At 39.7% G+C, this 262776-nt stretch overlaps 9 protein-coding genes and 1 long non-coding RNA gene across 38 annotated transcripts in view; 5 read left to right on the top strand and 5 right to left on the bottom strand.

The window, feature by feature from the left end:
* Nucleotides 1–7911, top strand: part of LOC131196433 (hornerin-like) — a 114380-nt gene extending 106469 nt beyond the window's left edge. For 3 of the 18 annotated variants that reach the window (XM_058179261.1, XM_058179263.1, XM_058179258.1), the window contains 5 exons: nucleotides 634–678; nucleotides 775–1113; nucleotides 2974–3036; nucleotides 4055–4084; nucleotides 6445–7908. In XM_058179261.1, coding sequence (XP_058035244.1) covers nucleotides 634–678; nucleotides 775–1113; nucleotides 2974–3036; nucleotides 4055–4084; nucleotides 6445–6543 — 576 coding nt within the window. In that variant the 3' untranslated portion in view covers nucleotides 6544–7908. Of the gene's footprint in view, nucleotides 1–633; nucleotides 679–774; nucleotides 1114–2973; nucleotides 3037–4054; nucleotides 4085–6444 lie in introns of all 18 variants that reach the window. The other 15 variants (XM_058179256.1, XM_058179254.1, XM_058179250.1 and 12 more) reach the window with 9 other exon arrangements.
* An 11353-nt stretch (nucleotides 7912–19264) lies between these two features.
* SLC35A3 (solute carrier family 35 member A3) lies at nucleotides 19265–45780 on the top strand. Of its 5 annotated transcripts, none has more exons than XM_058177244.1 (8): nucleotides 19265–19351; nucleotides 33160–33364; nucleotides 34390–34544; nucleotides 34632–34754; nucleotides 36439–36610; nucleotides 39780–39898; nucleotides 41941–42074; nucleotides 43943–45775. In XM_058177244.1, the coding sequence occupies exons 2-8, from the start codon at nucleotides 33178–33180 to the stop codon at nucleotides 44031–44033; spliced, it is 981 nt and encodes a 326-aa protein (XP_058033227.1). In that variant the 5' UTR covers nucleotides 19265–19351; nucleotides 33160–33177; the 3' UTR covers nucleotides 44034–45775. The 5 variants fall into 5 exon arrangements, 4 of the variants coding, with proteins under 4 accessions (XP_058033227.1, XP_058033226.1, XP_058033225.1 ...); XM_058177243.1 differs by lacking the exon at nucleotides 19265–19351 and adding an exon at nucleotides 19370–20171 and having other exon boundaries at nucleotides 43943–45774; XM_058177242.1 differs by lacking the exon at nucleotides 19265–19351 and adding an exon at nucleotides 25662–25889.
* A 188-nt stretch (nucleotides 45781–45968) lies between these two features.
* On the bottom strand, nucleotides 45969–56019 carry LOC131195393 (uncharacterized). Of its 2 annotated transcripts, none has more exons than XR_009154428.1 (4): nucleotides 55739–56019; nucleotides 52262–52431; nucleotides 52096–52173; nucleotides 45969–50509 (listed from the first exon to the last, which is right to left on the bottom strand). It is a non-coding gene; the product is annotated as an uncharacterized LOC131195393 (long non-coding RNA). The 2 variants fall into 2 exon arrangements; XR_009154429.1 differs by having other exon boundaries at nucleotides 52262–52428.
* Nucleotides 56020–56232: 213 nt separating this feature from the next.
* Nucleotides 56233–82239, top strand: MFSD14A (major facilitator superfamily domain containing 14A). The gene is made up of 12 exons (XM_058176228.1): nucleotides 56233–56513; nucleotides 66550–66645; nucleotides 68538–68600; nucleotides 69861–69988; nucleotides 71969–72083; nucleotides 72987–73205; nucleotides 74999–75112; nucleotides 75477–75548; nucleotides 75888–76000; nucleotides 76657–76754; nucleotides 77063–77220; nucleotides 80902–82239. The coding sequence occupies exons 1-12, from the start codon at nucleotides 56427–56429 to the stop codon at nucleotides 81106–81108; spliced, it is 1470 nt and encodes a 489-aa protein (XP_058032211.1). The 5' UTR covers nucleotides 56233–56426; the 3' UTR covers nucleotides 81109–82239.
* A 2467-nt stretch (nucleotides 82240–84706) lies between these two features.
* Nucleotides 84707–108300, bottom strand: SASS6 (SAS-6 centriolar assembly protein). Of its 2 annotated transcripts, none has more exons than XM_058175528.1 (17): nucleotides 108188–108300; nucleotides 102327–102387; nucleotides 98534–98613; nucleotides 97711–97815; nucleotides 96160–96331; nucleotides 95466–95543; nucleotides 94875–94994; nucleotides 94603–94794; nucleotides 94179–94373; nucleotides 93328–93417; nucleotides 93063–93242; nucleotides 92488–92569; nucleotides 91808–91926; nucleotides 91226–91351; nucleotides 90327–90424; nucleotides 87179–87273; nucleotides 84707–87069 (listed from the first exon to the last, which is right to left on the bottom strand). In XM_058175528.1, exons 1-17 carry the CDS (start codon nucleotides 108253–108255, stop codon nucleotides 86981–86983), a joined length of 1950 nt encoding a protein of 649 aa, XP_058031511.1. In that variant the 5' UTR covers nucleotides 108256–108300; the 3' UTR covers nucleotides 84707–86980. The 2 variants fall into 2 exon arrangements, with proteins under 2 accessions (XP_058031511.1, XP_058031512.1); XM_058175529.1 differs by having other exon boundaries at nucleotides 90327–90421.
* Nucleotides 108301–108428: 128 nt separating this feature from the next.
* Nucleotides 108429–121459, top strand: TRMT13 (tRNA methyltransferase 13 homolog). Of its 3 annotated transcripts, XM_058175530.1 has the most exons (11): nucleotides 108429–108584; nucleotides 109857–109903; nucleotides 109988–110054; nucleotides 110934–110996; nucleotides 112687–112756; nucleotides 113038–113144; nucleotides 114644–114811; nucleotides 115004–115070; nucleotides 116305–116379; nucleotides 116748–117147; nucleotides 117727–121459. In XM_058175530.1, exons 1-11 carry the CDS (start codon nucleotides 108447–108449, stop codon nucleotides 117920–117922), a joined length of 1398 nt encoding a protein of 465 aa, XP_058031513.1. In that variant the 5' UTR covers nucleotides 108429–108446; the 3' UTR covers nucleotides 117923–121459. The 3 variants fall into 3 exon arrangements, with proteins under 3 accessions (XP_058031513.1, XP_058031515.1, XP_058031514.1); XM_058175532.1 differs by having other exon boundaries at nucleotides 108442–108602; nucleotides 109857–110054; XM_058175531.1 differs by having other exon boundaries at nucleotides 108442–108735; nucleotides 109857–110054.
* Nucleotides 118042–128589, bottom strand: LRRC39 (leucine rich repeat containing 39). 2 transcript variants are annotated; one of them, XM_058175535.1, is made up of 9 exons: nucleotides 127362–128589; nucleotides 126841–127108; nucleotides 126293–126398; nucleotides 124444–124600; nucleotides 122176–122312; nucleotides 121473–121618; nucleotides 120454–120606; nucleotides 119006–119145; nucleotides 118042–118199 (listed from the first exon to the last, which is right to left on the bottom strand). In XM_058175535.1, the coding sequence occupies exons 2-9, from the start codon at nucleotides 126963–126965 to the stop codon at nucleotides 118153–118155; spliced, it is 1011 nt and encodes a 336-aa protein (XP_058031518.1). In that variant the 5' UTR covers nucleotides 126966–127108; nucleotides 127362–128589; the 3' UTR covers nucleotides 118042–118152. The 2 variants fall into 2 exon arrangements, with proteins under 2 accessions (XP_058031518.1, XP_058031516.1); XM_058175533.1 differs by having other exon boundaries at nucleotides 126841–128589.
* Nucleotides 128590–129952: 1363 nt separating this feature from the next.
* On the bottom strand, nucleotides 129953–156385 carry DBT (dihydrolipoamide branched chain transacylase E2). 2 transcript variants are annotated; one of them, XM_058177376.1, is made up of 11 exons: nucleotides 156323–156385; nucleotides 148949–149072; nucleotides 146332–146407; nucleotides 144631–144812; nucleotides 142606–142733; nucleotides 139882–140122; nucleotides 137494–137660; nucleotides 134499–134576; nucleotides 132810–133001; nucleotides 132135–132206; nucleotides 129953–131465 (listed from the first exon to the last, which is right to left on the bottom strand). In XM_058177376.1, exons 1-11 carry the CDS (start codon nucleotides 156371–156373, stop codon nucleotides 131298–131300), a joined length of 1479 nt encoding a protein of 492 aa, XP_058033359.1. In that variant the 5' UTR covers nucleotides 156374–156385; the 3' UTR covers nucleotides 129953–131297. The 2 variants fall into 2 exon arrangements, with proteins under 2 accessions (XP_058033359.1, XP_058033360.1); XM_058177377.1 differs by lacking the exon at nucleotides 132810–133001.
* Nucleotides 156386–157320: 935 nt separating this feature from the next.
* On the top strand, nucleotides 157321–173098 carry RTCA (RNA 3'-terminal phosphate cyclase). The gene is made up of 11 exons (XM_058178177.1): nucleotides 157321–157802; nucleotides 158356–158456; nucleotides 159902–160045; nucleotides 161145–161268; nucleotides 162848–162906; nucleotides 163556–163697; nucleotides 165587–165711; nucleotides 166299–166357; nucleotides 168616–168710; nucleotides 171748–171852; nucleotides 172853–173098. Exons 1-11 carry the CDS (start codon nucleotides 157755–157757, stop codon nucleotides 172949–172951), a joined length of 1101 nt encoding a protein of 366 aa, XP_058034160.1. The 5' UTR covers nucleotides 157321–157754; the 3' UTR covers nucleotides 172952–173098.
* Nucleotides 173099–194194: 21096 nt separating this feature from the next.
* On the bottom strand, nucleotides 194195–211413 carry VCAM1 (vascular cell adhesion molecule 1). Of its 2 annotated transcripts, XM_058178307.1 has the most exons (7): nucleotides 211279–211413; nucleotides 206326–206475; nucleotides 203917–204201; nucleotides 201105–201416; nucleotides 200055–200330; nucleotides 197565–197894; nucleotides 194195–196788 (listed from the first exon to the last, which is right to left on the bottom strand). In XM_058178307.1, exons 2-7 carry the CDS (start codon nucleotides 206375–206377, stop codon nucleotides 196628–196630), a joined length of 1416 nt encoding a protein of 471 aa, XP_058034290.1. In that variant the 5' UTR covers nucleotides 206378–206475; nucleotides 211279–211413; the 3' UTR covers nucleotides 194195–196627. The 2 variants fall into 2 exon arrangements, with proteins under 2 accessions (XP_058034290.1, XP_058034289.1); XM_058178306.1 differs by lacking the exon at nucleotides 211279–211413 and having other exon boundaries at nucleotides 206326–207088.
* Between the last annotated feature and the right edge of the window lie 51363 nt (nucleotides 211414–262776).

Below are 262776 nucleotides of genomic sequence, written 5' to 3'. Positions count from 1 at the left end.
AGTTGTCCAAAGTGATCAATATCAGGAGTCGATTAGACAATCCAAGAGACCAATAAATGTCTGGAGGTCCATATATCGTTGATAAATGATGGAAGGTCAGTTAGGATCAATTAATATTTTGGGAGCTCTGTGGAGCTCCATGCAAATCTCTAATTCTGGAGATGAAGTAGCTCAGAGTTGGATAGCGCCATCAGCAAGAGAAGTCTAGAATTGTTTCTATTATTATGACTTGTTGCATCATCAACCAGATGTTTAGACTGGATTTGGCATTTTAATCCACTTATCAAGTTCTTCCCTAGGATCTGGGAGAGGCACACATTGTTGTTTGACAGTGTGACAGTAACATTGCAGGATGCAAGCTGTTTCAAGTAAAGATGCTTTTTGCAATTGACTGATGATTTTGTCAATGCTGGTAGTGTTCAAGTGGTGCTCCAGATGTTTTGGGATTGTACACAATATGCCTATTACTATTGGAACTATCTTTGCTTTCTTTTGGCACAGTAATTTATAAACTAGAAATGTTTCTAGTCTAATATATCAGGTGTTCATCTAGATATATTAATAAATGAAACTTTCTTAGGGATTTTTCTTTTTGATCAGGTTTAAAAATGCAGATGAATTTTTCTTTAATAGGATTCCTCTTATCGTGGACAAAGCAGCCAATATGGTGATGAACAAGTAAGGAATATTTTTCTATAGAAATGATGATTTGACATGAATTGACTTGGCAATGAGAATGAGCATGAAATAAAAACCCTGACTTCTATTGTACAGGGTTCCCAATCAGCTAGTGACCAATATGGTCACGGAAAAGGAAGCTTGAATGGGGGCACCAGCCAATATGTTGAACATGGTGGCAGTAGCCAATATAATGGACAAGGAAGCCAGCAGGGTGGCCATAGCCAATATAGTGGTGGACAAGGAAGCTCATATAGCAGCAACAGTCAATATGGTGGCGGACAAGGAAGCCAATATGGTGGTGGACAAGGAAACTCATATGGTGGCAGTAGCCAGGATGGTGAACAAGGAAGCCAGTATGGAGCTGGACAAGATGTCTCATATAGCAGCATCAGCCAATATGATGGACAAGGAAGCCAGTATGATGGTGGACAAGTAAGTCTAGATGGTGGTGGAGAAGGAAGTCAATATGTTAATGGACAAGAAAGCTCATATGGTGCCAGTAAACAACAAGGAAGCCAATATGGTGGTGGACAAGGAATCTCATATAGCAGCATCAGCCAATATCATGGACAAGGAAGCCAGTATGATGGTGGACAAGGAAGTCAGTATGGTGCGAGCATCCAATATGGTAGTGGAGGAGGAAGCAAATATAGTGGACAAGTAAGGAGAATATTTTTAGGAGGATTTTATATTTTATGGCAATGTCAGCCTTTGATCACAGAATAAAATTAAGAAAGATAATACACATAAGTAAGTCCTGCAAAGAGAGACTGAATTGAGAATGCTTAGGTTTGAGAAAAGAAGGCTGAGGAAGGATATGAGAGGACATGTCAAATATTTGACAAAGCTGTGTACCTTGTTTCATTGTTCTGAGTGCAGAATAATGGATTTCAGTTACAGAACCAAGATGTGATTAAATAAAGTTCCTAACAGTAAGAGGAATACAGTAACAGAACACATTAATTCTGAGCGTTGCAGAAAGGTGTGGTGGGTTGTTCTTCACTGCGTGTGTTTAGGCAACACAACATAAGAGACTCAGTGAGGTCAACATCAGTGAAAGTCAGTATGATACAATCACTAAGAACTAGAGACAGGAACACCCAAATTCAAGTCTACCCTTAGCTTTGGAAATATATTGGGTGACTTTCTGCCAATTATACACTTTTAGGCAAACCCCTGAAATTTGTTAATGTGGGAAATAATGGAAGTGTGATATTGACAGGTTTAAGGCGATTTAAAGGTGCGATATGAGCCTGATAAATAAATAATGGCAATGATTCTTTTTTTGTGGATTGGCCGTTGTTTTAATAATGCATTTCCTACTTAGAGGGTATCACTGCCAAAACAGTGAAGTCTTACTTTAAATGACTATTTGAGAAGAAGCAGTATACATTATATACAAATGTGCATTAAATAAGAAAGACTACTTTCTGGGAATTGCCTGGCATGATGTTTTATGATGATCAGAAGTGCTTTATAGGTATAAACCACCCTTTCTGAGCCATCATAATTTTAAATGACAGGTCATAAATTGAGGACTATCTATAGCAGGGGTATCAAATTCGATTTCATTGAGGGCTGCATCAGGCATGTGTTTGACCTTGGGCAGGGTGAGTGTGGCCAGAGTGCGCATGGCCAGCTCAATGTCACTTGTGTTGGTGCCTCTGGTGGCCTGAGCGCTCGGCCAGAGAAAATGGGCTCCCGAGCTCCGTTTTCGGCTGCGACGGCCTCCTGCAACCCTCTGCCAGGGAAAATGGAGCTCCCGAGCTCTGTTTTCACTGGCAGAGGCATTGTGGGCTGGTCCTTTGCTGTTTCCAGGGCAGCTCCGCGGGCCAGATCTAAGCACCCCACGGGCTGAGGGCGGCCCCCGGGCCTTGAGTTTGACATCCCTGATCTATAGCTATGATGACATTTTTTTCCTTGGTATGGATCAGGAAATACTATATTATGGCTGCAAGGAGAGAGAAAACCTACAGTGAAGAATAGATGTGGGTTCATAAGATTAACTCCCTTCTCCAGTGTTCTAGTCTCAGTTCAAAACAAGAGGGACAAATTAATCATTTTTTAGAAAAAAGTAAACAACAGGAAGAGCTTCTGTTCAATGACATGTCTAGCTGGGCCTCAATTTCCCTTTACATAGAATTAGATCACAATCTTTTCCAATCAGGTTATAAGTCATATGGAAGTACTCAACATAAAGGTAGTCAGGTAATTTTTCTCTCAAGCATTAGCACATATTTATAGAACGTTGAAATTATTTTCATTTTCTAATTGCCTTTTTTGCCTTCACAGGGTTCCCAGCATGGAAGTACTCAGTTTGCTGGTAATGGAAGAGGCAAGCAACAGAGTGGACAAGTAAGGACTACTCAAATAAATGTATTTGGGCTACATTAGTTAATTGATTATTTCCTCTATTATCAGTATAGCCTGTAATGTCCTTACAGTTAAGAAAGAAAATAGGTTGTTCTGATACTGTTGTATTTGTTATACCTTAGGGAGAATGTGGACACTGATTTTGAGCCTATTCAAATTTACAATCCTGGTTTTGGTATTAAGTTCAATTGAATTTTGAGGAATCCAATATAGTTTTGTGCTGTAATAATGTATGTTTGATCACATACATTCAGAATGACTATTCAGTATCTTTCCCACAAGCATTTTGGAATATAAAGATTGGGTTGCTTATTTCTATAGGGTTTCTTTTATTCAGAAGGCAAATGATAACTCAGCTTTCTCAATGATTAATTTTAGTATTGGTTTAGACATTAATAGTAAAAAAAAAAAGTATATGAAAATATATATGAGCCACCAGATCCAATTCAAACTGAAAGTATCAAACTTCTAAATATTGGTATGTATTATTACCAACCAGAGCTCTTGCATTGAATTATTTGTTCTAAAGCCAATGTATAATCTTAGGCTAAGGTGCATTGCCAATTACAAGTTCTACTGAATTCAGTAGGATTTCTGTCCCAGTTAAATATATTTAGGATTACTGATTACAGGAGCTGGTCTTATTGGACTGGGTGGGTCTACTGCCCAATATACTGTAATAGATTTCAGTACAAATCTCTATTCCTTATCTCTTACTTCAACGACATTAAATAAATGAGCTTGTTGCAGTTTGGTATTACCTAACTAGATGTCCTGTCATTAATATAGAAATGTTGGCACATTCTTTCTCCAAAGAAACTAAGTCACATTTCAGAATTCTGAGAAAAAATATAAAAATACTGAAGACCAGGAATTCTGGTCTTTGTTTGCTAATGCAAGGTCTCCCTACAGCAAGGTCTTCAAAGCTACATAAGGCCTTGCATGAGTGCTCCAACATTGAGCTGCTGATGTAATCAATTAGTATCTGTTTTATCCTCAGGGTTTTCAGAGCCATCAGTCTCATAACTCTGTAAGTATTGTACCCGGAAAATCTTTCCTACTTCCATTTATTAAGGGCCTGTCCATGTAGCCCTGTTGATAATATTTCTTCATGTCTTCAGTGAAGGAATGATCTGCCACAGCTCCTGCTGCATTGAAGAACACCAGCAGTGCTCTTCAAAAGGAGGGAGGAAGGAACTGGGGGGGAGGCACAGAGACCAGACATGGGAGTCCTTAAGAGTTCATACTCTTAAAACCCGAATCACTACTACTGCTGCTGCTACTGCTCCGCCAAAGCACGTGTGACCTTTCTAATTGAACACTAATTAGATATTGCTTCCAATTACAGCGGTGAATGAGTCGCTAAATCAACTCTCTTTCATTGGCCTCTTGTAGACTCTGCTTCCATCTGCTCTCAGCAGCTCTCTAGCGAGGATATTGATCTCATGTAAAGTCATATAAAGTCTTCAGGGAGATCACTAATTCCTGACTGCATCAATCAATCCCCATCAATAATAGCCGGATAAGTTTTTGTTTTGATCTCATGTAAAGTCTTCTGGGAGGTCAATAATCCCGGATTGCATCAATCAATGCCCATCAATAATTGCCAGATAAGTTTTTGTCCAGGAGGACAAAAGAAGGAATAGCCATGGAGGCGTAGAGCCCTGTGACTGGAATAAAAGGGGAATTCTGCAGTGGGCAAAGTGGAACCCAGCAGGTTGCTTACCTTCTCAAGCTTCCTCTTCATTTGACACAGAATGCTTGCCTAAGAGGCTTTCTTCCGTTTTTCCAAAAAAAGCACCACTTTCCAGTGTGGATCAGCTTGATCCAACTATAGGATCAGGAATGGCACTGAGATGGAATGGCAACTCTGGAATGGTGCTGAGATGGAAGCTGTATTGTGGATACATGTCTTCATCATTTGTGAGCCATCTCAGAGCCAGAGCATGGCGTTTATATGAATGATGGCTAAATGACTATTTCTCTATGTCACACTTTAAATTTAGCCATTCAAAGTTACAATGGCCCTGGAAAAAAAATGGTCTTTGCGCTTAGGATTGTGGCAGAATCCCCATAGTCACAGGATCAAACTTCAGGTGTTGGGCAAATGGTATTTATTTACAACAGCCACAGCATCCCAGGGCTACATAATCACCATTTGCAACCTTCCTAAGGCATTTCCAACATGCAAAATCAATGGCAGAAAGCAGATTTGATTAATGACTATGGCAACAACAAAAAATATTGGGTGTGACTCACTTCTAACAATGGAAATTCCTGTCTCAAAAGTGGTTGTAAATCGATGACTATCTGTAGCATGATCATGTAGATTAGAATGTACATGTATTTGGTGTAAAAGCATTCTCCCATATCTAACTGCACTTTGAATTAATGTGCTTGAAGACTAAGGCAGTGAATGAGTATTTTTTATATATATAAATCCAAGGAGCCTTCATGTATAATATCAGAATGGAGGAAGTGTAATTAAAGACAAGGGTACAGGAAAGAAAAATCCAGCCTCCTCAATTCCTCACCATTGTTCGTCCATTGCTACATTCCCATATTGCAGTCAACTCATTATAGTAGCCACATTTTTTAGACAGTTTCTCAAGCAGCCACATCAGTTTTTCGAGTTCACACAGAAGCCTGAAATAAGATGTATGTATGTAAAGGGGTGTTCTACTTGACTTCCACATTTTACAAGATATCTCTATATCATTTTTGAAAAAGGTATAGCTGTCATATTCTCAGTATGCCAATATCTACGAATTATTCCAAATTCTGTATTTATGGATAGAGCAAATCCTTTTGTGGGTGTTCCAATCAATGAAGACTGGGTTTAGGCTGTGGACAAAGGTGTAAAAAGAAAAAAGAAAAAAAATAGAAAAAAAAGAAGCTTCTAATTTCCTTTGCAGCAAATTCAAGTATAATTACGCAACTATGTCTTACTCTACAGTTACAAAAAAACCTCCCTTTTTCTATTGTCTAATATTTTCTAATCCTCAAAATCACAATTCAAAAGTTCATTTTTTAATGCGAAAAATCTATAAGCAATAAATGTAGATGTTGTCTTTTCGCTAATCAAAGATGTCAATTTAGCCAGCTGTGCAAGTTCTATCATCTTCACCAAGTTTTCCTCCGTGTGGGTAATGCCAAATCATTCCAGTTTGCTGCAATTGTCATATACAAAAACAAAGTTCCATGACTTTTTTCCCAGAGATTTATCTGTTAGTCCCAAAAGGAAAGTCTCTAGGCCAGAGATTTTTCTTGGAGAGCTGGGTTCAGGCTATGGAGAGGAATATAAAAAATAACAAGTTTCATAAAAAGTAGTAAAGGTTTGTACTTTGTTTTAGTCCTAGAATGTGATTTTATCTTTTTCCCTCTCTATAGAGTGCTGCTGGGAAGCAGTCCGTCTTAGGTCTGGTGCTGTTCAGCATTCTGAGTGCCTTTGCTGTCTTTTCTTCAACTGCATCTAAATGGATTATATGAACTTTTGAAATTTTATCAAGGAGGTGACACATTGGGGTCAGGTTTTTTTAGATTCATATATTCCTGTAGTCCCTGACCTCTACATACACAAGTACCATTAACAATATGCCTTGTTGCAAATTACTGCTTTATCTCCTTTTTATATATAGGCACTCCTCATTTGCTGACTATAATTAGGACTGGCAACTTAGTCATTAAGCAAAGCAGTTCCTAAGTGAAACCACAATTCTGCTATGATCTTACTTCAGCTTTCCTTTGCTTTACAAAACTACTATAACTGTGAATGGTTGCTAAATGAGGCAGTTGCTAAATGAGGATTACATGTATATTATGCTATTATCTTTGTTTTTTTAATGTACTATATTGTATTTCATTGCAAAAATGACATTTTGGTTATGAAATTAATTAATGGATCAACTGACTTTGATCAAAGGCTGCAGTTTACTTAAAACTGTTTGACATATTTGGAAATAACTACACTGAAAATTATGTAGATTGAGATAGTTCATTAGTCCCTACCATTGTACAATATAGTACTCACCCAAATTTTGGCAATACTGTACATTTTAATTATACAATACTGATTAAGATATCATAAATAATTTTTCTGAGTACATTCATGAGTAACTAGATTACAGATGAATTCTAAGATTTCGAAAGGTATACTCTTTCAGCATTATCTAGAAGTTTCTTCATCATAGAAAGAAAGAGAATTATAGGAATAATTTTGGAGGAATACTCTAAAAATCAGCTATTTTCTACTCTTAATAAATACATGAACCTAAATAGCAGGAATCTTCTGCAACTGTTTTCTTTGCTTCAGTCATGTTAATCAATATAAATTCAAGGCAACAATAACATCTATATACTATTAAAACTCTCATATTTGTAATCTTTAACGGAACAAAATGCTGCGCCATTTTAGGGCAAAACATTTTGAACCTCAAATAGTACCCCAAATAGACTAACTTGTCAAATGCATCCAAAATCTGGAACTCATGACGCCTGTGGAAATGAAATTTGGCAAAAGTTATAAACATTTCATGACATAAAATTATCATACATTTTATGATACAATACAAATTGTCATAAAAGATTTCCCATGGTGAGCTCCTGATGGTTGACTGTGCTATGCAACTCTGAATAGTTCCCTGAATTTTTTAAAAAAGTTCTCTAGTGAAGGCAATATAGTAGAAGTAATGCCATTATTAAAGGCATCGGGGAATTCAAAGTAATATCGCTGAAACGATAACCCAATGGGTCACAGACTGATTAGTTATAATATGGTCCATAGAGAGGTGTGTTGAAAAAAATCAAGATGGCTGGTGCAACCATACACTTGTGATGGTTGTTAAAATGGATTGTGGTTTCAATTTTGTGAGTCATAGCCATCAATACTTCTGCGCGTGCGCGTTATGGCGGCGTTTTGAATACTCACGGAGAGTGCGGCTGGTGAATCCTTGGGCCGTGATGCCTTCCCATCGCCTGCCTAGCTGCTGGTACTCCGGCCCGGCTTTGTCATCTTCTCGGCAGCCGGGAATGAGGTCTTTGGGCCTCATTGGACTCTCGGTTGCCGAGTACGGGGCCGGAGTATGCTAATAAACAGCGAACGGCAGCGAATGGCGGCCGCCATGTTGGGGGGGGCGCGAGAAGACACCCGGCGCGACTCAGCTGTTCTCCAGCCGTTCTGGCTGGGGAAGGACACCAACGAGGCTGAGCAGCGTCCCACCATGTAGGGGGGGGGCGCGAGAAGACGCCCGACGTGACTCAGCTGTTCTCCAGCCGTTCTGGCCGGGGAAGGACACCAACGAGGCTGAGCAGCGTCCCGCCATGTTGGGGGCGCGAGAAGACGCCCGACGTGACTCAGCTGTTCTCCAGCCGTTCTGGCCGGGGAAGGACACCAACGAGGCTGAGCAGCGTCCCGAACATTGTTTGGGGCGTCGTTAGCCACGACTGCCGGGTTTGGGGCGTCGCTAGCCACGACTGCCGGGATGGGACTTGTACGGCTTGGACATCCCCCCTCTCTTTTTTTCCCCTCCTTTTCCCTCCTTGGGGACCGGAACATCGTTTGCTCCCCATTGCTCCCCATTGCTGGTTTCTTGCCACAGCCTGCCATAATCACCGCAATTGCCATCTGCGGTCGATTTCTTTTTTCCTCAGTCGCTTCTCCATCTGGAACTGAGAGATGGCTTCCATAACTTCATCATTGGCTCTGTGGCTTGTTAGGGCCATAAATGGGCCCAGGACTAAGTGGGCCCAGGACTAAGACCATAAATGGGCCCAGGACTAAGACCATAATCGGCTGGCCTTAAGGAGGAGACATGGATGGCATGAGGGCATGGACGTCGTTATCTCAATTTGCGTACTGCACGGGGCTTTGTCCCGTAACGGTGCGCAGCCGGGAGAGTGTGGGAGACCTTTTCATTCTTGTGGTCCCACGGACTCCTACGGACTTGGACCCATATGGTTGGCCATCTTTTATGGGCCTTTGGTGATCTTTGTTTACGACGGATACATTTCTGAACGGCCTAGGATGGACACTTTTACCGCGACTATCTTGACTATCGCTCCATGAGATATACAAGAACTACTACGATTGCGAGGTTCCCCCGCCTCGCAAGAATGGCCCTCCAAGCTATCGAGGGCCTACCTCAACGAAGGGTCTTGGGACCCAGAGAGGTGGCACGCGAGCAAGAAGAACTTATGGGGTTTTTTAAATAGATTTTTTAATAAGGGGTTTTTAAGGGGAGGGAGGGATCTGACGGGTGGGGGTGAAAACCCGTCGGGGAGGGATCCAGCCCCTGTGCTAGTTCGCGGCACTTTGCTATCTTGTCCGAAGGCGGCGGGGGAGGGCGATGTTCCAGGTTCAGAGGGCTTTTCGATCTGTACGGTAAGTGGGAGGGGCAGATATGGCGGGGGGGGAGGCCGTATCGAGAGTTGGGAGCACGTGTTCGATGTCTAAATGCGATCGCGTGCTCCGGCCCCCCAGCCCCCACCCGTTCCTCAGGTGGCCATGATCCTCAGAGCTTGGACCTTCGGCTGATGTTGTGTAATGCCCGGTCCGTGGTTAACAAGGCCCCCCTGATCTGCGATCTTATTCAGGCGGGGTCCGCGGACCTTATGGGCATTACGGAGACCTGGTTGGGCCCAGAGGGGGGGGTTCCCCTCGTTGAGATGTGTCCTCCAGGTTTCCGAGCATTTCATCAGCCGAGGGCCCAAGGTAGGGGTGGGGGGGTGGCGGTTGTCATTAAGGAAGATCTAGAGCCGAGGGAGGCCACTGTTCCTCAGATTGCCGGCTGTGAATCCTCTATGTGCGGTGGGGCCATAGGAGCCAGTTGGGCTTGTTGGTGGCGTACCTGGCTCCTTGCTGCGTGACCACAGCCTGCCAGAGCTGTTGGAGGTGCTTGCCGCTGTGGCGGTTGAGACCCCAGACTTATAGTTATGGGGACTTCAACCTGCCGTCAGTTGGCTTGTCATCAACGGCAGCTCGGGAGTTTGAGGCTTCCATGACGGCCTTAGACCTGACTCGAGTAAATGATGGCCCCTCGCACATGGGGAGGCACGCTGGACTTGATTTATATCTCTGGTCAGTGGTTAAATGATCTGGTACTAGATGATTTAGTAACAGAACCAATGTCATGGTCCGATCATTTTCCTTCGCTTGACTTCCGAACCGCCATTCTCCATCGCAGGGAGACGGAACCTATACGTTGGTTCCGCCCCAGGCGCCTGATGGACCCTGAGAGGTTCCTGACGGAGCTTGGGCCTTTCCTGAGGATCTGGCCCACGGCACGACTGAGGAACTCGTCGCGCCTGGGAACAGGCCGCGGGGCCTTGGACCGTGTCGTGCCTTTGCGCCTCTGACCCGGCGAGGTCTCTGCCTGGCCCCTTGGTTCTCCGAGGGGCTGAGGGAGATGAAACGCCGCGAAGACGCCTAGAGAGCACTTGGAGGTCCAGTCGCCCGGTTGATCGGACACTAGTTAGGTCCTATACTAGGACCTACCTAGTGGCAATGGGGAGGCGTATCTCGCCTCCACCCTCATTGCGCCGGCAGATAACCGCCCGCCGCCCTGTTGGTGACCCGCCCTCCTTCATCAGGAGGTGCGGATGACCCTTGCAGGGACGTGCCGAGGAGTTTAGTGGTTATCTATACGATAAAATCGCTCAGCTCCGGGACGATCTGGACCGAATTTGGGATGATCCAAGCGGGGGAGAGGAGGCACGTCTTGTTGAGTCTGTTTGGGATCAGTTTGATCCTGTGGCTCCCGAGGACGTGGACAGGTTATTGGGGAGGCTCCATGCCACGACATGTTTACTGGACCCGTGCCCTTCCTGGCTGGTACTGGCTACTCAGGAAGTGACACGAGGCTGGCTCCAGAGGATTATCAATGCTTCTTTGTTGGAGGGAGTTTTCCCCGCCGCCTTGAAAGAGGCGGTGGTGAGACCCCTCCTCAAGAAGCCTTCTCTGGACCCAGCTATTTTAAGTAACTATCGTCCGATCTCCAATCTTCGCTTTGTTGCGAAGGTTGTAGAGAGTGCTGTGGCTCGACAGCTACCCCAGTACCTGGATGAAGATGTCTATCTGGACCCGTTCCAGTCCGGTTTCCGACCCGGATACAGCACAGAGACGGCTTTGGTCGCATTGGTGGATGATCTCTGGAGGGCCAGGGACAGGGGTTATTCCTCTGCTCTGGTCCTGTTAGACCTCTCAGCGGCTTTTGATACCATCGACCATGGTATCCTGCTGCGCCGGTTGGAGGATTGGGAGTGGGAGGCAGATATGGCGGGGAGGCCGACGAGAGTTGGGAGCACGTGTTCGATGTCTAAATGCGATCGCGTGCTCCGGCCCCCCAGCCCCCACCCGTTCCTCAGGTGGCCATGATCCTCAGAACTTGGACCTTCGGCTGATGTTGTGTAATGCCTGGTCCGTGGTTAACAAGGCTCCCCTGATCTGCGATCTTATTCAGGCGGGGTCCGCGGACCTTATGGGCATTACGGAGACCTGGTTGGGCCCAGAGGGGGGGGGTTCCCCTCGTTGGGATGTGTCCTCCAGGTTTCCGAGCATTTCATCAGCCGAGGGCCCAAGGTAGGGGTGGGGGGTGGCGGTTGTCATTAAGGAAGATCTAGAGCCGAGGGAGGCCACTGTTCCTCAGATTGCCGGCTGTGAATCCCTCTATGTGCGGTGGGGCCATAGGAGCCAGTTGGGCTTGTTGGTCGCGTACCTGGCTCCTTGCTGCGTGACCACAGCCCTGCCAGAGCTGTTGGAGGTGCTTGCCGCTGTGGCGGTTGAGACCCCCAGACTTATAGTTATGGGGGACTTCAACCTGCCGTCAGTTGGCTTGTCATCAACGGCAGCTCGGGAGTTTGAGGCTTCCATGACGGCCTTAGACCTGACTCGAGTAAATGATGGCCCTACGCACATGGGGGGAGGCACGCTGGACTTGATTTATATCTCTGGTCAGTGGTTAAATGATCTGGTACTAGATGATTTAGTAACAGAACCAATGTCATGGTCCGATCATTTTCTCCTTCGCCTTGACTTCCGAACCGCCATTCTCCATCGCAGGGAGACGGAACCTATACGTTGGTTCCGTCCCAGGCGCCTGATGGACCCTGAGAGGTTCCTGACGGAGCTTGGGCCTTTCCCTGAGGATCTGGCCCACGGCACGACTGAGGAACTCGTCGCGGCCTGGGAACAGGCGCGCGGGGCCTTGGACCGTGTCGTGCCTTTGCGGCCTCTGACCCGCGAGGTCTCGCCTGGCCCCTTGGTTCTCCGAGGGGCTGAGGAGATGAAACGCCGCGAAGACGCCTAGAGAGCACTTGGAGGTCCAGTCGCCCGGTTGATCGGACACTAGTTAGGTCCTATACTAGGACCTACCTAGTGGCAATGGGGAGGCGAGGCGATCACGCCCACCCTCATTGCGCCGGCAGATAACCGCCCGGCCGCCCTGTTTGGGTGACCCGCCTCCTTCATCAGGAGGTGCGGATGACCCTTGCAGGACGTGCCGAGGAGTTTAGTGGTTATCTATACGATAAAATCGCCAGCCCGGGACGATCTGGACCGAATTTGGGATGATCCAAGCGGGGAGAGGAGGCACGCCTTGTTGAGTCTGTTTGGGATCAGTTTGATCCTGTGGCCCCCGAGGACGTGGACAGGTTATTGGGGAGGCTCCATGCCACGACATGTTTACTGGACCCGTGCCCTTCCTGGCTGGTACTGGCTACTCAGGAAGTGACACGAGGCTGGCTCCAGAGGATTATCAATGCTTCTTTGTTGGAGGAGTTTTCCCGCCGCCTTGAAAGAGGCGGTGGTGAGACCCTCCTCAAGAAGCCTTCTCTGACCCAGCTATTTTAAGTAACTATCGTCCGATCTCCAATCTTCGCTTTGTTGCGAAGGTTGTAGAGAGTGCTGTGGCTCGACAGCTACCCCAGTACCTGGATGAAGATGTCTATCTGGACCTGCTCCAGTCCGGTTTCCGACCCGGATACAGCACAGAGACGGCTTTGGTCGCATTGGTGGATGATCCCTGGAGGGCCAGGGACAGGGGTTATTCCTCTGCTCTGGTCCTGTTAGACCTCTCAGCGGCTTTTGATACCATCGACCATGGTATCCTGCTGCGCCGGTTGGAGGATTGGGAGTGGGAGGCACCGATATCGGTGGTTCTCCTCCTATCTCTCCGACCGTCGCAGACGGTGTTGACGGGGGCAGAGGTCGACCGCGAGGGGCCTCACTTGTGGGGTCCCGCAGGGTCGATCCTCTCGCCTGCTGTTCAACATCTATATGAAGCCGCTGGGTGAGATCATCAGTGGCTTTGGGGTGAGATACCAGCAGTACGCTGACGACACCCAGCTGTATTTTTCCACCCCGGCCACCCCAATGAAGCTGTTGAAGTGCTGTCCCGGTGTTTGGAGGCCGACGGGTCTGGATGGGGAGAAACAGGCTCAAGCTTAATCCTCCAAGACGGAGTGGCTGTGGATGCCGGCATCCCGATTCAGCCAGCTGCAACCGCTGCTGGCTGTTGGGGCGAGTTATTGGCCCCAAAGGATAGGGTGCGCAACTTGGGTGTCCTCCTGGATGACCGGCTGTCGCTTGAAGATCATTTGACGGCCGTCTCCAGGAGGGCCTTCCACCAGGTTCGCCTGGTTCGCAGTTGCGCCTTCCTTGATCGGGATGCCTTATGCACGGTCACTCATGCGCCTGCTACCTCTCGCTTGGATTATTGTAATGCTCTCTACATGGGGCTCCCTTGAAGTGCGTCCGAGGCTTCAGTTAGTCCAGAACGCAGCTGCTGGTGATAGAGGAGCTGCACGCAGCTCCCATGTAACACCTCTCCTGCGCAGGCTGCACTGGCTACCTGTGGCCTCGGTGCACTTTAAGGTGTTAGTCACGACCTTTAAGGCGCCCATGGCTTAGGACCTGGGTACTTACGGGACCGCCTACTGCTACCACATGCCTCCCACCGACCCGCACGCTCTCACAGAGAGGACTCTCAGGGTGCCATCCGCCAAACAATGTCGGCTGGTGGCCCCCAGGGGACGGGCCTTCTCTGTGGGGGCCCCCACACTCTGGAACGAACTCCCCCCGGGCTTACGCCAGATATCTGACCTTCGGACATTCCGTCGCGAACTGAAAACATATCTCTTTATTCGCGCGGGGCTGGCTTGAATGAAATTTTAAACTTAAATTTTTAGCAATTTTAATGGGGTTATTGGTTTTATGGTAAATTTCTTAAATGTTTCAGGCTCATTTAATAAGTTTTTAACTGATTTTAATTTTGTATATTGTATATTGTTCTTTGTTGGTTTTATTCTGCCTGTACACCGCCCTGAGTCCTTCGGGAGAAGGGCGGTATAAAAATCAAATAAATAAAATAAATAAAAAATAAATAAAATCATCTTGATTCTCCCCCCCCATACTATTTATTTGGATCTTTCTTGCCCAATCAACCCTTTGAAAGCAAACAAAAATAATAAAGTCACATCTGTTTTGTTGCAACATCATGGAAGAAATTCTTTGAGTAATGTAAAAGTGAGTTCTTCATGTAATATTCACCCTATTTCAAGAGGCTGTTTGGGATCTCGTATTCTAAAGATCTTGGGTTCAGATAATTTGAAAAAAAAAATTTTTAATCCATTATTCCCTCGCTCACATGCTCCTTGGGATCATCGGAGAACATTTGCTAAATTTGCCATGGGCTCATCTTCTGATGGCTCAGAGCTAAACTTCTCTGTAGATAACTCCAGTCCCATGGGATCCCTTCCCTGCTAAACTGGCAGATCTAAGGTTTTTGCTGGCGTTTTCAAAGGCCTTACAAGCATGGTTTTAAGGTAAAATTAATTATTTTTAATCATTTCAAATATCCCAGTCTTTGATGTTTGTATTCTTTTGTAAGCTGCCAAGAGATCTTGGTAGTCAACAATATAAAGAGCTTAATAGAATTTACCTTGATGAACGTATCTTTTCTTTTATGTACACTGAGAGCATATGCACCAAGACAAATTCCTTGTGTGTCCAATCACACTTGGCCAATAAAATTCTATTCTATTCTATTCTATTCTATTCTATTCTATTCTATTCTATTCTATTCTATTCTATTCTATTCTAAAGAGTTTAATAAATAAGTAAATGAACCCAAGATACATTCTTTAAGAGGCTTTCAAGTAAGGAAACGGGAAGTCCAATTCTAAAAAAAAACCAATTTTTTTTAAAAAAATATTTTTTATAAAAGTAATACCATTCTTTCCACTATCCTGTACCTTTGTTATCAGAATTTTTAAGCTGGAAGATGTAAGAATAACAATACATATTGACAGCAGTTTAAGAACAATATATAGCCTACTTGCATAGGCTCTGTAAGAGTATATTTCCAAAGAGAAATAATATACAGATGCCAAATGCAATTATGATAATCGAAATTAAATAACTTGTGTTGCCTTTTACATAAACCCAATAATATAGTTTTCTCAATAGCTCTGTATGCTTGTATTTGAATAAGGCTATTTTATAGGGATAAACCATGAAACAGATTTTATAGGGATGATAATTTGTGAATGATCTAAGTGTGGTTAGATGAGAAGGGATAGGATGGGATGGGATGGGATGGGCTGCAATCCCTCTTGTTTTCAAGCAAGTTTGTCATGCTATTTCTGTCCAGATGGCCATAATTAAGCTTCAGCTAACCATCTTAAAACTTCCCCCCTCCCTACTTTAAGCATTGACTGTTAGACTGTAGAACCATAACAGAGTATTTTATAATGTCAGTGTTATTCACACCACACAGACCCTGAGTCAAAAGAGTAAATTGCTAAACAACTCCTAAATTTTTAATGTATAAACAGGAATTGTCAGGGCATTTTAAAAGTATAATTTCGAAGATTCAGTCTACAAAATGACATAAAAGCTCAGTGGATGTTTAGCATTCAAATCCTAACTGTATTTAGAAACAACTGACATGCAGGAATGTCGTCCTCCTCCTCCTCCTTTTCTTCATCCCACCTTTATAACATGCTAATGCTTCTGCCTCCTATTTATATATGTGCATCAAAGGGTCAAAGGTGCTAAGCAAGTTTACATATATAAAAACTGTCATTGCATGTTTGTGAATATATTTTGGGCATTTGAAATAATAAAGCATAACGTCAATAGTACTTGTGTGGATTATTGTCTAATGTTTTACTCAAAAAACAAGAAGTCTGAAAACAGGTTTGTTCAACATAGTTTCATATTGTCAAACTAGTTTTTCTTGTTCCCCACTTTAAACAATTGCTTGAGACATAGGGTGGGTCATTTTTCTCTTTTTCCTGGATTGCAGTGTTTTTAAATGAAATCTATTTTCTCTTCCTGCAACGAAGGTGGCATTGTAGACTATTTTCTTGTAGAAAACATCAAACTAATATGCTACCAAAGGAGACCCATGATAAAACCACAGAATTTACACATCATACAAAAATTCGTATCAGTAGCAATTCTGAAATTTCCCTTAGCTAATTAGATGTAAAAGTTTCAAAATGTGTTTTCGGGTTAATAATTTAATGTGCAGTAAAGCCCCATACCTTCACAAATATCTGAGTAACATGACACGAGTAATGTGATGCTCATGTAAAATATAATGCCAAGGAAATCAGATAAATCTTAGGAGTTGGAAAGGACCATTCAGACTACTGAATCCAGCTTCTCAACCAGTGCAAATGAAAGCATCCCAGAGAAATGGCTGCTAAGCCCAATCCATCAGACAATTTATTTTGTGTCTGGGTTTCCCTGGCAAACACTTCTCAGAAGGGCTTTTCCCCTAACTTTGAAACACCATTTGTCTTCCTGTAACTTGCATTAATATTTCTTCAGAATGAGAACAGGAGTTGATCTTCTTTACATAATATTCTTTTTGGTATTTGAAGAGGGCTGTCATATTCCTCTCATCCATCTACTCTCAAAGCTAAATATACGCAGCGCCTTCAATATTTTTTTATAGGTCTTAAAATTAAATCTATGAAACTAAGAACTTGAGTTTCTTAGAGAAAGAAGAAACTATGAAACGTTATCATTGCCCTTCCAATCTGCTTCAATTTCTTGAAATCCTTTTAAAGGTATGGTACTCAGAAACTGATTCATTCCTTGGGGTTGGGCGCATGAGAAGTGATTGTTGTTTGATAGAAAGATCAATTCCCATGATTTGGAAATTATACTTTTGTTGATGCAGTTTAAACTGCATTCCCTTTTCTACAAGTCAGAGCACATGATGTCTCATATTCACCTCTTATTCCAATATATTTTTCACATTTCATGGGCACTCCAAGTATCCCACATTCCAAAAACTTTGGATCTGATGTATGCTTCCAAAGTGAAGAACTTTGTATTTCTCTGTTAAATAAATCTCATTCCATGTTCTACAACCCATCAAGACTGTTTTGAAATGCATTTGTTTTCTAGGACATTAGCTATTTTCTCAATTTTGTGTCATCCATAAACCAGATGACTATTCCCTCCCCTCTCTGGGAAGTGAAATGAGGAAATTAAGTCATCAACCACTCTGTGATAAGAAATGGATCTCTGATGCCATAAGAACTGGCAAGAAAAAAAACACCTTTTCTCTTCCTACTTCTCCTGCCATCCAGGGGTTGACAAGAGAAATGGCATTCGGCACAATGGCAGAGACTTGACACTTCTACTTCAACCCTAACCCTAACCTTAGCTAAAGGAAGGGCATGCTTACAGCATCCTCAGCAACAGAAAAAAACCCTGCACCTCAATGTACCTCACAGCAGTTATACTATTTAATGGAACTTTTCCTTACAGAAACTGAAAAACTGACAATCTGAAGCGGAGTAAGAAAAGACAGGCAGAGCTTCCTTTCTAGGTCAAGGAAAGGTTGAATGACCTGTAAGATGACACCAATGACTAATTCAGGTTACCAACAATTACAGCTTTAGAAAATTATTTCCTGATTAATCCCGATAGGATTGTGCCACTAGCTGTAATTCAACTGAACATGTTCAATAAGAAAAAGCAACGTTAAGTTGACAACCTACTAATATTTCTAAGCGAGAACAGATAGTTTTAGATAAAAGAGATTTGCCATTCAAAAATTCTCACTCTAAATCTCCCAATCTTTCCTAATTGCTTATTTGTACCCTATGACTATTATTAAGTGTTGTACCTTAGAATTCTTTTTTTTTAATTGAAAAAGTTTTACAACAATTAAATTTTTCCCTTCCCCTCCCCCTTCTTCCCCCCTCCCTCCAAAACCCCCCCCTCAACTTCCCGGAGCAAACACAAGGTATAGTTCAATAAACGAAGTCATACATTAAATTTTTAAAATCTAACACAATTATAATCCTTCTCTCTCACATAACCTGACTTCTTCCATTAAAATCAAAAACAACGTCCTTCATTCAAAGGCAATCTGAAATTTCTTAATCTGATATCTATTTTGAATATAATCAATCCAATTCTTCCATTCATTTAGATATTTTTCTTGAGTACTGTCTTTCAAGAAGGCTGAGATTTTAGCCATCTCAGCCAAATTGGAAACTTTCAATATCCATTCTTCTATTGTGGGTAATTCTTTTTTCTTCCATTGTACCTTAGAATTCTTGATGAATGTATCGTTTCTTTTATGTACACTGAGAGCATATGCACCAAGACAAATTCCTTGTGTGTCCAATCACACTTGGCCAATAAAGAATTCTATTCTATTCTATTCTATTCTATTCTATTCTCCCAAGTTTCCCCTAAGGTAACAAAAACAAAAGCAGGACTTAAGGAAGACTTCTTTCTTTATATAAATTCATTTGCCATTTTGTGAAAATGTGCATAATGCACGTGTAAGTTGACAATGGCCCTGCAGGAACAGGTTAAGAAACAGTTAGTGAGCATCTTAAGAGGGGTGTGTGTGTGTGTGTGTGTGTGTGTGTGCGTGTGAAATACAGTACAGGCTCCCACAGACAGGAATGTATTTTAACAATTGGCAAATAGAGACAGAAAGAGAGAGAGAAAGAAAGAGAAGGGTGGGGGGGAGAGCGAGAGAGTGTATCAATCGTAGAGCCAATCTTTTCGGATGTTGCCGTTCCCTTTTCTGCCAGCCCCATCGGCCTCTACTCTTCCAGGACGCCCCCACTGCTGCCTTCTCCCGCTACGGAGCGTCTTTCCCTGCGCCTCCTAGGAGACTGGCAACGCGGGGGGGGGGGGGGAAAGCCGCGGGCCTGGGAACCGAGCGGGCGGAGCCGCGGCTGCAGCCGGAGTAGTGACGGGGCGGCACCGGGGAAAAAGAAGCACCCGGAAGGGAAGCGTGCCAGGCTCCCAGCGCGGCAGGTGAGAGTCGGGAGAAGAGACCCGGGAGGGCTAAAGCGGAAACAGGGGGATTGCTGAGCAGGGAGGGCAGGTTCGCAAGCTGGGAACTACTAGGCGCGAGCGGACTGGGAGGATCTGGAGGCGGCTGGGAGGATCTGGTCGGATAGATGCCGCTTAGGTTGAAGCAAGGCAGAACCTGAAGGCGGGTAGCGAGGGATGGGATGCAGGGTAACCCTCCCCATGGCGGGGCAAAGTGGAGAGCTGGCAGGGTAGGATTGCTCTAGCGCTCGCCCTCGCCTCGTCAGCGCCTTAAAGCTGCTGCTTCATTCATATCGAGGCTGATAACATCTGCAGCTGAAACCTTCTTTGGAGAACGCGTCCCTGAGGATACGCGGAGTGCCATTCCTTCAAAGTTAAGGCAGCTGGATCGCCTTTCCCTTTGGGACTGGGATGGGGTTCGCTGATTCGAGGTGGAGCTCTGCTCCCTCTCGAACTCGCTTTGGGTAGCCAAGGGTTGCTGTCGAGGGAGTCTGTGGTCGAGTAAATGAATGAATGAAAGCGGCTGTTCCCGGAGCATGCACAGAGTGCTTATTACCTCTGTTTGCTAAGGGAAGCGGGTAGTGCGTAATCCTTGAGGCGTCAAGCTTCACAAAGCTTGGAGATGAGTTTTTTTAAAAAAAAATAATAATCCTAATTTCTAACTATAGAAATTAAACGCGAAAACGTGCAGAACTAGGGGAGCAACATATATTAATGGCAGGAAGTGGCTCAGGCAGGAGCGAAGGGATTAAGGAACAATAGCTTTGGGGACAAGAAGCAGGATGCGCGACTATTCCGAAAGGTGAGTTACAGTGCAGTGGCCATGGTAAAAATCAATGTAGATAAATATATGAGGCAGTATAGATCAATGGTACCTGAAACAAGGACTATCTGACCAAATGGATGCATGTGTCCACTCCCGCCATACAGATTCAGTCATTTGCTTGCTTACATACAAGCAAATGTTGCTTGTATGTAAGCAAGTTTTTATAGTATGGGCTACTACTTTGGAATAAAATGGAAATACAATGATAAGATTTTCAATGTATTGGCAAAAGATCAGAACAATGAAAAGGTAGGTTAACCTTGTTATTAAATAAAAAATCCTGTGACTTTCCTGTATAAATGAATGTTGATCATTCATTATGGTACATTCAAAGCACAAAGTAAGAGGTTATTAATAATCAGTTTGAAGCAAGAGACATAGAATAATGCAAAGAAAGATTGTTCTACTAGTATAGAAAATTGCATCAAGCATATACACAAAGGGCAAATATTCTTTAAATGTTACACTATTTTTATTCAAATATATTCTATAGAGACATATTTATATTTTAAAATATATGGCTGCTGACAGCTCCTGTATGTACTTTGAATTAATTTCTATTTTGAACCAAGTTTATAGGTTTATTTTTATTTGATTATTTGTTTTTTAAATTCATATGCCACCTATCTCAGTAACCTGCTAGGAAACTTTCTGCTGACAGGGAGAGTAGCATACATGCAATATTGATGTATTAATAAGTACTACATACCCAGCTATGTTTGTTTAAACATCACTTAAAAGTTTTTATATTGTTGTAATAGAGAACAAGAAAGGTCTAAATCAAATGTTACATCCAGTATATACTTGATAACTATTAATCATCTAAGAATTAGTAATACAAAACTGAGTGTATCCCAGAATTTCCATAATTCCTGGATTCTCATCCCTTTATCCTTCCATTATATATCATCTTGTTACGGTAGTCATCTTATGATGGACGCTAATAGACATGTCATTCATTGTAAAATTGTTCTTCTAAAAGCTTTGGAGTTTATACAACATAGCATTGCATTTGTACTTCTGTCACTTTTCTCCACATCGTCTGCATTTTTCTCTTATTAGAAAAACAGCCATTTCAGTGAAAAAGATGGAATAGTTCCTTTGATTGATAGTGCTAGTAAATAGACAACTATTTTAAAAAGTATTCTGGTATTATTTTTACTATAATTTTGACATACTAGCCTTAAAACATCATTTTTTTTTCATTTAAAAGATTTTTTTGGTCCATTCACTGCTAAAAAATTATTCAGGAAAAACTACATTTTTAAATTGGAATTTTTCCTACCTCTCACTAAAAAAATATGAGAGAAGAGTGTGAACTTGTCCGATAAGAAATTTGTCATGGCCTAATTACACAAATAAAACAGGAATTCACTTTTATAAGAAACCAATAGAAAACTGAATATTTTATATACTGTATTAAAAGCATCTGGAGTCAGTAGTACAAAATATTAATATTGTCCTTTTCGCTAATCAGAAAAGATTATGGAAATAATTTAATCACAATTTACATGCCTCAGCTGGGAAATCTTTGAACAATATCAGTACTCTTTATGGTGAACCTGGTTAACTGGCAAAGTTGCCCTCATTGGAATGCTTCAGTCTTTTGTACAAATATTTTAAAAGATAAAACACTACTCAGATATCACTGTTCTTTGTTGAACCATTGAAAGAAAGTCTTTCAGTAGTAGAGATTGTTCTTAGCTTATTTTTTTTTAAATGCACAGAAGATTTTTTTAAAAAAAGTAAAAGAATAAGAAAGGGCAATGTTAGCAGATGCAGAATAAACAGAAAGTGATTCAGTAGGTTAATATCCTGGAATTTAGATGCTTTATCAAAAGTTGAACTAGGAACTGCGTAGAAGTGACAATATGTCTGCTGTTTCCTGTATTTGAAAACCGTATGTACTTTTCCTGTATCTTTAAAGTAACAACTATGAATCAGGTTGCACCACATCTGATTTAGATAAGTAAGTTCCAGGTGCTGTCATCTTCCATTTGCAAATATCTAATATTTTGCCATTTTTCTATCTTTTCTTTGCCACAAAGGGTAGTTGAAAGATATAAGGACAAAAGAACTGCACAAGAGCTTCTAATTAGAAAAGCTAGAATCTCTTTCTCTGGAATTACGTTCTGTCTCTGCATTGTAGATTTCTATGTGTTCTTATTTAAATAGTTTCTTTAGACATTACTAATCTCATATTATTAAGTGTGGCATCGTAGAAAAATCAAGTGGAAAAGGCAAGTTTAGATAATATAAATGTAATGGAATAAGCTAAAGAGAATTAGAAACAAGCAGTGCAGGAAAGGTGAGCTTATTTCTTCATTCATCTGGGTTTATAATTGCCCAAGGCAGCTGACAATACAGGTAGTCCTCAACTTATGACCGCAACCGAGCCCAACATGTTGCTAAGGAAGACGGTTAAATGAGTTGTGTCCCCAGTTGGTGCTTCTGAGGCAGCTGCATGCTGTATGAGGCATTCTCCCCCAGGTTGCAAATGGAGGTTTCTCTGGGAAACCTAGGGAAGATGGCCTCATGCCAGGCTGAACATGCTTCATCAAACTGAGGTAGCCGGCATTTCCCTGGGCAACTGTGGGTTTCATCTGGGCCCAGCTGGCCTGGGCCTTGCACTATGCAGCAACCTGGGTTCTTGTAGCCCCAGAGCCCCAATGCCAAGAAGTCCCAGTGGTCCACCCTGATAGACTGGGTTGTGGCAGCTATGGCTTCATATTGTGGTGAGGCATGAAGGTTTCTTGAAGCCCCAGAGCTGTGATGCTGTACCATGAAGCCTGAGACACAGTACAGGTAGTTCTCGACTTACAACAGTTCATTTAGTGACCATTCGAAGTTACAACGGCACTGAAAAAAGTAACTTGTGGCAATTTTCACACTTACGACCGTTGCAGCATCCCCATGGCCATGTGATCAAAACTCATATTTATAATGATTGCAGTGTCCCGGGATCATGTGATCCCCTTTTGTGATCTTCTGTTGTGGCCTGTTGGCTGCCAGCCCCTCCAACAGCTGAATCAGATAAGGAGGAGGTGTGGGAGTCAGGGTCAGCATCGTACTGACCAGGAAGTATCAAAGAAATATACCGAAGGAGAATTCCCAAGGGCAAGAATTTTTTTAACACAGTTGTTGTTATTATAGAGGCTTTTTTGTTCTTGTCAAATAGAAAGAAGCAAACCTCCATTGGCCTCAAAGGATTATTCCTGTTTACCAAATACTGCTTTAATGAAACCTACCAGTAAGTTGTGGCAAGCAGGTAGAATTGAACCTCTTATCGAATTATGGGAGTATTTTAAGAAGAACCTCAAATTTAATTTGTCAGTTGTAATCTGTCAATCTGCGAAAGAGCTAGAAGAATCCAGTAATTATATTTATATTTCATAGCCTGCTTTCCTACACTTTTAGTAATGTTTGCAATATATTTCTCTAGGTAGGAAGTCCTTGAAGTAGAAAATATCATTCAAAGTATTGCAACAGAAGAATAAATAGAACTAAAGGAACATTGAAACACAATCCCAGTGTGACACTGTATACCATTTTGGGATGTGACTATCTCTATGAAATAAATTATGATTCTGGGCATTACAGGTAGTCCTTGATTTATGACCATAATTTAAGCCCAATATTTTTGTTGTTAAGTGAGACATTTGCTAAGTGAGTTTTGCCCCATTTTACATTCTTTCTTGCTACAGTTGTTAAGTGAATCACTGCAGTTGATAAGTTAATAACAGTTGTTAAGTGAATCTGGCTTCCCCATTGACTTTGCTTGTCAAAAGGTCATGAAAGGGGATCACATGATCTTGGGACATAGGAACAGTCATAAGTATGAACCAGTTGCCAAGCATCTGAATTATGGCCACATGTTCATGGGGATGCGGGAAAGGTTGCAACTGTGAAAAATGATTATAAGTCACTTTTTTGAGTCCCATTATAACTTTGAACGGTCACTAAATGAGCTATTATAAGTCAAGGATTACCTGTATGTGCTACAACAATTTATCTTCTCATGCTCATAGAGGTACTATTCTAATCCTGGACAGAAACTGTTTCAACTCCTACCCTCAAAACAATGCTGTAGAGCACTGCACACCAGAACAACTAGACACAAGAACATTTTTTCCCGAACGCCATCACTCTGCTAAATAAATAATTCCCTCAACACTGTCAAACTAGTTACTAAATCTGCACTACTATTAATCTTCTCATTGTTCCTATCACCCATCTCCTTCCACTTATGACTCTATGACTGCAACCTTGTTGCTGGTATCATTAAGATTTATATTGATTGTTTTCCTATGTCTATCATTAAGTGTTGTACCTTATGATTCTTGACGAATGTATCTTTTCTTTTATGTACTCCGAGAGCATATGCACTAAGACAAATACCTTGTGTGTCCAATCACATTTGGCCAATATTCTATTCTATTCTATTCTATTCTATTCTATTCTATTCTATTCTATTCTATTCTATTCTATTCTATAACTCATGCGGCATTTTTGGGACAAACACAATAATCAAGGAAGCAGCAGCATATAATCATCCCAATAAAGTGAAATTCACTCTGCTGGTGAATCCTTCAAAATATTTATAACACAATTGCATACATTTATAATTAGGTTAACCTTCATTTTTTCACAACAGGATTATTTCTATTCCTATACTGCTCTTTCTCCTAAAATGTGGTGGAATATAATTGAGATTCCCAGGACAGAGGGGCTGCATTCTAAAGGAGCAAGAGAGAGCACAGTTTAGATAGTTTGGTTGGGAAAAAATGATCAAGAAAGCTCCTCCTTAGAAGTTCTCAATATATATCTTTAATGATGTAAGTAATCGGCTTTAGTCTGGCAAGATTCTGTCTGTAGGTGAGGAATAATAAAGAAAGCTGCTTAGAGGTTTCTCTGCATGTATTTTGGAGCCTGACACATAGGGAATTTGGAGCAAAATATGTTTAATATGTTTCTGAAACAATGTCCAATATTATATTTGTTGCAAAGTATTTATATTTGAAAGTCCTTAGAGATATTAAAGCACAGGGAAGGAGAGGAGAGCTAGAGCAACAGTCATTTATGCTAGAACATCAAGACTCCAATAACTATTGGAGGCTACTGAAATGACACTGGTTCTGTATTTAATATTTAATATTAAGTGCTTTGTGAAATGAGATCTTATGCTGAAGATCATCAACCTTAGGTTGTTAAGTTGGAGGAAACAGTCAAACCCCTGTTATTGTTGTATGAGGTAGGATAATGGGTGATTTATTGCTCCTGTAGAAAAGGTAGATTATTGTTGCGTAAGCGCTGACACGTCATTTGGCTTTAGTACAGTACTAGAGACTACACTGCACTGAAAGAATTTTTTCTTTGTACATTACTTTCTGTCCATACGAGCTGTGGACATCTGCATTTGGAGTTATTTAACTATGGAACTACTACTTCTACTGAAAAATGAACATTTCCCCTAAACTTCAAGTTTGATGTTTACTGAAGAATCTGAGCATGAAAAAAATGGATTTGGCAAGTTGTGAAGACCCAGATTTTGAGGTTTTCATTGTTTTGAACTTGTACAGCAGCAGTTATACCGGTTGATATACTTTATGTACCTTAACCACAAGACTGAATGAATATTGCTCTCGTTTCTGCTTGGGAATCATGGAAATTCATAAAGAGAAGTTTGTTCTTGAAGTTGGTATATCTATATGCGTTTTAATAACATTTTCTAGTAGTCTGTATTATTTATTAAGAAAACAATATTAAGAAAAATTTGATAGTTACACTGAATATTGATAAAATGTAAAATGGTTAGGATCCAGAGATGTGCTGTTTAGTATGCCAAAAGAGTTTGAAATTTGTCAGGCACATTCTTGCCTTTTTCATTGATTAGTAGATTTCAGTGCTATGTTATATGTTACTTTTAGAAATAGTTTTAAAAACTGCCTTTGAAGAGGAAGTAGGTATGTTAGAAATCTTAGCACTGGGATATTCACTAAATTTTATAGATTGTATCTTGTGTTCATTAGGATAGAGTTGATAGCCCACATGTGGTAAAGTCAGACAGGAAAAACAGCATGAAACCATGAATATTTTGATCGTTGTAAATTGCCATTATATTGAATTTGTTCATTGTATGTCTACTTTCTGTAGGATCAGTTGTGTTGCTTTGAATATACAGTAATTACCGGTAGATAGATTCAAGTTCAGAACCTAAAACTATGTAAAATTGTTTGGTTTAGAAATTGCGGATAGACTTCTTAAAGTTTATTTTAATGAACAGAAAATAATTATTTGGTATCTCCAGACTAAAGTGGTAAAACCTGTATCCAGGGTAAACAACCATTCATCTTGTTAAAATAGATGGATTGACTATGTCAGAGTCAATACTACATAACACTTGAATAATTAACTTAAATATTTAATTCTTACTGGCTTATATTTTAATGTTTTTACTAATCTCCAAATTAAACTAAAATGTTCTGGACATATGAACATTATACGGAAGGATTCTAACAATATAGATATATAGTAGCATGTATGTATTAATACATTACCTGAATACACATTTGGGGGGAGGGTCTTCAATGGAGATAATGGCAAAGTTGCCAAAATATGTTCTGCTTGCCTTATGCCCCAAATTTACAATGTCTTAGACGATATTTTTTTTATAATTCCTGTATTTTACCATGTTCTTAATCCTAAGAATAAGCTTGGTATTCTTTTTAGTACTTTGTTAATTTAAAATATACACATCCAAACAAATTTCTAGTAGAATGGTGCCTATTCCTTTTTTGTTTAGTTTTATTCAGATGAACAGTTTACTTCATAATTCTACCAACCTCATACTTTTTCAGATGACAGTTAATTTAGGCTCAGTCTATGCAAGTTTTCACACAGTCTGAAATTGTACTTCTCTAAAAAAGAATAAAGAAAATAAAGAAATGGAAATCCTCTCATCTATTCTTCCCTCAAAGTATAAGATGATAGTAGATTCTAATTATTCCTGGGCATAAAAACTGTATGACTTTAGTCCCAGATACAATGGAAAGAATACAATATAGTTGTATTCTTCCCTCAACTGATAACAATTTATAATATAGCTCTCCATCTGCCCAATCCAAATACTGATTTTCAGAATGTTACAACTACAATGAGACCTATTTTTTGAAATGACATTGAGAATATCTATCTATTCAATATTTCCTTTGCCAAACACATTTAAAATTGAATTGTTTGACTCTTGATTCAAGACAAGTAAGAGTCTTTTATGGAGTCAAATTATCCTTTGTGAATTGTTTTAAAAGAACTTGGCATTTGTTTAGGCTTATTTATTACCTTTCTGCCCCAGTAAAATTGTTTAAAGCTACAATAAAAATAGAACAAACAATTAACATCTGATAAAAACAGAGTCACTCTTAATGTCTTTAGTCCCTCTGAGACTGAAACACCTTGGCTAGAGAAGGAAGTCTTGTTTTCTTTTTCTGAAAACAGAAAAAGAAAAAACCTTATTAAAATTCCTAAGGAAATTATTGCATAGCTTGGGGCGAGCAAAAGAAAGGGCCCTTTCTCATATGTCTAATAAATGGTGTTTGGAAAGTGCTTATATCTTTAAGAGAATGTCTGCTGCTGTCCTTTTTGGATGTTTTTTGTTTTTTGGCCCCAGCGATTTTGGATTTTAAGAATTAGAACAACACCTTAAATTGTGCTTCAGAAAAAACTTGGCTGCCTTCAGGTCTATATCAATATGGGCACAGTTTGCTCCTAATAGCATGCATCCATTAGCAGCCTGAATACAGAATTTTAAAATTTGCCTTTCATGGAGCTCATTGTAGCTCTTGCCCTGTAATCATGCAACTCTCGCTGGTTCGAGAAGAGTTGCAATGGACGCATTAACATGATGGAACAAGTGCCCTCCTTGCCTCTGTCACTAACCTGGAAATCCATAAAGAGATAGAGATCAAGAAGCACTGTGAACTTTCTCTTTCAGGGGAAATGTAGTCCCCATCCATAATGCCCAGACCTTCCAACTGATCAACAACACTTTTGGCTTAGGTATTATTGAATATAGACAGCAACCCTGCTGAATCTGCTTACTTGGAGTTAAGATTTCTTCCAGTGTCATTCAGCAATTTGGGACAAGATGAAAGGGTGTGGGATGTCACTTGCTTAGACTTGAAAAGTAGTCTACCAGCATCGGAGGTATGCAGCATATAGAGCTAACATGGGCATCATGTTTTAAGATCTGCATTGGCATCTCTCTTTTGACAGATATTCAAAGAATCCACAACTTTTACAGGGCTCACACAGTGGCTCAGGGAAATATCTGTTGGGATAAGGGAGGCATACAGGAAAGGATGTGACTTGATTTTACCGTGTTTTTGCTCCTATTTATTCAAATGTATATTTTTCTGAGCCTGGGCGACTAACTGCCTTTGGCTTTATATATATGGAGTTTCCATTTGGATTTTAGTTCTTGGATCCTGATCTGAACTGGAAACCGAAATACTTATTCTGGTGGCTACAAGGGATGGGCAAAACAAACATCTGTATCTTCTTGATAAATGGGTGGTTATACAAATTTGTGTAATACATGCATAAATAAATAAAATCTTAACATTCAATAGTTTCCTTCAACACCAGAGCCACCTTCAAAAATTTGTTCCTCCTTTCCTGAAGTGAAACTGGTTAGTTTAGATTTTGTGCTATTTAGCAAGAGTAAGCAAATGTCCAGAGAATGCAGATGATTTTGCTGATAATTTGTTCAAAGGGTGAAGTTTTTCCTTTTTCCTGTTTTTTTTTTAAACCTACGCATTGTTACCAGACTTTTTTTCTTGCTTGCTTTTCCACCTTAACAGGTCAGAGGGAGCGATATCTTATGTAAGCATTATAGGTTTTAATTTCTTTTCCTGAGCAAATAGTACTGGGAGGATTAGTAGTACCCTAACTCCTTCAGAGCAAGCTGTTTTCATTTTCCTTTAGGAGTGGAAGGACTTTGCTCTGGCAAAAATCAAATACAGTAGTATATTTGAGGCCTATGGGTAGAGTTGTCATTCTGTTCAAACAATTGCTGCTATTTCTACCCCTGTGAATAAGCAACAGCTCTTTAATTATATTAGTAATGAAGCACATGTTGGAAAAAACCACAGTAACTTTAAAGCTATGATTCTTAAAACTATACGCAAAAGCTGCCTTCTATACTGTATAGAAGAATCTTTATGAATATAGGAGATTAGTTTACGGATAATCTCCCCAAAGGTGTGAATTATCCCCCTCACTTTTTTTTAAAGATCATAAATCAGCAATATGCATTTGTTCAGGCATTGCATAGATCTATCCAGAAAGATAACCAATAATTAACACCCAGAAAGCAAATGTTCAGCATATTTAGTGATAGGATACTTATTTGGTTTAGATAAGGGTTCTATACACAATAGTTAAACCATTTAACATGGCACTTGAATCCAAATATTGTGAGGTCAAAAGGTTTCTGAGGAGGAAGTTTTGACAGAATGATGGAAAAACAGTTAAGAACTTAGGACTTTGTTATTATCTGAGTAAATTTTCAAGTGTCTGTCAATTGTTCCAAATGAAATATATTAACTTTTAAAAAATCATTTTACTGCGTGGCTCTCTAATTTGTGAGGTAGTCTTAGGAGCAGAATAGTATTTTGATCATTTCATTACAACTACTACAATTAAAGTTTGTAATACTGTAAAGTTGTCTGTATTATCAATTTTTTAAGGGCTAAATTACAGAAAGAGTAATTCCTCAAGGAAATTAGTAACAGAGGCCTTTTCCCACTGCAACAATTGATCATGTTTTAGTAAGTTATCCTCACCAATAAACAAATAAATAAACAATATATATTTAATATAATTCAGTCCTAACTTCAACATCGAAGATAATAACAACAACAACAACAACAGAGTTGGAACGGACCTTGGAGGTCTTCTAGTCCAACCCCCTGCCCAGGCAGGAAACCCACCACCATTTCAAACAAATGGTTATCCAACATTTTCTTAAAAATTTCCAGTGTTGGAGCATTCACAACTTCTGCAGGCAAGTTGTTCCACTTATTAATTGTTCTAACTGTCAGGAAATTTCTCCTTAGTTCTAAGTTGCTTCTCTCCTTGATTAGTTTCCACCCATTGCTTCTTGTTCTACCCTCAGGTGCTTTGGAGAATAGTTTGACTCCCTCTTCTTTGTTTCAGTACTCTTCTGTGACTTAATCCTAAATCATAAAAAAAGCTACAGAGGCAATTTTTATTTATTTATTTATTTTTATTTGTCAAATATATATAAGATAACAGGTAAAAGTATAAACATAATTTGGATACATGAAAAGAGTAACTAAAAAAGGAATATTAGGACAGGGACAGTAGGAACATGGGTGCACTTATGCACGCTCCTTACAGACTTCTTAGGAATGGGGTGAGGTCAACAGTAGACAGTTTAAACTTAAAGTTTTGGGGGTTTGGGGAAGAAATTATAGTCAGGTAGTGCATTCCAGGCATTGACCATTATGTTGCTGAAGTCATATTTTCTGCAATCAAGTTTGGAGCAGTTTACCTTGAGTTTGTATCTATTATTTGCTCGTGTATTGTTGTGGTTGAAGCTGAAGTAGTCATTGACAGGTAGGACATTGTGGTAGATAATTTCATGTACTATGCTTAGGTCAGATTGAAGTCTGCGTAGTTCTAAGTTGTCTAAGTTGGAGTCTGGTGGCATAAGGTATTTTATTGCGAGCAGAGAAGTGAAGGACTCTTCTTGTGAAATATCTCTGGACTCTCTCGATTGTATTTATGTCCGATATGCAGTGCGGGTTCCAGATAGATGAGCTGTATTCAAGGATTGGTCTAGCAAATGTTTTGTATGCTTTAGTTAGAAGTACAATATTACCAGATGTAATGTTATTACAGTGGGCTCTGGCACTTAGATCTTTAGAAATGAGTACTCCAAGGTCCTTGACAGAGTGAGGGTCATCTATAAGATCATGTCCATCTAATTTGTATTTTATGTTTTGATTTTTTTTTGCCAGTGTGCAAGACAGAGCATTTGTTGGTTGATATTTATTTATTTATTTATTTATTTATTTATTTATTTATTTATTTATTTATTTATTTATTTTTTGCATTTTTATACCGCCCTATCTCCCTAGGGACTCAGGGCGGTTTACAGCCAGAATAAAACATACATATAAATACAGGATAAAACAACAATTAAAAAACTTATTAAATAAGGCTGAATATTTAAAATAGAAATACAAATAATAAAACCCCATTAAAACCAAATTCAAAATTTAAAAATTCTAGTCCAGTCCTGCGCAAATAAATAGATGTGTCTTAAGCTCGTGGCGGAAGGTTCGAAGGTCAGGAAGTTGGCGAAGTCCTGGGGGAAGTTCGTTCCAGAGGGTGGGAGCCCCCACAGAAAAGACCCTTCCCCTGGGTGTCGCCAGTCGATATAATTTGAAGTTGCCACTTGCTAGACCAATCTACACATAGTCAAGGCCTTTTTGAAGGGTTGTTGCATTGTCTGTGGTATTGAATAGTTTAACATCAGCAGCAAAGAGAACACAGTTTGCTTTTAATATGATTGCAAAGGTCATTTATGTAAAGTATGAAGAATGTTGGACCTAAAACACTGCCTTGGGGAACAACACTAGATACAGGATTTGATAGAGCGCTTCCTATTTTGACCACTTGTTGCCTGTTTGATAGGAAGGCAGCTAACCATTTATGTAAGAGTCCAGAAATGCCATAGGATTTTAGTTTTAGAAGTAATTTGTCGTGTACCACCGAATCAAAAGCTTTACAGAAGTCTATGTAAACTGCGTCTATTGCTTTGCCCTGATCAAGATGTGTAGTCCATATGTTTTTGCAATGTAGTAATTGTAGATTACAGGATAATTTTTTTCTGAAACCAAATTGTTTGATAGAAAATAGGTTGCTTATCTCTAGGTGGAGGGTAATAGATTGGTTAATGATTGATTTCATGACTTTGTAGGTGACGCAACATAAAGAGATTGGTCTGTAATTTTCAACTAGGCTAGGGTCTCCCTTTTTGAAGATAATTATGACCTTGGCGTTTGACCATTGGTAGGGCAAGATGCTGGTACTGAAAGATTTTTCAAAAATTATACTTAGAGGTTCTGCAATTGCAGTGGAAAGCTTTTTAAAGAAGTATGCACATAGTCCATCAGGTCCAATAGATAGAAATGGTTTTAGATTGCGTAATTAAATTCTTTTATTACGGCCAACAGAAACATCACAAAAACGTGAAGACTTTGAATATTCTGGAACTTTTTAACAAGATAGTGAATGCGTACTGAAAAACTAGGACTGCTAATGAGGAAAAGTAGTCTGATATTTGATGTAGCCATGGGGTCTCAACTTGTGACAGATTTTGTTCTCAAGGTTTTTCTTTGTTTTACAAAATGTCGGTCTACCCTATTGACATAGTATTTTTCTTATGAACAACAGGAGAGAGCAATATTCATAGTTTGACTAAATTTTCAAAAAAGGCAAAGCTTCTTTTTACCTTTGAGAGATGATACAAATAATGGGAACAGCTAAAACTTATATTGAGAATTATATGCATTATATCCAAGAGCAGAGCATTAGTCTAGATTGGCTATCAGTCTTGTTAGGTTTCTTAAAGCACTTGATTCTACAGATCTACCAAGAAATCTCCAACTGGTTGATAGTAAAGGAAAGTTACTAAGCATTCAAGACATTCAAGACCTGATTCTTATTAAATATAAAGAATAATGTAATTCAAATAAATTAATGTAAATCAAATCAATTAATTAATAAAATAGTAAGAATGCCACATTGCCTTATTGTCCTTCCAAATGTGGCCCTTCCCATCTTATATACTGGCCCTGTTCTCAACAGGGAATATATCACGTGACAAAATAATCTCTACAATTAATTCTCTCCCTCTTCTGTCTTTCTTTTTCAGGAAGGTGATTGTCAAGCTATGTCTACCAACTTAAAATACCTTTCTTTGGGCATATTAGTCTTTCAGACAACTAGTTTGGTGTTGACTATGCGATATTCTCGGACACTGAAAGAAGAAGGACCTCGCTATTTGTCTTCAACTGCAGTGGTCATTGCTGAACTTTTGAAAATTACAGCTTGCGTTTTGTTGGTTTACAAAGATAGCAGTAAGTATCTCAGTATTATCTTTAGATATTATAAGGAGTTAATAAGACACCTTCCCAGGAATAAATCAAATGCATTGGCCAAATAAGTATATTTATTACAGAAGCATACAAAGAGGACTTGGAAATAAGGTTTAGATACCTAACATAAACTTAAGTTACTTAAACATGAAAATATGTACAGAAGGGGTTCGTGGGGTTATGGAGAGTAATTGCCAGGAAGGGAAATTCAAATTTGATTCATCAATGTCTTGAATGATATATAGTAATGAGCTGTTTTCTGGGAATTCATACTACAGATAGTCCCTGATTTACAACCGTTTGCTTAATGACAGTTTGAATTAATAACTGCTTTGAAAAGTGTGCATTAGCAATAGCTCTAGAAAGAGTGCTTTATGGCCTGTGAAGCACTTCTGACTGCTGCAAAACATCACATGTGGAAACACATCATACAATGGTTGCAGCTCAAGGACCTGGTAACCAGCTTGTATTTATAACCTGTTGCAGTACCCCACAGTCACATGATCACAATTTCTGATGGTTTCTGATAAAAAAAACTCCATTGTGGAAAGTGGATTTGCACTTAAAATGCATCACTCAACTCACAATTACAGTGACTCAACATATGACTACAGTAAAAATGGTTGTAAAATCAGATCCAGTGACGTGTTGACTTGACTTAGGACTTCTAATGAGTTATGACAAAAATTCCAGTTCCAGTTGTAGTCATAAGTTGAGGACTACCTGTACACTCTGTAGGTTATACTGTGAAGGTACAACTTAGCATAGGAACACAAGTCCACTTACTAGTTTTTGGTCTAGCTGTGTCTGCTCATGTTCATTATTTAAGGAAATAAAAATAGTGACAAGAAGGAGGGGACTCTAGGTCCTTCACAAGTTTAAAATATGCCAGTCCCTTAGAAATCGCATGTTCCACACAAAAGCATTAAAATGTTTAGCTAAAAGTGATTAAAACGGATTGGCTTCCTTCTAACCAACAATATGTATTGCATTTTCTGTTTGCATAGAGTGCAGCTTGCGAACTCTGAACAGAGTGTTACATGATGAAATTCTTAACAAACCAATGGAGACACTTAAACTTGCTATTCCTTCTGGGATTTACACTCTACAGAATAACCTGCTCTATGTTGCTTTATCAAATCTAGATGCAGCCACTTACCAGGTACTTTATTTTGATAGTGTCTTATTGTTAAAACTCAGAAATCAAATCATGGGCTATTTTATTATTTCTTTTCTTTTATCTTTTTAGGTCACATATCAGCTGAAAATTCTCACAACTGCATTATTTTCCGTGTCAATGCTCAGTAAGAAATTAGGTGTATATCAATGGCTTTCATTAGTGATTCTAATGGCTGGTGTTGCATTTGTACAGGTAAATACTGTTATGAATATATGCCTTAATGCTGGCAGGGAAAATCTTAATTTGTTTTGGTAATAAAAATTTGGTTGATATCTTATAACTCTTATACTGCATGTAAACAGGATTTGGCTCCCCCCTAGCATACCAGCTATAATGAAAAAGAGGTATTTTCATGAAGTTAGTTTATCTGAAGACTGCTAACCCATCTTCCTTCAGCTGTATTTCTTGTGCAGGCTTAACTTACAGATAGTAGGTTTCTGATCTCTGCATTACAGGTAGTCCTCAATTTACAACAGTTTGCTTAGTGACCGTTCGCAGTTATAATGGCACTGAAAAAAGTGACTCATGACCATTTTTCATACTTACAACCATTGTAGCATCCACATGGTCACATGATCAAAATTCTGACACTTGACAACTGACTCCTATATGCAGTGTCCCAAAGTCAGATTCACTTAACAGCTGCAGTGATTCACTTAAGAAATGTGGCAGGAAAGGTCAAATTCACTTAATGAAAGTCTCACTTAGCTACATAAATTTTGGGCTCAATTGTGGTCATAAATCGGCTACCTGTATATGGTAGCCTTCTTTTGAATTCACTCTAGCTTGTCATTGTTCTTTTTCGGCTGCTATGTGCAGAACTGGACATAGTATTCTAAAAGTAGAATGAGATAGTTATTTTCCATGATCTAGACTCAATCTTACGTTAGTAAACCCCTAAATAGCATTTGCTTTTTAGCAGTTGCATCATTCTATTGGCTCATATTCAACTTGAAAACCCAAATCTTATTCACCTATACTACTGCCAAGCCAGTTTTCCCAATCCTGTTCTTGTGCATTTAATTTTTTTCTCCCAAGCTGTAAGACTTTACATGTTAAATTTGTTTGTTAATATTTTACCACCTGTACTTGAAGTGTGAAGAGAATTACTTCCTCTATACCTAGTATTATCTTAGATCTAGTAATAAAATGTTTTATTGTAACCACTAGCTAAGATTAGAAAGCAGATTGGTAGTTCTTAAAATTCTATTGCATATTATTTAGAATTCACCTAAGAAGAGTAATATAAAGCCAAGCTGAAGCAAACTCAATGGATTTGTTTTATCAGTACAGTTTCTTTCAGTATGTGGTGACCAGTCGGTTGCATAGATTAATCACATGCTTGAATGAATAGCCATCAACTGATGGATCTGACTTGACTGAATCTGTGAAATTTGTATGTGCATTTTAACTGCCACATATTTTAGCTGGGGACGTTGGGGGGGGTTGTTGTTGCAGCAGTAGAAAGTCATAACAACATTCCATATTCAAGGACATCCTGCGTCTGATGGAGACTGCCTGAAGATTGTATCCAATTGAGTGTGAAGAGTTGATTGGACAATTTGATGAACTTGTGGGTGTGGAGCAGGGCTGTGAACTGTCAACTTGGTGTGGAAAACCTGGGAGCTTTCAGTTTCGGGTTTTCCCACCTGTGCCAACATGACATCTCTAATAAATTGGAACTTTGAGGAACCTCAAGCCTCAGAGCCTTATTTCGTTGGGGGTTTTCCTTGGAACCCTGACAAACTGGTTGTAAAGGAGACCGTTATATGAAATGTTACTGATGTGTTATGGAATTTTCCCCCCACTTCTTTCTTGTTAATTTAAATATTTGTTAATTTAAATATATTTTAATATATTACTTTATTTCTTTTAGTGGCCATCAGATTTGCAGACAACAACAGCTAAAGAACTTTCAGCAGGATCACAGCTTGTGGGCTTGGTAGCCGTACTTATAGCCTGTTTTTCTAGTGGATTTGCTGGAGTATATTTTGAAAAAATTTTGAAAGAAACAAAACAATCAGTATGGATTAGAAATATTCAGCTTGGTAAGTCTTAAAAAAAATCTAAGATTCAGATATGCATCCGACTATAATTAAGAGTACTTCATTCTGTTAAGTTTAGAGAAATGGTTATAAAGACTACGCTCTGTTTGATATTAAGTTTTCTAAAAGGACCTCTATTACTTATATCCTGTTACGAATATATATTACAGGAGTCAGTTTCTGTTTGCTTTCTGCTAATATTTAATGGATGATAAAGGCAATGACTAGCATCCAAATTATAGTGCAATTATTACCATGACACAAAAGAATGTAATTTGTTTTTTAAAATGTTGTTTCATTCTTGCTATATGACAACTCTGTTTTAAAACTTCAATTATATTTTTATGACTTTGGTATGGTGCGGGTTTTGCTATCAGAGAAAAAGTATTGTATGTCTTACTTCAAACAGTTGTAGCTTATGTGTTATATGAGAACCAATTAAATAAAACTAAATGTTGCCATCTTTCTATAGCTATTATCACAGGCATCTGAACAAACCAAGATTACATCAAAATTAAATGCATGTGGTGATGTCATGATGCATAATCCACCCTTACGTACTTGTGTCCTGTCATCTGATGCAAGTATGTAAGTCAGTTTTTGTGTCATGGTGCATGTTTTGTCACCTGCCCACCCCAGTGGCACCCTTCTTTTTGAGAACCAAAAAAATGGAAATATGTGTATCTACAAATGTTTATTTAAGAATGCTTTAATTTAAAGACATTTTTCTGCTTGAATAGAAGTCTAGGATGAAAAAAAATCATAGCAGTATTTTTAACTAAAGATGAAAACAAATTAATATTTTCTCCCAGTAGGTGGATTTGGAATATAGTCTGCAAAGGCATAAATAAGTACTATTTGTTGCACCCGCATTATACATACTGTATGCCTATATAAAAAGTTGTATGATCCAAAGAGTGCCTATTAAAAAAAGTACCTCTCATAGCTCCTCATAAATTGTAAAGTGAATTTAAAATTGCAGTTGAATGTCTTTAAATTATGGTTGAAAGTCTTAAATTAACTCTATCCATTTTTATCAAATTTGCTAATTGCCTGTCTTTTAAAATATACAATGTAGTGCTATTTTAATACATAATTCAAAGTTCTAATATGAATCACGCTGCAAACAGCAACAATAAAATGTAATAACAGATACAATTTTACAAATACAGAAAAGTAGTACTGGTAGTCCTTGACTGATGAACACAATTGGGACCAGAATTTTGGTTGCTAAATGATGTCATTGAGTCATCACTTGACCAAACCTAATTATACTACCAATTTTACTGTGATAGTTAGATGAATCATGTGATCATTACGTGAACCACACACACACATTTATTAAGAAAATCCAGGTTCCCCAATTAACTTTGCTTGTCAGAAGCCTGCTCGGAAATGACTGCAAGGTACTGCTGCCATTATAAATGTGAGCCAGTTGCCAATTTCCCAAATGTATCCTCAATCGTATGTCACTTTTTCTGAAGCCATTGTAGCTTTAAACTATCATTAAACAGTCATAAGTTGAGGGCTACCTCTATTTTTTTGTAATATATATGCAGTCCTCATGTTTTGATACATTACATGGGTAGTCCACAAATTACTACAGCAGTTGGGATCAGAATTCACATTGCTAAGTGATGCGGTCCTAAAATGTGACCACATTGCTTAGTGATGCAATCCTTTCGATCTTTATTGTCATCAAGTAAGCCCCTTCTCACAACTTCCTGCTGGCTTCCAGCAACCAAAGTCAATGAGGAAGCCGGCAGGAAGTTGGAAGTTTCAGGGGGCTCACAAACAGGCTGCTGCTGGATAGAAAAGGGAACGAGGGTGCACTAAGAGGCATGGCATGAATTCAGGGAGGCTCAGGGATTCTCCATGGGTGGTGGTGGAGATGTAGTGTCAGCACAGCAAGGCTGAGGAAGAGTGCATGATGGTGAGAAAGTCATGGCTCAAGTGCAGCTCAGCTTGAAGCGGCTGCTGCCAGTTGACGGAGAGTGTGCAAGGTGCACTAGTGGCAGGGAAGTGTAATGCAAGCTCAGCAAGTTTTTTGGGAGAGTGCATAAAGGTGTGTGAGTGGCGGGAAAGGTAAAGCAGAATTGTTAAAGGGGCTGGAAGAAGGTGCAAGGGTGGGAGAGATTACCTGAATGATTTGTGATCTTCCTCGCTGGGTTCCTCATTGATTTTGCTTGAGGAGGTGTGGCAGGGAAGGTTGCAAATCACAAAGTGACTGCAGGACAGTGCAACCAGTGGAAGTGCAAGTCAAGTGACTATATCGCGGTCACATGACTGCTGCGGTCCAGGAACAGCTGGTCTTCAAGACTGGTTGTAGCTTCAGTGGTCGCAGGACAAATGGTCATTAACTGAAGACTACCTTTACCAATAAAATGGGCTGATAGAACTTCCAGAAAGAAAGCCTAATGCAGTTGGGATGGGTTTCTATAAAATTTCATTTCATGTAGATGCGAAATCAAAGAGTTCTCCAGTAGACCTTAAAAATGACGAGGTTAATATTACTACGCTACAGTACTTATTTAAAAATTATAAGCAGCCCTTTTTTGCCCCACAGTGGCTAACAGATGCAACTGCACTTAATAGTGATTAGTTATCACTATATCACTATAATAGTTATCACATTTTGCTGTGATAAGCTGTAGGTAAAACTGCTTCCAAAGTAATTAAGATAACCATTTAAAAATGTAAACTATTCCAGTAATATAGAAAACCTAGTTTTAAAACTGTAACACTTTTTAAAGAAACAGGTTCTAAATCCAGCAGATAATCATTGGCATGTCTGAATAAGTAAGTATTCAAAAACTAAGCATATCTTTTTCTCACATATGCTTGATAGAAGCTGCTTAGGTCTTTTATATGTGTAACAGAGACCTTCAATGGACTCATTGTAGAAAGCAAATAGCATTTATGAGGTACTGCATTGAAATCAGCTTTTAGGATCAAAAAATAGGGTATCATCACCATTATCATCACCATTCTTTGATATTTTCTTATATACAGCACAAAATATGGTAATAACTAATATTTAGAGATACTAGGAGAGGTTTCTACTGAATTATTAAAGTACATAATCCAAATTGTTACTGGGTAGCATAAAAGAGCAATTGGAATTTCTTTTCTGTCCAACTTACCATGGCTCAATATTTGTCTTGACTTTCAGGATTTTTTGGTAGTGTATTTGGATTGATGGGCGTATACATTTATGATGGAGAACTTGTATCAAAGAATGGATTTTTTCAAGGTTATAACAAGCTTACTTGGATAGTTGTAGTTCTGCAGGTAATACATCCAATATTACATTTTATCAATTGGGCTTGTGTTATGCCAATACTGAAATTACCATTGTGAGTTACACATTGATTTGTTCAACTAATACTTTCTTAAAAAATCATTCTATTTAACAAGGCAAGGGAGAGCATGCGGACATGGCTTCGGGATTTTTTTCAGTCCCTTAACCACAATTCCTAGGTCACAGGATGAGGTACAGAGAGTCTTAAATAAGGGCTCATGCAGAGTCTGGCTTCTGGAATGCCCTACAGCCCCTTTACCAGCACTGGCCATAGGATCTGTCTGTCTACTTAGTATAATAAAGTAATCTGTTGTGTGACTCGGTATTGTCTTACCCATGTGATTGTCTCCATATGTTAATATGTATGTATATATGCATTGGGAAGCATAAAGCAGGCTGCACGTGTTCCATTCTAAATCATGTGACCAGAGGCAGGGCTTAGAATAGAGCTGTCAACAGCATTCTGAGTAATTGTCAACTGTGTCTCCTAAAATACTTGAGATATTTTTTTTCTGAAATATTTTCCTCCATTTTCAAACCCAGTCTTCTTCTTCTTCTTTTTGCTAGTTTCTCCCACCATACCAAAATTGAACTTGTTCTGTTCAGTTTTTGGAAACGTATCTTAAAGGACAGAGTTCCAATATTCCACTGGTGTGGAAAGAATTTTAAAAAATGTCCCAGTTAATCAGACACATTAAATTTTATTGAATTGTTTTATTACAAATGCTTCCAAAGTAAGTCTCCTGTCCCTCACCACTAATTATGAATACCAGTTATTTGCAAAATGAACTTCTGTTTCTTGGTAAACAGAAATAGAATTGATAGGAAATAGTTAACTTTGCCTCATTTAATTAGAGAGTAGGATTTAAAAATAAGAACAGTTTAATACTTTTGATGTTAATTAAGAAATAATAAAATACACAGTATGGAAACAACTTTGAACCAAAAGCAGAAGACAGTATAAGAACTAGGTCTGATGGAGACTTTAAAACTTGCAAAATTGAATTTTATTTTATGATACAATACTATACATTTTAATATATATTACTTTAGTAAAATGTTCTTTGCATAAATCATCCAGAACCAATTATATATTTAAATTAATTTAACATACTGAAATTGGAAAATTCTTTTTCAGAATAAACATTTTAGGTAGCTCGCACTTACTATTTGTTCAGCAACCATTTGAAGTTACATCGGGCGCTAAAATAATAAGCTTGTGGCCCATTTGCGATTGTATTTAAGACTCATTTAAGACTGCATTTTCAGACTGTGAGCACAATTGCATTGCTTCTGATGTGTAAAAGAGCAAACAGCTTACTCTTTTGAAATCTCTCTGCTCTGGGGGTGTGGGGGAAAAAAGCAGGAGATTTCTATAGGCAACCTTTGCATTCCCTCACCCCTCAAAGCAGAAAGATTGGAGAAGGGTTTCCAGCAAATTAGCTATTTGTCCTTCTACACATTAAGAACAGTGCGATTGTGCTGGTAATTGGAAAGGGTCAAGCAAAGGAAATGGCTTGCTTCTTCCCTCCTCTGCAGAGCAGAAAGATTGGAGATAAAAGGATTTCAAGAGAGTAAGTTGTTTGCATAGCATGCCCATGGCTCCTAGCCCCAAGATATGGAATGATTATATTACTGTCAGTGTGTACAAGACAGTAATCAGGCACCCTAGCATTGCAAAGGATGAGGCAGTGTTACCAGTCAAACAAAAGGTAATCTTGTCCTAGCTGGAGAACACAGTTGCAGTGACATGATTTCCCTAATTAGTAACTGCTTTACTGAGTGATGGAGATCCCAATCTCAATTAGCGTCATTAAGTGAGAACGAGCTGCAATAAAGTACTTATAAAAACCCATGGTTTTTATACAAGACAAACAGATGAATAATGTATAGCATTATTCGTAGAATAATGTAACATAAAAATAAAGTAATAACTTCTCTTTCAGGATTTCTTTGCTAAATATGTATAGCAAGCTTTATCTGATTAACCATTAAGATTAATAAAGTGACTACTTTTTCAATGTTTTGTCAGGCACTTGGCGGCCTTGTTATAGCAGCTGTCATAAAATATGCAGACAATATTTTAAAAGGATTTGCAACATCATTATCTATTATATTGTCAACATTAATTTCATATTTCTGGCTTCAAGATTTTGTCCCTACAAGGTAAGTTGTATTTTTAACTTTATCTTTAAAAACACAAATGCCTTTTACAAGTATAAATAAAGTATAATTTAAACTGAATTTAAATATTTTGGTGAGTTTATAAACTAAATATTTTGCATTATAATAGAAGAATTATCTTTTCTGGAGCAATATTGCACATGTCAACTCAAACATAAATCAGTTCAGCTACATGGGGTGGATTTACTCAAATAACGGTAGATAAGGAAGGAGATTTAATATGCATATTTTTCTTTCTACTTTCATCCACAAATTTTAGTAGCTGCATTTTGCAGCCAGATGTTTATGGTATAACATGGGAGCAAGATGGTTATCTACAAAATGTCTTGAAAGAAAAATGCAGTATATGGGTTGCCCATTTTTGTCTAAAATTATTGGCCTACATCAGTTGTTTCAGAATAAGGCAGCTTTTTTAAGTAAGCATGGCTGAATATACATTAATTTGGATATTTTGATTCTATTAATATTATGATTAATATATTTCTTTCACTGCCTGAAAACAGAATATATAAATAAATAAAAGATCTAGGTGCACTTCCATTCAAATAAAATAAAATGTTTTCCTCCAATTATAGCTATAAGACCATAGATAGTTTTCAACATGACCAATCACTTAATGACTGTTCAAAGTTACAGCACACCCCGCCATTGCCACTCTGGTGTGATGCCTAGCAGGCAATTCTATTTCCCCTTCACCACGTGGCACTTGCATTTGTATGCTGCACCCCCTACACCATCACCACCCAACACCAGAAGCTGCGTGCCATCTCGGTTTGCCTGCCACACACCTCCACAGCCCCACAATGCCAGAAGCTGTGTCGGCTCTCCCCCCTTTTGGTGAAGCTGACTGAGTTGCAAGGCAAGCCCCAGAGACACCCCTCCCACCCTTCCTGGTCCCCCCAACACACTCTTGCCTTTTTTTTTTAAATCTTGCATTGCACGCTGCCCCCCCCCAACCTCTGCCCATCGCCAACTGTATGCTGCCCCACAGCACCATACACCATATAATAATTTTATATTATTAAATTGATTTATGGGTTTTTTAAATTTTTTAGTAAATTTTAGTGGGAATATTTTTATCTATAAGTAGCCAAATTAAATAGGTTTTTTAAGGGTTGTTTTTAGTTTTGTACTGTGGTTTTCTTTCTGTATTTTACTTGTGGCTGTACACCGCCCTGAGTCCTTTGGGAGAAGGGCGGTCTATAAATAAAAATACTCTTCTTCTTCTTCTTCTTCTTCTTTCTTCTTCTTCTTCTTCTTCTCCTCCTCCTCCTCCTCCTCCTCCTCCTCCCCTCCTCCTCCTCCCCCTCCTCCTCCTCCTCCTCCTCCTCCTCTTCTTCTTCTTCTTCTTCTTCTTCTTCTTCTTCTTCTTCTTCTTCTTCTTCTTCTTCTTCTTCTATCTGCCACCAGATTGGCTGGGAACTATTTGTCCTGTGCAGCCAGAGGCCTGGGTCAAGCTCTTTCTGGGCAAATGGGCAGGGACAAAGGGTCAGGGCGGAGGGCCAGGAATCCATTGGCTGTGGAGAATGGCTGGGGGAGTGTCAATGGAGGAGGAAAGCTGGCTGTTAATGGGCTGAGGCAGGTGGCTGGGGGTGAAGGAGGTGCGGCCAAGGTTCCATGCCTAAACGTCCCATTCCGAGCCAAGTGTGCTAGATGGGTACATGATGGTTGAGTATTGTCATCTTTTTAATTCATTCCAGTTGTCTTTTTGATTTTACTGTATCTGTCTATACATTTTTACTGTGTATGTCATCCAGAGTCATTATGTAAGAATCATTATATAAAATACCCATTTTATGAATGTACAAAACATGTATTCTAAATGTTTATTCTTTTTCTTTTATCTTTAGTGTATTTTTTCTGGGAGCTGTTCTGGTAATAGTTGCTACTTTCTTATATAGTTACGATCCAAAGCCAACAGGAAATCCTATTAAAGCATAACAGACTTTTCCATGTCACAATATTTTGCCAATATTGTGGAAAAAGGACTTCTAAATACTGTTGGAGGATTATCAGGCACTGAAAGAGTTTATACTGTGTCAGAAGAATGACATTTAAATAGTTAAATTTGCAAAACAACTTCTTTAAAAGAAGGGAAGCCCAGAGCAAAACTTGAATGGTTGCTTCTAGAACCTGGAACTAGAAGTGCTTCCAACTTGAACTCTACAGTTAAATCAGAATGATTTACTATTTTCGACAGCTGCAGAAATGTCCTATGCATTCTTCTTGCAACAGCACATGACAGCATCTGTTAAATCATACCTGCTTTTGAAAGTTATTTCATCTTTTCTAATTTTATATGAATGCAGATCTGTATACACACACACATGCTTCAAGTCAGAGATATAAAATTTTGTCCTTGTCTTTTCCATACTGATGTCCTCCGGGTGTGTTGGAGTTTGGATTTTATAACCTACCAAACAATAAATTCACCAGACTGGCTGGAAGTTATGGAATCAAAGTATAATATCTGGTGGGAAGATATGTTTTGTTTTGGGAAAGTTTGATGATGATGTTTCTGATTAGTATTCTTGTTCAAAACCAATGAAGTATGAATCATTGTTTGTAGATTTATAATATTTTATATAGAAAATAATTAATTCACTGAAATTGATGTTGTAAAATGTACTGATGTAAATGTCTTATAATTCATGGTGAATTCTCCAAGAGGAAGAATTTAATATTTTCATTTGGAAGCTTTGTGTGTATGAATGCCACAAACTATATTGCTGCACCATTCTGAGTTTTTAAAATGAGAGCCTCACCAATTAGAAGCAGCTTACTGTAACTACAGTATCTGGTACTTGTGCTACATTAGATGAATATCATTGTACTTTGCCATAACCGATAATGAATATGTGTCTATTTGTTCAGAGAACAATTTCTTTACTTGGTAAGAACATTCTTACAATCTATGGACAGTACATTTCATTGCTTACAATTATTTTAATTTGAAAATATTTTTAAAATGTATTTTTAAAAGTAGCCATATAACTCTATAAAAGTATTATAGTTCCTTTTGGAGCCACAGTAGTATATTCATGTGTATATAATGTACTATAATATAGAGCTTTAAAAAAAATCTGGAAAACTTATTTAACTAAAGTGGCTCTGTCCAGTCTTGAAATTCCAGTTAGAATACATGCTAATTGTATTAACCAAGAAATGAAGAATGTTACTGTGCAATAAATATTAGGCATGAATTGTTCAGGTGTACAAGCGGAAATGGCCATATAGCCCAATGGAACCCTCTCTGCTCTTCAATGAATATAAAACTTGAAATTACTTCTAAGCTTGGGTCCATGTAATTCCTTTTGATGTAGAAGAGCTTCATTGGCAGTGTGGCAAATCTTTATGAACTCAAAGGGCTGTAGTCACACCAGTAGAGATCATACCCAGACTATTTTGGAACGTTGAAATATTTACATATGTTCAGAGAACATAAGACAGTGATAGGCTCCGTGAAAGCAGTTTGTGTACATTTGCTTGATTAAAGGTAGTATACATCATTGAAATCCTCATGGAAATTGCTGCTGAGAAATTATGACTGTAATCGTGGAAGTCGTACTGGCACTTTGTGATCCTCCATGCAGATGTCTGGAACAGCTGAGCTGCATTGTAGGTGGAACTGTTTATTTTTTAACACATTCTAGGCCAGTCTAAATGTTTATAAAATATATCACAATAAAATAATGTTTACCCTGCATCTCCCTCTGACCCATATGAATCTTTCAATAACTATGGTTCTTCTGAAACTTATAATTCCTCTGAAATTTATAATTGTGTGATATAAGACTAGGAATTTTAGATTTTTCCTGGAATTTACACTAGAGGGGTAGTTTAAGAGTGACAATGAATTAAAGTTGAGGTTCATAATCCTTTTACATTAGTTACATTGGGATTATACATTCATAATATGTCATGATTGTTTTATGTGACAATAATGGAAGAAAGACTACCATGGCTTACTCCTTCACAAAATGATTTCAGTATTTTAAATTAAAAAAAAAAAAAAAAATGAGGCAAGGAGCCTGGTATGTAGTAAGATAAATATTTGTATATGTATAGATACTCAAAAGAACTACATGTGGTCCCTGACAGTTTAACTGATAATTGTGTGTATGTGAGAGAGTATGGGTAGACAAGACTACACTATACGTCTGTCAATAGAAGCAATTTCTGCTAATGGAATGGAAGCAGGTGGATTCACTTTCCTTATCCATAGGCCCAGCTGCATTTTGAAAAGCCTTTGGAACTTAAAAAAATTCTATGTTCCAAAGTGGATTTTGAGGTCAGACAAAGGTCAGAGGTCAACTAAAAGAAAGTGAGTAAAAAGTACCATTCTGCTAGCATAGTTAAGGTTTTTTTATCCAATGTAGAGAAGGTAAAGTGCAGCACAATTGCTATCTAAAGCAAATGATGAACAAATTTACAAATGAGATATTGTTACAATAGCTCCACTAGTAATGGTTAGTGGTAGAAATAATTTATTATTCAAACAGTGCTGTTAAAAAAGAAATAAAATATTTACAATGGCAAAGAATTGTAAAATGTATTCCAATGGCAGATAAAACTCCAATTAAATATAATAGACTAGAAAAATGCTATGCAATTTTGAGGGATGTTTAAGTCAGTTTTTCTTATGGATTAATCAAATCTATGATTAGTAAGGGTTTTTTAATGTTATTTGAAAACTGAAAAAATAAATTCTCAAACTGCAAGGAATATATCTTAAGTACAAATTCCAAATATTAATGCCTAATGAGCTGTGGGAGGACAATGGCCTTAAAGAATAATGCAGACTTTGTATAAGTAATATGTTTAAATTGTTTGTGTTCTGTTTCCACAATAATTATAACTGGTTAAGACACTAGACTAGAAATCTGGAGACTCTCCCACCACAGGCATGAAAGCCTGGGTCACTTTGGACCACTCACTTTCAGTCCAACTCTTCTCAGGGGGTGGTTGTTGTGGAGAAAACGGGAGGAAAACTTCAGCTTCAATTGCAACAATACACAAGCACACAATAGATTTAAGCTTAATGTTAACCGCTCCAATCTTGACTGCAGAAAATATGACTTCAGTAACAGAGTTGTTAATGCCTGGAATACACTACCTGACACTCTGGTCTGTTCCCAAAATCCCCAAATCTTCAACCAAAAACTGTCTACTATTGACCTCACCCCATTCCCAAGAAGTCTATAAAGGGTGTGCATAAGAGCACAAGAGTGCCTATCGTTCCTGTCCTATTGTTTCCTTTCGTTATATCCAATTAATTTAGTTATTATATACTCATACTTATATATATATTTATATATTGTATAGTTATTTCATGCTTACACATATATACTGTGTGACAAAATAAATAAATAAATTAAATAAATAAATAAATAGGGAGGAGTATTAGGTATGATCACCTTGTTTGTGTATAGGTGATACCTGTACCAAGAAATATCAGACTCACCATATTAGTATGGAGTATAACCGAAAATTAAGTACATGCCCTTCATATGTAAGTCTGATGCTGTCCCATAGCAGCCAATTTCAGATGTCCTCAGTATACAATCACAGCCTTATATCAATCTCGATCCATCCTATAAATTCTACAATAAATCTACAACACAGTTAAGCCATTATTTAAAAACTGATCAAAATAAGTTGCCAGTACCAAATGACATTGCCTTCCTTGAGTTCACATAATTACGCGCTAATTCATATATTTATAAAACTGTCTGAAATCAGTCTTGGAAATGAATGTGCAAATTATAGAGTACAACTGATCAATAAAAAGCGTGTTCAGTTTTATAACAATATGAATGGTATGGTTTCTAATTAACATGAGGCCATTATGTCAATATGAATGAACAAGACTAATTTATAGCTAATTATTTCATTATTCTGTCATTTATATTGATATCAAATCTTGAGATGTATAGTTTTAGGCTAATTATTAAATAAATTTAAATAATTAAATAATTTAATTATTGTTACTCAAGAAGTTGTCATTTTTGAAGGTATCAGTCATTATAATGCCTTGTCATTTGTTATAATGGAGGCATTGCCTACTATAAATTCAAAATTCCACAAGTTATAAACAAGGCTAGCATCCACTACGCTAACAGCCGTCATAAATTGGTTACCCACATGACCAACCTGATCTTATCTTTTTTGCAGCTGTCATTAAGAAAATGTTGCAGTTGCTAAGTCAACCAATGGTTTTCTATGGGCTGGTTTTGATGAAAACAAAGTAAATGTCAGTTTTCAGCAAAACTGTTGTAAAACACAATCATGTGACCACAAGATTCTGCAAAGTGCCATAAACATAGTTTGGTTTCCATAAAGAAACCAAAATATGCTTATGGATTTTACTCAACTAATTAGGAGCAGGTTCTCCAACTACACTTGCAAAGAAAATAGTTCATGGGGAACTTTTCAAATTTTTTCCTCAGCGTACTTTTACAGTCAGTTTTATGAAAATACTGTAACAGTCTTCCTTACTCATTTGTAGAAGGGCAGGGATTGGAATATCAATCAATAGATGAGACAGCCATTTGTCCCAATTTCTCTCAAGATTGAATCAAACACTGCCCGTTCAAGTTTCAACATCCTTGGCCAAAAACATTAAAGCTGCACCCATGCAAGTCAATTTGTGAAAAATGCCTTACTTTGATTTTCTACCTGCAATAGTGGCCACTACCAAAATCTTCTGACTAAAGATAGTAAGCTATTTGCTCCATGGTGCATCCTTCGGCAATTATCTCAGTGTGGATTCAGTCAACTTTCGATGGCCTATATTTTGTGTGCCCAGAGTTTTATGAAGAGTTGAATTAAGCCAAACCTTATTAGGGTGCAATTATAACTATGCTGTCTGCAATAATGGTTCAAATTCATTTTCACTGAATGTCTTGCTGCTGCTATGACCCAGCAAAGTAACTTGGTTTCCTCTTGCCTAAGTTTAATTTAAAGCTTCAGACTTTTCATGAAATATCTGGTTTCAGTTAGCTATGAAAAAAATCCAGATTAAAAAAAATTGTTTTGATCCACTTACAAAAGGTTATAAAGTTTTATTACAAAAAATCCTGTAACTCAGACATACTAGGAAGACTGTTTTCTGTGATTAAATGCCTTATTGTTTTAAAACCGGCACACACAAAAATCTTTACAGTGAGATTCAGGGTCTTACTTTCAACTCTTTGATGAGGGAGATTCAATAGCACATCACCTAACTCCATATCCTTTGCAGGAAAGTAACACACAACTTTCTTAATTGCTCCTTTTATTCAAATTTGCATAAAAACTTAATAACCAATCATAGCAGAGCAGCTGCCCATCTTATCTTCCACTACCCGTCTTTAAGAAATTTCAGTAATGTCTTTGAGGAAGTGGTTAAATTCTGTTCAATCACCATTTCTATTTATCAAGTGTAGTTTTGTTTTATCTACAGAATTTCGGAAAGAATTTGAAAACAGCTGTCATCTTACAAGATTAAATTACAATAATTGATATTTGTATTATATTTATTCATTTATGTAATATATTTATTACACTTCGATGACTTGAAATGTTAAGTCTTCATTGAAGTCTGTGGCTCAGACTGCTAAAACAGTCTGTTATTAACACAGCTGCTTGCAATTACTGCAGGTTCTAGTCCCACCAAGCCCAAGGTTGACTCAGCCTTCCATCCTTTATAAGGTAGGTAAAATGAGGACCCAGATTGTTGGGGGCAATAGGTTGACTTTGTATATAAATATACAAATAGGATGAAGACTATTGCTAACATAGTGTAAGCCGCCCTGAGTCTTCGGAGAAGGGCGGGATATAAATGCAAATTTAAAAAAAATTAAAAATTAAATATTCCAGTATTTGATAATTTAATAGTTCCAGTAAATTGGAATAGCTGTATATTTTAGAGATATTTTAACTTTGTTGAAAAAATAATCCCTTTATTTTTATTTGATAATGGGTCATGCGGTACTTCATTATCGAAATTATTAATTTATCTTGAATTAATTTTGATCATCTTTTCTTTATCAAACAAAAAGGGAAAGGGATCAGTGGTGCATGTACATCTGGAATCATAGTTCAATTTACATTTTTGTAATGCATTGGTATTTCATTAATCAGAGAAATGACTGGTTGGAGGAAATGGAAACTGAACTCTAAGCACCTGGAGGGCAGGCATCAGGTTGCCTACTGCTGTATTAGATTTTATCTTAAGAGGAGCACTGTAAAAATCTTAAAAGCCTGATATCATGCTATGGATGTGATAACAAGAAAAGAATGAACAACATACACATGATCCTTGTGTGAGCCATTATTAAATTATATACTTTCTCTGATCTGTGACTTGCACGCTTCCATCCAACAAATTCTTAGGATAGCAAACTTCACGGTTCTTTTTTCTCCCATGTACCACTCTGTAAACATAGCAGAATTATATAATTTTTTTAAAAAAATGACATTTCATACATGATCTAATATTATGCATAAAATACAGGGCATAAAATATATATTAGTCTGTATTTTCTTATACCGTGATGGCGAAACTATGGCACAGGTACCACGCAGAGCCATTTCTGCGGGCATGCGAGCCATCGCCCTAGGTTAGCTCCATCGTGCATGCGTGCACGCCTCCCACTGGCCAGCTGGTTTTTTGGTGCATGCATGCCCGTGCTGCCCCTCCCCTCCAGGACTCTCCATGCAGCCCATTTCAGATGCAAGGTAAGTACAGGGCTTGCACGGAGGCTCTGGGAGGGCAAAAAACGGGCCTACCGGAAGTCTGGAAACGACCTGTTTCCAGCCTCCGGAGGGCCTAGGAGGCCATTTTCACCCTCCTGGAGGCTCTAGGAAAATGAGCCTGTGGAGGGTGAAAAATGGGCCCACTGGAAGTCCGGAAACAGGCCATTTCCAGCCTCCAGAGGCTTCAGGGAGGCCTGCTAGGCCCAAAATGGGGCACAGGGGTGACGCGCGCGTGCGTGGGGGGGGGGGGAGCGCAGGGGTCACATGCTGCTACCGAATACCTCTCACCGACCCGTGCGCTCTCACAGAGAGGGACTCCTCAGGGTGCCGTCTGCTAGACAGTGTCATTTGGCGACACCCAGGGGAAGGGCCTTCTCTGTGGGGGCTCCCACCCTCTGGAACGAACTCCCCCCAGGACTTCGCCAACTTCCGGATCTCCGAACCTTCCGCCGCGAGCTTAAAACATATTTATTCATCTGCGCAGGACTGGACTAGATTTTAAATTTATATTGGTTTTAATGGGTTTTATTATTTATATTGCTCTTTTTTAATTATTCGGCTGTGTAGAATAAGTTTTTTAATTGTTATTTTATTCTGTATTTATTAGTACTTTTTTATCTGCCTGTGAACCGCCCTGAGTCCCTAGGGAGATAGGGCGGTATATAAGTACGATAAATAAATAAAATAAATAAATAAATAAATAAATAAATCTGTGCAGGGAGTGGGGGCATGTTTTGGTCCGTCAGCAGCCTAAGGAGCTGGCAACTGAGTCAGACAGCAATGAGGCTGAGGTGAGGCCAGGGCCATCGGGAAGTGAGGTGCGGACTCCAGAGCTTCCAGAGACTGATAACAGTGAGGCAGAGAAACAGGAGGAGCCTATTCCTAATGCACGCATAAAAAGAGCTGCCAGAAGGCAAGAGCAGCTCAAGCAGAGAGGACAGCTCAGGAGTAGGGCCAAGAGATGATTGGCCCCTCCCATAAGGCTTAAAACAGACCAGCACCGGCATTTGAGCTTTGCCGGAAAACAACATTGTAGCTGCATCTTCTACTTCGTCTACGTCTTTGTTTTTGTGGCTTCTGGACGTTTGCCAGGAAGGAACTGCCAAAGTTTGCTTAATTGAACCAAGGTTTGTGAGATAACTGAGGAATTTGTGGTGGGAGGCATTTGTTTTACTTTGAGTTGAATGACACTGGGAATGAAGTAATTCCCAGCTGTTTTGAATAAAGCTTGTTTTTTTCACGGACTGACTTTATTACTACTTACTTGAGCCTGGGTCACAACAGGGCAGCTCAGGGATTGCACACGCACACACAGGGGGGCAGGCCATGCTGTTCTAGAGTACTGAAAATAGTGAAAATTTTCTTAATTGCAATTCTTTTAAATTGTAATAAATCACTAAAATTTCATGTAGAGAGCAGCAATTGTTCACCTTATCTTCAAGAGTTTTCTTGCAGTGTTCGCGGTGAAATGAAGTGCCTAGGGCTTGTCTTGATCACCAAAAGGCATGCAAAGTATGTTTTTTAAACATCTTAATCGATCCTTTCCGAGTACTTTTTGCTCATCTTGATAATTGTCGACACACAGAGCAAAATACACCTGCTGGATGCAAGCAACTTCTTGATGCCATCTCAATCAAATATTGCTATTCATATTCTCTTACTCAGCAATTAGACAAACTAAAATGTTGGCTTAAGGCAGTGGCCTCCAATCTTTTGGGCTGCAGGGACCTGTTCCATGGAGAGGTTTTTCTGTGGACCAGAGGGGGTGTGGCTTCATCTGCCACCTGCATCCCGCAGATGGGGCTTCGCTTGTTTGCGTGGCCGTTTCTGGCATTCTGCGGTTGGGGCTAGTCCATGGACTGGCAGTTGCAAACCCCTGGTTTAAGGCACCTGTACTTTTATATTCCTATGGATATTATTGGAGAGTCCCAGAAAGTGCTAGAAAATTCTAAAAGATTCCAGAAAGTTCTGGAAAATTCTGACCAATTCTAGAAACTTCTGGAGTTCTAAGAATTCCAGAATATTCTGGAAGACTGCTCAGCATTGAATGTTAATATCATTGAAAACAGATAAATTTCAAAATATCATCATCCTGACCACAGAATTGAAGTTTTGTGGAACAATAGCTATTTTCTATTTATTTTAGCCATAAGGGATTAGGAAAACACACTTTATAACCAGGAATAAAAACTAATTTGAAATTTGTTACGTGTCGTTATAGGTCATCTTAAGTGTCTCTATTTAAAAAACATGGGTGCCTATGAGTCGCTCATGCCTTGACATTATAAGTAAATCTCTATTCTGTTTTATAACATAGTCCACAGGCAGTAACTTCACAAGTTTAGCTTAATTACCGCACATAATTACTGACCAGCTCCTTGGTATAACGAGGAGTTGAGAGAGATGAAGCGCCGGAAGACGCCTAGAGAGTGTTTGGAGGTCCAGCCGCACCGAATCCGACCGAACACTAGTTAGGTCACATATTCAGACCTATCTAGTGGCGATAAGAACGGCGAAACATAACTATTTCTCTGCTCTTATCGCATCGGCAGATAATCGCCCAGCTACCCTGTTCAGGGTGACTCGCTCCCTGCTTTTGCAGGAGGCTAGGGAGGACCACTTGCAGGGTCATGCTGAGGATTTTGTACAGTATCTGTCCGATAAAATCGCTCGGATCCGGGACGGACTGGATGCTGATTGGATAGATTCGGGCAGGATGACGGGGACGAGTCTTGTGGATATTACCTGGGCTGAGTTTGATCCTGTGACTCCTGATGACATGGACAAGCTGTTGGGTAGGCTGAATCCCAACGTTTATTGGACCCGTGTCCCTCCTGGTTGGTACTGGCCACACGGGAGGTGACACGAGGCTGGCTCCTGGGAATTACCAACGCTTCTTTGTTGGGGGGCATTTTCCCCACCCCCTTGAAAGAGGCGGTGGTGAGGCCCCTCCTCAAGAAGCCTTCCCTGGACCCAGCTGTATTGACAAACTAGCGTCCAGTCTCCAACCTTCGCTTTTTGGCGAAAGTTGTAGAGTGTGTGGTGGCATTTCATCTTCCCCAATACCTGGAGGAATCTGTCTTTCTAGATCTGTTCCAGTCCGGCTTCAGACCTGGATACAGCACGGAGACGGCTTTGGTCGCGTTAGTAGATGACCTCTGGAGGGCTCAGGACAGGGGATTTTCCTCTGTCCTGGTCCTTTTAGATCTCTCGGCAGCTTTTGATACCATCGACCATGGTATCCTGCTGCGGCAATTGGAGGGATTGGGGGTGGGAGGCACCGTTTATCGGTGGTTCTCGTCCTATCTCTCTGACCGTTCGCAGACTGTGTTGGCAGGGGGGCAGAGATCGACCTCTAGGTCCCTCACTTGTGGGATGCCTCAGGGGTCGGTTCTCTAACCTCTCCTGTTCAACATCTATATGAAGCCGCTGGATGAGGTTATCCGTGGTTTCGGGGTGGATTATCATCTGTACGCTGATGATACTCAGCTGTACATTTCCACCCCGAACCACCCCAACGAAGCTGTCGAGGTGATGGTCCGGTGTCTTGAGGCTGTGCGGGTCTGGATGGGGAGGAAGAGGCTCCAGCTCAACCTCACCAAGACAGAGTGGCTGTGGGTTCCGGCGTCCCGGTACAGTCAGCTTACACCTTCGGTGACTGTTGGGGATGAAGTATTGGCCCCCAGGGGAAGGATGCGCAACTTGGGCGTTCTCCTGGACGATCGGCTGTCCCTAGAAGAACAACTGACGGCCGTCGCCAGGGGAGCATTTTATCAGGTTCGCCTGATTTGCCAGTTGCGCTCCTTCCTTGACCGGGACTCCTTACACACGGTCACTCACACCCTCATTACTTCTCGCCTGGACTATTGCAATGCTCTCTACATGGGGCTCCCCTTGAAGAGCACCAGGAGGCTCCAGCTAGTCCAAAATGCGGCCGCGCAGGTAATAGAGGGAGCACCATGTTGCTCCCATATAACACCTATCCTGCGTGGCCTGCACTGGCTGCTGGTAGCCTTCCGGGTGCAATTCAAGGTGTTAAGTGACCACCTTCAAAGCGCTCCATGGCTTAGGACCGGGTTATTTATGAGACTGCTTTCTGCCACTGATAGCCTCCCAATGACCTGTGCGCTCCCACAGAGTGGGCCTGCTCAGGGTGCCGTCGACCAATGTCGGTTGGCGGCCCCCAGGGGGAGAGCCTTCTCTGTGGCAGCACCGGCCCTTTGAAACGAGTTACCTCCGGGGTTACGCCAACTCCCCAACCTCCAAGCAGGAATTGAAGACTTTACTATTTAATCGTGTGGGACTAGCCTAAGTGCATTTTAATTATAATTTTAAATTTTAAAGGCTTTTACGTCGGTCTATGACCGTTTTAGTTAATTAGGCCTATTAAATATTCGTTTTAAAATTTGTTATTTATATTATGTATACTCTGTGTTTTTAATATGGCTGTAAACCGCCCTGAGTCCTTCGGGAGAAGGGCGGTATAGAAATTAAATTATAAATAAATAAATAAATAATTTATACAAGCAGTCCTCAACTTGCAACAATTGAGTCCAAAATTTCTGTTGCTAAGCGCTAGTTGTTAAATGAGTTTTGCCCCACTTTACGACCTTACTTGCCAGTTGTTAAGTGAATCACCGCGGTTGTTAAGTTACCAACACGCTTGTTAAGTCAATATGGCTTCCAAGCCATTGTTTGTCCGAAGGTCACAAAAGGGTCTCACACGATCTGGGGACACAGCAACCGTCATAAATATGAGTCAGTTGCTAAGCCTCTGAATTTGAACACATGACCATGGGCAAGGATGCAAAAGTCGTTAAGCGTGAAAAACGGTCCTTAAGACACTTATTCTCAGTGCTGTTAACTTCGAACGGTCACTAAGGGAACTGTTGTAAAACGAAAACTACCTGTAAAAACCACCCTCGACGGTTTTATAAACGAAGCGAGTGACTGTCAGACGACCTCCACATAAACAATCGGGAAAACCTACACTTGATCGCCTTATCCTCTCTTCTAAAAGAAACCTATCACAGTACGGGTTTTGCCGCGCAGTCCGTTCGTTCTCTCTTTAAAGAACCACACAGGGATAACAAAATACCCACGCCTCACACGCGCTCTCCCGCCTTCCAGTCGAGGCCTACTACTCAAGAGTCGGCCGCCAGAGCGGTTCCAACGTCCGCTTCCCTCACGCGCCCCTCCCAAATGCCCTATGGAGGCAAAACCGTCGAGGAAAGCGATTGGTTCTTACTGAGAGCCACACGTGGGCGGGGCCTCTCGTGTCACGTGCAACGCTTCTGAACCAATCGGGTGATCGCGTGATACGAACCCCGGCCGCCGCCGCTGGAGCAAGCGGGGTTGTTGTTCTTTCCCCCCCCCCGCACTCTCCCTCCCTTCCTTCCTTCCTCCCTCCCTCTTCTCCCCAAGATGGCGGCACCGGCGGGCGACTGAGGGGAGCTGTTGGCCGAAAGCTGGAAAAGACAATCCCGGCTGCCGCCGGGAAAGGAAAAGACGACATTGCCGCTTCGGGGGTTTTCCCCCCCCCTCTTTCTTGCCGCTTCGCCCTCTTCCCCTTCGGCCCTCTAGGAGGATGGTAAAATGACCCAAGTGGGGAAGAAAAAGAAAAGGGCCGCCAACCGCAGCATCTTGCTGGCTAAAAAGATCATCATTAAGGACGGCGGCACGGTGAGGAAGCGGCTCGTGTGGCAGAGGTTGGCGAGTTCGAAGCCCGTGAGGGGAAAGGGAGGCTGCTGGCGGGGCGAGCGGACGGGGCCGCCGGGCTTGCTTTGTGAGGCCTGCGTTACGGGGTGGGTGGGTGGCAGCGGACCTGTCAGCTTGGAGCATCCCGATGCCGCCCCGGTTTCTCCCGCGTCGACCATTCGTATCGTATATCCTAATGGTAACGGGTTCACGCCAGAGGGAGGGGGGAAGAGAGAGAGCCCCCACCCCCACCCCAATACACTTGGGACCGCTTTAAACTCGGGTTTGAGGAACCTGTGGCCTTTAAAAAAGGCGAATCGTCCCAACTTTTTTTTTTTTTTTGGACTCTGATTTCTATCCCCGTTTTATCGATATTCTGATTTCGCTTTATTTGGCTTCATTGAGAGGCGATTCAGAGATTTCGAAACTACGAAAATACGGCATGCTTTCTCTCTGCCTTCTCTTTCTCTCTCTCTCAGCTTTTACTTTGTAAAATTGCGATAGATAGATAGATAGATAGATAGATAGATAGATAGATAGATTATATATACACACACACACACACACACATACTGGGTCCTAACTTTTGAGCAGTATGTTAATCTACGGAATCCTTCAGTCACTTGGTCTCCTGTTTTTAAAAACTGATTGGAATAGCACCATCAAACTGTTTAACCACCAACTGTTTTTCTTAAGCACTTTGTTGAGTAATTTTGTTGAAGTAAACTATTCAGCTGGGATCATTTGTTACAAAATAATGTGAAATACAGGTAGGTAGTCCTCGACTTATGATGGCAGTTGAGCCCAAAATTTATGTTGTTGAGTGAGAATTTGTTAAGTGAGTTTCATCCCATTCATCTCTTGCCACAATTTGATAAGTTAGTAACCTGGTTGTTAAATGAATCTGGCTTCCTCTATTGACTTTGCTTGTCAGAAGGTTGCAAAAGGGGATCACACGACCCTGCAACGCTATAACGGTGATAAGTATGAACCAGTTGCCAAGCATCTAAATTTTGATCATATGATTATGGGATGCTGCAAAGGATGTAACTGTGAAAAATGTCATAAGTCAGTTTTTTCAGTGCCATTGTAACTTTGAACGGTTACTAAATGAACTGTTGTAAGTTGAGGACTACCTATATATAAGTTTCAGTTATGAATACTTTACCTGAGCATATCTTATGGAAAAGGTCTGTAATGGGGGAACTTGCCCAGTATTTCTTTGTTTTATCTGTTTTGTAATAATCATGTTGTGGTCACATGTAGACATAATTGAACTGAAGAATAAAACATTTGATGTGATTTTTAGTGATATGTAGGAATACTAATTCTCAGATCTTATAGGGTGTGTTTCGCCAGTGTAGTGCTAGGAACTTCATACTTTTATGTTTCAAACCAGACTATATACTTTCCTCTTTTGAAATAGGAAGAAGAAGTGGTGTTTTTCCTGGTGAGGACTTTTCGGTCATGGTAGTAGCACAGGTAGTCAACCTATGGCCTACCTTACAGATCATTCTAAAGATACCTTTAATAGAGTATGCATAGGAAAGTTGCTGTAGTGGCAAGCTAATCTAGAGAGCCACATGCCTAAGGGACATTGACTTGATTGCGCTGGGCAACTATCAGAAGAGCTTGAGTTTGGCTTAGTTGACATATAGCACTCCTTTATTCTGTTGAATGGTAGAAGTAGTTCTGCTTTTGTAGTGATTTGAAACCAGTTGTACCTGATTGTTATGCGTTTAAATATTTGAATAAAGTTGATGTCTGTGACATATGATCTATTGGGTTTAATTTGAGACATGGTTGTATAAAAAGTGCTTTACGTTTTTAACATATGCTGTGATGGTATCAGTCCATGCCAGACATGAACAATGTATATCATCTGTATGCTTAGGGGTACTGTAAAAAGGCAACTGCCGTCAATTAAAGTGATCTAATATGTGTGTCCCTGAATCTTTAGGGACAGATAGATCACCTATTTACACTTTGCTATCTGAACTCTGAGCAGCTATTATGTTTGCAGTCTGATCCTCTGCTGATTCTGCTCTTGCATTTTGCAGGTGTATTTCCATTTCAGCAAAAAAAAAAAAAGATTATGCCCTTGAAAATCCTGTGTGTAAATTAGTAACATATCAAAGTTCTGAATTTTTAAGTTTAATAGTCAAAGCCAGGTGATACCAAGTTATGGCATGCAGTATAATCCTTGTTATTTAACGATGTGAATGTTTCTCTATGCAGTAACAAATTATGTAACATTAATAAGGCCTCTACTATATTATTATTCTTTAAAAGGGAAATAATAGTTACACAAAACATAGGCTTGCTAGAAAACGTGACAAATCTGTATAATGCCATGTCTTTGAATGAGCTGTAAAGTTTGCTGTGTTATAATGGTAATTTTAATACTGTTAATTGGGGAAAGCTTTGTTGATAATAGTTCTTTAAAATATGTAGAACCCTTGTCTATGGAGATTCTCAGTCATCCAGGTCATGGTTCTCCCAAAAGTGCTTTTTCAAGTTGCCTCTTGAAAAAGCACCTTTGGGACATGTAGGACCGTTGTTGTGATCCCATTAATTTGTAAACTCTTGAATATATTTCTGTTAAAAGAATCTTCTCCAAAGTATACTGTTTTGGTATTAAAGAAACAACCTTGTGGTATTTGAAACAAGATGTTTGGTTACTTCTCTTAAGTTGGGTTGTGTGGAGATATCTAGGGATATGTGAAATGTTACATAAAAAGTTTGATGCATGGAACAATTGGTCTCTTGAGCGAAACTTCTGGAAGGAAGGCTCTGGGAAGATTGGCATGTGAACTGGAACACAGTCAATGTTGGATTGCCCTGTAACACCCCTCTGAATTTTATTTTGGTCATTACCTAAAACAACTAGGAGGCTCTATGTGTTAGTTTAAGGCAAATCACAAGCTTCCCAGAACAGTTTGACTAGATTCCTGAGCAACAGTATGTTTCATACATGAACAATACGTTTTCCATTTTCTGAGCACTCCTATTATTACCCAATACTAATAATATTTTGAAAGCTTATTTTTGCTATGTTTTATAGTATGCTTCTATCTTTTAAAGTGCCTCTTTTTTAGTTTATGTGAAACAGTACTTAATGATACCTCTAATGCACAGATTCTTCAGAACTGTATGCTGTTCTTTAAAGAATAAGTAGTACAAAGTGCTCTTTTCTTATGAATATAATATCGAGAAAAGAGCTATAGATAAGCATTTTATACTTAAGATTCATACTATACTGACGTATGCTGTTCTCCTGCCACTTATTATTAGTTTGCTAAATAGTTATAAATTGCAGTCAGTATAAACCTATGAGCGGAGCTGACTTGATAGATTCAAATACATGAATTCAGAACAGTAAAACTGGCACTTTCAAGGGTCCTGCATTTTCCAAAACATTTCACATCTTGTTATTATATAAAATAGTGTAGAGAATGAATATACTGTAGATTTAAGAATCAATTTTAAGGTTTTCTTTTATATTTCCATACTTCCCATTTGTTCTTTTTTGAATTTGTGAAAGTGATCTTATTTTTTTTAAAGAAACTGTTATTCCATTTTCAGTGTTATTCATTCATATTGTAGCTTCTGAAAAGACATTTTAGATTTTAGAGACACCACATTCAACTTTTGGGATCCAAAGTCTTATTTGTAGGAATTAAGCCAGACGTCAAATGTAGAACATCAAAACTACTAGAATTCCTTGATTTTTTTCAGTAATTAATTATTGAATTATTGAAATTTTAATGGTCACGTATCCTGATTCTTGATGACTTGTAGGAGCTGCTTTAAAAATATCTTTGTACTTTTATTCTATTACTGCCAGTGTCAATTGTGGCCTAGTACTGTTGTGTAGCTGGATATATGGAGAATGAATACATTGTTGGTAATAAAGCTACCTCTCCCATTCTTGAAGAAAATAGAGAGTTGCAGTACTCCCTCTTATATTTCATAATTTCTTATGCTTCTTAAAGTGTATGGTACTGTACAAGACAAGGCTATTATAGCTGCTCATTCAATGATTCACTGATACAATTGGGCCTTGACTTAACCATTCATTCAGCAACTGTTCAAAGTTATACCCATGCTGAACAAAGGGACTTAGCACTGGTCTCTAAGTTATGGCTTTGTAGCAACCCATAGTCACGTGATCAAAATTTCAGAGTTTGACAGCTTGCCTTTATGATTACAGGAGTGCTTCAGCTTTCCCGCCTGCCATTCTCCCTTCATCTATGCCCGTTGGGCCCCTGGGCTCTGCTACCAAAGCCATTCTAGCTTATTCTTATTTTCTTGCTCCCACTGCTGGCCAAACGTATCTGGCCAGGCCATATGCAAAGCAACTACTGGTTGTACAACACTTTCTTCCCAAGGTCACCCATGGTGATTTCCTTGTGAGACCTGGGAAAGATGGTCTCATGTGGCCAAGCAGCTCTTTTGCTCTAACATAAAGAATATGCTACAGACCAGTGGTGGGTTACTACCAGTTTGCTCTGGATTCGGTGAACCGGTAGTGGCGGTGGTGGGTGGCTCCTCCCATCTGGACATCTCTGCATATGCGCAGAAGTGTCACACATGAACGAACTGGTAGTGATGGGATTTGAAACCCATTACTGTTACAGACCCAGTCAAGGAATTTCAGGTGGTGGGGTCTAGGAGAAGAACCTTTTCTGCTATGGCCCCACTCTTTGAAACATCTTGCTGCTGGAGGTGAGATCCTCCCCCACTTTCTTGGGGCAGCCCCAAAACCTGGCTCCGCTGATTGATTAGGGTCCTGATGGGGGCACTTGATACTAGAGGTAGTTGGTGGAATAAGAGAGGAGATCTTATTTTCATTCAGCTAGTGTACAGATAGTCCTCAACTTACAACCTCAATTAAGCCCAGAATTTGTTGCTAAGTGAGAAATTCATTAAGTGACTTTTGCTCCATTTCATGACTTTTCTTTCCACATTTGTTAAGTGAATCACTGCCATTGTTAAATTAGTAACATGGTTGTTAAGCAAATCTGACTTTCCTGTTGACTTTGCTTGTGAGAAGGTCACAAAAGCTGATCACATGACCCTGGGACGCTGCAACCATCATAAATATGAACCAGTTGTCAAGAACTTGTATGTAAATCACGTGACCATGGGGATGTTGCAAAGGTTGTAAGTGTGAAAAATGGTCATGTCACCTTTTTCAGTGCCGTTGTAACTTTGAACGGTTGCTAAATGAACTATTATAAATCAAGGACTACCTGTACTTGAGTCCTAGTTTTGTCTAATTCTTGTTAATTTTAATCTTTTATATGTGTGCTTTTATTGTATTGTACGTTTATTAAATAGTATGGAGCCTCAGCATTTATATTTTCTTTTCTAAGAATGTCTTTGGAGCCAATATGAAATCCATGGGCATTTGGAAATAAGGCTGAGGTTGGCATTTTGTGTTGCAGTATGCTATCTTTATTTTGGTTTCATTTCTTTGAAACCATGAAACATTGGTTTCATTTCTTTATCTAAAGGCTATATGTTAACATACTGAAAGAATCCTGCTAAAGAAAGAGGAAACGGCCATTTATTATTTATAGCAATGTTGGTGAACCTTTTCAGCACCAAGTGCTGAAATGAGAATGCACGTGCGTGCCGGAAACCGGAAAAGCAGCTGCCCAGAGCGCATTTGTGCCCTGGGTGGCTGCTCTTCTGGTTTCCGGCATGTGCCTGCACTCCCATTTCAGCACTTGGTGCTGAAAAGGTGCATGCACACTGGGCAGCTGCTCTTCCGGTTTCCGGTGCATGCATGCGCACCAGCCGGCTGGTCTTTCCGTGTGCATGCATGCCAGAAACCGGAAGAGCAACTGCCTGGTGTGCATGCACCTTTTCGGCACCGAGTGCTAAAATGGGAGCGCATGCACGTGCAGGAGCACCAGAAACCAAAGAGCAGCCACCCAGTGCATAGGCACCAGGCAGCTGCTTTTCCAGTTTCTGGCACGCATGCATGCACGAAGACCAGCTGGAAGAGCAACAGATGATGGCTCGCATGTCTGGAGAGATGGCTCTGTGTGCCATTTTTGGCACGCGTGCCATAGGTTCACCATCATGATTTATAGTGTTCAACATATTGCATGAATCCCTAAGTTCTTTGTTCACAATGTTATTTAAGGAGCTATGCTATTTGGTGTGATAGGATGCAGTGTGGCTGTAGATTATATTCTAGTGTTCTAGAAGTCAGAGTATTGGAAGAAAATCGATAGACAAAATTGTTTGTTTTGAATCCCTAAAGGGTCGCGGTGGCTCAGGGGCTAGGACGTTGAGCTTGTCGATCGAAAGGTCGGCAGCTCAGCGGTTTGAATCCCTAGTGTTGCCGTGTAACGGGGTGAGCTCCCGTTACTTGTCCCAGCTTCTGCCAACCTAGCAGTTTCGAAAGCACGTAAAAATGCAAGTAGAAAAAATAGGGACCACCTTTGGTGGGAAGGTATCAGCGTTCCGTGCGCCTTTGGTGTTGAGTCATGCCGTCCACATGACCACGGAGACATCTTCGGACAGCGCTGGCTCTTCGGCTTTGAAACGGAGATGAGCACCGCCCCCTAGAGTCGGCAACGACTAGCATGTATGTGCGAGGGGAACCTTTACCTTTACCTTATAGAATCCCTTACAACTGCCTTGGATTAGCTACTAATTTTCTTTCCCCCTCCCCCACTCTTTTTTCACCATATTAGTATTGTAAGAGAAGGGAGGAAGTACTGAGGGAAGCAGCAACTGTAGTGATCCACTGTATTTGCTAAGCAAAAGAAGGCTATTGGTACACAAGGCTACAGTACTAACCATATACTGGTGCTGTGTACAGGAGTTGCTTTATTTAATGAGAAAAGAGGAAGTGGGATGTAACAGTCATTGTTGCATACTTATTTATTAATCTATTAAATCGCACATAAAATATTTTGATTAGATGTTATGTATACTCAAACAATTATGGGGAGTTTTGTATAGTCACCCATCTCACCAAAAGCAACTCTGGGTAACACACAGCAATCGGATAAAAACCTCGGATATATATATAAAAAATAAACTCTATATTAAGAAATAAATAATACAACAAATAAGTGAAGAAAAATTAGAAATAACCACCTCAACAATGGAGCCATCTAAACATATCTCTATTTCCCTGGGAGTCCCAGGCCTAATAGCATAACCAGGTCTTGAGGGCCTTTAGGGAAGTCAAAAAGGATGGAGCTAATTTAATTCTGGTGAGGAAAATGTTCCGTCAGGTGGATACCACAGCAAAGGAGGCATGTCTCCTGAGAGCCACCAAATGTAGATCCCTAGTTGATGGTTACCTGCAGCGTGCTTTATTTGCCAGATCTAATATGTGTACAGTACATAAGTTTCAACAAATTCTTAGTGGCCATAGTAACAAGCCCATAAATACATTCTTTCTAAGGCCTCCCTTGAGGCGGGTTGTTGTCTCTAATCTCATACTGCAGCTTTAAAATAAATCAGGATCTCAGGAATAAATGCAGGTCTCTCACTATCCAATTCTGCCTAGCAAAAGGCAGCAAAAGAATCTGAGCTATTGGACCATCTATTGGATGGTTGAAGCTCCAGTTGTTTGTTACAAACCAAAACAAGCAAGGGATCGGGCAAGATTATTTCCTTTCCTCTGCTGTTCCAATGTTATAGGGAAGGCAAAGACTCCATTCTTTTTAAAAACCAGGTCTCCCACCACCCCACTATTGTTAAACACTGGTGGTATTTATTGTCAGACAAAAAACTTTTTGCAATTGCGCTAAGATTCCTTCAGCAAAACTTTTCAATGCTGACAGCTGGATTTTTATATTTCTCACTATGGGAAAAAAGAGTTTATGGAACAGTGAAGAAGCTGTTCTTTTACTGTTTTTCGGAACCCTGATGCAGAATACAGTTCAAACTGATGATGATGATATCCATTCAATTGTTTCTGACTTGGTGATTCTATGGGCAGGTCTCTCTACATCTTCTGACCTTGCACAACTTCTTTGAGTTGTTCTATGTTCTGGCTGATGTCAGCTTTGATAGCATCCAGCCACCGCGTTCTTTGGTGGCCTGGTTTCCTTTTACCACTAACTCTTCCAAACATAATTGCTTTCTACATTGAATTCTCCCGCATGACATGGCCAAAATAAGTGAGACATACTTTTGTGATTTTGCCTTCCAGTGACATGCCTGTTATGTGCTCCAGTACTTGCTTGTGAGTACTTCCCTGTTTTCCCCAAAATAAGACATGCCCTGATAATAAGCCTAATCGGGCTTTTGAACACATGGCAATAAGGCCAAGCACTAATTTCAGGGTTCAAAAAAATATAGGACAGGGTCTTATTTTCGGGGAAACACGGTTGTTAGTTACTTGTTAGTACAGTTCAAACTATGGCCTTCATTATTTAATCTGATTTCCCATGGGGAGGGAGGGGTGTGCCACTAAAATATTTTTTTTGCTAGGGCACACACAATATAAAAGATTGCATGAAATATGTAGTCAAGTTATATGTTCCTAATTCTTTTTCTACTTTATAAGAATGGAGGCCCATTGCAGTTAATGTTTATAGTAGAACTACATATAGACCTCAACTTACAAACATTCACTTAATGACTGTTCAAACTTTCAACGGCACTGAAAAATGTGACTTACAACCAGTCCTAGCATTTACAACCAACACAGCATCCCCACAATCACATGATCAAACTTTGGTTGCTTGGCATTTAACATGTATTTACAAGCAGCATTCTGAGGTCATATAATCACTATTTGTGACCTTTCCAGCTGGCTTCTGGCAAGTGGGGAAAGCTGGACTCACTTAAAGACCACATGACTCATTAAAGGTAAAGGTCATAAAATTGTGACTCAGTTGTCTTGGTTAACAATGGAAATACTGATCTCATGATTTAAATCACTAGTAAAAAGGCTTGATTTAAATCATGCTTTTTTAAAGAGCAGCTGTCATCTGTCCTGTAGCAGCTCCTCCTCTGACCTGCTGTTGACTCACTGACAGTCCCATTCACTTTAATGGGATGGCTGGTGATGCAGCAGTGAAACAAGAAGGTGAGGGATGTGGCAGGCAGCAGGTGAGTGGATGCCCGCTAACAGGCGCTCCCATGATGAATCTGAAATGAGAGGTGCTCTTTAAACTACCGTATATTATAAGCTGCATAGAAGGTTTCACTTTCATTTTTACTGCTTGTCCTTCCTCTTCACACTTAGAGCCTGGTGGTACAGATGCATTTCTCTTCAAACAATCATACAGTTTGTAGTGTACATAGATTTGCAAAACAATGGGATAAAGGAACATTCCTGAACTTTGTTTTATGGTTTATCTCTTGGTTACTGTGAAATTGTGTGAATCCATCAATGCAGTGCATGTTATCTCAGCTTGCAGAGCTTGGATTCATTGTTTACCAAAAATGTTAATATTGAAGAATATACAGCCTCATGCTAGTAACTAAGCTCCATTTCATGCTGAATAAACTAAATAATTGATGTATCTTAACTAGAAAACTATCTTTAGATAGATTTTTACTCCAAAAGCATTTTATTAAAATAAATTTGATAAAAATTAAAAAAAATGATCTAAATTTAAAAAATCTGATTTAAAAAAAACTTTTTAAAAAAATCATTGATTTTTATCCACTCTGATGGAGAGAGAACCACCCCCTTTTGGCTTTTGTCCTCCACACCTTATTTAATTTATAGCTTTTTCAGTGGCTGAAAAATTATTTATTTGTTTGCCAAACATGTTCAAGATAACAAGTATAGGTACCCAAGACATAATTCGTCACATTTATCTGCAGAGAAAAACAATGCATTGTTGGAATGTCTCTCAAGGGGAAGAAAGAACAAATGGAATCCATTTTTTTGCTCATAGACATAAACATTAAATTATAGTTTTACATGTACCTTTGGCTGTGTCATTCGTTTTCTGACTTTTAATATTTTTTCCTTAGCTACTGTTTTTATTATCATAAGTCAAGTAACAATCCTATTTTTTCCTCTTAGCCTCAAGGGATAGGTTCTCCTAGTGTCTACCATGCTGTCATTGTTATCTTTTTGGAATTTTTTGCTTGGGGACTTCTAACAGCACCTACGTTGGTGGTAAGTGATAACATTTTTTTAAATCCAGTATTCAACTTCAGATACAGTTTTCTGATTTAATTAAAAGTTGAATTAGAGTAGTTCAGGTCTACCGTTTCTATCTTTTGAAAACAATTTTTCTTCTCAGTTTTAATTTTAAGATTCAGGTTGATAAATGTCAAGTATAATTTGCTATTTTGGCAGCAAAATACAGTTAAATCAGAATGTAAATTCTGTTCAAGAAAGATGAAATTGGATTTCCATATTCCTAGTTACTATGCTACAGTGACATGTCCAAATTAGAATTTTTGCAGATTTGCTGTTAAATAATTTGAAAGGATGCTTCGTTTACCAATTCCTTTTTGTTTTAAAACAATGTTTCTTAAACTTTGTTCCTTCAGGACCGTTTTCCACTTTTAAAAATTATGGAGACCCCAAAATGCTTTTCTTTGTATAGGTTATATTTATTGATATTTACTGTATTAAAAATTGAAATGGATGCTTTTGCTGCCATTACCACTTCTCACATTTATTTTATGGTATTGTAATATTGTATTATTTTTCAACATGTGCTACACATAATTTTTATTTTGTGGGCCTCTGAGGTGGCTTTCGGGGGGATTCCAGAGTTCCTAGGACCACACTTTAAGAAACACTGTTTTGGGCAACAAATTTTGTTGAAATTATTTATTCAGTTAAATCTAGACTTGATTTAGGGGAGGAGTACAACTGAATGAGTTGTGATTTTTTTTTACATAAAATTGTACAGAATAAAAAGGAGAACAATACATGAACATCTATTCATTTGTTTTTTGAATTCTTGTGGTGTAGTGCACTCCCTGTAAATAGCCAAACATTTTATTAAAGCCAGTGTGTAATAGATTAAAGTGGGCTGAAGTATTTGCAAAGCGTTATAAATTATTTGTTCTCAAATAAACATTCTGTTCCAAATTAAAAATTCATATAGAAAGCTGGTTTGACTGGTATTGATAATGAGTGAGGGAACAATATTTTCCTGATTATAGTTGAATTGTTTATAGAGGATGGGAAACATGTCAAAAACCCATTAGAAACTAGTTTTTATGAATTGGGTGAATTGCTGCTCATGGAGTTACAGAATGTATAATAAATACAATTACAATTGAATACAGTTATTGTAGATAAAATAACAGCTCTGCCTGCGGTTTTTCCTGCATGCTTGTCTCACAACTGAATAATGTTTATCACTTTTGAGTAGAGCCCAAGTGGATGGCAGCATCTTGGAAAATATTAAGCAAGGTTGATCCTGGTAATGCTAGGATGGGAGACCACCAGAAAATAGCAGAACTAATGATTAGCCTGGGAAATCAGAAGAAAATAAATACATTACTGAAGAAGGCATGGGGAACCACTTCTGTATTGTTACTTTAAAAAGTATATGGATGTACCCATTAGATCTTTAGCAGTTAACCTTAGGTCAAAGAGAGCTAACTTGATTTTTTTAAAATAGCTTTCAAATCAATATAAAAGAATTGTGTAAATCTCAAGCATTTATGAATTGAGATATAAATCTCAGGCAATAAAATGTATAGAAACATGCTTTGGTATTTCAGTATCCTAAATACACAAAAGAGTCTAAAGTGATTTCTAATCCCTCAGAACGCAAGATAAAAAAGACATTTATGCTTACATTTTCTTTTCTTATTCAACTCTCCCCTGAGGAGGAGGAGGAAGGAGTCAATCTTTTGCACTTATTTCTTGAAATCATAACGACCACACAATCACAACTTTTATAATAAATAATCTGAAGTTTCACATAATTAAACAAAGTTTATGCATAAGGGAGATTTATTTCCTTTGATCTTTACTTGGACATTTTAACAATGTCCTTGCATAGTCTCTTCATTCTTGTCATGTGCATAATTGTTTTACAGGTTTTGCATGAAACCTTTCCAAAACATACGTTTTTAATGAATGGCTTGATCCAAGGAGTAAAGGTAAGATCTGATTGATTACTGAATACCTCATGTTGGTATGGTTAGAATTATACATTTTAAAGATGCTTTAACACAATCAAGGCTCTAAACTAATTAGCTCATAAAAAAAGTAAAAGCATGTTCAAGAAGATCATGTGGTAGGACTAGTGATTGGTGCCTAAAAATACCTGTCATTTTCCATTCCTAATGTGCTACTCTTCCATACATATTCAGGAACAAGCTTTCTTCAACCACACCTAAGCTTTTCCACGCTAGTAAGAATGCTTTTCATCTATCATTGTTTATGCTACTAATGTCTGGTACAAGCCAAGAAAGCTTTCTTGTCAGATTTGTCTGCTTGGTAATTCTTCTTTCATAATCCTTTTTTGTGGAAAAGTCTCCCCCCCCCCAATTTTTTTCTAGATTCCCCCCCCTCCCCCCGAATAGTCACATTCTACTTTCTGCTCCAAAAACATTATGTCTTTGATGCTGTATGGTATATTTAAATAATATGAGAGTCGAAGGTGTGCGCATACATTAAATTGAATTAATGTTTATGTTCTTACTGCAATAATCTTGTAAAGTAATCACTGTGTGGTTCAATTACAAGTACCATTCAGGATTTCAAAGGAATCTCACATATACACTGTAGATTACATATGGCAGCCCTAGAGTGTTTGGCAATATACCACCTTCCACTTCTGTCTCCCAATAAATTGATTGATTGCATTCTTTTGGCCAGCTCAAGGCATATTACATTCCTAATGCACCTGCTTCCTCTTTTCTCCACAACAGCAACCTTATGAGGTGGGTTGGTTTGAAAGAGAGCGACTGGCCCAAATCCAGCCAGCCAGCTGTTGTGCTTAAGGAAAGACCAGAGCTCACAGTCTCCTGGTTTCAAGCCATCGCCACTACATTAAATTTTCCCCTTGTTCTGCCTAAATATATTGAAATGTACTATGCAGTAGATAAAGGAAAGTACACTATAGAGCTCCATAAAGCCATTAGCCCATGTGTTATATACAATTTGTACTCGAGACTAAAATAAAATTTCTTTCCTGGTCATTTGGTGGTTATTCATGCTTATGATACTGCAAATATATCTTAGTGAAAGAACTGCTTATTAGCCTGCTATAAAGTTCTGAGGAAGGCTGTCACAACACTGGCCTGAAAAGCTGGAAACAGTTTGGTAGAATATGTTTTTTAATGGGAAACTCAGTGTCCATTACACTCCTCTTGTACCATTTCTTTGTGTGTGACAAATTTGTTTTTAATTCACAGGGTTTATTGTCTTTTCTGAGTGCTCCTCTGATTGGAGCTCTGTCTGATGTTTGGGGCCGAAAATCATTCCTGCTGCTAACAGTATTTTTTACCTGTGCTCCGATTCCACTGATGAAGATCAGTCCATGGTTAGTGTCTAAAGTTTGCTTTTATACGTTGGTCAAGTAAATCCCATAGAATGAGCTTCATCATTTGTCTATTTTAATATACAGTAAATCCTTGATATAACATATACCATCAATCTAACTCTTTGAATTTAGTAGACAAAAACCTTGTCAATATTTTGTCTGTTTTTTGCACAAGCAAAATCCCATTCTTCATTTTGTGCATACGTAAAATACGTACACAAAATTTCATTTGGATTTAACAAATACTCTACTTTAGTGGACACCATTTCTCCCATTAATATATTAAATGGAGAGATTACTACAGACACTCTGCATTTAATAATCCTAGTTGAGACAGAAATTTCCATCACTAAGCAAAGCGGTCGTTAAGCAAAACATCACATGACCGCATCATTTAGCAATGGCAACTCCAGTAATTGCAGTTTCTAAGACCTTTTTGTCATTAGAATAGGTCCTCATGCTTCTCCTACCCTCACTTCCACTTCATCTCCTTCCCTCCCCACGTTCCTCTCCTCTCCCTTCTGCTTGCTCTTGATCAAGCCTTCCTCCCTGCAAAGTGTGGCCTGGAGAACTAGTCTGTTGAATTTGTAGGAGGAAAGCTAGGCTGAGAGCAAGCAGAGGGCATGCGGGTAGGCTCTTTCAGCACTGGGCTTGCTTCTAGGCCTTGCTGAAGCCTCCAGGCCCAGTCTCCTGGAGTGCTTCCAGTATGAATTACAGAGCACATGCTGCACCTCCGGGAAGCCCTTGTCCTTCAACCTCTGCTGCCACTTTAAACAGTGCCCTCCAGTACAGCCTCCACTTTCCCCTGGCCAACCACCACTGCCTCTCCTACCTCCTTAGCAACAGAGAGAACCACCCCTCGTCACCTGCTTTCTCCTCCCTAGCTAGGCCTGGCAAGCACCCTTTAGCAGATGAGCCTCTGCAGCCCTGCCACACTCTCCATGTGCATGCCAGGGCTGCACTCTCATCCAGTGCCTGGATCCCAGGCCAACAGCAGGAAGAAGGAGACAGTGAATGTCAGCTGGAAGTGGGGATGGAGAAGGGCGTGCAGGTAGCCAAAATGGAAGAAATGGGAGGAGATAGGTGAGTAGGGGATAGCTGAAGTGCCCCTAAGGTCTTGAGTGTGGGTGGGCTGCTCAGCACCCAAATTTTGATCATTTGATCATGGGGGCACCGCAAGGGCTGGAACTTTGAGAACTGGTCCTAACCTTCCATTCATTTAGCGCCGCCACAACTTTGAACAGTCACTGAACTAGTGGTTATTAAGGAGGATTACCCATACTTAACTTCATTCAAAGTAATTTGAGATTTCTTTGTGCAACTATTGATTGAATCTTTTGGCAGAGTGCCAGATCACTTATCAATGAATGTATTGCCTATGGTGCAAAAATTTGGTTTCCTGTTTGTTTTGCTCTGGGACAATAGTAAATGGTAGCAGAATGACATGGCTATTTTTGGTATTCTTCAGACATTCTTATAATAGTTAGTCTTGAATATAATTTCTGCCTTTCTTTTTTTGGGGGGACAAGATTGATCTCAATATAAGTTTATCAAAGGGGCAGCTTTGGATAGGAAGTACCTACGCCTTCTGTCAGTTTCCCTTTCAGATAGCTAGCTTGATGTTATTTATTTGTTTCTTTGCTAAAATAAATTTTCTTTTAAAGATTCCAAGAAATATAGCACGCTGAAACTATGTGAACATTATCAAAGATAAATATATTAACAGTAGTTAGATTTGTGGTAGCTGCTCAGAATCTTAGATTTGAATAACAATTATAAAGTTCTTATTTAAAGGAAAGTATTTCCTATTCAAATTCTGTGGATGCTATCTATCATATTTAGAAATCCATGTTAAGTGTATTATAATAATAGTGACAATATTGTGCATGCCTGTTGGACAAGCAGATTTACAGAGTTATTACTTAGGATGTTTTTAACAGTTTCTTCTTATTTCTAATCTTATGGTATCTTTTATTTTAGGTGGTACTTTGCAGTTATTTCTGTCTCTGGAGTCTTTGCAGTGACTTTTTCAGTGGTATTTGCTTACGTAGCTGATATAACCCAAGAACACGAAAGAAGCATGGCCTATGGCTTGGTATATGCAGTATTTCTATATATTCAGATATTGTGCATGTTGATCATCAGATCTCTTTTCCATATTTATGCAGTTGGAAGACCATCCCCACCTCACCAAGAAGGAATAAGAGAAAAGAGAGTTATAAAAGCAGATCAAGCCACCTGTGCTTTGCTTTGCTTCCCTATACACAACCTAGATTTGCTACTGATCTCAGAATTTCATCTATACTATACTGTCTATAATTGCTTTTCTTGGATGGGAAAGGGAATGGGAGAACAACTGGATAAACTGGAAGGGTGACCAATCAACAGCCAAGAGGAAAGAAGGTCTACTTAGTAAAAGTTAAATTGTGCAAACATGCATACATACAGCTAGGAACAAGCTAATCTTCAAGCAGTCATCACGAAATTCTGCTGTAATTTGTACTTTCTGTTCATTTGTTTTCATCAGCATCTAATTTTATCCACAAATGCCATTTATAACCCCTTCAATTCACAGATATGGGGGAAGGGGAAAAGAGAGAAAAGTCTCATCTTGCTATAAATAATAGTAATATGATTAAAGTAATCGTCAGAGGATATGCAGCTTATTTTAGTTCTCTTCCACTAGCATTTTGAAAAGAAAAAAAAAAGCATTTTGAAATACAACTTTTCCATTTGTTAGAACAAATCAATTTTTACCGTTGCTGAATTGCCACATATATTTTTAGGAACTTTGTAGCCAGCTATTATTACCACTATTATGGTCATCTTACATGTCTTATCCCCTGAGATGTGTTGAAAGCTGAAAGATAGTGAAAATATATTTTTGATGCATGCCTCCTCTTCTTGTCAAGAAACTAAGAATTAAAATGTTTAGGATTCTCTGTAAGTGATGTGGTTACCTACTAAACTTCATCTCACTAATTGTTATCATTCACAGGTTTCAGCAACATTTGCTGCCAGTTTAGTTACCAGTCCTGCCATTGGTGCCTATCTCGGTCGAGTGTACGGGGATAGTCTGGTGGTTGTCTTAGCTACAGCAATTGCGTTGTTGGACATTTGTTTTATTCTTGTTGCTGTCCCTGAATCACTGCCCGAAAAAATGAGACCTGCGTCATGGGGAGCACCTATATCTTGGGAACAAGCTGACCCTTTTGCGGTAATATATTTAAGCCTTTTAATTTGCATTATTCAGATTTTTTTTAATTGAACTTATATCCATCCTGTGGGTATGTATGGGAGATCTCTTACATACATCTGATGGGGTTTCAAATCTGCAGAGAGAGTTGATGGAATCCAAGGCAAAAGCAGATAGACATCTAGATTTTGCCTACGTGGACTGGGAAGGCCTGTGGAATAAGCATAGAATGTCTAGTTCTGGATTTCTTTATTCTTAAATTCCAAAATGGAGATTAAATCACTTACATTCTAGTCTGTCATTCAAGTGCTCACAAGACAATAAATTCCAACCGAGAGCAAGATAACCCTTGTGATAGTTAGCATTTTATAGGGTGATGAACAGGCTGTTGGAGAGATGACTAGTCAAGCGGAGTTTAATTAAGCAAAGAAAAGAATCAGTCTGCCATTATCATTCCTATCTTGCTCATTTCAGTTTCTGTTGATATTCATTTTTGGAGAGTTAGTAGCATTGGATTGTTAGTCTGTTTTTTGTATTTAATTTTAATTGTCATAGATAAAATGATCTGAAAGGAAAAGATCTTAGCAGTTGATTTTTAGTTCATTTTTAAATAGGCATCAAAGGACATAGTCTTAGTTTTCCTCCTTCAAGAAAAAAAGTAGGAAATGTTATATTAAACAAAGCTAAATTTGAGCTATATAAGGTTTGAAATGTTTCTTTTTTTTAACATTGAATTAAGTAAAATAGAATAAAATAGCAAGCTTCTATAAACATATTAAGGTAGTTTTGCCTACCTTATTATGGTCACAGCCATAATTCATTCCATAACTTTGGTCACAATCCAATTTGTTTGTGACCTGAACTTAATTTTGGAATTTTGGCGCTTACAAAAATATATATATATATATGCCACGGAAGGGGAAATCGGCCACGTAAAAAAAAAATCTGTGAATTTTTTGGTCAGAACCCTATTTGGTCGTGGTCAGAAGCATTCGTGATCAGACATTCTACTGTACTTTGGTTTTCTACAATATTAAATGTGAAAAAATATTTCCGTTATCCGTATGTTTCCCCTCTTCCAAAGTAAACATGTGACTGCTGAGCTGAGCTCTAGGATTAGATGGGTGGTTTCCATAGCTGGCTAGAATAGTCCAGCATTGTATGTAAAAGTAGAAGAGAATACCTATGGTTCAAGGTTGAACTATGGGGTCTTTGGTGCTGTCTGAACTTGGTTGTTTTCTTGCTATCACTGATGATGATAGCTAGTTGGGTAATGAAATGTCTACAAGAAAACAACCAAGGTCAGAGAGCACTAAGGACCCCACAGTATTGTATGTAAAAGTCTTACAGTGCTGATTGCCCTAGGTTTTGGAGAAAATTGGTCACCAGGACCTTACACTGTGCTGGGAAGATGCTATCATTATCTCACCCCATCATCCTTAAAAGAGTAGTCTGGCTGATTTCCAAAAGCTTACACTGTCCCAGTTGAGAAAAAGTAATTGCATCTCATAGGCTGTAAAGAGTTCCAGCAGGCCAATTCCATGTCTATTTCTAAACCATATTCAATGAAATTTATATGTATTCCACAGATTCTGGAAAGCAGGTAATAGTTATATGGTCACGTAGACCTTTGGACTAATTTTGTTTTTACAATGTATTGATTATTTTCTATCTGGGGAGAATTCACCAATTGGCAGCTTTCTCTGTTTCTTTCTCCAGCTGTTCCCTGGTCGATAAAAAAAAATTTAGGAAATCCAGATTCTTGATAGTCTTACTAATAAAGTTAATTGGTTTATGTTTTTCTTCATTTCTAGTCATTGAAGAAAGTTGGTCAGGATTCTATAGTGCTGCTAATCTGCATCACGGTCTTTCTCTCCTACCTCCCTGAGGCAGGCCAATATTCCAGCTTCTTCTTGTACCTCAGACAGGTAAGCATTTGCCTAATTCTTTTAATTGCACAATTTGATTTGCAAAAATGAAAGTGAATATAGCCATGGCTTTCTAATAGATTTAGGTCTTAATTTTTGGTATGTGTTTCAATAGAATAAAATGTTTCCATTTTAATGCAATTTGGAATTGCTATCCTTAAGAGCACATTTCTTTCATTAAAAAGGAACTACTGTTCAGCCTCTTATTTTCATAGAATAAGCTCTGCATACTGGAACGTTCTTAAATAGGGGAACGGGTTATCTTGATTTCTTAAACATTTTTTTATCTATGCATTTGCATGTGAGTTATTCATAATTCATCATAATCCTCTTACCATGGAATTTCTCTTTTTTAAAAATTTAGATAATGAGATTTTCATCAGAAAGCGTCGCAGCATTTATCGCTGTCCTTGGGATTCTCTCCATTGTGGCACAGGTAATTGTAACTAAGAAAATACACTCGCTGAGTTTCTGCCAGTACTGTTTGTTCAAGTCACTCGATAGCCCAGGCTTGTGGAATGGATTCCTTTTGATAACCTGGAATAATATGGTACCTAGAAGGTTGCCGGGTCTTGGGAATGTGGAAGAGGGAAATAAAGAAATATTGTCACCAAATGCCTCTGCCCCAACCTCACATACATGGACCATGCAAGACCAGCGTGTTCCACTTGAAGGAGGGAGGTGAAAGTCAAGCTTTGCATTGATGTAGTTATCACAGTGATCAAATCTCTGAAAAGTCTTGAATTTTTTCTTTGTGGCCTTTTTCTTTCCTCAGACGATAGTTCTGAGTTTACTTATGAGATCAATTGGAAACAAAAACACCATCTTACTTGGTCTTGGATTTCAAATATTGCAGCTTGCATGGTACGGTTTTGGCTCCGAACCTTGGTAAGCAATTTTTCATTATGTTGCTGTTTTATTGTTGTTACACCTATGGTACAGTCTTTTGTTAATTTAGCAGAGGTTTTTAAAAATATCCATCGATAATATGGCTCTCATTGATGTTTTAATGCAAGCTACAGGTAGTCCTTGACTTACAACAGTTCATTTAGTGACCACTGAAAGTTACAATGGCACTGAAAAAAGTGCCTTATGACCATTTTTCACACTTATGACCATTGCAACACCCCCATGGTCACGTGATTTTACATTTGGATGCTTGACAGCTGATTCACATTTATGACGGTTGCAGTGTCCTGGGTTCACATGATCCCCTTTTGAAACCTTCTGACAAGCAACGTCAATGGGGAAGCCAGATTCAGTTAACAGCTGGGTTACTAATTTAACAACTGCAGTGATTCACTTTACAAATGTGGCAAGAAAGGTCATAAAATGGGGCAAAATTCACTTTACAACTTTTCTCTTTTAGCAACAGAAATGTTGGGCTCAATTGTGGTCATAAGTCAAGGACTATCGGCATTAACTTTGTTTTGGAGCTGTATGTTTTTCTTAGTATCTGACTTACTTGATTGATTTTAAAATCTGTGGAAATCATTGTGAATACACGACTGATTCATTTATCAGTCTCTATACCCTCTTTCTAGGATGATGTGGGCAGCAGGGGCTGTTGCAGCCATGTCAAGCATCACATTTCCAGCAGTGAGTGCCCTTGTTTCACGAACTGCTGATGCTGATCAACAGGGTAAGTGTATTTTAAGATTAACACACAAGATAGAAACGCCTTAATAATGGAAATATTGCCTTACTGTAAATGGACAAATTCCTCTTTTCAAACAATGCCACCATATTATTTTGATTAATAGTCACAAATGGTATTGTGCAAGTATCCTAACTACTTGTAAAAAAAAATCAGAACATATGCTGATACTGCAAATTGTATTTCTGTGCAAAGCATGCAAATATTTTTTATCTAATAATAACTAAAAGTAATTAATATATTTCTATCATTTGCTTATAGATGTTTATTGCATTATATGCATTATTTTACAGGAGTTGTCCAAGGAATGATAACAGGAATTAGAGGACTCTGTAATGGTTTGGGACCAGCGCTTTATGGTTTTATATTCTACATCTTCCATGTAGAATTGAATGAAAATCCAATGACTGAAAATGAAGTCAATGTGCCCCCCCAACACCATTCACAGCAAGTATGTTTAAGACATAGCAAGTATTTTTTTCTTAAAATGTATAAATGGTGTTAAGAAAAAAAGGAACCATAGTTTTAAATGTATCACTGTAACTCCAATATCTTCATCAGCCACCAGCCCCAAAGAAAGGAGGAGAATCACTGTAAAACAGGGCTTCCTATCCCCCAATTCCTGAAACCAGTTCCACTAGATACTGTGGATGATCAAGAGAGATCAAGGGGCACAATTCAGTGCCATCCCTCTACTAAACCCTGGCCTGAGACCTGACTGAAATGCATCTGCTTCCTCCAGGGTCCTATGGACCTGAACCCTCGCCATACCTTTCTCCATTACTATCTTCCGGGACAGTAATTATCTAAAACTGTTGGATCCAGTGATGTCTTCTTGAGGAGAAGGTACACCACAGCCTTTTCACTCAAAGACCTGGCACCGCAGCCTGGGCCCAACTACAGATCACTTACCTGTCACTCTCTAAGAGCAACCTGGATTTAACAGACAGCTAACCAAACTAGCACACTGGAGAATGCTCAGAAGTCACAGACTCAAACCTGTTCCAGATAACCACACAAGGCCATGCCCGAGGTACTTCAGCTGGAACTGACTGGTTGAGATCCAACTCTAAAAAGATCCAAACAACTTTTATCTGCTAAATAGCACCAATCTATTCCTTACAGCTGCTTTGGAAATTATCCTGGGCTGATCCCTCACAATCGGTAACATCTCCACATAGTTTAACTTGCTTTAATCACTGTTCAGTGATTTTTTTTATTATTTTTTTATTTACATTTATATCCCGCCCTTCTCCGAAGACTCAGGGCGGCTTGCAGTGTATAAGGCAATAGTCTCATTCTATTTGTATATTTACAAAGTCAACTTATTGCCCCCCCAACAATCTGGGTCCTCATTTTACCTACCTTATAAAGGATGGAAGGCTGAGTCAACCTTGGGCCTGGTGGGACTAGAACCTGCAGTAATTGCAGGCAGCTGTGTTTTAATAACAGGCTTCTTACAGCCTGAGCCACACCGCGGCCCAGATGTTTAATAATTATTCATAGTTAAAAATAGGAGCAGTTGTGAAGTGAAGCTCCACAGAATACAGCAGCTCTGCTCTTTTCTTTTTCACTCCCATTGGGGAGTTTGACAGGGTTTTTTGGTATTTTACTTTTTACTTCCCTTCACTTGTAGTCTTCAATTTATGATTGTGATTGAACCTGGAATTATGGTCATAAGTTGTTGAGGTTTTAACTCAAGTGATCACTGGACCCATTTTTTTTTTGTTTTTTTTTTTACTTTTTTGTGACAGGCATCAACCAAATTCCACTCTGATTATGCAAATGGCCTGTTAAGTAAATCAAAGCACCCCAATGGGTATATTTTGCCAGAAACTGTAAATAAATGTCAGAAATCAGTCAAAAAAAGTAGTAAATTGTGGTCTTGTAACTGAAATGCTATAAACACCAGTAGAGGTGAGCTAGTTGCCAAGCGCCCAAAATGTAATTGTATGACTGGATGTGTGCGGCGATTGCAACTTTGGAAATGGGTTGTAAGGAGCTTTTGGAGAGTTTGTTGTAACTTCAAGTGGTTGTTAAGCAACCAGTTGTAAGTCAAGAGCTAATAGTACTTTACATTATTGGAACGAAAAAGGGACTAGGAGAATGATTCATCTTCCCTCATTCCCAGAGTCGTGATTTGTTCCTGATCAAACCACAGAGACTTGTTGCTTGCAAAAGAAAAAAAAAGTGACTAGCATATAATTATTCTTTGGATATATATTTTTTTTTAAGCAACAGGTTGCTTCTGAACATCATTCTTTTGGACTAGGAAACATTCCTTGTTGACACAGGAACATTTTATTTTGCTTAGCCATAAGTTAATCTCATTCATGCACTAGGATGGTTGATACATGTATTGGCCTGGTTCTCAAAAGGTAGTATCTGGAAGTTGTATCTATTTCTCTATATAGATACAATTGTGGGTACAGATTCTGTAAGCTAATAGTTATTGAGCAAACCTATAAAAGCAACTGAAATGAATGAATTCCTGTAGGAATCTTTTACAGCTTGCCTGCCATGTAAAGTTGGGAGTATAGCTGCCCTTTTGTTGTAATTTATGTGTAGGAGATGACCAGACTGAGCCCCGGGGTGGGGTCAAATACTAAGTCCATCCCCCTTGAAGTCTGTTGACTCTTATCTGGGGCCTAAATCTTGATTGTTGGTAGTTCAGGTTCTTGTGCATAGATAATGTGAAAGAAACTTGTACTTTTGAATTTTATCTTGGTTCCTGACTTCCTGCACTTGACAGAATAACAGAAAAACAGAGTTGGAAGGGACTTTGGAGGTCTTCTAGTCCAACCTCCTGCTCAGGCAGGAAGTCCTATACCATTTCAGACAAATGGTTATCCAATCTCTTCTTAAAAACTTCCAGTGTTGGAGCATTCACAGCTTCTGGAGGCAAGTCATTCCACTGATTAATTGTTCTGTCAAGAAATTTCTCCTTAATTCTAGGTTGCTTCTCTCCTTGATTAGTTTCCATCCATTGCTTCTTGTTCTGCCTTCTGGTGCTTTGGAGAATATGTTGTCCCCCTCTTCTTTGTTGCAATCCCTTAGATATTGGAACACTGATATCACGTCACCCCAGTCCTATTTTCATTAAATTAGGCATACCCAATTCCAGCAACCATTCTTTATGTTTTAGCCTCCAGTCCCCTAATTATCTTTGTTGCTCTTCTCTGCAGTCTTTCTAGTGTCTCAACATCTTCGTTACATTGTGGCAACCAAAACTGGATGCAGTATTCCAAGTATGGTCTTACCAAGGCATTATAAAGTGGTATCCAAACCACGATGGGGAATTGTGTAGTCAGAGGATTAAATGTGATTCTCAGTTCTCCCCCTAGTACAATGTGATCCCAATACTACGCCTTATTATCTGGACCCTTTTCAACCTAAATTCAGGCCAGGATAGAGCAATTGGTTTTCAATTCAACATGCTGTTTATCGCCTAAAGCCCAATGTGCATAGGACTAGGGTATTCAAATGTGAGGCCTCGGACTCTTCAAAAATTCTAGGTGGCTTACAAATTCTTATAATTGTTTAATTATTGGTATTTTAATATGTATTAAAAATACAGGTTATTTTGAGCTTGCCTTTCCCTAAATGGTATTCCTATATCCCACACATTGGGTGAAAACACTTCCTTGAAATAGTTCCATCTAATGGGACCTAGGGGGCATGCCAAATTAACCATGCAACCTGAAGACAGGCGGCTTACCTATAGAAAAGAAATAATAGAGGAACATTATATAATCATACAAACGCTTTGCATGAAATGAACATTGATACAATTCATGTTTGCAAAATATATGCAGCTTCGGATTTAGAAGGTGCTCTCTAAATATAAAGTGTTTAGGAGATGAAAAAAACATAAGCCATAGAGCCAAAGGAGAGTTGAGCAGGATTATTATCTAATTTTACCAGATCACAGTTCAATGCTTTGAAATCTCTGAAGTAATGAGGGGAGCAATGGGAGAGGAACAGCTAGCTCATGATACTGAGGCGCAAAATCAGATTGTTCACAGTCCACTTCATCCTTGCATACAATAATCTAACCATAATTTATCTAAATAAACTAAAGTGCTGACTTTTTCTCTTATGCTAACTCTTGCTCTGTTTTTTTTTTTTCCAGAATTCCATCATTCCTGGGCCCCCATTCTTATTTGGCGCATGTTCAGTGCTGCTGGCTCTACTCGTTGCCTTGTTTATTCCTGAACATACCAATTTAAATGTTCGCTCTAGCAGCTGGAAAAAACACTGTGGTGGACATGGACATCCACACAGTCCACAGGCCCCTGGAGAGGCCAAAGAACCTTTATTACAGGACACAAATGTATGATGACAAAACCCAAGAACTCATAGAGCAAGTTTTATTTTTTCACCTGCAGTTCCGGATACACATTCCATTTCCATTGAAATTGTCATTTCTTAAGGTGTTCTTAAGAAATGGATCTCTTGCATGAAAACTGTTAAGAACCACAAGCAGGAAGTGGAAAATCATCCAAAGAAGTTACAACTTAAATTACTTTGGTTTTCAAAAAGAAGCTAGGGTTTTTGTTAAAGTGCTAAATATATTAAATCTCCTTAATTTTGAACAAAATTATATATATATATATATATATATATAAATATATATACAAGGTATCAGCATGTGTTCCTGCATCAGTTTCTTGAAGGTGTTAAGCTTCGTTCTCTTCATGCTGGTCTCAGTGAGACTTGCAAGCAGGATTTGGGTATCTTTTCTCTGTAAAATCGTTGGTCAGATGGATTCAAAGCCTTAACATAGATGCACTTGGCCAGGAAGGTGAATTTGGTTGATATTAGACTTTCAAATCACTGTCTGACAGGTTTTTTTTTTTTTTTTACTAACACAAATCATGTGTTGAATACACATCCTGAACAGTACACTTTAAGTGCATTATTCTGCTAATTCTGTGTAGTGTGAGCCTAGATTTTACTATTGGCTCCAACACTCTACCTTCATAAATACAATTTGATACCACTATGCTTTGGATGTTTTGCATAAGGACCTCAACACTTGAACGTACAAACTCAACTCTTAAGCTGATAGCCTTGATGATGTCAATGTGCTCTATACATGATTGTCACTTCTATTACTTGACAGGATAAATAGCTGTTCAGTTTTGAACCAAGGACAAATGAGTTAATCAGCTTTTCCTACTATTTTATTTGTAAATTACATATGTAGGGGGTATGACAGGCCAGTGAATACTCTTGTCTAGTAATTCAAGTGGCAATTCTTGCTCTATAGTGGCCTTTTAGGATTGTCACAAATAACACTTCAGAGCCAAGGGGTTAGTCCTGCATTTTCAGGACCACAGTACAAGGAGAGAGCTTTATACAATTACTGATGTGAATTTCTCTAAAAGTGTATATTTTTGTGTCCAGTTGTATTATTTAAGTGTTCCTTTGTATAAAATGTGTATAAAGTATTGTATAGTTCAAAATGTTTTCATCTTGTGCTGTGGTTATTGCATAAGTTTTTTAAAAACTTTCACCACGGTTGAATAGAAGCTGAAAAATTGTAAATACTCTGTTAATAAAAGTTGAATATTTTAGTGATTTTTTAAAAATTGATATACTTGGTATAATATACTGTCAATATAGTTGATTGTACATCTTTCATATCACATCTTTTATATCTGTTCTAGATATACATATATTTTATATCATAAGAATTTATGTACCTAGAAAAATGTTTCTGAAATTTAACACTTGTAAAGGAGCAAAAAGTGTCAGATGAAAGATGGAAAGCAGTAATTGTGTGATTACTGAAGGCATTTTTGGGGACAGTAGATATATTTATTGCAATTGCATAGTCCTAGCATAGTTTCTCTGGGTAATGTTGCAGCAAAGATATCTCACTTGAATAATAAGAAAACAAAGTACTGTAGTTTACTCTGTAGGGAGGCATCTTTCTCCAGTGTTAAATAACTGATTCTTTATAACATTCTCATTAATCCCATTTCACTGTGGTTTTATTGCATTAACAAAAATACTATGGCTTCTAATATTAGATCCAAATTTATTAAACTTCATTTTTATATTGATGTAGAAACATAAGGGGATGGTGGATTGTCTCAATTTCTACTCTCTCCTGAGATCTTTAAAAAAGGCTGGATTGATATATACAACAAATGAACTCTTAGCATATGTATAAACTAAGTTACTTTTAATAGAAATATGGGGCATGGGTGGAGAAAGATTTGCATGAGCTAGTATTAGCATATTAAGATCTGGATGGTAATTCTTTGTAGTCACTATAATTCAGGTAGTACTGGGTAAGGTAGTACTTACTATATGGTCTGCTCTGGACTTCTATTTTAATCTTCACTTACACTTGAGAACATCTGGTTAAAATATCTTGCCAGTTACTCTGCAGCTTTGTAGAAAAGCACTATAATATTTCTTTACCAACAAAAATGTTAACGTGTAACCTACTTGGATTATTACATTTTAGAGTGTTCTTTGATAGAAAATTAACCATTAAATTGGATCATTCATTCATTTACTGAGTACCCAGTCTTCTAGAAGTGTTTGGACAAGGCTTTTAAATTAGGATTTTATATGGGTAAAGTTAACCTCTCCATTTATTGAGGATGGAGTTTTCTCTGGGTGTGTGCGTGCACGCAACAGTGGATTTTTCTGGTCAATCAGAAACGAATAGAAAAACTTGGTACATGTTGAACACAACTCATTTGATGCTAGACTATTCTCTTGGTCATGCTTTAAATGCTTGATAGCCTCTGGAAACATAAGACTACATTTTAAGGTCAGATCTATAATTTGAGCAGCTGGTTACTTAGGTTTATTAAATCATGACGTCTACCACAAATTACAGGTCTATTCTCTGCTTAAGTTGGATCCGGTAACAATTATATATTGCTTACTCACACTCCACTTAACTGGTGGTGTGTGCTTTTTATGAAACTGACATTCTTAAATTGAAAATTATTGTATATAGAAAATTACTGATACGAATCAGGTGCAGTACTTGTTTAAACCAATCCACCGACTAATTTTTGCCTATGCCAATAAAGTGCTGGTTATAAATTAGCCCTATGTGGCTAATGGCACTAGATGTTTGAAACACTGTTCTAACAGACACCTGAACTAAAATCTTGAATTATTTTGTGCTTGCCATCATTACTGGCAATTTGATGAAAACATGTTAAATAGCTCTCAAAACTGCCAAAGGTAGCTTCCTGGGTCATTTACATTGTAAGTGGTACTAAAGCTTATTCACCAGCCAGATACCTATTTTTATTATTTATAAGTATACTTTGTTGTTACTAGCTTTTTGGAACATCACTATATGATAGGGGAAAGAAAATAATTCTGATTGATGAACATAAAAATTCTAATATGACTGTCACTGGAGGCATTTTTTGGAAAAACAGGTCCTTCAATTGAAGATAATTGGCACCCTAACTACATGAATATTTATATATCCCGTCTTATGTGCTATGTCACACCCAAAAACAAGTGCTTTAAGTGGTGCCTCCTACACAAATGGGAACAAAAAAAGGAACATCAGTTCCTAATAGGAAAATTGTAAGCATGCAAAACCTGTCCATTTTTCTGTAATTAACAACACAAAAACCGCTTTAATCTAGAAATTTAGACAAAGTTCTAATAGCTAGCATGGTGATTCCCCTCAAACTTCTATATGAAGCAAAATAAATTTGTAAGGGAGTTAAATAAAGACGGTCCTCTAGTCCAGGGGTCTCCAACCTTGGCAACTTTAAGACTTGTGGACTTCAACTCTGGGAGTTGAAGTCCACAAGTCTTAAAGTTGCCAAGGTTGGAGACCCCTGCTCTAGTCTTCACTTTCTAAAACCTTAACTGTACCGTAACAGAAGTGGGGTTTTTTCCATATTAAGAAATATGTTGATACTCTGGTCAGAAACTAAACCTTTGTGTAAAAGTTTTATTAAAATAAACAGATATATATATGAATGCTACACTGATTATAGACAAATGTACACATTTTACACTGCAGAGAATGATTGTGCAATAACACATTTAAATGATTTGTCATTTTTCACTCAATATACAGAATTACAAATATATGTATACGCCAAAAAGCCACTAACTAAATTCAAATCACAATCCTTAAAATATCTTGAATCTTTTAAACCCAAGCAATTGAAGGGATTTCAGTTCACACTTTAAATTACCAAGTTTACATGTTAGATTTATCTAAATGTATATTTGACAAAAATTACAAGATAAGCAGAGTTGTTTGAAAAAAATATATGAATGTAATAAAATCCCATTAAAGGAGATTATATGGGACTATCTTTAGATATTTTCCAGCTACAATTTATGAGGTTCTTAAAGCATGCTAAAACATTTTCCCTGCATTTCATAAAACTTAAAATTGGCTGGACTATGCCAATTTTTGCTGATTTGATTCAGTTAGAGGCCCGTTGTCCCATTGCAAAATGAAATGGCTCCCCTGGCTAGAAAGATTTCTGATTTTTATCTTTCCATGCAGCATTAGTATATTCTTTTTCCACAGGGACCCCTATGGTCAAAAACAGCAAGAACATGTGAACCTCATCACTCTTTACAGTAAATAAAATTGGGCAGCAGAGGTCTATATATAAGACACTGTACAGACATTGTTCCCCACATTCAATAGACCGATATTATGTAACATTGAAACATAATTTCCAGACAAATGGAAAACCAAATATTTTACAACTTTGAGCAGACCATCTAGAGTTGAAAACATCTGAGTAGAATAAGTGCAAAACATCTTACATTCAAAACAGTTCTCAAGTAACTTTTAAAGCAAAATGGTTTGCACGTTTCTACTGAATAGCAGCAAAAATAACATCCTGTTAATCTTTCTGATATTAGATCACAGCTTAATGCATTAGGTGCCATTATGTAAATATGATGCAACAGACCAGTTCCAGACATAACATTTCAATTTAAATATATGTTGCAAAATCAAATGCTTAAAATAAGTCATTCATTATGTTCAGACAGCAAACTACACTCAATGACAAAAGTATATTACAGTGGAGGGGGAAACTGCCAAAAATATACCAACATTCAGCAATGGTTTTACATAGTTTTCTAAATCCTGGATAAAATGTGCCAATATTGTTAACTAACTAACAGCATAGAAATTCTAAAATCCTTTAAACCCAAAACCAAATGTTTATTATAGATTTGTGGGCACTAGTACTGCATTCCTAAATCACGTTAATACTGGTAGTTCCTTTAAAATTACTAAAATCGATTTGCAAAGCTGGGTTCAAATGCGTTCCAAAGGTAACAAAAAGAACTTGACTGAGCCAGTTTATATTTTTCTTCCAGCATGATTAAAAACCAGAAAATATTGTGTTTAAAAATGGTTTCATTACTTCAGGCATGGTCATACAATAATTTTTATTTATGGCCAAGACACCCCAATGGTTAAACAGCAGGATTTGCTATTCAAGCTGGAAATGTGTAGTTTGGCCATGTAGAAGTATCATTACATAATCTTTAAATTATGGAAAAAAATCTACTTAGGCACAATTTTAACAAATCTACATTTTTTTGATATAATAATCAAAAACTGCTAAATGAAAGATAGCACAAAAGTTTATGCTTATTCAGGTTGACATACGTAGTAAATTCAGGAGTGTCACACTTTATCCCATCTGCCATAACCCTCCCTGAGATTGCAGAATTATATAGTTAGAATAAGGCAGATCTATTTGCATTGCATTGATTTTAAGCAGAACTCCCTGCAGAATCATAGATGAAATATTAAGCTCCAAAATTCTGCAGACAATTCTATTTGTGTCAGGTAAATTCTTCTTTAAGCCTTCCACAATTTCTTCATTTTGGAGCCCCACATTCCATAAACTTCTGGCATAGAAACAACAGTAAGTCATTATCAGGTAGTGTATTTTTGATACCTGAAACTGAAAGCGAATACCTCGTATATGCAAAATACAAATGAACTATTAGAGAACAACCAAATAGAATCTAGACATCTATCCATTAGATAAAGAAATACCCATTTTATTTTGTAGAAAAACATTAAACATCCTAGAACTAGTTCACTTTAGTACCCAGAAATCTATTCAGTAAAAATGTAATGATACTTCAAAAGGGAAACAAATGCATGTAACTGATAATCCTTTAAAAAATCAAAATTGTTGTAAACCATTCATTACAACATGCTATCCAGGAAAGTAGGCAGAACTTTTAGAAGGTGCTGCAGGCTTGCATGGAATCTGTACTTTTTTTGCTGCAGAAGACTTCATATATCCTGCAATGATAAAAATCGATCTTGAAATACCTTACATTTTCAGAGATTATGAACAAATGTTTATTTTAATTAAATATATGTATATATTTATATATGTATACATGTTTACCTGTGTTTTGAGTTGTGTTTTGATTGAGTCCTCTTAAAGGTATGCTATCTTCCCTTTTCTTTAAATACTTTGTTTCCAATCCCAAATTTTCACCACTAAATCGAAAGAAAATAGAACTATTGTAAGCACTCATCTATTTAGGAGTTTCCCAAGGAAAATCTGTAAGACTTTCAAATACAATTCCAGATCTCTTATGAATTACTGTGTTTAAAGCAAGCCCATGAATGCTGATCTCAAAATCAAATTCTGAGGACAGAAATTCCTACATTTAAGGCTTAATTCCTTAAGCTTAAAATGGTTATATTAATTCCTCAAAAGAGTTTGTCTCTGGAAACCTGCTTTTTCTGCTAACAGACTATCTCACCTTCGTAGAGCCTATATTATACCTAAGCAATATCTTTTTGGAGCATCACACGAAGTAGGTAGTGATGCTCCAAAAAGTGACTTATCAGATTGATCACAGCACTGTTATACAGCACACTGACAAAATTTAAGAGTCAGGTAGATGAAAGATCTTAAGTATACCTTATAATTGTTCGTATGGCATTTTTGTTATTAGGAGCTATGTTCCTTGAAGTGACGACATTCTGCTTAGACTCTGGGGAAATGAAAACGGATCTAGTCCCTGGAAAAATTCAGTTCTTTGCTCTTAGATGTTTCTCCATTGATCTATTTTCCCCTAAAATTTATTACTGTGGGTACTACCGTGTTTCCCCGAAATTAGGACATGTCCCGAAAATAAGGCCAAGTCTGATTTTTGAGGTGGGTGTAAATATACGCCCTCCTCCGAAAATAAGCCCTAATGACAGAGTGGGTGTGGCCACCACAGGAGACAACCCTTCCCCGGTCACCTCAGGGCTTCTCGGCCCCTTAATCTGATCAGCAGATCTGATTCGCGGATGCTGCTCCAGCCACTGTCTCCAGCAAGCGCGGCTGTTTTTGCCATCAATTGCAGCCACTTCTGCAACAGGAGGCCAAATGATGTGCCCCATGTGCCTAGGGCGACCCTTCCAAAGGGTACTGTAGCAGCAGCTATCCAGAATTTTTTTACTCTTATTTCGTCCCCACCATACTGGGCCACGTGGGTCAGGATGAAATAAGTGTTAAAAAATTGTGGATAGCTGCTGCTACCCTTTGGAAGGCCGGTGCGAGTCTTCTACTGCAAAAGTGGCTGCACTCGAGGAGCGCTTTTGGGAGAGAAGGCAAAGGGGTAGTGATTGCTTGCAAACTCCTGCCCCACTTCCCTCTTCGCCGAGTGACTCCTGGCAGCCACAGACACCCAAAGCCCGCGCCCAGCTGTCTCCCTTTTCCATAGTGCCCAGCTCTTTATCAAGGGAGGTGGCAGGTGGGGTGGAGAAGCAAGACGCATGGAACAAGACAGGGCTCACTCCTCTTGCCGTCTCTTCTCCCCCACTCGCCGGGCATGGCAGGGCTTCCTGCCCCTGCCCAAATTGGATGCAATTTGGGGGTGGCAGGTGGGGAGGAGTGGGGTGGGGTAGATGTGAGATGTGTCTTATCTGCCTTGTATCTCCATAGTGTGTCTCACCGTTGTCTGCAGGCAAACACGTTGTAGGGTTAAAAAAAAACCTCGCTAGTTCAAACTTCTGAACCTCGTGAGAAGCTTGGTTTTATCCTATAATGTGTTTGCCTGCAAACAATGGCGAGACACACGACAGAGATACAAGGCAGGTAAGACACATCTCGCGTCTACCTGGCCCCACTTCTCCGCACCTGCGACCCCCAAATTGCATCCAATTTGGGCAGGGGCAGGAAGTCCTGCCATATCTGGCAAGAGGGGAGAAGAGACGGCAAGAGGACCCCCGTCATGCTCCATGCATCTCACTTCTCCGCTGCCCTACCTGCCACCCCCCCCCTCAACAAAAAGATGGCGGGGAAGGGCAGCAGCCAGGCTGCTGTTACAGTACCATTGGGGTGCGTGGAACTGTGTTACCTGCCTTGCAGCTCTGTCGCGTCTCACTGTTGTCTGCAGGCAAACACATAGGGTAGAAAAACCTTGCAAGTTCAATCAAACTTCTTGAACTCACGAGGTTTGGTTTTACCCTACAACGTGTTTGCCTGCAGACAAAGGTGAGACATGCGATAGAGCTGCAAGGCAGAGCTGCAAGGCGCGTCTCGCATCTCCCCGGCCCCTGACGAGGGGGGGGGAAAGAGACAGCAAAAGGAGCGAGCCCTGTCTTGCTCCACGCATCTTGCTTCTCCCCCTGTCCACATGCCACCCCCCTCGATAAGGAGCGGGTGCTGTGGAAAAGGAAGCTGGGTGGGCACAGGCTTTGGGCTTCTGGGGCTGTTGGGGATCACCCAGAGGAGAGGCAGGAGCAAGACGGGAGTTTGCAGGCGTGGGGGATGGATGGGAGGTGGGCGAATACCAAGAACGACGGGGATTCCCATCTTTGGTTGCCCCAGCGAACAGCTGACAAGTGGCTGTGTTGCACTGCCACAGCAATGCAACACAGCAGCAGCCATGAAATGGCCATGCTTGCAGCCTCCTGCACCCCCAAAATAAGACGCTCCCGATGATAAGGCCAAGCCCCTACTTTGGGGTTCCAAAAATATAAGACAGGGTCTTATTTTCGGGGGGAAATGGTATATAATCAGAATCACTGTTAAAATCCACCAAGATATATTCTGTTTGCCTGAAGGTATCCTAATATCCCCCACCCCCCACTATTCTTAAAAAAGAAAAAAAAAGACTAGGGTTTTTTTCTGTACTATGGGAGTGGGGAATATCTTCTCAATTTAAAGTTAATTTCCTTTCAGATATACAGGATACAACTTCATAGTTCATTCCTTATTAGAGGAGTAATTTAAATACTTAAAATTATATCTGGAGGGGGATGGTAGCAAGAACATACTGTATGTTAAAGCAATGTTCCATCCAAAAGGTAATGAGAAAACCTATTTTTGCACAAGTCAAGTTATAGGAGGAAGTAACTGTTTTCTTGCATTTAGAATACTGATTATCTCTAGAAGTGACACTGGTTGCTTTCACTTTACACATTTGTTCAACCCTTTGGCCTGTACCCCAGATAGTTCTGCTTCCTCCCAATTCCCAAGTTTGTCTTTCTATTCAAGTCCAATGCTCCCAGTTTTCTCCTCAAATCCACTCTTCTCCTGCTCAACTGCTTACTTTTCTTTATTTGCTGAATGACCTAACAGCCCCGGAGTCCCTGGCTGGGCATCTAAACATCTGTTCGTTTCTGAAAGCTGCACATTGAAGTGAACCTGCTGGAAAAAGATTTTTTTCAGTATTATATTTTTGCTATTTTATGTATCAAAGCCTTAGTCATACAATATTGCGTGTAAGTAAAATTATATTATTACAGAAATGTTTTGATAATTGAACAGTATAAATTGTCAATATATATATTTATTAGCTTTCTCAGAGTAGTAATAAATTGTTTTACATCATCACTGACATCTGATTTACAATAAATCACAGTCAAAATATTATCCGTATGGTTCACTCATAGAACCTGCCTGTCTTTTGCATGACAATATTAGCTGTTACAAAAATGGATGGCTTTGTCTTAGCATCTATGTACTTCCACAATCATGTTGCCAATAATGTTTTAAGCAGTTGGAATGTTTTAAGCAGTTCTACATTAAATATGGATGGCCCCACTCTGCCTACTTTTTCTAAAGTTTTAAAACTCTTGGCTTTTTCTTCAGGCACTTGCATTCTTTGGTAGAATTTGTTTTATCTATTTTATTATATTTTATTGTTGACCTTTGTAGGTTTCTTTTTCTGTATGCTGGCCTGAATTATTTTGAGAGGTTGGCTATATGCATATTGACTGGGGAATTATTCTGGCCATTCAGATCTATACATAAGGAACTGGATGGCGAACATATGGAGTCTTTAGGATTTTTTTTCATCACTCATCCCTTATGCTTTTCCCTATAGATGATAGTCACCCAGAGTATCAGAAGAGAAGGATTTTGTTTTGGGCATAAATCAATAAAACGGAAATGACTTGATACAACGTAATAGAACTTTATTAAAAATAAACATCTTAAATTCCTTGCCTTTGTTCCTGATATTTGTTGGTTGGTATTTTTAACAGCAGCTGCTTCTGGGAAGCTTTGGAAAGCTAGCAAGGGGGAGATGGGATAGTTCAATCCTGAGTTTAAAGACGTAATCCTATTATCAGCCTATTAAAAAATAAAAACAAATTGATACATACTTCTTGTCTTTGTTTAAAGCAAGCATAGTCAAAGTTCATACATACTACTATTTATATCCCACTTGGTATTTTACCTAGGTCTAAATTTAATTAGCCTGAAGCTAAGATCCTTTGCTAAGATCCTCAAGACTTGGTTTGAATCCCAGGCTGAAACATTTGCTCTCCTCTCTGACCCTACGTAGAAGTTTACCATCTACTGATAGGATAGCAAAAGAAGCAAATGGAGGGAAATATGCTAATCTCAAGTCTCATATTTTTATCAGGAGCAAGGGAAATTGCTCAATTTCAACTAGGCCCCACGAGCCATCCATTTCTGAATTTATGCGAAGTGTGCACTCCCACTAAATTTTGTCTTCTTAGAAATTAAACTATGAAGGACAGCAATGTGGTATCAAAGATGAATACACAAGATTTTTACTATTACCATACTATGAGGAGAGCTGCCAGTTCTTGAAACAGTATTGCTAGAAGTAGACGTTCCTAGCATTTCTTGCTTCCTTGTCAGCTGAATTTCATTTAATTGTTTATTCAGCCATGTGATGACTGCAAAGAAACAACTCATTTCACTTTTCATTCCAATTATTTTTAATAACAAAAAACAAAATCATAATTAAATTCTGAATGTGTCTGGATAAGCTATGCTTTCAAAGTTAAATTTATATTCAGAACAGAATTAAAGGGTTCTTTCCCAAGCAAAGATTTACAGAATTGCAGTCTTAGTTTTAATACGATTAGGAACTGATAAACCCTGTGTGACAAGATGGAACTTCTATGCGTAAGTTATTCATTGCAAGGGAAACAAAATAAATGCACGAGTTACATTAATACAGAAAAAGGAAATGAATATTAATAAATGCCGGAACGGAAAATAAAATGGCATTCCTCAGAATCATGCTTCAATACCCCTACCATCAAAAATCCTCCAAATGTTTAAAAAACTACTCATCTTTATCTTAAATCCAACATTCACAATTATTGCCTAAACAAATAGATAACAGAGAAAATGTTAGCCCAAACCTAAGATAGTATCTCCTAATAAATTCTATATATTAAAATATACACTGTTGAAAGAATTAGATAGAAGTTAATGCAAGAAAATCTTACCATTTTCATTTGTTTTGAGAAGATGTTTGCTTTCTTCCAGCTTTTGTACTGTAGCTTCTAGTTGTTCCTGCAATTTGCATATCTGAAATGTTTTCATATTATTAGTTATCTGCAATATTTTTATCCATATCAACGAAACAATATTTCAAAATTAATGACAAAAGACACTTATCCTAAATAATAAACATAGGTAAATATGTAGGCATGCTTGTTTTAAAGGCCATAAAACAAAAATACTTCAAAGTATTTCCAAGCAGCTGGAAGCATCTAATTAATATTATCTGATCCTAAAAAAAGGAAAACAAAGTTCAAGTCTTGTTCATTCTTGGATGGGATACCACTAGAAAAATCCAGGATAGTAAATAAGGTTGGGAAATAGGAAAAAAGAATTCCTTAATAATAGTAAACCATTTTGCTAAGAAACCATAATGTGACCAAGAAATGAGTTAAAACTGAGGAAATCTATACTTCATTCCAGAGAAGAGTGGATTTATAGGAAAAAAGAAAATATTATTTCTGATGAAAGGAAATCTTGTTTAAGTGTTTATTATATAGAAGCAAGAATCTTAAGTTACCTCTTGTTCTTTCTCTCGAAGAGAACTTTCCACTTCGTGTAATTCCTTTTGTTCTTTCTGTAATTTTTCTTCCTTTTCAGCCAACAGCTTTTCTTGCTGAACTGTTACTGTGTTTTTCAATTTCAATTTATTCATTAACGTTTTTACATCTCCTTGTAGTTTCTTTATTATCTCATTGGCCTGGAAACAATATTACAACATACTAAACCATGATCAGATGAAATAAAACCATAAACATAAACAAGAATACTATGTTTAAACACACCTTAAGGAACTCAGTTGACAGAGCTTTCAGTGAGGTTTCCAGTTTTCCTATTTGAAGTTGTTTCTTTTCTGCATTTTCTTCCAGGTTTGCCTTTATAGAGTAAATAACGTTAGGAATAAAAAAGTGAAAATCTGCATGGATTGGTTTCCAAATATACAAGGAGCTGGTAGTTCTGCAAATCCTATAATGTGGTCTGTAAAACCAGCAGCACTTTTAAAGTTTAATGTGTTATTAAACAGCAATATGTTCTACAATCTATAATTTGGGGGTGAGAGAGGAAGATGGTGTATGCACAATGTGTTTGAACTTCTAAACGCAGCCAAGTTCTAGTGAACCATATTACGTGGTTAGCAAAGCAGTTTCAGATTGTCAAATATTATGTTCTATGTTAATACTAAAATAAGCTACTTTCAATTTTTTTTAAAAAAAATGTAAAAAACAAGGCTACGATGCCAGAAAGGTTCTATTTTTTCATATAATGTAAACTTATAGATAATACACAGAGATACTCTATACGCCAAAGCTGAAATCAAAAAGATGCCTCCTTAAATAAGCTATACTTTTCCCTTGGCTTGCAAGATAGTCATACAACCCCAGGAAAATAAGCTTGAGTTGAGGCAGAATATGATAAACTGCTTTAAAATGGCTAGGACTACTAAGTTTCCTCCTCCTGGAATCATGAAGCTATCTAGCTTTTTAAAACAGGTACTGACAGGTATAATTTGCATGTTCATGTCTCCACCAATGGAGCTTTTTATTGTCAGATCAGACAGCACATGCCTAGTCACATGCATTTAACCAAATATATAACGTAACATTTTAGATCATAATGAACTTTAATGACTAGGAACCTTTTGCTCTTGTGTGGCTTCTAATACTTCTTTTGTCCTGGCAACAAGCTGGTCCTTATCTTTGATCTCTTGCTCCAAAACAGCAACTCGCATTTGCAGTTGATTAACTTGCTTCTCCTTTTCATGGCATTCAGCATCTAAGGTAGTATTTTCCCGACGTAAGGATAGAACTTCTTGCTTCATTCTCTGGCATTCCTTATCAAATGGAAAAATAAAGCACTCTAAAGTATTTTAAAGATCTGAACTTGATTTAAAAAGTAGGTATACACAGCAAAATTGTTTAGATCACATAACTTATTATAGTCACCTATTATAATGTGGAATATTTGCTGTATTTTCAATTGCTTCTAAACTATACAGTTAGAAATTGCTGGTCATGAAAATCAGATCTTTAAATAAACACAAATTGGCAAGTGTTACATACATCTTCTGCACTTGATAATTTTGCTTTAAGTTCCCTGACTGTTGAATCGCCTTTGTATCTCCTTTCCATCAAGTCTTTGTTAGCAAGTTCCAGCTCCTTCAGCCTGTTCTGTAGTTGCTGAACAGTTTTCTGATGCAAGTTTTCTAAGTCTCTTTTCTGTTGATCATTCTGTTGCTGATAATGTGCTTGTGCCTATGAAAAATAGAAAATGTTTTAATAATTCTTAATTTTAAAATGAATCATTTGTTTCATATGCTGTATTATTTACATACCTGCAGAGTTTTTTCCTTCTCGTTTGACAATTCCTGAGTATGTTTACTATTCAACGATGCTATCTTGGAGGCCCATTCACTTCTTAAATTATCTAGTTCTCTGCTCTTTTCTGACAAGGTCTAAGACAAAAAAGCATAATCACTAGGCTTTCATATAATGCTAGAATTTAACTCTAACAGTGTTTTATTAAAGGACAACACTCATAAAATCTTATTTGTCTATTTAAAAAATATAGCAATATAAACATTGTTTTGTATGCCTTCACAATCCTATATTAATCGAAATTGTTTTCTTTTTAAAAAAGAATTATAGCATATTAAGACATAAGTTTCCTCTAATGAATTAGGCTTTCACATACTTAGGCTTATGATACAGCGAATTTGTTATTCTTCAAGGTATAATAACATTTCGCTAACTTTGCTACAAATGTGCTTATTCTGATAAAATTTTCTTTATTTCTATATAGAAGTTCAGTAATACATGTTCCATAAATTTTATAGCTAGATACTCTTGATAAAACATAGTTAAAATAGCTAAATATATTTATTTTGGTTTTCTGTAAATTGGGGCATACTGAAGCTTTCTCTTACCTGCTGTGTATAATTCAGCTGTCTTGTAAGGTCCTCCTCTGTTCTGCTAAGTTTTTGTTCCAGAAATAACTTTTCTTCCTATAAACAATTGAAAGTTTCTCAGTCAATATATTTTCAGTCTACAAAATGGTTAGTTGCAATTAGTGGTAGATATATTCTCTTGGACATTGGAAGACTTTTTCGTCAGTCAATGTGCGTAGGCTTATACTATAAGACTGCCTTATTTAGCACATCATTTGCAAGCATATTTATACTACAGGAGTTACACAGGCTGTTTGGTTCTTTTGCTAAATATTTTTAGAATATTCATTCTAAACTAGATAAGAGTGACATCTCAATTTAGACTTCAGTAACAAAAGACCTTGGATTCAATGGATACATTTTTTATATCACTGCGGATGGTGTTTTATTTATTTATTTAATGGACAGTCAAAAATAAGACATCCCTTGCTTCTCAAATGGTGTATTAAACTAAGATTTCATTGTATTGCTATCAATCAATTCTAAAAATATAAAGAATGCTAAAGCTAGGATATTAGTGGAGCCTTAAATTCAATACCATGTACCATTTAACTTCATCTTTTACTTCTCTTAATGACCAAAAATAATTATTGCCAAAAAAGGCAACACTTAACTGTATGTATGTATGTAAATACGTACGTACATATGTACATAGCTAAAACTATCATTTTACCTTAGTAGATTTGAGGCAGGATGCCAAAAATTTCTTGATTTCAGCATCATTTCCTGGTAAGAATTTTAGTGATAAATGGGTAAGATGTTTAAATGGATTTGTCTCAACCACATTTAGAAATGAAGGTGTGTGATCTAAATTAGATCCTGAAGAAATCAGCTGTAGCAAAAACCTATAAAGAAGAAAATATCACATATAACAAAATACAAGTTACCCTCTCAAAACCCTGCCTTCTCAAAAAAGGCAAAGCTACTTATAATCCCTAAGGAACAATGGGAAATCTTTGCTGATGAACATTTTTAGTAGCCTAAAATCAGTGCACTGTTAAAACTAAACACTGTTATTGGTTTTTTTTGTGTGATTTTTAGAATACAACAGTTGTCCCCAGGCCTCTACTTCAACCAGCTGCACCAGTATCAATGAATGTCACCTCAATGCCATGACCAGCTGCCCCAGCATCATACCACAAACCCCCAGCTGCTGCTGTCCCAACATCACAGGGTGAAGCTGCCCTTTGGCACAAACTGTCCTTTTTGGCTGCCCTGCATAGTGGCATTCCTCGGAGTCAGTAGCAGTGACACCTGGGCTGAGGTAGAGCCCTGGGACCTTCAGCAGACTTGCTCTGCCTCTGCTACCCTAAGCCTCTACTTCAGTCCTAGAGCAATTGGCAAAGCTCCTGCCACCAAGGAAAACTGCCTCAATCTCCATACTATGGCCAGCCAACTCAACACTGCGGCGCAAAGCCTCAGCCACTTAGCTACAGCCGCCCCAGCTCTGCAGTGTGAAGCCCCAGTGGTAACCACTTCCTCTGCCCTGTGCTCTGCTGTTCCCAGCTGACCTTCACTGCCTTTTTCCTACCAACAAGCTGTGCCAGCCTGGCCCTTTATAAGGCAGCTGCAGCCTTGAGAAAGCCTTGTAAAAACCTCAGAAAGGAGGCATGCAGCTTCAGGAAGAAGGCCATATGTAGCCAGCAGCTGCCTTGTGAAGAATCAGGCGGGGTACAACTTATCTGCAGTGGGAGGAAGATGTTGAAAGTCTTCTGTGGATGGCGGCACAGTGGAGTGCCGGGCAGAAAAGTACAGGACAGTCAAAGGGCAGAGTGGGGTAAGTTGAAACACACCCTATAATAGTAAACGCCAAGTGCCTGAATTTGGACCATGTGATTATAGGAGGCTACAAATAGTTGTAACTTTGAGGACCTGGCGTAAGTATGTTATGATATGCCATCATAACTTTGGACAGTTGCTAAACAAATTGTTAAGTCAGGACTACCTGTAAAATAGAGATATTACTTCTGGTTGTGTTTTCTGCCTGAATTACCCCATAGCGTTAGTACCCAGCCCCTAAAGAAGTAATGAATAAGGGCAGCTCTGAGCCATCAAAAGGTTTTAGAAGCAAACAAATGAAAGTAATCCTATTATCTCTCCTTTTTTAATTTTAGTTTTATTTTCTTGAACTTGATATTCTAAATAAATGATAGATTGATTTACAAATGCTATTTATATTCTTTGATTTGAAAATGATATAAAGTATAGTTTATGTATTACTAACCTTGGGATTTCTTTATCTTGTTCTTGGATACAGTGCTGAAGAAGATCTATAAATCTCTGAGGAAAAGCAGAAAAATCTACCAGAAGACTTTGTTGAAGTTTTAAACTACATAGAAAAAATAAAAAATAAAAAAAATAAATTACACTTATAAATGCAATGTGTGCTACGGGCAGATAATTTTCAAGACTCTTCTTTCAAAAGCTAAAAATTATAAAGTGTGTGCCCCGAAAATTACAGAACAATTTTCTTACGGCCTTTTGGAATGCTATCACAATTTACCTGTCACTTCAATTAATCACTTGTTACTGCAGTAATCCTCATTTCTCTTTCTAAAAAATTATTTATTTTTTAGCCCAGTAGTTTTCATGTAACTCCTTGAACATGATCCTGAAATAAGAATGTCTCTCTCCTCAAAATGTTGAAAGTCTAAATTGGTGTTTGTCAGTGAAACTTGGCAATATTTCAGATGCATAGACTTCAATTCCCAGAACTCCCTAGTCACTATGGTGGGAAAATTCTGGGAATTGAAAGCTACATATTTTAAAGTTACCAAGTTTGAAAAATATTGGCCCAAATAGATCCATGGTCTAAGATTAGTATTCATAATTCATGCAAAAAAAGAAACAAAACTAAACATATCAAACATCAGTGATAATGTTTCCATATAAGTACTGAATTATATACTTTACATAATCCTAACAATATAGAGATTAATTTGGTTATTTTTGTAGCAAGACTATTACACCAATATATTTTATTACTAATGCTGGATAGTGTACTTACAAGTAAATCTATAAAAATCAGAACATTCATGAAAACCTACCTCTGAAAATCTTCCTCAGAAATAACAAGATTATACAGGAAAAAGGGATCTGAATCCTCAGTTAGCCGAACAACTAAATCCTGAAGGAAGAGAGTGTGAATTTCAAAAATTAAATGTATTTCTCTAGCATAATTATTTCAATACCAAATTGTACTAAATCATACGATTCATAAAATGCTGAAAGCTTCTATGCAACATACAAATCCTCTGAGCATCACAAAACAATAGCAGAAGTATGAAGTCTAAGACTAAATCCTCATTCCTAAATATTTCAAAAGAGAAGTCTGACTGCAGCATTTATCCAAATCTGTCTTTAAAGTGAAGGTAAAGTGATGGAAGCCTCCTATCTGATCCATCAACCTTTTTTCCAAGGCCCAGCCCATTTTTCTTGGTCTTTTCCATTTCTACAGCTGAAAACAGGCTTATCAATACTGTAACTTTGATTCTTACTCAGCAAATAACATGCTCTATTTACAAGCTCCAATTTTATGGATTTTTTAATTGAATTGCTTTAATAAAATTTATGGTAGGATACTGGTGTAGAATGAGGTTTGGGAGTTTTTGATCCAGATTCCATTCTTTTACCAACTATGGTAATAAAAAAGCCCTTTTTGAGATATAATGCTTTGGGAATGGAAGTTACACTAGTGTGTCATTGTGAAAGGAGAGTGAAAAGAGATACTGCCTAAGACTGGAAGGGCAACCAAAAACATTGATGATCTTCAGGGTGCTATCTGAAAGAGAAGAAGGGCTCCACAAGATCCTGGCAAAGAGCAGTACAGGAACAATAAACGGCAAGAATCAGTTTGACATCAGCATCCTTGAAGAGGACTAGCATTAGAGGGAGATGGTTAAATGCAGGGGTGAAATGTAAAATTTGTTACTATCGGTTCTGTGGGCGTGGCTTGGTGGGGGGGGTAGTGTGACTGGGTGGGCATGGCCAACTTTTTTTTTTTTTACTTTTAAAAGCATTTTTTCTACAACCTCTTCAGCCGGAGGTTGTAAAAAAATGCTTTTAAAAGCTTCTGATGATCCCAGCTGAGCCACGCGATCATCTGAGGCTTTTTTTTTTTACTTTTAAAAGCATTTTTTCAGCAAAAGGAAAATGATTTTAAAAGTAAAAAAAAAACTTCTCTGATGATTGCGCAGCTCAGCTGGGCATGGGGGGGGGGGGGGGCAGGGATTTTTGCTACCGGTTCTCCAAACCACCCACCACCATCTTTACTGGATCAAGTGATCCGGTCCAAACCGGGAACATTTTATCCCTGGTTAAATGGTGTTAATAGCCTTGAGAGCCACACCAGTGGTGGGGGCCTGGAGAAGCCTAGCTGCAAGATCAGTCCAACAACCATATTCAACTTATTGAGACTGAAAATTCCCGCAGCATAGCTAGCTAGTTTCAATAAAGGATATTTGTAGCTCAGGGTTGAAATGAGGGATCCTTGGTGTTCTCTGAGCTTGATTGTTTTGTTGCATCTGATGAGATTATCTAGTTTGGGTAATGAAATTTCTGCAAGAAAACAACCAAGTTCAATGTAGCTAGTTTTCCAGTGAAAGATCCAGCAAGGGTCAAAAACAGTAGTGCTCTAAGGACATCACAGAGTCTAGGTTAAAACATTTGCTGTTTGAAAAGGAGGAGGGAGAGTTGGCACAGAAAGAGAATTTTTTGTGTGTGCCTTTCACTCCTGGCAACTGCCTGGACAACTTCCTGCAATGTTTTTGGCAAGATTTCAGAAGTAGTTTGCAGGAAACAAGATATAGATATAGCAGAACAAATAAGATATTCAAACAGAAATAAAGCACAGATGTAATTATAAGAAATAAGGCATAGATATAGAAAGCTAGGAATAAGGTATCTTAGATTTCTAGAAATCTAAGAGATCTAAGCATAACAATAAAAATAAGTGCAACACACATCTCCAGTAGCAAATATTTTTGTGTACTAAATCCTCCTCTGTAATAAAGAGAAATAAAATTCACCTCTACTTTGAGATCTGCACAATTCCTCAAAACAACCTATGGTTGTGGGACTGCTATCAATAAATACTTATTCCAATCAGCTAAAGAATCCATAGAGGAAACTTATGTGGTAGTTAACATAAATTCTTTGAAGAATCCACACTTACTATGCTGCTTATCACTTTTTCTATTGTACATTTACCCTATTTATGCCTTGCCTATTTTCTAAGAGTTCATGGATGAATAAATGGGGATTTAATTTTATAATCAAAACTAGCATTTTAATGACTGGCCTATATTAACCAGTGAATCCTTGGTGGAGTGGAAACTTAAACCCATATCTCTCATGAAAGTCCAAGCCTACTACATTCCGCTAGTTTATGTATCCACAATAAATCACAATGAAGTGCAAAAACTGTCACTGGAAACGGAACATTCTGGAAAAGTCTAGAACATTGCTTCCCTCAGGACCAAGGGAGCCTCTTACCAGACAGTTATTCTCATATAGGCTTAGCAATTTCTGAAAGTAAATCCTACAAATTAGAATGTCAGGGTTTTGGCAATTGCCTCGAAGTATTTATTTCAAGCAAGTTTCCATTTTAACAAGAGTTATTAAAATGAGTTTAAAGAATTTCAGTCTTTGAACTATTTTCTTTTTAGAACCATTTTACTCTGTCATTACTTTATGGTGGAAACTTTCTCTGTTTCTTTCTGTGAGCCAGCAAGATTTTTTTTTTAAACTAATAATAGAGGAAACTGCCGCTTACTTTATCAGTCTGTGAAACAAATTACATGAAAGCAGTCTGAGGTGTTCCAAAGGGGAGGGTGTAACCCCAAAAACAGGCTTTGTTCATCCAGGATACCATAACTTGAACATCTTGAACTGTTTCTTAGGATAGCATGATCCAGGAGATTTCAGCAATAATAGGGGACTGGAGGCTAAAATATATGAAGAGTGGTTGCAGGAAATGGGTATGTCTAGTTTAATGAAAATAAGGATTAGGGATGACAATAGCATTTAATATCTCTGTGGGCTGCCACAAAGAAGAGGGGTCAACCTATTGTCCAAAGCACCTGAAGACAGGACAAGAAGCAATGAGAACTAACCTAGAACTGAGGAGAAATTTCTTGACAGAACAATTAATCAGCGGAATGACTTTCCTTCAGAAGTTGTAGGTGTAGGTGGAGGTTTTTAAGAGATTGGACAACCATTTGTTTGAAATGGTATACGGTTTCCTGTTTGATCAGGGAATTAGATTAAACAACCTTCAAGTTCCCTTCTAGCTCCATTATTCTGTTACAATATTCCAGAGTTTTCTGGAGTGTTCTGTTCACAGTTCAACATATTTTATATATTTTTATTAGAAAAGAAATATAGCTTTCTCAACAGAGAATTACAAAGTACAAAACTACTAAATAAATGGGAAGCGAATATGAAAAATTAGTCATAATTATGTAGGGGAGGCCAAGTAAAAGGATGGTAGGACAAATTAACATGGAAATCTGTGCAAGACTATTGAATGAAGGCTAGACAAGAGACTGAATTAATACAATGTTATTTGAAAATATATTATTTGATTAGGTTGGCCGCACTTTGTTCTCAACTTTGCCAATGTACAGTTATCATGGAATATTACTTCTAGGTTTATAAGTTCCTTGCCCTGTTCTGTAATGATGAAATATTATTATTCTTCACAATATTTATTCTAATAAATAATCAATAGTCTATTGTTCATGAAGGCGTATGTTTGGCTAGAGTTAGCAAATAAAATTTTAAGCAGGATCATTTATGGTAACAACTGAAAATAAAAAGCACAATGAAGGAAATACAAACCTTTCTATGAATGGGATTTGTTGTTGATTGCATTTCAACACTCACTCGGACCTTTATTCGTCTGCAAAATACATGAAAGTGCATTCAATATATTAATGTAAGTAACAGCAATTTATTCTTCAATTGATAAATGAAATGTTGTATTTTAATTCAAGTAAAGGTGATCCATTAAGAGAGTCTGCACAGGATTAGATCTACCATAAAAGTCAATGTACCATGATTGTCATAAAGTCAATCTTTCCTGCTAGCTTTCCGGAAAGCCCTTAAAATGTGGCTCTACAAGATGCCTGCATTGTTTAGATGATTGTAATCACCTGCAGTTTTGTTTTTTATGTTTATTTCTAATTTTTTAATTATTATTCTATCATAGTTTTATTGATTGTTATATTATTTCAATTGCTGTTCATTCAACATATTTTGTATATTTTTACTAGATAAGAAAAAAGATTCACCTAGAATCACGTTCAATAAGACGGATAAAACCAAGTAGTTGATGGCCCTACTCACATTGGGGGTGGCACTCTGGACCTGATTTTTGTCTCTGGTCAGTGGTTGAGAGATCTGGACTTAAAGGAAATAGTCATTGAACCTTTGTCATGGTCAGATCACTCTCTTCTTCGCCTGGACTTTCTGACCGCCATTCACCACCGCAGGGAGACGGAGCCGATACGTTGGTTCCGTCCCAGGCGCCTGATGGACCCGGATGGGTTCCGGACGGAGCTTGGGCCATTTCCTGAGGGTCTGGCTCACGGCTCGGTTGAGGAACTTGTTGCGGCCTGGGAACGGGCCGCGGCGGGGGCCTTAGACCGTGTCGTGCCTTTGCGGCCTCTGACCCGGCGCAGGTCCCAACTGGCTCCTTGGTTCTCCGAGGAGCTGAGAGGATGAAGCGCCGGAGAAGACGCCTAGAGAGTTCCTGGAGGTCTAGCCGCTCAGAAGCTGATCGACACTAGTGAAGTCCTATACTAGGACTTACCTAGTGGCATTGAGGAAGCGAGGCGAGCTACGCCTCCTCATTGCATCGGCAGATAACCGCCCAGCCGCCCTGTTTGGGTGACCCGCTCCTCCTACACCAGGGGAGCGGGATGACCCGTGCAGGGATGTGCTGAGGAGTTTAACGGTTATCTATACGATAAAATCGTTCAACCGGGATGGTTTGGACCAAGATTGCGGTGATCTGGTGAGACGGCTGAGGGTGGTCTTGGTGACATTTTATGGGATGAGTTTGACCCTGTTGCTCCCGAGGACATGGACAGGTTGTTGGGGAGGCTGAATGCCACCACATGTTTACTGGACCCGTGCCCCTCCTGGTTGGTGCTGGCCACGCAGGAGGTGACCCGAGGCTGGCTCCAGGCGATTACGAGCGCTTCTTTGGTGGAGGGTGTCTTTCCGGCCGCCTTGAAAGAGGCGGTGGTGAGGCCCCTCCTCAAGAAGCCTTCCCTGGGCCCCGCTGTTTTAGGTAAATATCGTCGGTCTCCAACCCGCTCGCGAAGGTTGTTGAGAGTATGGTGGCATATCAGTTTCCCTTACACCTGGATGAAACTGTCTATCTAGACCCGTTCCAGTCCGGTTTCCGGCCCGGTTGCAGCACGGAGACGGCTTTGGTCGCGTTGGTGGATGATCTCTGGAGGGCCAGGGATAGGGGTTGTTCCTCTGCCCTGGTCCTATTAGACCTCTCAGCGGCTTTCGATACTATCGACCATGGTATCCTGCTGCGCGGTTGGAGGATTGGGAGTGGAGGCACCGTTTATCGGTGGTTCTCCTCCTATCTCTCCGACCGTCGCAGTCGGTGTTGACAGGGGGCAGAGGTCGGCCCGAGGCCCCTCACTTGTGGGGTGCCGCGGGGATCGATCCTCTCGCCTTCTGTTTAACATCTACATGAAGCCGCTGGGTGAGATCATCAGTGGGTTCGTGTGAGGTACCAGCTGTACGCGGATGACACCCAGCTGTATTTTTTCCACACCGGACCACCCCAACGGTTATCAAGTGCTGTCCCGGTGCCTGGAGGCCGACGGGTCTGGATGGGGAGAAACAGGCTCAAGCTCAATCCTCCAAGACAGAGTGGCTGTGGATGCCGCATCCCGCACAGCCAGCTAAATCCGCGGCTGACCAGCGGTGGCGAGTCATTGGCCCCGATGGAGAGGGTGCGCAACTTAGGCGCCCTCCTGGATGAACGGCTGTCTCTAGAAGATCATTTGACGGCCGTCTCCAGGAGAGCGTTCTACCAGGTTCGCCTGGTGCGCCAGTTGCGCCCCTTTCTGGACCGGGAGGCCCTTTGCACGGTCACTCACGCCCTTGTGACGCTTCGCCTGGATTACTGCAACGCTCTCTACATGGGGCTTCCCTTGAAGGGCATCCGGAGGCTGCAGTTAGTTCAGAATGCGGCTGCGCGGGTGATAGAGGGAGCCCCTCGTGGCTCCCGTGATAACACCCATCCTGCGCAGGCTGCACTGGCTACCTGTGGCCTTCCGGTGCGCTTCAAGGTTTTGGTGACCACCTTTAAAGCGCCCATGGCATAGGGCGGGTTATCTGGGACCGCCTACTGCGACCAGATACCTCTCACCGACCCGTGCGCTCTCACAGAGAGGGACTCCTCAGGGTGCCGTCAGCTAGGCAGTGTCGTTTGGCGACGCCCAGGAAGGGCCTTCTGTGGGGCTCCCACCCTCTGGAACGAACTCCCCCCAGGACTCCGTCAACTTCCTGACCTTCGAACCTTCCGTCGTGAGCTCAAGACACATTTATTCATCTGTGCAGGACTGGCTTAGATTTTTAAATTTAGAGGGGTTTTAAATTGATTTTAATATTTATATTTAATATTTATATTTCTATTTTTAATAATTCGGGCGCTAGAATAAGTTTTTTAAGGATTATTTTAATTTGTATATTGATATTGATGTTTTATATGCCTGTGAACCGCCCTGAGTCCTTTGGGAGATAGGGCGGTATATAAATTCGAATAATAAATAAATAAATAAATAAAATAAATAATTACATAATTCACTAATCAGTTATGATTCTATTTTAATCACCACTCATACCAGTCATTTTTATTAATGCAGCTTAATAACTAGACATTACTTTGCATGAATAACAATATTCAGACAAATATTATGACATGAAAATAGTACCATTCATGTACAAGGAAGACAAACTTTAAAGAACCAACAGGTTTGCAAGAAGTGGGGAAATAAATTTTTCCTCAGAGGAAAAAACCAAAAGCCTAAAGAGAGTTGAGAATGGAGAGTTGGGGTCAATCTTGCACCTTTTACCATGGTTTCCACGGATTTGTAGTTAGTTCTGAATAGAATATATAAGAAGACTGCACAGTCCTATACAATCTGAGATTATAATTTATAATAATAAATTCCCTGCAAATTCAAGGTGGGGATGCCTGGATTTACCATTTTTAATTGACATTAATTTTATGAAAAGGTAGGAAAAATGTATTCATGATACCATGTTTCCCCGAAAATAAGACTCTGTGTTATATTTTTTTGAACCCTGAAATAAGCGCTTGGCCTTATTGCTATAAGCTCAAAAGCCCGATTGGGCTTATTATCAGGGTGTCTTATTTTGGGGAAAACAGGGTAAATAATCAGAGTCCTTCAAAGATGAGTATATAGCACACAGCATCAGGTGAGAACTACACTTTCCAAACCATTTTTGAACACTTTATGATGATTCTCTTCCTTTCTCCAGGGTTGCAGGATTCTGCTCTCTTGTCTTTTCTTTTTAACCACTGAGTGATGTCACCTGCCACTTTGGAATACATATCCTCAGTATGCTGGTAATATTAAATTATAGTATTTTTGACTCCAGGGCAACCTAGTAAGACTGTCAAGGTTCTGTCCCAATGCCCGGAGGCTATATAGGTCTAGATGGAGAGGAACTGCTTCTAACTTAATTCTATGAATTTTGAATAGCTGTGGATATTTGTTTGTCCAGATCTAGGGATATTCCACCCTTGACCTTGAAAGGTCCCTTCCAGCTTCAAGGGTGAGAAACAATCTGGGGTTTTTGCTGGACTTGCTTCAAGAGCAGGTGTCTGCTCCAGTTAAACTCTTTCCTATCTTGGCAGCTATGCTTCCAACAGTCACTTATACATACCCTAATTACCTCGCAGCTTGACTACTAAAATACTCTACATGGGGCTGCCCTCGAAGACCACCCAGAATCTTTAACTGGTCCAGAATAGTATGCCTATGTAAAACCTCTGCTTGGCAAGCTGCACTAGTTGTCAGTTTGCTTCTAAGTGTGATTCAAGGGGCTACTCTTGTTACCTATAAAGCCCTACATAGTATATAATGCCTAATTACTTCAGGGACCACCTGTCTCCCATAAACTTTGCCCAGCTAACTCAAAACCTTCAGGGTTGGCACACCCTGTGTTCCTTTGATTGAACAATGTCATATCTCAGCATCACTTACAGGGTTCTGAGAGATGAGATTGTTCAAAGGAACCCAGAGTGTGCTAACCCTGCAGGATTTTGTTCTCCCAGTCAGTCAGATGGTTCTGGTTCGTCATCCAAGTTTTCAGAAAGAGACATTGAGACCCTTCTTTTCATTGTGCCTATCTTTTTAAAATTTTGTATGATTTACTACAATTTCTTTCTTTGATTTTTGAGAGCTGCACAGGTGTTGAGACTTAGACAGCATATAAGTTCAATAAATTATTATTAATTGGTAATATCTCTGATTCCAAAAGTTATTCCCATAACCCAAAATTGTAGGAAAGTACCACTTATTATTCTTTAATTCTTTAATTATTCTTTAAACATTTTAAGGAAAACTTGCTAAAGTAAAGCTACCAGATCTGGGCTGCAAAAATCCAGGCAACCACAGATGGCAGCAATAAAAACTACTGGTTATCCGGATTTTTACAATTCAGATCCAGTGGCAAACAATCCACACTAAGAAATCACCAGCAGATGTTAAAGAGTGTTTCCTCTCCCCCTTTTTTTCTTCCTGACATCATTCCCAAAAGCTTAACAACCAACCAAGGGACAGATACTGACAGATGACAATTGACGCTAAGAGTCCCTCTGCTCAATATCTGGCTGTCACATTCAACTGTTAAAAGCTTGAAAGCTCCGCCATGGGGGGCGGAGGGGGGAAGGAGGCCAAGATAGGTTTTAAATACCTGAACATATCTAGCAGCTGCTGCTGCATAGAGACAGATACATATGTAGCCATTTATAATACCGTACATTATAAAACATTAGCATTAATCATCGGCAAGTGGAGCCTGTGTTTAGAAAAGCAGCCGCCACGGTATCCATCAACTTAATACAGTTGAAGAGAACAATTGTGTACATTTCAAGAATCGCCTCCTCAGCCTATTGAATCCGGCAAAAACCACGCTATACACACCCTTCAATAACAGTTGCTTAAAAAGCCCGACTGGGTCATCGGTCACTCCCAGCGGCCGCAGCCCGAGAGAAAACCTGCCAGGCTTTTCATTCATGAACGTTGTGGTTGGGGGTTTTTTTTTCCCCCTTTTCAAAATTGTGAGGGGGTTTATAGAAGCGCTTCTGTTCCAAAATCCTATAGCTTTCTGTCGCTTATTGTTTTGAAATGATTGGGGCAAAAATAAAAAAAAAGTGGGGCGGCGGGTGTGTATGTGGGTGAAATGAAAGAAGCGGAGGCCACTCCTGAGGTGAAGTTCCGCCCCGCTTTCGCCGGGCTGGTCGGCGAAAAGCCAACGGTCCGAGTCCCGTCCTGAAGTAAGGGGGGGGGGTGCACGCCAAGGCAGGAAAAAAAGAGAAAGGACTCTTCTCCCCCGCCACCCCCCTCAGTCTTTAGCCAACTGAGAAGACCCCAGACCTCCGTTCACCCGAGGGAAGAAAAGCCGCGCCGGCGCCTCACCTCTCCTCGCAGCCCTGGCATTTCACCTGCACGGGCACCAACTGGCTGAAGAGGCTCTCCGACGCCATCTTGCGCTTTGAGTTTGGCGCCCTGCTCCCGCGGGGGGGAGAGCCAGGAAAGAGCGAGGCACGATGGGCGGGGAACGAGCCACGCGCAGCCCGGGGTAGGCGGGGCGGAGCAAGGGTGGGAGGGAAGGAGGGAGGAGGAGGAGGAGGAACCGGAGGAGAAAGGGGGAGGAGTCACGACACCTGTAGGCAAGATGGCGGGGACTCCTGTCGAGGTGGCGTCTCTTCCTCAGCCGGGACGATGCGCCTATTTCGTGGAGCGGAAGAAGCGCTTTTGCAAGATGGTCCCGGCCCAGGGCAGGCGCTTCTGTGGCGAGCACAGCGCTGAAGAGGTAGTAGGGGAGAGCTAGGCAAGCCCGCTGGACCGAACGAGCCGTTTCGTTTGTAAAATAAGGCTCCGCTGGGTTTTGTTTCTAGGAGCTTCCAGTTTATCTTTTCTGACATAGTCAGAGGGAGGAAGGCTAGGAGACGCACCTTGATAAGGTCATAAGCGCACAAACGTGCCTACCGTTCCTGTCCTGTTGTTTTTTTCTTTTTTCTTTCTTTTCTTTTCTTCTTCCTATATATAGATGCTTATACCTCCTAATATTTACTCATATACATGCTTATATACTATATAATCCTTTTTATATGATGTTGTGACAAAATAAAATAAAAAAATAAATTTCATATATGTAGAGGGTATTCACACAGAGACAAACGCGCATGCGCGCACACACACTTTGGGAGAAGATGTCATTAGATTTTCTGGCTCATACCGTTTCATCTCATACTTCCCATCTTGGTGTAACAGTTCCCTCTGGATCCAGTGTTGGAAATTGTCATGATGGTTGTGAATGTCATTACAGGTTGTCCTCGACTTACCACCACAATTTGGCCCCAAATTTAGGTGCTGAGTGAGAAAATTCCTTGTCCCATTTTACGACTCTTCTTGCTGCATCTGTTAAGTGAATCACTGCAGTCGTTAAATTAGTAACACAGGTTTTTAAGTGAGTCGGGCTTCCCCATTGGCTTTGCTGGTCAGAAGGTCACATAAGGTGATGAGGTGACCCTTGGACCCCTGCGACTGTCATGAAAATATGAACCAGTTGTCGAGCATCCAAATGTAAATCACGTGACCATGGGGATGCTGCAATGTACATAAGTGTGAAAAATGGTCATAAGTCCATTTTTCAGTGCCCTTGTAACTTCAGTCACTTAACAATCACTAAATGAACTGTTACAAGTCAAGGAATATATATTAGGGCAAATTATGCTGGGTTTGGGGGAGTCTGGCTTAATTTCCCTAGAGCATATCATGCATAGGGAAAATGTTGCCATCAGCCTAGAAAAGAAATACAAGTGGAAATGGGCAGTGGCAGAATACAAACAGTTTTTTAAAACTACCGAGCACCTCATAATTTTTTCAAGGAAGATTTCTCTTTCACACCACCCTTGGATATAAGGCACCTTTATATCTTTATATCACCTTTATATATATCCTAGTCCATTATGTTACATCTATGTTATTTGGGAGTCACTTTTATTTTGGGGTGGGGGGGTGGAGCTGAAAAGGAGTATGATTTTAAGTTTTAATAAATTGTTCCTTTTTTTTTTTAAACTAGGAAGAACATAAAAGGAAAAGAATTCCTTGTCCTTTGGATCCAAAACAGTAAGCAAAGCAAGAATAGTTTGTGTGGTATTTTTTTAAAAGAACAATGGACAGCATTTCTAGTTTGTTCATTTTTAATTTTAGCACTGTGTATGAAGACCAGCTACAAAAACATTTGAAAAAGTGTAATTCAAGAGAGAAGCCAAAGCCTGTAAGTGTCATTGAAACTGCTTGAAGTAAAATTAAGGGGGACTTTCTAGGGGTATACTAGCAGAACTGCCTCGTGCAATGATGCTTCTTTTCATTAATATCCTAATGACAGTAAGGATATTTCCAGATGGAAGCATCACAGAACCACCAATAAATATATTGTAGTGTTTGTGCTTTATTATATCGGTATTCTACTTTCTCATACTTAACTGATTTTCAGAGATAAGAAAGATTGGAAAGTTTGTGAAGAAACATGAGAAGGTTGCAAATAGAAGGCAGGTTATCTGAATCCTTCCTTTATAGAGTTCAGTGGATTTAGCCAGACAATTGCATAATGGAAACATGGAAGCACCATGTTTCCATTATGCACAATTGCATAATGGAAACATGCAATCTCTGTGCAACATAAATGGGTCTTGGATATTATAGCAGAACAAAAATTGTTTACAGAGGGCTGCCTTAAAGCCAAGAATCTCAAAGTATAAGGGCAAATCCTTTCAGTAGGTAGCAGTAAAACTAATTTATTAAGACTTTACAATGATGTGGTTGAAGAAGAGTGAAACAAGAAATAAAGTAGAAAATATTTTTGACTAAACATTTTGTTTTATTTAGTCAAAACTTATATAAAATGAAAATATTCATAAGTTTATTATGTCTTATTGTGCTAATAGAAAATAATAGTTCTTGGTTCACCTATCTATCACTTATCACACTTTTCTAAATATTACTAAATAATAACTTTATGATTGTTTTGTGCTGTAGATACAATCAAACCCCAGAGTAATTTTGTTTTTTTCTTAAATTGTTTAACGATTAATGTGTGTAAATATTGAAAAAGGGAGCTATAATTAGTGTAACATTTTTCCATATTTCATTTAAGGTCTACTTTGCTAAAGATATTAATGCAGGACTGAAAAATGAAACAGAACTGCCTGAAGAACAGGTGAATAAATGTCTTGAATATATTTTGAACTTCTACAAGAGGGAAACTCAGCTTTTTAAAAAATTAAAATATTTATTATGTTTTTTAGTTTGTTTATTTATTAAATTTATATGCTGCCTCTATAGCCTGTTTGATATTGTGATTAAGGTGTTGGCCTAGAAACCGGGAGGCTATGAGTTCTAGTCCTCCCTTAGGCATGAAAACTGGCTGGGCCACTCTCTCTTAGCCACAACCCGCCTCACAGAATTGTGTGAAAATTTGAAGCAGGAATGTTAGGTATGTTTGCTTCATTGGCCCAAAGGTGCTTTTTCAAGAGGCAACTGAACTTTTGAGGTTGGAAGGGGGTGCTTTGACACTGGCGAGGGCTGCAGATACCTTCATCCTTAATTGTCCTGCTTCTGGTTCTGCTAGTTTATTGTTCCTGAGGGCTGACTCTTTGGCTATGAGGAGATCTACAATTGGTAGCTGTTCTGGTGTTAACTGCAAAATTCAGTCCTTTGGCTGAAACATTATTTTCTGCTTATATAAGCTCTCTGTCAGACAGATTTCTCACCGACCCTTCGGTCGGTTTTCTGAGACATGTCATTGTCCATCAGTGTTGGTTTTTCTGTTTTGTATGTTTTTTCCTGTCTACACTGCAGGGTAGAAAAATTGCCTTTTTTGTCATTCTTTGCTCTTGTTGTGTTGTGTTAGTTGTACCTTCTTTATAAATTCTGTGACCTGTTCCAATACTTCTGTTGGTCCAGTTGCCTCTTGAAAAAGCATCTTTGGGAGAACTATGTCCTGGATGACTGAGAATCTCCGTAGACATTTGCTGCATTGGATTGACCAGAAAGATGTGTAGACAGACAGAGAGACAAATGGGATTAAAATAATAATAATAATAACAACAACAACAACAACAACAATAATAATAATAATAATAAATTAGTGAGAATGTTATAGGAAAAATGCTGCTTTATAGAAGTTGCAGAGATAACAAATACTACAATCCCATTGGCCATTGTTTGTTGCAGAATTATAGCAGCACAATATGGTCTTAGCAATTAAATGTATCTAATGCTACTTGAGCAGCAGGAACAAAAATCCTGGTGTTGGAATGGACAGAGACATTTATTTTGCTGACATCCATGGTGGCTCATAAAGCCCTGGCAGAAAAGTATGCTAGCTTAAAAAAATGCTGATTGCACTGTACCACTGCAGATGGATGTAGATGGATATAGTATTTGAATACAAATGTTGTATAGCATGCTAAATACCAGAATTCAAAAATGATATCAAGAGATCTTAAAAAAGAGAGCAGTATATAGCAAGGGTCTCCAATCTTGGCAACTTTAAGACTTGTGGACTTCAACTCCCAGAATTGGTGGCTGTGGAATTGGTGGCTGAGGAATTCTGGGAGTTGAAGTCCACAAGTCTTAAAGTTGCCAAGATTGGAGACCACAGGTGTATAGGATATGAACATCTATCCCCCGATAACCTGAAGGCTTGATATGGTTACCCTTATTGGCACTGAGTGATTGAAAACAAAACAGAAAAGCTTTTCCAATCCTGTAAATTGTACTGTATTTATTACTATTCTGGCCCTTCATCTAAATCAGATGTATTAATTTTTTTCGGTTTTATTTTTGCTTTGTAATGACGGGTTTCTATAAACAAAGTAAGAAATATTCTGTGTCCATTCCATCAGGCACCAATTTCTGCACTTTCTAAACAAGAACTAGAGAACTTAATTAGCAAGCTTAAAAAAGCAAGTAACGGTAAGTATTTTATGTGGGTAATCACACAGTATAAATGATGAAATAATTTGAAATAACTGTTTTGTAATTTTATGGTTTTTGATGTGTATGAGAATTACATTGTAAAGTTATTTGCAATGTAAATATTGTAAATATTACATCGTAAAGTTGTTTATATTTAAAATATTTGCAGAGTTGGATATTAGTTTTCTCATCCAATAGGAACTACAGACATTTGAGAGAAAATTTACACTGTCAATTCAATTCAAACTCAAACATGAAATTCTACATTCTATTCTCAGCTATAAATTATGACCTTAAGGACCAAATTCTTTCCCATCAAGCCTTACAAGAAGCCCTAAATGATCCTCAAAATGGAGAGGCAGCTTTTAAACATTTGAAGCAACAGGTACCTGTCTTGCAAAAAGCATAATATATTTATTATGCTTTTAAAATATATTAAATATATTTTAATATATTTATATATTAAATATATATTTAATATATTTACATAATATATATCTTATTCTAAATAAATTGCTTCCTAGTGGGTGAACAACTTATAGCTTCTTTAAAACGCTGATAATTTTATATATGATCTTTAATCTCAGTTTAATCTACAACCCTTTAGATTTCCCTAAAATTTCATAAGAATATTGATGAATCTGATTTTTTTTATGTATATTGTAAAGTCATTCAGGTTTTTTGTTGTTGTTATTCTAGGCTTTGCATAAAGAAATTAATTTTTGCAAGAAATCATTGTATTTTCTAGTGCAAATAATATAATTTGGATTTAGAGTAAGAATAGAATAGAATAGAACAGAATAGAATAGAATAGAATAGAATAGAATTCTTTATTGACAAAGTGTGATTCGACACACAAGGAATTTGTCTTGGTGCATACGCTTTTGGTGTACATAAAAGAAGATACATTTGTCAAGAATTATAAGGTACAACACTTAATGATAGTCATAGGGAAACAGTTAATATAAATCTTAAGGATATCAACAACAAGGTTACAGTCATAAGTGGGAGGAGATGGGTGATAAGAACGATGAGAAGATTAATAGTAATGCAGATTTAGTAACTAGTTTGACAGTGTTGAGGGAATTATTTGTTTAGCGGAGTGATGGCGTTCAGGAAAAAAACATTCTTGTGTCTAATTCTGGTGTGCAGTGCTCTATAGCGTCATTTTGAGGGTAGGAGTTGAAACAGTTGATGTCCAGGATACGAGGGGTCTGTAAATATTTTCACAGCCCTCAATGGAAGGAAGGTTGGTAGTAATTGTTTTTTCTGCAGTTCTAATTATCCTCTGAAGTCTTTGTCTGTCTTATTGGGTTACAGACCAAACCAGACAGTTATAGAGGTCCAGATAACAGACTCAATAATTCCTCTGTAGAACTGTATCAGCAGCTCCTTGGGCAGTTTGAGCTTTCTGAGTTGGTGCAGAAAGAACATTCTTTGTTGTTCCTTTTTGATGATGTTTTTGATGTTGGGTGTCCATTTTAGGTCGTGAGATATGGTAGAACCTAGAAATTTGAAGTCTCTACTGTTGATACTGTGTTTAGTATTGTAAGTGGTGGTAGTGTGGGAGGGTTTCTCCTAAAGTCCAAACCACTACGGTTTTGAGTATGTTCAGTTCCAGATTGTTCTGGTCGCACCACGAGGCTAGTTGTTCAGATGGATGTAGCAGATGTTTAAGTATAAGGATGTAACAGATAAGTCATTCAAACCTTAAGGAAGATAGTATAGGACTAAATCACAAAGCCCATGTATATTGAAAGAATTACAATTAATAATACAATAGCGTTACAAATATCTGTTGCTGATTTTAGAATTCATTAATGCTTAATTCAAATAATACAATGAATATCTTTGCTGGTTCATAAATAAACTTGATGTCTATAGGCTTCTATATTAGGTAACATGAAAAGATTGCATTTGCTTGGACCAGGGAACTGTTTTGTGGAATTTGGAGCCGGACGGGGAAAACTGTCCCACTGGTTGGATATAGCTTTACAGGATGCCCAAGATGTTCATTTTCTTCTTGTTGAAAGGGCATCTACCAGGTTCAAGGTAAGGCAATTATTGTTATAATTAAAATTAACATTTTAATAATGCGGTATGTCAAAAAATGTTTTTAAAAAGGTTTAAAATTATTGGCTTTGTAATCTTGCCAGTGCTAAATGTTTTTTGTCTGGGTTATAAAATACAACCAGTGTATATGCACCCAACATGTCATAATAATTAGCAGTTTTGACCCTGCAGGTAGATGGCAAACACAGAAAACATTACTTTGAGAGGCTTCAAGTTGATATCCAGCATTTATCTTTAAGTAAGTTGCTTAAAGGTCTCTCTATGAACTCTGAAAAACAGTGCAAATGATCATGGTTGGGTTTCTTTTTAAAAAAATAATGCAGGTAGTGTTCACTGTAGTTATGGTAGAAATACAGTTGCTGCAGAGTTGGTTTTGGATGCCAAGATTCTTCTTGCTCAAATATAAGGTCTTTTGGATTACATTAAAAATAAAAGCAATATGGTATCTCAGTAGCCCCGCCCCCTCTCCAATTTTTCCTGCATTTTTCTTCCCTCTGTTCCTAGCTGTCACTAGTGATGTCCTAGTGACAGCCAATCTTCTAAATGCTGTTCTTTTCCCTCCCTCTTCTTAGTGACTGCTGTCATGTTTTTTTCTGCTATTTATCCCTCTCTAAACCCCTTCTACTAACCCCTTTGGATAACTATTATTGTTATTGTATGGGCTTTCCTTATTCTGCTAGAAAAGCACTTGTGGAAACCACCATGCTGATACACACACACACACACATACTAGATTAGATTAGATTAATATACATTACATTTAATACTGCTTCCATTATGTGACTGTTATTACAACAAGCCGATCAAAACAAATCCATATTAGTATTAAAAGGTAAAAGTAAAGGTTCCCCTCGCACATACGTGCTAGTCGTTGCCGACTCTAGGGGGCGGTGCTCATCTCTGTTTCAAAGCCGAAGAGCCAGCGCTGTCCAAAGACGTCTCCGTGGTCATGTGGCCGACATGACTCAACGCCAAAGGTGCACAGAACACTGTTACCTTCCCACCAAAGGTGGTCCCTATTTTTCTACTTGCATTTTTTACGTGCTTTCGAAACTGCTAGGTTGGCAGAAGCTGGGACAAATAATGGGAGCTCACCCCGTTACACGGCAGCACTAGGGATTCAAACTGCTGAGCTGCCAACCTTTCGATCAACAAGCTCAACGTCCTAGCCCCTGAGCCACCGCATCCCTTAGTATTAATAATACTAATTAATTAGTATTAATATTACCCTGTAATTAACCTTTAAATTAAATCTCTGTTTTCCTTTGTTAGTTTATTACATATTAATGTAGCAGCATGCCTTACTTTAAATCCCCCAAATATTTTGACTTACGTGTCCCATCAGCACTAACAGGGATAATGTTCAGGAATCATGAGAGTTATTGGCCAAGAATTAAGTTGAGGAAGGATGAAGTGTATTGTTCACAATCATGACAACAGAATGTCATAATTGTTGGAATTTTTTTTGACAGGTAAAGTTCCACTTCTTGTGGAAGAGAACCCATCTCTAATAGGAATTGGAAAGCATCTGTGTGGTGCTGCAACAGGTAAAATTGTATAGCTTGCTTATGTATTGAAAATAATGTAATAGAGCCATTTAAAAGATATTGAAGAAAGCTTGTCAACAACTTTTATTCATGTACACATGCTTGCTAACATACATTGATTACCGTTGATGCTTGTTCAAGGCTTATTGAAGTCAATAAACATGCTTATTTAAATAGTAATACTAAAGAGCTAGCTTAAAATAAATGCTTCATAATACATTTATGGCAAAAGTAAAAAAAGTGATTTAAGCTGCTTGATAAAATGGTCCAAGTATGTTATATAGAATTTTCACAGTTACATTAATGTGTGTACATGTGTGCTGACGCTGCATGTAGCAATTAAATATAAAAATAATCTTTATTCACAGATCTTGCTCTGAGGTGCTTAGTTGACACCTATGTGAATTCACATGCTGAAGAAAAGGAAGGCCCAGTCACTAAATGCCTCAAAACTGATTGTCCTGGCCAAATACATAGCAAGTGTGCAGCTGAAAACTGGAGCCCTATAGCTGGAATTGTTATTGCACTTTGTTGTCATCACAGATGTGAGTGGAGGCATTATGTTGGCCAAGATTTCTTTACAAGAGTAGGACTTGGCCCCATAGAATTTAATTTTTTCAAAAGAATGACCAGCTGGGCTACCTGTGGCATGAGAGAAAGAAGAACAGAGACCAGCAGAAGTGGTATACAAAATAAAGGACAAAGAAACGTAGATGAACATGATCAGGATAATATAAATACTGACTGCAGTTTGGATAGTCTTCAAGGGTACGTGGTCACTTTGAATACAATTGTCAGCTCCACAATATAAACCAGATTAGGAAATTAACTCCACAGGAAGACTAAAACTATTTTTTATTGAGATTTACTGTAATAATGCAACCTTTCAAGTCTGACTACTGTACCTCCTCCTTCCGATACTCCAGTGAATTAGGGTAGCATCTTGCTGAGTCACTTTCAAATGTTATCTCATTGTTCTGGACATAAAAATGTTTTTGCTTCTTTTGCCTTTCTTATGTTCTTTTGCCTTTCTTATGCATACTTCCAGCAAGATGATCGTCGTTATACTCTAACAACAATAGGCTTCGGGGGGAAAAATATGTTGTCTTAAATATTTTCACTGCCAAAATATATTTTGTCATTTATGCAACTAGAAAGTCTAAAATTGAACTAGTCTCTATTCAATTAACATTTATGTCTCAACAGATTAGTAATATACTAATCAATGAGTCCTTGATTTAAATTGGAGGGAGAAAAACCAAGTTTGTAATGAATTGCTTGAAATAGAGCGTCCAAAAGTTACTCACCTTAGTTTCTAAAGTTTTTTCCCCCCTTTTTTTGTTCTAGGCTGCTGACTGCTGATGAACGAAAACAGATAGGGTACCTTTGCAAACTGTTGATTGATCATGGTCGGATCGAGTACTTACAGCAGAGAGGATATGAAGCTGTGTTGCAGCGCTATACAGACTCAAGTGTGTCATTAGAAAATATTCTTCTGACAGCTGTTCCATCTCAGTCTTCATTATCTTCCACAACAACTTAAAAGCTTCAAGAGATCTTTCAGGAGTTTCACTGCTTCCATGATTTTTGCAAGTTTGTAACATCCAGGATTGTGTTTAACAAACTAGGGATAGTTTACAGCGTCCTTTAGATCACAAAAAAAGTACTAATAAGTAGATGGCTCAAAATATTTGTTACAATAGATCTATATTTTTAGTTTCTCTCTGCTCCAAAAAATTATAATACTTATCAGCTTGGTGCTATTTTTCGTCTTCAGTCAGTGGTGTCAGTAGCACCTGAAATATCACTTTCCATATTTTCTGAAAGAGAAATGATAACATTTGCCAAGAAATGTACATTTTTCAGAACTATACCAACATTTTAAAAGTTTTTTCCCCCAGTATATCTATATGAGGTTTTCAAAAGCATTTTAATCTATATTTTTACAAAAGATTAAGGTATCTATCTAAACTGACCTATGAACCCACTGTGGGCCAGCATGATGTTTTTCACATTACTTAATGGTTATGCACCAGCAAGTGGAATTTCCTGTGTTCTTTTTGCATTGTCCATTCTGCCCCTGCAATTCTCTTAAAGAGAGGTTTTTCTCTAGTTCCGTAGCACAACAGGAAAGGATTAATCTCTCGAGAGTTCTGTGATCTCATATAAACCAGGATGTTTCAAAGATCTGTTCATTGCAGCGTGGTTCATATAACATTAAAATGATGCATTTTAGCGCTAAAGTGAGCAGTATGAGGGCTCTGTTTCATATATCAGAATTATTTAATGTTCAAGGTAGGATTGGGTACATTTAATATTTTGGATCTCAACTTTTAAACACTATAAAATGCCACAATATGTCAAGGAAATTCTAGTTTTCCTTTAACAATTCTTAAATATATTGTAGGCCACATTTGTCTGATTCAAACCTTTTAAAAGAGATTATATTCGGTTGTTATTGTTTACTATGAAGCTATTTTGGCTTCATGCTTTCTATCCTCAAGGCCACTATTGCTTGTCTAACAAACCATCATTAAAAACTGGTTTAATGTGCAAACTCAGCTCTTGAAAAATAGGGCACTCTCCTCACTTAGTCTATTTATTTTTAAGCATAAACAAATGGTACCTTCACCATTGAGTGACTTCTGAATATATAAATGCATGAACTGAATTCCATAGAGTTCTTGTTCCTCCTCTTCTTCGGGATTCTCGCAAGGAGGAAGTGTAACTTGCAGCTTTAATGGGTTATCTCTGAAGTTGACAAATCTAATATATATAGAATAGAATAGAACAGAATAGAATAGAACAGAACAGAACAGAACAACAGAGTTGGAAAGGACCTTGGAGGTCTTCTAGTCCAACCCCCTGCTTAGGCAAGAAACCCTACACCACTTCAGACAAATGGTTCTCCAACATTTTCTTAAAAACTTCCAGTGTTGGAACATTTACAGCTTCTGGAGGCAAGTCATTCCACTGATTGATCGTTCTAACTGTCAGGAAATTTCTCCTTAGTTCTAAGTTGGTTTGATATAATGGAATTAATGAACTAATGTTCCTTAAAGTGGAAACACTTTCAAACTTAATAATTTGATTTTTAGGTAAAATAATGTTAATACAACCATTACAAAGCCTCAGTGAAGGCAGTGTTAATATATCATGTTCATTGGAATCTAAGTTTCATTTCACATGGAATACTGGTTTAGTGTTTATCTCTGCATTCAACTAATCTCCCCCCCACTTCTCACTCCACAGTGAAATATGAGAATCTGATCTAGCCATGTTGACTTTTAAACATCACTGGGTTTTTTAAAATAAGCTCTCATTTTAAATTAGAATTTAGATAAAAATTGTATGGTAGAGGTATAGATTCCAGATTGTCACAGCTTGTTTTAACAAAACTTAAAGATGACCACAATATATCAAATTCAGGGGAGATTGTAAACTGTGAATTCACTAAACAAAACCATCTGATCTCATGGTTATACCTATGAGGAGAAAATGTGGTTCAGTCATAATCATTATTTTCACGTTAACTAAAATTCAGTACCATATGAAATTAGAACCATTGTATCTTTAGCCCAAACACAGGTTTGGTATAGGGGTTAAGGCAGCAGGCTAGAAACCAGGAGACCATGAGTTCCTATCCTGCCTTAAGCACAAAGCCAGCTTGTTAACTTTGAGCCAGTCACTTTCTCTCAGCCCTAGGAAGGAGGCAGTAGCAAACCACTTCCGAAAAACCTTGCCAAGAAAAGCAAAAGATAATTAAAAATGTCTTATGCTATTACAGTTCTAGATTTCCTTCATCTCAGCTATTTTCTAATAGATGCTGAGAAATCTGTATATTGTCATTGCTCCCTAGGATAGTACAGTATGTAAGTTCTCAGATATTGTGGAGAGAATAGAGGTGAGATTAATAATGCATTCAGCATAATGCAGTTACTGTTATGAGGGACGAATCTGACAGTACTGCTGAAAAGAAGACTAAAAATATCAGCCATGGGCAATAAACCTGGTTACATTTATCTAGAGCACTTAATTTTCCAACTGCAGCTAAGAGGGTTTTTTTCCCCTTACCTTAGGTTTGGCATATTCTTCAGACAAACAGGAATATCTTGCAGTTTGTTGCTGGTGAGAACAAAGGTAGTCATATTCTTAAGATTAGAAATGGATTCAGGCAAACAGGTTATTTCATTCCTTTGGAGCCACAAAGTATGTAGGTTTTCTGCTCTGTAAAGTCAAAAAGGTCTATTAATTAGAAAAACAACTGAAGTTTATATACATTAGTTCGGCTTACTGTGGACATTTCTCATTTTGGCAGTAAACCTGGAGTGCAAAAGTAAATTGTGATAACCTTAAGCAATTTGGAGTCCTAAAAGTCCTACTCCCTGCTAGAGAATCATACTTTTCTGCTTGCTATTTATGTTGGGTGGAGTTGACAGTACTTCATAACCATTCCAACTCCATAAAAACTATTAATACATCTGATAAATACTGCAGATTTCCAGGGGGAAAAAATATGAATAGCAGTCTTCAGCAAAATAATTGTTGTTTTATCTGTTTATCCTTCTCCAAATGCATTTTCTGTAATTTCAACAGCAATGAATCATATATTATCAAATAAAGATCTCAACCTAGAATGGCTGATTTTAAATTGAGCATTATCTAAATTTTGGTAACCATTATATTTGTCAACCTAACTTTCCCCATCTGCTAAACATCTGCAAAACTATTTACTGATATATTTTTTTTGACAAAAAATGCTCAAAACTATGACATAAACTAAAATGCTATGGAAATTATTCAAATCAATCAATTTCCATGATAATTTTTGTGTTTGTTTGAAGTCAGTTAAAAGAATGGGATCCAAATGGTATACATTTCAGTTTATCTACTTAGATTTTTAGATCATGTTTTTAAAAGCCTTTATATCTTACAACTGTTACAGGATATGTATAATTCAACTGCTTGCCTGAATACTATTGTATTTGTTTCATTAGGTAAGTAACAACCCTAACCTTTTGTTTTTGTCTATGAAATTAAAACTACAAGATCTTTGATAATTAAATCACAACGACATGAATCATTGCATTTACTTGTCAATATTGCCAGGGATTTCTTTCAGCCGGTTGCTCGCCATATCTAGCCATTCCAAATTAGGCATATCTAGGATAACTGGTGGGAAAGTAGTGAACCGGTTCATGCTCAGGTCTAGGTGAGAAAGCTTCTTCAAGTTGCTCAGCTAAAAAAAGAAAGAATCTTAGCGATGATTCATTTTGATAAACCACATTTCATCAAATGATAGATATAATGGAACAGTGGGAAATTCTGTGTTCTGTCTTCTGACAAAATGTCTGTCATGCTTTGCTCAGGGATTGAGAAGGAAGCGAACAAGGAAAAAAAGAAAAAAGGCTTTTTAATCACGCTCAACCAAGGTCTGGGTGAAGAGATTCAAAACACCAGCTGGGTGGGAGCCATTAAATTTAATTTATTGTATGAAACTTCAGCGAGACTCTTGATTTGAGTACACAGGTGATGTCATTTATCAGCACTGACATCTTTCTGTGTGATTATACATGCAGCTGCTATAAGTTACAGGGAAGAAAAATCACCCTTTGATGCCTCCATGTCAGTGGTATATTTTGCATGACTGATGAGGCAAACTAGTATGTTCACATAGGGGAACAAAAAAAATGAATGTTCATTAGCTGGTCATTTATTAATTTATTGCAAGTCATTTTAAACATTTAAACAATATCTTGTTATTATGAACATAGGAAGACTATGGTATTTCCTAACCTGATGGGGAAGGTCACAGATGTCTCTATTTACTGCCAGTTCCAATCTTTCTAAGCCAACGCAGTTGCCTAACTCTTTAGGAACCAACTTAATTTTATTATAACTGAGGATCAACTCCTGAAGATTTGACAATTGACCTATAGGAGTAAGACAGATTAAAGAAAGCGTTGGTCACTTGCAAATTCCCTTTAAACAAAAAGCAAGCTGTTAAAACTAGAGGGAAAGGAAAAACATCAACAATATTAGTGTTAAAAGAAAGCTGCTACAGATTTTTGAGACTCATTTTAGCAGTCTAACATTACAACCACTCATAGAAATGTCAGATTGCCAAAGAACCGATACTAGAAACCAATTTCACTTCTTAGTTACATAATTACTGATCCAGCCCATGGCAAATATTCAATAATCTGTATAATTTACCGGGCGCTCAACACTTTCTTCAGATACCTATCCCATAAGAAGTTTTCATTTTCTCAACTCTGGTGTCCCTTAAATAAGTCTTTAAGACTTGTTCTTCCTCCATTCTTGGATGGGGCTTGTCTTCAGTGGATGTTTTGCACAATGAGATTTTGTTCTTTCAGTTTCCATTATTTTTATCCTTTTTTTAAAAAAAAATGATTTTACTGTAAACCACTCTTAAGTTGATGAAATTGGGTGGGTCTATAAATTTCATACAATAAGTAACTCAGCTGTCCTCAATTGGTGTCCTTCAGATGCATCAGTTACAGCCACAGAATTTCCAAACTTGGGCCATGAGATAAATTCTGCAAGCTGTAGTCTCATTACACATAAGGAAGGTTACTTAGAACAGTGGTCCCCAAGCTTTGCGACTTGGCAGCCTGGCTATGGGGGACGGATGAGGGGAACCAGGCCGTGCAAGTGGCCGGCTGGTGCATGTATACATACACAGCTCAACTTGCTCGCCTGGTGGACTAGCATGTATGCACATGCCGCACAGTTCGTCTTGCGCAACTTGAGTTGCGTTTGCAGGTTGAGCTATGCATGCGTACATGCGCCAGCCTGCCACTCACACAGCCTGGTTACAAATGGGCCATGGCTCGGTAGTTGGGACCCCTGACTTAGGACACTATGAAGAAATCAGGAGTCTAGAACAGAATAAAAACTTAGGGAAAAAATACTCCTTTGTTACAGAAGCAACTGCTGCTTTCAGGTTGCCAAATGCCAGAAATCTTTATGCTATGCTGAACAAACCCATCAATTCACCCCAATGTCTCTTCTTTAAAGCATCTCAATACAACACACTTCTTGAAAGGTAAAACTGAAAGTCAATTGAGGACAAGGGAAGTTAAAAAAAATAAAACCCAGGAAATTCTGCTCAATAAAGATGGACCAGAAAACAGCTCCTATGCTAGCAGCCCCCATGCTCCAGAACATGCTCCTCTGGAGGTACTTTCACTACAATTTTCGTAACATTGCAAAAGACTCAGACAATTCTGTTTTAACATCCTTTTCAGGTTTAATGATTGTGGCAGTCATATATATGATATTATTATATACTTTTATGTGTTATTTATTCAGAGTAATCTTTTGTTCTCCTTTCTTGACTCATTTATATGCACCACCAAGAGAAAGATTGCTAAATGCTAATAATGCAGCTGTTGCTAATAATCTTGTCAATATCTGATGAAAGTGGACTGTTACAAAAAGCACGTCAAAATAAATTTATAATATTTATAATGTTTCAAGACTCACTGTTTTACTGATACATTAATTTTATAAGATAATCATGGGAACTTTCTGGAATAGAGTGAAAGCATCTCTTTTATTTTTATTTATTTATTTATTTTTGTCACACAGTATATATAAGCATAAGCATGTAATAACTATACAATATATAAGCATATATATGAGTATGTAACAACTATATTAATTGGATATAACGAAAGGAAACAATAGGACAGGAACGGTAGGCACGCTTGTGCTCTTATGCACGCCCCTTATTATTTCTTAATGCTATAAAGCACTATATACGTTTTGAAGGAACCCAAAAAACAAAGAACAAAAAAGCACTCTCAATTTCTTTTGTCTGCTGTTTATCAAGAAGGAATTTTTCAAAATATGATTTTTTAAAATTAAGTACTTCTATAATTATTTTTTTTTGTTTACATTTATACCCCGCCCTTCTCCGAAGACTCAGGGCGGCTTACAGTGTATAAGGCAATTATACAGAGAGTTTTAAGGAACTCTCTAATTCAGAACCTAACCTGAAGAGACAATTGCAAGGAGAAATGTTGACATGACACTCACCAATCTCTCTAGGAATGTCTGCAATCGAATTTCGAGATAGATCTAGGACAATGAGGTTTTGAAAGCGACCAATGTAGTGAGGGATTTTGATCAAATTAGTTCTATGAAGTTGCCATTCCTGCAGGTAATTCAGTTTCAGTAAGCAAGAAGGTAGAGTCTAAATTTGAATGAGAAAACAAAAAGTGGTAAAGTCTCTAAGTACCCCAAATCAATAATATTACAGGCAGTTCCCAACTTACGACCACAATTGGAACCAGAATTCCTGTTGCTAAATGAGGTGATTATTAAATGAGTTGTACCCAATTTTACCACCATTTTGCCATGATTGTTAAGTGAATCAAAGCAGTTAAGTGAATCATATGGTTGTTAGACCAGAGTTCCCCAACCTTTAATAGGTGGCAGCCTGGGGCTGCGAGTACCCATGGCGTTCGCATGAGTGGGGCCCCAAGTTCCCTCATGAGTGAGGTCCTGAGCACCTGCAATGCTCGTGCAAGTGGGGCCATGAGCCCCTGCGCAAACGTGCTTGCACTAGCCAGCCACTCACGTGGCCCAGTTGTCAATAGGCTGAGGGCCGGTAGTGGGCCACGACTCACAGGTTGGTCACCCCTGTGTTAGACATGTCAGGCCTCTCTCATTTCGTTTGTTTGTTGGAAGCTGGCTGAGAAGGTTGCAAATTGTGATCATATGATCATATGACACTGCAGCTATTGTAAATACATGCCAGCTGCTAAGTCCCTGAAGTTTGATCACATGAACCTGATGACAGTCTGAAGTGTGAGTACCAGTTAAAAAAAATAATTTTTTCAGTGCCACTGGAAATTCAAACATTCAATAAGAGAAAGTTTGTAAGTTAAGGACCTCCTGTACATTAAAAGGTTGCAGTAATCAGTTTTAGGAACTAAAGAGACTGACACGAAATACAGTGTACCTAATGTAGACTGCAAAAATACAGATAGCCTCTTATAAAAAAAACCCTCAAAATTTCCCATGCATGTTTTATAATAATGTGCACTGTAGATTTAGGCATTCCAATATCTTGTCCTATTTTGGTGTTGCTATGACATTTGTATAATTCAACCAGATCAAATTTTTGCTTTAAGAAGACTCTTCTTTTTTTGAACTTGTTCTATTTTCCTTTGCAGAATATTTCTTTTTTTCCATTTTACACATACAGAGATGAACATTTCTGTATGTACTAGCCTTAACTGCTCACAATCTAGTCCAGTGGTTAACCTTTTTGGCACTGAGTGCCGAAACTAGAGTACATGTGTCCATGTGCGTGTGCCGGAGCGCTGGAACCCAGCCAGCTGCTCTTCCCAGTTCCGTTGTGCACATGCGCACTGGCCAGCTGCTCTCTTCTGGGTTCTAGTGTACGCATGCGCGTAGCCAGCCTGCGCACACCAGAACCCAGAAGAGAGCAGCTGGCCAGTGTGCATACACGGCGGACCAGCTGGGCGGCGTGCATGCACACGCCGAAACCTGGAAGAGCAGCTGGCTGCTGTGCGTGCCCACAGAGAGGGCTCCGCATGCCAATTCTGGCATGGTTCACCATCACGGATCTAGTCTCTCCTGAACTGACTTTTGAGTGTCATTAAACCCAACCTGATATCAATTTACAATTCACACTAAATCAAATATTGCATTGTTTGAATTCGCATAAATTGCATCCTCGCTATACTTAGTAAAAATTATGTTCTTTTCACATGTTTTCAAGAGCTCTCATCCAACACAAATAGCTCTTGTAGTTCTGCGGGAAATGGGGAGCAGCTGACCATTAAACCGATAAATCAAAATACTGAAGAAAAGTGAAGAATGAAAAATCATCTTGTAGGAGCTATTGAACAAATACCTGCCATTCTTCCTGCTCAATCCTTAAAACAGCCCTTCCATCTTCGTTGATTACTTTGTCTTTCAGCTTGGCCAAACTGGCCCTCTCTTCCCAAATAATTGTCAGTCTAGGAAAAAAAATTGTAAAGCTTTAAAGATGCATTTTCCTTATTGCTGCAATTTCCATCATGCTTTAAAACATTTGGAGTCTGGAACTGATCAGGCAGCAAAATCAATTGTGCTATCCAAACAGTGAAGCAGGTTAGTATCAGTTTCTCAGAAACCAAAAGCTCCAAAATCATCATATTGCACTACATTTACTACTGAGTTGTGTATCATCTTGGGGCTGGCTGGCCTTGACATAAAGAGAATTTAATAGCAGAATACTGGAATGTACTACTATTGCTACTTGCAGAACAGAATGGCAGAATTTCTGAACATTTAAAATTTTTTACCACCTCTATTTGCTGTTTTTCACACTATTGTAGGACTCCCGAAAACCACAGGGAGATCCCATTTGAAATGTGATCATACTTCTCATCCAAAGGATCCCTAATTAGGAATACTTACCTCCCTGCAGCCTTCTGACTGAATTCTTTTTGCTTCCGAAGCTCTTCGGTAATTTTCTGGATTCTGAGTTCCCACAGGTCTTTAATAGCCACAAATGAGCCAACACAAACAGTCGTTTCAGTCATAGCTCTTCCGCATTCAAACTCAGCACCCACTTTTCACTTTTTGGCATGGTATCCGGAAGTGTCACGAGCAAAAGAGGAAACCCACGTTAGATTGACAAATGCCTTCAATTTCTGGATTTTTAATTGACATCCAGGAGAAACATCTATAGGAAGGACAAACCATTAATTCACCATTAACATCAGAACCTATTCTTAGAGTCTTGCATGCAGACCTCTGTTGTCTGCCAGAAGCTTTTGGACAAAGCCTGTCAGACAACTGTGCAAAAGAATGGCAATCGGGAACCACCAGCCATTTGAAAAGCACGCTCCCAATTTTAGCTGCAAAGCAACAACAAACTCCTTGCCAATTCACTACCCCCTCCAGGAGTGAATTAAAGGATTTTATCAAGCACTTACTTGAAACCACAGATGGTTTTCCATGACCCAGAGATTTCTGTACAGTAAGAATTCCGTCATGAATTTTGATCGCTTTGTTAAAGCCATTAAACCCTTCCTGTCAATTATGACAGAGCAAAATGTCACGGCAGCGAAGTTCTAATTTTAACCCATGACATTGGCAGGAACAAGTTCAAATAGTAACAACCTTCACAAAGACAGTGACTGCAGCCATAAAATAAAGTTCTGCCTGAGGGAAAAAATACAATAGATCTTGATTCTAGACAAACTCTTGAAGAATAGATACATCGTACTAATGACAGAGATTATTAAAGACAAGGCCACGGTGTCCCTCTGTTGTAGCAGAGATTTGTAAAACCTGGACTATCCGGAAGGCTGAATGAAGCAAAATGAAAGCTTTCTTGGAGATCGTGGAATTCTCTGTTTTTTTCAAATGCTGGGGAAAAACTGCAGAGAGATTTTGGTCCATGAGAATAAATAACGGAAAACAAGATGAAGTGAAACGGGCTAGTCATTGGTAGCATCGTGAAACTACAATTTAGATATTTTGGACATGTGTGAAGGGATAAATCACTGGAGAAGGCTCTGTTAGTGATAGAAGACATGTGAAGGAATCACGAGAACACATGGTAACAGTAACAGAGTTGAAAGGGGCCTTGGAGGTCATCTAGTCCAACCCCCTGCTCACGCAGGAGACCTGTACTAGGCATTCGAACCGCCGAACTGCCAACCTTTCTGATTGACAAGCTCAGTGTCTTAGCCACAGAGCTATGGTGGCCCAGTACCATTACTGATTACATAAGCATGACTTACAAATCAAAGAGTTATTGACAATCCTGGTGAAATGATGCATTAGTCCAGCAACCAGCTGGAAATGGTTCAACCCCCACCACAAATATTCTTTATTGTTTTCTTTAAAATTTTCCCTCAGCCCAAACTATGTATCACAGTTGATAATAATGTCTAAAATGATCATAATCCAAGCCACAGCCCTGTGAAACAGTAAATAACAAGAATCTTATTCCTGAGTTTTTAGTTAAGCTCCGATTGAAGAAGGAATGATTTTTTTAATAACTTCCAAATATTTCAGTTTTTAATAGGAGCCTAAAGTACAAAGGAAGATTGAAACATGAGGACTACGGAAGTTTTGCCAATGATGCTCTCTCACGAGGACAATGAAGGAAACTGTAACTCTTACAGGGGTCCACAAATTCTTCAGCTCATTGACCCCATCAAGAAGTTCATATAAACATTTATATGAAAATAATTTAATAAATAATACTTTTAGAATAACAAATTAACTCGATTGTATGATTAAGTGGGCACAAAATTTTCAGCAACCAATAATGTTGGAAACTTGGGAAAGAATTTGGGTGAGGAATGTTAAATTTACACAAGCGCAAAATATGAGAGAAAATTTTTATAAGATGTTTTATAGATGGCATATAGACCCAAAAAAATTGTCATGTATGTATCCTAATGTACAGGCTAAATGTTGGAGATGCGATTGTGAAGATGCCACTTATTACCATATATGGTGGACTTGTAAAAAAGTTAAAGCATTTTGGATTAAAGTATGGTGGATTATGCAGAATATTTTGAAAAAGAAGATTAAGTTTACTCCGCAGTTCTTTTTACTAGGAATAATTATGGACTGTACAGTTATAGAGACTAAATTGATTTTGAACTTAATAACAGCCGCAAGACTTTTGATTGCTCAATATTGGAAGAAAGAAGAATTACCTACAATTGAAGAATGGACACTTAAAGTATCAAATCTGGCAGAAATGGCAAAAATCTCTGCTTATTTGAAAGACTATACACAAGAAAAATATATTTTAGAATGGAAAATGTGGATTGATTATATTCAGAATAAGTATCAGATAAAAAAATATCGAATAGCATATGAGTAAATTTAGGAAATATTTTGTATTAGATATATTTCTGAAGGAGAGGGGAATTGAGAGTGTGATTAAGTGTGGAGAGACTAGAGATTATAATTTAGGAATTATTTTAGATTATGATTGTTAGTTTTGATACCCTGCATTTTGTTCTGGGAAGTCGGGGTGGGGGAGGGAGGGGGGGAGTTGGGGGTTGAGGCTAGAGATGGAGTGATGGTGAATGTACAGTGATTATTGAAGATGTATAAATATAATTAATGTAGGGTCGGGTCTGCCCAGCTACCATTTTAGAACAGTGGGAGGGAGAAAAGAGAGTAGGAGGTAGGAAAGAGGAGAAGAGGAAGGAAGAGGGGTAGAAGAGGGAGAAGGAAGGTGTAGGGTGGAGGGAGGAGAGGATGTAGATAAGAGAAGGAGAGGAAGGTTTGGATAGTAAAAGAAGGTAGAAGAGGGGAGTGTTAAAAAGGGGGGTGGTGACTGGGCAGGCCCGACTAAATGTATATAACTGTACATTGAATGAATTGTTTGACATGACTGTAAAAATAAAACTTTTTTACTAAAAAAAAAATAGAATAACAAATTAACTCCTTGGATAATCCCATTGATTCTTGGGGTAAATATTGAGCATTTTGGAAAACCCTGGTATAGAGGATGCAGAGTCACATAATAGCACCACAGATAAAGCTACAAAGGTTGTAAAAAGTGGGATTTATTAAAATATGCTTTATTAAACAAAAACAACAAATAAATGATCAATGTATATGTGTTTATGTGTTATATAAAATTCCTTAGAGATCTACTGATTTATCAGTTTTACATTTCTACTGCTTGTTCCTCAAAATAATGAATACAGAGAAACGCCCAGATCTAGATATGTTCCCCTTTCGCAGATTATATATTACAAGGATCTTAAATAAACATATATGTATATATTTACAATTTACAATAGGTTTCCTTAAATTGACATTCACCACAATCTGAAATTTTTAATATCCTGTAAAAAGCATGTTGTCATTTTTTTAAGGCCTCCAAATAATCATATCCACTTTTGGAGCATATAGATTTTAATCCTATTTCAGTTTTTACAGTGTGGTTAACACTCGAAAAAGCTATTCATCTCTGGCTCCATAGCAAGATTTTGTCTATGAAAATGGTGGGTTTACAACAATGTTTTTCAAATTTGGCAACTTTAAGATGTGTGAACTTCAAGAACTGAAATCCACACATCTTAAAAGTTGCCAAGTTTGAAAAACAATGGTTTACAAACTACTATTAGACATTTCAAAGATCTCCACATTAACTGTTAGCAGCTTCATACATTACAGAAATGCTTAATGCAGTCTTGGATCTTATGTAGGCCTACCGCTACTTCTATGCTGTAAAAGCCAGCTCCAAATTTGGGGGGTGGGGGGGGAGTATCCATGGTCCAGTTTGCCATTCTTCTAGTGTACATATTCATTTCAGTAATGAAGAATGTCTGCTACAAAACTTGAACATTTGAAAAGAATATTTTAAAAAGAGAACAGTTAGCACTATATGTCAAAAAATGGAACCTTTGCATCTTTAATAAACTAATCATTAAAAACATTTTATTTGAATATCATCTGTAGTGAATTAATTGTATAAGAAATAATTAACATTCGGTTAATGTTTTCATCCAGGGACTTTCATTTCTAATCAGGTCGCAGGCTGTGCATGGTGCAAGAAGGTTTAGAGTCCCATAAGTATTATTAGCGGCCTCCATCTGATAATACCGTAAAAGTGGAATATAGCATTATTTTGTCACCTTAGGTTTCCGCCACCTTGTGAAGGAGTCATACCATGACCCACTACAACATCTAGGCAAATAATTTACCACTAAGCAATCCAACTAGACAAAAATGTAACAGATAAATCAAGACACAGAGCCAGGATCTGAAAGATCTAGCAAACGCAATGCAGTTCTGAAGTATGAAGTCAGTTTTAATGGCACTTGCTAGCTTAAGTAGCCTGATTGCACTTTTGGAATCAAAATAAACCATCCAGACGTTTGTCTTCTTTACTTAAGATCCATCAGCATGGAAGCAGGATTCTCCAAGTAAGATTTCCACAAGTTAGAAAAACGAGACATGGTTGCACCGTCAATGATTCTGTGATCTGCTGACCAGCTCACGTTCATTATTTGAGCTTTAAATACCTCACCTTTACTGTTAAATCGAGGAAGGACCTAAAAATTGGAAAAAAAACCAAAATGCTGTAAGAAAAGCAGTGGATTAATTCATGAGAATTTCCCATACCGGAGCAACCTTACTGAAAATTACAAGGTATTTACTCAAGATTTCAAAGCATAAGAACAAGCATTAACAGCAGTTAAATGTACAAGTCCTTTTGACAGCATAATAGGCATAATGGATCTTACACAATATATGTGAAAATAATTTAGGAGTCCAGACTTGGTCAACTGAAAGTAATCAGCAATGGTGGCCTCTTATACTACAAGTATCCAAGATATCACTGCTTATTACATTGAAAACAATAGATTTTATATTAATATGAGCAATATTTCCGGGATTTGATATCCCCACAAATTAAGAATACACATTTAAAAAATTCAATATTCAAATTAGGCTATAAGTCTAATTTGATTGGTCCCTAAGTCTCAAACGTGTGTCCTGTGAAGGCATTTAGACCTTTTCTAGGGCCAATACTCAAATATAAGACATCAAAAGAAAAGGCTATTGTTGTTAATAATCACTTGTTAGGCTATCTATAGCGAAGAAGAACTTTAAACTTTAAACACATGCACTGTATAAGATTATGATAAAGTTAGAAAACCAACTCAAACATATATTAGGGAGTATTTCAACTGATCTTTCATAATTCACAGTGAAAATACCTGTATTTTTCCCAGAGCGCCAATAGCTACTTCAGGAGGAAGGATCACAGGTTTTGCATAAGTGCCACCAATCTAGGAAGCAAAAATGGAAGTTAACATCTTTGAAATCAGTATGCTTTTAGTGATGTCTCTTTTAGGCAGGTTTTAAAGCAGCTTGTTTCAATATTACAAATCATAATTCCCAGAAGTTCTAGCCAATATAGCTAATGTTCATTCTAGATGGAAAATGCATTTTGTTTAAATATAATTGGGGAAAGAAGTGACAAGACACTTGGGGTACAATAGACCCCACTTCTTGTCCTTAAATCCATTCTATAGATACCCAACCATTAAAGGAAGCCCAGTAGATACCTTCTCCTAGAAGCAATGATTTTATCCTTTAACTCTCCTAAATTACTTCAATTCCCGGCCCCTTTGATACAGTTTAGGGCAGTAGTGAAATCCAATTTTTTTTACTACCGGTTCTGTGGCAGGGGAAGGGTACTGCAAAATCCCCATTCCCTCCCAACTCTAGGACCAGCCAGAGGTGGTATTTGCTGGTTCTCTGAACTACTCAAAATTTCTGCTGCCGATTCTCCAGAACCTGTCAGAACCTGCTGGATTTCACCCCTGGTTTAGGGCCCCATGATATTCCAAATAGATTATCTGGTTAATGTTACACACTGTTTAACTTACTGTGCCAATGTTGGAAAGTGTGAATGTTCCTCCTGTGAGGTCATTTGTTCCCAGCTGGTTAGCTGAGCCCAATTTTTGAAGGCGATTTAATTCGGAAGCAACTTCAAACAGGCTACAAGCCTGGACATTTTTCACATTAGGGACGAGCAAGCCTTGTCCTGTGTCCATGGCAACTCCAATATTGTGAGAAGCCTAGAAATGCATGGAATTGTATTGCATTGGTTTGTATAGAAGTAGCTCTCTTCATTCTTGGCAAAATAAAGTATTTCTCATTTAATCAATCTTCCATTATTCTTTTGTCAGTTACAAAACCTTTACCTAATGTACGTCATGATGGTCGCAAAACAGGCCATCACAAAAAGCCTTTTTTGCAGTGGTCATTAAGCGAAGGCTGCAGTTGTTAAATGAACCAATTGTTTGTTATGGGTGGTGGTATTATTGCTGAAAATGCCAAATTACAGCAACTGTAATTATAAAATGGACTCTTGAGACTATAGGAACCTGCAAACCGCTGTAAATGCGACTATATTATGACTGCCTGGAATTGTCATGTTATCATGGAGGTGGGGGAAGGGCAACCATCCAAACTGTGAATCCAGGTCATAAGTAGCCAGAAGGTAGATCCGACGTAACTTTGAATAACTGCTAAGTGACCATTCATAAATCAAGGACTATCTGTGAGGCAATCCAGATTTTAATGACAAAAAGTGGTTTGGAAAATATTGGAGTGCTCACAGAGCACCTGTCAGAAACTCCATCAAGAAGCTGTGATTTTTCTCAAGATTACCCTGCTGCCTTCTGCAACTGCAATGTGATCCCAAGGAAAAATGTGTTTGATTTTAAAAAGGGGCCACCAGGGGTTATGCACATGCGCACATGGGCTCCCAAATCAGCTTTTTCCCTTCAGACCTGCACCATCCTGCTAATTACACCAAAGGCATTGGCATCCTTCAGTCTCAAAAGATTATGGTATTGTGCTCTGGAAAGAGATCCTAAAACAGCATCTAGTGTGTCTAAAAAGGCCAATTCGAAAGTGGCAATTCCTTCCACACTGAGGGCAGATACATTCTGTCCCTGGCCCAGCCCCCAGATTTCGCAGATTTCCGGGACTGCCTCTTTGTCTCAGCCAGCCAAACAAGTGTCTCTTGTGAATTGGAGAAGGCCATGCTGCGTCTTTAGCCTCCAAGCTGAACTATCGGAGGTCGAGGTTTCCTAGTTGTTAATGTCATTCCCAGGGTCGAAGGTTATTATTAGATATAACATGCACAATAGAAAGGTCACATTTCCATTAAGAGTAATTCCATGTAAGAGGAATTATTTTAGTCAAATTGTCCCCTATGTCATCCTCAAATGCCCTCCCACCCCGAGGGCTACATTCCTAAAAGGAAATAAGGCCAGAACAATTAAGTGGCAGACTCCTGCAAAATTAAAGTCAGAGAACTGTTCTCACATTGAATCTATGCAGTGCCATGCCTCTTTCTGAAAATCCTACAAGTAGGATAAGCTTTCGGCGAGTATTAAAATAGAGACATACTACTAGCAATTAGGCTGCAGGAAACAGACCTAACATCTCTCAGTGTTTTACTTTCTACCTGCAGAATACATTTAAATGTACCTTTACTGAAAATTAAACAAAGCTGGACCAATGGAGGATGTATTAAGAAACTACTTTTTAAATCATATACAAACCTTGTATGTGATGTTTTGGCAGTTTTCATCCACGGAAGCATTAAGGACGGGATAATGTAATAAGCCTAGAGAAGCAGCCTGTTAAACATATAAAAAGAACACATTATACTATAATTTATATAATTTTGAAGTCCGTATGTGTTATGAGAGGGAGGGGGGGGAAAGAAATAGAGAAAAGCAAAGGTACGACATTAGTTCCTTGACTGCTAACTTTTAGTACGAGAAAGGTATTTTCCAGGTGGACCTACCATGGAAACATTGCAGATGGTACAAGTTATCTTAAACATATGTTCTAATTCAGTGGTCTCCAACCTTGGCAACTTTAAGACTTGTGGACTTCAACTCCCAGAGTTCCTCAGACAGCAAAGCTGACTGAGGAATTCTGAGAGTTGAAGTCCACAAGTCTTAAAGTTGCCAAGGTTGGAGACCCCTGTTCTAGTTTACAGCAAAACAGGATTTCTTTTGTCCTTCTGGGTTAGTAACCTGGGAGAGATTGTGTCTTTGAATCACTCTTGACTCTTGGTAATCCACATCCATGTAGTTTTCTTAGCAACCTTTTCAGAAATGATATAACATTGCCTCCTTCCTAAGGCTGAGAGCGAGCAACTATCACAAAACTCTCAGCTGGCTTTAGGCCTAATGCAGAACTAGAGCTCACAATCGCTCATTTTCTAATCCAATACTTTTAATCACCATACCAAACTGGCTCTCAGAAATTTTGATTAGTTTTATGTTTAATGTTGTGGTTATTAGGCTGGTTTACATGAAGCCAACAGCCACAAAGGCCATAACCCTCTTAATTTTTCTGGGCCGGGATTCTTAATTATTCCATAAAACTGAAAGCTCATGAAGATTGATGGATTTCATTATTATTATTTATTTATTATTTATTTATTCACATTTTTATACCGCCCTTCTCCGAAGAGTCAGGGAGGTCTACAGCAAGTAAAACGACAATAATACAAAAACCATTTAAAATACCATAAGAAAATTAAAAATCTAATTAAACTGCTGTATACTTAAAACTATTTAGGTAAAAAATACAAAAGATAAAAAACCCTGTTAAAAACCCACTAAAATCCCCAAATATTAAAATCAATCAATCAGGCCAGCCCCGCTTGGTGAAAAAAGAAAGTCTTGAGCTCGCGTTTAAAGGTCCGAAGATCAGGGAGAAGATGGAGTCCCACCGGCAGCTCGTTCCACAGAGCCAGGGCCCCCACAGAGAACGCTCTTCCCTGGGAGTCGCCAGCCGACATTGGTTGGCTGACGACCCATTATATGCCCTATCTACTGTCCTATCCCATAAAACAAACATTTCAAAGAAGTTTGGGTGATTCATCCCTTTTTACCTTTCAAGATTCCTGTCCTTCCATAGTAAAATTCCAGATATCTGCAAAAAAGTTGTATTATCTAGATCAGGGTCCCCAATCCCAGGGCCACGGACCGGTACTGGTCCATGGCCTATTAGAAACCGGGCCACGCAAGTGGCGGGCAAGCAAGTGAAGCTTCATCTGTGCATGCACAGGATCTAAGTTGCATGTGAAACCATTCCACCCCTAACCTACCCCACCCCACCCCCACCGCCAGTCTGTGGAAAAATTATCTTCCACAAAACTGGTCCCTGGTGACAGAAAGGTTGGGGACCACTGATCTAGATCATTCTAGTTTTCTGGAGTAGGTCCACTGAAATCAAGTGATCTTTCTACGAAAATCTGTCTAGAATAATAGAGTTGTTTTGAAAAACTAATGGGACGCGGTGGCTCAGGGGCTAGGACGTTGAGCTTGTCGATCGAAAAGTCGGCAACTCAGCGGTTCGAATCCCTAGTGCTGCCGTGTAACAGGGTGAGAGCTCCCGTTACTTGTCCCAGCTTCTGCCAACCTAGCAGTTTCGAAAGCATGTAAAAATGCAAGTAGAAAAAATAGGGACCACCTTGGTGGGAAGGTAACAGCGTTCCGTGTGCCTTTGGCGTTGAGTCATGCCGGCCACATGACCACGGAGACGTCTTCAGACAACGCTGGCTCTTCAGCTTTGAAACGGAGATGAGCACTGCCTTCTAGAGTCGGCAACGACTAGCATGTATGTGCGAGGGGAACTTTTACCTTTACCTTTGAAAAGTATCTTATCATGGTACTTATAATCAATGCTAATTGGACTGTGCGAATATGGTCATTACAATTATATTTTAGTATCATCCTGCAAAGTATCTTGGAAGAATATGTTTGAAATGCCTATGAAGAACAGACATCAAAGCAGCAATGCAGAATACAAGAGGATTTGGCAATTTTCTTCCAAGGCTGTTTCCACTGTAAAACAGTTAAGACAACTGTTTGTACCTTGAGATGTTCCTTGAACACATGTTAGTCAACATCATGAAAAATCAAACGACTAGAATGTTTCCTAACAAATTTGATAATCCTGTGCCACAAAATATGGCTAGTGGCAGCAACCTCTAAACCAGTGGTAGTCAACCTGGTCCCTACCACCCACTAGTGGGCGTTCCAGCTTTCATGGTGGGCGGTAGGGGTTTTGTCCGATACTGAAGCACTTTCCTTTTTTTTAATTTAATTGACTTTTTTTTAAAAAATCATAGCATTATTTAAAAACATTTTCATTAGGTTTTCATAAAATTCCCCATGACAATTTAAATTTCTGAAAATATACTATTTGTATCACCCGTGCATAAGTTTAGTTCACGCTACGTAAGTGAAACTAAATGGCGCTATAGTGCGACCGCAAAGAAAAGAGCCTCATCCCAGAATAGCTCACGCATCTCCCCCCACACCATCCAGCTGTAACAGACAAGCAGAGCTGGTAGCCGGTGCCCCCCGCCCAACCTCAATCCACAATGTGCGAGAGGCATGCGTAGACAATGATACACTTTATAAATCACCATTATTGTGGAACCAGTGGGTGGTTAGAAAATTTTACTATTAACAGAGATACAAAAGTGGGCGGTAGGTATAAAAAAGTTGACTACCCCTGCTCTAAACTCACCTTTAAAAAGAAGGGCATAAAAGTGAGCTTAATTCCTCGTCCTTTTGCTAAAAGTTTCAACTCTTCTCTCAGCTGGATAAGCCGAGTGAGGTCAACCTCATCACAATAACCAAAGTGAGGAATTTTCAAAGCAGCATTCATAGTTTTCACCATTGCCTTCTGAAATCCTAAAAAACAGAGAATTGAAACCATTTACCATCAGTGATGCTCTTGTTGTTTTGTTATTGAAACTTCTGGGGGAAAAAATAAGTTAATTTTTTCAAAAGTTTCCTTTCAATAGCAAAACCATTGATTAGAAATAAGTTATGCAATACTATAATTATCCAGTCAGATGTTATGAGAAACTCTGGGGGAAAACTGTATAATCAAGGAAAAGTTCAGTTATCTAAAAGGAATGTTGTAGAATCATCTTTGCTAAAGATGGTTTTATCCACTGCATTCAACTGAGACAGTCAATAGCTATGGAAAGTAATCAGGATTTGGGTGGGATATTTTTAGGAATTCTGTGTGTCACCGCATTTTATACTTCTCATGACTCTATATGATAACTTTCATGGCCTGATATTATAGCTGGATCCTTCAGAGTCCACACCACCACCAGTGAGTTAGTCAGGAAAAGCATAATATAACTTAAAATGAATAATATAAAATGAATAATATAACACCCAGTCTTATTGCAACAAAAGGTTGTTCTCTAGCAAAATTAGAATGTGGAACACTAAGGTATTATTACTGCAATCCAGGAATTCCCAGAAGTTATTCATATTAATTTTCTAGGAATCGGGAAATTAATCCTGTAAAATTAGGTAGAAAAATGTAATTTGATAAATAATTCTGAAAAAGAATCTAAGAGGTAAAAAACACGGGGCTCGCTAGCAATCTTTATCAGGTTCTACATTCATTTTCCTAAAACAATGATCTGCATTGCTATTTGTAAATTAAGCAGGACCCAGATTCAATTTATTAGGCTGAACTACCGGCTGCACCTAGTAAATACATAAATTCACATGCATCAAAAACTAGCAATTTCTATTCATAGGAGCCTTGGTGAGCGCTTTAAATCTTTCAAATCTAAATCTGCATTGGCTGTATCTGTAAAAACTTCCTTCCCAGATCAGCATTTCCGTATTTATTTGGGGAGATCTGGAACATAGGTTTATGTAATTATGTAATCATGTGCTTATTTTTAGCACTATAGTATAGATTCTCTCTCTCTCTCTCTCTCTCTCTCTCTCTCTCTCTCTCTCTCTCTCTATATATATATATATATATATATATATATATATATATATATATATATATATATTGTTTTATATTGTATTGTTTTATATTGTATTTATGTATTATGTATTTTTAAGTGCCTGTAAACCGCCCTGAGTCCTTCGGGAGATAGGGCGGTATATAAATATGATTAATAAATAAATAAATAAATAAATAAATATATATTTCTCATATACTTTTTAAGAATGGGAACTTCTTTACTGTGTGACTTTGTGCTTATAAGTTTATAATGGATTCTATACCATGTTTCCCGGAAAATAAGACCCTGTCTTATACTTTTCTGAATCCCGAAATAAGTGCTTGGCCTTATTTTCGGGGAGATATTATTTTGCAGTGTGTGGAGCAAGATGGGCTCCTCTTGCCGTCTTACTTGATTTCCAGCTCTGCATTTAAATTTTTTCAGGGAGGGCTTATTTTCAGGGAGGAGGCTTATTTTAGCACACGGGCTCAAAAGCATGATTAGGCTTATTATCAGGGGATGTCTTACTTTCAGGGAAACAGGGTAGTTAGAACAATTATTAGTATCTTGGAACAAGCCATACATCAAAGGTACTTTGATATCTTCCAAAATCTGTCTGTAATATTTATGCAAGGTGAAGAATGCCAAGGTTTACGTTTGTAGTTACCTTGTTTGCTTATTAGTTGTAAAGAAGTAGTTTCAACTGAGGTGGCTTATTAACTTATGTTCAAACTGCCCTCAATCAACGTTCTGTATAAGACCTATGTAACATTATACTTCTTATTCTTGGCTCATTTGGGTGCAAGAGACCAATGATCCATTGTAATCTACTACTTTTGGAACTAATAAACATTGTTTGGATTCCCTCTAATTGTTGGTGTATATCAGTGAAGTTTCACTACATTTCTGAAAATAATACTGATTATCAGGAAAACTCTCCCAATCAATACCAACCGCTAGAAAGGATATGAACATCTATTTTAGTGGGTCCACCACAATTCTGACAATAACACCTCAACATAAAAAAGACAGGTGTGGAATGTCCCACAGTACTCTTCTAAGATCACAAGTGCACTAACAGCATTTTATAGTTGTTATTTATAAGTGTTTCACACACGCTATTAAAATAACTTTTTTTTCCTCTTTACCAGATAAGGCCATTGTTTGATCTTTCGCTGAAATTATAGGTTTAGAAAGTGGTGTTACAATTCTTGCAGCTTTCTCTTTTGACATGTCCTCAGCAAGATCTGGTTTTGAGGAAGGTGCAATGATCTCAGGCTTTGGTGACAGAGGTAAAATTGCTCCAGTCTGCTTGGCTAAGTAGTTAAGAATGTCTTCTTTGAGAATACGGTTGTCTTTCCCTGTTCCAACAACTTCACTCAGCTTTATCTGAAAGACACAGGACAACCAACAATTCATAGTGATGCAGCCATCCCAGTTGAACTAAATAACCAAAGTTACCAACACATTTGCAGATTACAATGTGTCTCCTCAGATCTATGAATTCCAGAAATTGAGCACAACATGAAAACACATACTTCTTGCAAACTAAGGAAGAATGGAAAGCAAATGACAGATCTGTAACTCAGCTGAAGAATCCATTTCAGTTAACTTTTCCATGTTGGGTCAAGTTTTGGAAGCATCTGATACTTGAAACAACAGACCCTGAGATGCATCTGCCCTTTCTCAAATTTATATGCAATTAAATGAGTTATTAAAATCCTCTATCACTTGTTCATAATCATTTGTGCAAGCCCACGTAAAAGAACCTACATGTATAATTCTTGTTAGATTTTGAAGTTGATTTGCTGACAAACCAAGCAGATAAAAGAGCTCCTATGCTTTCTAAGAGAAGTTTTCGATATGTTGGTCCACCTTTCCCTCCTTAGCAGATTTTCTGTAATATGACTGAAAATGAATAAGGAAATATAGGAAGAATTTCAAGTGGACGATCACAGCATGAGGACCTTTTAGATTCCAGAGATGAAGGGGACACTGCAATGGTTCGCTGGCTGTGCATGTGCAACACGCACCAAATGTAAGATGCGCACATGCGTGCAGTGCACGCAAAAAGGAGGCATAGGGTAAGTAGAACAGCGCGTGTGGGGGGGATGTGATCAGCTGTGGAGTGCAATCTTTTTTTTACTTTTAAAAGCATTTTTACAACCTATTCGGCAGAATAGGCTGTAAAAAAATGCTTTTAAAAGTAAAAAAAGGCTCTGATGATCACGCGGCTCAGCTGTGATCATCAGAGCCTTTTTTTTTTACCTTTTAAAAGCATTTTTTAAAAGAAGCAGCAAGTGGGGAAGTGGGCGACCGGGCATTGGGTGGGCATGGGGGGGGGATTTTTGCTACCGGTTCTCTGAACCACTCGCCGCCACCGCTACCGGATTGGCCGATCTGGTCCAAACTGGAAGCATTTCATCCCTGGGACACTGGTTTATGAAACTGCTGCCTAGAAACGCTCTTAATATTTGCAAGAGATTGTTTGATGCAACTGGCATTGCTAGGATGAGTGCAGACGCCACAGTGGAGGGAAGCTGCTTTACAAGTTCTTCCTTCTTCAGACACAGCTCACCTAGTCTATGAAAGAGATTCTCTTTCCATCTCACTAACTATTCTGTTCTCTTTGCTAACGCACTAAGTTATCTGCAATGATGCATTTAGTTTCCTTTATTTGACAGAAGGCTTTTGCTCTATTCTCTGGGCAAACAAGGCTCTTTAAATGCAAAAATGCAAAATATTTAACACATAGCCATTCAAAAGCCTAACTCCACTGTTTAAATTATCTTATAATGTTAATATTTCATTGAAGCGGAAATATTCTCACAGGAAGTTCAGAGTTTTCAACTCTCTTTAAGCCAGGTAAGAGGGAGAGAGTTGTCAAGAGCTCTTTCCAAACTTCCTTTAGGGAGTAGATTTCTTGGAATCTATGCATTCGCATTAATGCTCAGCAACCTCTCCTCAATATTTGACCATCAATTGTGTTGTAAATGTTGTGCCTTGATGAACCTATCTTTTCTTTTATGTACACTGAGAGCATATGCACCAAGACAAATTCCTTGTGTGTCCAATCACACTTGGCCAATAAAAAAAAATTCTATTCTATTCTATTCTATATTTGATACCATATTCAGTGTGGTGAATAGTTCCTGTTCTAAACGTAGATCAAGGGATGGAATACATAATAATATTTACATACAGTAGACCAGGGCTTTTAAAGAGGCAAGCATATTATTGGATCATTTATGAGGCATAACATCTCTCTTTTATTTATAAAGTGCTGTATTTTTCGGAGTATAAAACGCACCTTTTTCCCCAAAAGAGAGAGTGAAAATCTGGGTGCATTTTATATTCCGAATGTAGCCTCGTCCAGCTTCTCAAATGAAGGTTTCAGAGGCTGAAAAAAGCATCAGAAACGAAGCTTCAGAAATGAAGCCCCCAAAAAGAGCCTCAGAGGCTTTTTTCTGAAGCAGTTTTGGAGGCTTTCAGAGGCAGAATTTTTTTTTTTTCTGAAACAGTTTCAGAAATTTCAGAGACAGAAAAAAAACAAAGAAAAGCAAGGCCCAGAGCTCACAACCAAGAAACCAGTTGCTAAAATTCACCTCTGGGAATAGCTGATTGGGGGTATTCCAGGAGGCCGATCCATCTGCCAATCAGCTTTTTTCTTATTTTCCTCCCCAGAAACTAAGGTGCGTCTTATACTCCGGTGTGTCTTATACAGTAGTTACCAAATCTTAAAATTTATAATTAGTATCTCTGATCAGTGATGATTTTGGCATGTAGGCAAATGTATACATGCAACATGTTAACAATACAAATGGTACATCAACTGCAAGAACCCTTGTTTCAGTAATTAAAAAAAAACATACATTGTTTTCCATAGCAAGGCGGCGAACAGCAGGGGTTACTAAAGTCTTATGGCCTTTGATTTGCTGGTGGATCTGTTCTTCACTGAACACGGCTGGTGTTTCAACCACATCTTCTTCAGGAGTTACAGCTGCAGATTGGACCCAAAATAAACAATGTGGAATAAGTGAAGTGGAACCAGTTTTGTGTAGTGATAAAGATGCCAGGTGCCAGGAATTCTAGTCCCAATTTAGGCATGAAAGCTAGTTGAGTAACTTTGGGCCAGTCACTCCCTCTTAGCCCAACTCACCTCACAGGATTGTTTGTTCTAGAGAAAATAGGAAGAGTAAATAATATTAAAAAAATAATCCTCAACTTACAACTATTCATTTAGTAGCCGTTCGAAGTTACAACAGCACCGAAAAAAGTGACTTACGACCATTTTTCACACTTATGACTGCTGTAGCATCCCCTTGGTCATATGATAAAAATTCGGATGCTTGGCAACGGGTTCAAATTTATGACAGTTGCAGTGTCCTGGGCAGTGGTGGGTTCTAACCAGTGTTACCACCGGTTTGCTTTGTGCACGCGCTTTGCGTGCAATCAGAGCTTGAGTACTCGCTTCGCTCACATGCACACCAAACTTGCACTTTGTGCAAGCGCACTGACTTGCTGAACAGCTGAGGCATTGCAATCCACACTGCTGTGCTTTTCAGCTGGGCTAAAAACAAAGGAATAAAGGTAGGTGTAGCGCAGGGGCGGGCGGGAGGGCCCAGATGATGGTCGGAGCGAACCAGTTCACTGTCACATCAAGATCTCCGCTACCGGCTCTCCCAAGCCGGGGAGAACCGATAGCAACCCACGACTGGTCCTGGGGTCACCTTTTGTGACCTCCTGACAAACAAAATCAATAGGGACGCCAGATTCACTTACTAACTTCAACAACCATGTGGTTTCAACAGATCACATTAAATTGTTACGACAATGTTAAGAAAGCAGGAGCTTCTAGCCTTTGGCACACTTCCCCCCCAAAAAAGAAAGAAAAGATAGCAAGGACTCAACTGTATGAAGGAAGCACCTATCACATTTGATCGAAATAGTAGTATAAGATATGCCATTCTTATTCTATATCCATGACGGCAAACCTATGGCATGGGTGCCAGAGGTGGCACACAGAACCCTCTCTGCTGGCATGCATGCTGTCACCCCAGGTCAGATCTCTGTGGCGTTTTTTTCGTGAGTTCTGTTTCCCTGCAAACGACAAAACAGAAGCTCACGAAATAAAAAGATCTTGCCATACTGCCAGTGTTGGGATGCTCCGCCTCCCACCGGCCAGCTGGTCTTCAGGTCTTTGCTGTGTATGCCTGCATGTCCGCACACGTGCATGTCCACAAACACATGTATGTCTTTCAGTTTGGGCATGCGCATGCGGACGGTTTGGCCACTCGGTGTCTGAAAGGTTTGCCGTCACTGTTCTATATGACAGCTCTAAAGTACTACAGTTCCATTGATTGTTAATATTTCTGACAAGCTACTCCCTGCTTGGAACTCTTTTGATGCCTTCTGGTACTCTTCCACTTGAGGAGCAGCAACTCATCTACTTCACAAAGAACCACCTTCTGTTCTGATAACCATTTCATGTCTTCAGAGACCTCTGTTGTTGTGACTTCTTATCGGGCTTCATTTTGGTATTTTTCCAAAAGTCACATGAATTAAAATCTTCTAGAAGAGACTCTCCAGAGCCTTCTTGAAGGTCTCGTATTTTTTATACACGTGCATTCCCATCTTCGCATAAACAAATGGCTTAAAGCAGGGGTCTCCAACCTTGGCAACTTTAAGACTTGTGGACCTCAACTCCCAGAATTCAACTCCCAGCAAAGCTGGCTGAGGAATACTGGGAGTTGAAGTCCACAAAAGTTGCCAAGGTGGGAGACCCCTGGCTTAAATTACATTGCAAATATAGGAACCAAATAATTACAAATCAATATTCAATGCTGTTGATTATATGGTGACATCCTGACTCAGCAAGGAAAAGAAACAAATATTACCTTTTGAAGTTGTGGTTTCTATATCCACCAGCGGTTTCCCCACACGGGCAATTTCATCCAACCCATAATGGAGTTTTCTAATGATGCCATCATAACGGCTAGTGATTGTGACCGAGGCTTTATCACTTTGTACTTCACAGATGCTATCAAACTGTGACACAACATCACCTTCTTTTACATACCTGAAAAAAGGAAAAAAGTCGCACAACATACACAAGGATAAAGCTGATCTCCAAAAAAAAGCTTTCATAAGATCTCAGCAGATAGTCAACAAGTTCTGGAAGGTAACCAGGTTCATCTGGTACTTAGATGGGAGACCACAAGCAAGTGCCTGGCTCTAGCCTGGAGTAGCATCCAAGAAGTCAACAACCTACTATTTCCTTATGGCTATTAAGAAAACTGCATGAGCCCTGGTGGTACAGTGGTTAGAATGCAGCATTGCAGGGTAGCTTTGCCCACAGTCTGGAGTTCAATCCTGACAGCCTCAAGATTGACTCAACCTTCCATCCATCCTTCCGAAGTCGGTAAAATGAGGACCCATATTGTTGGGGGCAATATGCCGACATTGTAAACTGTTTGGGGAGTGCTGTATGGAGCGGTATATAAGTCTTAAGTATTATTGCTATTAATGTAGTATCCAGAAGTCAAGCTCAAGTTGAGGGCAGCTTCAATAAGAGTGGTGTGCGAAAAACCAAGGAGAAACATGGAAAATGCTGTTACTGTAGACCTGCAAAACGGTTCTTGAAAGCTGGACTTTTTAACAACCTAGTATGATTAAAGGCTTTGAACAAAGGGATAGTTTTGTCTATCCACTATCCTTCTAGGATAGTTTGAGCAAACTGATTGTGATCAAGTATCAACACTTTCTTCCACAGATATTGGGTTAATTATCATACATATTAAGCCCAAATGTATGAGAAAGTGTTCTTATTCAGTTGCCCAAAATCTTAAGCAATCCTTTTTTAGGATTACTTTTAATGATAAACAAGAGAGTAAAGCAATTTATAAACCGAATAATTTCAACAAGCATGGAAATAAACTCTTTGAGAAATATGAGGACATTTCTTCACATACCAGCCTTGAGTCAGAGAAATGAGGCCTACTTCTCAATGCTTTGATTGCACCAAATATAAAATAATGATAGCTAATAACAGGACATTATCTCTATAACTGTGATGGTGAACCTATAGCATGCAGCACCCTCTCGGATGGTACATGAGCAGTCGCCCCAGTTCAGCTCTGCCTGGCATGTGCACGTGCCTCCTGCCAGCTAGCTGGTCTTCGGGTCTCTGCCGTGCGTGTATGAAGAGCAGGGCGCAGGTAGGGGGGTTGTGTGCGCATGCACAGGACGTTTATGGGGGGGGTTGCGTGCTCATGCGTGGGGCACGTGCAGGGGGGTCAGATGGGGCGCATGCGGGTCGGTCACGCGCAAATGCGGGGGGCACATGCAGGGGGCACATGCACATGCATGGGGCACATGCACATGCATGGGGCAATGGTATGTGCATTGCATTCTGGGGGTTCCGGCGTGTGCTCACACGCTTTGGCCACTGCGACCGAAAAAGGTTAGCCATCACTGCTCTATAACCTTCTTAGAATTAAAATATTTTTTTCTTTTCTTCCCTATTTCATCTTTTAAAAAAACAAACTTTTTTTTTTAGTTAGGAAACTGATCCAAAGAGATACACAATTTAAACTCACCATTCTTTCACTGTCACTTCTGTGATCCCTTCTCCAATATCAGAGAGCTTGAACTGAACAATCTGGCCGTGTGAAGCTTGAAGACAAAGGAGGAAAATGTTAAAACAAAGGAAAATATCTAAAAAAAGCAATACTAAATAAAATTTGGAAGAGATGAAGTAGTTCAAGCTACAGGCAGACAAATGAGAAGCCTTAAAACTAAAAGGCAGAAGAAAAGAGTCTTGGGAAAATTTCAATGTGCCAACAGATGCAGAAGTTCAATGCCTGCATGAATTTTTGACTTTGAAGTCCTGCAGCTAAAGCTACTGTACTTTTCGGAGTATAAAATGCACTCCCCCCCCCCAAAAAAAGAGGGTAGAAATGTCAGTGCATTTTGTAGACCAAATACGGCCATTTTTGGTCTCCCAAAACCCCACCCTGCGGCTCCCGTTTTCACCAAAAATGGGCCAGTTTTTCACAAAAACGAGATGCACAGAGGGTTTGGGAGGCCTGCAGAGTGCTCCTGGGGGCTGGAAAGGGCAAACACAGGATGTGTGTGGGGTTCGGGAGGCCAAAAACAGGCCCATTTTTCACAAAAATGGGACGTGCAGAGGGTTTGGGAGGCCTGCAGAGTGTTCCCGGGGGCCAGGGAGGACAAAAACCGGACGCGCGGAGGCCAAAAACTATTTTTTTTCTTCTTTTCCTCTTCGAAATATTGGTGTGTCTTATACTCTGGTGCATCTTGTAGTCTGAAAAATACGGTAACTAGTTAGCAGATGTGAACAGAATGCAGGCTCAACTTCAAAAATCAGGAAATGTTAATATTTAGGCTGTCTGTAGACAAAGGATTGGTAAAAGCAACATGTTTTATGGGTAAGTGATCTTGGTTTGTTGATCCAGCACTGTCATAAAAATAGAGTTTGCAATCTTTATATCTTTCTTCTAACACATTACGGGAAGATCCAGCTCTCTGGAGAAGGCGCCAATGCTGGGAAGGGTGGAAGGAAAAAAGAAGAGAACAAGCAGCAAGACGAATATTATAGTAGTGATAGGGGCACCATTGGAAGAGACCAGGTTTGGGACAGATGACATCAAGAAAATCTATCTATATGGCCACTAAGAGTTGAACACACCTTGATTTATATAATCAATCAATTAATTGGCATTTTAAGCAAGAATTGTGTGGATGATAAGTGAAGCTATCTCTGCATATGCATATTGGACTACTTTCCCTGTACCTGAAAAGCAAAACCTATAGAGTTTAAATTCTCTCTTGTGAAATGTGACATTCCTTTGACAAATTATCTAAGACTTTACCCCAATAAAGGCAAGTCTATATTCATTTATATATTAGCTTTATAAACAGGGCTAATGAGCATGGGCTTGGGTGATTTTTCTATCCTTTTACATGAAAGAAACCAGAGTCCTCAATTCAGTAGTTTCTGACTTTCCTCCAAATCAGGAATAATAGCTCAAGCAGTCGGAACTCTCCAATTTCTACACTGTTTGGGAATAGAAAACTATTATCAACAGCTTGGATGTCATGCAAATGATAAACTGAATGATCAATTCAAAGGATAATTGTCAGGCTTGGAAGCCATCTTTTGTATTAGGCCTTTAGACCTGCCACATTTACTACTGTGGGAAATTGGGAGGGAGGAATTGTGTGGAGTGCGGGTGATATATACTTATAACAACATTCCTTTCTCAGAGGTTCAAGGACATCTTGCTCTGTACCTGGGAGGCTGGAACTGGGAGGCCTCTCCAGTTGGGACGGAGCTTTAATTGGATCACGTGACAGACTTGTGGGTGTTGGGCAGGGACTCCAACTTTCTTTTGGGTGGGGAAATCCTGGAAGCTTACAGATTTGGGTTTCCCCAGATGTGCCAATATGACATCTCTGATAAGGTGTAACTTTGAGGAAACTCAAGCCTCAGAGTTTTCATTCGTTGGGGGTGTTAGTTGGAACCTGACACTGATTAACTGTTTGGGAACAGAAAACTATTATCAACGGCTTGGATGTCATGCACATGATGAACTGCATGATCAATTAAAAGGATAATTTTTAAACAATTGTCTGAATTGTCACAGGGTCTTATATCTCCCGAAAAGTAGATTGTACTGCTGTACAGGTGGTCCTCAAGTTACAACCACAATTGAGTGCAAAATTTATGTTGCTAAGTGAAACATTTAAGTGAGTTTTGCCCCATTTTACGACTCTTCTTGCCATAGTTGCATTTGTTGAGTTAATAACATGGTTGTTAAGTGATCTTGGATTCCCCATTGACCTTACTTGTCAGACGGTCACAAAAGTGGATCACATGATCCCGGGACACTGCAACTGTCATAAATAAGAACCATCTGCCAAGCATCCGAATGTTGATAATGTGGCCATGGGGATGATACAATGGTCGCAATTGTCTAAAATGGTCATAAGTCACTTTTTTCGTTGCTGTTATAACGTTGAATGGTCACTAAATGAACTGTTGTAAGTTGAGGACTGCCTGTATTTGACAGCTTGGAAAACACGCAAATTTCAACAGCTTGAATCTTTCATTCTTTGCCTGCCTTTCTCTGGAATTGATAGAACAAACGACTTGTAAGAAAAAAAAATAATTTGAACATGCAGGAATCTTACCAGCAGTTATTCTAAAAAATCGATGCTGATGTTGATACCTCCATAAAGTCTTCTCAAACTTAGAAATGGATTTTTGCTTTAGCAAACAAAAGTTACTATGTAGTCTTATCTGATGAACACAGAGCTGGCCAAGAGGGAAAAAAGATTAAAATGTAAGAACGTGAAGTATTTTTTTTAATTCTCCACATACTTCTTTTACTTTGCAAGTACAAAAACTTCTTTTTAATTAAGACCCAAATTAGTATTTTTTTTTAATCTCTCTCACCATTAATGACCATTCACTTTGAGAAAAAGGGAGTTACTGCCGTATCAACGATTTGTGAGAAGTTATAAAAGAAATTATTTTTCTTATTCTTTTTTGCATTTCATTATCAAAGAAAAAAAGTGCAGCCGCAATATACAGTTTTTAATTCTTCAAATGGCATTCATTTGTTTCACAAGAATTATGTGCCTACTATCCTATTCCACTGCCCTAACACAAAGTCCAGCATCTTGTAGAGACACAAAAGTAAATTCCTGTTCTTTAAAGTTGGTCCACCTAAGGATGTATTCATACAGTAGTGGCCAAAATTGTGGAAATCTTTTGGGAAAAGTGTATTTTTGAGGTTTGATGGCTAATAACACCATTTTTTTTGGAGTGTCAAGACAATCATATTCCACTGCTGGAATGGCCTGGGAATAGCCCAATTGAATAATCCAATTGAAAATCTATGGAGCCGACTAAAGAAACTTGTTAGTCAGAAGCAACCCAGCAATAAAACCCAGTTAATAGAAGCAATCATTCAATCTTGGTTTCACATTATAACAGCTGCAGAACTAAAAGACTTGGCTCACTCCATGGGAAGATGTTGTAAGGCCGTAATTCATGCTAAAGGTTACCCAACTAAGTATTGACTGACATAATTTTGTATATCTCGTTTTTTCTACGTGTTTCATTTTTCCTCTTCATACTGTAACTGCTATTCTAATAGCAAATCCTTCAGAAAAGTTATTGCATTACATTCTTGATTAAATTATCTTTCCATTTTATGGTACTGCTCAAAAAAAATGTGGTGTTATTAGCCAGTTTTAGAAAATACACTTTTCTCAAAAGGTTTCCACAATTTTGGCCACTACTGTATATAATGCTCCAGTGCTGAAAGGACAGCAACTTTATAATCAAAGTTCATCAGAGATACGATATTAATGCCACCCACATTTCACACAGCAAGATTTGCAGACACTGGGTTAAACTTAAAATCTTCGTTTCATTCTTTTTATTTAAAAAATCTCAATGTACTTAACATGGCAGCTATTCTTTATGAACTTTTAATTAACGTGTTTAAGGGGATACATATCTAGTGTATTGGTGATGCAATACCTGCAGGTATCTTTATGGCATTTAATGCTTCTTTTGACACCTGAAAAGCTCCTTGCCCCAAGCAGTTCTTAATTCTTTTAATTTTCAATTAAATTTTTAATTTAATTCTTAATATATTTTTTTAAAAAAGGAAAGTTGCAAGCTACAAAGCAAAAGCCTTCGACAGCTATTTTGTTTTCATTTTATTGACTGTGTCTAGACCAGTGGTTCTCAACTTTACTTCACCCCAGACCCCCTTTAAATAACTTTTGTGGCCACGGACCACCAAGACTTACGATTTCAATCATAACATTTCTTCCAGCCTTCGGGGGACCCTGATGATATCGCGCCTCCCCCCCCCCAAGGGTTCTGTGGACTACAGGTTGAGAACCACTGATCTAGACCTCACAATTATTCTTATTCATTAAAAAAGGAAGGAGAGGCTGTAATCCATTAATTGGTTTGTAACTGTGATCTCTGTCCAGATAAAGGTAGACAAGTTTGGGTTGACAACAGCATTTGGGGGAGTGGGGCCTAGGCAGATTGGCAAAGATACAACCTCACTAGAGAACACCTTCTCCTGAATGTGGTTCTCTATTAGTTCTATGTGCCATTTTATAAGTAAGTAGATTCAATCAGCTTTGATGGACTATCCCCAAAATGTCCAATTTATATTATTTTTACTTGTTTCCTAGTACGATTTGATAGCTTATTAATAACCTTGACAATCACTAAGTGCTGCATCTTTTTATTCTTGATGAATGTATTTTATTCTCCTTACTTACACTGAGAGCATATACATCAAAGACAAATTCCTTGTGTGTCCAATCACACTTGGCCAATGAAAAGAATTCTAAAAAAAGAATTCTATTCTATTCTATTCTATTCTATTCTATTCTATTCTATTCTATTCTATTCTAAATGCTCTCAGAATAATAAGTATTCTTGAATAAAGCAAGCTTCTTCGGATTAATTTCATTCAATGTATTTTATTTATGGCTCCAGAATTACTCTAGGTGACTCACAATATCACAGACAAAAATATAAGACAAAACTGTATGAATAGAAAAAGACATTTTTTAAAAAATAAAATATTTTACAAAACAAATGCGCCATTATTTTTTCCCCATTGTTCTGTATATGTATTTCCATTTTAAAAATAACAACAGGGCATTATAAATAATATTTATGTCTGTAGGAAGATAACTTCTGCATAAATATGTTATGCAATCCATGGCCAAACTATAGCATATGAAGATTTAAGTTCTTCACATATTTTGAATCAAAATATATACTGCATTTTTGTACACATGTAGATTTATACAGCAAGATTATGTTTACTGCTAATCCTTTTGTTGAGATTAGCTGCTCTGGCACCTTATATAAGTCCTATTTCATAGTGGAATTCAGTGGAATTATTACAGACATTTATAAAGTGACTTCCCAAATTCATTGTCAGCCATATTTCAAATAAACTTCATTTATATATGTAGAAAATATCAAACACAGGTAGAACAGCTAGGTAAACTTGAAAAATGTCACTACTTAAAAAACCGTAAGAAAACTTAAAAGGTGTTAAATTTCATAGGGAGATTTGAAAAGAAAGCCTACAAAAAGGATGGAAAGTCGCTTCCATACTGTCGCCAGAAAAACTTCACAAAGTTCTTGGGAACTGAGAAATTTTTTTGAGTCTTTATTTTTTTTAAAAAAATATGAATCAGTAAAAGAAAAAGCAGTTTGTAACTGCAGACAGTTTAATGCATTTAGTGGTTTAAATGCTGAAGTATTCCTTTTATCTTTTATTTGAGCCTATTAGCCCCAAGGAAGTAGATAGAATTCTTGAGTGGGACCAGTTATATATTAGAGTCATGTTTTCCTTGTCTTCCAGGAGACATGTAATTGGATATAGGTGATGATGGCTGGATGAATGAATGATAGAGAAGATGGTTCCACCAGGTTTCAAAGAGGTAAGGAAAAGATGGATCATCACCTCTTTGAGACCTGGTGGAACCAGTGTTGGGACAGCGTTCACCCCTGTTTCCAATCTTCCATTCTGCAGAGCAGGAGAGTCCTAGTATAGAAGCAGCTTTGATTCAAAGTCTGATACTGAACATTGTTTAGATAGGATGATGCTCTGAAACTTTACGTGAACTGCTGCAAATGTTTAGAGCAGGGATGGTTAACCTTTTTGCTGTCGCGTACCACAAGCGGAGGAAGTACAGTGGGAGGATGTTGCACGCACGTGCCCACACCCTTAATTCAATGCCCCCATACCCCCAATGCATGCATGCGCGACCCCTCCGCGGTCCCCTGCGCATGACACCCCTCATGCCCCTTTTTGGGCAAAGCAGGCCTACCTGAAGCCTCTGGAGGCCAGAAACGGCCATTTCCAGACTTCCGGTAGGCCCGGTAGGCCCATTTTTTGCCCTCTCCAGGCTCCAGAAGCTTTCCTGGAGTCTGGAGAAGGCAAAAACACCCTCCCCCACTCCTGGAGGCCAAAAATGCCCTCTCAGAACCTCTGTGTGAGCCCTGAACTTACCTGGCATCCAAAATGGGCTGTGTGGAGACTCCTGGGAGGGGACGGGTGGTGTGGGCGGGGCCAGACAAAAATTAGCTGGCCGGCGCGCGCATGCACGCTGGAGCTAAGGTAGGGCAACGACTCGCATGCCCCAAGATATGGCTCCGCGTGCCACATGTGGCACACGTGCCACAGGTTCGCCATCACGGGTTTAGGGTATCAAATGTACCCTAAATTTCACAATTTCACATATTTTAAGCATCATTTTGATTCATGCAAAAAAGACAAGATTGGGGTTTTTTTGTCCTTCAACATGGCTTGCTGAATATAGGATTGATCCAAGTTCCATATGCAAGAGTACCTGAATTTATGGATGATGCCACAGAATAAGTAATTGTGAATTGACTAATTCTTAACGAGAGTTCATATTTTCACAGAATCTGTGAAAAAATGAGCAAGTACGGGAGAAAGAAATTTGCTTGCCGCTTGATTTAAAATAGAATAAAATTTAAAGTGCTAATGTGTTATATATGCTTAATAAAATAAGAGTTTCAGATAAATATAGTGCTCAGAATAAGTAGAGATATCTTCCCAAATCATTTGATAAAGTATCAGGAGGAGAATTATATGATGATTCTAGTTAGACATGACTTCTAATGTCTGCTTTCTAAGTCTCTTTGAACTGTTTATTGAATGTTCTGATATGCAACTAACATTCTGATATGCAGCTTAAGGTTACCTTCTACCTAAAAAGATTACTGCAGTCAGTCAGGGTGACTAGAAGAATTTCAATGTCATTTGGGCAGGCAATCTACATCTAGTGAAAGGCAAATATGAAAGTCAAAAGTGGTATAAAGAAACTCACAATTATATATAAAAAGCCTTGTAAAGATATCACTCAAGGATAGAAGTTGATATCAAGAATGCTTTCTCAAAGGCAGACAACGAACAATCCAAGATTGTGCATCTGGCAATCCAAGATATAATATAGCAAGTAATCACAACTGCATAACTTCTGTTCATTAACACGAAAGGACTACCAGACCTTGGATCCTTTTCAGATCTGTAAACCATTATCATGCTCAAACCTCATCTATATACTACTAAAACTCTTGTGTCTTTTTTGTAACTATAATTTGGACAAAATTGGAAGGTATAAGGCAACAATTTCCAAAGCATCCAAATACCAGACAAGGAATAATGGATGGAAATTGATCAAAGAGAGATTCAATCTAGAAATAAGGATAAATTTTCTGACAGTGAGAACAATCAACCAATGAAACAGCTTGCCTTCAGAAGTTGTGTGAGCTACATCCCTGGAAGCCATTTGTCAGACATGATGTAGGGTCTCCTGCTTGGCAGTGGGTTGGACTAGATGACCTATAAGGTCCCTTCCAACTCTGTTAATCTGTGTAACTATTGAACCAAGATAACTCAAATAGGCTAACTTATAGAATGTCAGCCCTCATGACTCCAGTGGGAATGAAATTTGGAATGTTGAAGCTGCTTCAAAAGACTGTGTCTTCTGACTACATTTCCCAGAAACCTGTAAATTGCATGGTGCAAGGCAAGAGGAAGATTGTGCCCCTCATTCCCCTGCATCCAATCAGCTAGTAGTAAGGCCCAACAGGCAAGCAGTAATTGACTGCTTTAGTACAGAGACTAAAATTTGATATGTCTTAACAGCAGTGAGTGGTGAGAGAAGGATGAGGGAGCGATGCCTGTTTGCAAGGTTGGGCTGACTGGGAGCGGGATGCCAAAGGCCAATGGGTGAGCTCTCTTCCTCCATGAATGGAGGTGACCTCTGGGGCCATGCCAGGATGGGGAGTAGGGGTACAGTTTTGCTCATGATCCATCCTTACCTTTATTTCCCCTCCCCTCTACAAAATGGCAAGCAGTTCATCTGAGCAGAAGGGATTTCCAACATTCCCTACCAGCTTTCCACAAGCAACATCATACATACAACTGATACAGTAAATCAGAGAAACTGAGCCATAACTACAGCTATAATAGGCAATCATATATGCTTACATTTGAACTAGAAACATTCAGTTTTTAGATCACACAGAAAATCATCTGGCAGAATATGCTTTCAGCAAAAAGAAACCTGGAAGCTTATAGGCAACATAGGTTATGTAGCCTAAAAAGATCTGAAAACCCCTGATTTAGAACAAAACAACCATGTTGGTTGGAAATTTGGGGAAATGGAGAGCTTTCCAACTTTCTGTTTCTACTGTTTGGCCCAGGGGTCTCCAACAGGGGTGAAATTCAGCAAGTTCTAACAGGTTTTGGAGAACCGGGAGCGGAAATTTTAAGAAGTTCGGAGAAACGGCAAATACCACCTCTTGCTGGCCCCAGAGTGGGGTGGGAATGGAGATTTTGCAATATCCTTCCCCTGCCACACCCACAAAGCCACGCCCACAGAACCGGTAGGGAAAAGTTTTGAATTTCACCCCTGGTTTCCGTTTAAGACTTGTGGACTTCAACTCCCAGAATTCCTCAAAGTCCACAAACTTGCCAAGGTTGGAGACCCCTGGTTTAGCCCATCAAAAGGAGGTAAAAAACAGTCAACTGTGGTATGTTCTTCCACGAATCTAAACATGCTGAGGATATACACATAGATGTCAGTGTGGAGGTGTCAGCCTTCTCCCAAGTTACTCTCTCCTGATTTGAGGCTGATTGCTCAAACCATAAATAAAAACCCTGAGCAATTCCTTATAAAGGAGGTACAAAGCCAGTTTCATCCCTGAAAGACCTGTGCATTAACAAACCTGTGAGTTATGATCAGAAAATGGGGCCAAGGTGAGCTTTTCACCTGTGCAAGAACAAGTTTTCTCAAAACTCAGTACAACTGCATGTTGCAAAAAGAAAACCAGATTTGCTTTAGTTTCAAAGATCAAAAAAGAACTCTTAGCTCTCAAAAATGCTAACATGGGAACTGCAGAGACCTAGGGGCTGCTTCTGAACTGCTTCTAAAGCTCTGAGAAAGTATCTTCAATTAACACATCTGTGACATGGGAGGGGGGGAGTCTGCATTATTCCAGGCAAACAGCTGTTGGGAAACATTTCAGCCATGAATTAAAACTGTACAACTTTAAAAACTGCATGAATAGATAGAATATAGAAATGTTTTTATAGGTTTGGTAGCACTAAAACCATAGAAATTAGCAAGGTAGAATATCAAATCACAAAGATGGTTATATTTATGCAATGCATCCAAGCTTATTTCTGGAAGGGTGAATAAGGTAAAGAAGCCACAAACCGTGGATGGTTTGCAGTCCTTTCATTGTGCTGACCGTGTCGCTAATTCTTAACAAATACCTATAAATTAATCTCAAATTGAAAAGAGCATGGCTAACGATTCGTGCACTTGCTAAATAGGCAGAGGATCAAGTAAATACTGTACTTTCAGTTTTGTTTTCTCTAGAAAAAAAATGGAAACAAGCAGGACCTACGAAGCATCTACTGTACCCCCTTCTCACGTTTTTCAGCTCTCCCACTGCTCGCTGCTCCTTACCAAACGCCCGGCTGTTTTGCAGCTGTTCCTCAATGCAATCGTTGCCGCCATCTTATTCCGGAAAGATACTTTCCCCACGCCTTCCCCACTCCTCCCCTTTATCAGCCAATCGAATCGTGCCTTTTCCTCCCGCTGGCCAATTAGAAGGTGAAAAGCTGCCTTCTTTGGTAAAATGAATGACTGTGGCGCTTTGCTTTATAAAACAAATCAACCCTCAAAAACAAGAAATTGTTTTTTTTAAAAATACAAGCATGGAACATCAGGTTTTACAGTCAACGGAGTATTTCTCGTTATCTCCTCATTCTCTTGAGATCCCAAAGCCTGATGATATAACCAAGTCTTGAGGGACTTAAGGGAAATTAACAGGGATGGGTCCAACTTCACCTGATGGGAGATAATGTTTCACCGGGCGGGACATCAACCTCCTGCCGGTGAAGTTGCCTAGAAAGGTGTCTATTTCTATGTATGTACATACATACGCCGTCTTTCTCTCCACATATGTATGAATATATCTCACATACATAATGTAATAAAACGAGGATGCAAGCTTTCAGGCTATACAGGTTTCTTAGTCCGTATCCTTAGAGGCAATATCTATCTCTCTTGTTTCCTGATTGCTTATTTGTACCCTATGACTATCATTAAGTGTTGTATCATTAAGTGTTAAATTTGTACCCTATGACTATCATTAAGTGTTGTAAGTGTTGTACCTTGAGGAACGTATCTTTTCTTTTATGTACACTGAGAGCATATGCACCAAGACAAATTCCTTGTGTGTCCAATCACACTTGGCCAATTAAAAAAAATTCAATTCAATTCTGTTCTGTTCTATTCTACCTACCTATCTTTACCTACTTACCTACCATCTCCCTCCTTCTCTGTATAGCTGTCTATCAATATCTGTCTATCAATCAATGTCTAGCAATGTCTGTCTGTCTATCGTGGTCTGCTATAGTGATGTCTTTTCGTAACCTGTGCAGTCATTCAGCAGACCTCATTGGGGATTGACAAGCAAACGCTATGCGTAATGATTCAGTCGAGCTGTGGTTGAAGAGAAACTGAAATGCATTTAGGAAGGAGAAAAAAAATATAACAGCCTTCCTGGAAAGGGTTTTCCAAAAGTTGTATATGGAAATAACTTCGCAGCCCGGAGCTCTCTAGTTTTCTAAGTCGCTAGACTAAAGGAGCTCCCGAGTGATGCAGAAGAAGCAGCAGAGTCCGGTCTGTTCTGCGCCTGCTCCCCGCCCGCTTTCTCAGTAGAGGCCGAAAGTCGGAGGAGGTGGCTGTGGCTGGATTGCTCGCTCTCCGTGCTTGTCGTGGGTCGGGTTCCGGTCCCTCGGCTTTTCTCCTCCTAGGAGCGAGGGGGTTGATCTTTCGGACGGGCCTCTTCATTTGCCGGGCGCGGGACGCGGCCTCTCAGCGGCGGCCCACCATGGGCGACGAAGGCCGGGTGGAGATAGATGGCAGCGTTATGGAAGGGGTGAGTTAGCGGGAAAGAGAATCGTGGATAGCCAGATCCCGTGGCTCTGGCTCGGGACGGGGGCTCAACCCAACGTTCGCAAAGAATGAATGAACGAACGAACGAATGAATGAACAGTTCGATTGGTGTCGGACAGCAAACAAGAAGGTCGCAAATTTCATAATTTCTGGCAGGAAGAGATGAATCCCGATCCAGAAATGTGGTTAATCCCCCTGTCCCGAAGATCCATTCTGCCGTGGATCTTTTTATATTTTAAAAATGGAATACAATATTAACCTTTGGATTCCTCTTTTCCCAGCGGGTATCCACAGGAATACCTTATCCGCGTCTCCCATTGAGTTCATTAGAATTCCAATCTTAGCAGCTTGCCCATCTAAATGTATTATGACATCTTGTGCTTATTAGCCCCAACACTCCCACCCCCACCCCCGTCCTTGTTTGAAAATGGCCTTTACAGACCTGTGAACTTGGCCTAGTCCCTGGGGAGGCTTTCCAATCTCTCACAACAGTTGCTCCGATTTTATGAGGTTTTGACGATCTGCTTTCCTTGCAGGGTGGCCAGATCTTGAGGGTTTCTACAGCTCTGAGTTGCTTGCTCAATAAACCTTTGCAGGTGAAAAATATCCGAGCTGGCAGGAGTCAGCCTGGTCTAAGGTAAATCCTGGTGAACTGTTGGGAAAGCAAATTTCTCTCCTGCTAATCTTGGGAGGGGGGGGAGCTATCGGATCATTGTGATTCATGTTTATGCCAGGTTTGTGGAGAACTTCAGAAAATTTACTAGTCTGCAAAACCTTTTAGTTTTTATAGTGGCTACAAAGGTGTACCCATTTGCTGATTGTTAGCAAGGATAAAGACTCCCTTAAATCAAGGAAGTGGATGGTTATACACTGACTTTGACATCCTTGTTTAGCCTACAGCCCTGGAATTCCCTTTATTTATTTACAGATATACCTGTGGATAAATAAAAGTGTAGCAGCTTGCTTAAGTCCTATTATGACGACAGTGTGGCATTTAATTACAGCATGGTGTATTAGATCGTTCTAATGTTTTATTTTTACTATTATTTATATCTTGCCTTTTAAGTCACAGACCCTATCAATATAACTTATAAGCCATTTCTTATAACCATAAATTATTTTTTATTTCTTAGGTTTATAGGCTGTTTCCATCATAAAACTGACTCCCAAGTAGCAATCTAATAGCAGTATATATATATATATTTGTTTTCTGAGGTTTTTGCGTCTGTTTATATGTAGGTCTTTGGTTATTCGGGTTTTTTCCTGCGTAAAATTGGAAGTGTCTTGGCGACGTTTCGACGAAATCCCATTTGTCATCTTCAGGCTAGGTGTTTACAGCTTTGTGCTGTAAACACCTAAAAAAAAATAAAAAAAATATTTATTTTAAAATAAATTTTATTTATTTTATTTATATTTAAAAAAATAAAATTATATTATAAAATATAATTTTATTCAATATATATATATGTATGTATATATATATATGTATGTATATATATATATATATATATATATATATATATATATATATATATATATATATATATATATATATATATATATATATAAAATGAATAAACAATATAATGTCTAACAAAAATATAAACCTATCATATCACTATTGTTATATAACATATATGACTTAAACAAATGTCTCTGCAATTGATGGTTCTACCCTTGTTGATAATGGGCCAGAAAAAATATGTTTGGAATAATTTTGGCCTGCCACTGACCTCCCTTTTTCTTTCAAGCTCAGAGACCTGGGAGATAGAATTCCTGGGATAATCTTTTCCTGGAAGTTGCTACAGGGACATAAGTAGCTATACTACAGTGAATCAGATTAATTTTAGTTCATGTAGCACCATATTTCCTACACTGATTGGGAGGTACATCCCACATGGTGGGTGGGGTTGAAACAAATGGAGGGTGGAACCAGAACCAAAAATAAATAGAACCAGGTATCCATCTATCATCTCCCTCCCTTTCTCATTTTGACATCCTTCTGTGTAACATATTGCTATAAAATGAATATATATATTCGAAATCAAAGGCTATGTGAAATTCAGTGTACTTGACTTGAAGGCCTCAGCACCTGTCTGGATTGGAAATGGTTCGAGCTCTATGTGATGGACAGATGGAAGGTGGAGACATCGGGTCAACAGAGATCACTTTCACCCCTGGGAAGATCAAAGGTGGAACTCACATAGCGGACACTAAAACAGCAGGGTATTATTTTCTGCTTTTGTATTAATTAGCACTCAGTTTTGAAGATAACCTATACATTAAAGCTATAGAATTGTGTCTTTCCAAATGTATTTCATAAAATTCTACCATCCCTAATCAGTAAAGGGATGGCTCAGTATGATATGGAAATTGTAGTCCAAGTCACCTAAAATTGTAGTCCAATGCACCTAGTCCATAATGCACCTAAGTATGATATAGGAATTCTAGTCCAATGCACCTAAAAGACACCAGACTAAGAAAGATATTCTGCAAAAAGAAGGAAAAGTTATAAATACATATGCATACATATACACTGATATTTTATTACTATGTCCTGAATTTTTTTTGGTAGATTTTTCTGCTGTTTTCTAAGAAAAAATCTTTTGTAAAGAGCATTTTGTTCTTCTATGGATTTTTTTGTTTTGTGGATCCTGGAGCCTTTGATTGAAGTCCAGTTTCTGCAATTGCAAAATCCTAACACCAAATTATAAGTGGCTCAGAATTTCAATGTTTAGATTGACCTGTTGTTGAATTAACAGTGGAAAGGCTTAGTTCCAGTCCCTGTTTAGCTATGAAGCTGACTGAGTGACTTGGAAGCCAATTGCTTTTTCTCTAAATTAGTGTTTCTTAAAGTGTGGACCTAGGACTTCTGGGAGTCCTGTAAGACTCTCTCAGGAGTCCATGAAATCAAAATTATTTGCCAGCCTTTGTTGAAATACAATATTAAAATCTCATCAGTTAATAAGAAGCAGTAATGGCAGCGAATGCAGCAATTTTAATTTTTAATGCACTGAATGCATTAAATGCGATATTTAAAAACAAAAGTTCTTTGGGCTCCTCCATAACTTTTAAAAGTGGAAATGGTCCTGAAAAAAAAAGTTTAAGAACTACTGCTCTTAAGCTTACTGAAAGTAAAATGGAAGGTGGGTGGGAAAGAAAACCATAGATGTATTTCCCTTAGACAGCTCAAGAAGGGAGAGTGTAAAAGCAGCTACAAAATCATAGAGTTGAAGGGACTGTTTAAGCACTTGAGTCCCACTCCTCGCTGGGAACATAATGAGAGCATAAACCTATTTTGTCTATGCATTTTTTAAAATCATAGGAGTGTTTGCTTGCTAATGCAAGTGGCCATGCCCTGTGTCCTTTTTGCGGCCTCTCCTTCTGAACTTCGTTTGAAAGGTGGCACCAATGCAGAGATGGCTCCTCAGATTGACTATACATTGATGGTAAGTGCAAGTTCATGTGCTTAAGTTTGGCCCTTGGATCTTGCAGATCAAGTTAGCCTTCATTTGGGGTTGTTTCACAGTGGACTTGTCCAATTCGTTTTATCAATGCAGATACTGGGAATATAATACGCTCACTATATTTGCTGGTCCTCAAGCATTTTTAATCATGCATCTGCCAGAAAGTATGGCAGTAAAGAAAAGAAAAATCAGTTTTTAAAAGCTGATGTCATAAATTAAATGGGCTAAAATCAAGCACAGGAAGTTCCAAACACCCAGGATGCTCATGAGCCAAGACTCGCCTCTTTTTTATGTGTTCTGATGTGCGACCTTGTTAACTTTTTAAAGCTTGCGCAACATCGCTGGTGAAGCAGTGATAAAGCTGTTTAGAACAATGTTAAAACAAGTTAAAGCTGCTTTAATCAATTTATTCAGATTGTAATAAATGCCTTCATATCTATTCATTTGCACTTGTCACAATCAAGGGAATGGTTATTTCCGAACTTTGTAATTAATCAGTTGGATGCTAAATATTTTTATTATTGAAAATAATGGGATTCTGTGGATAACATGGCACATCTGCCCACATTGCAAACAGGGTGATTATAATATAATCGATTGTTTTATTTTTATTGATTAGCTATTTCTTAGTCAAAGCTATGTCTCAAGTGAAAAACAGAGACTGTGTGGCAATTAGTTCTCACTGAATTTGGTGGGTTGGTTGTTGTTGTTGTTTTGCAAACATTTTTTTTTTGTTTACATTTATACCCCGCCCTTCTCCGAAGACTTTCAATAACAAACTAGGTAACCTCATCATTATTATCAAACTTGGTAACCAGCACTGATGATACTACTTAGTTTGGTGTTGAAATGTCTGCAGGAAAACAACCAACCAAATAACAATCAACTAGAGAACCTCAAGGATTACACAGTTCAATCCTGAGCTACAAATATTCTTTTCTATTGGAAACACAGAGAATGAGAATGATTTTGTCTGCCTTGAAAAGAAATGAAATAGAATATTATCCCTCCTTCTAATTCTTTCTCTAGGACAGGGGTGTCAAACTCACATCATCACAGTGGCATAACGTGATGTGTTGGGACTTTCCCCCCCCCCCTTTGTTAAACTGGGCATCGGCGTGGCCAGCGTGTGATGCATCTGGCCCACGGGCCGGGAGTTTGACAGCCCCGCTTTAGGATATCTGCTACATTGTCTCATGTCACATAAAATGATAGTCATCGTGGGCCTTGAAAACACTTGGCTTCGTTCCTTTTGTTTTATGCCCAAAGGATTATCTATGAGATTCTACTTCTAATTTGTGGCAGATTAAAATACGTCCCAAGCACATAAAAGTGATTTGTACGAATCATAGTCTGACCTTAAAACATGAAGAAATTACAGCTTTTGACTGCAAACTATTGTCCACAGAAATTGCAGTTTTCCATATTCAGGTAAAATAGGAGTGAGACCTTCAGGCAGATAGATACACTGTTTTTGCATCAACCTGGCAACATGACTAAAGGGTTCTTTATTCATTAAAAGGGTGTACCTGTATTTTTCATAAATGTATTTACTCTCCAGATCTTCAAGCCAATAGCTGAGAAGTTTGGTTTGATTGTAGACTGTGACATAAAAAGGAGGTGAGTTCCAGTTTTATGTTGAGTTGTGTCTTGTCTCTATGAATACACATTTCCATCTCCAATAACTTTCCTTCATTTTGCCAACAAAAGATATTCCCTTCCTTTAGCTTATGACCAGCTTTATTGGCCTTCTAAAGCAGAGTCCATTAAAAGTAAGTGCAGCTTCTGAAAATTATAAAGTATTGCTTCCCTTGAACTCTTTCATAACTTGTCCAAGTTGTTAAATAATATGGAACATACATTGTATTTGTTAAATTATGACAATTTTGAATTGTCTTTTGATTTTCTCCTGTGTTTCTTTGTCCTGGTTCCATCTTCTTTTTGGAACTTGCACATCACTCAAAGTCATATGATTTTAGACCAAGAGGATTAGATATGCCTTGGGATTAAAGGGTCAGGTAATAATTCCTTCTGCTCTTAAGCTGCCTCCTCTACGAACACTTATTTGCGGGACCTCTGATATTTATTTATAGCCTGTTTGTGGGCTTATCAAAGATGCTATAATGGGATGGTGTAGGAAATAGAACACTAGATTAAATGAGCCTTTTTCAAGACTATTTTTGTTTAAGAAGGTTTATTTTTAATGGCAGAAAAAAAACTACCAATTCATTATTTTGATCTCTGCTTGTATGTCGTTACTTTTTAACAGGGGCTACTATCCTAAAGGGGGCGGTGAAGTGGTTGTCCGAATGTCCCCAGTTAAGCAGCTAAACCCAATCAATTTAATTGACCGTGGTACAGTAACCAAGATACACGGAAGAGCCTTTGTAGCTGGAGCTTTACCAATCAAAGTAAGTATGACTGGTAGATTTGGGTGAGGAAAAGGGCTTTTCCTATAAGATTTGGATCCAAAGTTGGATTGAATTCACACTGCTTTAAGTTATAATATAGTTTGGTTTAGTTAATATGTTAGAATTTGTAAATAGTAGCTTATGATTTCCTAGATGGAATGCACCAGGCCTCTGGTTATCAGCAAGCTATTGTTACGCTAACTATGGCTCTTAGAAAGATGCCATGTTACCTTGAAAAACAATATAGGCAATTTATTTATGATAGCAGCATAGTAGAGTGTTCATTTTATATCCCTCCACTTGTTGCTATATTAAGAAAATGGTTACGCAGTCATAAGGCTAAAAAATAAATAGCACCATTGTAAAGTACCTTCTTTTCCTAAAGAAGATCCCAGATCCAGTCCTTTAATTCAGAGGTCCCCAACCCCCAGTTCATGGACCGGCACCGGTCCACGGCATGCCAGAAACTAGGCCACGCAAACAAGCAAAGCCCCATCCGCGGGATGCAAGGCAGCACATTAAACCACACCCCCTCTGGTCCATGGAAAAACCTCTCATCACAGGACGGGTCCCCGGTGCCCAAAAGGTTGGGGGCCACTGCTTTAATTGACCTCTTCAGTTACAACAGGATACCAAAGCCAATAAGAAGGACATTTGCCTAAGATGTGGGAAAGCTGGTTTTGGTCAGAGATGATAATAGTGAACAAGATGAACAAATAGCCAACCTGTTACAGTGTAGTATCTTCAATTTTGAAAGATGGTGATTATGAATATTCCCTAAATGTGCCCAGGAATTGTTTATAAGAGCACCCCTGAATAGGTCATTACAAAAGATTAATTAGTAATCCTCCTGAGCAGGCGTGGTATTCACTTACTTTACCCACAGGTTTGCAAATGTGAGAGTGCGCGCGAGCCCGCTCACTTTGCTTGCATGCACCCCGTCCACGCATGCGCCCGGCCTTCTGCACACATGCTTTGCTGGCGTGCGTGCGTGACTTCCACGCATGTGCCTGGCCTCAGAAACATGCCTAAATAGGATGGCATAGAGCTGGGGCTGGTAGGTGGGCCCACCCGCAATTTCCGGTACTGGTTCAGCCGAACTGGTCTGAACCGGCTGAATACCACTTTTGCCCCTGAGTCTCTTTGCTAAATATATTATGTGAAAAAGCTGGTGTATAATATAACTTCTGAGAGTTTGACTCTCTCCTTGTCCAGAAGGTTATTTGATAGCCTTAGAAAAATCCCTTTTTTGTTTTCACATCAGTCTCCCATCTGCTAAATGAGTCAAATAAGCCAGGTCACCTTATAAAGTTGCTCTGATTTAGATAAAATCAGGACTGAAATTTGTTCTGAGAGAAGATTTTCAAATGAGATCTTCTTTCTGTAGCAGGGTTATCTAACATGAGATCCTAAGACTGCTTGACACCATTCAGAGTCTGACATGGTCTCCGGAACCTCTCCAGAAGTTGTTTTATAGGGGTTTTTTTGTAGTTAGCAATCTTGTAGGGTTTTTTTATCACCAGAAAACCTCAATAAACCTGAGGGCAGTAGTCCTATTCCTGGGTTTGATTCAATTTAAAGACTTTCATGTTTATTTCTTTTTCCAATATACTTGAGTTCAGCCCCTGACTAGCCATTCAAACACAAAGTAGAGTCTTCAACCTGAAATAGGTTCAGGTTGTACTCTACAAAACTCTGTACAAATGGCAGGGATCATCAGGCAAAATACTCTAAGCAAACAGTCTCTAGATCAACTTTTCAGGAGACATCATTTGCAAATTTCTGCAAAATTACAATCTTTCCCCACTCTCTTTCCATGTAAAATACATATACAAAGGAAAGCTCTTGCATTGGGAATGCCATATATTCCTTTCATTTTGTTACTTTAGGTGGCCAAAGAGATGGCTTCTGCTGCAGTGAAATGCATCAGGAAAGAGATCCGGGATCTTTATGTCAATATTCAGACTGTTAGAGAGTCGGATAATGAGGCCTTTGGAACAGGATCTGGAATTATGTGAGTGAGTTTGATTGTCATTTGAGAGTCTAGTTCAGGGGTCTGCAACCTTAAACACTCAAAGAGCCATTTGGACCCGTTTCCCACAGAAAAGAAAACATCAGGAGCCACAAAACCTGGATGGGTGTGGCCAACTTGACATCACTCACTCCCACCCAGTCACATGACACACACATCACCAGCCATGCCTACCCAGGTTTTGTGGCTCCCAGTGTTTTCTATGGGAAACAGGTATCTCTCTCCCTCTCTCTCTGTCTCTTTCTTACTCTCTCTCTTTCTCTCTCTCTCTCTTTCTCTCTCCCTTTCCCACTCTCCCTTTCTCTCATCTCTCTCTCTCAGGCCAGGTGAGGGGTGACTGGAAGGGGAAGGCGAGGGGCGGGGCCAGCCAATGGTGGGTTCAGCCAACAGGGAGCCACAGTAAGGGGACGAAAGAGCCACATGCGGCTCCAGAGCCACGGGTTGCCGACACCTGGTTTAGTTTATTGCCATAAGAAGCCAACTGGTTTCTTGTGAGCTGTTTTTGGGGAAGGAAAAGGGGAGGTGAGTTTCAATGTTTTCATACAATTCTATGTTTTTACTTTATTTAGAATTGTTGCAGAGACATCCACTGGCTGCTTGCTGGCAGGATCATCCCTTGGTAAAAGAGGTGAGAGCTTTACATTGCTTCATGTCACTTGACCTCCTCAGTACTCATTTTGTAAAAGTCTCAAACCAAAAACATGGCAGTGTCTTCCCTAGCATCCACATCTCCAGCTCCCTTTTCAGGATTGTATCCAATCTATGTTCTTATCTGAGGACAGCATTCATTATGACTGACTGACTGACTGACTGATTTATTTATTTATTTATTTGTATGCTACCCATCTGCCTGATAAGGCAGCTCTGAGTGGTATATAAATTTAATAAATAAATAATGTCTCCAATAAGGTAACATGGGTCTTCTAGTCCAAAAGATCTCTTATTACAAACAGAGAGCTTGCCCTGGCTGAATCTGTAAGGCCAGTTCTGAAGAGAAAGAGTGTGTGTACACACACATATGCATATACATAAATTTATTGGCCTCCCATCTTACCACAGGGTAACATGTAACTACATGCGAGTAGTAATGGGAGCCGCGCGTGGCTCCCACGTAACACCACTGCTCCGTAGTCTGCACTGGCTTCCTGTGGTCTTTCGGGTGCGCTTCAAGATTTTGGTTACCACCTTTAAAGCGCTCCATGGCTTAGGACCCGGGTACTTACGAGACCGCCTGCTGTTACCCTATGCCTCCCACCGACCTGTACGCTCTCATAGAGAGGGTCTCCTCAGGGTGCCATCCGCCAAACAATGTTGGCTGGCGGCCCCCAGGAGTAGGGCCTTCTCTGTGGGAGCATCGACGCTCTGGAATGAACTCCCCCCTGGCCTACGTCAAGTGCCTGATCTTCGGACCTTCCGTCGTGAGCTAAAAACATACTTATTTATTCAAGCGGGACTGGCATAATAGTTTGATTTTAAATTGGGGTTTTATTAATATTTTTAATATTTTTAATTTTAATTTTAATTATCAGCCGTTTTTGTAATTTTGCTATGTTTTAATTCGTTTTTAACTGTACATATCTTGTATTTTATTTCTGGCTGTACACCGCCCTGAGTCCTTCAGGAGAAGGGCGGTATAAAAATTTAATAAATAAATAAATAAATAAATAAACATATATGAGAGGAGAATGAGATAGAATCTGCTTTCTCTGCCCTTTGAATCCATATCTTCCTTCTAAATCAGCTGGAAAAAGAGGCTGTGATGACAGGGAGCATTGTTGTTTAATGTAAAGTAAGTAAAGGATTATTTGGAGACTTCCTTATAAGAAAGTTGGGGCGGAAGGCTAAGAGAATTTGGAGGGGAAAAAAGAGGAGAGGGGAGAGAGATGATTAACAAAAAAGGAGAGGGAATTAAAAGCAAAGGGAAGACTGAAGATAAGAGACACCTTAGTGGCATAATGAAACAGTATACTACATTGAGTTAGTGATTAGTTCATAACACTAGAGACATCATTTGCATCCCTATACTTCATTTGCATAATTATGTAAACATGTTTCAATGCCTGTGGCTTTGGGTCCATTGCACACAAAATTCATTGAATCAAGGTTCGCTAAATTGAGCTCTTACTATAACATACCGTATTTTTTGGAGTATAAGATGCACTGGAGTATAAGACGCACCTTAGTTTTTGGGGAAGAAAATAAAAAAAAAAGCTGATTGGCAGGTGGATCTGCCTCCCGGAATACCCCCAATCAGCTGTTCCCGGAGGTGAATTTTAGCAACAGGTTCCTTTGTTGTGAGCTCTATGCCTTGCTTTTTTTTTTTGCCATTTTTTTTTTTGCCTCTGAAATTTCTGAAACTCTGTTTCAGAAAAAACTTTTTTCTTCCTCTGAAAACTTCTGAAAAAAGCTTCAGAAAAAAAGCCTCTGAAGCTCAGTTTGGGGTTTTTTTTCCCCTGAAGCTCTGTTTGGGGGCTTCTTTTCTGTAGCTTCATTTCTGTTGCTCTTTTCAGCCTCTGAAGAAGCTGGGCGCAGCTACATTCGGAGTATAAGATGCACCCAGATTTTCATCCTCTTTTTTGGGGGAGGAAAGGTGCATCTTATACTCCAAAAAATACGGTATTTAGAAGAAACCATAATAGACATACTAAATCAAATATAACTTCAATTTATTCTAAATCAATTTATGAATATCTGACATCAAGTTTCATCACAGAGCAAAACTGTATAACTCTCCCTGACTACCTTGTGAAGGTGAATGGATGTCTTTTATAATTAAACCATCCAAAGATAGAAATCTGTTGTGAACATATTTTCATTTATTGAAGAGGCAATCTTGTTAGATAAGCATTTTATTTAAATCACATCCCTACTTAATTTTTCTTGCAGGTAAAAATGCAGACAAAGTTGGAATCGAAGCCGCAGAGATGTTGCTGGGAAACCTTCGGCATGGAGGTGCTGTGGATGATTATCTGCAGGACCAAGTAAGATCTGCATGTGGGAAGTCTCTCACAAAACAGCACAAGTTGAGATGTCACATGTACACCTTCTCATACATGTGGATTAGGGCTCCAAGGAGTTACTGATTCAGTATCCAGGTTTTCTCAAATCTCACCCACAAGCTATGGTGGCCTGTGAAGTTCTATCACTTTCAGTTGCTGGTGGATTTGAGTTGTAATCCAACACAGCTGGAGAGTGAAGTGGAAAGAAAGCTCTTTTAATAACTCCTGAGCTTTATTAAAGATAAAGGTTCCCCTCACACGTATGTGCTAGACATTGCCGACTAGGGGGGCGGTGCTCATCTCCTTTTCAAAGCCGAAGAGCCAGCGCTGTCCAAAGACGTTTCTGTGGTCATGTGGCCAGCATGACTCAACACCAAAGGAGCACGGAACGCTGTTACCTTCCCACCAAAAGTGGTCCCTATTTTTCTACATACATTTTTTACGTGCTTTTGAACTGCTAGGTTGGCAGAAGCTGGGACAAGTAATGGGAGCTCACCCCGTTACGCAGCACTAAGGATTCGAACCGCTGAACTGCCGACCTTTCGATCAACAGGCTCAGCATCTTAGCCACTAAGCCACTGCGTCCCTGTGAGCTTTATTAGGTTCATACTGAAATAGTCTGATATTTTCAGCATTTTGGTGAATTTCAGACCAACCTCACCTCACTGGAAAACAAATAAGAAACATTATCTCTCTTTTTTGTTTGTTTTTAACACCATTTCCGAAGGAGAAAAAACTTAGCTAAACTCTTCAGAGGTTTAACTTTCTACTATGTTGGGGAGCCTGACTAGGTGGCTCAGTGGCTAAGACACTGAACTTGTCAATCAGAAAGGTTGGCAGTTTGGTGGTTCAAATCCCTATTACAGGTCTCTTGCATGAGCAGGGGGTTGGACTAGATGACCTCCAAGTCCCTTCCAACACTGTTACTGTTATTTGGTATGACTGTTGTCCTGGGAGAGCTTTGAACCACATGGATTCCTTTGTTTCTTCTATTCTTGCATGCCACAATTGGAAAAGAGGAACCCCAACTCTCTGGAGTTGGGATTTTCTGGCATTGGAAATCCCAGCCAATGTGGCTGTTAGTGAAAATGGAAAGGTGGATCTGACAAAAGAAAATCACTTAATTTAGCAGATCATTCACAGATCATTCACTATGAAAGGTCCTCTTTCAATTTCACCTGCAGTTCTGAAAAGCCACCTCTATAACGTCTTTTGTAAACGTCTTTACAAAAAATTGGGCTTACTTTTCTATAACATTATTTTTCTGTAAACCTGCCTGTTGGGGAAAAAAATGAAGGTGATGTTTTCATGACACTAAATACTTGCATTATTACAAAATAGCTTGAGATGAAAATTTAACAAAGTGAGACCCAACTTCGAGCCATTATGGCTTGGGTTTTCAACACCATCTTCAGTAAGATTGACCAAAGTGGCCCACTATTGACTTCTGTTTAACTAGCAACAATAATAAAGCAGCAAGCTAAAAAAATAGCCTGGAGATCCAGAATCTTTCCAGAGCAATAGAACCTTGTCTGGACCTGGAAAAGGTAGTAGATTTAGTGTATTTTACAATAGAGATGGTAAAAATATGTTGTAGGAGGACAGTCAAGTTAAAAAAAAATCAGAAGAAGTCTGGTAGAACAGTGGTCCCCAACCCCTGGGCCGCAGTCCACTACCGGGCTGTGGCCTATTTGGAACCGGGCCACACTCTGCAACCGCATACACGCCGACCCGCCACTTACGCGGCCTGGTTCCCTTCTCCCCTGTCCTGTCCACCCTCAGACTGGCTGCCTAGCCACATAGGTTGGGAACTACTGTGGTAGAACCTTTTCTGATGAATACATTTTATTAAGTAATAATAAAAAGTAAGATTAATATATAAATATCTTTAAGTATAGTGGTTCAGGATTGCAACTGTTGTGACCCAGGCCTAAGTAAAGGTAAAGGTAAATTTTACCTGGGCCGTGATAGCTCAGGCTGTTAAGAAGCCTGTTATTAGAACACAGCAGCCTGCAATTACTGCAGGTTCAAGCCCGGCCCAAGGTTGACTCAGCCTTCCATCCTTTATAAGGTAGGTAAAATGAGGACCCAGATTGTTGGGGGGGCAATAAGTTGACTTTGTAAAAAATATACAAATAGAATGAGACTATTGTCTTATACACTGTAAGCCGCCCTGAGTCTTCGGAGAAGGGCGGGATATAAATGTAAAACAACAAAAAAAATGCAGTCAGTTCAAAAACAAACAGACTTTATTAGAACAGCTGAGAATTAACTCATTCTCAGTGTCGTCCAAACTAAATCAAAACAAATTCTTCATAACACAGTTCTTCAGTTTTATCACCAACCTTGGTCTAATTAGGCAAACTGCCAAACGCTTTTCTTGGCAAAAGTTCAGAAGCAGAATATGCCGACAAGAAATAAACGCAGCAAGACAAGAAACAAGTCAATCAACGTTTTCCGACAAAGAGCCCAAGAGCCGTTGCTGGTCTTTTAAGCCTTATAGGAGGGGCCAATCATCTCTTGGCCCTACTCCCAAGTCGTCCTCTTTACTTGAGCTGCTCTTGCCTTCTGGCAGCTCTTCTCATGCGTGCACTAGGAACAGACTCTTCCTGTTCCTCTGCCTCTCTACTGTCAGCCTCTGGAGGCTCCGGAGTCCGCACATCACTCCTTGATGGCCCCATCTCTGCCTCCAATGCAGAGCCCTCATCCGGGCCTTCCCCAGCCTCCTGGACTGGCCCATTTTCTTCCTCAGCCTCATCATTGTCTGATTCTCCTGCCAGCTCCGCAGGCTGCTGGCGGATCACAACAGCAACCATACATTTTTCAATGACTTGACTGGTTGTAATCAACTCAGATCATTCAGAGCGGTGCAAGCAAAAACATCTAGAAAGAAAGGCAACCCATAAAAGGATGCTCCGGTCAGATAGTGAAATAATGTGTCTTCTTTCTTCTTTTATAACAGGGCATATTGCATCCCTTTAGGCATTCATAATGCTGGTTTGTTTTTGATTCCCTCCAGCTGATCATCTTCATGGCTTTAGCAAATGGGAAATCGAGAATAAAAACTGGACCAATTACACTGCATACAGAAACGGCTATACATTTTGCCGAATTGCTGACAAAAGTAAGTGGCATTTTTCTTTACAGACCAGCAGATCTTCCAAAACTGTCAGTCTGGCCAGGGTTGGTATGGCATGATCTCTAGTGAAAAAAAGGGCCGGCACAGGATGGTTTACTGGGAAGCAAAGGATACAGTGATGCCTTCCACAATTCAATGTATACAGGAAAGAATGCCAATTACTTTTGATATATTGAGCCTAAGAGAAGATGCATAACAATTGCAGCTTTTATCCTCCAAATCCTTACTGCTATCCAGCACCTACTTCGTGAGGTAGCTGCTTTGCCTTGCCTACTGACTGGATTATGGAGTGATTTGCCTGAAGGTACTTTTAACCATCCACGTTTTGTACAGTGGGTGCATGCCAGCAGAACACAAATTCGAAATTTCCCTGAATATCATTAGCAGTAGCACATATCAGATATAAAGTCTTTTTGGGGGTGGCACTTTGATTTCAGAATGTTCTCTTTGGGGAATTGAACTGATGCCGATGTTTCAGTAATTACAAATATGACTTTATAGGTAATCCTCCTTTACTGACTGCCTCATTCAGCAACTGTTTAAATTTATGGTAATACTGAAAAGTTTCCTTGAACCTATGGCCATCACAGGGTCCTTGCAATCATATGATTATGATTTGGCACTTCACAACCAGTGTGCATTTACGATGGCCACCGTGTTCCATAGTTGCATGATCAGCATTTCTGACATCCAAAGCTGGCTTCTCACAAGAGGAGTCAGTGGGGAAGCTGGCAGGAAGTCATAAGTCATGGTCACATGATGTCGTCCTTAATGACCGATGGTGATTTGCTTAATGACTAGCAGAACTGAAGCCCGGTGCAGTCACATGACTTTTTGCTTAATGACATTGCCGGTCCTAATTGCACTGAGGACTTACCTATATTTGTAATTTTTGAATTTTTGTGTGTGTTATACTTTGCCTGGAGTCCAGTTTATGCGAAGAACAATTTAAGAAAGCATGCTTTTTATTGTTTATTGTTTGCAGGCTAAGTTTACAGTGACAAAATCAGAAGACGAAGACTCTTCCAAGGATGGCCATTTTATTGAGTGCCAAGGAATCGGATTGCTAAATACAAATCTCTAGTTATTGTTCTGGATGGGATGATGTTATGTTTATTTTGGTTTGTTTTTCTTTAAATATCTGCATACATGTATTGCACTTTATTCACTGGAATGTTTGAATAAAGTGCTTCCTTAAATTCCCTTTATTATTAAATTAATAATGCATTTATTTACCGTATTTATTGGGTTTATATCTTGCCTCAGCCCAAAAATTATTAGTGGCTTATGTGATAGGAATGGGTTGATTAAAACAATGACATCTAAAATTCAACATTTTAATTTGGACTTCATCCCCTTCCCTCCCAACAATGGACAAAATCTGTTGTTTCCAAAGCTGTCTGGATAACTGATGGTATTTACATCACAAGGGCACTGATGTTTTTTTCCCGCCATCCTCTTTTTGGTAAAATGACCCTTCAATGATACAACTAAGGTCAATTAGAATTTAAGGAAAATCTCTTCTTCAGCTCAAGGCCCTAAACGAAATTGTAGTTTAAACTGAACAAATAAGCTTATTAGAACTGGGTTTAAAAATGCCAGATCCCTCAGTTTTAACAATTTCCCATCTTATTAGGGCAGAAAACAATTGCAACACCTTAATTGCAACATTCTTTACTTGTAACTTGTCCTTGAATTACATGAAATGAAAGACCACCAGGTGCGCCCAAGAAAAGGCCCTTCTGTCCCTAGAAGAACTGTGACGAAGAAAGAAGGGGGAAATCCTCAAGAAGTCAATCTCAACGAAAAGTAATAATAAAAGAAGGGAAATTGTGTTGTGGGTGTCGACCTTTCTGCTTTTTGGGGGGGGAGGGGCTCCTCCAGATAAAAAAGTCAAGCCTTTTGGGAGCTGCAGCTTCAGGGGAAACCCATGTCCCTTGCTGAGACAAAGATCAAAATGGCAGCTGGCTGTTTGGTTTTTTTAATTTATATAGTTATATCCTAACTCTTAACTATTTTTACAACTAACCCAAGGCGATGAGAAGATGTCCAACATACCTTCCTCCTATTTTTCCCATAACAACAACCCTATGAGGTGGGTTGGGCTGAGAGAGAGTGACTGGCCAAGCGTCATCCAGCTGGCTTTCGTGGGTAAGGCAGGATTTGAACTCACAATTTTCCCTCTTTCTAGCCTGGCGCCTTACCCACAAGACCAAATTAGCCTGGACCTTTTCTCAAACTGCCAAGCAGTGGATGCACAGAGCCTTTGTCATTATGATTGAGACAACTGCCCACCACGCATGAGTACACACAATGCACTAAGCTAAGTTTGGTTTACCTAGCATGGGTGCAGCAAGTTATCCAAGTTCATGTTCAATGTTTTGTGCATTTTAATTCAGCAAACTGTGGTTCCATTTGCAAACAAACTGTTCTTTGAGCAAATTGGGTGAGGGAAAACAGCAGCCTATAGAGACCCCCCTCAATCCCATCTAACCAGAGGCACTGGTGGGGAGTCAAAATAGCCAAGATAGCAGCCATTCTTGCATAATTAAAATCTCAAGTCTTTTATATGCAATGGGTATAAAAAAAAGAGGTAGGATTTCCACTGCATGGTTCCCCCACTCCATTTTGACTTTTTTTGACCCCCTGCAGATAACCCCGCTACTCTGTGATTGCTAGAAATTGAACTGAACACAACCCTGAGGAAAGGAGGGTCCATTTATTCAGCCATGGCCGTTTTCCTGGAGAGACGTGATTTTATATCATCGACATAATTCTCTGTCCTTTGCACGATGGCATTGTTGCACAATTGGTATCGATTGTTGCAGATATTTGCTGCTTGCAAAACCCATTGCATCAGCCTCCAGTGAAGGCGAATTGCCTTCTGCCAGCCTGAGAGAAGAAGCCTATGAAAATTGAGCAGCACCCCTAAAATAGGTGCATCCCAAACATCAAAGGGAAATGGCCATTTTTTTTACCTAAAGTAACCAATTCCCCCCCTTCCCCTCACATGTGGGGTGGTCTCATCCACGTTGTTCTTTGGAACCCTGCCTCAAAGAGATTTCAGTGGTTTTGAATTTGATGGGGATTCAAATTCAGCCCTATTTCTGAAAGGCCAGCTCAATCCAGTACTGCCTTTCTTGTTCGTGACAGCTTGGTGTGGTGTTGTGTGGGGACTACTATTCCCAAAACACTAAGGCCGTGATGGCGAACCTTTGATGTTACCACGTGCTGGCCTGTGTGCCGGAAGTGGCACACGAAACCATCCTGAGAGGTATCCGGGGCCCCGCTGGCCTTCGCGTGCAAGGGAAGATACCCGGAAGAGCAGGGGTCCATCGTGCATGCGCAAGCCGGCACCCAACACCCATATACTGGTATGGAAGCGTACCCGACAAACAGCTGGCCATCGAGCATGCGAGCAATGTCAACTGGGAAGGTCGGGTGCTGGCCTGCGCATGTGTGCAGGAACACCGTTCTTCCGAGTTCTGCCGCTCCGGCGCGCGCAACAGCCAGCTGACTGGCGCACGTATGATCACAGGAACGTGGAAGAGGAGCCAGCGAGGCCATGCATTCTTCGCAGGATGGTTTCATGTGCCGCTTCCGGCACATGTGTCACAGGTTCGCTGACACTGCACTAAGGCAAAGCCCTTCCTGAACAGGATGATGGTATTAGCAGGGCTATGCTCCCAGCATTGCAGTTCCACAATGAAGCAACCTGAAGCTCATATGACTTTGGAAATGAGAAACCCAAAGGAGCTGGTTTTCCAACTTTAGCAAATGGTATCAACTTTTCAATGGTCAGCCTTTTTAGCATCTTCCAGCAAGTATCAAAGTGGGTGTTAACAAATTGCTAATCTTAATAATGCCTCTATCAAGAAAAAGCATAAATCAAGTGATTTAGATGGACCAGCTCGGGTTGAAGCTAATTCATGGCTCACTTGCAAAAGCCCCCTAATAGATTGCTAATCAATTAACAGACCAAGGCTTCATTTAAAGGCAACCAATGTATTATTATTTTTCAAATCTCAGGTCCGGGCCACATCAAAGCCATTACATTGTTGTGACATTACTGGGTCCTAAACTCATTGGCTGGTGGTTGCCATGGCAATTGTCAACACTTCCGACAACTCATTATTCTGCAGCGCTAGGAAACTGTGTTCAAAATAACTGGAGAACAACTGGTTTTGATTTATGAGCCAAAATGTGGGCTTTGGGATGTCTCTTGGTGGGCATTGTGACGACAAAGGTGAAAATTAACTTGGCTTGATGATTTGGGGAATTTAATCTAAAAAGTGACTCCGTTGGCCAGAGTCTACCCTTCCAATGCCATTGCCTGTTTGTTGAAACTATTATCCATTGCATGTCAACTCCTGCTTTTAAGCTGCTGACAGCTCTTTTTGGTAGAATAGAATAGAATAGAATTTTTATTGGCCAAGTGTGATTGGACACACAAGGAATTTGTCTTGGTGCATATGCTCTCAGTGTACATAAAAGAAAAGATACGTTCATCAAGGTGCAACATTTACAACGCAATTGATGGTCAATATATCAATATAAATCATAAGGATTGCCAGCAACAAGTTATAGTCATACAGTCATAAATGGAAAGAGATTGGTGATGAGAACTATGATGGCAATTTTTGTCCAAAGTGACTGCCACAGATAGATCAGACCTAGAAATTCTACTGTCCTGTCAAACAGTCAGTGACTATTTCCCAAAGACACTTGGCCTACGGACTGAAATATTTTAGTACTTTTTTATTAGTTTTTTTTTTTAAATCTTTCCTTTATTGTTTTTAGAAATAACTCAAAGCAGTGAATATGCCTAAGATTCCTTCTTCCTCTTTATTTTTGGAATTTCTGAACCAGGCTGTCAGTATATTTTGACGGGCTGGTCATGACTCTGAATAAGCACTTTTTATTGTTATCAAGAGTTCTATAGTAATGCAGGAGATGGAAAAATTAATACATACCTGATACCAAAAAGTTTGGCGGGATTTTATAGCTAAAAAGCCTTGAACTGGATTCAGAATAAAATGAGAAATCAGTACAATTTGAAGAAAGATCAGTATGGATGAATTGTGTCAGTGTTTCTCAAATCTGACCGCTTTTAAGATGTGTGGACTTCAATTCCTAGATTTCCTCAGCCAGCTGAACCTTTTGTGTTGTGTCTGTCTCTATAGCCTTGGGAAACCAAAAATAATGGGAGGGCATAAATATTGTAGCCCATAGTCTTAATCCGTTGTGGAATGTGGTTTTCCTGGAGCAGGTTGGCTAGAGGATTCTGGGAATTGCTTTCCCAGTAGATCTGGGGTTAGGGGTCAGGTTGTGGAAGGGGATCATCGTTGCTCCCATGTAACACCGATCCTGCGCGGCTTGCACTGGCTTCCTGTGGTCTTTCGGGTGCGCTTTAAGATTTTGGTCACCACCTTCAAAGCGCTCCATGGCTTAGGGCCTGGGTACTTACGGGACCGCCTGCTGTTACCTCATGCCTCCCACCGACCCGTACGCTCACACAGAGAGGGTCTTCTCAGGGTGCCGTCTGCCAAACAATGTCGGCTGGCGGCCCCCAGGGGCAGGGCCTTCTCTGTGGGAGCTCCTACGCTCTGGAACGAACTTCCCCCTGGATTACGTCAAGTGCCTGATCTTCGGACCTTTCGCCGTGAGCTGAAAACGCACTTATTTATTCAAGCGGGACTGGCTTAATAATTTTAAATTTTTTAACCGGGGTTTTATTATTTTAGGGTCTGTAATTTTAAATTTTAAATCTTTTAATGTTGGCCATTTTTTTAATATGCTCGGTCTTAAATTGTTGTTTTAATAGTTGTTTTAATTGTATATTTTTTATGTTTTTTATCTTTTGGCTGTACACCGCCCTGAGTCCCTTGGGAGAAGGGTGGTATAAAAATTTAATAAATAAATAAATAATAAATAAATAAATAAATAAATCATAAGACTGGAAAAATGCATCACCAGTGGAGATGCTCAAGAAGGCTTGACCCAAAGCAGAGGGCTTTGCTACCTGAGTTGCAGAAGCCAGACTGGCCACGTCATGGTGCTGTTGTCTCATGAATGAAAGCAATTAAGGCTTTCCCTCTGTCTCTTATCTGTCTAGCATAGTGTTTCCCAACCTTGCTAATTTTAAGATGTGTGGATTTCAACTCTCAGAATTCTCCAGTCAACAGGGAGACTTCAACACCCAGAAGTTTGAGAAACACTCAAGAGGCCGCTGAGTTTTAGGGCCTGAAGAAAAGTTAAGGGGAGCCCACAATTTTTCTTAGTCTCTGATTTCACTATCAATCCGCTCATACACTTAAGAAGTTTTTTCTAATATTGCATCAGAAACTATCTTCCTATTATTCCATGACCTGCACTCTGAAATGAAAGAGAAAAACTTTTGGTCATCTTCTGCATGGCCACCTTTCTGTTCCATCTTCAAATAAGATAGCTCTTCTGTTCTGAAGGCTAAGCATGGTCCCAAGCCACAGAGGCTTGTTAGATAGAGCCCAATGTTCAAGTTGTCAAGCTCCTTCTGAATCTTGAGCCTATCTTCTGGAATGTTGGCTATTCCTGTCAGCTTGGTGTCGTCTGCAAATTTGATGAGTTCCCCCATCTAGCCCCTCATCTAAATCATTGATGAAGATATTGAAGAGCATTGAGTCTAAGCCTTGGGGTAGCCCATTGCATACTTCTGTCTAGTAGATTCTTAGGGATTATTTATAGTTTCTTAGGGATTATTAATAGATTCTAAGGGATTAATAATAGATTCTAAGGGATTCTTAGTATATTATTTGGGATTACTGTGATGATAAAATGCACATTTATTCACTTTTATTGCATCTGTAGACTGAAGCCCCATTTCAAGTCCACTCAGTCTCTCTGGAAAACTCTCTACAGGATCATTGTGAGGACTATTTTCAGCATGTGTCAGATGATGCTTGGATTCACTCAGAATTGGATTCTGGCTAGGTAGGTCCTATGGAATTGACTTAGGTAGAGTCTTGCTTGATTATCTGAGGGGAGTTTTATCCTGTTGATCTCAAGGAAATGGGCACGGTTCTTAGAGCTTTGACTGCTGCCATCAACTTAGAGGCATGTGTATTCTGGTTGGTTAATGTCTCCCCTACCCCACCCAACAAATGTAGTTGAATCCAGACAGGTGGTGAATGCCTTGAAGGGGATAGTGCTGCCTGCTACAAAGGAAACAGAGGTTCATCTTTCCTCAAGAGGTGAATCCCTGGATCCAGCAGTTGGCATTTAGTACTACGACAGCATTAGTTGTTTCTAGATGGCCTCTGGTTGACCAGGGATTAGAGTGCTGCCTCCCTCTTGGCCCTTCTGGATTTCCTATTAGTTTTCAATATCATTGACTGAATCAGCTTGAGGGTAGAAAATGCAAGGGATTCAAATGATTGATTGATTGATTGAATGAATGAATGAATGAATGAATGAATGAATGAATGAATGAATGAATGAATGAATGAATGAAAAGGAAGGAATTCAATAAGTGCATTAATATATACTTCTGTAACATTGGTATAACAATAGCATTTCTCCACTTATTCTGATACTATCTTAAATAGTCTCAAGGAATGCAGATCCATCCCTTCATCCTTGTAGCTTCAAATCTCATCAAGTCTGTACCTGAATGACTTGAATATGGTTAAAGGAGCAATATTTCACATTTAAAATTTTTGTTATATAATATCTGATAGAAATTGCTCTGCACTTAAAGCAAAGAACCTGGCCACTTAAAATTGTTTTTTTTTAAATGAAGCTGAATAACAAATAGGATTCATTATATTTAGCACATTTTCTGCAGCGAGGCAAGTGTGAACATGTTTGCCTAGCAGTAACAGCAGTCAGGCAGCAGAATCGCTTCACTACATGTGTTAAAACAAAACCGGACAACCAAATGTCAGGGATGCTTTAATTTGGATTCTTCTATAGCAGGGAATTGAATTTAAAGGCCTGGAGGGCCCTTTCTGACTCCATAGGTCTGTGCTTCAGGTTCTTCAGGTTCTGACCAGTTCTGGAGAACCGGTAGCGGAAATTTTGAGTAGTTCGGAGAACCGATAGTAAAAATTTTGACTGGCCCCGCCCTCATCTATTCTCTGCCTCCCAAATCCCAACTGATTAGGAGGAAATGGGGATTTTGCAGTATCCTTCCCCTGAATTGGGGAGGGAACGGAGGGAATGGAGATTTTACAGAATCCTTCCCCTGGATTCCCACTGAGCCACACCCACCAAGCCATTCCACGCCCACCAAGCCACACCCACCAAGCCATTCCACGCCCACCAAGCCACACCCACCAAGCCATTCCACGCCCACCAAGCCATACCCACCAAGCCATTCCATGCCCACCAAGCCACACCCACAGAACCAGTAGTAAAAAAAATTGAAACCCACCACTGGACCTGATACATAGGCAAAATAATAACTCTTTCTGTGTCAGCCACTGTGCTAGCGAAGATCAAGAAAACACAGTATATTTTTGCTTCTTGGAACTGAAATATGTCATCTGCCAATCACACAAACACTATTGTGAAATGTCCTGATAAGATACTGTAAGATGCTTGCCCAACTTTAATGTCAGCCTTTTCACAGACACTCTCTTATGCTGAGACAACATTGAAGACAACCTGTCTATGTGAATTTTCATGCAAAACGTGACTTGCATGAGAAGAAATGAGCACTACTTGCTGGAAGTAAAATCATTCCACTTCCATTGGTGTACTGATTCTCAACATAGGTTTAAATAGTCCCCAATAAAATATTTTATTTTCAGACGCACTTTAGGGTCCAATCAAAACATTGGGAAAATTATAAGATATATTTAGTAATATTAATCTAATACATATTAGAAATTCCTTTCCTGATAGTCTTTGGCATACACTATGTCGGGGTCTCTAGCAGGGGTGAAATGTAAAATTTGTTACTGCTGGTTCTATGGGCATGGCTTGGTGATGGGGGATAATGTGACTGGGTGGGTGTGGCCAACTTTTTTTTTTACTTTTAAAAGCATTTTTTCTACAACCTCTTCGGCCAAAAAATTTCTTTTAAAAGGCTCCTTTGACAATCCCAGCTGAGTTGCCTGATCGTCAGAGGCTTTTTTTCTTTTAAAGGCAAAATAAAATGCTTTTAAAAGAAAAGAAAAGCCTCTGACAATCACGCAATTCAGCTGGGATTGTCAGAAGGGCCTTTTAAAAGAATTTTTTCTACAACCTCTTCAGCTGAAGAGTTTTTAAAAGCCTCTAACAATCCCAGCTGAACCGCGCAATCATCAGAGGCATTTTTTTTTACTTTTAAAAGTATTTTTTCAGCCGAAGAAAAAAATGCTTTTAAAAGTAAAAGAAAAAATTTCTGATGATTGCGCGGCTCAGCTGGGAATGGGGGGGCCAGGGATTTTTGCTACTGGTTCTCTGAACCATCTGCCGCCATCACTACCGGATCGCGTGATCCGGTCCAAACTGGGAGCATTTCACCCCTGGTCTTCTGCCATCAGGCTGTAGAGCGGCACTGGTCCACGGCCTGCCAGGAACTGGGCCATGGAAGCAAGCGAAGCCCCAACCGTGCACATACGGGGGTGGCATCCATGTCAGCTCGGGAGTTCATGGCCTCCATGACGGCCTTGGACCTGACCCAGTTAGTTGACGGTCCCACTCACATCGGGGGAAACACTCTGGACTTGATTTTCGTCTCTGGCCAGTGGTTGAATGATCTGGAGTTAGGGGAGTTAGTTATCAGACCCTTGTCATGGTCAGATCATTCGCTCCTTCAGCTGGACTTTTGAACCGCCGACCCCCACCGACCCCCACCGACTCGTTGGTTCCGTCCCAGGCGCCTGATGGACCCTGAGAGGTTCCAGACAGAGCTTGGGCCTTCCCTGAGGATTTGGCCCACGACTCGGCTGGGGATCTGGTTGCTGCCTGGGATTGGGCGGCGGCTGGTGCGCTAGACCGAGTTGTGCCTTTGCGGCTTCTGACCCGGTGCCGATCTCATTTAGCCCCTTGGTACTCCGAGGGGTTGAGGGAGATGAAGCGCCGGAGACGACGCCTAGAGAGTATCTGGAGGTCCAGCTGCTCCGAATCTGACCGGACACTAGTTAGGTCCTATATTCGGACCTATCTAGTGGCAATGAGGGTGGCGAAAAGGGAATATTTTTCCACTCTCATTGCATCAGCAGATAACCGCCCAGCCGCCCTGTTTAGGGTGACCCGCTCGCTCCTTCAACAGGGAGCGGTGGATGATCCCTTACAGGGTCGAGCTGAGGAGTTTGGGCAGTATCTGTTTGATAAAATCGCTCAGATTCGGGAAGGGTTGGACACTGATTGGGTAGATCCGGGTGGGGTGGGAGAGGCAGGTCTTGGGGTTACTCTCTGGGATGAGTTTGATTCTGTGGCTCCTGAGGATGTGGACAGGATACTGGGGGGACTGAATGTGACCACATGTTTACTGGACCCGTGTCCCTCCTGGTTGGTACTGGCCACCTGGGAGGTGACACGAGGCTGGCTCCAGGGAATTGTGAACGCTTCTTTAATGGAGGGTGTTTTCCCTACCGCCTTGAAAGAGGCGGTGGTGCGGCCCCTCCTCAAGAAGCCCTCCCTGGATCCAGCTATTTTAGGAAATTACCGTCCTGTCTCCAACCTTCGTTTTGTGGCGAAGGTTGTTGAGAGTGTGGTTGCACGTCAGTTGCCCCAGTACCTGGATGAAACCATCTATCTTGATCCGTTCCAGTCCGGTTTCCAGCCTGGATACAGCACGGAAACAGCCTTGGTTGCGTTGGTTGATGATCTCTGGAGGGCTCGGGACAGAGGTTGTTCCTCTGTCCTGGTCCTATTAGATCTCTCAGTGGCTTTTGATACCATCGACCATGGTATCCTGCTGCGCTGGCTCGGGGGACTTGGAGTGGGAGGCACCGTTCATCGGTGGTTCTCCTCCTACCTCTCCGACCGGTCGCAGACGGTGTTGACAGGAGGGCAGAGATCGGCCCCGAGGCGCCTCTTATGTGGGGTGCCGCAAGGGTCGGTTCTCTCGCCTCTTCTGTTCAACATCTATATGAAGCCACTGGGTGAGATCATCTGTGGTTTTGGGGTGAGTTGTCACCTATACGCTGATGACACTCAGCTGTATATTTCCACCCCTAACCACCCCAACGAGGCTGTTGAAGTGATGTCCCAGTGCCTGGAAGCCGTACGGATCTGGATGGGGAGAAACAGACTCAGACTCAATCCCACCAAGACTGAGTGGCTGTGAATGCCGGCAGCCCGATACAGTCAGCTAGTTCCATCACTGACTGTTGGGGGCGAGTCATTGGCTCCCACGGAAAGGGCGCGCAATCTGGGCATCCTCCTGGATGCACGGCTGTCTTTAGAAAAACATATGATGGCCGTCGCCAGGGGGGCTTTTTATCAGGTACGCCTGTTATGCCAGTTGCGCCCCTTTCTGGATTGGGCTTCCTTATGCACAGTCACCCATGCCCTTGTTACATCCCGCCTGGACTATTGCAACGCTCTCTACATGGGGCTCCCCTTGAAGGGGACCCGGAGGCTTCAACTGGTCCAGAATGCGGCTGCGCGGGTGATAGAGGGAGCACCTTGTGGCTCCCGTGTGACACCTCTCCTGCGCAGTCTGCACTGGTTCCCAGTAATCTTCCGGGTCCAATTCAAGATGCTTGTTATCACCTTCAAAGCGCTCCATGGCTTAGGACCCTGGTATTTACAGGACCGCCTACTGCCACCAGTAGCCTCACACCGACCAGTGCGCTCTCACAGAGAGGGCCTCCTCCGGATACCGTCAGCCAAACAATGTCGGCTGGCGACCTCCCGGGGAGGGCCTTCTGTGGGGCTCCCGCCTCTGGAATGAGCTGACTCCGGGGCTTCGTCAACTCCCCGACCTCCGGACTTTTCGCCGCGAGCTGAAGACGCTGTTGTTTCGACGTGCAGGACTAGCTTGAACATAGTTTTAATTTTAGGGTTTTAATTAGGGTTTTAAACGGGGTTTTAAATTGTATTTAAATTTTTAGGCCGTTATTGAATCAGTTTTTTATATAGTTTTTTTAATTTGTATTATATGTACTGTGTTTTTATTGGCTGTGAACCGCCCTGAGTCCTTCAGGAGAAGGGCGGTATACACATATAATAAATAATAATAATAAAAATAATACAGGATCCAGGCAGCATGCGAAACCATGTCCAGTTGCCCTCTATGGAACTCATCCCTGGTCCCCAAAAAAACTCATCCCTGGAACTCGTCCTTGGTGCCCAAAAAATTGAAATAACTTTTTTTTTTTAAAGCAAAGTAATTCAATGTTTAAAATGGGAATGGAACTGGCCTTTTGTAAGTCTTTTGTAAGTACACAATGCCTGTTTCAGATTAATTGACCTTTTGACACAAAACACTAATTAATTCATATTTATAGGGTGTAATTTTGTATTTTTACTGAAGCATTGTTATATTAATGACTCTGCTAGCAATGGATGTGGCACTTGGGGGCTGGGGGAATCAGACAGTTCCATTTAGTCTGCCACAATGAAATTTCCTGTTAGGAAATTGAAAACAATTAACTTCTTTCAGAATACTATTTTAAAGATAAATACTGGCCCTGTTTCTTTCAGTATTTGTTCCCCTGAGTGCTGCCAATAGTTTAAGCTGTACAATTATTCCTGAAGGTGTATATAATTTTTACTTGTAAACTCATCTGAAATAAAATCAAATAATAATCAAACTACTTTCCAGAGAACTGGGGAGAGGTTCCTTCTGTGGGCTGAGATATCCTTTATCTCACCCTCATCTAGGCTGGAAATCTTCTTCCTGTCTCTTAAGGTCATACTCAGAATTAGGATGATGAATCCTCCAGCAATACAGCTTAATGTGATGGAAGTGGGAAGGCAAAGGCATGGGAAGTAATCAGATCATTGCATTAAACTGAATCGCATATTAATTAAAAAGTTTAGTTTTGACATTGCTTAGGTTTTTCCTTTTGGCAGTGTGGTCTCTGGCTGTCACTCAGGGACATAGGACAGACCTCGGGGTGAAAGAAGACATGGGATACTGTCTTACAGTATCTTCTTCCCAAACACATTAAAAAATTGAGAACAAACGTGTACTATAAATCACAGTCCAGCTATCCCGTGCAGGGCACCACTGTGGACAACTTCCCTTACATATTTCAAACTTTCCTCGTGGTGACTTTCAATCTGATAACGTTTGACTGATAGTGTGCAGAGAGTCCGAACAGATTTCTCCACAATGCATTCTCTTCATTCAACGGGTTATCTGGAAAATCCAGCCCATCAGCCCAGTGTTGAAAAGTTGCTCAAATTCCCATCTTCTGGTTTTCTTCACTTCAGGAGTCAAGGCTTTCACTCAAGAGCTGGGAGGGCAATTTCAAGTTTGTACGTAGGACAAAGAAGGGAAAACCTGAAGGCCGAAAAATAGCAGTGTAAGTAACTATCCAAAGAGAACTTATGCAGTTCTCAAAATATTACTTTTTATCTTTGGTCTAGAGAAGCAGAGCAGTGATATTCTTAAAAGTTGATACAAAGTTGATATTATTAAATTAAAATATTAAGGCACTAACAGATTCCCCGAGATCAGTAAGTGAGAGATAAAGTAAATTCTTGAAATTAGCTGATCAAGCTGTAAGAACATACTGTTTTTCAAGGTATCTGGAAGTGGGCAGTCTGTCTGCTCTGTTCAAAGGATTGAAATTGATTGTGTAATTAAGATTCATAGAATAGGAAAGGATTTAAAAGTCTAGTTCAACTCCTATTAATAAAAGTAATTTTCTGACAGATAACTGACCAGCCACTGTTTAATATCTTTTAGCAAAGGACAACTTATCACTGAGAACAGGTCACATTATCAGGGAGTTCTCCCTAATTTTAAGTTGAACTACACAACCCATGATCCATTGAGTCATGCTTCTTTCTACATATAATATAGACCGGGGCCATTTTCCCTCCCATCATGACTCTCAGTTGAGCCGCAATGAAGCTTTCCCATCCTCCTCCTCCTCCTCCTCCTGTGATCGTAGAATTCAGTCAACAGTAGATAGACTATCACTTCAGTAAGGCAAAGGATGTAAAATATTAGAAAACCTATTCTTTTTAATCATATATGAAGTCTACAGCCTTAGCAATAAAATGAAAAGCGAGCTAAGAGAAAAAAGATGTCAACAATTGAATGAAATCAAAGCCTTGACACTCTATAATTTCTTACAGATTCAAGATGAACCTATGGATCTTCTCCAGTGGATAAGGATAAGGATCTCACATGCTAAGGCGGGGGTGTTGAATATTTTGCAGCTTCTGTATACAAGTAGTCTTCAACTTACGACCACAATCGGGACCAGAATTTCCATTGCTACGCAAGGAGTATGTTAAATGAGTCAGCCCAGTTTTATGACTTTTTTTTTGCCACTTGTTAAGTTAATCCCTGCAGTTGTTAAGTGAATTATGATGTTGTTAAACGAATCCAGCTTACCCAGTTAACTTATCAATTGGGAAGGTCTCAAATGGCAATCATGTAACCCTGAGATGCCGTAACAGTCATACCATTTTTCAAGTGCTTGAATTTTGATCATGTGACTGTGGGAATGCTCTGCTGGTTATAAGTGCAGGGGCCAATTGTCAGTCACTTTTTTCAGTGCTGTAACTTCAAAATGTCATGAAATGAATGGCTGTAAATCAATATGTATTCTATACTCATATTAAATAATTCATTATTTGGAACTTCTTGGACTGTAATCTTGTCTTTTTCTGGGAACTGGAGGACTAGGGAATTAGGAATTAAGAGCTGTGGTGGCGCAGTGGTTAGATTGCAGTTTTGCAGGCTAATTCTGTTTGACTGCCAGCAGTTCGGCAGTTCAAGTCTCACCAGGTTCAAGGTTGACTCACCCTTCCATCCTTCCGAGGTGGGTAAAATGAGGACGCAGATTGTTGGGGACAATAAGCTGAATCTGTAAACTGCTTAGAGAGGGCTGTAAAAGCATTATGAAGCTGTATATAACTCTAAGTGCTATTGCTATTATAGAGTTGATATGTTGTTATTTCTTCACTCCTGATGCCATATCATCAGGAACAAAGGATAAGCAAAACAGGAGCTGTTTTATCACCTGTGCAGTTCTGACTTATAACAACTGGTGTGAAGGTATGTCTTGTCTTCCAAAAGATACAAGAAGGACCCTCATAATGATTTCTCCTTTGTGGCAAAGCAGGGCATTGACAACCATGAAGATTTGTTCCATCCACTTCTCCATCCAAAGTTGCACCTTAACCAGCTAGAACTTACCCTTAATCAGAATATGTCTCAATTAAGTAGAAGAGACGTCTATCAACCAGCTACTAATTTTATACCATTTGTGACAGGGATGGAGTAATCCAAACATATTGTGTGCCACTATTTATGGCCTCTTGCATATTGCACTGAAAAAGTGAGAGGTTTTAGACCAGGGGTCCCCAACCTTTTGAACTTCAGGGACCACTAAATTCATAATTTTAAATCCCGTGGACCAATAATATGATCTGCCTAATGACCAGCTGGATGGCCGTGGCTAGGTAGTCATGTGACTGGGTGGGTGTGGCCAAGTCAATGTCACTTAAGTCAAGGGGCGCCTTGCCAGCCTCTACTCGCCTCTCCCCTCCCAGCCATTCCTCGCCTGCCCGCCTGGGCTCCTTAGGGCCCCTACAAGAAAGAATTGGCAAAACAGCTGGCTCAGTTCAAATTGGATATGAGCGAGAAGGAGGCTCAGCAGAAGCACCTCAATGAGGACTAGGAGCATAGGCTTTCCAAGCAGAGGGAAGACCTGCGGGAGTGCAAGGCCAGGTACCTGGAGGCTCAGCAGGCTGAGATGATCAGCCAGTTCCAGGCCATGATGCAGTCCCACTGGAACGAGGCCCTCCGGCTCTTCACCACCAGCGGCCCTTCCTTCCAACCTTCGCCCAAAGCCCCACACCAGAAGGCCGAAGCAGACCCCAAGTCGGAATTTCTGCCCTCTTCCGACCCTCACAAAAAGACCCTGAAGGGGGAGACGCACTGCAGCAACACAAGCATTCATTGCACGTTTCCAGTCCAGGGGCTGTAGTTTGAGGACGCCTGATTTAGTGCACTATAAAAAAATGCCAATAATTTTTCTGGGGACCACCAAAATTTTCTCGCGGACCACCAGTGGTCCATGGACCACCAGTTGGTGACCGCTGTTTTAGACTATGTTGCACTCAATCATTCAAACCAGTAGTTCTCAACCTTGGCAACTTTAAGATGTGTGGACATCGGTATTCTGGGAATTGAAGTCCACACATCTTAAAGTCACCAAGGTTGACAAATGCTACCTTAGATCACTAGAGTCTAAATGGTCTAAATGACCCAGTCTAAATTCTTTTGTTGACAGAATCTATTTCTCAGTGGAAGAATCCAAACTGAAGCTTATTTAATAGCAGGCTGTCCATACTTTCTTTGAATGCATTCAGAGAAGGAAACTGCCACCTCATTGGTTAATTAGTTCCACTGTCAAATTATTTGTTGGCTTAGGAAGATATCTTTTAACATCTAACCAGAACCTTCCTTCCAGTAACTGCCTCCTAAATGTACTGCAAAACAACATCTTACAATGACACCCAAAATAGCTTTCCTGGATGCATCAATAAATCTACTGAGGTTTATAAGAAGGCTTTAGAAAAATGTGGAGAAAGTACTGGAAAGCAAAGGATCGAGGATGGAGAATAAATATATTATCACCAACACATAGTAAAAAATCCTAGACTCTTCACATTTTCCCTCCTCCCATTTTTCCTCTTTTATTGATACCTTTTTGTTTGGATAGCTCAAAGAGGAACACATATTCTGTAAATGTTGGCAAGTATTTGATACTTCTCATTAACATATAGAACCATGATGGCGAACCTACGCAGAACCATATCTGTGGGCACGCGAGCATTGGCCTAGCTCAGCTCCAGTGCGCATGTGCACGTCGGCCAGCTAATTTTCAGGCCTTCTGGGCCCACCAGAAATCGGGAAATGGGCTGATTCCGGCCTCCAGTGGGTGGGGAAGACTATTTTTGCCCTCCTTCTAGAAAGCCTCTGGAGCCTGGGGAGGGCGAAAAATGGGCCTTCTGGGCCTGTGCCATTGTGTGCCAAAAGCGTGGGGAACATGGGGGGGCCATGCGTGCATGCGTTGGGGTGTGGGGGTCATTGAATTATGGGTGTGGGCACTCTCGTGTGTGACCCCGCCCCCCCCACTCCCCTTGCTTCTGGCACACAACTGCAGAAAGATTAGCCATCACTGATATAGGAGATATTAAATCCTTACTCATAGGCAGCAAAACGATTGTCCCAGGCATGCTGGAAGCTGCAAGAGTGGAACACCTAGCTACATTTGTATTTATTTATTAGGTTTTTATCCTGCCTTTATTAGTTTATATGTAATTTAAAGTGGGAAACATTCAACATACTTCTTCCTTCTCCTCTTTTTCCTCACAACAACACTGTGACATAGGTTGAGCTGAGAAAGGCTGACTGGCTCAAGATCACCCAGCTTGGACAAGAACTCACAGGCTCCTTGTTTCTAGGCCAATACCTTAACCACTAGACCAAAATTGTTCCAGTGAAGTTCTCATTGGTAAAACACTCAATTTGTTGAGTAGGGACATTCAAGTCTGAAGACCTTGAGAAGTGCAGGACAATTGTGCAAATGATTCCCTCCTTCTGTTCATTTCATTCTGTACTGATGCAATCTTTTCCTAATTGGTTTTGGTGTTGATCTCAATAGTTTAATAAGCCAGACTACATGAGAAAACTAGGATCATACTTCAATTACCAGTAGTTTAAAGCAGGGGTGTCCAACCTTGGTCCCTTTATGACTTGTGGACTTCAACTCCCAGAGTTCCTCAGCCAGGACTCTGGGGTTGAATCCTACATTTTCAATGACCAAGGTTGAAACAATTTAAAACTTGACTGATATGTCAAGTACCCAAACAGTATGTCTATGGAGATTCTCAGTCATCCAGGTCATGGTTGTCCCAAAGGTGCTTTTTCAAGAGGTAACTGGGCTTTCTCCAGAAAGTCCAATTGCCTCTTGAAAAAGCATCTTTGGGATACCCAGCCTGTACTTTGGAGGGTCCCTTTGGGTACATCCCCTTGCACACTTTAAAAGCACTGTACTCTGACTGACTCTGTCTCTCTCCCACTGATACAGCAATTCTATAATATTTTCCCCACTAATCAAGGACTGTGTCTGTACAACATGCTCATTCAATTTATCTCATTTCAGGGGTCAAATGACATGAAAGTTTGATGAAATTATTAAGGCACCGGGCTAGAAACCAGGAGACTGTGAATTGCAATCCAGCCTTAGGCACAAAGCTAGCTGGGTGAATTTGCGGCACTTGTGTTCTCTCAAACTAACTCACCTCACATGATTGTTGTTATAGGGCAGTGATGGCTAACCTTTTTGCAGTTGCATGCCAGAAGTGGGGGGAGCACGGGGTCGTGAATGTGCATGCCCACGCCCATAATTCAATGCTCCCCCATACCCCACACCCCTGCGCATGCACGCACATTCCCCATGCTTTGGCACACGATGGCATAGTGGGCCTGGTAGGCCCGTTTTTCGCCCTCCCCAGGCTCCAGAGGCTTTCTAGGAGCCTGGGGAGGGGGAAAACGGCCACCCCCACCACCCTGGAGGCCCTCTGGAGGCCAGAAACAGCACATTTCCCGACTTCCGGTAGGCCCAGAAGGCCAAAAAATTAGCTGGCTGGCATGAACTGGAGCTGTGTTAGGGCAATGCTCGTGCGCCCACAGATAAGGCTCCGCATGCCACCTGTGGCACACATACCATAGGTTCACTATCACGGTTATAGGGAAAATAAGAGGAGAAAAGAGCATTAGGTATGTTAACTGGCATGAGTTATTTATAAAGTAATAAAAGGCGGGATAAAAATCTAATAAATAACTATATAACTAAATATATACTGAACCATGCAGTGATTACATGAGCTAAAGAGTGGGGGGAAAGGACATTTCATATCAGGACTCTTAAATTGTATTATGAAAAGTATACACACCATTTACTTCATATAAAACACGCCCACCATATAGTTACTTTGGGATGCTTTCAGAAAGATACCTATTGACTCTATAGTTGTCATTCTTCCTTTTTTATTTAACTGATTTTTGTTTGATTAAAAAAAAAATGGAAGAAATAGTAAAAGTCACAGGAGACTTGCAAATGAAATACAATAGCAGGACTCTGGTTAAATTCTGCCATAGAGATTGGGCAGTTGTACATGAAAAGTTCCATACAGAAGTGGGCAACATGTGGTTTTCCAGATGTTATTGGCCACCAACCTCTAAGCAAAATATTAATAGTAAAGGAAGATAAGAGATACAGTGCAACACTGAAGGGTTCCGACATTGCCACACCCCAAGAAGCTTCCCCAGTGTGAATTTTCCATTTACCCTGGAGAACTGTAGCTCAGAACCAGATGAAGAGAGATATTAATATTACATTTTCCAATGTATTACATTTACATTTCCTCAAATAAGAGTAGCCACAAAACTTGATAGCAAAACATAATGTACTTAAATATACATGCACATTAATACATTTGTGATTTCTGAAAGGATTTGTGTGAAACAATAATTGTTGCTCTTTTTTACATTCTGCAAGTTTTTTTAATCTGTTTGGACTACTAGCAATCAGTCTCAAAATGTGACATTGCAACAGATCAGCCTGTCATGAGAAAGATTTCCTATTCTTTTTGCAACAGAACGTTTACTACCATGTTTCCCCAAAAATAAGACCCTGTCTTATTTTTTCTGAACCCTGAAATAAGCGCTTGGCCTTATTGCCATGCGCTCAAAAGCCCGATTGGACTTATTATCAGGGGATGTCTTATTTTGGAGGAAACAGGCTAGGGTTGGCCTAACATAACATCTTGACACCTGAGAGAAACAATCCAAACAGATCTTTCCTCTTTACAAATAGTAACATTAAACTGAGATTTAACTGAACTTGCTAATATTTAATAATATGCCAATACCAGCTAAAATGACTTTGTTCCTTGAAAAGATTTCCTGATCCTCTGTTGAGTGAGTATCCCCCTTGTATTCACCACTTTAACTCCATACTACTATTGTTTAAAGCAGTGGTAGTCAACCTGGTCCCTACCGCCCACTAGTGGGCGTTCCAGCTTTCATGGTGGGCGGTAGGGGTTTTGTCTGATACTGAAGCACTTTCCTTTTTTTTAATTTAATTGACTTTTTAAAAAATTTTCATAGCATTATTTAAAAACATTTTCATTAGGTTTTCATAAAATTCCCCGTGACAATTTAAATTTCTGAAAATATACTATTTGTATTGCCCGTGCATAAGTTTAGTTCACATTATGTAAGTGAAACTAAATGGCGCTATAGTGCGACCGCAAACAAAAGAGCCTTGTCTCAGAATAGTTCATGCATCTCCCCCCACACCACCCAGCTGTAATAGACAAACAGAGTTGGTAGCCGGCATCTCCCCACAAACCCAATCTACGATGCGCAAGAGGCATGCGCAGATGACAATACACGGCGCATTACTGTGGAATCAGTGGGCAGTTAGAAAATTTTACTACTAACAGAGATACTAAAGTGGGCAGTAGGTATAAAAAGATTGACTACCCCTGGTTTAAAGTCTGTCCTTGGGTTTAATGGCAGTGACACTGATATGATCACTGAATTATTAGGCTGTAAGACAATACAATAGATACTATATAAATTGAAAGACAAAAAGGACACATATAAATAGTGGAAAGAGGGGCAAATAACTAAGGCAGAATATCAGCAAATAGCCCGAGCCTGTAAAGACGAAGTGAGGAAAGCTAAGGCTCACAACGAACAAAGGCTAGCGACAAAAGTAAAAAATAACAAAAAAAACTTCTTCCAACATGTTAAAAACAAGACCACAACCTACTACTAGATAAAGTAGAAAAATGTGGGTTAGAGAGCACCACCACCAGATGGATTCATAACTGGCTAACCAACCGCACTCAACGTGTAGTCCTCAATGGAACTACATCCACAACAAGGGAAGTATGCAGTGGAGTACCCCAAGGTTCTGTTTTAGGCCCAGTACTCTTCAACATCTTCATCAATGACTTGGATGAGGGGATAGATGCAGAACTCATCAAATTTGCAGATGACACCAAGCTGGCAGGAATAGCCAACGCTCCAGAAGATAGGCTCAAGATACAGAAAGATCTTGACAGAACATTGGGCACTATCTAACAAAATGAAAATTCAACAGTGAAAAAAGTAAGGTTCTACATTTAGGCCAAAAAACAAAATGTACAGGTACCGGATATGTGGTACCTTGCTCAATAGTAGTAACTGTGAGAGCGACCTTGGAGTCCTAGTGGACAACCATTTAGATATGAGCCAGCAGTGTGCAGCAGCTGCCAAAAAAGCCAACACAGTTCTGGGCTGCATAAACAGAGGGATAGAATCAAGATCACGTGAAGTGTTAATACCACTTTATAATGCCTTGGTAAGGCCACACTTGGAATACTGCACCCAGTTTTGGTTGCCACAAAGTAAAAAAGATGTTGAGACTCTAGAAAGAGTGCAGAGAAGAGCAACAAAGATGATTAGGGGACTGGAGGCTAAAACATATGAAGAACGGTTGCAGGAACTCGGTATATCTAGTTTAATAAAAAGAAGGACTAGGGGAGACATGATAGCTGTGTTCCAATATCTCAGGGGTTGCCACAAAGAAAAGGGAGTCAAAATATTCTCCAAAGCACCTGAGGGTAGAACAAGAAGCAATGGGTGGAAACTAATCAAGGAGAGAAGCAATCTAGAACTAAGGAGAAATTTCCTGACAGTTAGAACAATTAATCAGTGAAACAACTTGCCTACAGAAGTTGTAAATGCTCCAACACTGGAAATTTTAAAGAAAATGTTGGATAGCCATTTGTCTGAAATGGTGTAGGGTTTCCTGCCTGGGCAGGGGGTTGGACTAGAAGACCTCCAAGATCCCTTCCAACTCTGATATTATTATTAGTATTAATTGTATTCAGCATCATCTACAGCAAACCACAAAAATGCCCAAACGATAAAACACACATGGTAACATCCTTATGCAAATGTTATCCTTATATACTCATGCTTAAACATTTGGTGCAAGTCACATTTGCATGATCACCCATTTCATCATTTGACTTTTGTTCTCCATGGCCACATCTATGCCATTGCCCATTATCTCCTTTTTTCTAGAGAAAGGATGTTCTATTGAGTTGTAGCTTACTGATGACAACAAGGAAAATCAAGAGTTACCAGCAATGCTTATAAAATCAGAAAAGCACTTTTATTTACAATTCAATCATACATTGATTAACTATAGTATTTGGGCTATTTTTCTCTCCAGTCAAACAAAAGAAAATTCACGGATGTCAACATAAATATTCAGTTTCACAGGAGAACATTGCATTGCTAAAAACAAATTTAAATAATACTGTACAAGCTTTGCAAAGTACCAAAACATGAATCAGGTGAGTGGGAGACTCACAATATATATATATATATATATGTTTGTGTGTGTGTGTGTGTGTGTGTGTGTGTGTGTGTGTGTGTGTGTATAAAAATCAGGTTATAACCTTGGAATAGAACTTAAAATGCAATTTTGTCTGGAGTGTATAAATTATTCCTTTCATAATTTTTTTTTTAAATTTACATTTATATCCCACCCTTCTCCGAAGACTCAGGGCGGCTTACAGTGTATAAGGCAATAGTCTCATTCTATTTGTATATTTACAAAGTCAACTTATTGCCCGCCCAACAATCTGGGTCCTCATTTTACCTACCTTATAAAGGATGGAAGGCTGAGTCAACCTTGGGCCGGGCTTGAACCTGCAGTAATTGCAGGCTACTGTGTTCTAATAACAGGCTCCTTACAGCCTGAGCTATTACGGCCTCTAATATAGCTAGCAACGTCAAAGTAGAATTTTAGCTCTACAATGAGATTCATGCCCTACTTTAAATGTACATAAAATTGTATTTTCCATTTTATTCAGCTATCTAGAACTAGTTAATGGGACATTTCTATACTATGAACATCTGTTCATAGTATTTAATTGTTTAAATTATTTAATTGTTGTTGCTTCTTTTTCCTAGAGATTCCTGGGAACCATGGTCCTCTTCCAAGTTTCCTGATATTTCTCAAAGAATATTAGCTTCCATTATTATGTAGAACTTTAAAACTGTATACTGTTTGTACTCCATCTTCCCCACTATTTGTAGCATTGCAAACATGGGGGTGTGAGCATCTATTTATACAGAAACAAACCATCAAAGTTAAGCACTTTTTAAATTTAACCAATTTCAACAGAAGAATGAAAAACCCCTCTTGTTGAGATCAACAGGTCTTTAAAATGCTTAGCTTCACCAGGATTAAGCCCATTCTGAGAAGAACAGCTTCAGAATATCAGGTAATTTATTCACAGCTAGCAGTGAATAATTTTGCATTTCCTATTTTCAGGTTAAAATATATACATATACAAAATACATACGTCTATTGTAGATTTATCCAATTGTATCCCACCTCTGCATAATACATACGTTCAGAATATAATACATTATTTACAAGAAATATATAATAAATCTTACAGCATATTTACATACATTTTTAGTGTCCAATCCTTCAAAAACAGTGTGGAAATGACCCATCTTCTAGAACATGAGGGCAAAAATCACTGCTTCGTTGAGAATTGCCTGCAGCCACAGAGTCCCCACACCAAAATGCAAGAGCAATAAAGAAAACAAAATTAAATATCCATGCAGCGTGTCTCTTTGCATGGAAGCAGAGAGGTTTAATTGTGGAAGTAAAATGGTGGCGGAAGCTCACGGATCCAGGAATGGCACAAACACTTTGCAAGTGGAAGCTTTATGGGCATTTTGCCAAACAAAGAAATACCTTTCCCAAAGCTAGCAAATTAGTCCTTCTTTTTATATTCACAAAGCTGTTCGTGTGGGGTCCTTGGTGTTCTGTAAGCTTGTTTTGTTGCAGACATTTTATTGCGTAACTAGGTAACATAATCAGCACTACAGTGCAAGGCTACTTCTCTTCTATGGATCAACTGTTCATATTGCATGATTTGCAACTACTCTAGAAGGCTCTCTGGATAGCCCACCCTATTGCACTTCACTTTATTTTCATAAGTAACTATTTGGTTGAATATGTAGGTAAGCATGAAAATTAGTCCAGCATTACCAAAAGGAAGGCAGGTTTCATTTGGCTCGAATTGCACATGAAAGTTGATATTATAAAATGAAAACATAGTTTAGAGCAGGGGTCCCCAACCCCAGGTCCGTGGATGGGCACCTGGCTGGGGCATGCCAGAAATCGGGCCGTGCAAACAAGGGAAGCCCCATCCGCGGGATGTAGGCAACACACGAAATCACGGCCCTTCCTGTCTGCGGAAGAACCTCTCTCCATGGAACCAGTCTCTGCTGCCCAAAAAGTTGGGGGCCGCTGGTTCAGAGACATATCTATTAGTCCAAGGCCACAAATCACTTAATGGCTGAATGGAGACACTAAGTGGAGAGAGAGTCTTGACCCAAGAGATCGGTTTTCATGAAAAGGCTTAATTTTGATTTGCATCCTTTCCAAAGCACATCAGCTCAATTCCTCTCACGCTGAGTTAATCAACAAAGATTCTGAGCAAGATCCAGAATCATCAAGTTGGTAAACTTGCAAAACTGTCGAATTACTTCCAGTTAACGGAATTATATGTTTGGTTTAAGTGAGTCTGCAAGACTGTAGGATCCATTTATTTTCATCTTTCTAACAATGTAAATAAATATGGCAGCTGCAGGGCCTGCTACTGTGGCTAAACAAGAAACGACGACGATTACAGGAATCACGTAATCCAGGTCTTCAACTCTGGCTGAAAATGAAACAAACGGGGAAAAAATGAGTATAACATGACAATTGCCATTGGCAACACTCTCTGAAAGTTTCAGTACCAAATGTTTATCTATTTCCAGATTTAACATTACTTCCTTTTCTTCTAGGGCTGGCATTTTGTTCACAGATCAGACAAATTTCAGTTCCCTTAATAGCAATGTTTATACCATGTCACATTCATGGACAGAGGGTCCTGATACAGAACTACACATTTTTTGGGGAGGGGGGAATAATATAATTGCCAACAATCCCTTAAGACACCTTTCCTAAATCTTGTAAGATTCCAGATGCATGGTTCTCAACATCCAGAATACTCTACAGTAGCCATGCTGTCTGGGGAATTCTGCGAATTAAAGTTCCAATACCAGTTTGGGGAAAGATTCCATACAGATTAATATGGAAAATTAACCAACTTCAGTTAGGAAAAGAGTGAAATACAATCGGGTTACTAACTTAACAATTGTAGGGATTCACTTAAAAAATGCGGCAAAGGAAGTTCATAAAATGGAGTAAAATTCACTTAACTGTCTTGCTTAGCAACAGAAATGTTGGGCTCCATTGTGGTTGTAAGTCAAGGATTACCTGTACAACAGCTAGTTTGCTGTCTAAGCAATGATTTTTAAGACTGCAAGAATCCTAGCAAGGAAAGGAAGAGCTGATCCCGGTTATCTTTTGGGGACTGTTACACAATAAGCATGGAGTGTTAAGGCAATGCAGTTAGTGCAATATGTGGTTCAAAGATTGAAAAATATATACCAATTATTATGATCTCTTCTGTATTATTTCTGTCATCTTCAGAAACATCCACCAGGTACACAACTGTATTGTTTTTCAGTGCTGCATGTGATGTCACAGAGGTAATTATTTTTGGTGCTGTATCCAATGCAGACGTTATAATCAACTCCGGTGTTGCTATCTCTGATGTAGCAGACACAAAAGTTTTCAGTGTTGCATGAGATGTAACCGATGTTGTAGTTTCTGATGCTGCATCTGATGTAAAAGATGTTGTTGTTTCAGATGGGGTGGTTAATGCTGTTGTTTCAGGTGGGGTGGTTAATGTTGAAGCGGCTGTTGAAAAGACTGATGCTAAAGAAAGAAATGAAAATACGTACTTCTGTTAATTATTGTTTAAAGTAGGTACTCTACTCTTGACATAAAATCAAACTATGTGATGATAGTATACATGGGCTTCAAAAATTTTAGCAAGGGGTTCTCTGGATGGACGTGGCCATGATGGGTGTGGCCTAGTTGGCCTCCTGCACCACAGCAGGGGGGATTTTTTGCCCTCCCTGGGCTCTTGAGGCTTTTCTTGATCCTCTGGGAGGGTGAAAACAGCCTCCCCAGGCTCCGGAGGCCCATTTTTTGCTCTCCCTGAGCCTCCGTGCACCCTGCACTTACCTGCATCCAAAATGGGCCACATGGTGACTCCTGGGAGGGGTGGCGTGGGGGCCCCAGCCAAGAGTGGGATTTGGAGGTTCTCTGAACTACACAGAATCTTAGCTAGAGGTCCTCCCGAACCCCTGCAAACCCCCAGCAGCCCACCCTGTATGAGTGTTAATGTTGAATATTTTCAATATGAATGCTCAGGCACCTGAGATTAAAAAAAAACCTTGTATATTAGTTTTTGTGCTTATTTGAATGTAAAATATTTGACATCCAGGATTTAACTAGAGAATATTTAACATTAACACTGAAATCACTTGAGTGAAGGAAGATAGTTTTCTCATCTCTGCCTTAATCCTCCCCCTTCACAATCGGATTCTAAACAGGGAAACTTTCTAAGTGTAGCTAGGCCATTTAGAAATGGACTTAATGATCACACACTCTCCTATTATGTAGTATATTACTGTTATTAAAGGCTCTCAAAATGACCCACAGCAAATATTGTAAAATTTGTTAGTGCATTAAATCTAGGGATCCCAAACTCTGATTTGCAAATGATTTTTTAAATCTATAATAAGTTATTCTGCGAATAAGAATAGGCTGACCAATGAATATCTTTCTCTTGCAATATTAAATAAGTTGCTATTATCGGCCCCTTCATAATTAAAACAAGACTGGCTACAACAGGACTGTTGATGCAGAATTGTTTCAGGTGGGGTGGTTAATGTTGAAGCGGCTGTTGAAAAGACTGATGCTAAAGAAAGAAATGAAAATACGTACTTCTGTTAATTATTGTTTAAAGTAGGTACTCTACTCTTGACATAAAATCAAACTATGTGATGATAGTATACATGGGCTTCAAAAATTTTAGCAAGGGGTTCTCTGGATGGACGTGGCCATGATGGGTGTGGCCTAGTTGGCCTCCTGCACCACAGCAGGGGGGATTTTTTGCCCTCCCTGGGCTCTTGAGGCTTTTCTTGATCCTCTGGGAGGGTGAAAACAGCCTCCCCAGGCTCCGGAGGCCCATTTTTTGCTCTCCCTGAGCCTCCGTGCACCCTGCACTTACCTGCATCCAAAATGGGCCACATGGTGACTCCTGGGAGGGGTGGCGTGGGGGCCCCAGCCAAGAGTGGGATTTGGAGGTTCTCTGAACTACACAGAATCTTAGCTAGAGGTCCTCCCGAACCCCTGCAAACCCCCAGCAGCCCACCCTGTATGAGTGTTAATGTTGAATATTTTCAATATGAATGCTCAGGCACCTGAGATTAAAAAAAAACCTTGTATATTAGTTTTTGTGCTTATTTGAATGTAAAATATTTGACATCCAGGATTTAACTAGAGAATATTTAACATTAACACTGAAATCACTTGAGTGAAGGAAGATAGTTTTCTCATCTCTGCCTTAATCCTCCCCCTTCACAATCGGATTCTAAACAGGGAAACTTTCTAAGTGTAGCTAGGCCATTTAGAAATGGACTTAATGATCACACACTCTCCTATTATGTAGTATATTACTGTTATTAAAGGCTCTCAAAATGACCCACAGCAAATATTGTAAAATTTGTTAGTGCATTAAATCTAGGGATCCCAAACTCTGATTTGCAAATGATTTTTTAAATCTATGATAAGTTATTCTGCGAATAAGAATAGGCTGACCAATGAATATCTTTCTCTTGCAATATTAAATAAGTTGCTATTATCGGCCCCTTCATAATTAAAACAAGACTGGCTACAACAGGACTGTTGATGCAGAATTGTCACAGATGGAAAGGTGAAACCCATGCATTGCAAAGCCAGCAGTAGTGACGACACAATCTGTAAGTGCATTCCCAGCAGTTTTTTACATTCCCAGCAGTTTTATACCTTGTACAGAAATATATAGTGATGTTCTCTCCACTACACTTGTAACTTCATTGGTGACTTCACAGATATAGGTTCCAGAGTCAGAGGCTTGCGGATTTGGGATAGAGAGGTTGTACTTTCCCACAATATTCTGGGTAAGTCCATCAGGAAGCTGCTTCTTCCAGACAAAACTAGCCTGAGGATGACTTTCAGTCAAGCAGGTAAGTATCAGGTAAGCTTCTCCTTCTAGTATGGTGTTGCCTGGAAATGCCACGATTTGAGTATTCCGTGGGCCGTCTTAAAGAGAGCAAAAGATAGCCAAGTTAAATTAGTAAACTGTAAACTGAAGGTCACAATGAGTGCCCTAAATGGGAAAGGGTTTGAGAATCATCTGGTGAATATCAAAAAATGCATAGCTGTTTATTCACTGATGGATATTTTCCTCTATTAAAAATGTTTAAAGTACAAATATTAATCAGATGGGGAAAGCACTTTAAGCAGCATACAAAAATGAAAGCATAAACCAGAACTGTTCATTTGACTTGTCTTGCACCAATTACCTTAAGAGCAGAGGTGGGCTGCTGGGGGTTTGCAAGGGTTCAGGAGAACCTCTAGCTAAGATTCTGTGCAGTTTGGAGAACCCCCAAATCCCACTCCTGCCTGGCTCTGCCCACCCCACCCTGCCCCTCCCTGGAGTGCCCACATGGCCCATTTTGGATGTAGGTAAATGTAGGGCGTGCACAGAGGCTTGGAGACGGCCAAAAACAGGCCTACCAGAAGTTCGGGAAGGGCCTTCGGAGCCTGGGAAGGCCATTTTCACCCTCCTGGAGGCTCAAGAAAAACCTTCAGAGCCCAGGGAGGGCAAAAACACCCCCCCACATAGTGCAGGAGGCCGGCTAGGCCACGCCCACCATGGCCACACTCACCCAGCGACCCAGCAACCAGGCAGAGAACCCCTTGCTAAAATTTTCTGAGCGTCCTCCTAAAACTAGTTCAGCTTATTGCAAGGGGAGGCAACCTTGACACGAACATAACCTATACTTAAAATCTTTATTCCATCAACATACTTACAATTTATTTCCATCACATGCGTCGACTGCCTGGCCTTCAGAGCCATGTCCTCTAAAGGCAGCTCAGCTATGCATACAATCTCTTTCCCAAAATCTTCCTCGGTAGGAATAAAATCCATCTTCAAGTTCTTGGTCTCTAATGATTTTGTATGAGGGTCTTGAAAAAACTCTTTTTCAGAAGTTAATTTTCCTTTCATCAAAGTGATCATCAACTGCTCAGAAGGATAGACCTTGGGAACACGACAGGTGACAGAAGCAGGTTGCCCAAGAATGAGAGGGCTTTTGAGCTCAATAACTGGATCGCTGGGGAATGCTAAAAGAAGAAATGAAGAAACCTTAGCAGCTAAAACTGTCAACTCTCTATTCACAACTACTTAGTCCTCAAGTTTTGGATACAAACTACTCCCCAGATGATGGCATCTGAACCAATATCAGAAGATTTTTTTATTTTTTTTTTTTGTTTTGTTTACATTTATACCCCGCCCTTCTCCGAAGACTCAGGGCGGCTTACAGTGTATAAGGCAATAGTCTCATTCTATTTGTATATTTTTACAAAGTCAACTTATTGCCCCCCCAACAATCTGGGTCCTCATTTTACCTACCTTATAAAGGATGGAAGGCTGAGTCAACCTTGGGCCGGGCTCGAACCTGCAGTAATTGCAGGCTTTGTGTTCTTAATAACAGGCTTTGTGTTCTTAATAACAGGCATTACCAGCCTGCGCTATTCACCGGCCCTTTTACATTACTGTTGAATGAATCAATGTCCTACACAATGTCTCAACACATGAAAACCCCCAAAAGACCCATAACCAGGGTGGAGAAAAGGGGACCCAGGCTCCAGTTCCATTATGCTGCTACCCCATTTCAGTAAACAATTTTAATTTAGTACACTGGCAAAATGAGCGAATCTGTTAGAATGCAGTATTGCAGGCTAATTCTGCTGACTGTCAGCAGTTCGATCCTGACCGGCTCAAGGTTGACTCAGCCTTCCATCCTTCTGAGGTCGGTAAATTGAGGACCCAGATTGTTGGGGGCAATGTACTGACTTTGTAAATCGCTTGGAGAGGGTTGTAAAGCACTGTGAAGTGGTATATAAATCTAAGTGCTAATATTGCTAATATGTTAGGAGTAAATACACTGCATTGTTTTCTGGTTTAAGAGCATTCAGATTGCATAGATTTTTATAGAAAGGCATATACCCAAACCTTTGTCATACAGACTCCAATTAACCTGTCTTCTTTTTTGGGATGTGCCCTCCACAACATTTTTCACTGTCTATGGACCTGGCCTCCAGGATTATTAGGAAGTAATGAACTGAAAATCAGCTTCAGAATTTCAATTATAACAGGCCCAAATACAATGGACACAAATACTCCTAAACTCTCCAATTGTTTCCAGCTGTCCCATAAATTGTGATAAGGTTGACCTGCTGAAGACTCATCTGAGCAGTGTCATCTGATGGAATATAGTTGATCTGTCCTAGCACATGCTTTCTGGAATGGTGCATGCACACACACATGTATACACATGCATACCAAGATATGGATGGGCCCTGCCTTGACTATCCTCGCCTTTCATAAGTTCTTGAAAACCTAGTTTTTTTGTGTTATCTGCACCAGCAGTGAAACGGTTGAAATTATGATTATGGCTGTATCATATCTTTATGGATTCAGACTGACAGTGCACTTCAGTTCTGTTAAATATTATTTATTATTTATTTGTATCCCACCTTTATTGTTTTTACAAATAACTCAAGGCAGTGAACATATCCAACACACCTCCCTCCTTCATCTGTTTTCCCTACAACGACAACAACTGTGAGGTGAATTGCGCTGAGAGAGAGTGACTAGCCCATGGTCACCCAGCTGGCTTTCATACCTAAGACAGGACTAGAACTCACTGTCTCCTGGTGATTAGCCCAAGGTCACCCTGCTGATTTTAATGGCTAAGGCAGGATTAAAACTCATGTGTGGACATGTCAGAGTATTAAACTACCATTGGAGAGATCTCTGCCTTCATATGCCATTAATCATTTTGGCCATTGCCTGTGTAATAGGCCCCTCCAGCCTTCTCCCAATTGTAATCAGTTGGGTTGTTTTTGCTGTGTCATGCTGGTTGATGGAGGCTTAATTCCTACTGTTTCCTCCCTCCTAGCCTGCTTATCTGTAAGGGATGATGTTAGCCTGTCAACCGTTGCAATTTGCTGTATTATCTCTGACCTTGTGGTCTGGCTGGTTTGTTTCTCATTAATCCTATCTGTTATGGTTTGAGACAGCCCTGCTGGGTTGCTCTGTCAGGGCTGACTATGCCTTCACAGGCTGTGTCTGCATGCTCAGGGAGAGAGTGCCATTGGTCTCTGCTCCCTGATGGGAAGCCATCTCTGCTCATCCTGCAGGGTCTTTCCTAGTGTCTCAACACCTGGTAGGCTGGTGGCAGTTCGATATGCCTATTGATGGAATTGTCATATATATATATATATATATATATATATATATATATATATATATATATATATATATATATATATATATATATATATACATATATATATATATTATATATATACATATATATATATATATATATATATATATATATATATATATATATATATATATATATATATATGATGTAACACTTTCTCCATTCAGCATCTAAGTCCCTTCTAACATAGTCTTTAAGAAAATGATCAAACGATATGCGAGACCAATTCCTACTTGGGAAGCAAGTAAAGTAAATTCTGTATTTGTGGAAACTACAGGTATGCTACAAGAATTAGATATACTGAATCTTACTACAGTTTAGTTACTTACAGTAAATGTCAACCATGACTGCTTTTTCTTTGGACGGTTCACCCAGCTTGCAACCAGCAGTACAGACATATTGATGCTCATGTTGAAATCCAACAGACTGTATAGTTAAAACTGAACTCTTTCCTTGACTGCTCACTTCCCCACCTAATGGATGGTCTAACTGGGTTCTCCAGGAGAAGTTCGGGGATTCACAACCGGTTGTGCGACAACTTAGGGCAAGCTTGTGTCCAATTTGGACAACAACTCTGTGATCCGGCACAATGTCCTCTATTCCAAATCCTTTAGCTGAAAGAAGAGAGAAGGAAGCACATTCAGGATATATGAATGCAGTGTTACAGATAAATATTTATCTTTATGTTTCTAACGAAGCATTTATCCAAATGAGTCAAACTCAATTTTCAAACACCTGCTTCTAGACACCCAAGAGACAAAAGCAGAGTGGAACTGTATATAAGCAGGTATCAAGACAAAAAGCATTGGTTGACATGGGAACAGTAAAGATGCATACAGACAAAAATATAGCTAGTATAATAATTGCTTAGTATAAACTCAGCCACCCAGAATTATTTTGAAGTTGGGTAGCACCTAAATAGGGATGTGGTGGCTTAGTGGGTAAGATGCTGAGCTTATCAATCGAAAGGTCAGCAGTTCAGCAGTTCGAATCCCTAGTGCTGCTGCATAACGGGGTGAGCTCCCGTTAACTTGTCCCAGCTTCTGCCAGCCTAGCAGTTCGGAAGCACATAAAAAATGCAAGTAGAAAAATAGGGACCATCTTTGGTGGGAAGGTAACAGCATTCCGTGCACCTTTGGCATTGAGTCATGCCGGCCACATGACCACGGAGATGTCTTCGGACAGCGCTGGCTCTCCAGCTTTGAAATGGAGATGAGCACTGTCCCCAAGAGTCGGGAACAACTAGCACGTATGTGCGAGGGGAACCTTTACCTAGCACCTAAATGGAATGGAATAAATAATTTTTATTCCACTATAATGTTTATACTATCAAAAATATCTTACAATAGTAGTAAGATTTCTATTTCCATAACACTGTTGTGTTATGTTTTAAAGTGAACGTTAAAGTTACAAACTGTAACTTTGAACTGTAAAGTGAATTTACAGTTACAAACCAACATTAAACCAACAAATGTCATCTATTTGAATGGGGAATCGGTAAAGTAATCCAGACTGTGACGCAGCAAGTGACTAGGGATTGTTATCCGGATGTGTAGTCATGGTGATACTAATCTCACATGCTGGGCCCAAGCTGAAAAATTAGTAACATGTCCAAGACTCCAATCTCATAACTACTGATCGGAAGGATCTATTGAATTCAGTGGAACCGTTTCTAATATGTGCACACAATTATAATGCCATTAATTCCAATGAGTTTCAGTTATGATTGGTGTCTAAATGAAGTAGATGAAGATGGAATGCCAATGCATGCATATTGTATATGGAAATAGGCCTGCCTTACAGCTTAAAGTTCAAGGTCTCAGCACAATTCATTTAAACTACCTACCACTGAACTGACAATCTAAATATTGCTCAAATTAAAGTCCTAGATTAGAGTAAGAGTTTAATTTAATAGACACTTGCTTAAGTATATCATTAGATAGACTCAATATATAATAATATATAATTAAACTTCCACTAAATTTATTAGAAGACTGCATCACCCACAAATTAAGGTTTTCGAATGACAATCCCATCAAGGCACTCTTATTCAGGAAGAAGTCTTCTGAATTCACTGGTTGCTGTATTGAAGTTAACATTCATAAGCCCGCAGTATTATTTCTGAATCCATGTGCGTCTGCCAACAGCACAAGATATAATTATGCCTGCTTACTTGCAAGGAAATCCAGTAGCAGTCAGTGGGATTTGCTTGCAGTAAGTCTACTAAAATTGCATCCTCATTTTTTTAAAAAAAACCAATCTCTTTACACATAAAAGATTTATAAGGACATTTATAAAACCACTTAGACTTAGAGTAACTTTATTGTCACTTTGAATGTACACTGACCACCATACATTAAAATTACCCACCCTCTGTAATCTATCTACCCAGTTTCCCCCCCAAAAAAGACATCCCCTGATAATAAGCCCAATCAGGCTTTTGAGCACATGGCAATAAGGCCAAGTGCTTATTTTAGGGTTCAAAAAAATATAAGACAGGGTCTTATTTTCAGGGAAACACAGGTATCTATCTATCTATCTATCTATCTATCTATCTATCTATCTATCTATCTATCTATCTATCTATCTATCTATCTATCTATCTATCTATCCTTATCTTGTAACAAATACATTCTCTGTTTATTGTTATTATTTTTATTTTTATTTCAGGCACTTAATAATGCAAAACAAGGCAGGTTTTTCCTCTCCAGAACACCAACAACAAACTCCAAACTCACCCATTGTGAACGTCAGGAGGAGCGAAAGCAGTGCTGAAATCATTCGTGCCATTGGCCGCGACGACTTGGGTCCGGGGAACGCAAAACTTGAGCGGGTTCAAAAAGGGCAGTCCCGAAATTGCCTTGCCCAGGAGCTCCAAGAAGGACCCACTGTAACCGTGGAAGAGAAATCGGTGTATGCCGGAGCCCCATTTCGTTCTTTTTATAAAGAGAAGGAACGGGGGGGGGAGGGCAGGAGGGGACGGAGACGGGGAGTGGGACTGTGGGAGAAAGAGCGTTCCGTGGAAATTCCGGGATGGAAAATCCCTATAACCGAAGAAGAAAAACGAAAGCGGCTCTCTCATCCCAGGAAGCTCAGCCCACGTTGGAATTGCCTCTCTTCTAACTCCCCCTTCCCCAGTTTCCTGCAGGGATCCGAGTTTCTTTGGACAGCAGCAAGTGTCCCGCGAAGGAAATATTTGGGAGACTCTCTGGTGCGCATTTGGGGTGGGTGGATGTGTCCGAAGGAGAACGTGAACCAGGAAAGAAAGACACAGGAAACAAAAATGAGCCACTTTTTAATCGTTTTAGCATAAAATGGAGATATTAGGACCTCCTTTCTGTCAAAAGAATTGATGGGGAAGAATCTGTTTATGGCAAGGGTCTCCAACCTTGGCAACTTTAAGACTTGGGGACTTCAACTCCCAGAATTCTTCAGCCAGCTTTGCTTAAAGTTTGCTTAAAGTTTGCTTAAAATTTGCTTAAAGTTGCCAAGGTTGAAGACCCCTGGTTTATGGGATCGAAGCACTGAAAAGTTTCTGAAACATGGATGCCTACAGTTCAAGCATTCACTTCAGGTCTCATGAATTCACCGAGACCCTTTCACTGAGATAATATTATTTTGGGTCTATTATTTTGTTGTTCTACCAGACAGCTGTCTATATTCATGTCAAAAAATAATATTTGCCAACTGCGCATAAGTATCCTTGGTCAACCTTACAGGGCTGTTGTAATGAGTATTTCGATCAGAGTTAGCAATACAAACAACAGATCCTATGAGAGCAATACTAGGCATGTAGCAATGCTGAAGCTCCCAGAAAGGAAAAGGGTGCTAGATTTAGAATTTTCAAAAATCTTCATCAAATCCAGTAGCAGAGGTTGGGTCTTTGTTTAGTCAATCTTTGGAGAAGATAAGATGATGTCCTTCAGAGGTCCTACACCTTTGGCTAACAGCAAAATATCACGGCATCTATAGTCCCAAATATCTACTGTTTAGAAGACACTGTTGCTGATTCCTGAATGACAATTATTTTGGCCAGACTCTGTTCTGTCTTTGAGTCCCCCCAAATCAGTGGTGGGTTTCAATTTTTTTTACTACCGGTTCTGTGAGTGTGGAATGGCTTGGTGGGTGTGGCAGGGGAAGGATACTGTAAAATCTTCATTCCCACCACACTCCAGGGGAAGGTTATCGCAAAATCCCCATTTCCTCCTGATCAGCTGGGACTTGGGAGGCAGAGAATACCTGTTTGGAACCCTCACCACATCTCTGACATCAATACAATTGAACGTGTCCAGAAATATTTTACAAGAAGAGTTCTCCATTCCTCTGAAAACAACAAAATACCTTATCCCACCAGACTTGAAATCCTAGGCTTAGAAAACTTGGAACTCCGTCACCTTCGACAAGACCTAAGTTTAACTCACAGAATCATCTATTGTAATGTCCTTCCTGTCAAAGACTACTTCAGCTTTAATTGCAATAATACAAGGGCAACCAATAGATTTAAACTTAATGTTAACCGCTTTAATCTAGATTGCAGAAAATATGACTTCTGTAACAGAATCATCAGTGCTTGGAATACTTTACCTGACTCTGTGGTCTCTTCCCATAATCCCAAAAGCTTTAACCAAAAACTTTCTACTATTGACCTCACCCCATTCCTAAGAGGACCATAAGAGCACAAACGTGCCTACCGTTCCTGTCCTATTGTTTTTCTTTTCTTCTTCCTATATATATATATGCTTATACCTCCTAACATTTACTCATATATATGTTTATATACTATATAATCTTTTTGTATGATGTTGTGACAAAATAAATAAATAAATAAATAAATAAATACATGGGGGCAAAGCCAGTCAGAATTTTACTACCAGTTCTCCAAACTATTCAAAATTTCTGGTTCTCCAGAACTGGTCAGAACCTGCTGAAACCCACCTCTGCCCCAAATGTACTGGCATCCACTACAGGCAGTCCTTGACTTATGACCACAATTGAGCCCCAAATTTCTGTTGCTAAGTGAGACATTTGTTAACTGAATTTTGTCCAATTTTGTGACCTTTCTTACCACAGTTGTTAAGTGAATTGTTTTTAAATTAGGAACCCTGTTTTAAGTGAATCTGGCTTCCCCATTGACTTTGCTTGTCAGAAGGTTCCCAAAAAAAGATCACATGACCCCAGGACACCGTCATAAATAAGAACCTGAAGAGTCTGAATCTTGATCATATGAACATGGGGATATTGCAATGGTCATAAATGTGAAAAGCAGTCATAACTCACTTTTTTCAGTGCCGTTCTAACTTTGGTCACTAAGGGAACTTGTAAGTCGAGGACTACCTGTATAAATGCATATATTGGAAGACGACTGTAGATCTGCAATTTCACCTAAACTCACAAATAGTAGGATCCTCTGAAAATAATATATAAAACATTTATTTCATCTTCAAAGGAATTTTGTTTTTGAACATTTAAGGAATTTCCACATTGCTACTGTTTTTACTTTCCATTTCTAAAAAGTGGCTTAAAGGTGATTTGATAATATTCTTCCTCTCTTCATCGCACAAACTCCTGGAGAGAAAGAAAATGAGCAAAGAATGGCTGCATTTTAAAACAGTTTAAAGTCTTACTTGATAACTAGATACTTTAAAATGTTAACTATCAGAAACAGGGTGGAAATTAGATCTTCCTTTTCAGATGCGGTGGCTCAGTGGCTAAGACACTGAGCTTGTCAATCGAAAGGTTGGCAGTTCAGCGGTTTGAATCCCTAGTGCCGTGTAACGGGTGAGCTCCCGTTACTTGTCCCAGCTTCTGCCAACCTAGCAATTCGAAAACACGTAAAAAATGCAAGTATTAAAACAGGGACCATCTTTGGTGGGAAGGTAACAACGTTCCAAGTGCCTTTGGCATTTAGTCATGCTGGCCACATGACCACGGAGACATCTTCGGACAGTGCTGGCTGATCGGTTTTGAAACAGAGATGAGTACCGCCCCTAGAGTCGGGAACAACTGGCACATATGTGTGAGAGGAATCTTTACCTTTCAGAACTAGCAGCTGTCAGTGAGCGTTTAAAACAATGTCACACTAAAATTTATCCAGTTTTTCCTTTCTTGTTCTTCCCTGAGCTGCTGTTTTATTATTTATTTATTAATTTAAAAGAAGTTACTATGGCAGAGATTTTGTGATATCTGCAATAATATTTTGTATATATCATTTTATAGTAATACTGTTTATTATTAAACCAGTGATAAGTGATATATAAGGTCATTTTTCCACTTTCTATGGATTTACTTCTTTAAGTTTAACAGTTGTTTTATTAATGATGTATAGCTTTTTTTTAAGTCTAGCTAGGTGTTTTGTTATTTTTTTCTTTTAATTTGTAAATGAAATTTGAAAAAAATAATTTTAAAGATACGCCTCTGAGCTTTGAACTAACTACAAAAATCCCTCAAAAGGATAATAAGAAAAGCCATGTCAGGATAGTTGAAAGATAAGCTCTGTCAGGTGTGAACAATCATTTCCACATGTGAAGAGTTCAAATACCTGTTTTATTGCTAAAGCCTGTGCATCTTCTCAGACTGAAGGTCTGTACCTGGGAGAGTCTAGGTAACAGCAGGCAGGGGGATCAGATTTCATTCTCTTGTGTCCACACAGGGATTCCAGACTAATTCCCTGTTAAACTCCTCCCTGTAGCTCAGCCAGTTTCTTTCCCTCATTAACAGGTCTATTATTTTGCTGTTCTACAATGAATAGCCAGCTGTCTGTGTTCATGTCAGAAGCACTGACAAAACTAACCAAAGGGTGCTTCCGGGTTGAAAGGATTTGCTGGTGACAACACCATTGACCAGGGAATGGCCAAAAGTAATGCAAACTTTGGGGATGCTTTTTCATGTCCCTCAATAGTCAGCTGCCCCAGCGAAACTTGAAATACAGCCGGTCCTCATCTTACAACAGTAATTGAGCCTGGACAGCATTATGGTTATAAGACATTGGGGTCATAAGTTGAGGCAGCCAACTTTTTGCAGCAAATCAGTCATTAAGCAAACTTTGCTGTCATTAAGAAAAGCAATTTTCCCCAATGAGATTCCTCCCCTCCCCTTGAAACTGGAAGTAAACACTGGAAGAAAAAAAGTCACAAATTGCAATTATGTGACTGCAGAAAGCTGCAAACATCCACAAGAGGGATCCAGCTGCCATACACCCAAAATGTAATCACATGACTGTGGTGTGTATGTGTATGTATAGACGGGCATTGTAACTTTGAAAACCCGTGGTAAGTAGCTGGGTGGTGGTGGCTGTTGTAACTTTGAATAGTTGCTAAGCAACTGGTTGTAAATCAAGGATGATACTCTTAAATCCCTAAATGTAAGATGATAATCTTAAATTCCTAAATCAGAAATTAAAGTAACAAACGAGCTTTATCTGATGTACTGCACTATATTTATTAATTGTATGAACAGTTGGAAAGTGAAGATTGGCCAACGAAAGTTACTCTTTACTGTTTCATCCTGGCAAGCAATTTGTATAGTTTCATTTTCCTGATATCTTCATAACTGGATGATTGCCCACTACTTACAAGATCTCTAGACAGTGACTAACAGTGCTGGAAGCCCTGCTTAATTCTAGGAAATAACTTAAAAACCAGGTTATTTTAATTCAGCCTTAGAAGATAGTCCAAGATAAAACAAAAGATTACCTTCTCCCATCCAAAGATGTAATGAAATTTGGGGAAAAAAATACAGTAAGACGGGAAACTGAAAGTAAGCAAGATATTTTCCACCAGGGCCTACATAAAACTGTTATTTGCTGATAGTCCACAGCAACATTCAGGTCATTCATTTTCAAAGGATGTATTGTCCTAATGCATATAATTTTTTTATTTCTTCTTGCCATGAAGTCACATCTGAATAAATATTCATCCGAATATATCTTAAGGCACTTATGCCACTAGTGTTTATACCATAAATGCTTCTTATGATCATATACTTTATTTTTTGTATGTACACTGAGAGCTTGTGTGTCCAATCACACTTGGCCAATGAAGTATTCCATTCCTTTCCATTCAATTCAATTCATTTTTCCAGTTGTTTAATAACAGTTTAAAGATGATCCATGATTGTCTTCCAGGCAGCTTTCCTGCAATGCTGAGATTACAAAGCAAAAATAATTGCTCTGAGTACAAACGTCTTGTACTATTAGATAAAAAACAAGAACCCATCACCCCCTCATTACATGCAAAAGGCAAATTAAATAAATCATTTGGAATCTTCCTAACTCTGACACATGGCAAGCTTCAAAGCTTTGTGTAAATTTATACATAATTTCAGGGGTTCCTATGAGGACACGCCAATAAGAGGGGCAGAGGTTCCTGCAAACAGAAGAAAAGGGCCTCCAAGAGCCACAAAATTACACAGAAAAGACGAATCGTTATTATCATGCATGATAACACTTCCTTGCAAGAACATGAAACACAAATATAATTTAGTTTCTCTTGTTCAAAGGCTTCTCGGTCTTTGTGCCAAATCATTCTCCTTCCTTCAATACCAGCAGCAGTGACCACAAATGCCCTGGCAAAAAGTATTGCCATTCCTCTCTTGAACTTGACCTGGAACAGTGTTCTTTTCCTTAAAGCAAGAACACAAACACAAACTGAGAAAAGAAACCCTGACCCAGTCTATTGTAGCATAAAGGTAACCAGCAGATGTGATCTCTCCAACCCAGCACCTTTAGTTCTAAACATGTACATCTCTTATGTGCGCCTTCTAAAAATTCCCATTTTATACATACAGTTGAAGCATTTTAAATTAGCCGATGTACGATCTATCGAACTAAGTCTGTAATCCTACATTTCCATAGAGCGTGGTTCCCAAACGTGGCAATTTTAAGACCGGTGGGACTTTAATTCCCAGAATTCCCCAATCAGCATGGCTAGCTGAGGAATTATGGGAGTTAAAGTTCACACATCTTAAAGTTGCCAAGGATGAGAAACACTGCCCTAGAACAAAGCCACTGCATTTACTGCTGAATCGATGCGCAAATGAAAAACAGCAATTAGCTTTGCATTTAATGAGTAAATCCACGAGTACAAATGATGTAGCATGCTATTCATAATTCAGTTCATTAAGTTATTATCTGTGATAACTTGTAGACTGAAGGAAATTCCTCTCCTTTTCATCTTTTTATTAATAGCTGGCTTTAATTCTGAAATAAAGGGGCCCTTTCAGTCAGCTTATTCTGAAAATGTGTTAATTCAGGGTTCTTTCACTATTTCCTTGATTTATCTGTGGATATCCTAAAAGTTGATACCATTATGCCCAGTATGCAGAAGTTAGAAATGTTTCCTTTCCTTTCCTGTTTAGTCGGGCAGTGAAATCAATCAGTAAGTACAGCATTTCCCTCATTACACCTACAAAGAGGTCTCCATGCAGTCCTCGATTTACGACCGTAAATGAACCTGGCATTACAGTCATAAGTCGCTGCAGTCATACATTGAGGCATCATGTGACTGGAATCGAAGTTAAAACTTTTTTTTTTACAATGGTCATTAAGCAAATGCCACGGTTGCTAAGCAAATCCATTTTCCGTTTTTCTGCCAGAAATCAGAAGTAAATACCAGAAACTGGCAAAAAAGTAGCAAATTGCAGCCATGTGACTGTGGGATGTAAACACCTGTAAAGGTGAGCTGCCCAAAATGAGATCGCATGGCTATCTGTATTTCTTTACGGTGTGTATGTATATATATATATATATATATATATATATATATATATATATATATATATATATATATATATATATATATATATATATATATATATATATATATATATAGGTCTTTGGTTGTTCGGGTTTTCTCCCGTGTAAAATTGGAAGTGTCTTGGCGACGTTTCGACAAAGTCTCATTCGTCATCTTTAGGCTTCAGCTCGTGCTTCTGGGAGCAATGTGTGATCACAGCTGTTTCTTCCTTTTAACTGCTAGTGGGGTTTGAACTGATTGGGTGGGAGCTTGGCTGTGCTCTGATTGGATGGGGGTTTTCTGTGCTCTGATTGGCTGGGGTGTGTCCTGTGTTGGTGGGGGCTTGGTTGTGCTCAGTCTAGTCTGTGCTGCAGGGGATTTGAGCTGGTGAGCTGCATAGCTGTTGTTTGGCTTTGTGGTCGTGCTACATCTTCATAGTGGGTGTCAGTCTGCTGCATGAATGCATTGGAGGGGTTTGAAATGGCTAATGTTGCAGCTGCGGTCTGGCTTCTGGTCCTTGGTCGTGCCTCATGATCAGCGTGGGTTTGGGTATGCTTTCTGGGTGCATGTGCGGTGGTGACATCCTGTGTGGACCTTGTGAGTGTCGGTCTGGTGTCATTCCTCGTGTTAGGGACTCGTTTGTCAATAAGGCGGGTTTCCAAATGGCTGGTAGGCGGAGGTGTCATCTCGTTTGTTCATGCTGTGTGGGCGTTTTCTATCTCAATGGCTTCTCTGATTATTCTGTTGTTAAAGTGTTCAGTTTTGGCGATAGTTCTGGTCTTTTAAAGTCAATATCATGTCCTGTGACTTTAAAGTGTTGGACCAGGAAGAAGTTAGTTCCTCTTTTTGAATGAGTTCTTGTGTTCTTCAATCGTGCACTTATTCTTCTGTTGGTTTGTCCAATGTATGTGGTGGGGCAGGCGGTGCATGGGATTTCATATACTCCTTGATTTTCTAACTCAATTTTGTCTTTGGGGTTTCTTAGGATGGTGGATATTTTCTGTTTGTGCAGAATGCTGTCTTGATGTTGTGTTTGTGGAGGATCTTGCTGATTCTGTCTGTGGTGCCTTTTATATATGGGAGGAGGGCTGTGCCGTTTTCTTGTTCTCTGTCTTGGATTTTAGTGGGGGTTCTTTTGGATTAGCTTGGTAATCTTATTTCTTTGGAATCCATTGGATGTTAGTACGTTAGTGAGAGTGTCTAGTTCGGTTTTAGGTGTTGTTCATCAGCTAAGCATTTTGTTCTGGAGATGAGTGTCTTGGCTACTGAGTTGATCTGTGCTGGGTGGTGGTGTGAGAGTGCGTGCAGATAGCGGTTTGTGTGTGTTTTCTTCTGGTAGATGGTGTGTCCTAGGGGCCATTGGGTTTCTGTAGACTAAGACATCCAGGAAGGAAGTTGGTTATTAACTTCTGTTTCCATGGTGAACTGTATTTTGGGGTGTAGGCTATTGAGGTGTGTGAGGAAGTTGTCAAGTTTTTCTTTCCGTGTGGCCAGATTATGAAGGTGTCGTCTACATATCTGAGCCAGAGTTTGGGTTGTGATCAGATTTTCTAGAGCTTGGGTTTCAAAGTGTTCCATGTAGAGATTGGCAATGACAGGTGAGAGGGTGATCCCATGGGTGCTCCTTCTACTTGTTTGTATTTTTGTCCATTATAGATGAAGTATGTGTTGGATAGGCAGTGGTTGGTCAGATCTAGGATGTGCTTGGGGGGGTTATATTTGTTTTGGATAGCTGTCAAGGCTTCTTTGATTGGCACTTGGGTGAAGAGGGATATGACATCAAAGCTCACGAGTAGGTCGCTGGGCTGTAAGTTTTGTTTCTTTATGATCTCTATGAACTGGAATGAGTTTTTTACGTGTGAGGTGATGGATTCTGCATAGGGCTGTAGTTGTTTGGCGAGAAATTTGGCTAGGTTTTGTAGAGGTGAGCCTATGGAGCTGACTATGGGTCTGAGTGGGGTTCCTTCTTTGTGTATCTTGGGGAGGCCATAGAGCGTTTGGAAACCGATGTCCTTTCCAAAGGATTCAACTTTGCAGTCACTCCCAAATACATCCTCACCGAAACCATTATATGCGGAGTTGAAACCAGCCTGACCAAAATCAACCCCGATGACGCTAACAAAATCAGACTCGAGATCTCCAACATCCTCTGCACCAGCAAGCCACCCAAAAGCAACTTACCCAAAGAGGAACAGACAGCACTACTTAACCTGAAAAAAGATACCAGCATAATAATCCTACCAGCAGACAAGGGCAACGCCACGGTGGTTATGAACACATCTGACTACCAAACCAAATTAACCAACCTACTCCAAGACCCTGCATACAAGCCCCTAAACACAGACCCCACCACCTACCTAGAAAAAACCACTAGATCCAAAATAAAATCCTCCCCCATCAGCGAAGAAATCCAACAAAGAATCATTCCCAGAGAGAAATCATCCAGATGCCCTAAGCTCTATGGCCTCCCCAAGATACACAAAGAAGGAACCCCACTCAGACCCATAGTCAGCTCCATAGGCTCACCTCTACAAAACCTAGCCAAATTTCTAGCCAAACAACTACAGCCCTATGCAGAATCCATCACCTCACATAAAAACTCATTCCAGTTCATAGAGATCATAAAGAAACAAAACTTACAGCCCAGCGACCTACTCATGAGCTTTGATGTCATATCCCTCTTCACCCAAGTGCCAATCAAAGAAGCCTTGACAGCTATCCAAAACAAATATAACCCCCCCAAGCACATCCTAGATCTGACCAACCACTGCCTATCCAACACATACTTCATCTATAATGGACAAAAATACAAACAAGTAGAAGGAGCACCCATGGGATCACCCCTCTCACCTGTCATTGCCAATCTCTACATGGAACACTTTGAAACCCAAGCTCTAGAAAAATCTGATCACAAACCCAAACTCTGGCTCAGATATGTAGACGACACCTTCATAATCTGGCCACACGGGAAAGAAAAACTTGACAACTTCCTCACACACCTCAATAGCCTACACCCCAAAATACAGTTCACCATGGAAACAGAAGTTAATAACCAACTTCCCTTCCTGGATGTCTTAGTCTACAGAAAACCCAATGGCTCCCTAGGACACACCATCTACCAGAAGAAAACACACACAAACCGCTATCTGCACGCACTCTCACACCACCACCCAGCACAGATCAACTCCGTAGCCAAGACACTCATCTCCAGAACAAAATGCTTAGCTGATGAACAACACCTAAAACCCGAACTAGACACTCTCACTAACGTACTAACATCCAATGGATTCCAAAGAAATAAGATTACCAAGCTAATCCAAAAAGAACCCCCCACTAAAATCCAAGACAGAGAACAAGAAAACGGCACAGCCCTCCTCCCATATATATATACCCGGAGGCTGCAGTTAGTCCAGAATGCAGCTGCGCGAGTGGTAACGGGAGCCGTTCGAGGCTCCCACGTAACACCACTGCTCCGTAGTTTGCACTGGCTTCCTGTGGTCTTTCGGGTGCGCTTCAAGATCCTGGTTACCACCTTTAGAGCGCTCCATGGCTTAGGACCCGGGTACTTACGGGACCGCCTGCTGTTACCGTATGCCTCCCATCGACCCGTACGCTCTCACAGAGAGGGCCTTCTCAGGGTGCCGTCCGCCAAACAATGTCGGCTGGCGGCTCCCAGGGGTAGGGCCTTCTCTGTGGGAGCACCGACGGTCTGGAACGAACTCCCCCCTGGCTTACGTCAAGTGCCTGATCTTCGGACCTTTCGTCGTGAGCTAAAAACATACTTATTCACTCAAGCAGGACTGGCATAAATAGTTGATTTTAAATTGGGGTTTTAGAGATTTTAAATATTTGTAAATTTTTAAATTATCGGCCACTTATTAATAGTTTTTTTTAATTTCTTTTAATTGTATATACTCTGTATTTTATTTCGGCTGTACACCGCCCTGAATCCTTCGGGAGAAGGGCGGTATAAAAATCTAATAAAATAAAATAAATAAATAAATAAAATAAATAAAATAAAAGGCACCACAGACAGAATCAGCAAGATCCTCCACAAACACAACTTCAAGACAGCATTCTGCACAAACAGAAAAATATCCACCATCCTAAGAAACCCCAAAGACAAAATTGAGTTAGAAAATCAAGGAGTATATGAAATCCCATGCACCGCCTGCCCCACCACATACATTGGACAAACCAACAGAAGAATAAGTGCACGCATTGAAGAACACAAGAACTCATTCAAAAAGAGGAACTAACTTCTTCCTGGTCCAACACTTTAAAGTCACAGGACATGATATTGACTTTAAAAGACCAGAACTATCGCCAAAACTGAACACTTTAACAACAGAATAATCAGAGAAGCCATTGAGATAGAAAACGCCCACACAGCATGAACAAACGAGATGACACCTCCGCCTACCAGCCATTTGGAAACCCGCCCTTATTGACAAACGAGTCCCTAACACGAGGAATGACACCAGACCCACACTCAAGGTCCACACAGGATGTCACCACCGCACATCCACCCAGAAAGCAGACCCAAACCCACACTGATCATGAAGCACGACCAAGGACCAGAAGCCAGACCGCAGCTGCAACATTAGCCATTTCAAACCTCCAATCCATTCATGCAGCAGACTGACACCCACTATGAAGATGTAGCACGACCACAAAGCCAAACAACAGCTATGCAGCTCACCAGCTCAAATCCCCTGCAGCACAGACTAGACTGAGCACAACCAAGCCCCCACCAACACAGGACACCCCCCCAGCCAATCAGAGCACAGAAAAAACCCCATGCAATCAGAGCACAGCCAAGCTCCCACCCAATCAGTTCAAACCCCACTAGCAGTTAAAAGGAAGAAACAGCTGTGATCACACATTGCTCCCAGAAGCACGGGTTGAAGCCTGAAGATGACGAATGAGACTTCGTCGAACGTCGCCAAGACACTTCCAATTTTACACGGAGAAAACCGAACAACCAAAGACCTATATAAACACCGTGAAAACCTCAGAAAACAAATATATATATATGTATATATTTGTTTTCTGAGGTTTCAGCAGTGTTTTATGTGGTCTTTGTTTTTTTTCTCGTAGCTGAAATAGCAACATTCATCAGTCAAAATCTTCAGTTCGCTTGGGAGCAATGTGATCATAAAGGAAGAAACAGCTGCGATCACACATTGCTCCCAGAAGCACGAGCTGAAGCCTGAAGATGACGAATGAGACTCAAACGTTCCAAGACATTTCCAATTTTACACGGAGAAAACCCAACAAGCAAAGACCTACATATATATATATATATATGTTTTCTGAGGTTTTCATGGTGTTTGTATAGATCTTTGGTTATCGGGTTTTCTCCCGTAAAATTTTACACGGGAGAAAACCCGAACAACCAAAGACCTATATATATATATATATATATATACATACACACACACACACACACACACACACACACATAAATAAAATACAGGTTTTTGCTTCTAATAGGAAGAACAAAGGAGAACATTTTCAGTGATTCTTGGTCATGAGATGATATAAAAATGTGATTTTCAGAGAAAGTATGTTAGGCATCCCCTTCTCCTATTTTTACCCAAAACAACCTTATGGTATATATAAAGCTAAAAAGTATGACTGGCCCAAAGTCACCCATTAAACCGAGCATGATGTGTGAACCTGACCAATGGTGGCTTATTCATGAGAGATCCTTGGTACTCTCTGAGTTTGGTTGTTTCCTTGCAGATGTTTCATTACCCAAACTATATATATATATATAGTAACATCCCGACTAGCACTGATTATCTTACCTAGTTTGAATAATGAAACATCTGCAAGAAAATAACCAAATTCAGAGAGCACCAAGGACTCCTCATGTCAACCCTGAGCTACAAATATTCTCCTTTATTGGTAGCTTATACATCATGTCATATTAAAGCAAACCATGGCTTACTCGGTTCACACAATCATGGTGCCAATGACATCACTTGCTGAGGAGAAGTTGGGGGTGGCACTCTGGACCTGATTTTTCTCTCTGGTCAGTGGTTGAGAGATCTGGACTTAAAGGAAATAGTCACTGAACCTTTGTCATGGTCAGATCACTCTCTTCTTCGCCTGGACTTTCTGACCGCCATTCACCACCGCAGGGAGACGGAGCCGACACGTTGGTTCTGTCCCAGGCGCCTGATGGACCCGGAGGGGTTCCGGACGGAGCTTGGGCCATTTCCTGAGGGTCTGGCTCACGGCTCGGCTGAGGAACTTGTTGCGGCCTGGGAACGGGCCGCGGCGGGGGCCTTAGACCGTGTCGTGCCTTTGCGGCCTCTGACCCGGCGCAGGTCCCAACCGGCTCCTTGGTTCTCCGAGGAGCTGAGAGGGATGAAGCGCCGGAGAAGACGCCTAGAGAGTTCCTGGAGGTCTAGCCGTTCGGAAGCTGATCGGACACTAGTGAAGTCCTATACTAGGACTTACCTAGTGGCATTGAGGAAGCGAGGCGTAGCTCGCCTCCTCCTCATTGCATCGGCAGATAACCGCCCAGCCGCCCTGTTTGGGTGACTCGCTCTCTCCTACACCAGGGAGCGGATGACCCGTGCAGGGACGTGCTGAGGAGTTTAACGTTATCTATACGATAAAATCGTTCAGCTTCGGGATGGTCTGGACCAAGATTGCGGTGATCGGTGAGACGGCTGAGGGTGGTCTTGGTGACATTTATGGGATGAGTTTGACCCTGTCGCTCCGAGGACATGGACAGGTTGTTGGGAGGTTGAATGCCACCACGTGTTTACTGGACCCGTGCCCTCCTGGCTGGTGCTGGCCACTCAGGAGGTGACACGAGGCTGGCTCAGGCAATTACAGCGCTTCCTTGGTGGAGGGTCTTCCGACCGCCTTGAAAGAGGCGGTGGTGAGACCCTCCTCAAGAAGCCTTCCCTGGACCCGGCTGTTTTAGGTAATTATCGTCCGGTCTCCAACCTTCGCTTCGCGGCGAAGGTTGTAGAGAGTATGGTGGCATATCAGTTTCCCTGCACCTGGATGGAACTGTCTATCTAGACCCGTTCCAGTCCGGTTTCCGGCCCGGTTACAGCACGGAGACGGGTTTGGTCGCGTTGGTGGATGATCTCTGGAGGGCCAGGGATGAGGATGTTCCTCTGCCCTGGTCCTGTTAGACCTCTCAGCGGCTTTGATACCATCAACCATGGTATCCTGCTGCGCGGTTGGGGGATTGGGAGTGGGAGGCACCGTTTATCGGTGGTTCTCCTCCTATCTCTCCGATCGGTCGCAGACGGTGTTGACAGGGGCAGAGGTCGGCCCAGGCGCCTCACTTGTGGGGTGCCGCGGGGTCGATCCTCGCCTTCTGTTCAACATCTATATGAAGCCGCTGGGTGAGATCATCAGTGGCTTGGTGTGAGGTACCAGCTGTCGCTGATGACACCCAGCTGTACTTTTCACACCGGGCCACCCCAACGGTTATCAAGTGTTGTCCCGGTGCTTGGAGGCCGTCACGGGTCTGGATGGGGAGAAACAGGCTCAAGCTCAATCCCTCCAAGACAGAGTGGCTGTGGATGCCGGCATCCCGGTACAGTCAGCTGAGTCCTCGGCTGACTGTTGGGGCGAGTCATTGGCCCCGATGGAAGGTGCGCATAAGCGTCCTCCTGGATGAACGGCTGTCTTTTGAAGATCATTTGACGGCCGTCTCCAGGAGAGCTTTTACCAGGTTCGCCTGGTGCGCCAGTTGCGCCTTTCTAGACCGGGATGCCCTATGCACGGTCACTCACGCCTCGTGACGTCTCGCCTGGATTACTGCAATGCTCTCTACATGGGGCTCCTTGAAGGGCATCCGAGGCTGCAGTTAGTTCAGAATGCGGCTGCTGGGTTATAGAGGAGCCCTCGTGGCTCCCGTATGACACCAATCCTCGCAGGCTGCACTGGCTACCTGTGGCCTTCCGGTGCGCTCAAGGTTTTGGTAACCACCTTCAAAGCGCTCCATGGCATAGGGCCGGGTTACTTACGGGACCGCCTACTACTACCGGATACCTCTCACCGACCTGCGGCCTCACAGAGAGGGACTCCTCAGGGTGCCGTCAGCTAGGCAGTGTCGTCTGGCGGCGCCCAGGAAGGGCCTTCTCTGTGGGGCTCCCACCCTCTGGAACGAACTCCCCAGGACTCACAACTTCCGGACCTCCGGACCTTCCGTCGCGAGCTCAAGACACATTTATTCATCTGTGCAGGACTGGCTTAGATTTTAAATTTATAGGGGTTTTAAATTGGTTTTAATATTTATATTTCTATTTTTAATAATTGGGCATTAGAATAAGTTTTTTAATGTTTATTTTAATTTGTATATAAGTGTTTTATATGCCTGTGAACCGCCCTGAGTCCTTCGGGAGATAGGGCGGTATACAAATATGAATAATAAATAAAATAAATAAATAAGAAGTAGCAGGTACTACTTGCAGGTTTATTAGAGGCCTCTTGTTCAGAGTACAAGGAAAAAGTGGGCTAGATGAGGCTTTGGTGAGTTACTAAAATGACTGATCCCATTGCAACTGCTTACAATGGAAGTTGAATTTTAAAAAGACTGGTGCAAATAAGCTGAACTTTGGCTACCCACTCTTTTTTTACTTTTAAGAAGATGAAACATTATCTACCAAAATATAAGTGCCAGAAACAATGATTGTTATGATTGGCACCAATTACATGCTGTGGAAATCCCATGTTTAAAAGGGGCTGCATTTTGTTAACAATGCTATCTTTAATCCTGGATTTTATATCCTGTTTTTGAGACAGCTCGGCCAACGTAAATCCTGTTTCAAGTAAAAAGCTATTTTAAAGGAAAAATCATTAGTTTAGATTCTTTGTTTCCATTGCCTCTTGGCTGCAAGGAGTCTCATCTTTTCTCCAGGACTTGCCTTCTACCATTTTCTTCTTCAAGGCACCTCTGATTTTCTTAGATAGTAGCTGAAGAAGCTTTCTAGAGGACCAGAAATACAGACTAGTGGCTGGAGTTGCATAATAACACAGCTAAAATGGATTGGCTAAATGTTTATGGAGATTCTCAGTCACCCAGGTCATGATTGTCCCAAAGGTGCTTTTACAAAAAGCAACTGGACTTTGTTTTTTCTTGAAGACGTTTTGCTTCTCATCCAAGGAGCTTCTTCAATTTATTGAAGAAGCTTCTTGGATGAGAAGTGAAATGCCTTCAAGGAAAAACAAACTCTAGTTGCCTTTTGAAAAAAAAAGCACCTTTGGGACAATGGATTGGCTAGTTTGGTCTATAATTTTAGGCAATGGGTTTTATGGGGTTTTGTTAACAATGCTATCTTTAATCCTGGATTTTATATCCTGTTTTTGAGACAGCTCGGCCAACGTAAATCCTGTTTCAAGTAAAAAGCTATTTTAAAGGAAAAATCATTAGTTTAGAAACTAGGAATTAGAATTGAGGGAAACAATTATTTCATCCTCCCAGGTCTGTCTGTTCTTCCCTCAACTCCCCAAAATAGTAGTATGAGCAGTAATTTTCTCAAAATGGAATTCTTCATTCGGGTTCCTAGGATTTCAACCATTCCTCTTTTTTTTTTAAAAAAATATTGAATGTTTAAATGTGATATAGGAGATTTTGGGTGTTCAAGCTAAAAGCCCCTGACCCCAATACATCTTCCCAAAGAAAACAAGAGCCTGGCTCAGCTACAGGTAGTTCTTGACTTACAACAGTTTGTGTAGTAGTTTGTGTTGATCCTTCAAAGTTATGATGGCACTAAAAAAAGTGACATGACCATTTTTCTCACTTACAACCATTGCACCATCCCCATGGTCACATGATCAAAATTAAGATGCTTGGCAACTGGTTCATATTTATGATGGTTGCCATGTCATGTGGTCATGTGATCGTCTTTGTAAACTTCTAACAAATAAAATCAATGGGTAAGCCAGATTCACTTAACAACCGTGTTACTAACTTAACAACCTCAGTGATTCACTTAACGATTGTGGCAAAAAAGGTCATAAAATGGGGCAAAACTCACTTAACTGTCTCATTTAGCAACAGAAATTTTGGGCTCAATTGCGGTCGTTGCCAAGCAGCCAAATTTTGATCACGTGACCGTAGGGATGCTGAAGCAGCGTGAAAACAGAAATGTCATTTTTTTCAGTGCCATTATAACTTTGAATGGTCCCTAAATGAACTGTTGTAAGTTGAGAACTACCCTGTATTATTATTATTATTATTATTATTTATTCGATTTTTATACCGCCCTTCTCCCGAAGGACTCAGGGCGGTGTACAGCCAGGGTAAAACAAACGGTACAGTATACAATTAAAATACAGATTAAAAAACTTATTATATAGTTGGCCTAAAAACTTTTGAGAACACCTCAGATTATCAGAAGAATAAATCATTTAATACCTGGATGAAATAAAACCAGATTTAGGCATTGATAAAGAATTTGCAGCTTAGATATTAAATCATCCAAAACACAAATTGCTGATATTTGGAAAATCAAAGACATTAAAAAAGAGACGTCAAAGGAGTTAGATTTTGTCAGTGATGACCCAAGCATAGATTTAAAGAGGGCTGTCAGAGAGAAATAAAAATGGTGCTCACTGGAACAAGAAGAACTGCAGGCAACCGAATGCCTGAATCGCTACAGGGGATTTTCTGTAGCTCAGATATGATAGCTTTAGAAAGCAAGTGTCAATCACTCCTAAATGGGAAACCTGCTAATAGAAAAACTCAATTTGAAGAAAGTGAAGTCAGTAGGCAGGGTGATGCGCAAAAGGAAGAGAGGTCTTTAAAATGGAATTTTTAATACTAAACCGTATAACTTAGTTAAAAGGTGCTTCCTTTCCAACAGTTTTGCCTGAAACTGACACAGCTTTTTGCTTATCATTAGCAAGAATTCAGCTGCTGCTATTAGCAAGATGAATTGCATCCTTTCCATTGTTGTGTTCCAATCTTTTTAAAGACAACCTTGTTTCTAGCTTTTTTTTTTTTAAAAAAAACTTTAATATAGTTGCAGCCTCACAATGTCCAAGATAGAATGCCCACCACCCTGTGAGGCTGCTGGTAATCCAGTCCTTTATTTTCTTAATAGATGAAGGTGTTGTGTTTTTTTTTAAAAAAAACATTATCTTGTTTGGATTTGTGCAAAAATGCACCGATTATAGAGCTGAAACGCAATTGTGCTCATCATTACTTTAATAAAGTAAAATGAAGAAAAAAGGAGGAAATGACTCTAGTCATGAAGTTGATATGGCTGAAAAATGATCAACTTAGGTAAAGTTAAGAATTAATTAATTTAGGAAAAGATTCATTGAAGGGCTGGTTTCAACAAGGCCAATATCCATGAAAAGCAAGCAATGTTCTTTTTTATTTTGTTCATTAGATTTATGTATCTCTTTTTGTCTAGGAATATAAGATCACTTATAAGAAATCATTTAGCGTAATTTTTAAGCACATGATGAAACCTTGGCTATATTGAATAATATTGATCCGTTCTCTCATGTCAGTCGACAGCAAGGTCATAAACAAAAAACAAACATACCTGAATGAACTAAGATTGTAAATCTGAGACTGAATTGTGTTTTCAACATTGAAGAATATTTTTTTCTGCCTTTGCTCATATTCAAAAAAGCTATTATTCTTCATTTTCCAGGTTTTTCACATTTAATTCAGGATTACTTTCATATCTTTTAATCATTGAATATTTTGTAACACTATATTAACAAACTTTGGGATATTAAACCAACATATGGCAATAATGTGACAAGCCTGTTTCATATGAATAAGTGTCCCCTGGCTTATTTAAACTTTCAGATAACAACCAGTCCATTTGATATATTGCTTGGAGTTCAGTAAACATAAAAATAGTATTTTGTTGAATTAGTCTTAAGATTATAAGAGACATGCTTAATATTGTCTAAAATATTTAAGTAATGTGTCATCCACAAAAGAAGAGTGCTTTTGATTTAATTACTAATTAAATAGATCAATCTTGTTTTGTCTCACGTTTACAATAAAAATTAACGTGGCTGTTTGGAAAGAAGCTAAGGCTTTTCAAACAGTAAGAATACAGTTCCATATATGCCCTGAATATCAGTAGTGAAAATGAACTTGCAAATCATGGGGCCTAAATCATAATCAAATGTATGTCAAATATCAAAATGGGCTTCTGTTCATCTTACTGGATGCTGCAATTTTTCTTAATCAAATTATCAGAGAGGAAATATTTCTTTAACTGAAAAATAAAATAAAATAAAACCAGAGTTTTTAACAAATGGTTTAATTCCATAATATTTTAAAGTGTCGATAAATATAGTGGAACCTGAGAAAATGGCAAGCTGTCTCATCCCAGAATAAATGTATGTCAATCCAATCTGACATTGTAGATAGGGAGATTGGTATGATGCTTTTTGTGTCCTCTGTTTTTGAATTATACTTTTCTCTGTACTTAGAGTTACTCTGTTCTATAGGGCCTGGGATCTGTAGGGGCTGACATTCCAAGTTCAGCTCTGTTATTAGCATAGAACTGCAAACCTAAGAAGTCAAACTCTCTGTTAGTAGATTGTAACCTTGAGTTCGCCACTCTTATTACAGGTACTTTTATTTATTCAAGAGTGACTGTGTATTTTTAGCGTATTGGTTCCCTTTACGTGCATAGCTAGCACTTCAATGCAAAGGAAAAATAAGCCCTTAAGTAAGAGTGCTAATAGCCTGATAAGAAATATGGACAATCAAATCTTGTAGACAAGCCAAGTGAATTGTGACATGAACTGCTATCAGTGTGTTTCCCTTTCAAGAGGGATGTTGGCTGGACATCAAAGATGACCGCCCTGGTATTCAGATATATATATATTTGAGGGAAAATGCTTGACATGACAGCATTACCCTCTATCAAAAAGCAGGTATTCTTTGGCGATAAGAAACAAATAGATGTGATGTTAGAACTGCTTGTATACATAAATTAAGGAGCGGTGTGTGTGTATTCAAAATGATTTTGAAGAGTTTCAAAATAGCAGATTCATATATTTTTTCCTGAAGGATATGTGGAATTTCATTTGGAAATTCCTCCAAAGAATTGGTAATGCCATGATTTGAGGCCAAGTTATTCTTTTGAGCAAAAGAAAAATATACAGGTTGATTTTTCAAAAGTAAAATCATTTTTGGATAAATATTTCTTTTCTTATTCAGATCCAGATATGCCAGGCCCAAAGAATAGGAGGCAGCTGACTGGCTATTCTAAATTGAGGCCTGAATCAAAAATACATTCCCCCCCAAATGCAGTATTTGCAGTATTTTGAGCATCTTCATGATTTACTTTTACTTTTATTTATTTATTTTGTCACAACATCATATAAAAAGATTTTATAGTATATAAACATATATATGAGTAAATATTAGGAGGTATAAGCATCTATATATATATAGGAAGAAGAAAAGAAAAACAATAGGACAGGAACGGTAGGCACGTTTGTGCGCTTATGCATGCCCCTTATGGTCCTCTTAGGAATGGGGTGAGGTCAATAGTAGAAAGTTTTTGGTTAAAGCTTTTAGGATTATGGGAAGAGACCACAGAGTCAGGTAAAGTATTCCAAGCACTGATGATTCTGTTACAGAAGTCATATTTTCTGCAATCTAGATTAAAGCGGTTAACATTAAGTTTAAATCTGTTGGTTGCTCTTGTATTATTGCAGTTAAAGCTGAAGTAGTCTTTAACAGGAAGGACATTACAATAGATGATTCTATGAGTTAAACTTAGGTCTTGTCGAAGGCGACGGAGTTCCAAGTTTTCTAAGCCTAGGATTTCAAGTCTGGTGGGATAAGGTATTTTGTTGTTTTCAGAGGAATGGAGAACTCTTCTTGTAAAATATTTCTGGACACGCTCAATTGTATTGATGTCAGAGATGTGGTGAGGGTTCCAAACAGGCAAGCTGTATTCTAGAATTGGTCTAGCAAATGTTTTGTATGCTCTGGTTAGTAGTGTAGTGTTTTTGGAAAAGAAGCTACGCAAGATTAGGTTTACAACTCTTAGAGCCTTTTTTGCTATGTAGTTACAGTGGGCTTTGGCACTTAGATCATTTGACATGAAAACTCCAAGGTCTTTAACGGGGTGGGGGTCATCTGTAAGGTAATGTCCATCAAGTATGTACTTAGTGTTTGGGTTCTTTTTTCCAATATGTAAGACTGAGCATTTGCTGGTTGAGATTTGGAGTTGCCAAGTTTTAGACCAAGTGGTTAGATGATCAAGGTCTTTTTGGATGATAGATGCATTGTCTGTGGTGTTAAATAGTTTGACATCATCAGCAAAGAGAACACAATTACTTCGGAAATATTAAGGAAGGGAACCCTAACTAAACTTTGAGAATCTTCAAAAACGTAAAATTCTAGCAAGAACAAATGATCCTCTGGAAAATTGTCACCTGGACTCAATTGAAAATATTTTCAAAGCGCCAGAATTTGTGTTCCCTTTTCCAAGATGGTGAATGATTTTTCTGAGTTTGCATGACTATTCCTACCTGCTCAACTATCTGGAAACCTTTTCTCTACCAGATTGTTGAAATTGCATTGCAACTGTGCCCCAACAAGCACATAACAACAGCACAGAAACATTGAACTGAAAGGGGGCATTTAGTTCATCAAGACCAAATCCTGCTCAGTGCAGGAATTTAAATTTTTTTTATTTATTTATTGGATTTTTATACCGCCCTTCTCCCGAAGGACTCAGGGCGGTTTACAGCCAAGATAAAACGACAATAGTGTACAAATAAAACAATGAATTAAAAAACTTATTAAACATATGGCCGAATTAAAACATCATAAAATCATAAAAACCCCATAAAATTTATAAAATTTATATCAAATATTAAAACTATTAAAAATCCTATGCCAGTCCTGCACGAATAAACAAATAGCTCTTCAGCTCGCGGCGGATTAAATTAAAGCACATTAAGGCAAATGGAACCACAATACATTGGTATATATAAACTACTACTGCTGTTGCTTTCCATGATCTTTTCTCCAAGTTACTATTCCAGGAATAACTTTCCTTTCCTGTATCACTGGTTTTTTTCCTAAGTAAAGAACTTTCCATTTGTCTGTATTATTTCTTTTATTTCAGCTCATTTCTTTAATTACCAAGAAAGTTTTGAATGATCTATATTTTAGAGTATAAGCTATCCTATCCAGTTTTCTGTTATCTGAAAATGAGAGGAAATATAACTTTTAGCTTTTCATCCACTTTATTAACAAAAAGTAGAAAAACCAGAAGACCCAGGACTGATCCTTTTGCATATCTGATAAGGAATACTCTCTGAATATGATTTTAAAGCCAGCTTATTCTCCACTTAATATCGTGCCCTCTGCCTATATTAGACTAGTTTGCTGATATCATGGGATATTTGCTAAATGCTTTTCTGGATCCACTATAAATTATGTCTACAGTATTTCCACAGTCCATTAAAGAAGTTATGCAATCAAAGAATAAAAGGCATTTAACCTAGCAAAAGTTGATCTTATCAATGCTCACTTCTGGTCAAAACTATGTTGCATGGACAGCTATAAATCAGCCTCTTTAAGACTTGCTGTAGAATCTTTTCAGTTCTCAGTGTCAAACAGAACTGATCTGCAGGTTATTGTAGCTTCCATTTCTCTATGATAATACAGGAGGCTTTAGCAAAAGCTTCAGCTAATTCCTCAGTACAAAAGAATGCAATTCACCTGGTCCTGGAAATGTAAACTTAGTCAGACTGTTCTGCAACCCACCGAATTGGGTTGCTTTAAATAAGAATGGATTAGTAATCAGCCCTTGTGACTTTCTGCATTTCTCCCTAATTTGACAGCACCTATATTCTTTTTTACGTGAGGAATTGCACTGTGAGATATTGCAGAAATTGCATATACATTTTTTCCACAAGGTAAACGTGTTTTGGTTTCCAGATGGCTTTATAAAATCCCCTGATTTATGCAGAATGTGAGGAGGTGGTTATAATTCACAGGATGATGGATGATGTTTTGCTAAGGTTGCTGTTTGAATATAGCAGGACAGTTAGAGCTTGAAAATAAAGTATTAGTTGGGAGAAAAAGTTCTTGACAAAGTACATAGGCAGTTTCTGAAAATAAATACCGTTTTCGATAAGAGCTTATTTTACAACACCGAGGAAGTTCTTGGTATACGAAAAAACACTGATCTGGATAGCAAAATTCTACACAGGAGGCTACACTTTAGCCTAACTATCTAAACCTCAGATAGTATCTTGTCTTTAGCGCCTCATGAATGGTGTCCAATCTTTTTAAATGGACTGAATTTTATTCAGTTATTTACTTATGCTGATGACACTGTATAACACTGTATAACACTGTATAACACTTCAGTAGTGGGTTTCACTTACCTTCGCTACTGGTTTGGAACTGTGAGCGTGTGCAGGGAGCTTCTGCGCATGTGCAGAACCTTCTGCACATGCGCAGAGCGTCCATGATGATGTCAGGGTGGGTGGGTGGAGCCTTCTGCCACTGCCGCTACTGGTTCGCCCGAACTGGGGCAAACTGGTAGAAACCCACCACTGAACCACTTGATATTTTCATATCATATTTTCATCAGCACTTGTAGAGATATATTTGAGGAGCCATTTTCTTTTGCAAGGAACATGTCATGCCGGCCTTTCTCCCCACTGTAGTTTCTTTCAGTACTTACTTATCTCATATGGAAAAGTCCAAAACAGACAGGATGTCCAAGCAAAACAGATTGAAGCACCATTTTATTCTCTGCTGAAAACAAGGTCCTGACATGGACAAATGTAATTGATATTTTTTCCTCTTGCCACCAGCTCTGCAGTTCTCCTGATAATGCTCTGACCTCTTTGTTTTTCAAGACTGCTATTTTGGCCCTTATTCTAAGACAAAGGGAAGAATCCATTGGAAGGAAAATTGTCATCCTTGCACATTTTTGTCAAGAGCTGCTAAAAAAAAGCCTCCCGCAAAGTACCCACTTGGGTACACTGAGCTTTACGGATAAGGGTGAACATCTGCATTGGCAACACTTGGCTTCAATTACATCCTCGAAAGGAAGGAGCTAGCAATAAAGCTTGTAAGGATTGTCATTTGTCAGCAAGGTCACCAATCCAGCACCCTTCTAAAGCCTGTACCGATTACTAAGTGTTATTTTAGAGAAAGGTGACAGCCATATGAATGGGACTTTCTCAATGGAACTAAATTAGAAACTGCTTCCACCAGCTTATCTGCTATTCTAAGCAAACAAAGAGAAGTTTCTTTAAGCTACTCAGTTTTCAGCTTTTTGGGGCAGGAGTCATTTCATTATCACTGTTATTACCTGAAGAGATTATTCTTTCTCCAGCCTAAGCAAACTACTATGTCCATTCATGCTTTTAGGGTAGGTTTGTGGTTGCTTGTTGATTGCAATAAGGAATGATGACTTGTAGGCATAAAAAGATGCATGTTAAACATTCGGAACAGTCATGATGTACTTGTAAACCATCTCCCAGTTTTAGGATCTTATGACCATTATTACTGTAATCATTCCCAGAAATAGGAAAAATTGGATACGGGCCTCTGATACTTTCTTACAATGCAAATCAATGTTCAGATTGTTTTGCATTGTACCAACCAGATTGGTTGGTTTCAAACCACATTACAACAAATCACACCACAACAAACTGAACTGCAGCAATCAATCAAACCACAACAAAGCAAATCATACCAAATAAAAAACTACAGCAAACTAAACCACAACAATTCAATCCACAACAAACCAAAACACAATAAAACAAAACAAAACCATAACAAACAAAACCACAGCAAATCACAACAAACCAATCCACAACAAATAAAACCAAGCAACAACAAATAAAACCACAACAAATAAGACCACAACAAACCAAGCCACAACAAATAAAACCAAGCCACAACAAACCAAGACCACAGCAAAGCAAACCACAGTAAACAAAACCACATCAAACCAAGCCATAACAAATAAAACCAAGCCACGACAAATAAAACCACAATAAAAAAAAACACAACCAAGCCACAACAAATAAAACCACAATAAACAAAACCACAAAACCAAGCCACAAAAAATAAAACCAAGCCATAACAAATAAAACCACAATAAACAAAACCACAAAACAGTTGCGCCCCTTCCTTGATCGGGATGCCTTATGCACAGTCACTCATGCGCTCGTTACCTCTCGCTTGGATTACTGTAATGCTCTCTACATGGGGCTCCCCTTGAAGTGCACTCGGAGGCTTCAGTTAGTCCAGAATGCAGCTGCGCGGGTTATAGAGGGAGCTACACGTAGCTCCCATGTAACACCGCTCCTGCGCAGACTGCACTGGCTGCCTGTGGCTTTCCGGGTGCACTTTAAGGTGTTGGTTATGACCTTTAAATCGCTCCATGGCTTAGGACCTGGGTACTTACGGGACCGCCTGCTGTTACCACACGCCTCCCACCGACCCGTACGCTCCCATAGAGAGGGACTTCTCAGGGTGCCGTCCGCCAAACAATGTCGGCTGGCGGCCCCCAGGGGAAGGGCCTTCTCTGTGGGGGCTCCCACACTCTGGAACGAGCTTCCCCCGGGTTTACGCCAAATACCTGACCTTCGGACATTTCGTCGCGAACTCAAGACTCATCTTTTTATCCGCGCGGGGCTGGCTTAAATTGGGATTTTAATGTTGAATTTTATTAATTTTAAACGGGGTTTTTTAACGTGGTAAATTTTAATTATTGGGCTAATTTAAATAAGTTTTTTAAATCATATTTTAAATTTGTATATTGTATGTTCGGTTTTATTATGCCTGTACACCGCCCTGAGTCCTTCGGGAGAAGGGCGGTATAAAAATCAAATAAAATAAATAAATAAATAAATAAATAAAACCAAGCCACAAAAAATAAAACCAAGCCATAACAAATAAAACCACAATAAACAAAACCACAACAAATCAAGCCACAACAATGTAAACCAAACCACAAGAAGCACAACAAACAAAATCAAACCATAACAAACAAAACCACAAAAACGAAGCCACAACTAACCAAACCACAACAAATCAGACCACAGCAAAGGAAACCATAACAAATCAAGCCACAACAAACAAAAAAGCCACAACAAATCAAAGCACAACTAAGCAAATCAAACTATCATTTTTAATTGGTTAAGCTTCTTTCAAATCTAAAGGTAAGATGTAGATTTTCAAATAGATGATATTTCATATTCTGTTACATTTAATTCATAATTTATCCTAATATAATCTGTTAGAAATTATCCAATTTATTCCTTGATGATTTATGCCTTCATTTCTACTTTTATTTCCAAATAGGATCATGTTCCAATGCAGAAAATCTTTTTAGCTAATTGGATTTTTAATATCAGAATAACATCTAATATAAAATCTTTTTCTTCCAGATTTTTAAATTTGAAATTCCACTTGATGCAGACAATTAACCAAAATCTTATTTTAGAATGCAACATTTTCTCTTGAGAATCATCATGGTTACCCCACCAAGAAAATGGAAATGACTCATTGATGCATATTTCCTGAAGGAAAAGCAATTATTAAGGTTAAAAAGATATAAAACATACAAATGACTCATAATTGGCTGTTCATATATTTAAAAGGCATTTTTTTCATCCTCAGTAGATATTATTTCCCTACAGATTAAACACTGTCCTCTTTCATAATTTCCATTTAGGTGTTCAGACTGATGATCTTACCTGGAAATTGGAGAAATTAAGAAGTGTTTGTGGTAAATTAGGAGATGTAGGGTTAAGAATGAATGGATGCTGAAAGAATACAGATTGAATACAAAAGTGTGTGATCAGTATGAAAGTGTAATGGAATGCATGAATAACCTTGGAGAAAGAGGAGATACTGCCTTGGAAACCATCAAATAAGAGAGGCAGGAGCCCACAACCATTAATGGTCAGGGAAACTTAGGAAGGACCTGCCATAATGGGCCTAACCAGTGGTGGGTTGCCCCCGGTTCGCTCCGGTTCTGTAGAGACGGTAGTAAAACTCTGCTGGCGTTCGGAGAACTGGTAGTAATGGCTGGCTGGCCACGCCCCTGAACCGGTTCTCTGATCATCAGAGGTTTGTGGGTTTTTTTAACTTTTAAAAGCCTCTTTTCTTCAGCCAAAAAAAAAAAAGGCTTTTAAAAGGAAAAAAAAACCCTCTGATGATCGTGTGGCTGAGCAGGGATTCTCAGAGGATCCTTTTAAAAACTTTTTTTCCTCTGGCCCACCCAATCCCCCCTCCTCATTTACTAATTAAGTAAGCTCCTTTCAGGCTCACTTTCCTTCGCTTCTCCAATCAGTTGCATCAGCTGCAACTGACTATGCCTTCCTGCAATCCATGTGCCTTTGCTGGCTGAGGAACTCTGGGAGTTGAAGTCCACAAACCTGCCTAGAATCCATCTGATCAGTCAGCAACTGCTTTGCTGGCTGAAGAACTCTGGGAGTTGAAGTCCAGAAGTCTTAAAGGGACCAAGGTTGGAGACCCCTGATCTAAAAAATATAAATAAAATAATAAAATATTTATGCAGCGTTCTGAGATTTGGTGTGTTTCTGTAGTGTTTTACTCACAAACACACAGAATCTCACAAAGCTGTATGTGGCATTTTGTGTGTGTGTGTGAGAGAGAGAGTCTGTTGTGTTGCATTGTGTAAAGTGTGAAAGTTGGTTTTTGAGCTTTTTGTGGCTTTGTGAGGTTCCTGCTTGTTGTAGGGGCCCTTTTGGGTAAAGTGCAGCTGCTTTTACATTGTGTGTGAGTCAGTTGTGTTGTGTTGTGTGTGTGTAAAGTGTGAAACTTGGTTTTTGAGCTTTTTGTGGCTTTGTGAGGTTCCTGCTTGTTGCAGGGGCCCTTTTGGGTGAAGTGCAGCTGCTTTTACATTGTGTGTGAGTCAGTTGTGTTGTGTGTGTGTAAAGCTTGAAAGTTGGTTTTTGGTACCTCTTATTGTTTTGTATACTTTGTTTATTATTTTTATTATTTATTGTTATTGGCCACGCCCACCCAGTCACATGACTGCCAAGCCACACCCCAGTGTCACATGACCATCAAGCCACGCCCACAAAATAAGCCACGCCCACAAAACCGGTAGTAACAAAATTTAGAACCCACCCCTGGGCCTAACAATGAAAAGTGATAGGTGGGAAGTTTGTACTTTCAAGATTCTGTTAATGTAGCCTTACAATAAAGCCTTACAATAATGTATAGCTCATCTATCTAGTTGTGTTTTCTGACTGGTTTAATCAGGAAAGCCAACAGAAAGAAGTATATAGAGATGGCTTTGCCATATAAAGAGAATGAATGAATGACCCCAAAACACATTTTGGATAAAGAGTTGGAGAAAGGAGGATAGAATTGATGAGATCCTAAAAAAAGAGAAGTTTAAAGTACTCATGGCAATATATCAATGGGTTTATGGATAGGAACAAGCAAGAATAGTTTGCAAGGCTAACAAGATATGGAAAAGTAAAATGAACAGTACTGATTTATATTATGGTTTATTTTCTTTTATCTTATTGCCTGCCTTTAATTTCTTCTGCTTATTTTTTCTTGTCTTTCATCTATACATTCAATAGAGTTACTTACCCTGAAACCAAATAGATTATAAGTATGCTTGTGTGTAGGCCCTCAAAAACCTGAAGACATTTTTTTTAGAATTAATTTAACCAAAATGTGAAAGAGATCCTATTCTTAATTTTAGAACTTTGTGTTTTCTTTTTAAAATTTTCTCTCACTGAACAATCTTTGGTAATATTTCACTGTTCTTTGCAGTGAAACATTTAGGCTTATAGAAAGTCAGTGTATACCCCCTCCTAGAAGAATGAAATATTTTGAGGAATATTAAAAAAGGCAGAATATTATATTTCCCTAAAGGGAGAAATGGAGAAACATGTTTTTTTAGAAGTAGAAAGCAACCTCCACTTTCCTTAATAGCCCACAACAGATGTCAGCACTTAAGAGATAAAGAGCTTATTGAAAGAAGACAAGTATCTAGATAGCTCTATTCATAAGCAAATACCCTCACCCAAGAGCCAAAACAGGACAAAACCCATTAAGCCACAATAGGAATTGCATCACTCCAAGAGCACTCCAGACTTCAACCAAACCTGGGAGCTCAGACAAACACCTAAGATTTGCATTTCCTCTTTTGCCTATAGAGCCAGCTATGACCCCTACATGACCCCTACATGACCCCATAGAAATCTGGCAACAGGCAATAGAATGCATGTTCTTACACAGGAACAGGAAGCTCAAGTGCAAAGCCCAAAGAAGGTATAACCACCACCCCACTCTCAGCTCCATTTTGTCAGCTGCCCAGAACCACAAAATCATATGGTTCTGTTTCATCAGTAAACCATTCTTTCCAATCAGCCTCCATGTTTCCAGTGTCTTTCTCCCAGCTTGGAACTGAACCAGAGGGATATTTCTTCCAACAGGCTAATTCCATTTGTCCTGAGATGAAAGAAAATGAAGCTTTTGTTACTTTCTTCAAACGCCACACTAGAGAATGCAATGCAGTTTGACAAAATAATGTAATATCTGCAAGTACTGTATGTTTACCCCCCTCAGGCACGCCTTACCGTAGCTTAGCTTTAAACGGAATCAATGCAACTTTCTTTCTTTTAAGGTGCATAAGTGAAATCTCATTTACAGAATTTACAGAAATAATAGAATATACTTAAGTATATGATTCTCTCTATCTTAATTTAAGTGGTGAATTTGCAATGAAATCTTTGCACTGTTTTGCCAGTTACTTATATTAGTCCACAAGGAAGAAATATTAGTAGTCTTACAACAGTGTTTGTGCCTACAGAAGCAGAATTTAACACTATTTATTCTAAGAGTTTAGTAATTATTATAAAACATATATTGCAAAATGGGGAACTGATATTCAGTGCTAGCATCTAAGATCTGCATATTTACCACAGAACAGAAATTAGAAGTAGATCTTTATACATTTTATCTTTATCTTTATACATTCTTGACCAAGAATATCTTGGTTAGTTTAAAAAACAACATTATATAACAGGTAATATTTGTAATGGGTGTCATTTCTTGGCTTGGTTTCTTTATTTGTTGATATTCTCTGGGGCTGTTTTTCATCTTAAAGGTTGTAAGATTTTTTTTAAAAGATACCTTTCTTAAATTGTCCTATGAAATCTTGAACAATAGAAAACAGACTGGACAGTATTACTAGTTCATTAAAAATATTCCAAACTTCCCTTACCGTCAGGTGTCTATAGTATAAATTCCAAAAAATACTGAATGTCTGAAAATATACAGTAATTGTGTACATGCTTATAATTCAACGGACTGTATTTATTACACTTATATCCAGTTTCTCACTAGGCAGACTGGGAACATCTCTTTAAAATCCATCATCATTATTATAAGATATCATTGCATTCTACAGTAGCCATGTAATAGCATTATGATATTAATAGTTATTAGTACTGGTACAGACTTCATATTAAATTTTATGGATCAGTTAGGGTTGCTGGAAGTTTCCTGGAACATATTTTTAAAATTCTGTGGCTTCTCAAGATAACCAGTTATATTTACACTGTGCAAACCATAGCATACTATATACTTCTGAGCAACAGATTCTAGTTATAAGTCAAGCAATGGAAGTCATCTCTTTAACAAAATCTGGTTATTTCTCAAAGAAGTAAACAGAAAAATAATATATGGGACATTTACCTTTTCATTTCTTGTAGACTTATTTACAAATAATGTTATTTTGTTTATTATTTATTTATTTATTTATTCATATTTTTATACCACCCTTCTCCGAAGACTCAGGGCGGTGTACAGCCAATAAAACGACAGAAATCCTAAACAAATTAAAATACTATAACCAATTTAAAAATCTGATTCGACCGCTGTATATTTAAAATATTAGCTAAAATTTTATCAAAAACTAAAACCCTATTAAAACCCTATTAAAACCCATTAAAACCCCCCATACTAAAATCAATCAGGCCAGCCCCGCTTGGTGAAAAAAGAAAGTCTTGAGCTCGCGTTTAAAGGTCCGGAGATCAGGGAGGAGACAGAGTCCCACCTGGCAGCTCATTCCATAGAGCCGGGCCCCCCACAGAGAACGCCCTTCCTCTGGGGGCCGCCAGTTGACATTGCCTAGCCGACGGCACCCTAAGAAGGCCCTCCCTGTGAGCGCGCACTGGATGTACCGGACAATGGGAGGTAACTGTCGGCAGCAGGCGGTCCCGTAAATATCCCGGTCCAATGCCATGGAGCGCTTTAAAGGTGATAACCAACACCTTGATACAAATTCTGACTAAAATACAATACATTCATATTATTATTCCAGTAAAAGATGACATTTTATGCTGTTTAGTCATAAATCCATTTGAATTATTTTCTTATCAATGCATTCTCGAAATTTAGCTGTTTCAGTTATTTTAGATGATGAAAGCTTAATTACAGGATGGGGGAACACATATTGCTTATTTTGTTATTGTTTGTTTTTGCTTGTTGGGAAATGTAAAAAAATTCTATAACTATCTTAGGTTATCTCTGCCAAGATGGTTTCTTTTCATTTCTAATCAAGGAGAAATTACTAAAAGTCTCAACTTCTTTCATTAAATGGGGAAATTTTTCAAAGGAGAAATATGCATAAGATCATACATTGACTCAACTCACTGCGAAAGTTGTTTAATCTTGCAAAGTTGCATCATGCAGATGCAGCATCTGAAGAACAGACCTCCCTTAAGATGGTCACAAAGGTTATAATAATAATAATAATAATAATAATAATAATAATAATAATATCAGAGTTGGAAGGGACCTTGGAGGTCTTCTAGTCCAACCCCCTGCCCAGGCAAGAAACCTTACACCATTTCAGACAAATGGCTATCCAACATTTTCTTAAAAATTTTCAGTGTTGGAGCGTTTACAACTTCTGCAGGCAAGTTGTTCCACTGATTAATTGTTCTAACTGTCAGGCAATTTCTCCTTAGTTCTAAGTTGCTTCTCTCCTTGATTAGTTTCCAGCCATTGCTTCTTGTTCTGCCTTCAGGTGCTTTTTCCTCTTCTTTGTGGCAACCCCTGAGATACTGGAACACTGCTATAACACTCCCCTAGTAGTTCTTTTCATTAAATAGACATACCGAGTTCCTGCAACCGTTCTTCATATGTTTTAGCCTCCAGTCCCCTAATCATTTTTGTTGCTCTTCTCTGCACTCTTTCTAGAGTCTCAACATCCTTTTTACATCGTGGCAACCAAAACTGAATGCAATATTCCAAGTGTGGCCTTACCAAGGCATCATAAAGTGGTATTAACACTTCACGTGATCTTGATTCTATCCCTCTGTTTATGCAGCCCAGAACTGTGTTGGCTTTTTTGGCAGCTGCTGCACACTGCTGGCTCATATCTAAATGTTTGTCCACTAGGACTCCAAGATCCCTCTCACAGTTACTACTATTGAGCAAGGTACCACATATCTGGTACCTGTGCATTTTTTGGCCTAAATGTAGAATCTTACTTTTTTCACTGTTGAATTTCATTTTGTTAGATAGTGCCCAATGTTCAAGTCTGTCAAGATCTTTCTGCACCTTGAGCCTATCTTCTGGAGTGTTGGCTATTCCTGCCAGCTTGGTATCATCTGCAAATTGATGAGTTCCGCATCTATCCCTTCCACGCAATCAAATATTGGAAACGACCCTTCAGCCAGCGGGAGTCTCGTACGCTGTGGACTTCGTATTCCTCCGATCCGTCCTCTGCGACAGTGACGGGTGCTGTTGGGCATCGAAGGGGACTCGGTGTGGCCTCAGGAACCAGAAGGGACAGGTGAAAAACGGGGTGGATCTGCATGGATCGTGGCAGGGTCAGTCAGTAGGCTACCGGGTTGATGACTGCCTCGACAGGGAACGGGCCGATGAATCGGTGGTCCAACTTCTTTACCGGGCGGTCGGACGGGAGGTGTTTGGTGGAGAGCCACACCCGGTCTCCAACTGCCAGCAGGGGCGTTGCCCGTCGGGAGCGGTCGGCGGACCGTTTGTAATCCTCCTTTGCCCGATTCAGCTGCTGACGTACCAACTGTTGGACCGCATGCAATTCCGTCAGGAAGGTCTGCATTTCGGGAACAGGAGAGTCCGGTGGTGCCAGAGGGAAGAGCCGCGGATGGTATCCCACATTGGCAAAGAACGGGGTCATCTGAGTAGAGGTGTGCTGAGAGTTGTTAAAAGCAAACTCCGCCAGGGACAGGTAGTCGGCCCAGTTGTCCTGTTGCTGGTCCATCTTTGGTGGAAGATGTTTTAGTCAGGTCTTGGACAAAATGTTCTGTTTCCCTTCCCCCAATACTCCCAGCAAAGAGTCAGTCAGAGGCCTCTTTTCTGATTTATTTACATATATATAAATGTCCTGGCTACGTCTACCCATGGGCCTGCCAAGTTTCTGGAGATAACAAGGAAATTACAGATAAGGCCAGAATTACTCACGAATATATTCTTCCCTCCGTTGATACAGATTGCCCGCGCAAATTCATTACCTTGTCCAAGACAAAAAACCAGGAAGTTCCGCCTCCTATTTATAGTCTCTGCAGATGTCACTGCATGACAATTATGACTTGGCTTTGTCCCAACTCTTCCGCTGCTGCGCACGCTGATCACGTCTTCGTAATCTTGCATCATTCCAAAACTGTTCTTGGGGCGTTGCCAAATCAGAAGGAGGCTCCATGGAATCAGGCTTTGCCGGCCCCTCCTCCTCCCTTTGAGTGGGTGCCAGGGAGGGAAAGGGTTCACGAGAAGCAGGGCTGGCCAGGTCTTCTCCCTCACTTTCTGAATCATCCGAGTCCAGGAGTCCGGGTCCAGGAACTTGGGTCACAACAGGGAGGAAACTGTCGGCAGCAGGCGGTCCCGTAAATATCCCGGTCCAATGCCATGGAGCGCTTTAAAGGTGATAACCAACACCTTGATACAAATTCTGACTAAAATACAATACATTCATATTATTATTTCAGTAAAAGATGACATTTTATGCTGTTTAGTCATAAATCCATTTGAATTATTTTCTTATCAATACATTCTCGAAATTTAGCTGTTTCAGTTATTTTAGATGATGAAAGCTTAATTACAGGATGGGGGAACACATATTGCTTATTTTGTTATTGTTTGTTTTTGCTTGTTGGGAAATGTAAAAAAATTCTATAACTATCTTAGGTTATCTCTGCCAAGATGGTTTCTTTTCATTTCTAATCAAGGAGAAATTACTAAAAGTCTCAACTTCTTTCATTAAATGGGGAAATTTTTCAAAGGAGAAATATGCATAAGATCATACATTGACTCAACTCACTGCGAAAGTTGTTTAATCTTGCAAAGTTGCATCATGCAGATGCAGCATCTGAAGAACAGACCTCCCTTAAGATGGTCACAAAGGTTATAATAATAATAATAATAATATCAGAGTTGGAAGGGACCTTAGAGGTCTTCTAGTCCAACCCCCTGCCCAGGCAGGAAACCTTACACCATTTCAGACAAATGGCTATCCCACATTTTCTTAAAAATTTCCAGTGTTGGAGCGTTTACAACTTCTGCAGGCAAGTTGTTCCACTGATTAATTGTTCTAACTGTCAGGAAATTTATCCTTAGTTCTAGGTTGCTTCTCTCCTTGATTAGTTTCCACCCATTGCTTCTCATTCTACCCTCAGGTGCATTGGAGAATAGTTTGACTCCCTCTTCTTTGTGGCAACCCTTGAGATATTGGAATACAGCTATCATATCTCCCCTAGTCCTTCTTTTCATTAAACTAGACATACCGAGTTCCTGCAACCGTTCTTCATATGTTTTAGCCTCCAGTCCCCTAATCATCTTTGTTGCTCTTCTCTGCACTCTTTCTAGAGTCTCAACATCCTTTTTACATCGTGGCAACCAAAACTGAATGCAATATTCCAAGTGTGGCTTAGTTGAATTCTTCTGTGATTACCTCACTTGTCATCATAACTTCAGCAAATTTACAGTACTTCAAAAACCCTCTATAGCAGGGGTCTCCAACCTTGGCAACTTTAAGAGTTGTGGACTTCAACTCCCAGAGTTCCTCAGCCAGCAAAGCTGACTGAGGAATTCTGGGAGTTGAAGTCCACAACTCTTAAAGTTGCCAAGGTTGGAGACCCCCTGCTCTATAGGTAGTCCTCAACTTTTGACCACAATCGAGTCCAAAATTTGCATAGCTAAGCAAGACAGTTGTTAAGTGAGCTTTGCACCATTTTACCTTTCTTGCCACATTTGTTAAGCAAATCACTGCAGCTGTTAAGTTAGTAACAGTGTTTTTAAGTGAATCTGGCTTTCCCCATTGACTTCGCTTGTCAGAAGGTTGCAAAAGTTGATCACATGACCCCCAAGACCCTGCAAACCTCATAAATACATGCCGGTTGCCAAACGTCTGAATTTTGATCACGTGATCATGGGGATGCTGCAGCAGTTGTAGATGTGAAAAACGATAAGTCGTTTTTTTGTAACTTCAAATGGTCACTAAACAAATGGTTTTAAGTCGATGACTAACTGTGTTAAGTTCGGGCAATGAAGAGGCAGGAGACGATACAAGTGACAACAGCTCTTTGGTTTATTGTGATCCCAGCAAAAGCCAACAGGCAAAACCCCCTCTTTAAATAGGATTTTGGCTGAGGCATCAGCCAATCAGCAACGTGCATTTTCCTGCCCAAATTTCCCTCCTGAAATTCAAATACATTACAAACTGTATATAAAAATCTAAAACATAGATGTCAGAAAATCCCTTCAGTTTGTGAAACGTTTCAATTTCTAAATCTGCTGCAAGGGATCGTTGGTGCTCTCAGAGCTTGCTTGTTTTTGTGCAGACGTTTTCATTACCCTAACTAGATAACATCATCAGTGCTAGTAAGGACCCCTCATTGCAACACTGAGCTACAAATATTCTCCTTTATGGGTAAATCTACTATAAATTCCTCAATGAAAAATAGAGCAACCTGAGCAGTGGCATCTCTGCCTTTGAGGCCTAAAGTCGTAACAATCTCAGCAACAAATGCCAAAGTCTGTCAAATCACACAAGTAACGACTTTTTCTCTAGTAGCTGTAAAATACATTTTTATAGCAGCTACACACTCTATTCAGTTGTACTTGATATACAATCCCTGTATTGGATAGGATATCCTAAACTGAAGGGAATTTGGGGTAGTCATTCATTACCATATATAGCAACGCTCCCCAAACTTTCCAGTTCTGTGGACTGTAAGTGGGGCAGGGGTGGGTTCAAAAATTTTAGCAAGGGGTTCTCTGCCCAGTTGCTGGGTGGGCATGGCCATGGTGGGCACGGCCTATTTGGCCTCCTGCACCATGGCAGGGGGGCGTTTTTGCCCTCCCCAGGCTCCGGAGGCTTTCCTCGAGCCTCTGGAAGAGTGAAAATGGCGTCACCAGGCTCCAGAGGTCCTCTGGATTCTGGAAACAGGCCCGTTTCTGGCTTTCCAGAAGGCCCGTTTTTTATCCTCCCTGAGCACACAGTGCCACACATGCCCTGTACTTATCTACATCCAAAACTGGCATATCGGGACTCGGGAGTGGAGAGAGGGGTGGGCGAAGCCAGCCAGGAATGGGATTTGGAGGTTCTCTGTACTGCACAGAATCTTAGCTACAGGTTCTCCTGAACCCCTGCAAACCCCCAGCAGCCCACCCCGGGGGGCCAGAGAGGAGATGGTTTCATATGCATGCATTCAAATGCAGCTTTGCATGTTCAAGTGCTCACCCGCATGGCCTGATTCTCAATGGGCCGTGGCACAGAAGATTTTAAATAGAAAAATCAATCCTTAAATAAGAAAACTAAAAGAAATGTGCTTTTGCAGTTCTTCTTTCAACCTATGTGTTCATTTCCAAGGCACAAAACTTTTCCTGTAAATGGAAAACAGGAGGGAGTGATAGCAGTGACCTGTATAGGAGGTTACCTGATTTGAAACATTGCCATCATTATTTCCAATTATACCATTTAGCACAATAGTTAATATAATAATAAACTTAATTAATCTGGTAGAATATTATGTGCCTGAGCTCCTCGGTCAACTTCAAGAATGAAAGAGAATTGAATCAAAATTTACAGAGAGTCTATACTGACCCTGAATGAATGACTTGGAAACTGAAGCAGGTTATTGTGTTAGCCTGCCAATGGAAGTAATTCCTTTTCTCTTTCTATGACAATGGACGTTCTTTGGCTGCCCTCAATAATTTCTAAAACCCCACTCTTAGAAATATTTCATGCGGTCATAGTGAATAAGTCATATACACTTAGACAACAATATTGTAGCACCAGCTGGTATATTGCAAAGTTTCTTTAGGAATTACAGTACTTTTATTTCTTTATGCCACTCAGACACAAGGGCAAAACGTTATTATTTAGAATTGCAGCATTTTGGATTTTGGCAGCCCGCCAATGGCTAAGTGAAGTGATGGGGACATAGGAAAGGTGGAGTTCCCCAGTGCTTTTGTTGGCAGTGATGCGGTTACAACAGACGACTGCTAAACCATTTGTGTGCAATATTACAGCTGTTTTTCTGAATAGTCTGTGAAGTAATGGAAATACCCAGGATTTGGGAGGATGTAAGATGTAGTGCAGTGCCATATTGATGGCATCATCTGCTGATCTATTTGCAAGGTAGGCAAATTGCAAGGGGTCTCGCAGCAGATTTGTGATAGCTTTCAGGTGGGCCAACGCTAACCTTTTGAAGGTTTTCTTGACTACGGATGTCAGAACTACTGGTCTGTAGTCATTCAACTCCTTGATGGAGGGTTTCTTGGACACCAGAATGAGAGTAGAGTGTTTGAAGCAAGAAGGTACGTAACACATCTTCAGTAATTTATTAAAGATATGGGTGAGGATGGGAGCCAATTGATCAGCACAGACTTTCAAACCTGAGGGAGTTATCCTGTCTGGCCCTGATAGCTTGCTTCAGCTTAGTTGGTTTATTATTACCGTAGATGTGTAAAGTTTTGGTCGGCACACAGAAGTCCTCACAGAAGCTAACGTAGGATGTCACAGTGTCAGCGAGTTCATCCAAGTCTGCTGAGGCAGCTTCAAAAACACTCCAGGCTGTGCAGTCAAGGCAAGCCTGTAGCTTTAACTTTGCCTCTTCAGTCCAAGATTTCACAGTTTTAATTATCAACTTTATGCTTTTAAGTCTTTGTCTCTAAATAGATACAAGGTGAATTATGCAGTGACCACAGCTACTCTTGGTAGAGAGTGGTAGGCATCTTTAATTGTAGAGTAGCAGTGGTCTAAAATATTCTTGCCGTTTGTGAAACAGTTGACATGCTGAATGTATCTTGGCAGCTGATGGCTTAGGTTAGCATTGTTAAAATCTCCTAATATAATGAGTAGGGAGTCTGTACATCTCTTTTTCAGCTCACAGGATTTGGTCTGTTAATGTTTGCAATGCCGTTTTTATGGAAACTTAGGATAAATGAAGAAAACTCTCGGGGGGGCGGGATAATAAGGTATCCAAATGATGGAGAGTGTCTCTAAATCCAAATCACAAAATTTCTTTAGTGTAGTGACATTTTTACATTATTGGTTGTTAATAAAAGAGTAGATGCCTCCACCCTTATTTTTGCCGGATGTTTCTGCAATTCTATCTGTTCTTTGAATCTGAAATCCTGGGATTTGCTAGGGCTGCTGAGTTGGAAAAGTCTGAATTGTTCCTATTTAAAATGAGCAATGCATCTATCTTATTTATAAGTGAGCGAAGATTAGTTAGATACGGTGAGGGAGATTTTCTTTATGCCATGCTTTCTGAGTCTTTGTAAAATGCCTCTTCACTTGTCCCCCCTTCTCCTTCTCTTGTTTCTCTTCTGTCTCTTTTGAATTGTTGTGTCAAGTGATATAACTGCCATTCCCTCAGTCAAAATTTCCTTTCCATTTTGAAAGGAAGGAATGAATAGACCCAAAAATCTGCTTGTTATTTAAAGTCCAGGCTAATATTCAAACTCTGATCTCTTGAGTATGAAATTAGCAGAGAGTTACAGAAAATAAAAGAAAACATCAAATTACTAAGGTGCATATTGTAATGTTGTAATAATGTACTGTATATTGTAATAATGCATATCTGATATCATCAACAATAGCCATATCTCAGAGGCTTTAGGATTTATAGCCCCTTATTTATAGGGGCTATAAATTAAGTGGGGAAAATGTGTTTTCAGTTGCATTATCGAGTGTATATATATGTCCACATGTGTACAGTCTATGCTGCTGTAATTGCATAAGAAAGACATAATAAGCCTACAAAGAAATACATAAAATACAGAGGATTTTAATATATTTTTGTAAATGATAAGAGAAAAAAGTTCAACAAAAAACTTTAATAGAATTATAACTGAATTTCTTCTTATTCCTTTTATTCTTTTATTTATTATTCAGTTGTGTAATTAGACTTCTATTATTAGTACAATTATGCATTCTAATACTTTCCTTATTAATCATGCTAATACACTGCTTATACATTTGTAAATAGCATTATTTGGCATTTTATTCTGATCCTTTTGTCTGATGCTGCCAGATATATTGAAGCTAACTTTTGCATTAACTTAAATTTAATTGGAAAGCCAATTTGGTGTAGTGATTTAAGGCATCGGGCTAGAAACAAAAAGACGATGAATTGTAGTCCTGTCCTAGGCACAAAGCCAGCTAGGTGACTTTAGGCCAGCCCTTCCTGTCAGCCCTAGGAAGGAGGCAATGGCAAACCATTTCCGAAAACTCTTGCCAAGAATACTGCTGGGATTAGTCCAGGTAGTTACCATGAGTCAAAAATTGACTGGAAGTCACATTTTAGAGCACAAACAAAGGTTATATTTGGAGAGAAACGTCAGACTTTTTCCACCTTGCAACTGATATGCCAGATGTATTTTAAATCAAATAAAATTTTAGAGCTGTTAATAATTTAGTGTTTTGTTTAAAAGTTCTGTATCCAGTTTAGTGAGTTTACAGAGAAGTTCCTTCAATTGTTTAAAATGAACATGCTTTAGTGGCGAAGAAAATATGGGCAAGCCAATTGTTACCATTCACAGTCAATGTTTGTTAACACATGTAATATACTGGTGTGTGTGTGTGCACGTGTGTGTATGTATCTATCTATCATCTATCTATCTATCTATCTATCTATCTATCTATCTATCTATCTATCTATCTATCTATCCATCTATCTATTTATCTAATCTATATCTCTGGGCATTCAGCAAAGGGTTGGCATTTTCTGTATTTCTTTATTACAATTGAGTGGGCATCTAGATTTGTGTAGCCAGGAACACATTGCTCAATTCAGAGTTCAACTCTGGAGCAATAAAGATAACCTAAAGATAAAGATATAATTCCAAAATGATCCCCTTTACTGTATGGATGTCATTTTTTCTTCTTTGCCTAATCCATTCTGTCAATTTGAACAGGACTCAGACATGGTGAGAGCTAGATCGAGATCATATTTTTGGGTTTTTTAAAAGATTATTAAATTCACAGTTGCTAGCGATAGTTGCAGACCAGAAATAATGCTAAACTCTAAATATAGTTCCTAGTTTTCTGCTGAGAAATATCAATATACTTCCTGTATTCAGGGCCTTCCTGAAAAAGAATAACGGTTTTTCTAGTACAGAGAGCATATCCGATCTTAACAGAGTGTTTTTATCAATATTATGGTCAATATTATGGTCAAAAGCATTTTTGGAGGAAAAACGCTGATGTTGTAACAGCCCAGGTTTTCACTTTTATGAAAACCTTGGACATTGATCAAGATCCCATGTAAGAGTGACATAAAGGGTTAAGGTTTTTGTAAAACCTACATTGTGGGGATCAAGCTGCATCTGTTAAAAAGATAGGAGGCTGACAATTCCTTGAACCTTAAACAAACAAATAGACTGCCAATATTACTAACATCAAGCAAAGGTTTCCTTAATAAACAGGATTTTTAGTTCCTGGAAATTATAATCACGTACAATGTGTTCTCTTCCTTCTTCCATAGTTATCGCCAGTAATACGTTTCTGTTGCATCTTCTTTAACTGTTGCACATTGTAAAATATATCTTTTATTTTTCTTCAGGAGTCAGTTTTGTTTTCTGTCTCTTATCAGGGGCTCACAATATACAAAATTTTCCTGACTCTGTATTCCTGAACATGTTATCCTCCACCTTAGCAACTACTACAACAAGCAGTGTCTTCGGTCAAGAAAATTATGGCAAAGGAGTCTCTAACTAAATAAACAGAACATGGTCAATGCTCCCTGTTATTACTATAAAACCTTGAAAGGAATGGTTAGAAAACGAAGGATTGTTATAGTATTTTTTTTTAAATGAAGGTGGGAGTAGGGAATTAGAGAACTTCCTGGGCTATTGGTCTATAAATTGCAAGTCATGAAATCCGGTAGATATAACCTGCAGATAGATTTGCTGATCTACTTAAATCAATCAGTTTATAATCAATGTATGAGATCTAGTCCTTTTCATTTTCTTTAAAAGTCTATAATCTATTTTCTTTCACACTATTTGGTAATATATAAGCATAAATATATGAATGATTTCTATCTATCTATAAATTCCCAAGAGCCCTGTTTTTAAAAATGCAGATTTCTCTGATATTCTTAGTTATGCAATTTTATCACTGAAAGGTCTTCTTTACCCAGGAGTGGGCTGCTGGGGGTTCTGAGGGGTTCGAGAGAACCTCTAGCTAAGATTCTGTGCAGTTCGAAAAAACCCCAAATTCCACTCCTGGCTGGGTCTGCCCTGCCCCGCTCCATCCCGCCCACCCCACCCCTCCCCTCCCAGGAGTCCCACGTGGCCCATTTTGGATGCAGATAAGTGCAGGGCATACACGGAGCCTCGGGGAGGGTGAAAAATGGGCCTACCAGAAAAACCGGCCTACTGGAAGTTCGGGAAGGCCAGAAACACTCCAGAGGGACTCCGGAGCCTGGGGAGGCTGTTTTCACCCTCCCAGAGGCTCGAATAAAGCCTCTAGAACCCAGGGAGGGCAAAAACGCCCCCCACCATGGTGCAGAAGGCTGACTATGCCATGCCCACCATGGCCACATCCACCTAGCAACCGGGCAGAGAACCCCTTGCTAAAATTTTTGAAGCCCACTCCTGTCTTTCCCCCTTTTTGTTCCCAATTTCCAATGACATAGATTCTTTTTCAGTAGCTCACAAATTGAAGAGAAGCTATTTTTTAAACAGACAATGATGGTTGCATTTAGTGCTGCCAGTGGACTGAGGTGGGGTACATTTTGGCAAAACTGCTGCATATAAGGTAACGAACATTTTGTTTAGCTTGAACAACCTAGGTCGGGTGTCTATGGAGATTCTCAGTGATCCAGATCATGGTTGTCCCAAAGGTACCTTTTCAAGAGGCAACTGGACTTTCTTGTTTTTTTCTTTTGAAGACATTTTGCTTCTCGTCCGAAAAGCTTCCTCAACCTAGCTCAGGGTTTCCAAACTTATAATTTAAGACATGGTTTCAACTTCAACTTCAGTTGGCTGGGGAATTCTGGGAGTTGAAGCCCACAAATCTTTAAAGTTCTCAAATTTGGAGACCCCTGACCTGGGCCAAGAATCATATAAGGGGAGTTTTCTTTATTTAGGGCATTTCTTTAAGTACTAGTTGTTATGTATCTTTAAATATTTAGGCGGGAAACCAGCACATTGCTGATTGGTTGAAGCCGCCGGTTAAACAGTATATAAAGGGTTGTTTTTCCCCAGCCAGGTTGCTGGGTTCACCATATATTAAAGAGCTGTTGTCACTACCCTGGTCTCCAGCCTCGTTACTTCCCGAACTTAACACTGGCGACGAAGGTGGGATTTCGAGGCTAAGGAGCACCAGAACCGAGCTGAAGCACGAAAGAACCGAACCCAGCAAACACAGGGCAGAAAAGCGGAGATGGCCAGTTACACTCCGCCCGCACCGTTTGACCCGGCTAGAGAGAAATGGGGAACGTATATGACCCGTTTCGAAAGCTTTCTAGAAGCCAACGAACTGCAAGGAGTTCCAGACAACCGCAAAAGGGCATACTTCTTGAGCCACTGCGGTCCCGAGGTCATCGACATCGCGGAAGCCCTGGCAGAGCCAACGCCGATACAATCGGTATCGTGGCAAACTCTGCAAACCCTGCTAAAAAACCATTTCGCACCAACGCCCCAAATACGCGGCGGGCGTTTGAATTTGGAGAGCACGACAGCAGAGGGCGAATCCATAGGCGACTACATGGCCGCCTCTGAAAGCCTCCAAAGACTGTGGGTACCGAGACCTGGACGAGGTGCTGCTGAGCAACTCATCAGGGGGTCCGAGACATGCGCTTGCGAGGCGGCTGCTATCGAAAAGCAATCTGACGCTGGCAAAACGCCTGGACGAAGCCAGAGCGCATGAAATGTCAACCCAAGCGGCGGAGACACTGCAAAGCCCTCACACCAAAGGCGAGCACAAAGTCAACCCCGGTGCACCAAGAAGAGATCCAAACCGAATCTGACGGTGAGGATGAGGAAGGGTTTGCCGAACCGAGAAACGGGCCGAGGACCGGGACGAATGCGGAAGTGGGAGTCAACACCAGCGCCAACGCTGCAAGTTCAAGGACGCAACATGTCGGTGCGAGAAGAAAGGGCACCTAGCTCAAGTCTGTCGAGCCCCCAACCTTCCCGCCGAAAATTCAAATCGCCAATCAGAGCGCTGGATCGGCAAGGCGACCCGCGATTGGCTCAAACAAAAAGGCGCGGATTCAAACCAAACGACGGTGGTCATAGGTCACCAACCCGGGTGGAGAAGAAGATCTTCACCAAACCCAAAATAGAAGGAGTACGGTGCCGACTTGAAGTGGACACCGGGTCAGCGATCACCATCATGTCCTGGGACACTTTGGCAAGTCACTGCCGTCAGTCGCTAAGCGCCACCTGCAAACACAACGGCCACGAGTCCACGACTACCAAGGGAATCGCATCCCTGTTCGAGGGACCACCTCGTCCGAGTCGAGTCACGGACCACACAAGAAGACCCTGCCCATCATGATCGCGAAGGGACCCTTCCTAGTCTGTTGGGACTAGACTGGTTTCGTGCACTGGGCATGGGAGTGACTGGCATCTACAGAAGTGACTGTAACCTGAAGGACATGCTCATGAACGAGTTCGAAGATGTCTTCAAGGCCTGCCTGGGCAAGTACAAGGGGACCCCTATTTCCTTCAACTTAGACCCCCAGGTAGCTCTATTAGGTTAAAGGCAAGGAGAGTCCCTTTGCCCTTAAATCTAAAATTGACAAGGAGCTAGATAAGCTCATAAATCAGGGGATTTTGGTGCCAGTCGATCACGCAAAGTGGGAGACGCCAATCGTCACCCCAGTAAAACCAGATGGGTCAATTAGAATCTGCGCTGACTACAAGGCGACGCTAAACAAAGCCTTACAGAAAAGCGCTTACCCAGTTCCCGTGGTGCAACACTTGCTGCACTCTTTGGGGCAAGGGCAAGTCTTTGCAAAGTTAGACTTGGCTCAAGCCTACCAACAACTGCCCGTAGACGCCAACACAGCCAAGCCCAAACGATTGTAACTCACAGGGGGCCTTCAAGTGTACCCGATTACAATTTGGGGTGAGTGTGGCACCAGGGCTGTTCCAAAACTTAATGGAACGACTTCTGCAAGGGCTCCCAGGGTAGTTCCTACTTGATGATGTATTGATATCAGCCGAAAACGTAGAGGAATTGGGGGAGCAGTTGAGAAAAGTTCTGGGCATTTTCCGGTCAGCCGGACTAAAGGTTAAAGTGAATAAATGCCAGATAGGGGTAGAATCCGTCGAATTCTTAGGCTACCGAATAGACAAGAAAGGAATTCACCCCACTGAAAGTAAGGTCAAGGCAATCAGAAAGGCTCCAGCGCCCAAAAACAAAACAGAGCTACAGGCATTCCTGGGGCTAGTGAATTTTTACGCGGTTTTTTTAAAAAACAAAGCGACCGTTGCTGAACCGCTGCATAAGCTTCTAGGGAAAAATACTGCTTGGTCTTGGGGGAAGTCGGAAAGTAGGGCTTTCGAAGCAGTAAAAAACCTGCTCTCGAGCGATAGCCTGCTCATCCAATATCATAACTCATTGCCCCTAGTGCTGGTTTGCGATGCCTCTCCTTACGGGGTGGGGGCTGTACTCAGCCACAGACTTCCAAACGGTACAGAAGCCCCTATAGCCTTCTATTCTAGAACAATGTCCTCCCCAGAGAGGAACTATAGCCAATTAGATAAGGAAGCGCTAGCAATTGTGTCAGGGGTAAAAAAATTCCACGAATATGTTTTTGGGCGAGATTTTGAAATTGTGACTGACCACAGACCGCTGTTAGGAATACTAGCCGGCGACCGCCCAACGCCTGTGGCACTCTCGCCACGTTTGACTTGATGGACTATTTTCTTAGCCGCTTATTCTTACAAGCTGCAGCATCGACCAGGAAAAGAAGTGGGGCATGCGGACGCGTTAAGCAGATGCCCACTACCAGGGGCGATCGAAGACCCCACTCCGGGGACGCCCATCCTGCTTATACATTTGTAAATAGCATTATTTGGCATTTTATTCTGATCCTTTTGTCTGATGCTGCCAGATATATTAAAGCTAACTTTTGCATTAGCTTAAATTTAATTGGAAAGCCAATTTGGTGTAGTGATTTAAGGCATCAGGCTAGAAACAAAAAGACGATGAATTGTAGTCCTGTCCTAGGCACAAAGCCAGCTAGGTGACTTTAGGCCAGCCCTTCCTGTCAGCCCTAGGAAGGAGGCAATGGCAAACCATTTCCGAAAACTCTTGCCAAGAATACTGCTGGGATTAGTCCAGGTAGTTACCATGAGTCAAAATTGACTGGAAGTCACATTTTAGAGCACAAACAAAGGTTATATTTGGAGAGAAACGTCAGACTTTTTCCACCTTGCAACTGATATGCCAGATGTATTTTAAATCAAATAAAATTTTAGAGCTGTTAATAATTTAGTGTTTTGTTTAAAAGTTCTGTATCCAGTTTAGTGAGTTTACAGAGAAGTTCCTTCAATTGTTTAAAATGGACATGCTTTAGTGGCGAAGAAAATATGGGCAAGCCAATTGTTACCATTCACAGTCAATGTTTGTTAACACATGTAATATACTGGTGTGTGCGTGCACTGTGTGTGTGTGTGTATCTATCTATCTATCTATCTATCTATCTATCTATCTATCATCTATCTATCCATCTATCTATCTATCTATTTATCTAATCTATATCTCTGGGCATTCAGCAAATATTGGGTTGATCACCATCAGATGGCAGCAAAGGGTTGGCATTTTCTGTATTTCTTTATTACAATTGAGTGGGCATCTAGATTTGTATAGCCAGGAACACATTGCTCAATTCAGAATTCAACTCTGGAGCAATAAAGATAACCTAAAGATAAAGATATAATTCCAAAATGATCCCCTTTACTGTATGGATGTCACTTTTTCTTCTTTGCCTAATCCATTCTGTCAATTTGAACAGGACTCAGACATGGTGAGAGCTAGATCGAGATCATATTTTTGGGTTTTTTAAAAGATTATTAAATTCACAGTTGCTAGCGATAGTTGCAGACCAGAAATAATGCTAAACTCTAAATATAGTTCCTAGTTTTCTGCTGAGAAATATCAATATACTTCCTGTATTCAGGGCCTTCCTGAAAAAGAATAACTGTTTTTCTAGTACAGAGAGCATATCCGATCTTAACAGAGTGTTTTTATCAATATTATGGTCAATATTATGGTCAAAAGCATTTTTGGAGGAAAAACGCTGATGTTGTAACAGCCCAGGTTTTCACTTTTATGAAAACCTTGGACATCGATCAAGATCCCATGTAAGAGTGACATAAAGGGTTAAGGTTTTTGTAAAACCTACATTGTGGGGATCAAGCTGCATCTGTTAAAAAGATAGGAGGCTGACAATTCCTTGAACCTTAAACAAACAAATAGACTGCCAATATTACTAACATCAAGCAAAGGTTTCCTTAATAAACAGGATTTTTAGTTCCTGGAAATTATAATCACGTACAATGTGTTCTCTTCCTTCTTCCATAGTTATCGCCAGTAATACGTTTCTGTTGCATTTTCTTTAACTGTTGCACATTGTAAAATATATCTTTTATTTTTCTTCAGGAGTCAGTTTTGTTTTCTGTCTCTTATCAGGGGCTCACAATATACAAAATTTTCCTGACTCTGTATTCCTGAACATGTTATCCTCCACCTTAGCATCCTCCACCTTACTACAACAAGCAGTGTCTTCGGTCAAGAAAATTATGGCAAAGGAGTCTCCTAACTAAATAAACAGAACATGGTCAATGCTCTCTGCACAGATTATTCTGCGCAAAACCTGCTGAAAGGAATGGTTGCAGAAAACGAAGGATTGTTATAGTATTTTTTTTTTTTAAATGAAGGGTGGGAGTGAGGAATTAGAGAACTTCCTGGGCTATTGGTCTATAAATTGCAAGTCATGAAATCCGGTAGATATAACCTGCAGATAGATTTGCTGATCTACTTAAATCAATCAGTTTTATAATCAATGTTAGCATGAGATCTAGTCCTTTTCATTTTTTTCTTTAAAAGTCTATAATCTGTTTTCTTTCACACTATTTGGTAATATGTATATAAGCATATGTAATATGTATATGAACTTTTTCTAGCCCATCTATCTATAAATGTAAATTCCCAAGAGCCCTGTTTTTAAAAATGCAGATTTCTCTGATATTCTTACTTATGCAATTTTATCACTGAAAGGTCTTCTTTACCCAGGAGTGGGCTGCTGGGGGTTCTGAGGGGTTCGAGAGAACCTCTAGCTAAGATTCTGTGCAGTTCGAAAAAACCCCAAATTCCACTCCTGGCTGGCTCTGCCCTGCCCCGCTCCATCCCGCCCACCCCACCCCTCCCCTCCCAGGAGTCCCACGTGGCCCATTTTGGATGCAGATAAGTGCAGGGCATGCACGGAGCCTCGGGGAGGGTGAAAAATGGGCCTTCCAGAAAAACCGGCCTATCGGAAGTTCGGGAAGGCCAGAAACACTCCAGAGGGACTCCGGAGCCTGGGGAGGCTGTTTTTGCCCTCCCAGAGGCTCGAATAAAGCCTCTAGAACCCAGGGAGGGCAAAAACGCCCCCCACCACGGTGCAGGAGGCTGACTATGCCATGCCCACCATGGCCACATCCACCTAGCAACCGGGCAGAGAACCCCTTGCTAAAATTTTTGAAGCCCACTCCTGTCTTTCCCCCTTTTTGTTCCCAATTTCCAATGACATAGATTCTTTTTCAGTAGCTCACAAATTGAAGAGAAGCTATTTTTTAAACAGACAATGATGGTTGCATTTAGTGCTGCCAGTGGACTGAGGTGGGGTACATTTTGGCAAAACTGCTGCATATAAGGTAAGGAACATTTTGTTTAGCTTGAACAACCTAGGTCGGGTGTCTATGGAGATTCTCAGTGATCCAGATCATGGTTGTCCCAAAGGTACCTTTTCAAGAGGCAACTGGACTTTCTTGTTTTTTTCTTTTGAAGACATTTTGCTTCTCGTCCGAAAAGCTTCTTCAACCTAGCTCAGGGTTTCCAAACTTGGCAATTTTAAGACTTGTGGGTTTCAACTTCAACTTCAGTTGGCTGGGGAATTCTGGGAGTTGAAGCCCACAAATCTTTAAAGTTCTCAAATTTGGAGACCCCTGACCTGGGCCAAGAATCATATAAGGGGAGTTTTCTTTATTTAGGGCATTTCTTTAAGTACTAGTGACTAGTGTATGCTCATTTCCCTTATGTAGAATCTGGTAAGTGCTTTTTATAATTCTATGCAAGTTAACTTCATACTATACTAATTTTTATACACGTTTCCATAATGTAGCATTTTTAAATTTGAAAACTTCATTATAAAGCTTGAAAAAGCATGATTTTTGTCATATAATTCGTTGAGTTCCAGTTCTAATTACATAAAATTACACCTTACATTAAATATGCATCTAATACATTTCTCTGCATCACTTCTATACATCTATAGTTTTGCTCTTTAAAAAAAGGATTTTTTTCTTTTTTGAAATGTGGAATTTTAAAATACTTTAAAAATTTTCCTAAATTCTAAATTTCCAGAGAGAGTCTTTATCAAAAGGCATCTTACAAATACTTAGTAATAAATGATGCATTTTCTCCCATGACAAATGGGAAAACCCCTAGTACAAAGTGAAAGTCTCGTCCACTTTAATTTTCCATTTGTTGTCTTTGTTCTCACCACTTTAATCTTTGGAGGGATTTCCTCTGAAATATAATTGCCAAAAAGGATGGCGCTTGTTTAATAAAATAGCTAAGAAACCAGCCTGACATCCATGTCTGAATCTCCTGTCTAAATACCTTTCTATATAAGGAATTTTCATGAGTAAAAAGAAATTTAAAAATATCCAATGCTGCAAATTTGATGCCATGACAGCTTATTTATTTATTTATTTTTTCAAATATTTAAAGAAACCATTATTCCCTACCATACTTATTTTACTTTCTAGATACTTAACTGAATTTGACTTGATAATTTAAAAAAGAAAACATTAAATGTATCATATCTTCATATTCGTTTCCAGAAATGTCTTTCAATTGGAACTACTTTTTTTAAAAAAAAAATTACACAAGGGTTTTTTTAGAACTATATTTGATGTCATTAGATAAATACAGTAAGTTAAAAGATGCTTAATGAAACGGGATCATACCATCCTCTTCTCAAAATTTAGGCAACTTTCATCACGTGAAAAAACTTTTCTGGAAAGTCAAGGACTTCTGAAGGCTCTTAGAACAGACTGTTGAAGGCAGGAAAGATTTGCCCAATTTGGTTTACGTTTTCTTAACCTCAAAAAATTCATTAGAAAAGCATAAGATTCTTCCCCTAGTCTTTAATTCAGCAGAAAAATATGCCAGCATAAACAATGTCCGCTCCATTGCCAATCCCTATTTTGTCTGCCAGTCCACCCCAATACCTCCTCAAGAATGCCAGAAATGATTTCGCTGATTTTTTTCCTTTTCACCAAGCATTAGCAGGAAACAACCACCAACCATTTTCCTAACAGGGGGTGAGGTTAGGTGAATTTAGGCAGATGCTTGGAAAAGTATATTTAGTCCTCTTTAAATTTGCCTGACTATCAGATCTCAGGCATGGAGGGACCAGTGGGAGGCAATTACCGCAATGTCAGTTTTTATGGCTCAACGGAAAATCTACTGATTACTTAAATGACAAAAAATGCCTCTATTATATTGATTTAAGCATTTCTTCTTCTTCTTCTTCTTCTTCTTCTTCTTCTTCTTCTTCTTCTTCTTCTTCTTCTTCTTCTTCTTCTTCTTCTTCTTCTTCTTCTCCTTCTCCTTCTCCTCCTTCTCCTTCTCCTCCTCCTCCTCCTCCTCCTCCTTGTATTCCCACAATTGCAGGGTCCACTTTTCGGATCATTGAATGCCACATTGCACAATCAACTGCGTTTCCAGGGTGCAGGCCCATGACTTGCATATCTTTGTTGATGGTATCTTGCCGTCAATGGGTGGATGCCCACGAGGTCACCGGCCATTTATTTATTTATTTATTTTATTTTATTCAATTTTTATACCGCCCTTCTCCCGAAGGCGGTATTGACTTCTAGTTGGTAGGCAGTAGGCAATGGTAGAAAGTGCTGCCCTCAGGACATGTCCATACTAGGAAAGCTGGCCTTCTCTCATCTTCTCTATAATTGGCGCTACACCACAATGTTGTTGAATTGTGTCATTTGTGATGCCATCAAAATTTAAATATTGATTTTTGAATTGAATTGAATAAGTGGAACAACTTGCCTGCAGAAGTTGTGAATGCTCCAACACCGGAAAATTTTAAGAAAATGTTGGATAGCCATTTGTCTGAAATGGTGTAGGGTTTCCTGCCTCGGCAGGGGGATGGGCTAGAAGACTTCCAAGGTCCCTTCCAACTCTGTTATTATGTTATGTTATTTAATTTTTTCCTTTGTTGGGCACTACAATAAATGTCAGAGTTTATAATGTCAGCATTATGGGTGGCTAATTGCAAGTAAAATAATGATAGATCAAACAAAAGAAACAAATAAAATAACCATTATGCAATAACTTAGGCACCAATAATACACTCATGTGATGGGCATGAAGAAATGCTGACAGATAATGGGGAGGTCTACTTCCAAAGAAGACAGCCTTGGTGATTAAGACCAATTGGCTAGGAGTTGTTAAAATTATTATTAGAAGTCAGCTTATTTTTCTATTCTTATTGCTCCCCACTCTTAACATGTTGGTTTGCGGGCCTGACCAATTACATGCTGGTTATTTGTCACAGAGGAGTGACATAGATTCTCTTCTCCAAGAGCTGGTACTTCTGCTGTGCTTTGGGATCAGAATGAAAAAAACACAAAATTGATGGGATGTTGGGAAAGGCATTTGTGGCTCATTAATTTTGTAATTAAGAAACTTGTTCTACTTATCTCCTGGTTCAATAAAATGACTATTTGGGAATACCGCAATAAAATCTTTTTCTGCATTATAAAAATTCAAGATAAGTGGTAAAGAACAGAACATTTGGGTAGCTTTATATAAGCTGTTCTTTTAGGGAGATAAAACAATTCATCAAGCAGAAACTCTGAGCTTCCGCATTTTGACTGTCTTTACTAATTAAGAACATTCCAGCCAACATTCTTGTCAAGTGCTTTAAAACAAAGGGTGCACTCATAATTATCTTCAAAATTCACTTCTGAAAAGAGAATCCATTTATTGGGTATAAATTGCATTCATTTTAGCTTCAACAGAAAAAGCACCTTTCAGTTCTATTACGTTTAGAAAAGGAATGAAACGGAACTTAGCATGAATCAAGCAGCAGCACGTTTTAGAACACGATGGCACATTTTTATATACGATTGAGTGAAGAAAGGAACTTGAAAACTAATACATACTCTTACCATAAGCAACAATTAAAATCAACAGGCAAAAAAATGTTAGGAATGTTAAAAGTTTGCTATGAAACCTAATTTCTAAACATTTGTGTCTGTTTCTGCTGATACTTCTGACAACAAGAACATTTTTTTTCTCTGTAAAGAGAAAATAAATTTCAAATTATGCTTGAAGCCCTCAAATGCTAGTCTGATATGACATCTGATTTTAGATTTTATCTATGGGTAGTCCTCTATCTATGTGTCGTGTCCCACTCCTCCGCTGACGGCCGGGTCAGGGAAATCCAAATCAGGCATGCCTCTGCAGCTCTGCCAAAGTCCTAGCAAAGTCCTCAGGGCAGGCAGGAGACCAGAAAGTGACTTCAGCAAGATATGTTTAGACTTTGCCTGACTCAGAGAATGCCAGAAAGCAGATCCTTTATATAGGCCATGGGGTGTGGCTCCATGACTCAGCACTTATCCAGGCCTGCCCCTCCCTTCCTTCTGTTGCCTCCGCCTATCAAGTCTTCTGACGCGAGGGTCACTCCAGTCGGCTCACATGCTATGGAGGAGGGGGAGGGGTCTAGTTGCTCCGTTTGCCTGGGCATGGAGCCAGAGCTGGGGGTTGGAGGTATTTCCTCCTCTTCAGCCTGTCTGGGCATGTAGCCAGGGCTGGGGCCGGGAGGCATACTAGGACATTCCTCCGTGTTCGGAAGCAGATAAGAAGACCCCGGCTGTGGTGAGATCGGACGAGACACAACACTATGTCCATTTGTTCAGCGATGGTTCAAAATTACATTGGCGCTGAACCTAAGCTCCCTCATAACATACAGAGAGCTCTCATCAGTGGCAGACACTTGCCTAAGAATCTGGTGAGTTGAATTGTGGGTGCCTCAAAAATAATAGTCACTTCCGGGATCATGCAATATATAGTCCAGGAACAGAGTGGTTTGCCCTCCTTCTCTAACCCGAGCTCTGGAGATCTTAAGCGTCCGATGGGTGATGCAGGTTAAGGAGGAGGATGTGAGGCCCAGTGAGGTGGGAAGCAGGCCCAAGACATGCAGTGACCCTATAGGTGGGCAATGGGGGGTGGGAAGATGGGTGAGAGAGGCCACTGCAATGTCCCTCCAGTCAGTCATAAGGGCAAACAACTATAACTTGGCCACAACTTTGGAACAGGGTTTCAAATGGCTTTTGGGGGCAGGGGATCTGTCATAACTTGGAATGATTGAAGAGGGGCTCAGTGTTATACAGTTTTTATTACACAGTGGGTGGAAAAGTTTGATCTGCTACTGGCACACTTTTGTCCTGCCAGTTAACAACTGTCAGCACGTTTTTAAAGGAGCCATGCTTTCTTCTGAGTTCATACATTGGCCATGGCTGTAGTGGGTTCAACTTACCTTTGCTACCGGTTCGGAACTGTGAGCGTGCGTGCGCACTCGGTTTGCTCACACACAGTGTTTCTGTATATGCGTAGAATAGTCCATGATGACGTCCAGGTGGGTGGGCGGACCCTCCTTTCACCGCCACTATTGGTTCCCCCGAACCGGTGTGAACCGGTAGAAACCCACCACTGGGCCACAAGCACAGAGACTAAGGAGGGTATGACACCATATGACTCCACTCTATTGCCCTCTCCTCCCCTGCTCTTAAAAAGATCTGGTTGGTTTGGGGTGTGACTTGATCAACTTTGTCCCCCAGAAAAAAACTTACACTTGGATGTAATGTTTAAAAGCCTACAGCTTTCATCACAAAAACCGGCCTCAGTGTGATCTGCATCAAAACGATGACTGGATGTGGATTTTAATTCAGCCTAAAAAAGAAAATAATATACTAACGCAGATACGTCACTTCTTCCTTGTAGCTTCAAAATCCCATCAGGCTTATATCTGGATGACTAGAGCATTGTTAAGGGAGCCAAAGAAAATTTCACATGCAAAATAAATGTTATATAATATCTGATAGAAATTGATCTACGCTTAAATAGTTCAGTAATGAACCCAGTGTCTTAAAATTTGGTAGGGTTCTCTCCCCCCGCCCCACCTCCGTAAACTGATTAACAAGTATGATTCATTATATTTAGCACATTTTCTGCAGTGAGGCAAGTGCGAACATGTTTGCTTAGCAATTACAACAGTCAGGCAGCAGAATCACTTCACTACAAGTGTTAAAGCAGAAACTGACTGGATGACCATCTGTCAGGTATATTTTAATTTGGATTATGTCCTGAGCAAGGAATAGGATTAAAAGGCCTAGAGCAGGAGTCTCCAACCTTGGCAACTTTAAGCCTGGAGGACTTCAACTCCCAGAATTCTGGGAGATCCCTGGCCTAGAGAACTTCTTCTAGCTCCATAGGTCTTGGCTTCAGGTTACACTGGTCAAAACCAGAATTTTTCTTTTTTGAAGATCATTAGATGGATGCAAAACAAGAACTTAATAACAATTGCATGATATTTCCGGTAATTCTATTTCTACATTTGTTGATTATTTTTAAAAGGAAAATAATGCTACAACTCAGTTTTGAAAATCTTAATATTCATGGAAAATAGGGAGCTGCTGTGTGTGAAAAGCAATGCATTTCAAATAAACAGAATATTCCTGTTGTGACCCAAGTTCCTGGACCCGGACTCCTGGACTCGGATGATTCAGAAAGTGAGGGAGAAGACCTGGCCAGCCCTGCTTCTCGTGAGCCCTTTCCCTCCCTGGCACCCACTCAAAGGGAGGAGGAGGGGGCGGCAAAGCCTGATTCCCTGGAGCCTCCTTCTGATTTGGCAACGCCCCAAGAACAGTTTTGGAGTGATGCAAGATTACGAAGACGTGACCGGCGTGCGCAGCAGCGGAAGAGTTGGGACAAAGCCAAGTCATAATTGTCATGCAGTGACATCTGCAGAGACTATAAATAGGAGGCGGGACTTCCTGGTTTTTTGTCTTGGACAAAGTAATGAATTTGCGCGGGCAATCTGTATCAACGGAGGAAAGAATATATTCGTGAGTAATTCTGGCCTTATCTATAATTTCCTTGTTATCTCCAGAAACTTGGCAGGCCCGTGGGTAGACGTAGCCAGGACATTTATATATATGTAAATAAATCAGAAAAGAGGCCTCTGACTGACTCTTTGCTGGGAGTATTGGGGGAAGGGAAACAGAACAATTCCTCCTTAGGAACGTTGCACTGTTGGAGCAGAAAACTAGCTCAAAAATGTATGCATTTCAGTGATTGCTAACCTTTTTAGCACCGCGTGCCGAAACTGAAGCGTGCGCAGGCCAGAGTGCATGTGAGCGCATGCTGGAGCGCCAGAACCCGGAAGAGCGCAGTTGTCCCCTATACACATGCACCAGTGTACATGTGTGCGGCAGGCAGCTGCTCTTCTGGGTTCCAGTGCGAACAGCTGCCCGCCGCATGCATGTACGATGGACCAGCTGTCCAGCATGCGTGTGCGCAATGGAACCCAGAAGAGCATCTGGCAACAGTGCGCATGCCCATAGAGAGGGCTCTGCATGCCACCTCTGGCACACGTACCAGAGGTTCGCCATCACAGCATTATATACTTCTGCCATGGCTGCTTTGATCTTCTACTGGCTTTCTGTTCCTCCCCAGATCCTGCGTATGGCCTTCTCTATCTTTATTTTTTATTTTTTATTTTTATTTGAATTTATATCCCGCCCTTCTCCGAAGATTCAGGGCGACTTACATTGTGTAAGGCAATAGTTTCATCCATTTGTATATTATATACAAAGTCAACTTGTATTGCCCCCCCCAACAATCTGGGTCCTCATTTTACCTACCTTCTTCAATTTTACTCCTATGTTCTCTCTCAACTCTTAAAGACTTTGGTGAAGAGAAGTGAAGCCCACTTTCCTTTCCCTCAGTTCTATTATCCTTGTCATCTTTACACTTCGTTGACGCTGTCTCCTTTCTCCCTCCCTCCCTCCCTTTTTAAAGGTAGTCCTTGATTTACCTTAATTCAGGCCAAAATTTCCGCTATTAAGCAAGACATTTTGTGAGTTTTGCTCCATTTTATGACCTTTCTTGCCTCACTTCTTAAGTGAATCACTCCAGTTGTTAAGTTAGTACTACATTTGTTCAGTGAGTCTTGTTTTCCTATTGACTGTGCTTGTCAGAAGTCTTAGCATCTCCCAGTAGACGACATCAATGAACTTTTCAATGACTGTTAAAACTGGCCACGCCCACCTGGCAGAGCTCAGATGGCTGTGCCCACCCAGTCATGCCCACCTGGCTGCTGTGAGTTGTCATAGACCTGTTATATCAAGCATGTTATGATGCCTCTCTGTTTGGATTTTAAAGTCCCTCAAGCTCTTAACCCACCCATTTTCCAAAACCTTCTGAACTTGATGGTCCCTGTCCTTGCTACATTCAAATCCAAACCTCTGGCAAAGTTTCCAATGAATAATTCTAGTACCTCGATCATGACACTGCTTATAGTCAGTTTGTGAAATTTGCTGCAGTCACTAATTAAATGATCAATGTTTCATCCTTCTCACTACAAATTATTGTTATTATTATAATATAGACAAAAATGTGAAATCACAGCTTCCAATTCTGT

The sequence above is a fragment of the Ahaetulla prasina genome, chromosome 3, assembly GCF_028640845.1.
Source record: "Ahaetulla prasina isolate Xishuangbanna chromosome 3, ASM2864084v1, whole genome shotgun sequence".
Lineage (NCBI taxonomy): Eukaryota > Metazoa > Chordata > Lepidosauria > Squamata > Colubridae > Ahaetulla > Ahaetulla prasina.
The sequence above is the reverse complement of the archived record's forward strand: the minus strand, read 5'-3'. Positions and strand labels throughout refer to the sequence as shown.

What these genes read in the sequence shown, in the direction of transcription:
- SLC35A3 (XM_058177242.1), top strand. Translation starts at nt 25,857, where the DNA reads ATGGAAATTCATAAAGAGAAGTTTGTTCTTGAA. An exon ending in GATTAGAAATATTCAGCTTG is followed by an intron (nt 36,611 to 39,779) that starts GTAAGTCTTAAA and finishes CTTGACTTTCAG; the next exon opens with GATTTTTTGGTAGTGTATTT. An exon ending in GGATAGTTGTAGTTCTGCAG is followed by an intron (nt 39,899 to 41,940) that starts GTAATACATCCA and finishes ATGTTTTGTCAG; the next exon opens with GCACTTGGCGGCCTTGTTAT.
- TRMT13 (XM_058175530.1), top strand. Translation starts at nt 108,447, where the DNA reads ATGGCGGGGACTCCTGTCGAGGTGGCGTCTCTTCCTCAGCCGGGACGA. An exon ending in TTAAACATTTGAAGCAACAG is followed by an intron (nt 113,145 to 114,643) that starts GTACCTGTCTTG and finishes TGATGTCTATAG; the next exon opens with GCTTCTATATTAGGTAACAT. An exon ending in GGGCATCTACCAGGTTCAAG is followed by an intron (nt 114,812 to 115,003) that starts GTAAGGCAATTA and finishes TTGACCCTGCAG; the next exon opens with GTAGATGGCAAACACAGAAA.
- DBT (XM_058177376.1), bottom strand. Translation starts at nt 156,373, where the DNA reads ATGGCGGCAACGATTGCATTGAGGAACAGCTGCAAAACAGCCGGGCGT. An exon ending in GCAAAACAGCCGGGCGTTTG is followed by an intron (nt 149,073 to 156,322) that starts GTAAGGAGCAGC and finishes CCTCTTGGCCAG; the next exon opens with CTCTGTGTTCATCAGATAAG. An exon ending in TTATGCCCTTCTTTTTAAAG is followed by an intron (nt 134,577 to 137,493) that starts GTGAGTTTAGAG and finishes TATGTTTAACAG; the next exon opens with GCTGCTTCTCTAGGCTTATT.
- MFSD14A (XM_058176228.1), top strand. Translation starts at nt 56,427, where the DNA reads ATGACCCAAGTGGGGAAGAAAAAGAAAAGGGCCGCCAACCGCAGCATC. An exon ending in GCTTGATCCAAGGAGTAAAG is followed by an intron (nt 68,601 to 69,860) that starts GTAAGATCTGAT and finishes TTTAATTCACAG; the next exon opens with GGTTTATTGTCTTTTCTGAG. An exon ending in AACAAGCTGACCCTTTTGCG is followed by an intron (nt 73,206 to 74,998) that starts GTAATATATTTA and finishes CTTCATTTCTAG; the next exon opens with TCATTGAAGAAAGTTGGTCA.
- VCAM1 (XM_058178307.1), bottom strand. Translation starts at nt 206,377, where the DNA reads ATGGCACGAATGATTTCAGCACTGCTTTCGCTCCTCCTGACGTTCACA. An exon ending in AGTCATGGTTGACATTTACT is followed by an intron (nt 201,417 to 203,916) that starts GTAAGTAACTAA and finishes TTCTTCTTTTAG; the next exon opens with CATTCCCCAGCGATCCAGTT. An exon ending in AGAAGAGATCATAATAATTG is followed by an intron (nt 196,789 to 197,564) that starts GTATATATTTTT and finishes TTTCATTTTCAG; the next exon opens with CCAGAGTTGAAGACCTGGAT.
- SASS6 (XM_058175528.1), bottom strand. Translation starts at nt 108,255, where the DNA reads ATGGCGTCGGAGAGCCTCTTCAGCCAGTTGGTGCCCGTGCAGGTGAAA. An exon ending in TCTGAGGAAGATTTTCAGAG is followed by an intron (nt 97,816 to 98,533) that starts GTAGGTTTTCAT and finishes TTTTCTATGTAG; the next exon opens with TTTAAAACTTCAACAAAGTC. An exon ending in AGAAGGAAAAAACTCTGCAG is followed by an intron (nt 94,795 to 94,874) that starts GTATGTAAATAA and finishes TATTTTTCATAG; the next exon opens with GCACAAGCACATTATCAGCA.
- LRRC39 (XM_058175533.1), bottom strand. Translation starts at nt 126,965, where the DNA reads ATGACTGAAACGACTGTTTGTGTTGGCTCATTTGTGGCTATTAAAGAC. An exon ending in AAGAATATGCCAAACCTAAG is followed by an intron (nt 119,146 to 120,453) that starts GTAAGGGGAAAA and finishes TATATATATTAG; the next exon opens with ATTTGTCAACTTCAGAGATA. An exon ending in GAAGTCACTCAATGGTGAAG is followed by an intron (nt 118,200 to 119,005) that starts GTACCATTTGTT and finishes TTTCTCTTTCAG; the next exon opens with AAAATATGGAAAGTGATATT.
- RTCA (XM_058178177.1), top strand. Translation starts at nt 157,755, where the DNA reads ATGGGCGACGAAGGCCGGGTGGAGATAGATGGCAGCGTTATGGAAGGG. An exon ending in AGGAGTCAGCCTGGTCTAAG is followed by an intron (nt 158,457 to 159,901) that starts GTAAATCCTGGT and finishes CTTGACTTGAAG; the next exon opens with GCCTCAGCACCTGTCTGGAT. An exon ending in GGAACAGGATCTGGAATTAT is followed by an intron (nt 165,712 to 166,298) that starts GTGAGTGAGTTT and finishes TACTTTATTTAG; the next exon opens with AATTGTTGCAGAGACATCCA.